This window comes from Acanthochromis polyacanthus, chromosome 5, assembly GCF_021347895.1.
Source record: "Acanthochromis polyacanthus isolate Apoly-LR-REF ecotype Palm Island chromosome 5, KAUST_Apoly_ChrSc, whole genome shotgun sequence".
Taxonomy (NCBI): domain Eukaryota; kingdom Metazoa; phylum Chordata; class Actinopteri; family Pomacentridae; genus Acanthochromis; species Acanthochromis polyacanthus.
In genome coordinates this window covers 42,061,825-42,337,024 of record NC_067117.1, presented here as the reverse complement: position 1 = coordinate 42,337,024, position 275,200 = coordinate 42,061,825, and the positions used below count along the sequence as shown (strand labels likewise).

Sequence of the window (275,200 nt, the reverse complement as noted above, 5' to 3'; positions counted from 1 at the left end):
GGGAGCAGAGCCACCTGAGTGGCAGGCTAGCTAAGAGTACTCCTATTGGAGACCCTAAGTACAGAGAACAGCCCATACATAGTGGTAGGCAGTGGGATGAGTAATCAGAGTGAAAATATGTGACCCTATACCCACAGGTGATCATTTGAGTAGCATAAATGGGATGCAGAATTAAATCTACAGAGTTTGTTTCCTGTCAAAACTGCTGTGAGAAGACCTCCAGTTGGACATTCTTAGGATCTAAATCACGAGAAACAGTGAAGGTTAGCCGTTTACCAGTGGAGACTCACTCCAGATTCTTGTGGTTGTTTCAGAATATAAATGGCTGGTCTGCTCCCTCAGATCATTGACCCTGACATCAGCAGGACAGACATTAACATCCAAAGGGTTTCCTGCCATTTTCATAGATTCCCTGATGAGGGAAGAATCATTACAATGACCCTTAATTTAGCTCCTTATTTATATCCTTAAAGCAGCAGTTTCAAAGGGTTCTTGGATAAGTCCTACAGACTTTGCAAACGTAGTTTTGGGAAGAGTCTGATTGTTTCTTACACAAGAATGCCTGAAAACTGCAATCTTGCAGATACCCCACAGATGATCTACACCCACTTCCAAAAGGCCAGTTCTTTTATTTTTGTTGTACACTGAAAACATCTGAGTTTGACATCAATGTATGAGATGAGATCAACATTTCAGCTTGTATTTCCAGGTATAAGTTAAGGATAACATTATTTGTAATGGAAATGTAACCCGCCTAAAGAAGGGTTAAATAATCATTTTTATTAATTTTGGATCATTAGTTATTTTGACCTTATGTATTGTGAGTTTTATTTTGAAAACCGGAACTCTATTTGGATAAGACAGGAAGTAGTGCGCTTAAACATTCGACGTAGCGTAACGTCGCTAATGCTGCTGCCGTGAGAGTTGAAAAGGAGAGAAAAAAGGTATGAAAAACTGCTCGTCTTGCACGAAAAACCAATAAATTACTTAGTTGATTATATAAACTGATTGAAATTTAGAGGTTAGAGAACCGTTGAAGCCGCACTTATAATTGCCCTGTCTTCTCCAAATGAAAACCTCCCTCTTGGTAAGCTAGCTTACCAAGTTGTTTTCTAACCAGTGTGTATGTGAAAATACCACGCGGTGACCATGCTAGCTACAATGCTACAGTGCATTGCACATTTTATGTTGTTTTTGAAGAATGCAGTGTTTAAAAGCATCTATTTGAGAGTTTGACTTGAAAATTCGTGTTAATCCTTCCTGCATCGCTAAAATAAGCACACTGTGAGACTTTTACACTGTCAAGTGCCGAGTTACTGTTGATATATGTGACTGAAGGTTAAACTCATGCTCAACACAAAGGTAAATGTCATTTTAGGTCAATTAAGATGGATAAAAGCAGCAAAGCTGTAATTTATGTTCAAGTTGTTAAAAGCAATGCAATTCATTTATTTCTTTAAAAATCTCAAATCCTACGCTCAGAAGGGTTAAAAAGAGAGACAATATACATGGAAGAGGACAAGTTATTCACTTTACCTTAAAGGGTAATGTGTGCTTTATAGATTAGTGAATTCATTAGTAAAATGTGATCACACAGTTGCACTTTGTTGTAGTTACAGTAGGTTAAAATGGTATATTCTGCCACTATGAAACATTTATTTTGGAAATAACTATGGTTATCAATTTGTGAACTGTAGTATTTTGTTTCTTAATGGAAAAGATACATTTTAATGTTGTACAACATTTGAATAGATCTCATTGAATGATACTGCATTACAACATGGACTATAGACCAGCTTTGTAAATGCAGGTCAGATCTTATTAATGCCTGGAAATTGTGAAGCTCCAGCCCTTATGTTCAACGAGGCTGATCAGCGATCCAGTTGATGGCGAACCTCCCAGTCAAACTTTGAACCACCACCACCACCACCACACCATTCAGCGGATTTTGTGGTAGGATTGTGTCAGTTCCACTGACCGACACCAAGGAGAGCCTACTTGGATACCTTTCCTTGACTTTGACAACCCCCTTGACTTATTGGTTTGAACTCTGATTGGATCCACAACAAACTACTTCAACCGGAATACCTCAAATGGACATTTTATGGGTTTTTTTCTCACTTTATTGGGCCTGTAGGTATCGTACTGTAATCTTGATGTGTACTGTTAAATAGTTTCTATAACTAAAGTTGACAATAACAACATATAACTGTGTCCAGTGGTTGTTACTATTACTCCCAGCTTCTACGAACCTAGGTAGCGACGTGTACATACCCAGAAGTGGGTTACAGAACAACCCGGTCTCACGGGGATTCGTGAAACTGTCACGTAAATTTTTGTTTCGGTTTCGTGCGCACCAACACGATTTCGTCATGTTTTTCGTGCCGCTCACCACAAAATGTTTTTTGTGTTGCTCACAACGAAACCCGTTGTGGTAATCACATCTGAAAGTGGTTTATACCGGCGGATTCATGACGATCTAAGCTGTCCATCGGCGTATACTGCTTGTGTGATCGCGTTTGCAGCCGTTGGACATTCTTTAAATTCCTATACAAATTGGTAAGTGTACCACCGGGTTATGGTTAGGGTTATGGTTAGGTTATGGTTAGGGTTATGGTTAGGGTTATGGTTAGGGACGATGTCATGCAAAATATAGCGTTGGATTCGCCACGGTTTTACTTTAAAAATATAATATACCCATTCGTTTGAAATACGTTCTGAGTGGCACGAAAAGTCCGCCGTTTAAAATACATTGGTGTGCATTTCGTGGTGAGCGGCACGAAAAACATGACGAAATCGTGTTGGTGCGCACGAAACCGAAACAAAAAATTACGTGACAGTTTCACGAATCCTCGTGAGATCGGGCTGTACAGAAACACCACATGTTTGGGTGAGCAAAAGTATTGGAACACAAAGACTTAAAATAGATTAAAGTGAATAAGACTTAATACTTAGTTGTAATAACTGCATCAAGCCTGTGACCCACTGACATCACCAAACCTTAGCATTCTTTTCTTGTGATGTTTTTCCAGGCTTTCACCACAGCCTCTCTAGTTGTTGTTTGTTTTGGGGGGTTACTGTCTTCAGTCTCCTCTTTAGCAGTTAAAATGCAGCGCTGTATGGTTGAAGTCTGGAGATAGACTTGACAAGTCTAAAACCTTCCACTTCTTGCCCCTGATGAACTCCTCTGTTGATTTTTCAGTGTGTTTTGGGTCTTTACCTTGTTGCATGATGAAGGTTCTCCCAGTCAGTGTGGTTGAATCTCTCTTTAAATTGGCAGACCAAATGTTTCTGTAAACTTCTGAGTTTATTTTGCTGCTGCCATCATGTGTTCCATCATCAGTGAAGATTCAAGATCCCGTCCTAGAAGAAGCCATGCAGCCCAAGCCATGACTTTACCTCCACTGTGTTTCACAGATGAGCTTGTATGTTTGGATTATGACAAGATCTTCTTTTTCTCCAAACCTTAGCCTTTCCATCTCTTTGGTAAAGGTTCATCTTTGTCTCATCAATCCATAAAACTTTGTCCCAGGATTTGTGAGACTCATCTCTGTACATTTTGGTAAATTCCAGCCTGTCCTTCCTGTTCTTCTTGCTAATGAGCGATTTGATCTTCTGGTGTAGCCTCTGTACTTCATGAAGTCTTCTGCCAACAGTAGATAGTGGTACCTTCAGTCCTGCCCTGTGGAGGTTGTTACTGATCACTAGCAGTTGTTTTAGGGTCTTTCTTTCCAGCTCTCACCATGTTTCTGTCATCAACTGCTGCTGTTTTTCTTGGTCTACCCGTTCAACATCTGATACTGAGTCCACCGGTGGTTTCTTCCTTCTTTAGGACATTCTGAATGGTTGTACTGATTATGGCCAATGCTTTTTCAGTGGCTTTGATTGATTCTCCATCTTCTCTCAGCTTTACGGTAGCTTGTTTTTCACCCATAGACAGCGCTCTGGTTTTTATGTCGGTTACACCTCTAACTATAGATGCAGTCTGCACAGGCAAAACCTAAATCTGAAACTGAATGCAGACATTGAGCGCTATTTATTGTTTGAATAATCGATGTAATAGGACACACCAGGATAACAGAACACACCTGTCAGTGACATGTTCGCATACTGTTGGCCACATGAAAAAATGGGTGGGTTCAAACAAAAGGTGCTATCTTCAAGACGTACTGCCAGGTCAGTGAATTAGGATGTTAAAGGTGATTAAACTTAAAAAAGAGATGTCAAGAATGCATTAGAAGTAACTGATAATTGGTGTTGTAGACCCCCTCCTTTGTTAAGACATGGTGGGTTTAGTTGATTCTTGGGGTAAGGGACAAACATGTCCCATATAGAAATGGCTTTTATATGATAAAACACATTTTAAAGAAATATTTCATTAGAATTTGCTTAAATGCAGGATTTAGACATTTCCATCGCATCAGGATTTAGATGCAGACATTTCCTCAGCAAGCAGTCACAAAATCAAACTGCAAAAAAGTGTTAAAAATGCTATTAATCCATAGCTACACATAATAGATTAAAGCAGGACATCGATATCGTATCAAACAATACATAAAATGAACTTTAGATTATATTTTCCACTCAGTACTGCCTATCAAATTTGTGTCTTCACTCTTCATTGTTGATTTCTGAAAACTCTTGAATAAATCAGGTGCTCAGTCGTGGCCCTGAGATCCTTTTCTCTGCTTTCTGTTTAAGGTGGTTTCAGCTGTGAGAGACATGGTCTGGTAGGTTTGGTATCTTTTTAAATTTTAAACTAACCGTGTTGAAATCACTGCGATAACAGCTTTTATATGTCAACTCTGTCTTCACAGTATTATGATTTTGGTCAATAATGTAAGCTAAAAATTTCCATTTTAGTTCAGGCTGTAGAGGTGCTATAGTACTATTGATCATGTGACTGCTGACAGCAGCAGCAGGATGAATTGTGAAGTGTTTTGGACAATGATATGAGCTCATATTCAGCTAGATGCTTCAGAACTCATTGGACGATGTTTCACGGTGCAGATGGACGATGACCCAAAGCATACTGTGAAGGCAACCAACGAGTTTTTTAAGGCAAAGAAGTGGGATGTGCTGCAACAGCCAAGTCAGTCACCTGATCTGAATGAATGGAGCTGCATTTTAGCAAAGACAGCAGCAGTAGAGGCCTGACAACAGAGCATCTCCAGGGACCAAACCCAACGTCTTTGGGCTCCCGTCTTCAGGCATTACTTTTATTCCATGATGAAACATTTCAATCCTGATATCCAGGATGGCAATGCTCCCATCCATACAGCACTGGGGGTCACTGAATGCTTTGATTAAGATGAAGATAATGTGAATCATTTTCTATGTCCTTCATCATCACCTGATTTCAACCCAGTTGAGCACCTTTTGGACCGATGTGTTAGTGCTCTCTATTGGCAAAATCACAGCCTTATAAGATGGAGATAAAGCTTTGGAAGAATGCCGTTCCATCCCTCCAGCAGAGGACCAGAGGTTTGGAGAATCGACAGGGAGGTGTACTGACGCTGTTCTGGCAGCTCACGGTGGCCCAACACATGCCTTTGATTTGTCACTTATCGGATCATTGGAATTCTTGTTCATAAATTCACTGTTTAAGTTTCAAAGCGCTCAGAGCAGATTTAATGATTTGGAGGCTGCATCAAAACTCTGAATATTCAGATCAAGTGTTACATTTAAAGAAACCAACAACAAACACATAAAAATAATGTGTTTCTACTCTTAATTAGTGTAATACTGTCTCTTAAAATATAACAAAATGTGGTGTTAGGATAGCTGAGATGAAACCGATAAACAGATTGTTGTACACACATTTTTTAATCCATTTTTAAAATGGACAAGGAAGTGAGTGCAGGAACAGTCAAAGAGGGAAAGAGAGATAGAGAAAAGGAGATTTTGATTCACTCTCTGCCGAAATAAAAGTGCAACATATAGATGAAGAAAATAATGTATGCACTTAAGAAGCAGTAAAATATATGAGAGCATGTCACAACCCAGGAGACAACAAGCACAACATGACATGACAGCTGCAGTCCTCACAGCTCATACTCTCTCCTCATTTCTATATCCAATCTGTATTCTGTTACTTTAACGTTGTTCATTGTTTATACATCTTAAATTGTCACTGATCACTTAATTATTCCCACAGTGAGACACACGTTTACGTTTTAATTCAGAAATAATACACATTTTTCTTTATTTGCTCTATAATTTCTTTAATTACTCTATAATGTAGTGATCCTATTGTCTGAGATGCTTTGACAATAATGACTTTCATACCAATAAAGCAACTTAACTTGAAAATTGAATGAGTGAGTTCCATAACTTTCTCTTTTCCTTGATTCATTTGAACAGCCCTCTTTCTGTGTGCTGGGACCTCCTGACTGACAAATGAATCAATGAATCAATACATGCAGTATCTGTAAGTCACAGAGAAAAGTACAATTACAAAATACCAAGTATCGTCCGAGGAACTGGAAGACCCGATAACGTACAGCACATTCCGTAAAAGCAGAGAACACAACAAAGGGTGACTACAAACTTCAGCAAGTCACCACCATCCCAACTTGAGGTTACAAGTAAAAGAAAAACCTGCCCTAGCTGTGTGAGACACAGATTCCATTTCTTTGTTCAACACTAAACCCCAAACAAGGTCTGCTGCTGTAATTGTCCTTACCTAACTTCAGTGTTATGCTCAGGTAGATGAGGGGCCGTTGGTGCTGGTTTGTCCCAAAACAGCAACAGGTCCAAACAAAATTCATTCTAACAGTGAACTTGGGTGGTTAACACTGTTGTCTACCAGCTAGAAGGTCCCTGTTTGCCTGTGTGGGTTCTCACCGGGTGCTCCAGCTTCCTTCCACAGTCCAAACTGATGATTTTAAATGTGGTGTGAATGTGAGTGCTCTTGGTTGTTTGTCTCTAAATGGTAAATGGTTGTATTTATATAGCGCTTTTATCCAAAGTGCTTTTACATGATATGTCACATTCACCCATTCACACACATATTCACTGGAAAAAATGCCCCTCTCAAAACAAGAACAAAAAACTTATTTCAAGGGACTTTTACCTTGAAGTAAGTGAAAAAAGTCTGCCAATAGAACAAGTGAAAAATGGCTTGGTAAGATTTCTTGAAATAAAATGTGATGTTTAGAATACTGAGATCTTAAAATTAGCTGAGAAAACTTATTTTCAGCTATATTTTACCGGGATTGTCAAGCTTAGGTGTCTTAAAGTAAGCCAGACATGCTAAAAAAAAGCAGTTTTTCACTCAAAAATAGATTTTCTTTTTCATGTAACCTCCTAATTTGAGATGTATTAACCCTCCTGTTGTCCTCATTTACGGACACCAAAAAATATTGTTTCCTTGTCTGAAAAGAATCCAAAAAATCTGCAAAAAAAATCCCCAAATTTCTGAAAATTTGCAAAATCTTCAGGAAGAAAATTCCAATAATTCCTTAAAAGTTTTATTTGAAAATAAAAACTCCCCAAATTTGGCAAGAAAATTCTTATAAATATTTTCAAAAAGTCAGTAAAAAAATCCCCCAAAAAATCCTAAAAATATACTCACACGCAAAAGAAACGCAAGTTCCTTTTACCCGATGAAAAATTAAATTTGGTTTCCCAAAACAAAAATGCATTTGGTTCTTTGTGGTGCATGGTGTGTTCTTAACATTTTCTGTTGTGTTTTGTAAGGTTGGTGTGAATATCGAAAACGGAAAACGAATCGTCGCAATACACCAATGCATTGATGATGTGGACATGATTCACACTTTGCACATGCAACTGAATATGCACGATTTATCGACACCTTCAGTGGGTATAAATTTCATTCAAGATCATAGGCATTTCACTTGCTGTTTAACTATGCCACGCTTAAACCAAACTGAGAGGAACCAAGCCGTCGGACGTCTGCAAGCTGGAGAGTCTGTCCGCTTCGGGGAAGGTCATCGGTGCTCTGTGTGGTGTTGTATCGACGCTGGAGACGGTAAATGGTGGTGATGTTGACATTAAAGTGACGGGCAATGTCTCGGACAGACTCTAATCTGATTACATATATTAGCAGTAAAACTTCTGATATAAGTTTCCTTAAAAGTTTTATTTACAAAAAATCCCCCCAATTTGGCAAAAAAATGAGTAAAAATGTGGCTACATATATACAAATAAAACTTCTCATATTTTCTTTAAGAACATTCACATAAAAATCAACCAAAATCCAGCGAAATCCGCTGGATTTTGGTTGATTTTTATGTGAATGTTCTTAAAGAATCATTTTGTTTAACATTTCTTGTTTCCACAAAAAAAGTTGAAATATTTCCTAAAAATGTTGAAAATGTGGACATCAGAAGTTTCACTGTAAAAATATTTTTCCCACATTTTCAAACTTTAAAACGGGTCAATTTGACCCACAGGACAACACGAGGGTTAAACTTATTTTGAGTTTTCTTGTAAAATTCAACTTAAAACAAGATAATTTCTAGATTGTTTGACTTAACAAGATATTTAAGATGCGTTGTCTTAAAACAAGTCTCACCATCTTGCTGAAATGTATCTTGTTAAGTGAATTTATCTTAAAGGCATTATGGAGGATGTTTTTGTTGTTTAATTTGTCTGATTCACATAAAATGAATATACTGACCTTTAGTGGACTTGTATGTATGGTTTCTAAAAGAATAAAAAATTAAAAAAAAATAACTGTGGACATGGCAGGACCTGAAAAACATCAGCCAATCAAAGCGCTCGGACCGAGGCGTTTGCTTTGCTCCCTTTCCTGTCAATCAAAAATCTTCCGGCTCAGGCCGAGTTACGTAGATTACGTACGCCTTGGACTTACGTGTTTTCTGTATGTGTTGCTTTGGTATAGCTTCGTAGTTAGCTGGCGACTTGTTTTGCTCATCTTTTTTTACATAATGGCAGATAAAGATCCAGGGGGACCCAGCCGTAAAAGACAACTTCACGAGTCCTACGCAAGTTTCTGGAGGGGGGCGTTTCTTCGTAAATGTTACGGGGGGGAGGTTAGAGGGGGGTGAGGGAGAGGTTGTATGTGCGCATGCGCATGCTACGTTCAAAGTCGTAGGAAATTAAATCTCCTCTAATGCCTTTAAATCGAGTGAGATGAGACATTTTGACTAAAAATAAGAGAAATAGACTTGGTAAGATTTTGCAGTGTTCACACACTGATGGCGGAAGCTGCCATGCAAGGCGCTAACCACGACCCACCAGGAGCAATTAGGGGTTAGGTGTCTTGCTCAGGGACACCTTGACATGAGCTCAACGGGCCAAGGATCAAACCGGCAACCTTCCAGTTACTCTACCCACTGAGCCATGCCACCCCACAATCTCTATGCCTTTGAAGAATGTCTCTATGTGTTGGCCTGTGATAAACTGGTGGCTTGTCCAGGGTGAACCCTGCCTTCACCCTCAGTCAACTGGGATAGTCTTATGCCCAACCACGACCCTACTGAGGATTGAGGGGTTTATATAAAATGGATGAACAGAAGAAACAGTCAGTGCTCAAACAAGCAATCCACTTTCAACAGAAGAACGACTACTCTGATCAGTAGTCGTTCTGTACAGTGCATTTCAAAACCTGCTGCAGACTTTATAAGATCAAGATCAGATTAAAACTAATCTGTCAGTCTTTCATATTCAGGTCTGATGCAGCAGAGAGAGGACAGAGCAAGGACAAGAGGGAGAGATGGGGAATGACATCTAGCCTAGGGTCCTTGCTGGACGAAAAAGCTGCTTTTAATGGTTTCCACCTTCCTCCACAGGTCACCAGGGCACCACTAGCTGTGTATTTTCAAACATGTCATAATTTATGGGTTCAAGGTTGGAAATGGAAACTTCTGAATGGTGTGGCAAAGTGTAAACAAGACATGCCCTGAGTGGAAGAGAGCCTGTGGAGAGCTGGCCACAATCCAGACCTGGAAACTGGCAGTCTTTATGTGGCTTCAGGTGTAATGAGGCTCTGCACTTTCATTGAACAATAAATCAAGAGTTTGTCTGCCAAACTATCAACATTTCAGAAATGTGATTAAGTTGTGTTATGAAATACATTTTTAAATTATTTGGAGAAAAATATTCTTTCGACTTTTTGTTGTCATTAGCTGTTCAACATATTCTCAAAGTCATGCATTTTCTGTTTTTGAATATAATATATGCTACAACTAATGTTGTCTTGCAGAAAATAGGAGATGCTGCCTCATTTAATTGGACTGGTTGTATTATTGGTTGCAACACCAAGGACACACTGGTGTCTGGTCATTTGGAAGACCGTACAGAGCAATATAAAGCTTTACACTTCCATAGAAGAGGGGCATCTGAGAGCAAGCTGAAATAGTGATCATAATTTATAGCTTACATAAAGACTTACACTATCATTCAAAACTTTGGGGTCACTCAGACAATTTTCTGTTTTTTCTATGAAAATTTTCTAGGAAAAGAACGCTAACATAACTGCACAAAGGTTTTCTAATCATCAATGAGCCTTTCAGCACCATTAGCTTACACAATGTAGCATTAGAACACAGGAGTGATGGTTGCTGGAAATGTTCCTCTGTACCCCTATGGAGAAATTCCATTAAACATCAGCTGTTTACAGATACAATAGTCATTTACCACATTAACTATGTCTACACTGGATTTATCATTCATTTAATGTTATCTTCTTTAAAAAAAAACTGTGTTTCTTTCAAAAATAAGGACATTTGTAAGTGATCCCAATGTTTTGAACATTGGTATGAAGAGATAATTTTTTGATTGGCCTTTTTAAGATGGCAAATATGCGTCTTCATTGCTGACCCTATCCACAGAAGTTACTTGCTTAGCTGCAATGCTAATCCTCCTGTCTCCTGTGGACCTAAACAAATCCATATTTACATGAAAAAAACAGAGCCTCCTGAGTGGGACACACACACATACGGTTCTCTATCCTGTGGTCACACCTCACAGTCCTTCATATCAGCTGCTTGGTTTGGTCCACAGAAGTGTGTCAGCACACGTGCACGTTTCACTCTGGTTCAGTTGCAAGAAACTGAATACAAAGGAGCAGAAACTAAGTTCCCTCCATTATTACTGCCTCTACTTTCTCCTGCTCCAGTATTTCAGATAAAAAACAACCCACATGCAGCAGAACTTACCTTCTTTTATCATTCCTTGCTCGACTTTCTTCTCTCCTCTTCTTTGTTGCTTTCTCCCTCCAGTCTGGCTGTCGGTAGCAGCTGCCTACAACATGCTGGGACTTGGCTGAAACAGAACGGTCTGCAGAAAGCCCCACTGGTCTGGAAAAATTAAGAGAGCGAGGAAAAGAAAGGAAGAGGTTCAATCGTGAGCAGAGAAAGAGAAAGAGAAATTTGAAACCTCCAAAGCTCCAGAAACAATCAGCCCCTCCCGTCCTCCCCCTCGCTGCTGTCTGCCTCCATCTCCCTCACTGCTTCCCTCAGTGCTCCTCTATTTACAGGCTTCTTTTTCTCCTTCATATCATTCCTTTTCCTGTCATTTATTCTGATTCCGTTCTTTCTCTAGCCTTGTCTCTTTTTCGTTCTTTCTCAGACCTCAGTCACTTTTAGGTTTTTACTTTGTTCTGTTTCCAAGGATTTCAAACTGCTGAAGACAGAATGGGTGGAGGAAGAGAAATTCCATATTTTCACCAACATCAAATTACAGACTGTGATTTAGTTTGAAATTCTGATTTCTAAAGGATCCACCAGAATTTGAGAAGCACTGAGCTCTAAGACAGACAAAGTAGTAATAACAGATAAATATTATTGTGCAGTTATTAAGAAAAGCTAATGTTCAAATAAAAGAGTCCATTCTGCCAAAGCAGAGCTTCTCTTCTGTTCTTTGGGCAACAAATGGCAGAAATGACATGGTTTATATTAGCTTGCGAGAAAAGGTATGATATTTACGGTCTTCTTTCTACTATTTTCTAGATTTTAGGACAACACTGAAGGCATCAACACTATGAAAGAAGACATATGGAGTTGTGTAGGGGTAGGTTTCAGGTTACCACCATGGCTACCACAGCTTTCAGCAGCAACACCCAGCTTCATCTGGTTTGCAGTTAGCGTGACTATCAGTTGTCATTCAGTTGGACAATTACTGAATGGGCTGTATAAAAGTATACACAATAATGTGCTGTGTAAAAATATACAGTCTATGCTGTTAAAAAAACACACCTCCAGTCAATGTAGGGACTATCTGACCACGATGGACAGTGACTGAATCACCTGACTTAAACTCAGCTGGATGAAAGAGATGGGTTGAGTGCATGAAAAGAAATAACACTGTAAAAAAATGCAGAAAATAGGAAAAAATGCTTGAGTGAGAAGGTGTGCCCAACCTTTTGCTTGATGCTGTACATTTAGACTGATCATCTGTGAGGTACCTTAACTAAGTGAGCGTATCCCTGAATGTTTGCTTGAAATAGACTGAAACCTCAAATGAACTTAGAATGAACTATTTCAGGAAGCGATTCTCCTGACGCCATTCACCAAGAAGATTATCTGTTTTGAATAAAGCATTTACTAATGACTCAATACTAAGGCGGAGGATCCCTCCCACGTCTAACTGAGTCATCTTTCTAAATGTATGTATATGTTCTTGCATAACACTCTACTTGACTAGTAGCTCAGCTTTTTAATATAGTCCATACAAATGGTACAGGGACACATAAGTATTTAACATTTTCATACTTTAACTTTGACATTTCCTAACAGCAGACATTTTTCACTTCAGTCAGCATTCTGGTGCATTTCCTACTTGCAACAGCAGCATATACAGCAAAAAATGGCTTATGTCAAGATGAAAACTTTTATGTCATACAACAAGCAGGTAATGAGCATAAATATGGACCAGAGACGTCCTATAGTAATCTTTTTTTCTGCTGGTGTTGGTGCTGTTCATGTAGCATCAAATGTGGGCTCAAACATGTATGGAGAACTTTGAAATTGGCATTTCCAATCAAGAATGAGCCAGTATGTTACAGGGTAGATTGAAGAACTGCACACCAGCAAGAACACGCAGTATTCTCAATCAAAGTATTCAGTAAAGCTGGGAGGAGGGCATAAAGAGAGAGGAAATAAAACAACTTGTTTCAAACAGACGATGAAATGAGGGACTGCATTAAGGGTCAGTATAACACAGGAAACATTTTGAAAAATGTGAATCATGCAAAGCTGCACTAATAGAGAACCAGAATAAAAAATATAGAGATAGAAGTGACAATATAGAGCTACAGGCAGTACCCTTCTCCAGAGTTCATGATGAATACACTTCTTGAACTTTGCCACTTTAGGACACACTGGAACAACAATGGCCAGCAGCACTTTGCAGTTTGGCCAAGACTTTGCAGTGGCCAAACATGAAAAACCTCATACACACAGCAATATGTCCATAATTGGGGCTCTAGAGAATGCCAAGCAAAGAGTCAGCGCTCTGGCTGCTGAAGGTCCTGGAAGGTCATTCAAATGAAGAGGAGGCCAAGAGAATAAATGGCCTGTTCTCCAAAGATCCACCAAGACTGTACTCCCAGATGCATGACAGAAACAGCACAGGGGCAGACCCACCCAGAATCGAAACTGAACACTACTGGATGGACATCTGGAAGAAAAAGGCCTTGTGCAATACTATTCCAAGTGGCTAGTGGACATGAGAGCAGACCACAGCAACCTCCCAGAACACGAAGCAGTGACCATGAACAAGGCAGGCATCCAACAACGAGTCTCTGGCATGAAGAGCAACACAAGAACACGTGACATGATCCACTACTAGCTAAAGAAGCCAAAAGCGCTCCCTGATCATCACATGAGTGAGTTGATAGCAGCCGGCACAGGGCAGGACAATCCTGACCACAAGGGTGCAACACCTTTCAACCACCAGCCATTAACCTGCCTCTCCACAACACGGAAGAGACAGAATGGGCGAGGCTTGCTGTTGGCAATAACTGAACTTTTGAAATTAAATACTTAGGTACAGCACCCTTTGTGCCATGATGTGGGCGATCCCTTTGAAAGACAGGTCACATTTCAAATTGCTCACCCCTAGTTCATATGCCTAACAACAGTTTCTGTGGCCTCTGGATGTTGCTGCTGCAGCATGTGACCATGGTCTACAACAGCAGCTCACGTTGCTTATAAATGACAAACAGCATCACACTTTCAAATGTCTTTGGTCTACTAGAACAGTCTCAGAAGCCGTGTTTCCATGGAACTGTGAAGTGAATTTGAAGTAAACTTGTCAAACTGTAAAATCACAAAAAATAAGAAATAAAAATGAATTAGATGTAACTGCTTTGGAGCTACAACTGTGAAACGTCATCATTAGGCGCTGGTACTGGCTAAGCTACATATTACTGTAGTAGTGTAGGCATAGAACAACAGTTTACTCCATGAAGCATCCCAATCCAGCTACGCAACACATTGCAAGGAACCTTTCTCAAAGTTGTAAATTTGATTGGAGAGTATTTGAGAGGGAGAGAGACTTTACAGCAAGGTATGAACTGAGAAGAACTTAAAACCTAAAGCAAATCGTGAGCAGCATTTTCTATTCAGCTACGGCACTCAAAGAATCGAGACTGCCCACCGTAATCTGTTTCTGGCAGATGTCTTGAAATACAAGAGGATGGACAACTAGCTGTTTCTGCAGATTAAACCCCACCCAAGTGATGGCAGAGGAACAGCTTCTTAAGCAGAATGAGGGATCAAACGGCATCAAGGGTAGGATGAGGGTTATATAACAGAGAGGTGGGTGATGGCAGAGGACTGCAGCCTCACAGACTATGGAACTAATGACACTGCAGAATTGTTGAGCAGCTGTAAACAGGAACAAACAGCCACTTCATTAAGCTGCTGCTACCTGGTTTCTGACATACATGCTCATCTCTCACTCTCTCTGTCTCTCTCTCTGTCTCTCTCTCTCTCTCTCTCTCACACACACACACACACACACACACACACACACACACACACACACACACACACACACACACACACACACACACACACACACACACACACACACACACACACACACAGCTTTGCTAAAATCCTTGTTTGTCCCAGTTGCACCAACTTTGGTTGTTTACTGTCGCCAGAATCTAAAAGATCCCCATAGTTCCTATATGTCCACTGATACAGTTTCTCAAGATAACGCTGACAATGAGGCTTGCCAAGAGAAGATGATTTTAGGAGAAATATTTGCTTGGAGGAAGTAAAACAGCAGAGATGTGAACAGCATGAATGTCAGGCAGCTGTGGTTTTCTAGATGTCGGTGTGAAGGTTAAACTGATGTAGCCTCATTTTCTATGTTGGGACCAACAAACTTGCCATGATTTAAACCTGTAGCAGCTCTTCACACATCTATTTCATGAGATAGGGAAAGGTCAAACAGGCTTCTGCACACTGTCTACATTGCAAAGATGCATTTATTGGTGCAACAAAGGGATTCCATGATGTACCAAGATGTTGTGTTAAACCTTCTTGATGCTGCGTTACGCCCAGACTCTGGAACAAACTGCCCCTCGACATGCGCACCATCACAGACCATTTTCCATCACCATTTTTTCCAGACTGGCTTTTAATACACAGTAATGTGGTGACATTTTATTTTACTTTGTCTTTTTTTTCCTGACGTGTGTTCTATTGTTGCTTTCTTTTAATCTGCTTTTATTTCTTATTTTACTATTTGTTTTTAACTGGAAAGCACTTTGGTCACCTTGAGTGTTGTAAAGTGCTCTATGAATAAATTTGGATTGATTTGATTGATTGATTCTTGTTCATGATAGCATCAATTTGAACTTATTTGTTGTCATTTCCAGAAATGGAACCACATACAGTGGGTACAGAAAGTATTCAGACCCTTGAAATTTTTCACTCTCTGTGTCATTGCAGCCATTTGCCAAAATCAAAAAAGTTCATTTTATTTCTCATTAATGTACACTCAGCACCCCATCTTGACAGGAAAAAACAGAAATGTAGAAATTTTTGCAAATGTATTAAAAAAGAAAAACTGAAATATCACATGGTCAGAAGTATTCAGAGCCTTTGCAGCGACATTCATATTTAACTCACATGCTGTCCATTTCTTCTGATCCTCCTCCAGATGGTTCTGCTTCTTTATTGGAGTCCAGCTGTGTTTAATTAAACTGATTGGACTTGATTAGGAAAGACACACACCTGTCTATAAAAGACCTTACAGCTCACAGTGCATGTCAGAGCAAATGAGAATCATGAGGTGGAAGGAACTGCCCAAGGAGCTCAGAGACAGAATTGTGGCAAGGCACAGATCTGGACAAGGTTACAAAAGAATTTCTGCAGCACTCAAGGTTCCTCAGAGCACAGTGGCCTCCATAATCCTCCAGTGGAAGAAGTTTGGGACGACCACAACTCTGCCTAGACCTGGCCGTCCAGCCAAACTGAGCAATGGTGGGAGAAGAGCCTTGGCGAGAGAGGTAAAGAAGAACCCAAAGATCACTGTGGCTGAGCTCCAGAGATGCAGTCAGGAGGTAGGAGAAAGTTCCACAAAGTCAACTATCACTGCAGCCCTCCACCAGTCGGAGCTTTATGGCAGAGTGGCCCAACGGAAGCCTCTCCTCAGTGCAAGACACATGAAAGCATAGAGTTTGAAAAAACACATGAAGGACTCCCAGACTATGAGAAATAAGATTCTCTGGTCTGATGAGACCAAGATTGAACTTTCTGGTGTTAATTCTAAGCGGTATGTGTGGAGAAAAGCAGGCACTGCTCATCACCTGCCCAATACAATCCCTACAGTGAAACATGGTGGTGGAGCATCATGTTGTGGGGGGGTGTTTTTCAGCTGCAGGGACAGGACGACTGGTTGCAATTGAAGGAAGGATGAATGCGGCCAAGTACAGAGATATCCTGGAGGAAAACCTCTTCCAGAGTGATCAGGACCTCAGACTGGGCCGAAGGTTCACCTTTCAACAGGACAATGACCCTAAGCACACAGCTAAAATAACAAAGGAGTGGCTTCAGAACAACTCTGTGACCGTTCTTGACTGGCCCAGCCAGAGCCCTGACCTAAACCCAATTGAGCATCTCTGGAGAGACCTCAGAATGTCTGTCCACCAACGTTCACCATCCAACCTGACAGAACTGGAGAGGATCTGCAAGGAAGAATGGCAGAGGATCCCCACATCCAGGTGTGAAAAACTTGTTGCGTCATTCCCAAGAAGACTCATGGCTGTACGAGCTGAAAAGGAGCTTCTACTCAATACTGAGCACAGGCTCTGAATACTTCTGACCATGTGATATTTCACTTTTTCTTTTTTTTAATACATTTGCAAAAATTTCTACATTTCTGTTTTTTCTGTCAAGATGGGGTGCTGAGTGTACATTGATGAGAAATAAAATGAACTTTTTTGATTTTGGCAAATGGCTGCAATGACACAGAGAGTGAAACATTTCAAGGGGTCTGAATACTTTCTGTACCCACTGTACCATAGTGGACTCTCCGTTGTGTTTTACTGTGGGTGCAATGCATCCAGCATCAAAATGTTGTCATGCTAATCAAGTAATGTTAAATTAAAACATGTCAACATGGCAGGAAATGCTAGCTACATATTCATGGAATGAGCTGCATAGACAGGCTGGTGTTGTGATGACCCCTGAGGTCAAAGCTCTGCAGCTGATGGAACACAGATCGGAAAATATATTATTCTACAGGTCTTGTTAGAAAGAAGCAGCTGCACTGATTGGTAAAATCAATATAATAACACAGGATTAACAGTTGTCTACCAGCACTGATATGCCGTTTTGTTCATACTACAATAGGTTCACTCTGGTCTGCACAGACTGACACCACTCATATTGAACACAAAAAAAGACAAAGGCGAAATTTTTACGGGATATAGCATTCAAAGACTGAACTGTAGTGCCTGTTGGTGATTATTCCTGAGGTGTGCTGAGTACAGAGGGCAAAAGTGGCACAGGACTCCTGAAAAATTTAGAATTTCCCACTGTCATTTGATGGAACGAATGTAGGAATCAAACCTCCTCCAAAGTCAAGCAGCCACTGCTTCAACTGCAGCTCTTTTAATGGTGAACTATAAAAGTGAGGATGACAGTGAATCTCTTTCTACAGTCTCTCCTCTAAACAAGCATTTGCTTTGAGCACTATTTGTTGTCTTTGTGTACTTTTCAATGCTTGTGGTGGTACAGAGGGTCACATTTTGGGCTGCAGGCAGACAGAAGGGTCTGCACAGACCCTTGCAGATTTAGGTGGATGACAATGTTTCTATCATGTGTTGGTACCAGATGACCAGTGATGAACATCGTCAGGTTAATATTCCTGACAGGGAAAACACACTGTAATCCTAAACCATTATGACGAATTTCAAAACATACCACAGACTAAAAGGAACGCAGATGTCTGGTCATACTGCTGCAGCCAAAACCATTGATAAATCTGGCAACAAATTGCCCAATATGTGAACATATCACTGCCTAACATGAGGATTAATTGGAATAATGTCTTGATTTTGTATAAACTGCTTAGTTGTAGGCTTCTTACTTAACAATTCAAATAAATTATCGATATGCAACACAAGTTAGTATAACAAAATTACAAATATATTCCTTTAATGCCACTCACAAATAAGAGAGACTAACCATCCATCCATCCATTCTCTATACACTGCTATATTCCTCACTAGGGTCATGGGGGGTGCTGGAGTCTATCCCAGCTGACTCGGGTGAAGGCAGGGGACACCCTGGACAGGTCACCAGTCTGTCACAGGGCTACATATACAGACACACAATCACACTCACATTCACACCTACGGACAATTTAGAGTAACCAATTAACCTCAGCATGTTTTTGGACTGTGGGAGGAAGCCGGAGTACCCGGAGAAAACCCACGCATGCACAGGGAGAACATAGAAACTCCATGCAGAAAGATCCCAGGCCCAGGCCGGAATTTGAACCGGGGATCTTCTTGCTGCAAGGCGAAAGTGCTAACCACTACGACACTGTGCAGCCCAAGACAGGCTATGTAAAGAATAAAACTATTTTCATGGTGGTGTTTGGATTATTTGGGGAATCTCACATTCAGAGTGATATTCTTCTACAGTGCTTGGTGTTGTCAAATGGCTCTGAGAGCAAAGAAAGAACAAATATTATGTCATTCAAAGCAATAGGGAGGCTTACTGCAAACCCTCTAAAATTAAAAAGTACAAAGATTTGTTTTTGTAAATAAAAAACAGTATCTGGGTTAGTATTGTGTCAATATAAATGAAAGACTGTATAACAATGAGGTGCTTCAAAACTGCATCTCTAAAAACTCTTGTCCTCCTTCTCACATACTACCTTAAAAACCGAGCACCGCTGGAGCTTTGACAAACTATGATGCTATTTTACAAGAGAGTTGATTGGTCAGTAGTTAAGGTGCTTTGATCTCTTATTTGCAAACAAACCTGCAGTGGAGCATGCTACGTGTCAGTATGAGTTACCATGGTAACGTACCCCAGTGAGATCTGAGCCACCGTTGCCATCATGAAAGTCCACACTTAAACCTGAAGTTTGCTCACTAATCTCAGATCCTCTGGAGAGAGGCTGCCCTACCAAATCAAAACTGCCCACAGAAAGACTGCATGCTCCAAATGGCTTTATTAATGATTGATTAGTGTCTGTAGAGTAGCAGAGTCCAGTTAAGTCAACAACTTATTACTGAACATGGGCTGATCGTTTTCTTTGCTTATTGATGACCTGGTTCTGATCTGGCGCACCAGCACACTCCTGGTCACGGACGAGGGTGGAGTGTAAAACATTTCAATGGAGGAAAACTGTCTCACAGTTTGTGTGTGCTGTGATACACACAATATCTGTAATACAAGCAAACCGTGGTGCTTTACAGTATGTTTTTAGAAAGTATATGCTGGTGGCTAATATTAATCTCTGAAATTTCTGGTATTAAAGAACATTTTGTCATATGACAGTAGTTTGTTCCATATTGTTGTATCCTTCTGTCATCATTGAGTGGCTGGTGACAGAAGACGGAGGCCAACGAGGTGCAGCAACGAAACCACAACAGATCTTTTCTACCAGTCATCAAACCACACAATGCCTCCCTCCCTCTGTAGGAACGACAGCAAAACTATTAGACACTCAGTTGTGAACAACAATGTCAGTGTCATTTGCAATGTCACTTTTTTCAATAATTCATGCTCTATGAGTTTCAGTATCGTGCCATAATTTTTCAAGTGCAATAGTTCAGTTTAATGTGCATTATTTCATTATCATGTGTAATATTTTAATTTCATGCCCATATTTGATCCTCATATGTAATATTTCATTATGTGTGGTATTTCTTTCCTACTTTAGAATAATTAATAGTGTTACTTCATACTTTAGTTGACAGTTTTCAGTCATGTATTATATCTTACTGCTTTTCGGTTTGGAACTGCATTTTGTCACATTCTGTAAATTTGTTTTCTGGGCAGTACCTGTGCCAGGAGTGTCCCTGTGGATGAATAAAGTTGTATCTTATCTTTACAACACTCTCCTCAGGTTGGCAGTTGCTCCACAGACACCACCTCCCCTCTCTGTTCATGTTTCTGTTGATGTCATGGACGGTGTTTTTCATGTTGTTTTCCTCACTTAGGTTATGCTCAGGTTCAGACTGAATACTCTGAACAGAAGACTTGATTAGCTTGTTGCAGGCTCAGAAGATTACGTAGATTAAGACTTTGGAACCATATGGTATCACTCCCCACACTGTATTTGTAAAAATGTGTAAACCGATGATGAAAAAATAAAATCAACCAATAAATGAAAGTAATCTCTGTGATAAAAGCTATGATATGTAGAGTGTCTTTGTATAATTTGTTGTTTTATAGTCAATGTCAACATTTATCTAAAAAGCCATTTATGTCTTCATGGTGGGGGTTTCGTTAAAAAACTGACATTTCACAAAACCAAGTACTAAGTATGGACTTGACACTTATAACTCAGAAGTACAAACGTCTACAGGGAAAGCAGCAGTGTCCAGCAGCCTTACGTCTGCACAGGGACTCACAGAAACACACTCATTGATATAATGTTTTCTCATGAATACATGAGTTTGTACTCAGTCTCTACTTGTTTCCGTTACAACAGATCTGGTGACATATGCTTAAGATCTCTGTTTATGTTTCAAGTCTCTGTTTTACAAAAGGTCAGCAACAGATCAGATTGGGACTACATATAAATCAGAAGACTAAACCTGTCCAAACTACATAAATAAAACTTAAATACAGCACATAGTCAGATATAATAGTAAGGATTATGGGACAGCGGCTTTTATTACTGATCCATCAGAATTAAAGCTCTCCATGATGCTGGATGGTCTTTGAGACATGAAACGTTCTCATAGTGTGGTCAGTGTCAGGGACTGGATTGCAGAGACTGGTACAGAATGCATATAAGACGAGGCTAAAAATGAAAGCTAACTGGAGCAGATGTCAGGTGCCTCAGGATTTGAAGTCCTAGAGACAGAAGGACAACCACTGCTGATCTTCAGCCAGAGATTAATGCTTCTAGATCAGAATCTGAGAAAGTCTACAGATTGACCATCGGCAGACGACTGAAGGAACAAGACTTAAAGGAAGAACAGCTGCTAAGAAGACATTGAGGCTTCAAACATCCAAGAACGCCTAAAATTTGCCTGGGAGCACAAACACTGGACTGTAGATGACTGGAAGAAGGTAGTCTGGATGGATGAGTCCAAGTCTGAACTCTTCTTTCAGCATCGTCGTGATTTTGTCCACAGAAAAGCTGGAGAACGTTTTCATGCTCGATGCATTACACCCACAGTGAATCACAGTGGAGATTCCATTATGGTATGGGGTTCCATTTGTGGAAACGACATGGACAAATTAGTTCAAATGGATGGTATCATGAACAAGTTCTACCAAAACATCTTGGTGCATCATGGGATCCCTTCTGGATCGAAGCTGATTGGTGGTGAGTTCATCTACCAAGAAGACAAGGACCCCAAGCAGACTTCAAAGCTGTGCAGAGACAACTGGACCAAGAAAAATAAATCTGAAGTCCTGGAACTGATGGACCAGCCAAGCCAATGTCCAGACTTGAATCCTACTGAACAGATCTGGGATTTACTGAATTCAAAAATAGATCGCACAAAAGTTTCATCCAAAATAACTCTCTGGGAACATCTAGAAACTATCTGGAACTCAACAACAAAAGAGACTGTTGAAAAGTCTTTAAAAACGACAGCAGAGACTATTTAGTTGGTCCAGTTTGTTATCTGCCTAATGAATAATACAACGTTTAGTTTGAAACAAGTTTACACACACAGTGTATATTATATTATATTCTATGAATTTAAATCCCTCAGCTTGTTAGAGGCAACCACCTGAATTCAGTCCAGTTACTCATTCTTGTTCTGTTGGTTTCCTGTTACTGCTTCCTTTCACAGTCTGCCACTTAAGCTGGGCTCTCACCTCCTTTCAGTAGCAACTGTTATTTCTATTTGTGGAAACAGATTGCCCAATCAGTCCTACAGTCCCAGAACACCAGTTTCCAGCTAACTCAGCTTTGTTGGGGTGTTTTCAAGCAGAAAAATATTCAAATCATTTATCATTACCCCCTTTAGAGGGTTAAGTCAGCTTATTATATTTATAAAGCACGTTTTTTTTAAAAAAAACAACCAATGCTGACCAACGTGCTTCAGTTCAAAATAGGAAACAAGACATAATCTGTAAGGAAATATAGAGAGCAAGATAAACAGTGCCACATATCAAAGTGTCAGCACTCAACTACCAACATGTGTTTCTTCAGCAGGTAGTTGAAAGTATCAAGAGACCGAGCGGTTCTGATTTGAACAGGTAAGCGGTCCTGTTATAGTTTTTAGTTTGAAACAAGTTTTTGACAGTTCCAAAAATATGTGTGTTTCCTTGTGCATATTTTTTGCTGACATTTTGTTGGAACCCTTTCTACTAGAAACTAAATTTGCTCAGGAGTGCTTGTGAAGCCGGTCAGATACAGTGCTTATAAAAAGCATTCACGCCCTCTTGGAAGATTACATTTTTCTTATTCTTCACCATTCAGTCAGTTTAATATGTTTTTTTTTAACAAGAAATTCCAAACAAGACTCTTTCATATCAAAGTGAAAGCAGATTTCTACAACACATCGTCAGTTAATTAATTGTATATAATGCCAAATTAGCAAGTATTTACCTCCTTTAAAGTCCATCCATCCAATCTCTATACACTGTTTTATCCTCACTAGGGTCATGGGGGGTGCTGGAGTCTATCCCAGCTGACTCTGGTGAAGGCAGGGGACACCCTGGACAGGTCACCAGTCTGTCACAGGGCTACATATACAGACACACAATCACACTCACATTCACACCTACGGACAATTTAGAGTCACCAATTAACCTCAGCATGTTTTTGGACTGTGGGAGGAAGCTGGAGTACCCGGAGAAAACCCACCCATGCACAGGGAGAACATGCAAACAAATCCCAGGCCCAGACCGGGATTTGAACCGGGGATGTTCTTGCTGCAAGGCGAATGTGCTAACCACTACGACACTGTGCAGCCCCCTTCTTTAAAGTGTCTCAGTTAATTAAACACAGGTCAGCCAATGATGCAGACCCCAAGCACTGCACATCATCACATGAAGCATGGTGGTGGCAGCATCATGATGTGGGGAAGCTTCTCAGAGGCAAAATGAATGCAGCCAAAACAATATGTCCTGGAGGACAACTACGAAAGAACTGTGATCCTGGAGAAGATGTCTTCACAGCAATACAAGGTCCTGGAGTGGCCCAGTCAGCGCTCACACCTTCATCCAACCGAGAATTTGTGGCTGGACTTGGAAAGGGCTGTTCATTTGGCAGATGTGTGCCGATGTTCAGGCTGACTACAAATACATTCTCAATGCTAGAACTACGACAGAAGGAGCATCTACTAAACACTGACTTAGAGCTTTTATTCACTTACTTCTATCTTACCAGTTCTATTTTTAATGAAGTGATAGTACTTTGTAAATATCTGTTATCACTTTGTTTTTCAAATTTCTTGTCAAAAAAGCCAAAATATATTGACCATGATTCAACATTAAAAGGAAATGAAAGGCAAAAAAGGCAGGAGAATGGTTTTTATGGACACAGTAAGTACGCCACATGTTAACAATGACTAAAAGAAGGCTTTATATATCAATTTTAAATGGTTGTTTGATACAAAAAGATCATATATGACCATGAGAAGAACAATTAATAAATATGATTTCTGGTCTGCCTTCTCTGCGGATCTTGTTTTGTTTTAAAACTTTAGATTTCACTCGTGGTTGCTGCAGCACTTAGTGGTAATAGGTAAGGCTTCTTAAAAATTCTGAACATTGTGAAGCAGTTTCATATTTTCCACCAGCTATAAAAGTAGAAAAAATGAGATATTCTTGACTCAATCATGAGATGAAATATTTCAAGCTTTTTTTATTAGAATTTTGATGATTATAGCTTATACCTCGTGGAAATCAGAAATCTGTGAGATTAGAATCTTTCATTTTGAGTTTGAATAAATTACTATTCAAAAATTCATAAATACGGAATATCTCTGGTCTAGTTCTGTGCACACAACCTTAGTCATGGAGAAGACTGCTGCCTTGAAAGTTGTCCAGAAGATGATCAGCGATGCCCTCAATAAGGAGACCCAGAAGGTCTGTTAGCTGTTAGCAGAGTGCTGCATCAGAGCATCGTAATGGAAAGCTGACTGGATGGAAAAGTGTGGCAGAAAAAGCTGCACAAGCAACAGAGATGCCTGCAGTTTTGAGAAGATTGTCGGGAAAGTTGAATCAGAACCTTAGAGGAGCTTCACAAGGACTGAGGCTAGTGTCAGTGCATCAAAAGCTGCCAAGCACAGAAGTCTTTAGGAAAGGAGCTGAAACTGTTGCTCCTAATATCACTCCTGAGCCAGAAACAACTCCAGCAGCATCCTATCTAAAGAGGAAAAGGTTCTAAGTGCTCTTTTCAGATGAAAGTAAACTTTGCTTATTTTTCTCTTTTTTTATTTAGAAATCAAAGTCCTAGAGTTTGAAAGAAGAGTGGAGAGGTCAGGCTCTGAGGTCTTAGAGATCTACTGTGAAGTTTCCACAGTCTGTGATGCTCTCTGGTGTCATGTCGTCTGCTGGTGTTGGTCCACTGTGTTTTATTAAGTCCAAAGTCAACGCAGCAACTCAGGAGATTTTAGAGCACTTAAAGCTTCCATATATTTGATGTGATTCCCTTTTCCAGCAGGACCTAGCACCTTCCCACAGTGCCTAAACTTTTACCAAATGGTTTGCTGACCATGATGTTCCTGTGTTTGATTGGGCAGCCAGCTCACCTGACCTGAACCATAGAACTGAATATGGGATAATAAGAGGAAGATGACAAACACTCGACCCAGAAATGCAGATGAAGTGAAGGCTTCAATCAGATGTAGAAACTTATGGTAAATGAGCCATAATGAAGAGGTGAGTGTTTAGATGAATGCACCTTCAATTTGTATTAGTCAGAGGAAATATTCTGAGATGTGGATTTCTGATTTTCATGAGCTCTAAGTCATAATCATTCAAACTAAAAAAAGAACTCATCTGAAATATCAAAGTTTCTCACAATTTTTCACAATTCCATTGCAAAGAACAAAACACTGTGAAACTTCATTTTAATGCAAACTGGCATGCTGTGAGCCACCAGTGTGATCGCATGTAACAGGAGACACCCACAAAATATGATAACACAGCCAGGTGTGTAAGAGCCTCTTCATCTAGCCATCTTCATCTACGGCTTTCCACACATTTTTTTGAAAATCCATTTATCCATTCAGGTCAGGGCAACAGGAAGCTCAACAACATTTGTAGTTCCTCCTGGGGCATCCCCAGACATCCCCATGCAACATGAAGTGTAAGATCTCTCTTGTGTGTTGGGGTTCCTCCCCTGCATCTCATACTATTTTGATGTGTCCAGAAAACCTCCGTAGCTAGCAGATGGAATGTGTCGGTCTCCAGCTCTGCTTGTAACTTCACTTACATTGCATCTATTCCCACTGCCTTTCTTTGCAGATGTAATGTCAAAATAGGGTAAAATATAATGAAAAAGGCAAGTAGACAACAAGAATAAGGCATCTGTTTGGTTAGTGTTAGTGAAATAAATCACTAGAAATGAATGTAAATATTGTGTGATTCTGGAGCAAATGATGTCCAGAAGTTAAACCCTGAAAGAAGTGAAGAATGGCGTTTGGAGTTTGGATGTGCTGTGCAGAGTTTATATTCTCACATAGACATGCAGTCATTTCATCACAGTGGTCATGATGTTCCACTGGCTCTAGCCATACATTTGTTGTTGTCAGTGAATATTGCATGAATATTTAATGAGAAGCCATGATGGATTTTTTCTCCCCGCCCTCCTCCTCCTCCACCTGCTCTCTGGCTCGTCTCCTCAGGGACTTGTTAACGGTCTTTGTGTCTTTGTGTGATCCTCCCAGTGTCAGTGAGCATAGTCTGTCACAGAATCAGAAACCTCAACATATTAATGTATACTATACTGTATCATGAAGTATTTTAATTCTAGATGTTACTATTTGATTCCATCGTACAGAATGTAACACGTTCACATCAGCATGTTTATATATGCTGTTTGCTTGTGTGCTTACGTTATCCCAAGTGTTTCCAATAATCTTCCAACTGGGAGACATTCAGAGTTTTATTCAGTATTAATGTGAGTTTTATTTGGTTCCCTGTATGACAAGTCAAATCATGTGAGTTAGCAATTCCATGAGAATAAAATGATATAGCATGAATATGCATGACATAAAGTGACATGAATAGGAATTATAATACATTAATACAATAATACATTGCCTCATCTGTGAAGTGAGATTTCCATTAGCCGTAGCACCACCAAGCTGAAGCTGTGTCCCTGAGCAAAGCCCTGAACCCTGCCTGCTCCAGGGTGTCTTCATGTGGCTGACCCTGCACTCTTTCAGCTTCCTGGGATACGAACAAAGAGATTTGTCAACTGTGTGTATAAATAAATAAATACACTAAAAATAGCAATGTTGGTGAAGACAACAACACTCATGATCCCACTTCACTATGTCATCATTCTACATCTTTTATAATTATTTTAATTGTTATAGCCATGGGCAGCATAAATGACACACTGTGCATTTAATTATTCCATAAACATTTGATCCGCTCTTGAACAGAGCAATTACAACTTTTTTCATCCCTATCATCTGCAAACCCCTCACCAGCAGTGTCTGTGGATATTAGCAAGATGTACAGATGTAAACAGAGTTCTGCTGCTGAACAAAGTATGTTGTATATAAAGTGTTATCAACCACTGTCTCCTGTCCTCCTACCTTTAGATTACCTCACACCATCTCCCCATCCTGTAAATCTCCTCATTTCTCAACCTTTCACCTTCATGTCGCCTCCTCTCTCCCCTCCTCCACGCCTTCTTTTGTCCCTTTCTTCTTCCTCTACCAATGGCTGCCTCATTATTATCGTCGTTGCCATGGTTGCAAACGGTGTGTGTGTGTGTGTGTGTGTGTGTGTGTGTGTGTGTGTCAGTAATCAGGTACTTAACTCAATAATCCTCATCACATGCCAACCATTAGTAAAATTAGCAAATTAAGAAGCAATACATACCTTGGTATCTATCACATAGTTCTGGAAACAGTATTTTCACTTTGTACATTTAAATCACTTTATAACATGTAGATACTCCAGGTTTGTGGCTTGTGACTGAAAGTGTCACACACACTGTGTGGATTAAGTGTGTACTCAATCCAGGGCAAATGCAGCCACTAGACACATAAGGAGACACACTTAGACGTATAATTATCTTATTTATGTGACATTTATGAAATCAATTATATTTTGCAAGTTCTAATCATTTGAACCCGTGTTTTATCTGAAATATGACTGATTTGACGGTTTGCCACCCAGATGACCGGTATAAGATCAAAATATCAATATTTGGATTTCAGTGAGCAAAAACCTTTTTTACATTTTGAAATTATGTGATTAAGGTCAGTTTAATTTTTTTAATTTATTTTTTATTAAAGTGTATAATGTCTAAAGTAGGGCTGCACAGTAGATAGTGGTTAGAACTTTCGCCTTGCAGCAAGAAGATCCCCGGTTCAAATCCCGGCCTGGGCCTGGGATCTTTCTGCATGGAGTTTGCATGTTCTCCCTGTGCATGCTGAGGTTAATTGGTTACTCTAAATTGTCCGTAGGTGTGAATGTGAGTGTGATTGTGTGTCTGTATATGTAGCCCTGTGACAGACTGGTGACCTGTCCAGGGTGTCCCCTGCCTTCACCCGAGTCAGCTGGGATAGACTCCAGCACCCCCCATGACCCTAGTGAGGATAAAGCGGTGTGTAGAGAATGGATGGATGGATGGATGCCTAAGGTATTGTATCACTTTCCAGAGCATAGCAAGATATCTGTAATGGAACAAAGCAAAAAATCCACCATACCTCCCCCACCGCATACTACACACATGTAATACAAAAAAAAAAGAAAAGATCCCTCACACTGCCATGCAAATGATGAAAAAACCCTATCCTCAGTATTCTAAGTCATTAGGTGTGACGGTTGGTCAAACAAATTCTAAAACATGGGATCAGAACAGAGTGGTAGAAATATATAAATATTTAAAATCTATGCATCTTTATGTACACAATGTTGCTTTCTGAACTGCATAAAAAAATCTCATTAGTACTAGTGACAACTGAATTACTCAAGGCAAAGCTGAGAACATATCACAGAACGTTAATATTCATCCATTCATCTGTTTCTTCCGCTTGTCAAAGGTCGATCGCCAAAGCAGCAGACGAAATAAGTAATTCCAGATGTCCCTCCCTCAGCAACGCTTTCCAGTTATTCCTGGGAGACCCTGAGGCGTTCCCACGCCAGACAAGATATACAATCATGGAAAACATGACTAGACCACCCTTGTTTTCTTCAGTTTCTTGTTTATTTAAATGCATGGTACCACTAAAGGTTTATTACCTGAAGAATGCAATGAACATCACAATAAATGCAGGTGATTCCATCATACTTTATGTTCTGTTTGACATGCTTCAGTTTCATTCTATTCCAGGGTGTATAAGAGGACATTTCAAGTCATCAGCAGCACTGCACATGTAAAGGTCTAGAATGGTTTCAAGCCGGAGCACAACTCAGAAGTTGTTAGCTCTCACATAACGCCTAAAACTACAGAATTGCATGAAGCCACAAAGGCAGCCATCTTGGCACTGCTGGAAATTGGTCTGAGTGAGAGACGGGTAGCCAAAAAAACTTAAGATCTCCAAGACAGTCGTTCATTACACCAAGAAAAACAAGCCCAACATGGTTTTACCAAACTGCTAGCTGGTTACATCAGGAAAGGCAGAGGAAAGCCCGGTTACTCTTTGCTGGGATCACAAGGATTGGACTGTTGATGATTGGGCTAAGGTTCTCTTCAGGGATGAATCCAGTTTTCAGTTGATGTTCACTCCAGACAACTTACTGGTTAGGAGGAAGCCTGGAGAAGCTACAAACCAGACTGTCTGCCCCTACAGTAAAACATGGGGGTGGATCAGTGATCATCTGGGGTAGTTTCAGTCTGGGTGGAACATGGCCAATGAACCAGGTCATGTACAGGACTACTCTTGAAAACAGTCTTCTTCCATCAGCTGGAAAACTCTTTCCTGCCTCCAATGACTGGATTTTCCAACAAGACAAGGTCAGTTAAAGCCTGAATGGAGAACCAGAACATTGGAACCATGCCTTGGCTGCTCAATCACCAGATCTAAATCCAAATGAAAACCTGTGGAAAATCATCAAACACAAAATGGAGAACCTCAAGCCCCAAAACAAAGCAGATTAGTTAGAATTAGTGCAACAGGAATGGTCTGCTGTGATCAGAAGCTGGTGGAGAACATGCCAAGACACATGCTGCAGTCATCAGAAACAATGGTTCTGAATCAGTACTAACTCCTGTGTGGATCATGAGACTAAAACAGACAGAAAAGAAAACATGGAATCCTAAAAGCTGTTTTTAGCAGAACAATGCCATAGCTACTGATGGAAGAACTGAAGTGACTTTAATTATTATCAAGAAAACCATGGAAAACGTCTGATATCAGCTCTGAAGTTAAACTCTTATGAGATATGTTGTTGTCATTATATTTGTCCAAACAAATGTACCTTTAGTTGTACCAGGCATTAAAAGGAACATGAAATTGAGGAAAACAAGGATGGTCTAATCATTTTTTCCATGACTGTACAATCCCTTCAAGCAGGTTCTTCATCTGCCCTGGGGTCTTCTCCCAGGCAGACATGCTCAGAAAACCATCTGATCAGATGTCCAAGCCACATCAAATGGCTCCTTTCGGCGTGATCCAGCAGCAGCTCTACTCTGAGCTCCTTCTCACCCTATCTCTAAGGCTGAACCCAGTCACCCTGTGAAGGAATCTCATTTTGTCTGCTTGTACCTGTGATATCGTTCTTTCGGTCACTACCCAGAGCTCATGACCATAGGTGAGGGTTGAACTATGGCCTCAGACTTGGAGGTGCTGACTCACATCCCAGCCGCTTCACACACAACTGCAAACAGTGCATGCTTCAGGACACGGCCTGATGTGACCTTCTGACCACAGCTCCTAACAGCCACCTCTGCAATGAAGGCTTTGAGCATGGCTCACTCAGAGTCCATGTCCCCAACCTTCCCCAGGATACAGGAGAAACTCTTCTGGAGGTGGGATTGGCAAACCCCCCAGACAGGTGTCTCTGCCAGACGTTCACCCTCACTACATGTTTGGGTTTACCAGGTCTGTCTGGCAGTCTTCCCTGCCATCGGATCCAACTCACCACCAGATGGTGATCAGTTGACAATCCTGCTCCTCTCTTTACCCAAGTGTTAAGAAGCATACGGCCGCAGGTCTGACTATACGACTACAAGTTGATCATCGATCTTTGGCCTAAGGTCCTCTGGTACCAAGTACACTAATGAGCAACCTTATGCTTGAATGTGGTGTTTGTTATGGCCAATCTATGACTAGCACAGAAGTCTAATAGAAAAACACAACTCAGGTTCAGATTGGGCAGGCGCTCCTCCCAATCACGCCCCTCCATCTCCATCTTTGCAAACATGAGTGTTGAAGTCACCCAGGAGAACTATGGAGTCTCCAGACGGAATCCCTTACAGCTTCCTCTACTCTAAGCTGTTGTTCGGTGCTTAAGGACAAACATGCATCCATCCATCATATATACACCGCCTAATCCTCATCAGGGTCATGGAGGGCTGGAGTCTATCCAGCTGACTGAGGGTGAAGGCAGGGGACGTCTGGACAGGTAACAGTCTATCACAGGGCTACATATAGAGACAAACAATCTCAGCAAAAAAAACGGTCAGAATTCTCCCCTCCACAGAGAAGCAACCCTCTAGTTTTCTGGGGAGTACTCCAACAAAGTATCCCCACACCCACCCAGAGCCTCCCACCCTGAGCAAGGAGGGAGTTCAACCCCTCTCCTGGAGTTTAGTTCCAGGACCCTTGCTGTGCGTGGAGGTGAGCCCAACTATATCTAACCGGTAATGCTCCACCTCCCTCACCCGCTTAGTTTCCTTTAATGCCAGAGCCCCCCGACCCCCTGTAAATTGTACTTCTTCTAGTAGAAGACTTGAAAATGTATTTGACTATATTCAGTAATGTAGCCTCAGATGGTTCCTTTAGGTTATGTTTGTCCATTGACACCTGCAGTAAACATGACACAGATCCATCCACAGATATAACTGCAGCTATAACTGAAAGGTCCTCATCCACTGGAGTTAAAATAAAATGCTAAAGTAATGGTAAAATGATTTTATCGACACTACTGTATACGGGTTGCACAGTGTCGTAGTGGTTTGCACTTTCGCCTTGCAGCAAGAAGATCCCCGGTTCAAATCCCGGTCTGGTCCTGGGATCTTTCTGCATGGAGTTTGCATGTTCTCCCTGAGCATGCGTGGGTTTTCTCCGGGTACTCCGGCTTCCTCCCACAGTCCAAAAATATGCTGAGGTTAATTGGTTACTCTAAATTGTCCGTAGGTGTGAATGTGAGTGTGATTGTGTGTCTGTATATGTAGCCCTGTGACAGACTGGTGACCTGTCCAGGGTGTCCCCTGCCTTCACCCGAGTCAGCTGGGATAGGCTCCAGCACCCCCCATGACCCTAGTGAGGATAAAGCGGTGGATAGAGGATGAAGTAATGTATACTTGATTTCACATTGTTGTTGTAATTGTACATTTTTAATTCAGTAGTGGAAAATCTGATATACTGTTCTTGGGTAAAAGCTTGAGACATTTATACGATCATTAATGACTCTTTAAGTCCCCAACAGCTTTTGTTAAAAGACATGGGAAGACAGGCAAAGCAAAGATGACACACAACCCAGAGAGACTGTTTTCTTTATGAACAAGCTACTCCACAAACACATGCACATTACGGTCCTTTCTAAATGTTCTCGGTTTGCAGCTTCAAACTTTCTCTCCTCCTCTGCCATGAACACATATACTCCATGTGTGTCAGACACAGATGAGAGAATAGGGCTGAAGGCTTGAATCAAAGCCTCCTCATCCTGCTTTGCCTCTGATCAGCTCTGCTGGGAGGATTGCAGAGGAATTGACTGGGATTAGCTTAATGCTTCCATGTGACACTCAGCAGCACCCTGCCATATGACTTTAGGCACACCCACAGCAGACTGTCTCACTGTTTTTATCTGCACACTTTGCTACACACTGGTTCTCCTATGCATACTTGTGATTTTGGCTGACATGTCCCCACAGATTCATACCAGTTTCAGTCACTGTCTCATTTTAGATATGGATAAATTTGAAAATATCAAATTCACTGCAATTTAAAGCACACGCCATGCGATCCAGGTGAGCCCTGAAACAATTATGCACAGTCACTGATAACTGATAACACAGTAACTTTACTAGAGAACATCACACTGATTCATGTCATTACAACAGTTTCAACAAGAGGAGTTCCTTTAAGATTCTGCTTCATGCTGACATGTTGCATCACATATATTCTGAGTATTTTTTTCATCAGTTTTACATTCCTGTGGTGAATATCCTATTCTACCACATCCCACAGGTGCTCTGTTGCTCACTGGTTGGTATTAAGGGACCCAAAGTGTGCAAAGAAAGCATCATCACAACATACACAAGGTCGATTTGGCCCACAGCCTCATCCTGTTCCTGTTCAGATTCTGACTTACTACCAAAAATACACCTCAATAGAAATCAAGATTAATCAGATCTGGATACATTTTCCCATTATTCAACTTACAGCACCCGCTGTGTGAGGACACTGGTAGTGTCCAGTAACGACAGGTGAATTATTGCTCCACAAAGTGGGAGAAATAATCCTCCTCCAAAACAAAGGAGAGCAGTTGTGTCACTTGCAGGACATGTTACAGTGAACCACGTACGCATCAGAAATGAAATAAATAAGAAAGAGGCGGGCCAGAATGAAGGTAGCATTGCATCCGAGACACAAGTTCAAACCAGAGTCCTCCCTGAGAGCCAAATGCCCCATTTCATCATTTTTAAGGTTTTTTACTAATGCACACCAAATTGAATGAGTTCTTTCTTTGCTAATGCTCTGCCTCTCCACTGAGCTTCATGAAATCTGACTTTTTGCAGAATTCTGCTGATTAACACATAGAAGCCATACAATAATGAAAACCAGGGTTAAGATCAACGTAGGCGACGGACCCTCCAGTCTTTATTCAACACAAACCTCATGCATGCTGCACCTTCTGCCTCTGTCCTGGAGGTCTGCAGTCTTCAGCTGCTTTGACAGTAAAAATAGATACTGTTTGCTCAGCAGCAGACTGGAGCTTGAAAACTTCATAGTTTATCGTGACAACATTTGCTGAGATTGTGTCAGCCTCAGTTTGTATAATCTTGTGTTTGTTGTCACCATTTTTTCTCTTGCGCTGTTTAAGGTGTGGCTTGCAGTAATCACACTTCTTCTACAGCATGCACTCTGCTGTAGCTTCAGACTTAGCACCGGCACTTTGGTGTACAACAGGTAGATGAGCCTGTCGTGGTGGAGTTGTTTATAATATCTAACAAAAGCAGGAAAGGAAGGAAAAAGAGTGTCGTGGTTTAGTGCAAACATAAAAGAAGAAAGAGGACAAGTAAAATAAAATAATGTTGTGATTGCTTCAACAGATTTGTTTCTGATGGAATCCCCTAAGAGCTGATGCTGTTTGAGAGAACAGAATGACATTCTAGTCTCTCAGTATTGTGCTGCTGAAGAAGTGCTGAAGTGTCAACATTGCTGATCTGTTCATAACTAAGGTCCAGATTGTTGCTGCCATGGTGACCATCAACCCAAATGGCAGAATGAGATCTTGGATGGTTTCTGATCTACACACTGTCCTGCTTGTGTTCTCTGCTGCTGTTATGCTCATGATGTAAACATTAGAGCCGGTGACGAGTCTGACGTGTGTGCTGCTGCTCACTGTGTTTTACAAATGATGCAGAAATGTATAAAAGAAATAACAAAAAATCTAAATTTATACAATGCTGAACAAAAACCACATACAGACAGGGTATTCTGTGTCATGCTTAGAGCTTACAAACACGGTGAATCCTACCATCTGTACATCAATGCCGACAATTCATAGTCATTTCTTCAGTAAACTCAGAAAATATTTGCAAAATAATGTGCAAGCCAAATGACTGGAGAGGTAATCCATGAAAGTACAGCCTGAAGAAGAAAATTAGTTCATTTATGCCTGATGGGCGTGCGCACACACACACACACACACACACACACACACACACACACACACACACACACACACACACACACACACACACACACACACACACGTCACCAAAGGAAATCTGAATTCACAAACCCCCTCTAGTCCCAGTAATATGGATTCTAGTTACATAATGTCAACAGCAGCTCTAACAAACACACCCAGCGTGTTACTTACCAGCCACATTTATAAGTCTGTCATATCCCTGCCGTCTGTTATCACTGACCATATATTCCAATGTGTGTAGAAAACAGTCCTCTAATACATCATCAAATCATCAGTGAGATCTGTGGGTAACGTCACCATCTGCTAATAATAGATCCTCCAGGAAGGACAGCGGATCCACGGACTGGATGCAGGACAACAACAGACAGCCTCTTCAGGGATGTTGGAGGGAGGAAAAGAGGCAACAGAGCATGCCTGGCAGAAAATCCCTGGGTATTACACCATCACATGACCACCCATCTACTGTCAGTCACAGTGTGAGCAGAGCAGATAAAAGCACGGCGACAAAGACACAGAGGGAGCACAGAAGTGAATGGGTGGAAGGAGGTGACATCTCAGTGCTAATCAGATTCTCATTTTCTGTTCAGTGACCGAGGCATGTACAGCGGCCATGAGCCAATAAGATATGAGGGCACTCTGCTCCCTAAACCCCTCCCTGAGCAGAACAGCAAACAGCCACACGGGCAAGAAAGAAGAAGAGAGACAAAAGAAAAGCCCAGGGAGAGAGGCACCAGATTCCACCGATAGGCAGAGAGAAAAATGGATTATGATTTATATGAATGCAGTGAAAATAATAACTGAAAGACATGGAAGAATGAAAATCACATGAATTTATCTCATCGCAAAAAACAGACCCACAACCATAATAATTTATATTTATGAATGGAAACTCCAGATGCAGGATAGCAGTTATATGATAGTTAAACTCTGATTGGCCAGTGTGCAGCTTTAAGATTTTCTAAATTTTGAAGCTGGTAATTTAGCCGGGACATCTAATGGGGAATAGCTGTTTATTCAAGCCGTTTGTAGAAGGTTCTATCTTCCTTCTACAGTGATATTAAATCGTTCAACAAACCTCTGTCATACATGAAAAGAACAATCACCATGAATCTATTGTAAATGTATGACAAAATAAATGAATTAAAACAGAACAAACAGGAGCCTAGCGACCATAACAGGAAAAAGAACATCTGGATGTACTCTTTAGTGCCCTTCTCTTCATGTTTTAGTTGTCAGGCGAAAATTAGGAAAGACTGACATCAATAAAACCCTTCATCATGAGCATTGCATTATATTTTTTCTTTGACTGTTTTCCTCTTTTTCCTGTTATCAGAGCAACAACATGATAAAGAAGCAGAACCTGACTTGTCCTATTATTTGAAATGCTGAACAGGAAGAACCTTAAAGAACCAAGATAGAGTTCAGCTGTGGAGACAGAATCTTTTTGTTTTTGAAATAAAAGTCCAAAAATGCACCTCATTTTAAAAGAAACTTGCATTATAAAATAACGATATATTTCATAATAATAAGCTGATACAGAGTAAGAATGTGTGAATAACTGGACTTTTCAGTTCCCAGGTGACTACTGATCTCATTTGCTCACATAAACCTTAAGAATGGGGAAACAATGTAATCTGATGCCTGACAGCCGCAAGAAGAATTTCTGAATATTCATGCACAACAGTGTCTAGAGCTGAGACAGAATGATGTGAAAAAAAACAACAACAAAAAACAATAAATCTAATTATTTCCAGTGAAATGTGTCACGTAGCAGTCGTACATAAATGAATCCCTCATCATCAACATCCTCAGAAACGTCTTCATTAACAGAGAAATTCCTTCTCTGACTCATCCTGTGACGTTAGTGACAATAAGCATAAAAATGATTCTGCACTGCCACCATGTGGTCAAAGTCAAAACTACAACATTGCCCTCTGCTAAGTTTAATCCAACATGCTGATGGTATTGAAAACGATAATTATCACTAACATTCTTAGAATACCAATTAGAAAAACTAGATTTTATCATTATTATTTATCATTTTGACATTAGTGAGGAGCTGAAATAATTCCCATTCATGCATTAAAGAATGGAAGCAGGTAGTTCAGTCAGCTTTGACCGGCTGCTGATTAGACAGCCTACGACTTTATTTTTGTGAACAATTTGAACTTAATAAGTTCAGTTAATTTGTCAACTCACAGATGTGTTTACAGTGTAGTGGTCAGACTGATAATCTGCTGTTTTACTCACAGACTGCCTTGTTCAGCAGATACAGGATGTAGTTCCAGTGTGTTGCAGGTTTTGTCAGATGGAGCAACTATTTCCTTCAGATCAGCTACCCGCCCCATCTGTATGTGTGCTGAAAACAAATCTCATACACAGTCCTGGCTCTGTGAGTGCACAACAAAACAGCTCTGAGTGATCCATGCGTGCTATTCCAGTACATCATGTCAACATGGGAACAGATAGAAGTAGAGGGGAGGGGAGGTGGAAGAAAAGAGAAAAGCATCTGACACATGTTAACTAAATATATTACCTAGCTAAATATTACCAATCCTGTCCCAGAATCACACACTCTTTGGAGGAGAGAAGCATAAATCTAATTCTCATCTGACTTTCCAAGTGTTGTTTCAGATTTTAAATGGGATTGATTAACTGTCCCACTCTACAAACATATTTTCTATTTACCCTCCAGATTTTACATCAAGTTCAGATCATTTAAAGCTCATTTACTGAAACATCCCAAGCAATCATGAATTGTTTTTGTCAGAGTCAAGTGAAAAAAACTGATGGATGCATAGTGTGTACATCTTAACACAAAGTAAGTGATGATGACAAGCTGGAGTTTAAATACAGGAGACTGCTGACGACCATCTGTACAGATGCCACAATGTATGTGTCTGTTTTGTTTGTTTCATTCTCAGTTTTTCAGTTCATGATATTAAAGGACATTTACTCAAAGGGACCTGTCCAGGGTGTCCCCTGCCTTCACCCAAGTCAGCTGGGATAGACTCCAGCACCCCCCATGACCCCAGTGAGGATAAAGCGGTGTATAGAGGATGGATGGTTCATGTAGACAACTTTTTGATGGCTTGCAGCACACAGCACTGGGTCTGTCCATCAGAGTGGTATTAATGCTGTATTTCATGGAACTTATTCAGTTCTTTTTGTGATTGTGGTGCTGTCGTCTCTGGATTACCATTCAGTGCTAAGGGGCTCCTTGTTTGCTCAGCTTCATCTGGGCAGTGAGGCGGGGAATGAAAAAAAATGCTTCATGACTGTAAACACGTGTGCTGGTACTGATGACCCAACATATTTCACTGTAAATATTCTACTTCTCTCTCCAGAAATTTCTGCCAAAGCAGCAAAGTTCACAGAATTTCAAAATAAGATTTTTAGAAGATTTTTTTTGTAAAAATTCACCATCATCTTGGGTTTGAATGTTGGACTGGGGTTCATGTCTGTGTAATTTGCATGTTCTCCTTTTACCTGTGTGGGTTTCACTGGGTGTTCTATGTGTCGGTTAACTGGTGATTCTAAATTGGACAAACCTGTGTTAGTGAGCATGCATGGTGGTCAGTCTCTCTGTATCGGCCCTTTGTTGGACCGGTGACCACACCACGGAGTACCCTGTCTTTTGCTGGAAGTTAGCTGGCATAGTGATAATGAGATCATTTCTATTTTTCGTGTACTAAATATTCTTATTCCTGAGTTTGCATACGGGAGTTTAAGAAAGTACATCCAAGTCTGACACTGTCAGATATTGGTCTCCAGAGGGTGCTGTGCCACAACTAACACTAGAACAAGCCCCCACTGTTTGACAGGATTTTCACAACTACTTCTAATGTCAGCCGCAGTGCCTCTAGATCAAGGAAATCTATGATTTGGACATCATACACTGAAATCAGTATTTGTTCCTGATCTTGCATTTGGCACTCATATATTTGTTCAGAATTTTAAGTGAAACTTTTAGAAAATGTATCTTTAATCTCACAAATCCCTATAGTTCAAAGATATGTTCTGCCTTGAAGCCTGTTTCCAGATGCATCATGATAATCAGCCAGTTTGTCCAAGGTCTTTCTTGTGATATTTATAGACGGCATTATAAGCAGGTTTGACATTTTCTCTGTTGTACACAATACACCTGTAACATGATAAGCTGAGTCAGACCAGCCAGCCTTGAGTGTGCAGTTAACAATGGTATAAATAACATAAAACACAGGCCTGCCCCCCCCGTTCCTGTCTCAGAAGAGAAAGTGTGACAACAACTAGCAGCCGAGGACAGACAAGAGTCCACAAGTGGGAGAAAGGAAAGACGTAAGAAGTCTCAGAGGTGCAGGCCAAGGTGTCCCATTTCAGTGCTGGTCCCCTCGACCGCATCTTAAAAGGCAGGACTTCTGCAGCTCGTGGTGTGTGCGTCGCTCATGGAGCATCGCTGTCAAGTGCCACATGCTTTGTGTCTCCGCTAAGAATGCAGGAATGAGCTGCTGACTCTCAGTGCCTGTTCACATTTTCAAGGAAGACTCTGAGGAGAGAGAGCAGTGGCACACAGCTGACCCCACAGAGCCCCGGAGTCCAAATAATGGTGATGGAGGCCTACGTTAACATGCACAGAGTAGGGTGTATAAGACTGCAAGGTCATAAAGGCACATGATATCTGACAGAAAAAGGAGAGTTTATAATAATTCAGATGAATAAAATATAAATCTATGACTGTCACATTACAGTCATATAACAGTAGTACCATAATAACACCATGCATGCTAAAATAATGTTTTTCCATCATATCTGGTACTAAAAGTCAATTTTGAACAACAATGTAAGATCACTGGAATATTGTAAAAGGAGGAAAGTCACACAGATTCATCCCAGCAGGAAATTCTTTTGTCATTTCGATGCCTGTCTTTCCTAACTTCTCCTTTGTCGTCTGACTCAGCCAAGAGGAACTGCACTTGTTGGATTTACCTCTTTTCTCTGTCACTTCTTTTTCCTGTTGATGGTGATTGTTCTGAGGGGAAGAGCAGGAAGACGGGATCGGGAAGGAGGAAGAGGAGGGAGCGAGGTTGTTGTTGGTGATTGTGGCAGTTCTTTGTTCCCATCTCAGCCTCATCTGCTTCAAACTATCCAGCTGACCGGTCAGACAACCCACTGACTGATGCTTTCCTGCTTCACTGACTGACAGGCTATTCATAGCATGCTTGGACCACACTTACAGTGAGAATGCTAATCTGAGATGATGATGACCTCCTTCTGAATATCTGTCAATATAACAATTTAATTAGATATTTCCCATGTAGCTGATTACAGCAGCGTATCTGCATGGTCTCACAGATGTCTGCCATGTTTGCCTCAAGTTGTCATTGTTTATCTTACATTCATTGTGAGTGCTTTAACTGTTATAACTTCGTGGCCACAGTTCAGCTAAACTGTGACCACACCTTCAGCAAGCAGCACTGTTAAATAAAAGCTAATAATACAGGCTAAGTGCATCTCTATCTAAAGTTGTAAAATGTAAATTGTTACGACTGCAGAGAAAGGAATAGAACAAATAATTTCTAAAAAAGAATTAAGAAGCGCTTGTTCGGTTCAGTCCTCTAACAGATTTTGTGCTCTGTCAAACCAGACAGTGAAACAACAGGCTGTTCTGAAAGCTAAAGAAGCCTCTTGGATGACAAGTGAAACATCTTCAAAAACAGAAGTCCAGCTGCTTTTTTTAACCGAAGCTCTTGGGACAGCACAGGAGAGGCAGTTCCTCAGCAGTCCACGTTCATTCTAAAAAGAAGAGACACTCCTTTAAATGCACACAATTTGGACAGAGAGGACAGATAGTTTGAGAGAGAAGTGAAGGAGTGTCAGACTGGAACATCCATCTCTGAACAGAAACTGGTGTAACACATCAAACATGCAGTCCTTTGATCTCTTCCCAGACAACACCATTTCACCATTTTGTTTCAATACCATTTACACCTTGTGTCGGTGAGTCTTGGGTCAGAAACGGGGATGAGCTGTGTGATACAGGACCAAGGATAAACACCTGGGACTCCCCAACAGCCAATTTGAATTGAGAAAATCTCTTAGATTTGAGGCGTAATGTCTTTATAAACAAAAAAAAGTCAAATTTGCTTTTACCAATGCACCTCAGCTTCAAAACTGATTACAACAAAGACACTGACTTTGCCATCTGAACTAAGGTCGAGACAGATGGCTGCCGTCATTGGGCCTGGTTCTGTCAGAGGTTTGATTTTTCGGTTCTCCCAAGTGCTTTAAAAAAATGTGGATTTGTTGAGCTTCTTTTTTTTTCCTGTTTAAAAGTGTATTTATTTCATTGAATTAAGCTATCAAAACTGGAAAGCTAGTATTAACTAACAGCAATAATAATAATGCATATTTGAGAAGTTGGCACAAGCAAATGTTTGGCATCTTTTCCTTTGTTGCCAACTAATAAATCACCTGATATTTTCAGGTGGAACAAGCATAATGACAAAGCTGCCATATTTAGTGGGAGTCAGTGGGGCCAATCAACAAATCTTTTCCCTGATTCCCTGTAGGGGACTGATTCAGGCAGATGCAAAAGAATGAAGATTCAAAATGCGAAATATATACCACCTGTGTCAGATGTGTACCAAAACTCCTTTATACCAGAAGCCCTAAACCTTCATGACTGCTTCAGCATATCAGGGCATATTGCTGTTCTTTTCTCCTCCAAATGATCAGCTCTTTAAAAAAGGAAGCTTCATTCCACCTGTAGGTTGCCATGACGCCGTGCAGAGTGGCAGCCTGGTACAGTAGGTCCTGTATAGTGTTGGCGTCTTTTGTAATTTTGTTTACTTTTTTGTTACTTGTCTGTCTTCAAATTTTTAGAACTTTTCTGTTATTAAAAACATTCTTGCGCCATGAATTTTGCTGCAAGCTTTTTCATGGTTCTCCTGGTTGTTCTTATGACCTGTTTCCTGGGAGCCACATGGACAGGGGCAGGACCGTTGTTTACACTCATGAACAGCTGATGGTGATACAACCACCACTGCTGCTGCCTAGCGTGAGGCCTGAAATCCCGGAGGAGCTGTAGAAGAATTGCTGGGGTTGCAGGGCTGGAGCTAAGCAGAAAGCCAAAGAGAAGAAACGCAATCCCTCTGTTTCAACGGTCATCGTGGGTAATGTGCGTCCTCTGGGGAATAAGATTTCAGTGGTCTGGTTCAGACCCAGAGGGAATACCATGAGCGTAGTGTGTTGTGTTTAACGGAGACATGGCTGCATTCAGTCATCCTGGACCACAACGTGATCGTACCCGGCTTCAGTACAGCTAGGGTGGACAGAGCGGTAAGAAGGAGGAGGATGAGACTGCACTGGTTGTGAAAGAGAGGTGGTGTAATCACGGTCATGTACATTTGAAGGAACATTTCTGTGGCCCAGACATTTAACGGTTAGCTGTAGTGATGCAGCTGTTTTATCTACTGAGTTCACCTCCGCCATTGTTGTTGCTGTTTACATCCCAGGCTTGTCACACTACTCACTCCACTGTAGCTAAACTTCAAAACCAACACCCAAAATGTCCCCCTTGTTCAAGCTGCTTCCTGAACAACAAGCCCTGGGTTACCAGTGACCTGAAGATGCTTCTGAACAAGAAGAAGAAAGCTTTCGGGACTGGGGACAGAGGAGTTGAAGAGGATACAGCGTGAACTCAAGGTGAAACTGAAGGAGTGCAGGGACTCCTACAGGAGCAAGCTGGAGGTCAACCTGTGCCAGCCAGCTGTCTCCAGTCCTGTGTCACCTCTTCAACCTGAGCCTGGACCAAGAGAAAGTACCAACACTGTGGAAGATCTTCTGCCTGGTCCTGGTGCCCAAGAAGTTGTCTCTATTGGACCTAAATGACTAGAGACCCATTGCCCTCACCTCTCATGTGATGAAGGTTCTGGAGAGACTGGTCTTTACCCACTTGAGGCCACGGGTGAAACCGTCTCTGGACCCTCTGCAGTTTGCCTACCAGCTCCAGCTTGGTGTGGATGTTTCAGTCATCTGCCTGCTGCAGCATGCTCTCTGACATCTGGCTGGTGTCAGGTGTACTGTGGGAATCACATTCTTAGATTTCTCTGGTGCATTCAACACCATCCAGCCATTTCTGCTGAGAGAGATGAGTGTAGACGAGACTGGCATCTCCTGGATCAACGATTACCTGACAGACAGACTGCAGTTTGTCCATCTGGACAACGTGGTGTCTGGTGTGGTGGTTAGTGGTACAGGAGCTCCATAGGGAACTGTATTGTCTCCTTTTCTCTTCCCCTATATACCTCTGACTTTCAGTAGAACTCCGGGTCATGCTACCTGTAAGAGTTCTCTGATGACTCTGCAGTTGTGGGATGTATAAGAGATGGACAGGAGGAGTAGTACAGGGCTCTGCTGGGTGATTTTGGAGAGTTGTCTGGTACAAATCATCTGCATCTCAGTGTGGCTAAGACCAGGAAGATGGTAGTCTTCTTTCCAAAGAAGAGGACAGCTACACAGTCACTGCACATCCTGGGTGAGGACATCTCCATGGTGGAGGAGTTTAAGTACCTGAGTGTGTATCTTGACAGTGGACTGAACTAGAGGACCAACACTGACGCTGTGTACAAGAAAGGAATGAGCTGCCTCTGTTCTCTGAGGAAGCTGAGATCTTTGAATGTGTGCAGCAGAAGGTAAAGATCTTTCACCAGTCAGCTGTGGCCACCGCCCTGTACTCTGCAGAGGTCTGCTGGAGGAGCAGCATCACAACCAGCGATAAGAACAGACTGAACAAACTGATTGGCTCTGTTACTGGTTGCAAACTGGACTGTTTGGAAGCTGTGATGGAAAGGAAGACTTTGAATAAACTGTTGTCCATCCTGAAAAACCCTTTCACCCCCTGCTGGACAGGCAGTGGAGCAGCTTCTCCAACAGGCTGCTGCCACAAGGACAGATCCAGGACCTTTCCTGCCACAAACAGTAACTCTGTTCAATGCACCCCCCTGGCTGGCAGAGAGCTCTCAGTCCTCTCTGCTGTGTAGCAACTTTATCCAGTTCTATAATTTGAAATTGCACACGTTTTTTATACTCTTGCACTCTTGGACACTATGAAACACTTTTTTATACATCCTTTACGTAGGACTTTTTGCTTTTTATGTTATTCTTATTGTTTATCTTTTTTTATTTATCTCCTGTAGCAAACACATTTCCCCTCAGAGATTAATAAAGTACTTCTATTCTGATATTCTGTATACACAGATAGGGATTGGGGATTGCAATTATTTCCCATGAACCAGGAATTCCCAGTAAGTGCGGGTCATAAGCTTGCATTGATTAAATCCCTGCCCTTTGTACACACCGCCCATCGCTACTTCGTTACCAGGTCAGCACGTTCCATCTACTTCTGTCTTGTTGTGAGCTACTTATGTTAAATGACTCAACTTGCTGCAATGCAGTTTATATCTCAGTGTAGACTGGAAAGCCACACATATACCAGTTTGCCACAACATATCTGTGTCATCTCCATGGATAACCCATGACTTTGAGTCAGGCTGGTGACTTGTTGAACATTGTGATGGCAGGTTGTTTTAAACAGTGTGTGAACTTTCTACCTGTTCATGCACCCTTTCATGCTCAGGGTGACACAAAGGTCTGTATTTGTGGTGGCATTCTTTCAGTAGATTGTATCACTCAGAATGAGTAAAACCTCTATCAAACAAACATTATGTCTGACATGTTTATAGCCTTTGGTCAAAGAGAATTATCAGTTTGCTCCAATACAGGGTGGAGTAACTGTGTAGGGAGTAAAGCCATCATAGGCACATGTGTAATCATGTTTTTATTGTCTGTGCACTAGCTTTACCAAATATGGACTTTGCTTGTGTCAGTAATGTACACACTGTACTACATAAACTTACTGCCTTTTTTCATAAGTAGATGTTGCAAAAGCAGGTTATGGTTTGTGGTCTTGCACCTCAAAGCCTACACCCTTATTTTCATCATTTGTAATAACCTAAAAACATGATTTGTTCTTTCAAACTTCCTCTATAGATTTTTTTAGGTAATTGAGACCTCTCTATAACTGATTAGAAAAAAGAAAAACTTTAGAAGTGCAATTCCATCGAACCAAAAAGCAAAGTTTTTTTTTGTTTGTTTTTTTTAACAGAGGTCTAGTCCACTGTGGCCTAAAGTGAAGAAAAGCTCACTTGATGCAAATATAACAAAAAATTCTATTAGAATAAAGTATGGCTTTGGAAATGTAAAAACATGCTTACTGTGGATGGAGTTAAGTCAGAATCCAGACCACCATACAGCCAAGTCCTGTGTGGATTAAATATAAACCTATATGGTTAAATGTATGTTGTTTTATTTTGTCATTGCTGCTTGAATGGGTGATGCCAGAATGAGTGACAATACATAAATGATATCTACCCGGGGATTACCGGACCGGTCACATCAGCCATGCCAGACCACAGCAGAGCAGAAAGAGGAAAAAAACACTTCCCAACTTGTTCACACTTTGTCTATTAAACAATTAATTCAATAGCCACTGCCTCAGATTTGCCCATGCAGGTCTTATCTTGTTTTAACAGCACCGTTGAGATGCACAATGCATTTATTTTCCCTCCAATTAACACGGTGAATAATATTCAGGTCCGATAAGGGCTTTTTGTTTTAAACAGTGTTTGTGAAACCAGGAAAATGTGGAGGCATTTTTCATTGTACTGTTGTTTGGCTGTAGCACAGGGGATCTGATGAACACGCTGTCCAAATGTGCTCCAGAAGTGGCAGGGGTCAGCGAGCAGAGGCAGCGAGGGGGGCGAAGGGGAAACAGAAACAGAGGAGATGGAGGGCAATGAAAGCTTTGAGTCACTGACCACCTCACAAACCCAAGATAGTTATCAAGTGTTATTCCAGTCATCATTTATGAGTGTTCACGTTGTTTTACTACATTGTGAACACTACTACTACATCCCACAGTTACTGTAGTAACTGTGGGATGTCTCGTGTCAAGATAAACCAAAAAAAATCTCTAAGGAATGTTTCCAGCAGTTTCCAGGAATTAAGGCAGATCTGAAGGCAGAAGCAGGTTCGACCCAGCATTAGCAAGGTGGACCTAATAAACTGGCCAGTCAGTGTATGTAATGTCAACGTATGCATCGTCTGCATTTAAACTGCATGAAATTAAAGCTAAAGCCAGTTTCTCAGGTTTGATCTCATTCAAATGATTGAAGTTCTCAGAATGGGTCTGCACAGTGATGTAGTGGTTAGTACTTTCGCCTTGTAGCAAGAACACCCCCGGTTCAAATCCCGGCCTGGGCCTGGGATCTTTCTGCATGGAGTTTGCATGTTCTCCCTGTGCATGCGTGGGTTTTCTCCGGGTACTCCGGCTTCCTCCCACAGTCCAAAAACATGCTGAGGTTAATTGGTTACTCTAAATTGTCCGTAGGTGTGAATGTGAGTCTGTATATGTAGCCCTGTGACAGACTGGTGACCTGTCCAGGGTGTCCCTTGCCTTCACCCAAGTCAGCTGGGATAGACTCCAGCACCCCCCATGACCCTAGTGAGGATATAGCGGTGTATAGAGGATGGATGGATGGATAATTCTCAGGATGACTTCACTATTTACACTCTACATTCAGACTGGAGGGTGTGATTGTTTGTCTCCATGTGTAGCCCTGTGATGGACTGTTCCCTGTCCAGGTGTCCTCCACCTTCACTCCAGATCAGCTGGGATAGACTCCAGCCCCTCCATGACCCTACAGAGGATAAAGTGGTGTATAGATGATGGTGGACTGGAGGGAATTAAACAGCAGTTATTTGTTGAAGTTACACCTAACATTGTGCACCCTTTGCAGGTCTGCATTTATTTATTTTTTTTAGAAACTAAGTCATTGTTTTGGTTTTAGGGCCAAGCAATTTCACTGCTGCTGTTTTATGAACACGACAGGCATCGCTTTATAGCAAAAAAGGTACAAAAAAGGAAAGAAAAAAAGAAATTAGTACACAATCTTCCCAGCACAAAATGGTCCACATTCTGACAGTAAAACTAAAGGAACATCCAGCAGCTGCAAGGTCACATACTTATGTCAGCAGCTGCTGGAAGCTTTGGAGACTAACAGCAGAGCTAACTGAGGAATGAGTTTTGAGCTTAGATTCATCAAATGACAGAAAGGGGACCCACAGTACATGCTAGTATTGCTTTGATTCTGGTCTTTGGTAGCATGTTTCTACAAGAGGTGATGATCTTTATTCTCTTCAGGTGAAACACTTATAGCCTACTGCTTTTCGCCCATAAATATCAGATTATCTTTAAAGTACAGAGCAAGTAAGATCATTTCAGAAATCCTGAATGCACTTTACAAAACAAAAAACAAATCAGCAATGTAAGTGGCAGGAAAACAGAAAAAAGGGCAAACTTCTGGTATGTATTTGACAGATACTGCTGTCACTTCCTGTCTATTACATTAGAATGTTTCTATATTTTAGCAGTCAGGAAGCTGTGAGAATGCTGAAAACAATTCTACAAAAGTGACATGGTTGTACCAGTAAACAATAAATAGCCAAACCCTGTCACTTCTTAGAGGATTCCTTCCCTTGGCCATCCAGTTTGTCAGGGAAACATTTCCCACATATCTGCTCCTGTGGCCATGTCCCTCAGAAAGGTTTCAGGACCACTCATCCAAACAACTTCACATTCAACATTCCACTTTCTTGCATCCCCAGCAATACAGCCTCCAAGTGTGGGGTAGAGGACATGAGCATTTATCTAGAAAAGTAAGGAACACATACACCCCTAGAAAACATGCTGTGTGTCTCTAGCAGGAATCTTCCCCTCTTGGAAAATACCCACAGACCTAAACACGTCTGGTATACATAACCAGTTCAGTAGTCTGTATTTTCAGCAGTATTTTCTGCTGGAATACTGAGCAATATGTTCGAAAGGATTTCTATTTATTGTGTGGTTGCTTCAGGCATGGGTAAAGTGATGATTCACAATTTAGGAAGTAGTTTTTGATTTCTGATGCTGTGAAAAGTTCTCTCATTTCTAATTCAATATTTCACTGCAAGGAAAGAATAGAAAGAGTACTGTGTCACTTTGTAAAGGTCCAGGAATGTTGGTCTGCACGTTTTTATTGTGTTTTTCATTATGTGTTTGTGTTGCACCAGGTCAACTTGTCTCATCAGTTCGGTCCATACATCTTATGTTACTGCAGCAAAAGTTTAATTTGATGTTTTCCTAACAGGTCATTGTAGGACATTCTCTGCTCTAGTTCAGCCATGTGTCTTAGCCAGATCCTTTCAAATGCTACTAAATGTTGGTCTGTAAATGCTATAATAAGAAGTGTAGCCAAAAAACATTAAAATATGACTTTATTTTAAAACCGGGGTGGGTGTGGCTACACTGGTAGAATGGGTTCTTCAGGCTTGCAGCTCCATGCTCATCTGCTCTGTCAAATACCTGTAAGAATATTCTGCAGTACCCCATGGATTGAAACATGGCTTATCTGGACACAAGTAGAATGTGAAATTTAAGATTTCAGAGAAGGACAGCCCTTATTCAAAAGAGTGCAAGTCCACAAGTCCAAATGTTGGTAAATGATACATCATATCAAATCAAATCAACTTTATTTATATGGCACTTTTTATACAATATAGTAACACAAAGTGCCTCACAGAGGATAAAAACAGGAACAACACAATATAAAACACTGAGAGAAACCCGAAACCTCCCACCCCTCACAAATATACACACAGATACACAATCACATATACATTCACACACATACGTAGACATATGAACAGACATACAGACCCACACACACAAACATACTGACATACACACACCCACATATACCATCTGTCGGTAAGGAGATATAGCGGAGACATGGCTGGGCTCCCAAATCCGAGGTGAGGAAGAAGCTACCTTTGGGGGCCACACACACCGAGAGGAGTCATGGACCATGACTGCAGGGGCGCCGACACAAGGACCACCCCAGCCCAGGTAGACAGGAGGCTCCACATGAAGGTGTGAAGCTCTCAAGGCACCAAATAAATAAAAATAAATAAATAAATAAAAGGTAAGGAAGCTAAAACTGAGGATAAAAGAATAGGATGTATAAACTAAAAATGTATATATAAAATAGTATTAAAAACTATAAGAATAGAGGTCAACTTAAGAATAGTGCATAAGAAGAATAAGATATGGGGTTTTTTTCAAAGGAGATTTAAATTCCCATAGGCTCTATTTTCTTTGCTCAGGTAAGACCATGTCCAAAGGCTGGTAGTTTACCTTTTAGGTCAGAGCACTTCTGACAGCATTCTGTACACAATGCTTTCAAAAGATGTGTTACAGTTTTGCTCTTAACATTTTTCTGATGTATTAGATACAAGTGATGTGACTATACGGCAGTTTGAAACATCTCAGACTTCAAGAATTCCTGTTGCTCCAAAGTCAACATGATTCTGCACATGAGCACCTGGTCCTCAGAGGTGTTGGCTTTGGTGAAGCATGCGACAGCACAGATGAGCTACAGAATGCACCTGGACAGGAACAAAAGAGAAAAAGACAAAAGATGAACAGATGATCAAAAGAAATGAGCAAAGAAAATAGCTGGACAAAAACTTCGATATTTATGGGGAGAAAATGTACAATGTGAGACCCAAAAAAACAGGGTTGACCGAGAATACAACAAGGACTGACATAACAGAACAACACTGACAACACGCTGCAGAGAAGAGACGAGGATCAACGCATGAAAAAAGGTCTTTGAGCTATGACACTGTAATATGATTATATTGGAGTTGTCTTATAACATTGTGTTTCCTCAAAACAAAGTATAGAATAGAACAGAATTCCTTTGCTATTATTGCACATTTTGCAAAGAAATTTATCAGAAATCCTGTCAGTATATTTACACAGTCAGACATTTTTAAAAGTACAGTAAGAAATGCGCAAATATGAAGATGAAATTTAATAGAAAAATAGTATGTGCAAGTGTATGTATGGAGGCAGTGGGACAGCTTATTCTTTTAAAGATGGTTTGTTTGGTATGTTAGGAGTTATAAAACAGGGATGTAACTGATGCCACAATTAATCATCCAGAGGTAAAGAATGTCCCAGGATGGCAGGGAATGGAATATTAAAATAATCAGGTCAAACAGTTTCTCTAGGACATAGATTTTATGTGTTTCTCTGTTACATACATGTCACTGTAAAGTATATGAAATTCTTCAGATTTTTTTTACTGTTGGTTAAAGAAAGAACTTTATCTTCAAGAAACCGTTGGAAAATCTGGCATTTCATGTGTTCGATTTTTGACTTATACCTCTGATTTTTGACCATTGTATTTGAATAAAAATGTTACCAATGTGCACATGGACATTAATGCATGAAGAGAATAAGGGAGGAGGCTTGCCTGTCAGACATGTAACCAGATTTATGAAATATTTTGTTACTGGACGTATGAATCACTCTTTGTTTCACCAGCTGATTTTATACTCGATTTTTTAAGTTCTACATTTACACAGTTTGACAATCAACATAGTCATAGTCTGTTAGCATAGACTGTATATAAAGATGGACGTAGCATCTGGCTCCAAAAATGACACCCGGAAGTGTCAAAAACGCAATATCACGCTGTCCACTCGGGTTGGCTCCAAAAAGCTTTTTCTCCATAGACCCTAATTCATTTTTGGAAAAAATAAAATTTGATAGACTGATGTTCTACAGCTCAGGATTTTTTCCCCGTTAGTTTTCATGGTCAAAATGAGAGATCAGGTGGCCGATCTTAAAATAAATCAATACTGAATTTTAAATAAATTGTTAAAGTTGGTGGAGCCAGGGGGCGTGGCTATACTTGATAGACAGTCTTGTCTTGAATGATTGACAGATCCTTTAGGGCGAGGCTTTCAGCAGTCTGGCTTCAGTCTGGCCCGTCCATAGACTGGTCCTGCCCCTACCTGCTCTCTGGGCCAGCCTGTTTGATGTCTGTTTAGAGTATTAATGCTAAACTAGACTGACTGAGCTTCCTGGTTGTTGTACAAGTGGTTTGAACTGCTCAACTGACTGGGCAAAAAAGTGAATGAGCACGAGTGGGTAGCTAACATGTTTATATGCTTTATAGCTAGTAATCTCAAATCCCATCTACTACTACATCATCCCACTACTTAACCAAATCTGATTGATGAAGAGCAACACAAAGAGACCAACAACCAAGCACATGACTTACAATCACCCATTAAACTCAGCATGTCTTTGGACTGTTGGAGGAGGCTGGAGAACCTGCTGAGAACAGGGAGAACATGCAAAATCCACACAGAAAGACCCCAGGTAGAGATTTGAAGCCAGGACCTTTGAGCTGTGAGGCGACAGCACAAACCACTGCACAGCTTTTACTCATTTACTGATTTATTATGCAGCAGTATGACTCCACTTCATCTAGTCAGCCTTCACTATGTCATGGAGTTTTGTGAGGATGTACAAATCTTCTTTTGAAATAAACAAACAAAAACAGAATAAAAAGCAGCAGTGAGGTCATGCGTTTGTCATCTCTTCTACATTTCTGTGCTTCTCTTTAACCCTACCCTTCATTGTCAGTCCCATGATTCACATCCACGTTGGCTTTGTCCCTGCCAGATATCGGTGTCATTAGGTGACAGGTTGTCCGTAGTTTCTGGACACTACAATGTCAACAGAAGGCTGTTTCTACAATTACCGTTGTCCTCATAACTACGTGTCTGCGAGGTCTACGAAGCACAAAGCGTGGGGGTCGTGTTTCATCTTACCAGAACCAAAAGCTGCATACGGCTAAAACCAGCATCCTTCTTTGTGATTCTTGCAAGAGCTTCATTTCATCTCAGAGTGCTATTTTATCTTGCTTCCTGTTTTTATCTCCTCATGAAACTGACACCTGCGCACACACACACACACACACTGGCAGCAGATCCCAATGAAGTGCCTAAATATGGTGAACAAAAGGTCTGCAGGGGAGTGAAAGGAGAAGCAGAACAAAAAACAAATAAGTAATGAAATTATAACAATACAGAGAGAAGGGGAGATAGAGAGACAGAGAAAGAGAGAGAGGGAGAGAGTAGGGCTGCTACAATGGCGAGGAACAATCGCACCGCGTCAATGGAAAACGAGAGGTGGAGGGGAGGGAGAGGGCTATCGGGACAATAGAGCCGGTGACAGGAGCACAATGGCTGCAGTGTTTTCAATTAGACATTATCTCATAGACAGAGTGGCAGGTCTCATTGTGTGAGTGGGCTATTTCAGGGCGGCTTTTGTGCAGTGCCATACTCCCCCACCTCCCCTCCATCCTCAGCTCCCTGAATCTCACCCCACCACCACCACACACCCTGGCCCCCACAGAGGCCCTGTTATCTGCTGCCCGGCTGTGTGTGTTTGTGCATGTATGTGTGTGTCCGTGGACAGGGAGCAACCCTTTTATGTAGCTTATTATTTGCTTTTCATCAGTGAAGGACAGACAGTAGCTGGCAATGTGGAGAGATGAGGGGAGAGAAGGGATGGAAACAGAGGGAGGAAGGCGACAGGTGTCAGTCAGAGGAAGTGTCTGACCCCGTCCTGGATGACCGCTGATGGTTAGGCTCCTTGCTGAGTCATGTTTGCCATGCCAATCTGAAAACCCCCTCCATCCTCTGTGGCTTTCTGTAGAATATTGTTCACATAGCTGTTGGGCCTATCAGGTCATTGCGGTCTCCATAAACTCTATGGGGTAATGTTTGTGAACATCAGCTCTCGCCTCTGACTTGCTTTTGCAGTTTTGTTTTGCTGAACTCAACGGATGAGAGGTCGGAAAAGAGGTTGTTGCGGATTGCCTGCTTCTCAGAAATAATGCGAACTTTTCTTATCGGACGGGAGCATCTGTAACATGTTGACACGCTCACAAAAAAACGGCTGTTTCAACAAGTCCCTGTGCGGTTTGCTACACATCAGTATGTGTTGTTTGTCGCTTTGCAACTTCTCTGCAGGTTGGTGAAGACAGCTTGTTCTGTCTAAATGCACACATAATCAGATCTGTGCTATCGATGTGATATTGTGTCAGCTAAGCAGAATAATCTTATGAGGTTTTTCCACTGTTGGTGTTTATCTCAGAGTGTTGTCAGTCAGGGGCCCTCCCCATCTCTGCTGAGCACACTCTGTATTTAGGCTAGATGCCATGGGTCACATTACTGCTGCCGAACAGGGCTGCTATGAAGCTATACTAAAAGCTTGAGGGTTAACGATTAAAAGCAACAAGTTTTAAAAAACACTTAAAGTCTGTGAATCTGTAAATAAGTGAAGCGCACTCAACAATCTTATAGAACCTTAAGCTGATCATGTTGTTTGCTAATATTTAACACAGAAACATCGATGTCAGTGGTCTCAACGCCACCATCAGCCCTTTAGCTCTGCTGTATCCTGAGCACATGCTTTGTTTAGGACTTGTTATCATGTTCAGGGTGCATGCTTTCTCCTAATGACATTTTAGGGTCTACATGTGGCTTAACAACCCAGTAATTACAAGTGAAAACTGCTGTGGTGGAAAATGAGTTGACTTCACTGTGGGATAATTTGATGAATTTGACAGGAAAAACTTACTGAATGTGCAAACTCTACCTGTCATTTTATTAGAAAAGTGGTGATATATTGAACAAGTGTATAAATGACATCAGATGGTAAACAATGTGAAAATCCAGCAAAAACATTCATCAAGATTGCTGACAAATGGCAAAACAACTACAATAATCTTAATAAATTACCCAAACTACAATAGTGTAACCACAATACATCAACAAGAATACAGGAGGAGTACCAGAGATGAGCCTGTATCATTACAACAGTCTGCAGAGATGGGAAAGAAAAGAATGGCATCCAGAAGGATAAGGTAAACGTCAGACACAGACAGAATGAACAACATTCAGTCAGAGCAGTTGGTTTTTTAACAGTCTGTATCTGATTTTGCTGCAAAACGTGCGGACAATGATGCAGTTTGGACAGATGTTCTTTACTGGTTCTTATGGCTGAATCTGTTTGTGTGACCACTGCTGATGCAGACAGTGACCTAAAACCTCCCCTTAGCAACGGCTGGAGGCCTTTTTTTTTTTTTTTTACTTTGGTCCAGTGTTATTTCTGTCTATTTTTGTGTCCTGAACCAGTTCTGTGACCCAGCAAATCCAAGAGTGTCTTTGTCATTTTGTTCAGATGACACGTCTCTTTCTGAGGTTAACAGTCATCATGATGTGTGAGAAGGTTAGCCGTAGTTTTCTGGTCAAACTGACTTAATGCAGTATTTCGATGGAATAAAAATCAATGCAGTCCATTATCGCTGCACGTCTTTAACGTGAATAATTAGTGGATGCCATCCCTGACATGCCTGGTTCATGGTGTGTGAATAAGAGTGTGTGTGCAGCACAGTGTAGCAGCAGGTAGGCCGAGCACACAGCAACCTTCAGATAGAGGTGATATCTGTTTAATGGCTGAGTGGAGATAGCAGTCGAGTGACCTGATTCCAATCTCTACCACCAGGGTCTGATAACCCCAGAAAAGAGGGGCAAACTGGGGCACAGGAAGACAGTGTGGGTAATAGACTTCAGTTGAGGTTGGGGTTGTTATGACATGTTGCGTGTAGATTACGATGGGCTGCTCATGCACAACAAGCCTCCAGTAACTGCCACTGCGGCCAGAGATGCATATAAAAAAACTCACATTTGATCTAAAAGCACATTTTCAGTTTTTTGGGGTTATTTTTGTTGTTGGTTTGTTTGTTTGTCATAAAATACAGTCAGCATTCCTGGTGTAGGTTTAACTGCCATCGTTAAATCAGGGTCATCATTTAGGTTACTCAGAAATTTGATATTTCAGGTCAAATATTAAAGAACATTAAATCGAGTTACATGGATTAGTCAGATACCTTAAAGGTATAAGTTATGATTAAACAAAAACAATGCTGTGGTCCCAATAAACAGTTTTATTTACCATAACTACTATGTAGAACATATAAATAACATACACAATGTGAGTGAATAGGATTAAAACACTATAAAAAATAAACCGGGTGATGGTGAAAATGCGGTGATCTGAATCACTTGTGTGGTGAAAAGGGTTGCATGTGATGTGGCATAAAATGGGAAAAACTGTTGCTTATTATTACATTATTAACACATCAACCCGATCTGAAGCAGAACGACAGACAGCTGGTTTTACTTTAAGCAGCATTGACTGATGTGGAAATTCTGTTGGCTCAAACAACTCCTGTGAGACCAGAAACTCCATCAGAGTGGATTCAGGGCTGTCCCCTGTGGAAGCACGAATAGGCTCAGACTCCTTCAGGTTGCCTATTCCTGAGTGTTAAGACGCAGCATTGGTCGGACGATGCAAATACCTCCAAAAAAACATCAAGTAAAGGCACGGTGCTTTAGGAGAGCTAAAACTACAAAAAAGTTAAAGTTAACTAGGTTTGGAATCATATTGTACTGGTGAATGACTGTGTTAAGCAAAATGGTCTTCAATCAGGCGCAGAAAGTTAACAGTAAAAGATAAGGCAAGCAGAAAAAATGTGGGTCTGAAAAAAAGCAAACAGCTGAAAAGGTGAAAGACCAAAAAAGCAAAAGTCTACTTTTATTTCTACGTACTGGAAGCATGGATAATATGTGCAGAGATCAATTTTATGACAGGTTTTGGTATTTTCCCTTTCTTTAAAGGTAGTGTCTACAGATACGGACCCGTACCCGTAGCCTGTGGCCTACGGATACGGCACTTTCCATTTGCCGACAGATATGGACCCGTATGCGAGTCTCGCGAGTCAAGAAGCTGCTAACCACTGCAAACTGTTGAAAGGGAAGCAAAGGTTAAGGTTAGGGTTAGTGTTAGAGTCAGGTTTAGGGTCCGTACCTGTAGTACCGATGCTACAGGTCCGTACAGCTAGCGTCTACCGGGAGTCACGTGACCAGATCTCGCGTATCTGATTGGCAAATGGAAAGTGCCGTATCCGTAGTCCACAGGCTACGGGTACGGGTCCGTACCTCTAACAACAACCTTCTTTAAAGCTGCTGTCCGGAGTTTGAATCGCAGCGTCTCCCAAAACGCTGTTGGTCCCTCCCTCCCTCCCTCTGATTTCGCCCCTTTATTTGTGCACGCGCGCAGTACATGAGAGAAGTGCCCGGAGTGCTGCAGCATCTCGCCTGTTTTGCTGTTTTCCCCTCTTCTACATTTAGTACATTTAGTAAATAATAAAGGAATTACGTTAGAATGCTGTATTGAGTCTAACTTGTCCTAATACCAAAATAACATGAATCTTCTAGGACGAACGAGTAAAGTTTCAATATGTGATTACACTCATGTATCCCTCTCGATGATGTTGTTTATCAAACTTAGTGCATTTACGCGCGTATATGTGTTACATTGTTTATTTATTTCTATCTAGAGTTCAGAATTGCATGACTCCTCTGATGAAGAGTATGTCCCAGATGCCCCAACATCTTCCTCCAGAGGTCGGGCATCTAAACGAAGCCGTTAGGCGGGCTATGGAGGCCGTGGTCGGGGAGCGACGCGAGCACCCCGAGCCAAAAAACATCCTGCAGTCTCTTGGCCTGACTAGCCGTGGGATTGCTAACTTTTCTGGAAGTTGCTGAGCCCTGATGCTCTCTCCTCCACAAGCAAAACAAATGTGCTCGCGGTTGCGTAGTGCGTAGCTCGCCCACCTCTGCATGGGCTTGCTTGCTGTGCGCGTAACCGTTGATTGACAGCATGACAAAGCTGAAGCTCGAACTTGATTGGTCGGCAGCAACCGGCACTTTTTGGAATAACATGGGGGTCTATGAGAGGAAGGCGGAGCTCAGGAATAAATTTCATCTCTCAGTGTGACTCAACACATACAATACTCAGTAATGCCAAGGATATATCTATTTCTACAAATCAAGACAGAACAGAAATACTGATGTACCAAAATACATCACCCAGCCTTTAATAACACCATATATCTCATTTCTTATCAAAAGAAGCAAAACAGTAAAATCAATCTCTACGATTGTCATATTTAATCAATAATGAGAGTAATGACAGATAACAATGTGTTAATGAGTGGAAATCTGACCTCACAGTCAGTGTGCTGATGCTGGACAGCACCGTGGGTCATCAATGTGTTTTCTTTACTTTGTCCTCATATCACGTACAAACGTGGTTTTTAGATGTAAGATAAGAAAACTTTTTACCAGGTGTGATAAACAACACACAAAACAGAGGATGAAATCACAATTACTCTGCCTATACAGCACCCCCCCCATGACTATTGGCAGCCCTGGTTAAGACGTGTTGAAAGCCTTAAACTGAATTCAACTTTTATTGCAGAAGCATACCCTCACACTGAAAATTGTAGAAGAATGTATTATAGGAGAAGATTAGGTGCTGTTTTGTTGGCAAAAGGGGGTTGTACAAAGTGTTAACATCAGGGGTGCTAATAATTGTGGCACACATGATTTGATGTAAAAGAATTATTTCTTAATGTGTGATTTTTTTTCTTCACTAAATAAATGCACTTGAATTAAAGGTTGGATTTTCCTCTTTTTTCATTGTGGTCCTATATTATTTAGAAAAAAACTGAATGTATTAGAAGCTAAAGAACACATCTTAACCAGGGGTGCCAATAATTATGGAGGGCGCTGTATAAATATAAATACTGAAAGATGAAGACCTTTTACGTAGAACTTTGTAAAAAATATTAATGGACTTCCAACTTAGCGAAGCATGGAGTGAGACATGTCTCGGGGAGCTCCTGCAAGGACAATTTATTTTAGTCATTTAACGGCACGGTTTTCATCACTCCTACAGCTTGAGCTTGAGCTACTCTTTCTTTGATTTTTCGAATATTCCTCCGAAGAACACTAAAGCAGGAAACAGTTCTCAGTTTGACCTGAGGCCTGCTGTGCTTGCTGCCACCCGCTCCACGGTGGTTCACCTTCCCCAGAAAACACCTGCTGCACGCCGCCTCCTCCTGCAGATTTCACCGTACTCAAACCGGAGCTACTTCGTAATGACACTGCAGGCACATTCAAGACGGAGCTTCAAGCAGCACTGAGTGACAATTTAACGTCCATCAAGTCAGGACTGCTCATTCTTAAAACGGCTCTATCTGGCAGCATTTCATTCACAAAGTCAAAACTACAGTTACTGCGATGGAGCTGTCTCTTTCCACCTGTTCTGATGACATCGCTGCTCTTCAGAACAAAGCTGATCATTTGTCAGGAGAATGTGTGAGGCTGGTGTGGTATCTGATCTGTTACATGTATTACTTAATAAGTTAGTAGTATAGAATCTGTTTTGTTTGTTCTAGTATTTGATATGAGTTGCTTGTTATATGTAGTGTTTGCTCTGATGTCTCTGACCACAGATGGAATCTGCATTATATTCAACCCATGCCATGGGAAAGTGTTCTCCTGTTTACAGAGCCCTGCTGGAGGTGTTTTTATGGGGGTTCTCCTGTCTAAAATACTGATTTAGGGATTCTTCAGCTGTTGTAGAGAAGGGGGAGTTGTTTGGGGATGCTCTCTGCTTTCCCCATATGGTAGGCAATAAAGAACCATTTGTTTTAACCCCTCCTATATGTTGAAAACCTATAAAACCTGATTGCTGATCATTGTCCAGCAAGGAGGATTCAATTGGCCGGCTCCTTCCAGGCAGGTTCTGTCTGTACTGATGCCGCTCTTTCTTTTAATAAAATACTTTTAAAGAAAGTCAGTGTCACGGACATTTTCTCCTTCACCTGCACATCACGGACACCAGAGAGAGAAACAACCACACTGGAAAACGGATGTGGGGATCTGGAGTCGAGGGCATGCCGTCAAAACATACGCATCATTGGTGTCCTGGAGGACGACGCTCCATTGTCCAGGCCGGTGTGTCTAAGCTGCTGGTGTTTTTTCTTCAGACTTGTTGATGGGGCCCACCGAGCTCATATGCCAAAGCCCAAACCCGGTGATCGTCCCCGCACTATAGTAGCGAAGCTTCACCACTACAGAGACTGCTCCGACATCCTCAGGAAAGCAAGAGAGTTGCAGCAGATTCAAGTACGTAATATGACCATGTCCGTGTTCCCAGCCCACACTGCTAGGACGGCGTGGGCTGGGATACTGAGGGAGTCTGGTTTGGTCTGCTGTTTCCTGCCTGGTTGCACATAACCTGCGGAGGCCAGCAACGGGACTTACATCACCAGAAGAAGCCATGACATTTATCAAGATGACAAACTCCTCCTAGTTAGAAGCATCTCTTTTTGAGAATGGCTCACTTTGGAGCTCACACGGTTGCTCTTATCGTTTGTGGATTGAAACATCTGATGTGTGGGTAGGTGAGTGGTGTGGATTGTTGGTTATTGGGTTATGTCTCTGTATGTATATATGTGTTTATATTTTGTTTTGGTTTGTTTTGTTTCCCCTTCTCCATATCGCCTTTTGGTGTCGAGTGATTCACTGATATTTTCTCTCAAACAATACCGTATATGAGCAATAATAATTTGGGCAACCCTGATACTGGTTTGAATCTTCCATTTGTAAGCTGGAATGATAAAGGCGTGAACAATCCAATTAAGCGATCAAAGGTATTCTCACATTTAAAATGTCTAGACCCTGCCATAGTTGTCCTTCAGGAAACTCACTTGAGCAATAGAGATCATTTCAGACTCAGACGTTCATGGCCGGGGGGATATTTTTCATTCGAATTTTAATCCCAAATCCAGAGATGTGGCAATTCTGGTCAACAAAAGTGTTTATTTTTCTGTCTCTAAGATTATAACTGAAAAAAATGGTAGATTTCTGATTGTTGCAGGTGCATTATACTGCAACCCCACATTGTTAGTAAACACATATGCACCTAATTATGATGACCCTAATTTCACAGATAGGCTGTTTAGCAATCATCTTTTGATACTTGGTGGCGATTTGAATTGTTATTGATTCCTCTTTAGACCGCTCAAATCCTCACTCTTTGACACAATCCTCTATGTCAAAATCAATTTCTGATTTTATGGTCAAGAATGGACTTGTAGATCCTTGGAGGTTCTCCAATCCTTGAGCTAAGGAATTTTCTTTGTTTTTTGTAAGTACATCAACCATATTCACGTATGGATTTTTTCTTTCCGATAGCTGTCTTCTCCCCAACGTAACTTCTTCTGAATATCACTCAATTCTTATTTCAGATCATGCCTCTCTAACTCTAAACATGTTTTTTTTTCTTTGTCCTGGTAGTTCAATCCATTGTTGCTGTCTGACGATGCAATTAATGTCCTAATATCTTTCTCAATAAATGATTTCATTGATATAATAAGGACTCAAAGCATATTTGCCTGGTCAAGTAATTTCTTACTCGGCGTACTCCAATAAAATCGCAGGGCTAAATTACAAGAGCTTACATCTAAAATTTTAGACACAGATCGACTATATTCAGCTAACCCAAATCTGCTTGATGTGAAGTCAGGATTCGACCTTAGAGCAACAACAGATGCAGAACGTATTTTACTGCGTTCCTGTGCCAACTATTATGAATATGGAGTGTTTATTTTTTAAATTTTATTTAACCGTTATTTAACCAGGTCGGTCCCACTGAGATACAATGACCTCTTTTCCAAGGGAAGCCTGGCCAAGACAACAGCCAGAGAAACATTAAAAGTGCAACAATTAAAAACAAACAACACTAATTCATTCAACAAAATAAATAAAATACTTGCTACAATAAAACACAGGTTTAAGAATTTACATTAAAACAACAAGTGTGAGAATTAGCAGCCGCAAGATCCTTCATACGGTTTTTAAAATTTCCAATAGTGATGAGATCCTTCAGGGTCAGAGTCTTCTGCAGACAGTTCCAGGCAGCAGGTGCAGAATACTTAAAACAGTGTTTCCCTAATTCAGAATGCACCTTTGGCACTTTTAACAAGTATAAATCATTGGAACGTAAGCAGTATTTGCTGTGAGTTCTGGAAATGTAGTCACATAAATAATGTGGAAGTAGACCTAGAATTGCTTTATAGATAAAAGTGTACCAGTGGATAAGATGGCACGTCGTCCAATCAAGCAGATTATTGGCGTGTCAGTTAAAAAGACAAGCATCTTCCAGATTGATTCACAGCATTAGAGATTCTACTGGCTCGCTCATCACCGACCCAACTGCTCTTAATACAAATTAGAAATCATATTAATCCTTTCTCTATAAATCAGAATCTCCACCCGATCCAGCAGAGACGACTTCTTTCTTTGAGAATCTCAATGCTCTCACTGTTGGTCCAGATGTAGCTAATGGGCTCGATGCGCCAATTAGTTTGCAAGAAACTGCCGCAACCATTAAATCTATGCAAAGCAACAAGGCCCCTTGCCTCAATGGATTCAATGTCATATTTTAAAAAAAATTCAGAGACAAACTAGCACCACTTCTTCTTCCAGTGTATAATGATAATGGCTCATTGCCCCCAACTTTAAGCCATAACCCTTTTTTTTAAAAGAAAGGCAAGGACCCTGAATCTAACAGACCTTTGTTCATGTTGAATGTGGATGTCAAAATTCTAGCAACTCATCTAGAAAAGATTCTTCCTACTATCATATCAATAGGACAGAATGGTTTTTCTCAAAAGCTCTTTTACAACATTTGTACTCTTTTGAAGGTCATTTTTTCAAAAAAATTCTTCTCTGCTCCCTGAAGTTGTTATTTCAATCGATGCTGAGAAGGTATTCAGTCGTGTCGAGTGGAATTATCTCTTTGCTACACTTCATATTTGGAGTTGGTGACAGATTTATATCTTGGAGTAAACTTCTTTACACCTCCCTCCAAGCTAGCATTTGCACAAATGACACTCACTCTAGTTATATTATGCTATCTCGTGGCACTGGACAGGGTTGTTCACTTTCCCCTTTGCTTTTCACCCTAGCCATTGAGCCACTGTTGATTGCTTTGAAATCTCTTCCTCTTTTTCCTGATCTGATATTGAACTCAAATTTTACACAGATGACCTGCTTCTATATGTATCATATCCACTAACCAGCAACATATCCATACTATCCCTGTAAAGACTTTTGGCTCCTCCTCCAGCTATAAAGTTTATCTTCTTAAGAGATAATGTTACCCTCTTCTGCTTTGCTACTTTTTTGAAAGGCTGCTGTCACTTTATAGATAAGCAAGTTGGACAAGGTGATGTTCCCCTGTTGCTGCCAAGGTGCAGGCTTGCATTCATCTCCTCAGATGTATCATGATTTACCTCCCGGGATTGCTGAGCATTCCCATGCCTGATAAATCCCAAATAGTCTTTCTATTGGTCTGAGGAATGCCAGGCTGCATTTGAGGCCGCCATAGATCCATAGATCTCTTCTGCAGTGCTCCTGTACTTGTTACCCCAGACTCTGAATGTTTAAGCTGGAGGTGGATGGCAGTGCTGCTGCAGGAGGATGAGCATGGCACCAACCACTCATTCTGTTACATTTCCAGAAGATTCAAAAGACACCAACGACACTACAGCACTATTGAAAAGGAGCCTTTATAACTGCTTTTAGCCTTACAACACTTTGAAGTCTATGTTGGAGTCAGTCCTGTACCAACAGATCACAAAACTCTCATGTTTTTGACACAGATTCAGAACAGCAACCAATATCTGGTCCCTGCTGCTTCAGGACTTCGACACTGACATTCGTTGAAAGACAAAGTTGGAAACTGTAATTGCCAATGCAAGAGAGAGAGAGAGAGAGAGAGAGAGAGATGCATATGGATGCGTCTTAGAGCAGTGTGTTTACAGGCGCTACAAACAAAAGTTCTTTTCGATCCATAATGCTAAAACTTATCACGTAAAACGCACCAAAAGCATGAGTTAACTGAACTTAAGTGCTGTTGTGCAGTGAGATTTGTTTGCCATCCCAGGCTTTGGTTTCAGCTGTGCGTAGACGGCTGCGCTTTAATTCTGTTCAGTATACAAGTAGTGCATTGACTTTGCACAAAGGTGGGTAGAAAAATCTGATATTTATAAATATTTTGAATGTACTCAAGTAAAACTAACAATAATAATAATAATAATTAGTACCAAGAAGTAAAAATAGAAGGCTACATCAGAAAAACATCTGAAATATTAAAGTAAATAGTTAAAGAAAATATTATAAAACATTAAAAAATATAGGCTACATATTTTTTAAAAGAAATAGCAAATCAGTGACTTAGAAAAAATATTAAGGAAAATATATTATCTTTGGAGTATTCTGCCATAAACAGCTTTATTAGGCCAAATAACTACAAGAAAACATACTTACAAATCAATAAAGGTCACTCATCTATTAGTTTATTGTTTAACGTACAATAATAATACCTTATTACATAATGCACCATGTTATTACTTTTTCCAGAAAATCAAAAGATTGCAAGTGCATTTCGTAATAATTTTCTCAAAATGTAATAACTTATTACGTAATGCGGCAAAAATGTTTACAAAATGCGTTGGGTCAGTTTATTACGAAATGCGGCTTTATTACAAAATGAAACGACAAAGTTATTACATTTTGGACGTTTATTACAAAATGCACCGTTATTACGAAATGCGGCTTAACAATGCTGAAAACCATCAAACTAATTTAAATATTAGACAAAGATAACTGAAGGAAACACAAAATTCATTTTTTAAATGATGATTTAACATTTTAAAGGGAAAAAAACTATCCAAAGCTACCTGGCCCTATGGGGAAAAGAATTTCTCCCCAAGATAAATCATGAAATAACTGTGGCTAATCACATTTTTTGGAACGTGAGTTCAATTTTACTGACAACACCCAAACTGGATTAAACTCCAGACCTGCTTAATCAAGAAATCATTTAAATAGAACTTGTCTGACTAAATGAAGCCGACCAGAAGATCTCAGGAAGCTGCAACAAAATGCTGTGATCCAAAGAAATTCAGAAACAGATGACAAATAAAGTAATTGACATCAATCAATCTGGAAAGGGTTACAAAGCCCAAAAACCCATAATTTTATCTATTGCTTCCTGGTTTTTTGTTGTTGTTGTTTTTTGTGATGAAGCTGCTGCCCTCTTGGCCAGATCTCGCTTGTAAAGGAGATCTCTGATCTCAATGGGACTAACCTGGTTAAATATATGCTAAATAAATGTTTTTAGAAAGGCCATTTCTAAAGCTGTAGGATTTCAGTGAACCATGGTGACAACCATCATCCACAAATGGAGAAAACATGGAACAGTGGAGAACCTTCCCAGGAGTGGCCAGCCCACCAAAATTACCCAAAGAACACAACAATGACTCATCCAGGAGGTCACAGGGGAACCCAGGGCAACATCTAAAGAACTGCAGACCTCCCTTGCCTCAGTTAAGGTCAGTGTTCATGACTCAATAGTAAGGAAGAGACTGGGCAAAAATGGCATCCATGGCAGAGTTCCAAGGTGAGGTAAGTGTATCTGTATCAAAGTCACCAATTAAGAGAAGATTTAACCAGAGTGAATCCAGAGGGTTCAAAACATACAGCCATGGCCATAAGTTTTGACACAGCATGACTTACTATGTCTGTTTTGATGTCTATTACAGAACATAACTAATATTTTTTTGACAGCACCAGTTTAATTAGTCAACAAATCAACAAGGGATATAATATTATCAATAAATTCCAACAATTGGAACAACTTTGTTCCCAAAACATAATATTAGAAGAAAATAACAAAAAAATGCAGTACTTTCACAACCGAATTTGGGAAGAATAACAAAATGACACCAAACTCTTTTGATGTTTTTTTTTTTAAATATGAAACTTAATATAGTTCTCAGGAGTTGTGTACTGTATTGTAAGTGACAATTTTGTGGTATTTTCTAAGATTCACAAGCGTCATGGTACTTGTGTCCAAACTTATGGCCATGGCTGTAGTGTAAACCATTGATGAGCCTGAAAAACAGGAAGGTCAGATTCGAGACTGCCAAAAAACAGGCAAAAATGTGCAGTTCTGGAACAACATTCTATGGATAGATGAGAAAAAGATCGACTTGTACCAGAATGATGGGAAAAGAAGACTATAGAGAAGGGAAGGAACTGCTCAAGATCCAAAGCCAGTGAAGCATGGTGGTGGTAGTATGATGGAGTGGGCATGTATGGCTGCCAATGGAACTGGTTCTCTTATATTTATTGAGGATATGACTGCTGACAAAAACAGCAGGATGAATTCTGAAGTGTTTCGGGCAACTTTATCAGCTCATATTCAGCCAGATACTTAAGAATTTATTGGACAGGACATCACAGTGCAGATGGACGATGACCCAAAGCATACTGCGAAAGTAACCAAAGAGCTTTTTTATGGCAAAGAAGTGGAATGCTCTGTAATGGCCAAATCAGTCATCTGACCTGAATCCAATTCAGCTTCATTTCACTTGCTGAAGACAAACTGCAAGAAAATACCCCAAGAACAAGCAGTAAGTGAAGACAGCAGCACTAGAGGCCTGGCAGAGCATCACCAGGGACCAAATCCAGTGTCTGGTGATGTCTATGGGCTCCACACTTCAGACTGTCGTCGACGATAAAAGATCTGTAACGAAATGATTATGTTCATCTGTCCAATTACTTTTAGCCCCTTAAAAAGGTGGAGGGCACATATAAAATATGTTGTAAATCCTACACCGCTTACCTGATTTGGATGTGAATACCCTCAAATTAAAGCTGAAAATCTGAAGTTAAAGCACATCTTGACTGTTCTACGATGTACAGAGCCAAATGCTGAAAACTGTGTTAATGTTCAAATATGTAAGGACCTGACTGTATACACGGACAGGGTCTGACTGAGTGAGAAGTTGAACCTGTCTGTTAATTTAGGGCAGAAATCAATGTATATTATCACAGGTTTACTTTCGTTAAATCTACTGACTCATTGTCTGCATGACTGAAGTTGTGGGTGTAGCTGGACACGCTGCATTTGTATGCCAGTAATAAATTGTGCTAGTCTGGCCGTGCTAGACAACCCACGGCAACAAATTTAATTCTCTGCCAGGGTGGGTCTAGTTACCCTCCATAAGCCTCGAGGTTGGATTCTCCTGAAACTGGCTGACGAATCACCATGAAGTGTAGAGTCAGAAGGCGGGCGTAACTAAGTGACGACAGAGGCGTGACGATTCTGACAGAAACAACCGGAAACAACTAGCCTAGCCGCACTAGACAACCCACGGAAACGAATTTAAATCTCTGCCAGGGTGGGTCTAGTTACCCTCGGTAAGCCTCGAGGCTGGATGCTCCTAAAACTGGCCGACGAATCACCATGGAGTCAGACGGCGGGCGTAACTAAGTGACGACAGAAGCGCGACGATTCTGACAGAAACAACCGGAAACAACTAGCCTAGCCGCGCTAGACAACCCACGGCAATGAATTTTATTCTCTGTCAGGGTCGACAACAAAAACGACAACAGTCGTTGAGCTCCATTAGCACCGACTCTGAATAATCTTTCTGTTAACATGTCTGTAATATACTTGAGCTTCACCCATTGACTGTATAAATAAGGCTTCACCGAACTACCGCATCCTCTGATTTCCGGCGCTCTAGGAGCCTATTCGTTGCGCTGATTGGTTGTATACCTACCCAATTGCTGCAGAGTGATTTGAAAGACAACCTTTTAGCCCGCCTCCCTCCCTGTCGAGAGTTCCTAGACCCTTGTGTCTTCAGACCTGAGTCTAGCGCCGCTAGGCTAAAATTGTGCATGATATTGTAATTGTATTATGATGTTTGTATGGTAACCTGGATTTTTACTTAACAGCCCCCCACAGAACATTTTTCTGCATCCTAGTGCAGAGTTCGTCATAAGTGTCTGTGTATGTGTAAGATGCAAGAAATGCAACTGATTTCCATTTAAAATGTATCAGCATATGAGGGCACTTTAAAACATTCTCAGCCACACCAGAAAAAGTCACAGGAGAATTCTTTCTCCGTTATTTTTTCACACAGTCTCATAATAATTTACAATTCTAGCCCAAAATGGGAGTTATGTTGTTCCTGAGTGTACAACAAGTGTGTCAGGAAAAAGACAGATAAAGTAGAAGATAAACTGAAGAGAAAAAGAGGACATCAAGTTACAAGCAGAAGAAAAGAGAAAAGTTAAAAGAAGAAAAGGATGAAAGAGAAAAGGAGAGATGTGGAGTAAAAAAAAGAGAAGCGTAGAAAAGGGTTTTGTAATCTCTGTATAGTGGTGTTGTGCCGTCTCCATGGCGACAGGCACAAAGGCCTGTGGTTGGCTATTGATGGCTAATTGTATTCTTCACAGCTCTTTTGTTAATTGTTGTCTGCCCAGCTCCCACTTCCTGCTGGGCCACGGCACAAAGCCACGAACAGGAGGGATTAGAAATGGCACATCAGCAAGCTCTCTCTACCTTGTTCTCTCCCTCTCTCTCATTCTCTCTCCTCCTCTCTTTCTCCTGTACCTCTCTCTGTCCCCATAGAGCTGCACCTCCTTTTATCTTCTACTCACTGTGTGCACTACCATGACCTCACCAATTCTTTGTTTCTTTCTTTCTTTTTTCCTTATATTAGGTCTCCACTTCTTCAGTCACATTTTCGTGACGTTCTGTCAACTTGTTCTTCTCCTTGCCTCCTTCACAGACACAGTTTTAATACGGACAGTGTACACTGAAAAACACATCTTTGACTTCATGTTTTAGTTCCTCATCATGAGCAAGTTCATGTATTCACTAATGAAAACTAAGCTTTTCAAAAACATAGATTAATGATGAGCAACTTTTCAGGCATGGACAGAACATGACTTTGAAGCAATGTTGAGGAACAGTTCAGAAATAATATAGGTGTTTACGTACTGCATTTATTCTTGTTTCTGTGAGATGTTCACATATGACAGGTTATTAAACTAGCTGAAATCATATATCTATATGTTCATTGCATTAATGCTCTATGTAGCGTTTATCCATTTTCTGCAATCACCATGACAGTAAGAGTAAGAAAAAGGGAGTACTCGATCTTCTTGTAAAGTTTAAGTACACTTCTTTGGAAACAGTTTGCCTTTATTATCGATCTTACAAGTGAGTGTTGTATGTGTGTGCCCAATAACTTATGTTTACAATTTCATTCTGTGGGAATTATTTTGTTGCCTGGATCATGTTCAATGACGCTGTTTGTCAGTGAATGAAATTAAGTATTTTTGGATTCGCCTCAAATCACATGGAAGTGGTGTAAGAGAAGGGCTCACAGTTACCATGAAAAGTATTCAGTCCCTTGGAAGTTCTTCCCTTTAACCACTTGTCATTCAATCATGGTCAATAAATAGAAGCTTTTTGAGAAGAATTTACAAAAATTACTATGAAATGTAAAATATCTGACAACATACATTTTCACCCCTTTTAAAAGAAGAAACCTTATCTGGAAGGTCAGGTCCCTGATATATCAGGACTCCTGGATATATCTACACAATGATGACGAAGAACACATCAACAAACTCAGCCAAAAATTTACTGAAAACCATAAGTCGGGGCATGTATTAGTAAAATGTGTATAAAAAAATGTATACAAAATGTCAATGCATTTTGACTTTCAAAACCCTTCTGCACACGTGGACAAAATTGTTGGTACCCCTCAGTTAAAGAAGGAAAAACCCACAATTCTCACTGAAATCACTTGAAACTCACAAAAGTAACAATAAATAAAAATTTATTGAAAATTAAAAAATCAAAAGCAGCCATCACTTTTGAATTGTTGATTAACATAATTATTTAAAAAAACAAACTAATGAAACAGGCCTGGACAAAAATGATGGTACCTCTATAAAAGATTGAAAACTATTTGACCAGAGTGACATGATTAACTCAGGTGTGTCATTTAATTGACATCACAGGTGTTTCCAAACTCATAATCAGTCAGTCTGCCTATTCAAAGGGAGACAAGTAGTCACCCTGCTGTTTGGTGAAAAGGTGTGTACCACACTGAACATGGACAACAGAAAGCGAAGGAGAGAATTGTCCCAGGACATCCGAAAAAAAATGATAGACAAACATCTTAAAGGTAAAGGCTATAAGACCATCTCTAAACAGCTTGAAGTTCCTGTGACAACAGTGGCTCATATTATTCAGAAGTTCAAGACCCACGGGACAGTAGCCAACCTCCCTGGACGTGGCCGCAAGAAGAAAATTGATGACAAATTGAATAGACGGATCGTTGGAATTGTATCCAAAGAGCCCAGAGCAACCTCCAAAGAAATTAAAGGTGAACTCCAAGGCCAAGGTACATCAGTGTCAGATCGCACCATTCGTCGTTGTTTGAGCCAAAGTGGACTTCATGGGAGACGACCAAGGAGGACACCACTGCTGAAAAAAACTCATAAAAAAGCGAGACTGGAATTTGCAAAAATGCATGTTGACAAGCCACAAAGCTTCTGGGAGAATGTCCTTTGGACAGATGAGACCAAACTGGAGCTTTTTGGTAAGGCACATCAACTCTATGTTCATAGACTCAAAAACCAAGCATACGAAGAACAGAACACTGTCCCTACGGTGAAACATGGAGGAGGCTCAGTAATGTTTTGGGGCTGCTTTGCTGCATCTGGCACAGGGTGTCTTGAAAGTGTGCAAGGTACGATGAAATCTGAAGACTATCAAGGCATTCTGGAGAGAAATGTGCTGCCTAGTGTCAGAAAGCTTGGTCTCAGTCGCAGGTCATGGGTCTTCCAACAGGACAACGATCCAAAACACACAGCCAAAAACACCCAAGAATGGCTGAGAGAAAAGCGTTGGACTATTCTAAAGTGGCCTTCTATGAGCCCAGATCTGAATCCCATTGAACATATGTGGAAGGAGCTGAAACATGCCATTTGGAGAAGACACCCATCAAACCTGAGACAACTGGAGCTGTTTGCTCATGAGGAGTGGGCCAAAATACCTGCTGACAGCTGCAGAACGCTCATTGACAAATACAGAAATCGTTTAATTGCAGTGATTGCCTCAAAAGGTTGTGCAACAAAATATTAAGTTATGGGTACCATCATTTTTGTCCAGCCCTATTTCATTAGTTTGTTTTTTTAAATAATTATGTTAATCAACAATTCAAAAGTGATGGCTGATTTTGATTATTTAATTTTCAATAAATTTTATTTATTGTTACTTTTGTGAGTTTCAAGTGATTTCAGTGAGAATTGTGGGTTTTTCCTTCTTTAACTGAGGGGTACCAACAATTTTGTCCACGTGTGTACAAACCCATTTGTTTGAAGTGGCTTTAGCTTAATCTGTCTGTCTTGTAAAGCGTCTTTAAGTGTTATTATTATCATTATTATTATTATTGTTATTATTATTATTATTATTTAATATTTTATTGTTCTATAAATGTATTCACCTCTCTTGGAAAACTTATTTCTTCTCAACATTTAATTGTGGTCAGTGCACATCAGCTTTTTAAAGTCATCCACTAATTCCCATATGCGGTACTGGAGTTAGACTTGTCGCACTATTTTATTTATTTTTATTTATTTATTTATTTATTTAATTTTGCTTTAATGTGTACAACACTTTGATCGACAGCGTTGTTTTTAAAGTGCTTTAGAAATAAAGTTGGATTAGATTGGACTGGATCATTCTCTTTCTGTTTGCCCTTTGGGTAGGAGATGGGACTCACCAGCACAACCAGTGAGTTCAATACAATCTTCAGCTTCACCGCAGCAAAGAATACAGATTCCAGTCACTCTCACTTACAAGCAGTGCTACCTCCCCTCCTTCTCTGGTTCTTTAACTCTGGTCAGCTCTGGTAGTCACAGAGAGGCCATCCAGTTTAACATCATCATTCTGAGGCCCTGTTTACACGAGGACGCTTGCAGGTAAAAACATCAAAATATTTCAACAAAACACCCTATCGTTTATACGAGGACGGCGTTTTGGGGGCTTAAAAACGCAAAAATTTGAAACCGGCCTCCAGAGTGGAAAAGTTGAAAATTCTCCGCCGTTACGTTTCCGTCTTAAGAGCAAAACGCAAAACTTTGCTGGAAAAAAAAACTTTGCTGAGATCTGACCACGTCGCGTACACGATTACGTCACATACGTGCGCCGGTGCTTTGGTTTACCGGCCGGTACAAGGAAGTAAACAAAGATGTGTGATTTTTTTCCATCCTTCATACCTGCAAGCAACTCTGGCAGCTCTATGTACACTACAGGAGTCGTACCAACAAACGTACAGAATCTGTACAGATTCCATTCATGAACATTTACCGCGGCGGAGATCCGAAGAGGGAGACAGTATGCATGCGCGTAGACATGACGGAGTTTTATCACAGCGCCACCCAGCTGCCTGGCATGCATATCCAATCGAATTCCACACACTATAGAGTCACCGTATATACGCAGATTTCCTTCAAAACCGCTCGTCTAAACGTGAAATAAAAAGTGAAGACAAGACGCCACTTTTGCATTTTCTGTTAAGATGGTCCTCGTATAAACGTAGCCTGAGCCTCCACTTGTCGTGCTGATGATGATCCAATCTGCACTGTTTGGCAGCTGGTGGACATACACAGGTGGCTGAGGTCTTCAGTTCCTGGTTGATTAGAAAGAATACAGTCTGGAGGAATGGTTGTGGGTTTTCCAGTCCTACAGATTGGACCCTTGGTTCATCACTTAACTTTACTGAGCTCACCTGAACAAGCCTTTCGGTCCACGTGCAATAGTTCTATCCACTGTTCCCTGTGTTTCTGTCTGTGCCACTGTCTCATCTGCCTTCCCTGTTCTACAGTAGCTGGCATGTCGATTGTTTTTTTATGCTTTTGTTATGTCCTCTGTCTTCCTTTAGTCTCTCCCATACCCCTATCTGCTCTGTATCTGCTGTGGAAGTGTCATTCCCTCTGGTCGCCACCCCCTTCACCTGCACCCCATTCAACAATCAAGCTCACCTGATCCTGATCCATCAGTTGGACAATCCTTGCTGGCAAAGAGGGATGTTGCATTCCAATCCCAAAGAATGGTACTGTGGCTGAGCAAGACTGTTTTTTTTTTAAACTGATTGGTACTGGCACCAACCTCAGCCCAATCCTTTGTTTATGGTCACTGTCTCAGAGGTGTATTTTTTTTTAAAAATAAATGCAGCATCATTAATCAGAAACTGCCATTGTAGGACTTCACTAGGCCACAACGACACCACAATGCTTTCTGCTTGCCAACACAGAACTGCCCGTTGTTGAAGCAACCGCCTCCTCTGATCTCTATAGTTCTAAACAGTAAGAGGCTCCACTTGGTGCCATAACCAGGTACTACAGCCAGTCCTTCCAGGGTTCACGATGTTGCGATTGCATGAATTCACGCGAAATCAACCAATCTCCGCAAATTTTGCGCCACCTAGCAATTTTGTCCAATCACCGCAACTTTCCCGCAATTTTGGCCCGCCTCCCGTGAGTTCCACCACTCATAGCAGCTTCCAGCGCAAATGTAATGCACGTACATCACCAAATTCACTTCCTGTTTATAGTTTGAAGATGCAGACATGTGAGATACTAATGTCTCTCATTTATCAACAAAAATTACTGCTGAAGACCGTGATAAACAATTAATTCACTGATGTTCTTCACCAAAGCGGAGCTAAACTGTTTTACAACCGTGCAATATTGTGGTGGAATACAAAAAAAGAAAAAAAAATCATCGATTGATACTTTTATTTTAAACCACGAAACATGTTAGAATGGCTGAAATGATCAGACAACAGACCACATAAATCACCATGATGGAAACTGTTGCATCCAGATCCATTAGAGCACTGAAAGAATGAAGGTAAATTAGATTAATTATTCCACCAAAGAACACGGCGCAGTGATGTGACAATCAGCGTGTGTGAATCCTTCCCTTGTTACCCACATCACTCAAAAAAGGACTCGGATGTGAATTAAATTTTCAGGATTGGTCAGAAATGACACAAGGACCAAATGATTAGACTTCGGCAGTGATACGGCTTAAAGTTTGGATCAATGGATTTGTTAAGGATTCACACCTGTGTTCAGCGCGAGGTCAGGTAATGAACAGTCTTGGTGGAGTACTGTACTCTGATTGCTGTTCTTGTTAATTGACATGACAAGCCGTAAGCGTGTGTGCCAGGAAGTGAAATTAACTTTTAGAGCCAGTGACAGATATGTCCGAATATGATTCATTCAATAGTAATTTATCATTTTGTGCCACAAATCCACCAACCACTTCATGTTAAACCAGTACGTGGCTGCTGCTAATTTCCCAACATGGTGTGCCAGCTTTTGTGTAAATGAGTTGGAACGTTAAATAATTAATTTCTGAATAAATATTGTCAATTACAATGTTGAAACAAGCTGGAAAAAAATGCAGCTTTTTAGCAATTGTCACTGTCTCCCGCAATTTCATCACAACAAATAACCTTAAAACATTGCAACTTTTACCGCAATTTTTTAGAAGAGCTGCCGCAAATTCAGGCATATTCAGCCTCAACAATCACAAAAACACCCGCGAAATCCTGGATGGACTGTACAGCTAACTTACACTACTTCGAGTGTCTGTTGTCTAGGAAAATGGCATCATTTAGGCAACGTCTTAACATGAAATGACTCAGCTTGGATCGGGGGAAAAAATAGGACATCCCTACCAGCAAGGGTGACAAGGATAGACAGCATGTGTTTATAAAGATGTACTCCTCCTCCTAATATTTCAAACTAATCCAAACTGACTGAACACCTCACCTCCTTCAGGATATTTCCAACTGTAGAATTGCCCAGCTAGTGGACTGCTAGCTTCTTGTGAGCTTCAGTTCCTGGACTGGCTAGTCTCAACCTGCTAACAACCTGCCAGACAGCCTCCGACCTGTTAGTCTCCAGCTTTACCCAGTTCCTGAGCCATACAGCTACTTTCTTGGTTGTCTCTAGCTAGTTAACCAGTCAACTACCACAGCACCAAACAGTTTCCTGCCTGATCTTGCCCCTGAGATACTTTCTGAGAAGCCCTCTTGAAGGATGCATGGTTCCTGCTGACATCGTAACTCATGGCTGCCCAGCTCCTTGTCGTCACAACTGCTGTCCAAAGCTTCATTCTCTGAGCCAACTACCTCCTCAACCTCACCATTACTGCTCAGTGCCTTGGAGGTCCAGCATCCTGATGTGCTGCACCCTGGCTGATGTCTTTCCTGCTGTTGGGTTGGCCAACACCAAGTCTGCTCCTGTGTTGGTTAGCATTTTTCCTGCACCTGAGTCAATATCCTGCTTGTTCCTGGGTCGACTGATGTCCTTCTTGTCCATGATCCTGTTCCTGTTTCACCTCTTCTGAGGCTGTTCATGAGTCTTGTTTGTCCAATGCTTCGCCTGATCATGAGCTCAAGAGCTGGACGGGCTGATACCTGTCCAGTTCTTGAGTCTGTTCCTAAGTAAACCAATATCAGACCGCTGCCATGATTGATCATAGACTGTATATAAAGATGGACGTAGCATCTGGCTCCAAAATTGAAGCCCACCCGGAAGTGTCAAAAATAATATCACGCCGTCCGCTAGGGTTGGCTCCAAAAAGCTTTTTCTCCATAGACCCCAATTCATTTTTGGAAAAAATAAAATTTGATAGACTGATTTTCTACAGCTCAGGATTTCTTTCCCCGTTAGTTTTCATGGTCAAAATGAGAGATCAGGTGGCCGATCTTAAAATAAATCAATACTGAATTTTAAATAAATAGCTAAAGTTGGCGGAGCCAGGGGGCGTGGCTATACTTGATTGACAGTCCCATTGACTGGTCCTGCCCTGAGTTGCTCTCTGGTCCATCCTGTTTGATGACGCTTTTTACGTCACTGGCTCCAAAAAATCCAAAATGGTAAATGGACTTGCTCTTATATAGCGCTTTTCTACACATCAGAGTACTCAAAGCGCTTTTACAACAATTGCTCCCATTCACCCAGACACACACACACATTCGCAGGTTGCTAATCAACCTGCAACATCAGTCAGTATACATTCACACACCAGTGGAACAGCCACTGGTAGGCAATTCGGGGTTCAGAATCTTGCCCAAGGAAACTTCGGCATGCAGCACATGACTAGGCGAGAGCGGGAATCGAACCGCCAACCCTTCGATCATTGGACAACCCGCTCTACCACCTGAGCCACAGCTGCCCCAAATGGCGACCAGGAAGTAGCAAAATCCGGGCTTCATTTTCTCGGTGTTGAAACCAACAGGTGACGTCATGGTTAGTTCACGCCTGTGATTGATCTATGTCAAGTCCAAGGACCTTGCCATGGTCAGCTGACTTTTGTCCTGTTCCTCCTCTAGAGGGTGAGAAGACCACCATCTCTGCTGTTCCCATGTGTTCACCTGGGTTATCGTGGTACTTGCACTGCCAAAGCTTGATTGTCTCTACTTTTGTTTCTGGATCTCATAACCTCCAAGAGTATCTGGATGGTTAACCTCAGTGCTCTGATCAGTTCATGAAAGTGAAAGAGTTCTGCTATTTAAGGTGGCACGAGCCCATTTGAAATCTTGAACATAAACAACAAAATCTTAAAAGCAATCCTAAAACAGACAGAAAGCCAGCAGAGGGAGAGCAGTACTGGAGCTGCGTGATCACATTTTCTTTTTACTGTTAACAGACGAGCAGCTGCATTTTGTACAAGCTGCAGACACTGACAAGATGACTGCTGTACACCCACATTCAAAGAATTACAATATTCAAACCACATGATGACTAAATTATGGACAACATTCTCCAAATCTCTGGGATAGACAGAGGATTTTACATTGACCATTTCTTAGCTTTTTATTTTTATTGGCAGATAAGCTTGTATTTTGTCAGCAAAACAGGGAAAGGGAATCTTATGTTTCCTAAAAACTAACCCTAATGGCAAATATAATCTGAACCAACTGAAGATAGTACTCTCACCTTGTTTAAGATGTGATCAAAGTAAACTTTGTCCCACAATGTCAAAGGAAACTGTCAGGTCTACAAGCACGAGCATAGCAGAATGTCATGACTCAACCAATAAAACTTTCTGTCCTCCAAACATATTGGTAGTGTCTACAGATACGGACCCGTACCCGTAGCCTGTGGGCTACGGATACGGCACTTTCCATTTGCCAGACAGATACGGACCCGTACACGAGTCTCGCGAGTCAAGAATCGGCTAACCACTGCAAACTGTTGAAAGGTAAGCAAAGGTTAAGGTTAGGGTCAGTGTTAGGGTCAGGTTTAGGGACCGTACCTGTAGTACCGATGCTACGGGTCCGTACCGCTAGCGTCTGCCGGGAGTCACGTGACCAGATCTCGCGTATCTGATTGGCAAATGGCAAGTGCCAAATCCGTAGTCCACAGGCTACGGGTACGGGTCCGGGTCCGTACCTCTAGCAACAACCAAACATATTTTTGCTCATTGTGGTCAAATAACTCAATTTTAGTTTCAAATGACCACATAACTTTCCTCCAGAAGGCCTTTTCTTTGTCCAAGTGATCCACAGCAAATTTCGGGCAAGCTTTAAGGACCTGTTTCTAGAGGAAGAGCTTTTGTTTTGCTTTTGTTATCCCATGGCGATATAAAGTACGCTTGACTGTGGACACTGACAGTCCAGCACTGTTGGTGTTTGCACATGCAGGCACCCAGCAGGGTCTGTTCCTCAGTCTTCTGACATTTATTCTGATCCAGAGTCTGTTCCTGAGTCTGTTGCTGTTTCCTCTCTTCCTGAACCCAACTTGGCTACAGTGAAGAAAGTTTCTGAGTCAGCCAATATCTGTGGGTCAACTGATGCCAAAACTGTTGCTAAGTCAGCTTCGCCATCAGCCTCCTGCCTGGCCTCCAGGGGATATTGCCACCACTGTTGGCCTTCAGCCCAGCCTCTAGAGTGGTTCCATCGCCAACACTGTCTTTCATTTTTGTCGTTTTGGGGTAGGCTACAACAGTAGGATAGCCTATATTTGCACATTAGAGGATGGCTGTTTTCCCCGACAGCAAATCCCTATGAAATATGATCCACATGTTTTACGTTCAACCTCTTCAAATAATCAGTGAAAAGATTTTCTGAAAAATCAACAGAAAATACCTATTGTGTAAGGTGAGGAAAAAAATCTGCTTTTGGTTTGGTTTGGTAAAACATGTTTGTAGACATGTTTTATGTTTCAGTCAATGGTGATTTTTAAAATTTTATTTAAAGACAAAAATGCAGTATTCATCACAACTATGATTGCTTAAATATAACCATAATAATATATAGAGGGCTTTAATTATGTGTAAAAATCATATATCAAGAGCACTGAAACAAACAAGATGGAACATTTTGTCAGGAAACATTTTGCAGACACATTCAATATCAACATTTGATTTATTTATTTAACTTTGCGTGGTATTTGCTTTTATTTAATGGGGCAGTGGAGAGAGAACAGGGGACAAATGAGCAGCAAGTTAGCTAAACAGCTTGAAATCAAACCAGCAATCCATTACTCAGGGCATGCAGTATCTCACAAAAGTGAGTACACCCCTCAAATTTTTGCAGATATTTAAGTGTACAGCTTGTATAACAGTGTAAATTTACCGTCCCCTCAAAATAGCTCAACACACAGCCATTAATGTCTAAACCACTGGCAACAAAAATGAGTACACCCCAAGTGAAAACGTCCAAATTGGGCCCAAAGTGTCAATATTTTGTGTGACCACCATTATTTTCCAGCCCTGCCTTAACCTTCTTGGGCATGGAGTTCACCAGAGCTTCACAGGTTGCCAATGGAATCCTCTTCCACTCGTCCATGACAACATCACAGAGCCGGTGGATGTTGGAGACCTTATGCACATGATGATGCCCCACAGATGCTCAATAGGGTTTAGGTCTGGAGACATGCTTGGCCACTCCATCACCTTTACCTTCAGCTTCTTTAGCAAGGCAGTGGTCATCTTGGGGGTGTGTTTGAGGTTGTTGTCATGTTAGAATACTGCCCTGCGGCCCAGTTTCCGAAGGGAAAGGATCACGCTCTGCTTCAGTATGTCACAGTATATGTTCTCATTAATTTTTCCCTCAATGAACTGTAGCTCCCCAGTGCTGGCAGCACTCATGCAGCCCCAGACCATGACACTCCCACCACCATGCTTGACTGTAGGTAAGACACACTTGTCTTTGTACTTCTCACCTGGTTGCCGCCACACATGCTTGACACCATCTGAACCAAATAAGTTTATCTTGGTCTCATCAGACCACAGGACATGGTTCCAGTAATCCATGTCCTTAGTCTGCTTGTCTTTAGCAAACTGTTTGCGAGCTTTCTTGTGCATCATCTTTAGAAGAGACTTCCTTCTGGGATGACAGCCATGCAGACCAATTTGATGCAGTATGCAGCGTATGGTCTGAGCACTGACAAGCTGACCCTCTACCCCTTCAACCACTGCAGCAATGCTGGCAGCACTTGTATGTCTATTTTCCAAAGACAACCTCTGGATATGACGCTGAGCATGTGCACTCAACTTTTTTGGTCAACCATGGTGAGGCCTGTTCTGAGTGGAACCTGTCCTGTTAAACCGCTGTATGGTCTTGGCCACCGAGCTGCAGCTCAGTTTCAGGATGTTGGCAATCTTCTTATAGCCTAGGCCATCTTTATGAAGAGCAACAATTCATTTTTTCAGATCCTCAGAGAGTTCTTTGCAATGAGGTGCCATGTTGAACCTCCAGTGTCCAGTATGAGAGAGTGTGAGAGCGATGACACCAAATTTACTACACCTGCTCCCCATTCACACCTGAGACCTTGTAACACTAACGAGTCACATGACACCGGGGAGTGAAAATGGCTAATTGGGCCCAATTTGGACATTTTCACTTGGGGTGTACTCATTTTTGTTGCCAGTAGTTTAGACATTAATGGCTTTGTGCTGAGTTATTTTGAGGGGACAGTAAATTTACACTGTTATACAAGCTGTAACACTGACTACTTTACATTGTATTAAAGTGTCGTTTCTTTACTGTTGTCCTATGAAAAGATAGAATTAAATATCTGCAAAAATGTGAGGGGTGTACTCACTTTTGTGAGATACTGTATGTACCCATATGATATTCACTGAAACCACCCATTTGATCATCCCCTGGTATTGATATTTTTGTGAGGTGACAGCTTCCCCTTAAAAATGTCCTTGTTACATTGATCTAAAAACATACATCAGGCCAAATTCCTCGGTCTATTCACTTCAGCTGAAGCCAGCTTGACAAACAAATTCAAGCACTCATTTTCCGAATTGGTGCAATCATGCAAATCAGATTTCACTTTTGTCCAACTTTATCCTCAATGTTCACGTAGCTGGTCAATTAAGCCATCACCTTTCACCACGCGACTACAAGCTGCAGCTTCATTTTCGTCCATGTTTGCTAAATATTTCTTCAGCACCATCTAAAGAACCTCAGTTGCAGTCTTTTTTGGAAAGACAAAAACTTATGCAGTAAAAAGAAAAAACTTACAATTTACAAGGAAAAATGCAATCAATCAGCCATCCTGGCCTTCAGCCTCTTCTACTGGATGGGGCCTTTACCTTGGAGCTCACTTGAAAGCGCTAGTATGGACAGAAAATGCAACCAGAAATGTTTAAAACTAAGCAAAACTGACTTAAACTGGGTTTAGAAATGCTAAAACCTGAAGAACTTTGTTTAATGTGTCATTCCTCCAATGATCCACTTGTTTCTACTGTTGCTAATCATTTTTTTCCATTGAGGTTTTGAAATATTTGCCACAAAGATCGTTGCTGCAACATTGTCATGAGTGAAGCAAATACAATTTGGTTATACAGATTGTTCACACTGCCCCAGCCACCTGTTAGCATTGTCATCCTTTTTGCCTTGTCTGTACCAACAGTCCAGTCATAGGGATCAATCTCAAGAGCCCACCTGGCTCTGCGACCTGTAGGATCACAATCCATCCATCTTTCACAGGGAGAGAAAGAGTTTGTGGTCTGTGATGATGTGGAAGAAATCTGTAAATCTGGGTATGAGAGGATGGGTGTGTGACACAGAGCATGGCGGAGTCTATTCAACTTCCGTCCATATAAACATATTTCCTTTCTGAGTGAGTGCATGCAAGGGCTCTGACATTTTTGTAAATTGGTAGATGAAGCATCAGTAGTAAGAGCATAGATCTAAAAATGCTCTGACTCCAGCTGAGTTTTCAGGCACAGGCAAGTCTCTTACTTTTTCAGTGTTTTTGGGTCAGGTTTTAATCCTTTAAATGAGACAATATGTCCCAAGAATGACACTTCCTGTTGAGTTAAGCGGCATTTTGAGGGTTTGAATTTCAGATTGGCTGCTCTGAGGCGGTCAAACACCTCTCTCAAATGCTGAAGGTGGAGAGAGTAGCTGGGGCTGTACACAATAATGTCATCAGGATATACTAGACATATTTTCCAAGAGAGACCTTGTAACATCAGCTGCATCAGATGTTGAAAAGTGGACGGTGCATTTACCAGGCCCATCAGGTTGCTCCTCAAGTTGCACTTGCCAGTATCCTGATAAAAGATCCATCGTGCTGAACATGGCTGAGCCTCTGGGCATATCCAAGGTGTCGTCTGTTCTGGATAGAGGGTGTGCGTCTTTAACAGTGACTGCGTTTAAGCCTTTGTAATCGACACAAAAACACCATGCGCCATCCTTTTTCTGACCATCACTACAGATGCGGCCCAGGGGCTGTGACTGACTTCCACCAGTTCACTTTCCAATATCTCATCTACATGTGACTGAATCAATGCTTGCAATTTTGGAGAAGTACGATGTGCACGTTTTCTGTCTGGAGATACATTGTTTGTGTTGATTTTGTGCTCGCTAAACACATCCTGGTAAGATGCAAGTAAGTCATGGAGTTCAGACCTCTGTGATGCTGTTAAATCTTCACATCAGATCATACAGCAGCTTAGCTGGCTGTGTGTTTTTAGGCAGCAAACTGGATGGACTGGTGGACACATTACAAACAGGGGCTGAATCATTTATTATTTCAGTATCAGACACTGTGGCAAACTGTCCCAGCTGCAGACCTGAATGAAGCACAACAGGCCTATGTGTAGGGTTGATGATGCATGCAGCAGTACTTCCATTTTCAGCAGTGGAAAGTGTGCGTGCAACTGCAATACCTTCCATTTCCAGCTTGGTGGGTTCAAAACAGCCGCTGCAGCTGCCTGAGAGGCTTGCATTAACATCAGGAAGAACTGCTTTGCAGTTTTGCAGATTATCTCAGAGTGTGGGGGACAGTGATGCTCTCTGTTTTCTGTGCTGTGGATGCCAATTCACTTGTCCTGAGCAGGGGCAAGATGTCATCACCAACGTAACACAGTCCATTTCCCATGTCCAAAATCACACCATGAGAAGTGTGGAAGTCACAGCCTAATATGAAGCCTTGGTTGACATTCCTGATAACTTGCACCTCATGCTACAATGTTTGAAATCCGAGTTTAAAGGTGATGTCTATCATGCCTTAAGTGTCCAAACTATCGCCAATAACAGCTTTAGATATGATGAACTTCTTCTTTGGGGGCATTTTTTGCTGAAGAGGGGATTGACATGTTTGTCTCTTCACTAGTAAATGAAATAGTGGCACCTGAGTCTAACATGATGTGTACGTCACTACCTTCAAGAACTCCATTTACAAAGGAGGTGAAGTCTGTACTCACATCAGTTTCTGTGCTGTCATTTGTTGTTTCAGTAAGACAGACACCTGGGGCCTTGGGAGAAATAGCTGATGAGGGCCCCACATCACCAGCTAATGGGTGTTTCCCCGATGAAGTCTTGTAGGATCTTTGTAATCACTCTTGGTGGGGTATGTGGACCTTTTTTCCTCATATTGCTGTAATGAGACTGTTGGGGACGAGGACTCGGGCTTTGGCGGTGATCATCATAATAGGGTCTATGGGGAGAGGGGGGCCTACCCTTCCTTTCCTCTTAAGGGTTAAAGGCATGGTCAGAGTAGGAGTATTCCCTGTAAGGTGTTTTGTACCTGTCAGGTTCTCTGTCAGTATAATCTTGATGGCGGTGAGTCGCCTGAAAAGGATAGGAGTCCAGTGAAGAATACTGAGAACATGAAAATCTGTTGATGGAAGGTCCATGACCAGACCTCCATGCATTTCTCTACAGAGGGTCACATAATTGGCTTGCAATAATTTCTCAAGAATTGTAGAAATAAAGGGAGGTTGGATATTGGTCTATGTATGTAGCCGCAAGGGGACACAAGCCAGTGTCTTATTGTGCCGGTCCCAAGCCCGGATAAATACAGAGGGTTGTGTCAGGAAGGGCATCCGATGTAAAACTTTGGCCAAATCAAACATGCGAATCAAATGTATGACTTCCATACCGGATCGGTCGAGGCCCGGGTTAACAACGACCGCCATCGGTGCTGTCGACCTACAGGGTGCCGGTGGAAAATGGAAGACTGTTGGTCGAAGAAGGAGGGGAGGAAGGTGTGTTCGTAGGAAGAGAGAGAAGAGGAACACCAAGAGTCTAGGACTGAGAGTAGGGACTTTGAATGTTGGAACTATGACAGGAAAAGGTAGAGAGCTGGTTGACATGATGCAGAGGAGGAAGGTGGACATACTGTGTGTCCAGGAGACCAGGTGGAAAGGTAGTAAAGCTAGAAGTTTCGGAGCAGGGTTCAAGTTGTTCTATCATGGTGTAGATAGGAAGAGAAATGGAGTAGGAGTTATCTTGAAGGAGGAGTTTGTTAGGAATGTCCTGGAGGTAAAAAGAGTGTCAGATGGAGTGATGAGCCTGAAGCTAGAAATCGAAGGTGTGATGTTCAATGTTGTTAGTGGGTATGCTCCACAGGTAGGATGTGAGCTGGAGGAGAAGCAGAAATTCTGGTTGGACCTTGATGAAGTGATGCAGAGCATCCCTAGAAGTGAGAGAGTTGTCATTGGTGCAGACTTCAATGGACATGTTGGTGCAGGAAACAGAGATGATGAGGAGGTCATGGGCAGGTTTGGTATCCAGGAGAGGAACGCAGAAGGACAGATGGTGGTTGACTTTGCAACAAGGATGGAAATGGCTGTAGTGAATACTTTCTTCCAGAAGAGGCAGGAACATAGGGTGACCTATAAGAGTGGAGGTAGGAGCACACAGGTAGACTACATCTTGTGTAGATGGTGTAATCTGAAGGAGATCAGTGACTGCAAAGTAGTGGTAGGTGAGAGTGTAGCCAGACAGCATAGGATGGTGGTGTGTAGGATGACCCTGGTGGTGAAGAAGATGAAGAGGGCAAAGGCAGAGCAGAGGACAAAATGGTGGAAGCTGAAAAAGGAAGAGTGTTGTATGACTTTCAGGAAAGAGTTGAGACAGGCTTTGGATGGTCAGGAGGTGCTTCCAGATGACTGGACAACTACAGCAAATGTGATCAGGGAGACAGGTCGGAGAGTACTTGGTGTGTCATCTGGTAGGAAAGGAGATAAGGAGACTTGGTGGTGGAATGAGGAGGTGCAGGAGTGGATCCAGAGAAAGAGGTTAGCTAAGAAGAAGTGGGATGCTGAGAGGACTGAAGAGAGTAGACAGGAGTACAGGGAGATGCAGCGTAAGGTGAAAGTAGAGGTGGCAAAGGCCAAACAAGGGGCTTACGATGACTTGTATGCTAGGTTGGACAGTAAGGAGGGAGAGACTGACCTGTACAGGTTGGCAAGGCAGAGAGACAGAGATGGGAAGGACGTGCAGCAGGTTAGGGTGATAAAGGATAAGGATGGAAGTGTGTTGACAGGTGCCAATAGTGTGATGGGAAGATGGAAAGAGTACTTTGAAGAGTTGATGAATGAGAAAATTGAGAGAGAACGAAGAGTAGAAGAGGTGAGTGTTGTGGACCAGGAAGTAGCAAAGATTAGTAAGGATGAAGTGAGGAGGGCATTGAAGAGGATGAAGAGTGGAAAGGCACTTAGAGAGAAGATGTCCGAGGAATGGAGGAGAAGTGTGCTGGTGCCCATCTTTAAGAACAAGGGAGATGTGCAGAGTTGTGGCAACTACAGAGGAATAAAGCTGATGAGCCACACGATGAAGCTATGGGAAAGAGTAGTTGAAGCTAGACTAAGGGCAGAGGTGAACATCTGTGAGCAGCAGTATGGTTTCATGCCAAGCAAGAGTACAATAGATGCAATATTTGCTTTGAGGATGTTGATAGAGAAGTACAGAGAAGGTCAGAAGGAGCTGCATTGTGTCTTTGTAGATCTGGAGAAAGCTTATGACAGGGTGCCCAGAGAGGAACTGTGGTTTTGTATGAGGAAGTCTGGAGTGGCAGAGAAGTATGTTAGAGTGGTGCAGGACATGTATGAGGACTGTAAGACAGTGGTGAGGTGTGCTGTAGGAGTAACAGAGGAGTTCAAGGTGGAGGTGGGACTACATCAGGGATCAGCTCTGAGCCCCTTCTTGTTTGCTATGGTGATGGACAGGATGACAGACGAGGTTAGACAGGAGTCTCCATGGACTATGATGTTTGCAGATGACATTGTGATCTGTAGTGAGAGCAGGGAACAGGTGGAGGAGAGGCTCGAGGCGTGGAGGTTTGCCCTGGAAAGGAGAGGAATGAAGGTTAGCTGCAGCAAGACGGAGTATCTGTGTGTGAATGAGAGGGACCCAAGTGGAAGAGTGAGGTTACAGGGAGAAGAGATCAAGAAGGTGGAGGATTTTAAGTACTTAGGGTCAACAGTCCAGAGCAATGGAGAGTGTGGAAAAGAGGTGAAGAAGCGTGTACAGGCAGGCTGGAACGGCTGGAGAAAAGTGTCAGGTGTGATGTGTGATAGAAGAGTTTCAGCTAAAATGAAAGGAAAGGTTTACAAAACTGTGGTGAGACCAGCCATGTTGTTTGGTCTGGAGACAGTGTCCCTGAGGAAAAGACAGGAGGCAGAGCTGGAGGTAGCAGAACTGAAGATGCTGAGGTTCTCTTTGGGAGTGACCAGGATGGATAGGATCAGGAATGAGAACATCAGAGGGACAGCACATGTTAGAGGCTTTGGAGATAAAGTCAGAGAGGCCAGACTGAGATGGTTCAGAAATGTCCAGAGGAGAGAGAGTGAATATATTGGTAGAAGGATTCTAAGTTTCCCACTGCCAGGCAGGAGGCCTAGAGGAAGACCAAAGAGGAGGTTTATGGATGTGGTTAAAGAGGACATGAAGGTAGTTGGTGTGAGAGAAGAGGATGCAGCAGACAGGGTTAGATGGAGGCAATTGATTCACTGTGGTGACCCCTGAAGAGAAAAGCCGAAAGGAAAAGAAGAAGGATATTGGTCTATATTTGGCTAAAACACCTGGATCAAAGCAGGCTTTTTTAGAAGCGGTTTTACTGCAGCAATCTTAAAAGCCTGTGGTACACAGTCTACTAATAATGAGAGGTTGATGATGTCTAACACTGGAGTGTTAATTAAAGGAAAGACATCTGTGAACAATCTAGTGGGGATGGGGTCTAACAGATATGTTGCTGGTTTAGAGGATTTTACTGTTGACGATAACTCAGAGATTTACAGCAGAGGAACAGTCAAAGTATGAATCTGGTTCTGTGGAAGCTTCCAGATCTGCTGCACCTAAACACATGTTTAGGATGTTTTGTCTAATATTCAAAATTTTATTAGTTTGAAGTCTTTACTACTGAGAGTTAAAGGAAGAGAAGACTCCACAGAGCTGTGACTCTTGGTTAGACTTCTACAGAGCTAAAAAAAATAAAATAAACCTGGGGTTGTTCTTGTTATCCTCAATTAAAGACGAGTAAAAGGCAGTTCTTCTCCTACAAATCACTTTTTAAAATGTGATAAAACTATATTTCCAGGCTAGGTGAATTTGTGGAACCATTGCCTTTCCAGTCTTCTTGAATTCTGTTGTAAGATGCACAGTTGTTTGTTTGTTGTATGTAATTATTTCATTATAATTTATTGCCTTCTTTTTCAGAGGGGGAACAGTGTTGATTGATGTAGACTAAAACTGCAACAAGATTATCCACCTGTGTGGGACTGAAGTTGGAGGAGTTTCTCTCTATTGTGTTGTCTTATTGTAGTAAATAATAATAGAATAATTTTCTTATATTTAGTTATTGCATTATCTGACAAACATCTGTTGTAATGGAACTTCGTGATAAATGCTCCATTGTCCATTAATGTAAAGTCAAATGTTATTGAAATGATCAGACAAAAAAGGGTTTTGTCTAGTTAGATGTTTAATTTTTATGTCATATGTCAAAACAACATCAAGTGTTCAGTTGAAATGGTGAGCTTGTTTCTTTACATCTTGGGAAAAACCAACTGAGTCTAACAGTGAAGGAAATGCCACTCTTATCATCAACATGGATATGAAAGTCATTCACTATCATAACTTGATCTGAGACTAAATCAGAGGAGAACTCTGAGAATTCCGATAGAAACTCAGATTAAGATGCAGGTGGCAGATAGACAACAACTAACAGAACTGTTTTGTGTTTTCAAATTCAGGTGTGTGAGGCTAAGAGAGAGGCTCTCAAACGAATTAGCTAAGTTTTGGTCTCCGGTTGATTCATAAGTTTGAGTGGAAAATTGTTGCCAGTCCTCCTCTGCTGTACTTCTGGGTATATGAAAATGAATATAACTGGGAGAAGTTGATCATTTAGAGTGACATATTATTCATGCTGCAGTCAGGTTTCAGTCAGACACACTAAGTCAATATTATCAGATCGTTAACTAAAAGAGACTTAGATGAGATATACTTAACGAGCCACATTTAATTGTGCTAAAGTTGCGTTAATTTGGACAGAGTTCATATGTTAATATTAGACTTCTAGAATCTGGGTGGTCGGGGAAGGCAGTGTCTATGGGATACTGGGAGGGTGACACCCATAGGGAAGTAGTAGAGAAGTGTGTAAGACTGCAGTTCTGCTTCTTCATCTTACCTCTGGACTGTCAGGGGTTTGGTTTTATAATAAATGTGTCCATATTTTAAGAGGCCTCTTTGCACAGTCTACACTTGCAGTCCTGTCTGCTGTCATAGATCCCAGCCTCTATGGATTTCTTGGTGTCAGTCACTATCTCTGTCTGCCATTGGTAGATCCCATTGGTCTTCCACAATATCTCCTTGTCCTCCTCTTTATTTTGTGTTTCTTGCTGCTGAGGCACTTTCTGAACAGGTCATCCTGGGGGGCATCTTCCTGATGTATTCTTGAATAGTTGCTGTTTCAACCTGGATCATGGCTCTGACACTCCCAAATCCTGTGCCTTCTTTTTGTACTTCATCAAGTCTTGTGGTGGACTTCGGTGAGGAGTTTTTATGTCTTGACCTCCGCAACATTCATCTCCTCCTGTGGCAGGCTCACTATTCCAGCTGGGTATTTCAGGACTGGTAGAGCGACACATTGATGCCAGTAGAACTTGGCTGCAGGAGCTCAGTGTCCAGGTCTGAGAGTGACCAGCTCAATCTAGACATGAGTCCCACTGAAAATCTGTGACGGATTATCAAAATGTCTGTTTAAAAGTGTGAACCAAAGAATTTTGAAGAATTAAAAGCAGTAATTGGAAAAAGAATGGATCACATTAGACCTCAGCAGTGTGAAAGCTTTGCGGGGAACATCCAGCCAGGATTAGAGCTCTACTGCTGCTAACGGCAGGACTACGAAATGTTAATCTGATGATATGATGGTTTATTTCTTTATTTATTGTTCAGTTTTGATGCAGTCTCTGTTGTTTGTTAACTTTGATATCGACAATGTTGAGAGCTGACATATTGAAACTGTCAAGAATTTAGTTTTATTTGTATTGACTCGTAAACAATAAACAATAAAATATCATTTGTATTTGTTTGTGTCTTTCTAATGTGGCCACACCTGAAACACAAAAAATATTTCTCCACAAATATTTCATGATAATATTTGAGATTGTGCAAAATATTAAAGGTGTCCAAAAAACTTTTTTTCACTGCTGTATGTGTGTGAATGGGTGACTATAAAATGCTATAAAATACTATAAGGTAGTGGGCCTGGGATCTTTCTGCATGGAGTTTGCATGTTCTCCCTGTGCATGCGTGGGTTTTCTCCGGGTACTCCGGCTTCCACCCACAGTCCAAAAACATGCTGAGGTTAATTGGTTACTCTAAACTGAATATGAATGTGAGTGTGATTGTTTGTCTCTATGTGTAGCCCTGTGACAGACTGTTACCTGTGCAGGTGATCCCCTGTCTTCTATCCCAGCTGATAGACTCCAGCACCCCCAAGACCCTAATGAGGATTAAGCGGTGTGTGGAGAATGGTCTGCACTTATATAACATTTTCTACCTTATAGTCCATCCATCCATCCATCCTCTATACACCGCTTTATCCTCACTAGGGTCATGGGGGGTGCTGGAGTCTATCCCAGCTGACTCTGGTGAAGGCAGGGGACACCCTGGACAGGTCACCAGTCTGTCACAGGGCTACATATACAGACACACAATCACACTCACATTCACACCTACGGACAATTCAAAGTAACCAATTAACCTCAGCATGTTTTTGGACTGTGGGAGGAAGCCGGAGTACCCGGAGAAATTATTATTATTATTATTATTATTATTATTACTATGGACATTTTGAAAACTAAATCCCCAGATAAATAAACTGATAAATCGGTCAATATTAGTAAATAGTAATAATAATTGCTTCTCCTTTGCCAATCAGACAGAAACTGCATTGCATCTGTTTACTGTCCAGTTAACAGATATTGGATTCACTGTGGAACTGTGAAAGAAAAGACAACCGTCAACATCTGGTTACTTTCTGCTAAATATGACAGATGACCGTCTCACTTGTCATGGTTCTGTCTCTGTCTGTCTGTGTGTGTCCACCGTCACCACCTGGAAATCAGCCTCTCTCCCTTTAAGAGGGAGGTGAACTGCAGGGCGCCAGGGACGGTGAGAGTTGTAAACCACACGAGTAGACACAAAGTCGCCGGGAGAGAGAGAGCGCGTCTGCTCTCCGTCTTCTCAACAGTTACGCACCGCTGCAGTCTCCCTCTGCCCTCCACTGTGTACCACCACCTCCACCTCCACCAGCAGCACCAACAACAACCTGCCTTCTCCTCTCTGAAGGACCGGGAGCAGGAGTCCGGAAACGTAGCGACGAGCTTCTGTCCCAAAACACTGGAACTGCGCAAGTAAAGCGGGAGAGAAAGAGGAGGACGGAAGTTTTCCTCTGTCGGGGCGCACCGGACCGGTGAGTGGAGACTTCTGATCACACTTCACATCTCATCCCGGCTTGGTTGTTGTCTTGGGGTGATCGGACAGTGGAAAATTGTGTTCCTCTTCATAAATTATGAGTCAGTGTCGCCCAACATTCGCTTTGAAAACTTGAAAAACTCTTTAGATTTCAGGTATGATAATATTTATTGTCAGTAAATTCTGTCACATCAGGAAACTTCCACATTTTTAAAAATGACATTTTATTCTGACTTGGGTCAAGGTCTTTCCTGTGCCCCCAAGTCCCGTTTTCCTTCTCACCTCTCCCGTGGATGTGATCTTTATTTTCCCCTCAGAATGAGTGAGAAAGTGTGATCTGCTGATGGGAGAGGATGGAGGTGATGTCAGGTCTGTTGATAGATGCAAATGAGCAGATGGCAGCAGGTTCACCAGGAATAGGTGCAGGTGGCGACATTTTAGTGAAGGCTTTCAACACTTTTATTTTTCTTTCTCCGTTAGCTGATGGGCTGAAGTTTGGTAGTGAATCCTAAAAACCCACCCAAAGGTCCATTCATGTTCATGGACCGTTCAGAGGTCCCTCATATGTGAAAGCTTTCAGATATATGAAGCTGTAGGTTAGTGAGGAAGGAGTGTGTGTTCATCTGCCTACAAAGCTGTCCATCAGTGCCCAGTCCCTGAGTTTTCTTCCTGTTGCTTTCCTATTTTGCATCTTTTGCTCTTTGGTCCCGTCTTCTCACTTGTAGCTGCTACCACCACTCACCTCTTCTTCTTGTTTTTGTTTAGATTCAGGGACACACACCCATTATGCTCGTCAGTATGTCCACCATGCTGGGACAACAGGACAGAGCAGTGCAGAACCACACTGTGCTGTGTACTCTGTAGCTCTGCTCCCAGTCTGAAGGAGTGCTCTGCCGTTTCACCCCTCACACCTGTGCTCTTCTTTGGAGCTTGAACCAGGTGAACGGGTTCATGTTGGGGGAAAGGTGAACCATCTGCTGTCTGACTGGCCAGAGGTGCCCTTTAAAATCCTATACTGGCACATGTCAAGCTAGCTAGGAGTTAACATGATGAATTATAATGAAGTTAGACTTCAACAAAACACAAGAAAGATGTTTTCTCCACTGGGACGCTGTTGGAGGTTTTTCTAGAGATCAGGGCTGATTTTGAAAAAAAGGGAGAGTGTTTTGCAAACTTGTGTACAGCTACAGTGATAAGTCGACGCGAGTTTGTTGCTTTTCGTGGTCTTAAATGGCTGTAAATGTAATATTTGAGGTTTTTAGACTGTTGTCAGGGTTAAAAAGACATGTATGGATGTCAGTGTGAACTCCAGGATGTTGTGTTGGACATTTTACTGACCAAGTGACCAATCCGTTTTTTATGAAAATAGTCACACATTAAACAGTAATGAGTAAGCTAAATTAGATTCTTATTTGGGTTACTTTGTTATAGTCAGACTTGGTGCAGCTTCTGTATCGCCATGTTGTCACATTAAATAAATAAAATAGATGTAGATACTCAGGAAACGGTAAAAGAACATTCACTGGTGTGCTGCTGCTCTGAAGGTGTTTCCAAAATCTTCAGACTTTTCTAACCATCACAAGATAAAAAAATATTTATGGACAAGGTGCAACTGTTTCCCAAAGCAAAGACAGGAGGCAGAACTGATGTCTGCTGTTTCTAATGACAAACCTCCAAAAAACCTAAAACCCCAAACGTGTGTCCATGGAAGTGTTGATTATTCTGTCCAGTGATTTTACTAAATAGTTCACTGTTATTGTTTGCATTAAAAAAGACCAAGGTGATATATAATTACCAGAATGAGAAGAACAGCTATTGTTGAATTAAAAAAACCCAGTGTTTTCTGTCTGACTGCTTCAGAACATGGATCTTTTCATTTGGGAATTATTTGAAGGAAGAACTCTATTTAAGGTTTGATCTTGATGGATTGACATGAAAGTGAAAGCAGAGCTCCCTAAAAGATATGAAACAATAACTGGGATTAATAATCATTCTATCAGTATTTATTAAAATAATAGTGATTATTAATTTGGCCTTATGGTCATTCAGTGTTAACTATTATATGTCAGCTGATGTTAGCTTATTGCAGATGTTATATGCTGATCTCGGTGTATTTAGACTGATAAGGAACAAGAAATTGCAGTCTAGAAATGCTTTATATATATATATATATATATTCTGTTTTTTTTTCTAAAATAATATAGGATCACAATGAAAAAAGAGGAAAATCCAACCTTTAATTCAAGTGCATTTATTCAGTAGAGAAAAAAAAATCACACATTAAGAAATAATTGTTTTACATCAAATCGTGTGCCACAATTATTAGCACCCCTGATGTTAATATTTGTACAACCCCCTTTTGCCAACAAAACAGCACCTAATCTTCTCCTGTAATACATTTCTGGACAAAAATATTTGAACACATCTTAACCAGGGGTGCCAGTAATTATGGAGGGCGCTGTATAAACATAAATATATATTTTTCCTTATATATAATCGTGCAGTTCATCATTTAACCTTATAAGTCCTCCATCAGTTGGGCTGTCAGGGTAACACTAGAAGACACAGCTAGGACTAGAACAAACTAATCCACTGCAAATGCTAGACAGCGTGTTATAATCTCTATGGTCTACTCCACACAATGCCAGTATTGTAAATCAGACTATACGTAGTTTTTTAAAATATCAGTGTATCTAGTCTTTCATTACTTGCAGAGTATTTTTCTTATTTGCAGTCGACTTTGGGATTTATTGCGTTGCAGTCTAAATGGTGTGTGTGTGTGTGTGTGTGTGTGTGTGTGTGTGTGTGTGTGTGTGTGTGTGTGTGTGTGTGTGTGTGTGTGTGTGTGTGTGTGTGTGTGTGTGTGTGTGTGTGTGTGTGTGTGTGTGTGTGTGTGTGTGTGCGCATCATTTCTTATACATCTGATGTCTTCATAAGGGCAGCAGAGCAGACAAAGGTTTCTCCTCTCTCTCCTCTGACCTCCTATATCCTCTGGGCATTGTTCTCACAATCCTATTGAACCAGGAGTCCACAGAGAAACATCACAATGGAGAAGAATGGTGTGTGTGTGTGTGTATTTACCAGCTCCAAAACAAGCTACAGTAACTGAATCACATGGTGTGATATGATCATGTTATGCTATTGTGCTACAGATTCATGTTTGAGTCATGTGTGTTTTTGAGTAACTTTTAAAGATGTTCTTTCTCCTCTAATGTGAGGAGGACTGTTAGACGGACGAAATATCACCTTTAGAGACATTTATTTGAATTCTGAGACATGAGGTTAGACAGTTTTCACTATTTTCGAGCAATTTTCCATTAAAATAAATTTCCATCCATCCATTTTCTGCACACCGCTTCATCCTCATCAGAGTCATGGGGCTGGAGTCTATCCCAGCTTACTGAGGTGAAGGTTCACCTGGACAGGTAATGGTCTGTCACAGGACTACACATGGAGACAAACAATCACACTCACATTCACATTTCTGGACTGTGGGAGGGAGCTGGAGAACCTGGCGAGAACCCAGCAGGGAGAACTTGCAGAAAGAGCCCAGAACCAGGTCTGACCCAGTGAGACGACAGCAGGACCCACTGCACCTCATGCTGCCCCTTTAAAAAAAATTAGAGCTACTACCTGGCACTCACCTCCAGCAGTGGTTCAGGTATACTTTACAGCTGTGGGTTTTAAGTGCCACTTTGTATTCATTTAGTTTTCTTTGAGGAAGTCTGGACAGAACATGTCAGGGAGACGTTTCATGTCCCTGGAGAAGTTTTTAGAACTGATGTTTGCAAAGGAAAGTCAAAGGATTAAAAGGTTCGTTGGTTGTTTTAGCATCTCCCATCATTCTTTATGAGACTTTTTCAACACACTGTCCAGCCGATGCCTTCCTAGAGGAGGAAAACAGATAAATGTCCAGACTTCAGGTGACAGACACAGAGTGGCTCATGCACACACAGCCCTGGTGGCTGCTGCACACCTTCAAGGTAAGATTCTTGCCTTCCCCTGTTCTTTAAGGAAATTCAGCTGTGTCCTCGCTCACAAGGCTAAATATCTTGTAATATCTTGCTTTTCATGTTGTTTTTTTTTCGTATTTGAGGCAGATGTGTGCATTTGTACACGCAGTGAAGTACACACTTATTCAGGTGTTTTTCTGTAAAGACTTAGGATTAAACAGGGGTTTAAATAAATTTAGAATAAATCGTGGAGCTCGTTGTGTCTGCTGTAGATTTACATACTGCCAGCTGTGTTTGAATGTGCATTAATGCTGTCTTGAGCTCTTCATAATGTGCTCATAGTGCAGGAGTAAAACCTGAGCTTTCAGCCACAGCAGGCCATTTAGCAACAACTGAAGTCAGCTTTTAAATGACAGAATGGATTCTTGGACGTTGTCCTGCGTTTGTCATTCAGTGTAAAAAGGTTGTGAACTTCTCCTACATGCCTGTGTTGAATGCACGTGTGTTCATTCAACAGTGTCAAAATACAAGCTCCTACAAGACCAAGGTGTGTTCACTGAATGCAGAGCTGAGAGGGAAGTATGTGTGAGCTTTAAGCAGCGTAGCTACAGTTTACTGGGAGTCCTGCTTGTATTGTTTAGCGTACAGGACATGAATGAGCAGGTTTACGTCGGCTTTTTGAGCCTATTCATTTAAAAACCTACGAACAAACAACTAGTAACCACATTTTGCATTGCATTGATAAAAGTGGAATATAAAGCTGAGGAAATGATTATTGGGTAAAGAAATAGCATGAAAATGTGCTCTCATCAAGCTACATGTCATATTTTAATATGTTCCAGTACTTTTTACTACTTTCTGAGCTCGAAGCAACAGAGAAGTGTTATAAACAGATGTCTTAAACCACGGCTGAAGATGGACGCATGATTTGTTTGTTGTCATCATTTTCTCAGCCGGCGTTATTTTCTAAACAATTCACAAACGGTCTATTCATACATAAGTCTATAAGCACAAATAAAACCATCCCAGCTTCCTGGATCATTTCCATGTCTCTCCTCTGGGCTCACAGAACAGTCCTGTTTTCATCTCAAACCTTAATTTAACTTTTTTTTAAAAACACAGAGCTCTATACCTGTTTATAATGTTTGCATGAGTGCGTAGCGTTATTTGCAAATGACCAGAGACCGTTTGTTTGGCCCACAGCAACCGACTGGCATGATTTGCATTTCCTTCCAAAATTACTGAAAGCTGAAGCAACAGTAGGCCGTTATGTGTCCACTGCCTGTTTGACTTTAATGTTTGTATCGTATGAGTGACGTATGAAACAGACTTTCATCACTTTGTAACATTTATGGTGTGTTTATGTGCTGACACCTCTAAAGTTAAACCTGTATCTAAATAATCTCAGAGTCTTTAGCAGCAGTTTTTATCTGCTAGTCATGAACCTGATAACTCCTGTTCATGTTCATGTCCTGTGCAGCGAGATAAGTCATCTCTGGGCTTAGCATGTGTCCCTCACCATCCTCAACACCTCAGTTTGAAAGACAAGGTAAAATAAACAGAAAGTGCAGACAATGTGTATTTTACTGAATCAAAACACTAAATTGAGATAACAGATATTAAGGCAGCAGTGAAGCCGTGTCGAGACGCTCTTTAAATGAAATGAAATTGAACTGAATGTACACTATCATCCTGCATGTCTGTTAAAAACACAAAGCTTTTATTTAGATACTTATTCTGTAGTCGGTAAAATAATTTCTTTCCACATTTTAGTACTTTTCATGTGTCTTGTGTTCGTCATTGGCTGAAGTGGAACACAAATGAATGAGTCCATGCAGAATGACTGTCAAGTAACGATGTCTAGATTGACCTCCAAGCTATCATATTTAGATATAAAATAGGTTGATGCTATACCTATAAAATATGTCACAATGGAGCAGATAGGATTTAGGGGCAAAAATATGCATTTGGGATCTTTCCCCTTCCTTCGGTGTGTTTTGTTAGAAAGATCGGAGAGCTTTTCTCTCCCCCTGGAACATCTCATTTGAAGTCCAGTCTTTTCTTCCGTCTCTTTTTAACGTCACCATGTAACACATCCACAGAGTGCCTGCCTAGCAGCTACTTAAGAAGAAGAATGAGCAGCATCCTCACAGTCCAGGATTAGCACCATCAGTTGCCACCATTATTTCCTCATTAGAGCTTTTTCAGCAGCAGCGCCTATAAAAGTATTCAGCCCTCCTTGAAAGCTTTCATCTTTTATTCCTTTTTAACTTGGAGTCCTGGTCAATTTCATTGGGCTTTTTGATGAGAAATTACAAAAGAAGTTTTGTTTGTGTCAAAGTGGAAACAGATTTTTACAAAATAATGTCATTTATTTAAATATAAAAGGTAAAACAAGTGGCTGCATAAGCATGAGTCAGTATTTAGTGGAATAAGTTCAGGGTACACTTATACGATGTTCTGCCACTGATGCATTTGTCCGTTGTTGGATCATTTTTAAGTACACTGAGATGATCCTTTAGCCTGTTGACACCAGCCTGTGATCTGTCCCCCAGCAGACATCATTTACTCAACATTCCAGCACTTTAACCCCGAATGGTCTGATCAGAGAACATTCCCTTCTACAGTATGAATGGTTCCTGTCACTGTTCCACATAAGTTATCATTCATCTGTTTCATTCTGTGTTACCTTAACACTGCAACATTTTATAGTGGTAAACCTTCCTCTTGCTTCCTTTACATACTTTCTGCACTAGATGAATTTTTAACCATCCCCCTGTTCAATTTACTTTTGCAGATCTCTCCGTGAAAGCCTTTTAATATTATTTTAATCAGTACTGATCAAATCAGTGGTGACTTTCTAGAAATTTGAGTCTGTATGACATTCCTATGGTCAGTCAAGGTACCTGATAAAAATGTTATCGCACAGTTATCTCCTCTAAGTGTCTGTGATTGTTTAGATGAATCTCTGTAGGACATAAACGCTTCTTTAAAAGATCCTTTGTAGAACATCTGCCCCCAGAATGTCGCCACTTCCACTAGACCATTTTTAATAAGGTGTGTTAAAACAATGAAGTATGTAGGACTTTCTTGTAATTTTAAATTTAATATATTGCCAAAAAAGAAATATCTGTCATGATTATCTCAGCTTAATAAAAGAACACAATCCAAACTATTTCTGAATCAGCTCATTTTATTGTCTTTTAGCTATCTAGAAGGCGGTTGGTATTAAATTCAAACTGTTATTGAGTTGACTTTTTTTCCCCCACAATATCTTTATTTAGCTTTTACAGTAACATAAAATGGTGACAATACTGACAATCATGACATATATGGCCTAGCCATGGTTGCATGTCATTTCTCATAGATTAGCTGTCAGTTATCGCTAAAAAAAAAACAAAAACACAAAATGAACAACATGCTTCTCTTGTTACAAAACGGATTATACACCCAATGTAATGGATCTTAACATAAAGGTAATAATAATGACAAGCTACAGGCATTTGAAAAGTAACTTATTAAAAAATAAAATAAATTAACAGTCACAATTTTGGAAATTGCCGTACCCACAGTAGTTAGTCATCAGTTTGGTTTTCTGTTAAGTCTGAGTTCTTGACATAATCAATAAAGGGCTTCCATATACCTTCAAATATATGCTGTTATCCCTTTCAGAATATAGGTAATTCTTTCCAATGGTAGACTTGATAACGTTTGTTTTAACCATTGACTGATACTTGGTTGATGGGGAGTTGACATTTTAGTGATATGCAGTCATTTTTTATTAATAAGTGATTGTTTCCATAATAAATAATGGTTATTTTTTGCCTGTGTGCAGATATATCTCATGGACTTCAACAGTCCCTCATTATAGATTGACCCACATAATGATTGTAAACATGCCATTACAGCTGCTTTACATACTGTTTATGTTGTATAACCTCTAGCACGTCCTTGCTGTTCTTGTTCCTACTTCCATCTCTGTTTTTGCTGTGTAAACTGGCATTGCGTTGTGAGTGGACTTCTCTATAAGGCCTAACATAAAAATCAGTGGAGCATACTTGATTTTTTTCTTCCCTGCCAGTGGTCCTCCTGTGCTCTCCTATTTTCAGACCTTCCCCAGATGTATGTGATGTATAGTCAGGTCTATGAGCAGCATGTTGTTATGGTGGGGGCAGCTAGCACCTTCAGACATGATCTCCAGCTTATTGGAGCTGGTTAAGACCTATGGCACTAAGTTATCTGGAGCTACTTGTAGCGCGTGTGCGCACACACACGCACACACACACACACACACACACACACACACACACACACACACACACACACACACACACACACACACACACACACACACACACACACACACAGCAACGACCTCCTTTGGTTTGTCAGTGCTGAGACGAACAGAATCACCTGTTGTGCTCCTACTGCTCAAAGGCGTTTCCATGGTAACGCCTTGGAGCCCTGGCCCCTTGGTCTATAAGACCCTGAGCAAATATAGACACCCCCACCAAGACCACCATGACTCCTGAAAACACACACCAACAAACACATGCGTAGTGCACATGTGGGTGCTCTCCAGAAGCAGCAGTAAATGGAGTGAGGATATAAAGTGTGCTGGGCTAAAGAAGAGAGCACATTGTGTGAGTGCTTCGCCTTTGTCTGCGCTAGCCTAAAGGAGCAGGGGGTGGGAAGGAGTAGGGGTAGGGTGGCTTTCTGAAGGAAGCGGAGAAAAAAGTGGCCTTCATACACGTCTTTTCTTCCCTTTCTCTTGTTGTATCTCTTCAGTGGGAGAGTGTTTTGTCTTCTCCCCCTCCCGCTCCTTCTCCCCTCTGATAAATGCCACAGTAGCCTTTCGCTAGCCGCCACAATAGGTGACCTGTTTCGGAGAACGCAAGGGAGAGAGAGAGAGAGAGAGAGGGATGAGAGGAAGGGAGGCATGAAAAGAAAAATGGCTGCTTTTTAACCTGTGCCTCTGAAAAGAAGAAGAATGAGGCTGTAGCTACAGCCAGAGTCCTGTTTGTCTGTCTTTTCTCTTGACTCTGTGTCTTTGTGAAGGGCGCAGTTGTGTCTTCAGCCTATTTATACATCTTATTTAGAAAGCTTTTGATACACAGAGACAGACGGAGAGAGGCTGGGAGAGTGTGATGAAGTGTACTGACCAGGATGAGAGCACAACATATTCCATGTGTTTGACATGTTGTTGATCATTATTCATGTAAAGACAGACAGTAGTTCATTTGGGACAAACAAAATCATAAGATATGAATGAACTATTGAGCTGTACTGTAAAAGAATGGCTGTAGTGGAATATGAATTGAGAAGGAGAGAAGAATGCCATGTGAAATAAAGAGCCAAATATCAGGCTTATACCCACAGACTACATCCGGTCAGTAAGATTATTTGCAACCACAGTGGAGCTCAGACCATTTGAATTTCTCATTAGCAGGTCGCCTTAGTCTGGACAGTCTTGATCTGTTGTAGGCACCAGATTAAAAATGATTAATAATTGCTAGTTGTGTAGATTGCTTGCTGCACGTCAGCTACTTTTGTCTGTAGATTTGTTGTGCTCATTGCTTGCAGGCTTTAACACTAGAATTAGAACTGAATCAGAATGCAGCGGAATTAGGAATTAGGAATTAGGCACTTAATAAGAATCACCTAAAGGTCTGTATGTAACGTTTAGAACCAGTGGACAGTGCTACATCTTAGACCAAAACAGGTACATCAGCCACACTTCTCTCTCTTCATGAAAATAAAAAAACACATCCAGCCACAACCATCAGCCTGTGCTAAATTATATAATAGAAACAAATAGAATTGAAAGGCTTTAATGAGTCGTTGACGAGTTCAGTAGCATCATCTTCACTTCACTGTCTGTCCTCTGCTCTGCTGATGTCTATTCTGTTTATTTCTGTTTCCACACATGGGTGGTAACGAGTGTGGAACATACGAACACGTACGGAAACACACACACACACACAAGAAGAGTGGAGCAACAAAACTTGCACAGAATAGTAGCAGGGACTCTGACATACAATGGGAAAAAACACAGATTTTAAATTTCTTTGTTTCTTCACTGCTATGCTAACTAATGCTAACTAATGCTAATGGCTCTAGAAATAGAAAATCGATGTGTGGAGTTTGTTGCAACAACAAATTCAAGTTGAACAAATGCTTCCAGCACATAGATACAGCAACACACCAAATACACAATGAGGAGGTACACGATGAAGCAGTTTGCCACTTGTATCAGTACAATGAAAACGCATTTAACTGCTAAAAATAATAATAATAAGTAATAATAAGTTTCCAGTAGTTTTTTGTAGTTCCTGAGTCACAACACTAGCCTAGCCGCGCTAGACAACCCACGGCAACGAATTTAATTCTCTGCCAGGGTGGGTCTAGTTACCCTCCATAAGGCTGGAGGCTGGATTCTCCTAAAACTGGCCGGACCAATCACCATGAAGTGTAGAGTCAGAAGGCGGGCGTAACGAAGTGACGACAAGAGGCGTGACGATTCTGACAGAAACAACCGGCGCACAATAAGCAGTTATCTTTCGACTCGGCTTTGGCCACAGCCCTTAAAGATTTGAAGCTAAAATTCAACTTGAAAGATAAACAAAGAACGGCACTGAAGTGTTTCATTGAGAAGAAAGACGTATTTGGACTTATGCCGACGGGATATGGCAAATTCTTAATATACCAGTTGGCTCCGCTGGTTGGGAAGCTAATGGGACTTAGCCACAATCCGCCGGCGCTCTCGGAACTACGTCAGCCTATTTGTTGCGTTGATTGGTTGTATACCTACCCAATTGCTGCAGAGGGATTTGATAGACAACCTTTTAGCCCGCCTCCCTCCCTGTCGAGCTTCCCTAGACCCTTGTGCCGTCAGAAACATGAGATCTAGCATGGCTAGGCTATCACAACACAGTTTCTTGGTGAAAATCCTGAACACAGCACATTAAAGCAACGTAGCAGCTGCTGGATGGAGACTGAACTTCAAACTGTCCTCACACCTCAAGGACCTATTGACGAGGAACACTGCCACATTTTCCAACATTGTTGTGCGTTTGCTTGTAAAACCCCACACATGTTTGTGCTGCATCTATTAGACAAGCTCCTAAATTATAAAGATGTTATTGATGATGATGGTTTAATGTAGATACAAATGTATGGTTTCTTTTCTGCTCTATCTGACAGAGCTGCCCTTCAAAGCATGTTCTTGTTACACAATGACAAAGATGAGAAAGTGAGACCATTTTGCATTGACTAGTATGTTTTTAGCATATTGTTGGTCAGCGCTGTACTTTGTGAACACGTTATGTCATGTAAAGTAGCTGTTGTACGCTGTGGATACAGGTGGTAGTTGTGAGCTGCAACAACCATCCGAAACTTACAAATTGTTTTTGAGCATTCACTTTGCTATGTGAAGCCTTAGTGCGATGAGATGAATACTGACTGGTGTTAGTTGGTGTTTTGACGAGTTGGATAAAAGTGCAATGCTGATGCATATCAGTTCTGTAGAAACTCAACCACACAGCAGAATAAGGTACAGGACAGAAACCACAGCCATTCACAGTGTTACCCAGTAGAACACAGGAGAAAGGCACGAATGTCATACATGAGGAGTGAGCTAAAGTGGGCTGATTGGCTCTGTGACTCAGATTCCACTAACAACATACACCCACCATGATTAGGATGCAAATTTAAAGCAATTCCTTTAATGATCTTAAGTGATTAGCTTTACTTTCATCCTTAAACTGATATGGCTGTGGTGTTTAATAGGTGTCAAAGCTACAGTTACTTTATGAGAAACATGCAGATTAAAACAACAGTTGACTCATTCCTGGGGTTACAAAAAGGTCTGCATCCTACAAGAAGCTGTGTTTAGATGTATTAGTTGACCCTGATCTCCTGACAATAAATGAAAGTCTCACAGGTTGATAGTAAGTTTGTCTCTGGTCTGAAGTGAGTCGTAGGCTGTGTGTCATCTGTGAGTCCTCATGAGCAGATAAAATTATATTGTTGGAAGGAAATTTAAAAAAGACAGCAGCAGACACACCAAAGAGTTGCAGTCCAGTAAAGTTTGGGTGAACATTCAGATTTTATGGAAACGTGAGAAACTGTATGGAAATAACGGGTCAAGATCATAACACTGGTATCTCTGCTAATGTACACAAGTGAGAGAAACATGTCATGTTTTATGAATCATTATTATTTAGGATAATATATTTAAATCACCATTTAGCAGTGATAACCTCAGCTACCTCTATTGTGCCTCGGGGTGATTATGAAATGTATTTAGCAGTCCATCTCAAAAACAAGTTAATCGGGGCGCCTGTTTAGCTCAATGGGTTAAGCAGGCGACCCGTGTATAGGGGCTGGTGTCGGACGAAGCAGCCTGGGTTCGATTCCCGCTTGTGGCCCTTTGCTGCATGTCTTTCCCCCAACTCTTCCCCCATTTTCTATCTCTCCTATCCAATAAAGCCTAGAAAAGGCCAAAAAAATAATATTTAAAAAAGAAAAACTGTTTCAATCCATATATATTTTAAAATTCCTTTATTTTAGATCAGTGCAGGGAAAATAAAAGAGTAACAAAACCAACTTACGAAAATTATTGTACAAATTTTTTAAGGAAAATGAACATTTTATGTTTCTCATCTATTCCAAACTGATAAACTGACGGTTAGGGTTGAGTTACCAATCCAACTCATGTGGATGGTTGGTGCGTAACTTACCTGGGGAACACATGGAACCAGGATGCATTATGGGAAGAAGGCCAGCTAGTGGAGGCAGTGTGATGCTTTGGACAATGTTCTGCTGGGAAACCTTGGATCCATCATGTAGATGTTGCTTTAACACGTTCCCCCTACCTAAGCATTGTTACCAACCATGTAGACCCTTTCATGGAAACGGTATTCACTGATGGCCTCTTTCAGCAGGATAATGCTCTGTGCCACAAAGGAAAAATGGTTCAGGAATGGTTTGAGGAGAACAACAACCAGTTTGAGGTGTTGGCTTGGCCTCCAGATTCCAGGTCTCAATCCAATGGAGCTTCTGTAGGATGTTCTGGACAAACAAGTCTGATCCATGGAGGCCCCATCTCACATCTTCTAGGACTTAAAGGATCTGCTGTTAAAATCTAGGTGCTAGATACCACAGAACACCTTCAGGGTCGAGAGGAGTCCAGATACCACAGAACACCTTCAGGGTCGAGAGGAGTCCAGATACCACAGAACACCTTCAGGGTCTAGAGGAGTCCAAACTAAATCTTTTCATCAAAAACAGAAGCCCTGTCCTCATACAGTGTGTGTGTCTGTCTGTCTGTCTGTCTGTCTGTCTGTCTGTGTCTCTGTCTGTCTGTGTGTCTGTCTGTGTGTGTGTGTGTGTGTTGTGTGTGTGCAGTGGGGCCTCAGAGGGACAGCCCCTGAACTCCAAGAGGAAAAAGGGAGTAGAATGTAGTCTTTGTGATGTCTCTATCACTCAATCGCAGAGCTGGGGTTATCAACACTGCTCTTTGTGTGATGAACTGACCAGCAACCACAGAACAGCAGTGTCTTATCGGAGCTTGTAGCTTTCTGTGTTCGCTTCCCAGCACAAACACACGCACATGCATGCAACACATACACGCACGCACACACACAGCATGCACGCAGATTCAGTGCATGATAAAAAAAACCTGCATGTGTTGTTGATGAGCTTATTTCTTGGACTATGCGCTATGGTTCAGTACCCTTGACATCAAAAGGCCATGAGGAAAACAGAGAGTGAGGCTTTTGTATCTCCATTCCTGAGAGCTCATCCTCTAATGAGGCCCAGTCAGCAACCCAAGGAAGCATTGCTGTAGAGTTGTGTGTGTCTGTTGCCATGCTGCATATGGATGTCTAACACACATCTATTAATTAATAAATAATAAAAATAATAACGTCGTACTTGTTTAGTGTGTTCAGTGCAAATGTTCTGCTAGAAAGCCTTGAATTTTCCTTGAAGACAGTCAGATAGTGGAAAATTAAAGTAAATTAAGATGTTGGAGAAGCAAACAAATACTTTAAGAAACGGTGAAGAAACCAAGTAAAAATCATGTTTGATGTTCAGGAGACTAAAGTGTGAGGAGATGCTGTTTGCTTGGAGTTCTTTGTCAACTGGAGTGTGACAGTTTGCTGTAAATATGATAGATTTAGATGTTTTTGGTGTGTTTTCACTTCAATAAGCTTTGCTCTATGTCCAGTGTAGTCTTGGGCTTGGAGTGAGACTTCCCTGTTGTGTTTCTGACACCTGATATTTATAAATGTTTTAATAAAAACGTGTATTAGTTTTAGTCCAGTCCTAGTCCTTTCATTTTGTGTACCTTTTCCGTGGTTGCAGGTGTTATTCTCATCTATGGAGAGGTCAGTGGAAAAGACTCAGTGTTTATGTCCCTCTGCTCTGCAGCGATACCACAGATAGACTCTCCTTAGTAAATCCAAACACTGGCACACTTCTCACTAGGGCTGGGCGATAAATCGAATTAATTCGATTAATTCGCCTTTTTAAAACCTAACGATTTGAAAATTTGCCAAATCATAAAATCGAGGCAAGCTTAAACATATAACAATACAGATTCTTCTTCTGCTTTTCACGACTTGTGCACTGGCGTTTGCTTCCGCCTCTCATCTCCTTCCTCCAAAACACTCACACCCCCGTCATGGTGGACAGAACAGCAAACGAAGAGTTGGTCGCAAGAAAAGAGCCTCATGTTACCTTGATTATATGGAAGTGGTTCGGCTTTGACAAGACTGACACAGAGCAAACTACAGTCATGTGCAAGGTTTGCAAAAGTACTGTGAAAATGAAGAGTAGCAGCACAACGAACCTCTTTCAGCACCTCCAGCAGAGGCATCCTAAAGAATGGGAGGAGTGCTGCAGCTACGGGAGTGCGACATGGCTAGCACTAGCCATAGCAAACAGACCGCATAGAAACAACAAAAATTGATTGAAATCGTAATCGTCCAAGATGACTAAAAAAATCGAGATTTTATTTTTTGACCATATCGCCCAGCCCTACTTAGCACCGCAATTAGCATTAGTATTACTGCAGCTAATTACCATCTTCTCTCTAATGACCGGCAGAAACTCCTTCAAAGGATTGATTCACTCGTGTTCACTGAAACACTGTTTACTGTAACATTTACAATAACACCACCACTAGCTTTCATTTTTATGATGGTTATCCGTGTCACTGTTTTGCAGGGATAACCATCACTGCATTCCTGGTCTTAGCACCACCCAGGATGAATGTGATTGGTTACAAAGAAATACAACAAATCCAGAGCTAGGACAGTGATAAAACGATGCAGCCGGACCATTCTCCAGTTTGGTGTGTAGATAGGGCTGGCTAGGTGAGATTAATTTTTGTGCCACAGTTATTCTGGGGGAACGTCCTTGATTTTCAAACCGTCGCCTGGTCTGATGAGTCTCCATTTCAGCTGCAACATCCAGATGGTCAGAATTTAAACAGCATGAAAGCATGAATCCATCCTGCCTTGTATCAACGGTTCAGGCTGCTGGTGGTGTAATGGTGTGGGGGGTATTTTTTCTTTAGCATCAACTGATCATGGTTTAAATGTCTCAGCCTACCTGAGTATTGCTGCTAACCATGTCCATCCCTTTATGACCACAGTGGACCATCCTCTGATGGATACTTCCAGCAGATTAATGCATCGTGTCACAAAGCTCACATCATCTCCAACTGGTCTCTTGACAATGAGTTGACTGTACTCTAATGGCCTTTTTGATTGTCCAGTTGTTCTTCTTGAATATTTCTGTTTAGTTTTTTTTTTTTGTTTAAAATATATAGCATTTCCTCCAGTTTTTCATTTTAAGATTCAAATTTTATTTATTTGGTTTTACTTTCTTTTTGCATAGCGTTAAATAATTTAAATAAACATAGATATTATTTGGTCTTTACAGTGACCAAAATAAACATTTACCTGCTCTTCTTTACCTTGTGAAGGAGACACGGTGCTTTGAACAAAACAGGGCAAAACCATTGTAACTGTTGCCCAGAGTGTGTCCCTGTTTAGACTAGAACCGCATCACAAAGGTGGTTGCTGTTTCTATTAGAAAACAGTGTTTGCGTACAGACAGTACACGCTCCTGAATGGCTGCTTTTATTTCATGCATCACCCCAGAATTCCTTACATTTTCTGCTTCAAAGCTGTTCATCAGACTAGATTTGTTATATATATGCTCATCACACCATTTCATTCTGTGTCTCCTGCTCTCAATTACACATCACTGACAGAGTTAATGTAAACTTTTCCCCCAAATTCAGCACAGAAAACAGTGCATGTGCTTCTGTTTATTCTATATTGGGGACATCAATGCGTTCACAAACTCACAGTCCCTTCATTCCCCTCACAAATCAGGACTATGGTGAAATTCACATCCAGGGTCAGAGGTAACAGAGTAGTGGAAAAGTCAGGCATTACTGTAGAGGGACGGCTGTGTTTCAGTCAGGGAGCACTGATGGATCTCCTCATCCACTTGGCTCCACCAGGTCAGTACAGAGTGACAGATAGGTGAAGGGATGGCATCTAAAGTTAAAAAGACATTTCAGACATAAATCAGCTTTGTTGTCAGTCGAATGTCCTTTTGGTGTTTTTTTCAGTGATGTCTAAGTTTTCTGGAAGCTCTTGCTGCAGTAAACCTGACCCAGACACTGTGGATGGTGTAGAGGATTGTTTTATCATCCCTGAGCAAACTCTGCTACCTGTGAAGCTTTTTCCCAAACATTTGTTTCGACACTGGTCCACACTTGTCTTTATGTGAGTGAACAGCAGGTTGGAAACTTGCTGTGAGAACTCTGTCAGGAACAGTTAAAACGTGTGGGAAAGTTTCCTGCATTTGCTTCTCGTTCAGAGATGAAGTGTGATGGACTTGGCTGTGGAAATGTGTAAAGATCAGGATGTTGTTCATTACGTTTCTTTTTTTGTAAGGATGACTTCTTCGAGTCACCTTGAACCATTTTAAGGTTTTCTATCTATCATGTTCCTGCAGTGAACCTTCTGCCAACAGATTGACATCTGTCTTAGGACTGATAGTAAGAATACTGTTGTTGCTTTATCACTGGGTAAGCTTCTTTAGATGTCTAACATTTTATTCTGCTGTTCTTAACTACTGAGATTGGCTCTTGGCACTCTCTGTCTGTTGAGCAGCTTCTGCTCTTCTGCACCATGCTCTAGTTGCTATGAGGACATTACAAACTCAAAAAGCTTTTTTTGACAGTAGGGGGTAGGCAGAAAAAGAATAAAAACTGTGGGAGAAACAAAATGGGAATAATGGAAGAAAAGAAAACAAAAGGAAACAACAATAGAACAACAGAAAGAATTTGCATTGCCAAGCCTCCAGGGCGGGAAACGTTGGCTTTTACATGTTAGAACTTGTCAGGTAACTGAATGTTTTATGTAAAGTGATTCTTTTGTCATGGGAAGTATAACCTTTCTGTGTTGTTGGTGCTGAAAGGAGAGTAGATGAGTTTTATCACATGGCCTGTCCACTGTCATCATCCAACCCTTCCCTGTCTGCTTTGTCAGGAGAATTAACCTTCCAACAGGGGATAGTACGAGTTCTGTAACAGCCAGAACTGTTGTGAGATAGTGCTCTATCCTAGACTTCTTTTAATGAGAAAGTTCCCAAACAAGGTTTTTCCTCAGATAATAATTATTGTAAAGTTCTTCTACAGGCAAACAAAGGCCTAGGCTGAGAGTAGAAAAGAAAAAAGACACTAATATGAATGGAAATGCAGTATTGAAAATACAGAAAAAAATAGATTTCTTAAAAAGCAAAATAAAATGTGAAGACCACTAAAAACAAGCCAATATCATTAAATTAATGTGCATCTTAAGCTTTATTCTCAAAGTGTCAGTGCAAGGAGAGGATTTGATTGAAAAAGGAAAGCTACTTTAAAACTTTGGAGCTGCTACCACAAAGGCAGAAGCTGCTTCACCCACTAGACTGGGTTATGGAAGAGTTAAAAGCAGTTGCTCTGATAATCTGAAAGGTCTCGGTAGGAGAAGTTCTGAAATGTACCCAGGTATTGTATTACTGGTATAGTGCTGTCCACCCTTCTGGTACTAGTTGGGAGTTTGATTGCAGCTGCAGTTGGGTGGATGGAGATTCCACAGTGAAAGAAAACAACCTGCTGCCACAGAGGAAGTCTGCTTTTTAAAGATGGCACCAAGATTCATGGTGTGGAACACAAAACTTTGAGGAGATTCTCTGTATGGCACAGAACACTGGACTATTGGACTATGCTATTATTGCAGTGGAAATACTGTGAAACATTTCCCCAAACTTTTGTTTATACATTGGTTCCACAGCAGATTGAGAAGTTACTGTGAGAGATCGATCTGTCTGTCTGTCTGTCTGTCTGTCTGTCTGTCTGTCTAAAGTTTGGACACATCTTCTCATTTAATAGTTTTTCTTTATTTTCATGTCTATTTCCATTGTAGATTCTCACTAAAGTCTTCCAAACTATGAATGAACACATATGGAATTATGTAGTAAACAAAAAAGTGTGAAATACGTCAGAACATGTTTTATATTTTAGATTCTTTGCTTTGCACCTTCTTGGCATTATCTGCATGAGCTTCATGAGGTAGTCTAATAAATGTGTTACTCAGAGAACCTCCTAGGAAGACAGAGCTGTTGAAGTCATGCAACACACACATTGCCTACACATTATGTAGTTGCATGCACAAGGTCAGGTTCCACATGGGTGCAGTCAGCTGCCAATAGGCTAAGTGCATGTTTAACTAGATGAGAGTCATGTGGAGGGAGGTGCTAACCTTGAATGATTTACATTGTTCTCACTAAGATGCTCAAGGCATTGTTTGAAAAACACCTTTTGTGCTTGTAAAACCTACATGTCCCTTGACACTCATTCCTTGGTGTCAACAGCTCTGGGGGTCACAGAGATTGTGTGCATACCTCTGCACCGGGTGACAAACACACTCTCAGAGTGTGCAGAGGCGTGTGAAAGCCACCTGTGGCAGCTCTACAGTCTAACCCCTGAGGAACGTAGAGGGGAGACCCAGGAATAACTTACAGCGTGGGACTGAACTCGGCATGTTGTCTCTGCCGGCGGGACGCCCCCGCTCTCCCCCACTGTCACACAATCAACAATCAACCCCTCGCTGACAGCACTGCCTACTGCAGCAATGTAGGCTAAGCAGTTCCTCACTTCTCTGGCTCCATCCCTCCACCTTTTTTACAGTGAAATGGATTCTTCCAGGTTTCAAGTAGATGGTAGTCTAATCCAAACATAGCAGATATCAAGTATTGGAGTGTTTATGGAACATTCAGATCATGGGGCAACACAATTACAGCAAACTTGTACCGACTAAACCAAAAACTATTTTTTAAGGTAATGTCAACTGGAAAACATGCCACATAACAGAAAATACAAAAATATCCACATACAGACACAGACCAGTAACTGATATGAGTGTAGCCGGGCTGCTGCTGCTCCTGATGCTCGCAGCTGTTTGCATGTGGTACAGGGCTTGTTGGGAAGCATCAGTTGTGTAAACTAAATGTTTTTTGACTTGAATACTGAATCACTGAGGTATAAATAAACACATTCACATCCAATCCGCACAGGTTTAGTGCCTTGGCAGGCAGGCAGCTTTTTATTTCAATACAATACTAATATTATTTGGCTTTGGCCTTTCTGGGGGGAGATTTTACAAATATGATACCTCCACTAAAAATAAATCAGACTACAATGTTTCAAGTTACTTATCTCATAACTTTTGTTCTGATGATGAGTGAAGTGTTTCACTATGAGGGAATGCTTGCTCAGTGTTATCCCTTCAAGCCACTAAGTCAACACTCCATCCATGACGTTTGTGTCAAGGTGGAGCCCCACTTCCTCCCTATGGAAGGGGCTGGTGCAGCATCACTCATCATTAAAGGTAAGTTCAGTAACTTCAGCTTCATTTTATACATTTCAGTCTCTTACTGTGGGGATACACAGACTCCCATACATAGTGTCAGATAGGCTCAATGGATGACTGTAAATGTAGGAGGTCCACTGCAGGCCCACACTCAGGACAAAGTGAAACAGTGATGGTGCAGTAATCTATAGAACCCTGCAAAGGTCAGAGGTGAAGCCCACCGTGCTGGTGCTCATTTTTCTGCTACTGACACACCCTTAAAGAGGGCCAAGGACGCAGCCATACCTCTGGTCAGATGTGCATGGAGCCCTTCAGGGAGTTTCACTCCCTGGTTGGCATAGGTCATCTCAGTTCCTCCGACAATCCAATGTGATAGGCACTGTTAGCTATGTAGGGTGTGCCTACAGAGGGTTCATGTAAATGCTCTTTTTCTTTCGGTACAACCATCCAAAGCTCTCATTAGACAGAGAGCATGCAGCACTTGTGTTCAGGGAAGGAAGAGGGACAGGGATAAAGCTGTGTGTAGCTCTGAAGGAACACACCCCAGTGATAGATTTTTTTTGGCATAAAGACAGGGTTTGGTCTGAGTATGACCTTAAGATTACCTTACATGAACTGAATGTCACCAACATATTTTGCTGATGCAAGAGCCTGTAATAAAGCCATCTTAAGAGGTAATGTCTTCATGTCCACCTGATCCAACAGTTCAACATGAGAGACAGTGTCTAGGAACAGAGATATTAAGGGAACAAATGGTTCAAATGCTGGGTGGAGCCAGCATGTTTCTTTCATAAAACAACAGACCAAAGATGCTGGCTCTTGCTGTGGTCTGCAAATATGGCAGACTAAAATCGCTGCCAATTCACTTTAATACTAGAACAGGCCTTACATTTGTCCAGCAGCTCCTGAAGGAAGGAGAGAGCTGCTGCTACAAAGCATTGAAATGATCCGAGTAGTGGCTTTGAGCCTGTCCCACTGCGTCTAGATTTGACCTCTCACGAGACAGCCACATAGAGGAAGGCATTCCGGATGAGGATGGAAAATCTCCCCTCTGGCTTTGGGACACTGTATCCCAACACAATGGATGGGGACAATGCGGACTTCACAGGAGAGGTATCGTCCCTGTTTTCCTCGCGCCAATCTACTTCATTATTAGACCCCTCTTCCTCACTCTGGTCAGTGTGGGGTGAATCAGAGCCAGCAGTGGAAATCATAAAGTAACAGCCGTGGCCGTTTGTGTTCCAGCACGTCTGTTCCTGATGGGGGTTCCTGATTGCTCAGTGAAAAATACCTGGGACACCGAGCGTCCTCTCTTAAAGCAAACAGGTGGCGACCAGTGGCTGTCCAAAATAGGTCCAGATGGGAGGGTACTGCCGCATACTGTAGGTTTCCCCTGGACAGCAAATCCGTTCCAGATATTCACACTGCTGTGAGTGGATCTCAGTGACAACAGGGGAATGCCACTCCATATGATCAGTTTGCGACCCAGCATGTATAATGGGACTATAACCTGCTCTGTCTGTTGATGTAAGCTACCACCATAGTGTTTCCTGTTCTGATCAAAAGATGGGGGTTTCTCACCAACAGAAGAAAGCACTTTAAGTCAGAAAGGCCACTTTATATGACTGAATGTGTAGTGTCCTACAGGCCATGGTGAGGCAGCCCCTAAGATTTGCATCTTTACCACCTTCCTGGACATAACCACTTCTAGTGACACAGTCTGAGAGAAATTTAGGATTTCTGCAATGGTTCAGTGTCACATAGGATGTTTGACACAGCCTGAGTTATTCCTCCCATTGCATAAATGTGCTAGCCTAGCTGCGCTAGACAACCCATGGCAACGAATTTAATTCTCTGCCAGGGTGGGTCTAGTTACCCTCCATAAGGCTGGAGGCTGGATTCTCCTAAAACTGGCCGGACCAATCACCATGAAGTGTAGAGTCAGAAGGCGGGCGTAACGAAGTGACGACAGAGGCGTGACGATTCTGACAGAAACAACCGGCGCACAATAAACAGTTATCTTTCGACTCGGCTTTGGCCACAGCCTTAAAGATTTGAAGCTAAAATTCAACTTGAAAGATAAACAAAGGACGACACTGAAGTGTTTCATTGAGAAGAAAGACGTATTTGGACTTATGCCGACGGGATATGGCAAATCCTTAATATACCAGTTGGCTCCACTGGTTGGGAAGCTAATGGGACTTAGCCACAATCCGCCGGTGCTCTCGGAACTACGTCAGCCTATTCGTTGTGCTGATTGGTTGTATACCTACCCAACTGCTGCAGAGGGATTTGATAGACAACCTTTTAGCCCGCCTCCCTCCCTGTCGAGCTTCCTTAGACCCTTGTGCCGTCAGAAACATGGGATCTAGCATGGCTAGGCTATAAATGTGCAACTTGCCTGGAGGAATTACTGCTATCACTCCCAACATTTTTAAACATCATCAAAACACACTTGAGTGTGACAGCATTTTTTACTCTGTATTTGGAGAGGTGTGCTGTGGAAGAGGTTGAATTCAGAGAAACTTCTGTGCAAGAAATGACCTGGGTTGGCTGCAGGACACTCTTTTTTTGTAGTTTCTAGCAAAGCCCAGAGCATCCTCAGTGAGAGACCAAAAGATAGAATCATGCATTCTTACATCTTGCTCTGGAATGCAAATCGTATACATTTTCTGTGACAGAGAAAAATTGTAATGTGAAAATTTGCATCCTTCAGGTTTATCCAAATAGAATTTTTCCTTGGGGATCTATCAAGTATTTCTATTCTATTCTATTCTATTCTATTCTATTCTATTCTATTCTATTCTATTCTATTCTATTCTGCTCCTCAGAGACTGATACGACACAAGAAGGTCCAGTGTTGAATAGAGCTCTCCTCCTTTGTGTGGAGATCAGGAAATACCTTGAGTAGAAGCCACACTCACTTTGTTGTAGAGTTATTTACCTTTCTGCTGCTGTCCCTATGGCCCCGTGGCTGTCATCTGAGGAGCTGGATGTGGAGAGGACTTTGAAAGTTGGTAGTCCAAATGGATCGCCCAGAAATGCAGAAACGTACAAGGAGCAGGCTGGCCTGATGACTACCATGGTCTTTCTAGAGAGGCACGGTTGCAGGGCCTCTCCCTCCATCTCCACCAATACATGGCACTAGCAGCAGGGCTGAAGAAGCCAGTAGGGTCGACACTCTTTCCCATTATCTTCATCAGCTCATTTTATCTCCATTTTCTATTCATCAAAGGAGGCAAAAGGGGGTGTCCCAATCTGACACAAGGTGTTCTGATGCTCCCTTTGAGGACTCAGTAAGAACAGGACTCGTTGAGGACTCATTAGCTTCAAGAGGGTCTGACTCACCAGCTTTGCTGTGAGCTTTCGTATTCTCCATTAGCAGGACAACAGCTTCCATCTTACCATCCCAGCTGGACACAGGTGTGACCAACTCGGCGACCTCCTTGGACATCTCAGCAGGAGCCATCTTTGGGTCCGTGCTCAGCAGGCCAGCAGCCTGGAGAACATTACACACCTCATGGATGTCAAAACCTGAAATTTTGCAACCACAGGAACAGACTGTGTATGGTTGCTGTCTGCCAACTTTGATCTTATCCTGGTGTAGCTGGATTGGCTAAATAAAGCTAAATTAACTCAGAGTTGGTAGCTTTGGTGAGCTGCAGTAACCTAGCTAGTATGGTGGCTAGTGCTTCTGCTTCTCATCATGGCGGTAATGTGCACTGTGGGCAGCTAGCTCACTGTGAATGTGAGTGTGATTGTGTGTCTGTATATGTAGCCCTGTGACAGACTGGTGACCTGTCCAGGGTGTCCCCTGCCTTCACCCGAGTCAGCTGGGATAGACTCCAGCACCCCCCATGACCCTAGTGAGGATAAAGCGGTGTATAGAGGATGGATGGATATTTATGTTGTGTTATTGTACAGCTTTAAACCCAGACACACACATGCTTGTTTTTCACGGAGGTTTGGAGTCTTGGACTGTGGCAGACAGGTGGCTTTGTTTGGAAACACACTACATAGACTGGGAGAGCTGGGTGAAGTGGAGGGGGCTCTAATCATTATTATGCTTTCCGTAGAACAGTGGCGCTCTGCATTTTTTTGCTGTGTTCCCGAGTTGGTCGGCACATTCCGCTGGCATTGTTATCCGGCCCGTTTCCTGCGGCCGGCGGCTTTTGTCAGCCTCTCCCCCATTGTCCCGGCTTCCTTTGTTCCCTGGCTCCAACAATGGCTTTTTTCTGCCTCTTTATATATATATGTGCACTTTTTGCCCTTGTGTGTTCTGTTTGTTTTGTTCTGCTGTCTGCTGTGTTTTTTTCCTCCTGCTGCACAGCTGGGAAATAACACACACACATAAACACAAGCCTGTGCTGATTTGTTCAAGTTCACTGTGGTTCAGACCTCTCTCACTCAACCTGTCGTCTCTTCTTCTCCCTCTCCTGCTCTCTGAGGTATTGTCTGTCTTCCTTCTCTATAACACACACACATTCTGGAATACACCTTGCAGTAACTTTAACACTTCCACCCCTGAACCCTTGACCTTGACTTCAGAAGTCACCTTAAACAGTGGAATTCAATTGTTCTTATGAACCGGACCCTAAAAGACACACGTTAGAGCCCAGAGACACCACAGCGGTGACTTTTTTTAATGGTTTCCATGACAGCGATCAAAAGAATAAAACATTTTTACCTACCAATCTGAATGTTGACATTTTTTGATGGAAGTCCAGTCATGGAAGAGTGAAATTTTCTCCAGATATCTCCAATCCTCGGTGGATGTATTCTCATTCGTTTGAGGATCCCACAGTCAATTCTCAGAGAATTTCAATTTGTCCAACACCTATAAATAGGGATGGGAATTTCGACTAATTTCCGAACCGACTAGTCGCTAATTTTATTGGCTAGCAGGTTCGCTAGCATGGCTGCTGACTCTTGTTAATGACCTTCATCAACCAGCTGTCTTTACATCGCTGTTTTCATGTGTTCGCCCTATTATGCAGAGGTGATAAACCTGCTCAGTGCATGAAAGAACGATCATGCATTATCATTTTGTCAGTGCAGCAAATTAGGGGACAAAAAGTGCAACAGAAGTTTCATTCTTTAAATGAATTTGTGTTATCTTGATTTCTTCTCTTTCGTGTATCCTGGAATTGATAAAATGGCATTCCTAAACCTCATAACCTGTGGTGCTGTGTGTGATCTTTGTCTGTCCACAGAATGGTTGAGCCCAGTTCTCCAGCGCTACACCTCCTTCCTCGTGGGGATGTCAGCATGGCAAATGTTGGAGTCAAAGTAGAAAAGGAGGAGTCGAGCAGAACAGATGGAATCAATGCTAATGCTGTACCTCTTAAGACATCTCCTTCACATGATTGGCCAGGAAATCAGCTGCTCGAGGCCCGCCAACTGACCCCACCACTGTCCCGCTCCCCCTCGGTAGGAATGATTACAAAGAGCACGACGAGACATTTTAGGATGCGTCACAGATCGGTGTGTGTGTTTGCTCTGGTCTGATGTCAGCTGATGTTCTGTTTTGTCTGTTCCTGGGCAGGAGGGCTCTCCAGGTAAAGAGCTACCTCACAGGCAAAGCCCCATGGGAGTTATGGAGGCAAGGATGCATGACCATTCAGAACGGCAATCCAACTTCAAGGAAGGTCTGTCTATATTCTTAGCATGACCTCTCACCTACTTCCTGTGCAACAGTCTGTACTGGTGTTGGTAGACTACCAAGCAGTCATATTTAAATCTGCAAAATTTGTTTTTGCGCTAACCTTCCACACTGCTGAAGTTCTTTAATCTGTTTTTAGTATCTTAACCCAAGTTCCTCTAGCTAGCTCTTACTATCAGTGTACTGAGACTAGAAACCCATATAGTCATGGTTTACAATCATGAGCATTTTTAGCCACACTAGTTATGTGACTTATGGTATGTCAGTGTCTGTTGGATGGTTGGTCCATCATGGCTGAGGAGCGTTAACACTTGGAACCCTATATTCAAGTCCATTGGAGCTCAAAGTCCGGCATATTTGGTAAGTTTGACTGTTGCCTACGAAAGCACAGTCAACAATCTGCACTCAGATCCATTTGGAAGAGACAGACTCAGGCCCAGATCAACCACATTTGGGCGTGGTATGCACAAGGTGTGAAGGCTAGCTGTACCAAAAGCAGGAAGTATACCCCTGTACATGGTAAATGGTTTGCACCTATATAGCACTTTACTACCTCTGTAGTACTCAAAGCACTTTACAATGTTTTTCACACACACATTCAGAAGAACCACTGTCGGGAGCAATGGTGGTTCTTGCCTTAGGACACTTTGTCATGTGACAGGGCTGACGATCAAACTGCCAACCTTACAATAAGTGTTTTCTGACTTTCAAAATATGGGTTGTCTCCACTACGTATCTTCTCAGAAATCTGTTCACTTTGGCAAATCACACATCATTGCTTTGCTTCTTTTTATAACAAATTGTGTTTAAAGCTGAGCAACAGAGTGTCGAGCATCCTACTTCTTCGTGCATCAAAAACAAAAGCAGGTTTAATCCACCCATCCATCCATTATCTATACAAAGCCTAATCCTCGTTAGGGTCATGAGGGGCTGGAGTCTATCCCAGCTGATTGAGGGTGAAGGCAGGAGACACCTGTACAGGTAACAGTCTATCACAGGGCTACACATAGAGACAAGCAATCACACTCACATTCACACCTACAGACAGTTTAGAATCACCAGTTAACCTCAGCATGTTTGTGGACTGTGGAAGGAAGCTGGAGAACCTGGAGAAAAGCCACACATGTACAGGAGAACATGGAGACTCCATGCAGAAAGATCCCAGGAAGGCCGGGACACGAACCGGGGATCTTGTAGCTGTGAGGTGACGGTGCTAACCACCGTGTCACTGTGAAGCCCAAGCAGGAGTAATGTGAAGTAAAACTCCATTGCAGAGTTACCTGCGGGCTCTGTGTTTGAGTAGATTTTTCTTTTATATAGAAGTGCCTCATAGATGATGTTTGTGTACTGATCTCTATGCAACAATAGTATGATGTTAACTTTGGCCTGCAGAGGAGTTGGGGATATCTCCACACGTCTGATCAGTCTGCTATGAAGTCATGAATGCTGGACTCTTGATTTTCCCATGGAAATAAGATACAAACTGTAGTAACAACATATTTAATATTTAAATCGATTCTGTTTAAAGCCATTGTGTAATCATGTGAATGACTTTTGTAGCATTTTTTTGTAGAGGGACTTAGTCTGTTTTGCTCTGAACATGTACTCAACATTTGCCCCCGTATTGGATTAAAAACAGATGTATCTATGCACTTCACACTTCTGCACCTCAGTTATATTCTATTCTATGTGAGACTTTCTCTCTCGCTCATGTTTACACGTGTCCATGTAAATTTCCTATAGATGACACACATCTTGTATCTTTAAATGCACTGCATTCTGGTGCTATTTCGCACTAAACAATGCAGTTTTGATCGAATAAAACTTAGAGTTTGCCAAGCAGAGTGAAGGTGTTGTCTTAGTTTCAGAATTGGCGTAAGATGATGAGTTTCCTCTATTCTCACATGTGGCTTGAAGGCCTCCTCTAGCTGCTCGCACAACCATCCCTGCCCTCACCAGCTCCACTAGCTCAACTTAGAGTGTAGTCTGCCTGAATATTGATCCACTCAAATGCTCAGCATCTCTCCTTGATTCACAAACAACCTCTGCCCTTCAACATCTCACTAGTCTTCCTAAATCACTGCCATTAGACAAGCAGATGAGGGATGTACTTTGGTGTCAAATGTCTGACAGATTATACACTGTTCAAAAAAATTAAAGGAACACTTTGAAAATACATCATATTTCAATACGGGGAAAAAACAAACTGGATGTTAGCATTGATGTGTGTTAGTGATAATGTGTTAGGAATGAAAAGTGCCACATTGTTTGATGGAAATGAAAATTATCAACCCCCCAGGAGGGCTAAATTCAAGACACCCCAAAATCAAAGTGAAAAACTGATGTGGCAGGCTGGTCCATCTTGCTGAAATTCCTTGGCAGCAACTCAAAATGGTATTCAGTAGTTTGTATGGCCTCCATGTGCTTGTATGCAAGACTGACGGTGCCGGGACAAGCTCTGAATGAGACGATGGATGGTGTCCTGGGGTATCTCCTCCCAGAACTGGACCAGGGCATCACTGAGCTCCTGGACAGTCTGAGGAGCAACCTGATGGTGTCAGATGGAACAAAACATAATGTTCCAAAGGTGTTCTATTGGATTCAGGTCAGGTGAGCATGGGGGCCAGCTAATGGTATCAGTTCCTTCATCCTCCAGGAACTGCATGAGTTCTCTTACCACATAAGACTGGGCATTGTCGTACACCAGAAGGAATCCAGGACCACTGCACCAATGTAGGGTCTGACAATGGGTCAAAGGATTTCATCCTGATACCTAATGGCAGTCAGAATGCCATTGTCCAGCCTGTAGAGGTCTGTGTGTCCCTCCATGGATATGCCTCCCCACACCATCACTGACCCACCACCAAACTGGTCACACTGAACAATGTTACAGGCAGCATAACGTTCTCCACGGCTTCTCCAGACCCTTTCATGTCTGTCACATGTGCTCAGGGTGAACCTGCTCTCATCTGTGAAAAGCACAGGGCACCAGTGGTGGACTTGCAAATTCCTGTGTTCTATGGCAAATGCCAGCCGAGCTCCACGGTGCCAGCCATCTCTCAATTGTACAGAGTCCTTCAAAAAAATCCTGGATCCAGACGGTGATGCGGATCACCTCCAAAATCTAATCGATTGTTACTTTTGGTCTTCCGGACATTCTGTAAACATTTGGTGAAAATCCGTCCGTGACTTTTTGAGTTATGCTGTTAACAGAAACAGACAAACAGACAGACAAACAGATGGCCTGGCGGAGGTCTGCGCTCTCCGAGTGCTTTTGTAGTTACAGATGTGAACAACACTTGTAAACACCATGCATGTCATGGCAGTTCTGAGTTGACAATGACTTCAGTTACTCTGAATTTTCTGTGAATGATTGAAACATGTCTATCACAAAAAGGACAATCCTGCTTTGTAGTTTTTGAGTAATTCTATTTTAGGTCTGCATGAAATATGATAGAATTTGGTGGGTCAAAAATGTACACACAGCTACTCTAGTTATCAATTTTGATGATATAGAAAGCTGTGTTAATAAATTTGTTTTTAGTGGCATGGCCTCCTACAGCTGTTGATTTATCTAAGCCACTTTCAGCAAGACTTACTTAATAAACAATATAATGAGAAAGTAGAAGGAGCTTAATATAGAAAAAGCTAATCATGAACAGGTCAGGAAGATCACTTGAAGCCACTGGGCTGAGAGCCTGCTGGCAAGAGGGAAGTGCTTCTTCTACAAGCAGCACCTTGAGGCTCAACTGAAGTTTGCTGGTGATCACATAGACAAAGAAAAGGCCCTCTGGAGAAGAGTTCTGTAGTCAAATGAAACAAAAATTGGACTTTTGGCTGCAATGACTACAAATTAGTTTGGGGGATAGAAGATGAGGCCTTTAATCCCAAGAAAGCCAAACCTAGTGATAAGCATGGTGGTGGCGGTATTATACTCCTGGGCTGTTTTGGTGCCAGTGGAACTGGTGCATTACACAACGTAAATAGAATAATGAAGGAGGATTACTTCCTCATTCTTAAGGAAAACCTAAAATCATCAGCCTAAAGGTTGAGTCTTGGATGCATTTTGGGCATCCTAGTAAGACAATGACCTCAAACACACCAACAGTGGGAAAGAAATGACTAAATCTGGCTAGAACGCAGGTTTTATGCTGATCTGATCAAAATCCTGACTTCAAACCCATCAACAATCTGTGGACTGGGATGAAGAAACAAAAACCAACAACTTTAGTTTTACTGCAGAAGCTTATAGACGGCTTCCAAAAATTTCTAACTGAGGGTAAAATGGACAATGGACGTTCAACCAAATATTAGCTGTCCCTATATTTTTGTCCCAGCAGATTTTGTCATATTTCGAGAAGACTAAGATAAAAAATCTCTGAAAGAACCAAAATGCAGGTTGTTCCTTTTGACAAAGACAAGTGTTATAAGCTCAAAACTGCCATGATTCATGAGTACATAGTCTTTACAAGCTTATGTTCACTTTTTTCACAACTGTAGTAATGCCTACCATTGAGGAGCTGCTGAACACTGACAGGAAGGAGAAACTTCCGGATAAAAACACAGGAGTGGCAGGACAAGTGAAAGGTCAACTTTCTGACTCTGCAGCATTTCTACCATTGATGTCATTAGATCGTGCAAATGTCAAATGAATGAAGGAGGAATAAGCGATTTTGTAAAAATGAGAAAATTCTCATTACAATGAGAATGTTTCTTGTAAAAATTAAACGTTTCTTGTTATAATGAAAGATGTCATTTTACTGTTTAAAAACAGCTTGTAAATTTATTGTTATAATTTCTCATAAAAATAATTACATTTTCTTATCACTATTATTGGTAAAAATGCGAAATTTTCTCTTAGAAATAAGAATGTTTCCCATCAAAACAAACAAAAAATCTCATTATAACAGAAATGTTCCTTGTTATAACGAGAACATTTTGTGTACATCCCTCAGTTTGATTTCAGTTTCTAAAATGTTGACTTTCTTTGAACAGGAAGACTTGCTGTCGTAGCTCAGAACTTAATCAGTTTTATGAAGAGAAAGTTTGTCCTAAAAACAGAAAACATTCATTATCAGAAACTGTCATTAGAATGAGGATTGAACAACGTGACACTAAGAAGCAAAAACAGGAAAAATACTTAAAAATATGGACTCGTCTGACATAAAAATGTGTGTGCTCAGGCAGGTTTTAGAGAAATGTGATTCTGTGACCCCATCCAGGCACCCCGGAGTCTCTGGCAGAGAAGGAGCTCCAGCTGCTGATGATGATCAACCAGCTGAGCGGCCTCAGGGAGCAGCTCCTGGGAGCCCACTCTGAGCAGAGGAACATGGCCGCCCTGCTGCTGGAGAAACAACAGCAGCAGATGGAGCTGGCTCGCCAACAACAGGAACAGGTATCATACTTCAGACTTATCGGAACCTGCTTTAGAGCTCATTTCTGTCTGTACTGTCTGTTATCCTGGTGGAACTTCTGATGGACCTTTATGACCAGCACACTAACAGTCCGTCTGTGTTTTAGTATTTGTGTTTTAACTCAAAATGGACAGATGAAGTAAAGCAGTGTTTGTTTGCAGTGACGTTTTGCCACACGATGGTACATCAACACAGAATGTGTGTAATGTTTTTTCTTCATTCATGAGTGAATGTCCAAATTTAAATGGGTACAGTTAGAGATGGCATGTTGTGATAGTAGCGGCTAATGAGCTTTCCTTGTACCTCAGATTGCTAAGCAGCAGCAGCAGCTGATCCAGCAGCAGCACAAGATCAACCTGCTCCAGCAGCAGATCCAGGTCAGCTCCTCTTCAATCAGCAGTGCTGGAATGAAATGATAATTACAAATGAGAAGGTGAGAGTCACATGATGCTAGAACCTTTATGAAAGATGTGTTTGTATTGCTTTGTCCCAGCAGGTAAACATGCCCTACGTAATGATCCCGGCTTTCCACCCCAACACCCAGGCCCTCCCGGTCACCTCCGATCCCCAGATGACTCTGCCACTGCAACCAATCCCCTGCAAGCCAAGTGAGTCATCAACCACAGAGCTTCCAGATTAAGTTAAATAAATACAAAACATGGAATAAACAACTGGTACCAGAAGTTTGGACACATGTTGAATAGTCCAAATAGTTGAAAAAAAAACTGCAAAATCACTGCATTCATATTGCAAAGTAGTCTAACAGGAATGTTTACTGGTGTGTTGAGTCACGTTTTCAGCCCTCTGCTGTAGAATAGGACTGTAGTTTAGTTGGAGATAAGCTTTCATGAAGGACAAAAGTATCCTAGTACCGCACAGAATAACCCACTTCTCTTATCTGTATGCACCTACAATCAAATGAAGTAACTCTGCTAGGATTAGTAATTTTCTGTACACCATTTAATCCAGCTTTAGTTATCACTGTGATCTTTCAATAATCCTACAAGGTTTCTCTCCACAAGCCCTTTGGTGTTAGGAACACCGAGATTTTTGTATTTTGTTCTTTCAAAGCCTTTTCCAATGCACCCTGTTGTGAAGGAAGAATGAACACTCAACGAATCAGACAATGACTGAGCTTTGAAGGCCAGAGCCTTTGTGCTGAAAAGACATCTCCATCAGTACAGCTCCATGTGTTGCCATCCTTGAAAGGTTTTGAAGAGAAGCTTAACCATATTTATGTACTTCAACTCATTTTATAGAAAATGGAAAGACATTGGTGAGACTTCACTTAAACAATATGGTTGATCGTACCTTTCACTAACGCATGCTTGTACAGTTAGCAGGCGATACAGGGCAGGCCTTAGAAAGCTGCAGCTTTGTGCAATCTTGCTTTCACGAGTCATAAAAGCTGTGCTTGTGGATGACCTTGTCTTTTCAGTCTTTTCAAACTGAAAGACACAAGGCCAGTCTTTAAAACCGTGTAGGTGGAATTTAAGGATAGCTATTCATTTGCTTTTCTTTATTTCAACAAATGCATGTGTATGTGTGTGACTGCTGCTGAATGTCTTGACAGATGAATGTAAAAAATGTGGAAAGGCTGCTGGGTGTTGTGGAGAGTTCGGTTATAGTCAGAAAGTTCTCTGAAGATGCGTGTGGAATGAGGCTCTGTGGTGTTTGCTGTTTTTTGTGAGGCTCTTCCATTTGTTTGCATGTTTGCATACAAGCTCACTATCAGCTGGACATCTTTTATTGGGGGTTTTCACTGGAAGTCCATATACTATATGCACTGTCAGCCACTCTGTGAATGATGCTAATAATGCTATGATAAAACATTCTCTGTTTCAGAATGACTCAAGCTGTAACGAGTCAGAACTACCATGAAATATTGCTCTGATTTATCTTAGTGTATCCCAGCCTGTCTGTTCTGAACTATCAGGATCAGTAAACTGTCAGGTGAAGAAATACAACATTTCAGATTTTTGTAAAACTAATCTGCTACTTAGAATACTAAAGATTCTAAGTAGCAGTAAATGTTATGTTTGTGTTCCTGTATGTGTTCTCGTGTTTATTAGTCCTAAATGTTTATGGATGAGCTGAGGGAAAAGTTCTGTTGTTCTTTCTTTTCTTATTTCCCCGATGATTCACTGTATATATCATTTTAGTAAAGAATGTTACTTAAATGTGCACAAATATTACTGGAAACTGAAACAAAGACAGTTTGTGTTGTGGTCATTGTTGCTGTAATAGATCTGGTGGTAATATTACTCAACCGTTACTGTACTGTCACATTGGGTTTACAGGTTCTTGCCTTGATAAAGGTCCATGGTTTTTCAGGTACTAAAAGAGGATTGGTACTACGAGAAACAATTACCCCAAGCAAAAGGATCAAAATGTAAAAATCTGTTGGTTTATATGGAGACGCAGAATGTCCAACATTGAAATTTATAGATCATGGATCCAAATAATATTTAAATACAAGATAAAGGCACAACACGATGAAACTGCCAATAAGGGAAAAACAGACTTAGTGGACATTTTAAAAAAATCAAAAAGCAGACCCTACAATAAACAGTACATTTCATAAAAAGACAATAAAATCACATTGTATCATACTGAGCAGTCTGTTTAAAATCTAGTAATGTATTTTACCATTCCATCTATATTGTATTTAGTGTCTGTTTGTTCCTGGATGAGTTACTTCATTAAATCATGTAGCAGGAGCTGGTACAGCTTCACCAAACACTTTCTGCAGTTCAGTGGTGCATCAGCAGAGCAGTAGCTTCACCAGACACTCCTCTTCTACCAGTAACACCCTCAGCACTGCTAACTCTAGTCACACATAAACTGCAGTGTTTTCAGACGAACATGCACACTACTGATCACTGTCATCGTTCAGCATGCTTCCTGTTTTAGCATGACTGTGCATTGTGGTTAAAGCCAAAATAAAGTAAATGAAATTCAAAAGTACGCTATGTTTTTTAGCTTATATTTATAGCTGCGCATATAGCTGCTCTAAGCTAGCTAATGTTAGCAGTCACCGAGCGTTGTGTTCCATAGAAGACCTTCTGAACTCGGCTGTCACTGATGTCACGAACAGTTCTTAGCATTGAAAGTTATGTATGAATCTATACATTCAAATCTTGTTTTCAACAAATGTTTTTTGTTTTTTTTTGCCTTTGGCAGCTGTGGACTATCCCATGCAGTTGCTGCCGAACACGCATCCCACCCCTGTCAAGAGGAGCAGTGGTTCCATCCGACAGGTACAACATCACTACACCACGTAGATTAGAGGCCATGTACCCCAGTCCTTTACGCTTTACATGTTAACGGTTTAGCACACACATTACTAAGTGGGTAGTGAATCAACACAGCATGGTGTTATAGTATATGTGTGTGTGTGTGTATATATATACACACGTGGACAAAATTGTTGGTACCCCTCAGTTAAAGAAGGAAAACCCACAATTCTCACTGAAATCACTTGAAACTCACAAAAGTAACAATAAATAAAAATTTATTGAAAATTAAATAATCAAAAACAGCCATTACTTTTGAATTGTTGATTAACATAATTATTTAAAAAAACAAACTAATGAAACAGGCCTGGACAAAAATGATGGTACCTCTATAAAAGATTGAAAACTATTTGACCAGAGTGACATGATTAACTCAGGTGTGTCATTTAATTGACATCACAGGTGTTTCCAAACTCATAATCAGTCAGTCTGCCTATTTAAAGGGAGACAAGTAGTCACCCTGCTGTTTGGTGAAAAGGTGTGTACCACACTGAACATGGACAACAGAAAGCGAAGGAGAGAATTGTCCCAGGACATCCGAAAAAAAATGATAGACAAACATCTTAAAGGTAAAGGCTATAAGACCATCTCTAAACAGCTTGAAGTTCCTGTGACAACAGTGGCTCATATTATTCAGAAGTTCAAGACCCACGGGACAGTAGCCAACCTCCCTGGACGTGGCCGCAAGAGGAAAATTGATGACAAATTGAAGAGACGGATCGTTGGAATTGTATCCAAAGAGCCCAGAGCAACCTCCAAAGAAATTAAAGGTGAACTCCAAGGCCAAGGTACATCAGTGTCAGATCGCACCATTCGTCGTTGTTTGAGCCAAAGTGGACTTCATGGGAGACGACCAAGGAGGACACCACTGCTGAAAAAAACTCATAAAAAAGCCAGACTGGAATTTGCAAAAATGCATGTTGACAAGCCACAAAGCTTCTGGGAGAATGTCCTTTGGACAGATGAGACCAAACTGGAGCTTTTTGGTAAGGCACATCAACTCTATGTTCATAGACTCAAAAAGCAAGCATACGAAGAAAAGAACACTGTCCCTACGGTGAAACATGGAGGAGGCTCAGTAATGTTTTGGGGCTGCTTTGCTGCATCTGGCACAGGGTGTCTTGAAAGTGTGCAAGGTACGATGAAATCTGAAGACTATCAAGGCATTCTGGAGAGAAATGTGCTGCCTAGTGTCAGAAAGCTTGGTCTCAGTCGCAGGTCATGGGTCTTCCAACAGGACAACGATCCAAAACACACAGCCAAAAACAGCCAAGAATGGCTGAGAGAAAAGCGTTGGACTATTCTAAAGTGGCCTTCTATGAGCCCAGATCTGAATCCCATTGAACATATGTGGAAGGAGCTGAAACATGCCATTTGGAGAAGACACCCATCAAACCTGAGACAACTGGAGCTGTTTGCTCATGAGGAGTGGGCCAAAATACCTGTTGACAGCTGCAGAACGCTCATTGACAGAAATCGTTTAATTGCAGTGATTGCCTCAAAAGGTTGTGCAACAAAATATTAAGTTATGGGTACCATCATTTTTGTCCAGCCCTATTTCATTAGTTTGTTTTTTTAAATAATTATGTTAATCAACAATTCAAAAGTGATGGCTGATTTTGATTATTTAATTTTCAATAAATTTTTATTTATTGTTACTTTTGTGAGTTTCAAGTGATTTCAGTGAGAATTGTGGGTTTTTCCTTCTTTAACTGAGGGGTACCAACAATTTTGTCCACGTGTGTGTATATATATATATATATATATATATATATAATATTGAAGTGTAGTATAGTGTGTGTGTATATACTGTATAATGTGTGGAGGAAGGGATGCTAAAGAAACAAAGCCCTCTAGATTGAAAAATAATAACCCTTTGGGTCTCTCCATCCCCGAACATCAGATTTTCAAAATTTCTCAAAAACAGTTTCTCAGTTTCTCTGATTTACCTGTATTTTCTATAGATGTGTATTTTTTGATTATTTGTGAAATTCTAGCTTGATATATGAAATACTTTGACAGTTTTTCCTGCCCACTTTCAGCTAAATGTTGAGGCTATGTTTGAACAACAGTATCTCAGGAACTCTTGCAGATTACAGCCTGATATTTCCCCTGCTACCTCCCATCAGCCCATCAGTACCGTTGCTCAAATGATCACTGATTATACGTGAGTTGAAATACTTAAAAAATTAAGCTGTCATGAAAAATCCCATCTTTGAGCACACATTAGCTAGAAAATCAAACCAAATGTAGTTGTATGTCACAGTAATATAAAACCAGACATTTGGAATATGGGCTACACAGTGATCAGTGGTTAGTACCGTCGCCTTGCACCTGGAAGATCCCTGCTCATGTCCTGGACTAGGCCTGGGATCTTTCTTCATGGAGTCTCCATGTTCTCCTGTACATGTGTGGCTTTTCTCCAGGTTCTCCAGCTTCCACAGTCCACAAACATGCTGAGGTTAACTGGTGATTCTAAACTGTCTGTAGGTGTGAATGTTTGTCTCTGTGTGTAGCCCTGTGATAGACGGTTACCTGTCCAGGTGAAGCCTCACCCTCAGTCAGCTGGATAGACTCCAGCCCCCCACAGCCCTGAGGAGGACTAATCAGTTAGTAGATAATGGATGGATGGACAGTTGGGATGCTTTTTAAATGTAAAATACTTGTTCACAAAAATTACAACAAAGTTATGTAAACTTTCATGACTGATTGAGCAGATATGAGAAATTGTACCTCAGAAACCTAAATATTGCTGTGTAATCTGTAATCTGATCTCAGTAGAACAGAGTTTCAAAAAAAGCTCTCCAAATGTAATTAACATGTGCATACTTTTCAGTGCTGGAGCCCTACATTTGGTCACTGAGGTGACAACAGTATAATATAACAATGACCAAATTAAACTTGTGTGGGACAGTGGGGTACTGTAGGTCTAAGGATACTTAGACCTACAGTACCGGTCAAAGGTTTGGACACGCCTTCTCATTCAGTGGTCTTAGTTTGGATGGCATCATGAAGTGCTTTCATTCAGACTCTGTCTTTAATCAAACTATTATCTTTAATGCTAAAATATAATTAGTTTGCCTCAGTGGCTGTGGGCATTTTTAGAATGCTGACGTTCACGTATCAGTCCAAAATTAAAAGATAATATTTTAAATACCCATAGTTTATCATATAAACCAGAGATGACTGAGAAAGAATATTGCTTTCCTGTATGTATGAGGCAGAAAGGCGTTTAAAATGTTGAATGTGTGCTATAGGTGAGTGTTCGGTGTGTGGTTTGTGTATTTGTGCGCTGGGTTCTCACACAGCACAGCTTAAATAAGCAAAAGGAAAGAGAGGATGAGGATAACTTGTAGACAAAAGACCAGAAATGCTACAAAGGTGTGACAGATGTGCTCGGACATGCCGAATGTGCCGTGCATAACCAGAATGTGTGCACGCCCTCACCCTTTGTGGCTGTGCCTGAATGTGTGCTGCCGGCCCCACCCTGCTCATCATCTGCTCTCACTGTGTGTTCAGGAAGCCAATCAGCCTCTGAACCTGACCTCCAGGCCCAAGGGGCTGGAGCTGGGTAAAACACCCAGTCCACGTAGTCTGGAGCTGGGATCACTGGCACTGCAAGGATCCTACAGACCCAGAGACTTCCAGAGGGAGGTGTCCCACAGCCCACCACGATCTGCCCTCAGTGAGTCCTGCAGACGCTGCTCTGATGGAAAATGTCAAGCAGCAAAAGCTTCTGCATAGAAACATTGAGTAATTTAACTGACCTGCTAATGAACACAATACCATCATATATTCCACATAACTGGTGGCAGCATTCCACCTAGAACTGTAGCAATGTGCCAACAAAGGCTGAGAAGACTTCTACATGGATAGAAAGGACAGTCGGTTATGTGAGAAAATACTCGAGGTTGGTTTGGTAAGAAACTTTCAAATGACTCTTAAATTATTCTGATGGCAGGAGTTTTTTGTCAGAATGGCTGCTGTTAAGGTGCCAAACTCAAGCATTTTAAAATTCTACACTTAACAACTTTGATTTTGAAAGGACAACACATTCATAAAGATAAATGCCTCTTTTCCCACTTTCTGTCATCACTGATTCTGCCCTATAATTCTTTTATATACATCATATATTTCTAAAGAAGGGATGCCTTTTGCATTTCTGCAAGGTACATTGGTATTTGCTAAGTCAAGGAGAGAGAGTCTTAAAGTGCCAGATTGACAGCTAATATTAAGTAATGAGCACATGGCACCGGACGTGGAATTTAATTCAAAGCAGGTATTGTTTAAATCACTTTAAATGTGTCTTACATACTCTATTGTTCAGAAGTCTGGGGTCACCTAGATAATTTCATATTTTCCATGAAAACTCCCACTTTTATCCATGTGCTAACATAACTGAACAAGGGTTTTCTAACCATCAATGAGCCTTTCAGCACCATTAGCTAACACAATGTAGCATTAGAACACAGGAGTGATGGTTGCTGGAAATGTTCCTCTGTACCCCTATGGAGATATTCCATTAAACATCAGTCATTTACCACATTAACTATGTCTACACTGGATTTATCATTCATTTAATGTTATCTGCATTGAAAAAATGTTTTTTTTTCAAAACTAAGGACATTTCTACGTGACCCCAAACTTTTGAACAGTGGTGCATGTTTACTTATGAAGAAGTGTGCTTGATTCAAATGTTTCTTTGCAGAATACAGTATGTATGTTTTTGTCATGTTTTATTGTTTTCAGTAAGGTAATTTTTGTAAACAGATAATACCAAATAATTCAGATTGATTTGATAGCTTAATCTTTGTTTTGTGGAAGTGAAAAGCACATCCAGCTGTGAACAAACGTCTCCATCCACTTGTGAAGACCGTTTGTATATCATGGTGGTCTTGAGTTTCCAATGAATCCTAGAACTCCAAATTCTCTTTTATGGATTCATTTAAACATGAGTCTTTGTCACAAATAACAATCATGTAATCCTTTGATAGATTTATTGAAGGTCTTCTGGAAATATCACAGAATCATCTGGATTAAAACTATCCATACAGCAGTGCTAGGATTTGGTTTAATGTCCTTTGGCCATTTTTACCTGAATTAGGTGCTTTTGGAATCCATCCACAAGCTTCTGGTTGCATCTTTGATCGCTCCTCCTAACAGAATTGGAGAAGTTAAACTAAATCAGTTGTCTTTCTAACACAGAGTTGTTTCTTCAGCACAGTTCACTGGTTGTTGAAGATCAGTCTGAAACCTTTATTTTAGCCCGATTTAGTCATTTCTTTATGGATGTGTGTTTGAGGTCATTTATTGTTGGAACACCTAAATAACCAAAATTATGGCTCATGATTTTAGGTTTTTCTGAAGACTGTGGAGGCTATCCTCCGTCTTTATTCTATTTTCTTTGTGTAAAGCACCAAGACAGCAAGACAGCCCGAGAGCATGATACTACCACCACCATGCTTGGCGTTAGATTTGGTGTTCTTGGGGTTAAGGGCTTCACCTTCTCTCCTCCAGACAAACTTCTCATCATTGTAGCCAATTAGCTCTTTTTTTGTTTTCTTTTTCCTGATTACACCTTTCCTCCAGAAAGCCTTTTATTGGTCCATGTGATCAACAGCAAACTTCAGCCGAGGCTTAGGGTGCTTCTATAGAAGTGGCTTTCCTGTTACTCAGCAGCCTCTCAATCCATGGTGATGGAACACACACTGACACCTGTATTCCAGCAGCTTCTAGTTCATTGCAGACCTGCTTTTTGTTGAGTGTTGGTTGACTGTTAAGCATCCAGAGCAGCTGTTTCTCAGCAGTGTTTCTTCCTGATCATGGGAACTGGACAGTGTACTTTATGCTCACACACAGGCATTTGCATTGTTGATTTTGGAATCTTTAGCTGCTTTAAAATGGCTCAAAATGACTTTCTTGACTAGCTGAAGTCAATGATTTGCTTCTTCAGATCTTTGCTGAGCTCTTGAGTTCCTGCTGGACTATTTGTGGTTCAATCTAGTAAGTTTAAAAAATGGCTTTTATTTAAATAGTCTCAGAGGAGTCAGCAGCTGTAGTCAATCGTTTAGAGGCCATGTCACTGAAAAAAAAGGTTAACAAAACTGTATAAATCACCAATAGATAGTTTTAGTCGCTGTATGTACATTTTTGACCCAGCAGAATTTCAGTCATTTTTTATAAAGATATAGAATGAATTATGAAACAACCAAAATGCAGCATTGATTTTTGTGACAAAGATCAGAGATGCACGTGTTTCAACCATTCCATCAGTCATTGGAAACTTCCAAGTGTACACAAACTTTTGTTCACAGCTGTTTTTTCTGCTGGTTTTCACAATAAAACACAACATATGTATTTTATGTTAGAATAGATGCAGTTCAGTAACGCTAAGCAAGCAGCTGAAATCCATTTTAATTTTAAAACTCTGTCTTTGTCAGTTACTATGTTTGTTAACTTTCTGTCACTTCAGGATATGAAACTAATTATAAGCTGTAGGTGACCGTTGATAACATCTACGTGTTTCTAAAGGAGGAACTCCGATTGCTGCTGACACTTTACTTTCCTCTGTTGGATTGTCCTTTCTTTTTCTTCACCATCCTGATCTTGGTCCCATTTTTCTCATTTTGTTCGCATCCTCCTTGTGCTGTGTTTTTGTCCTCAGGTTTCCTAGGAGACAGCGATGTGGTCACCCAGGCCATCCACGATGCTCAGCAGCTCCTCAGGACTCACAGCAGCGGAGGACGAGAGAGAGACAGGGAAAGACACGGCAGCGGAAAGGTGATGAGCTAAAGTCACAAGATTTAGACCTGTCCCCTTCCATCTGAGCCCTCTGTAGGCCGGGGTTGACCATATCTTCAGTGACACTTTTAAAATGGCTCAGGACTTAGCTGAATGCCTTTAGATTGGTTTACAGACTACATCAGCATGATATAAAACATGCAGAGAAAATAAAAACACAGATATGGTGTGGCTTATTGCTGTTGTCCTTCTCCTGATACTGGCTTCCTGTACTTAGTTTAATACAGGCAGCTAGCATCACAGCTGTCTGCTTTTTCTGGCCTTTCACTTGAACCTGCATTTTTCTGGGGGCAGTGGAAACAAGCCGCAAACACAAAACTAACACATCTGTAGCTTTTAACTTGGTAAGGCTTACATGTTAGCAATTGGTTGCTTAGTTACACATCCAGCAGTGATGGAACTACATTATCCTTTGTCTCTGGTCATGTTATTTCGGTCCAATATTCACTGTCTTTTAATTTTGTTCTGTCCACAGAGTTCCTACCTGGTGACAATAGTGGGACACTTAACAGCTAAATAACAGATATTTACATCAGAAGTTCCTGATTTCTCACAATGACCCAACACACACTGGTATACACGACAGTTTGAGCCAAGTGGGATCAGGAGAAAAAGCTTTGCTAATCAGGGTTCCTGATTGAAAAATCGGTTATTTACCTGTTAAGTAACTGTCTTCACCAGTAAATACTATGCAAGCTACTCTAAATGAACACTTGGCGATTCTTAGCTCTGATTGGCTAACAAGCAAGACTATGATCATTTTTTTTTACAACTAAAATGTGTCATAGTTGTTCATAGAAAACTACCTTAATGTCCAGAATCCTTAAAGAGACCGGTGAAATCATCAGTATTACATATTTTAGAGAATTACAAGAAACTGGATGAGCATCTTGATGACCACACAGGGTTTAATCTCATCGCTGTAGATTAAGACTAAGTCAGTTATTTGAAAAGAGCAGTTTATCTGCAGAGATCTGTCAGGTCTTCATGTAAAGTGGTGAAGTGTGGGATTCAAATACCTTGTTCCTGTCCAGACTCATATGAGGAAGCAGTCCGTCTCTTTCTCTGACTGATGTCTCGGAGGTCAGAGTCTGGTTTAGGGTTACAGGGAGTCATTCCTCTCCTGAGGATTAAGCAGACAGATGACTCTATCAGCTGTGGTTTACCCACACACTGACGCAGTGTTACACCTCAGCCAAAACTCTTTGAATTAGACAGTAAACTGCTGGTTTTCTACGAGCATCTGCTGCTTTGGAGAACTGCTAAATGGAGTAGCTTGAGTTGTTTTTAAGTGCTGTTTAAAGATCTCAACGTGCATATTTGTAAAAAAAAAAAAAAAAAAAAAAAAACAACACAATGTTATCTGCTGGTTTTGTTCTTGTAAAAGTCGTCTTCTATTCTGATCTTGGTTTTCTTTCTTCGGGGTGGTTGAAGCTTTGGTCTCAGCCAGAGAAACAGCTGTTGCAGCCTCACAATACCACAAAGGCCTTAGTGTGGCATTGACTGAGCCACCTGCCCTCTCTCTTTTTTCCGCTGTAATACCTCCTCTGTGGCACTCCGCCTCCTCCTCCTCTCCTTCTTTATCCTGCTCCATCTCGCCTCTACCACTGCCTTAACACCAACACTGTTGACTGACCTATTTTGGTGTGACAGTCTACTCCACTGCATGAGGATAGAAATCATTTTACAGCATTAGAAAGGGTGATAAATAACACGCAGCTGGTGCGGTAGTTTTGCACATTCAGAGTCTTGGCTATTTCACCTTTCATCCCTCTGACAATAACACCATTCTTCCTCCTCCATACTGCTGTGTTTCCTGAGCAGCTGATAGGGAAAGGCAGTCGTGTCTTTACCTTAAATAGTACCGTGTGTCACACATGAGCACCTGAACACACCACTGGAACACAGGCTCATCATTTTACTGCAGTCCACATTCAAATCATTTCTTTGTGCTGGAGTGTGAATATCTGTGTGACTTTACTGCGTGTCACACTTCATCCATCCTTGTCTTTTGCGTGTCTACAGGAGTTCAGAGGTTCTCCCTGCAATGAGGGAGCGTCTCACTGTGAGCGGACTGAAGACAGACTGCCGTCCACTGAGGACCACCTCAGCAGTGACTCTGAGGGTACGTGTCCCTGGAGGGTCCGTGTTTGATCGGCATTACTAGGAATCAACCTGATGACAGCAGAGTTATCATCAGATCATCCCTCCTCAGAATATCACATTGACATTTAATTATCGAAAAATAACCACCAGCTTGAGGAGTTGCTGCATTTATGGAAACACACCGTCATCTTTACGTGTTGCAGCTTAAATGAGAAAAAGAAGAAAATGTCTGGTTTTGAGAATACGATCATAACTGCATGTGAAACTGGACTTCTGTGGCTGGAGACAACATTTTTATTCCATAACTGAAGGTTAATAGCTGATTTCAAAGAAATTCACCCATTTCAGTGCTTTTAAGAGGAACGTTTACTCCAAGTAGAGTGCACGAATGCAGAAATGTGTTTAGAAACCTGTTAGTCATTTCCTGAACAATTCCTGAGGAATGACGACCATATTCTAAACCCAGCCTGTAACTGTGTTTCCTGTCTCAGTCCCAGGCGGCTACCCTGAGGCCCGCCACCCTCCCTCCTCGGGACACATCAAAAGGCCCATGAACGCCTTCATGGTGTGGGCCAAGGATGAGCGGCGGAGGATCCTGCAGGCCTTCCCTGACATGCACAACTCCTCCATCAGCAAGATCCTGGGTGAGACGCACACACACACACACACACACACACACACACACACACACACACACACACACACACACACACACACACACACACACACACACACACATGTTTGTACTTCTATCTTAGTGAGGACATTCATAGGCGTAATGCATTTTCTAGAGCCTTACCCTAACCTTAACCATCACAACTGATTGCCTAAACTTAATCCTTACCCTAACCCTAACCAAACCTCAATTCATACCTGTTCTCTAAAAACAAGTCTTCACCCTCAAACATGGCTGTTTCAAAGTGAGGACCGGCCAAAATGTCCTCACTTTGTAAAAATGTCCTCACTTTGATAGTTAAATGCAGAAAATGGTTCTCACAATGTAGCAAGTACAAGAACACACACACACACACACACACACACACACACACACACACACACACACACACACACACACACACACACACACACACACACACACACACAATGTTTTTCTATCAGTGTGGGGATCTATCATTGACTCTCATTCATATCTAACCCTAACCTTAACCAACACCAAAACAATGTCTAACCCTAAAGAAACGTTTTTGTACTTTTACTTTTTTCAGTAACAACAACATGGCCAAGAAAACACTGTTTCCCCGCATGGGGACCCAAATGAGGTCCCCACAAATGACATTTCTTTTGGTCTTCCTATGGTTGTGAGGACATTAGGTCCCCACAAGTATAGCCAGCACCTGGTCACACACACACACACACACACACACACACACACACACACACACACACACACACACACACACACACGCACACACACACACACACACACACACACACACTAAACGTCTTCAACATACAGCTGACTGATTACTTGAATACTTCCACATACAGACCTTTTGTTTTCTGACATTTATTTTCACACTGGTTCCTAAACCAGCTGATCTCACACCTCCTAGCATGTGTTTGATCCAGAGGAAGAAGTGAACCAGTCCTTTTACCTCATAAGGACCAGCTGATCCCTCTGTGACTATTCCAGCTGATAGGGACCAGAAGTAGAGCTGTGAACTGTGAGTCAGGGTTGTGGTATTAACTCTGTCACTGTTACAGCGTTTCATTTTGAGGTGTTTATTTGAAAATGTGATCCCAACATATCTGAGTATAAGAGCGTCTGCTCCTGAGGCAGTCCGTGTCTTCAGGCATCTCATTGGCTGTATGCTGTTTTAAGCTCTCGTTGTTTTTTGAAGGTAAACATACTCTTTGAAGAAAATAAACCTTTCATACCCAAAATTTGTTGTTTGCTCCAACAGTTTGACTAACTTGGTTTACTTGAATCATGGTGGACCCTCCGGTTGGTCAGGTACTTATGCAAACTCTAGAAAAACAGCAACAAGAGAACAAAGAACATTGGTTATACTTTTACTATAACATACTGTAGCATATTATACAATAACAGCATTATAATGTAGCATACTATACTATAGCATGCTGTCACTATTTAGATCAGTTCTTTCTGTGTTAATGTGTGCAGACCATTACGCACTCTGAAAGCGAGCTGTGTACATTTTCCTGTTCATATTACAGTAGGTCCATGCCCTCCATGTCGAACACAGAAAAACTATATCCTTTTTTACAGGGTGTAGTAGCTACTTACTGACTGGGCTGCAACACTACATGTTTGGAAAATGTAGAACTTCCCACTGTGTCTGCGCTCTGTTGATTTAAATTGAAAAGTTGAATTACATCTTTTTAAAGATGAAAAGTGTGAATGACTGAGAATCCCCACAGGAGGCCTTTTTGTGTCACTTAAAGTGCAGTAAAACTAGCTGTGAGGAGTCCCTCTGAGTGAACACGGCCCTGCTGGGAGAGGCAGGAGGAAGCGACTGTCCTCCATGCTGGAAGACATGAGTCCTGAATGCTTCAGCAATTCTACAGTTTATTGCAATAAATATCTCTGCTGCACGCTTGCATTTTGTGAATTTACTTCAACGCCTTTCAGCTTTTCTAGTAGATCCTGTTTGTATTTTATTGTCTAATTTATCTACTTTTTTGTTAGAAGATGTTTTTCAGGTCAATCCGCCTTTCAGTTCCTTTAGGCCTGAATGTTCTCAGCTCTTCACTTTTGTTTGTTTAAAAGGCAGATTTTAATTCAAACTAATTGCATAACGACTAAAATCAGGCCTTTTACGTTATCTGTGAATGAGTGAGAATAATACAACAGGAGGCCAAATAAACCTTTTAAGAATGCTCACCCTCCAATTCTGACTTTTGGTGTCTGGGGAACCTTCTGGAAGCTCACCTCCTCTGTGTTTTTGTCTCCAGGCTCCAGATGGAAGGCCATGTCCAACCAGGAGAAGCAGCCGTACTACGAGGAGCAGGCGAGGCTGAGCAGGCAGCATCTGGAGCGCTACCCGGACTACAAATACAAACCGCGACCCAAACGGACCTGCATCGTGGAGGGACGAAGACTGAGGGTGGGCGAGTACAAGGCCATGATGAAGAGCCGCCGTCAGGAGCAGAGAGCAACCTACAGCCACAGGTAGAATCCAAAGAGGCCAGAGTGCTCCTCACTACTCTGGAATAATGGAATCTGTCCATGGCACTGACTAGAGTTCATGCTGCTCCTCCACAAACAGACAACGGCTGCAGCCTCCAAAGCTTTTTTTATTATTGTGTATCTTGAAGACACAAACAGAAGTGGAGTATTGAAGCTACAACAGGCTATTTCTCAGTCTGTCCTCCACAATGAATAGAACCACTCAGCAGTGGGCCTTCTAACTCATCCAACTAGTTAAGCTGGAGGGAGGAAATGTTGACAGTTTTCTGTGCTTTGTTTTAGTGTTTTCTTTTCCTCGTGTAATCTTTTTAGACTCTTTTTAGAAGTACCACATCAGAGTGTCACAATAGATGAAGATTTCAGTTCTGATCAGTTTTTATAAAACCTGATTTTTGGGGGAGGATACAAAGATACTGGAGGAGGAGCACTGCATTTAGCTTCTTAGTTAGCCTCATGTGTTGTTTTTGAAGGAGTGATGGCTTCAAACATGCTGAGCACCTGCCTGATGCCCAGAGTGGTATCGTTCACCTAGACATGCGCCTCTTTCAGCCCTCTGTTGCGGCTCCCTGTAACTTTGGAAAATAAATAATCAGCAGGCCAACAATCACATTCACACCTACAGACAGTTTAGAATCACCAATTAACCTCAGCATGTTTGTGGACTGTGGGAGGAAGCCGGAGAACCTGGAGAAAAACCACACATGTACAGGAGAACATGGAGACTCCATGCAGAAAGATCCCAGGAAGGCCGGGACATGAACCGGGGATCGTGTAGTTGCAAGGCGACAATGCTAACCACTGTACCGCCCATATAATTTAATATATCAATACAGCAAAGTGAACCAGGACACTGACCTGTGACCCAGGCCGTTCTACTACGGGGTAGAATCACATGATGTGTTCAGCTGAGGATGTAGGGGGTTCCACCAGAGGTGTCCAGCATCACAAGGAGATGATTTAGACAAAACAAACTTCTGGCAAAAAATGACTTGGGCCATTATTTTAGGAAGGTGACGAAATTTACTTTATCTGTTCTGTAAATAAGTTTGTATTTTTCAGTGAGCATGAGTGAGAGTCTGTTCACTTTTAGTCATTTCAGCTCTGTTCCTGGTTATTGTTTGTGTCATTTTGTGCTGGTGAACATGTCTAAACGGTAAGAATTCAGAATGGGTTTCTACTAATCAAACAATCATGAATACTTGTTAACTCGTTAACTGAATAACTGCTGTGCTATGCTACAGTAATGTGATGGACCTGAGCACCTCTATCATGAAGGATAAGTGAATATCAGCTGCAGTCTGTGTTCACATGCCGCTCTCTGTCTCTTCAGTCAAACAGAACCACAGCAGATCCATTACCCCCACACTGACGCCCAGTACCCAGGCGGCTCGGTTTCAGCGATGCCCTTTCACCCAGCGCTACTGGAGCATTATCTGCCTCAAGTCCCACCCGCCCCACGCAGAACCGAAGGCCAGGCCGGGGCCACCCCTCTGCCCAGGGAGAGGGAGAGAGAGCAGCCTCCATACAGCGAAGGAGAGGACAGCAACGGGGAGGAGAGGAGTGAGGGGGAACTGGTGCTGCTGACAGACTGAGGAAGGACAGACAGAGGGGGGAAAGGAAAAGGAAAAACCTGGGATGGGAGGAAGGTAAGGGTGGCTGAGGGGAGGATGTTCTGTGTTCAGTGAAAAAGTACTGACTTATTCCCCTGTAAATGAGCCCAGTCTGCAGTAAACCCTCCACACACACAGAGGGAAGCTCTTCTTGTTTCACTTCATGGCTGTCTTGCTTGCTGCTTGGTGTTAGAATATCAGAGGTATTAATCCATTTTGCTCCCAGTTTTCTCACCATTTTGGCTTTTGACAAACAAAATGCCGCACAAAGATTTAGTGATCTGAGAAAAAACAGGAAACCATTAAAAGTCCAGTGGAACACACATTCTTACCTGTTAGAGGAACCTGAGAGCAGCTTGTATTTTCAGCTTGTCTGTCTGTTATCAGTATGTGAGCAGCGCCCCCTTGTGGTGCAGTCTGGTTGTCACTGGAAGGAGCAGAGGTTCTGTCTGCTTCCTGATTTTGTGCTGATGACGTGCATGTTGCAGCACAGGAACTGTAGATTGTCAGGCTGGGATGCTTCCTGAAACAAGGTTAGAACGCTCCACATCACATTAGAAGGTGAAGAAAGACACTTACAAGTGGATTTCAGCAGTTTGTAAATTGCAGCACTACCATAAAGAGTAAACAACTTTAACTGAAAAGGATTTGTAAAGTAATGGTCAGATTTTTAATCTTTATTCCACATCCCACTCTGAGCTCTTTCATTCCACGCTCCTGTTTCAAACTGCATCTCCAGCCACCCATTTCTTTCCCCTTTTACATGTGAGCAGAACAAAATAGTTTTTTTATTCGAGGGTGAGGAGGAAAAAAACCGAAGAAATAAAATTGAAACAAATTTCCAATGAGAAAGAATGACAGCATAACTCCTGGTCATTGGTCCTCTTGTTGGTCCACAGCTCAGTGCATGAAGCAGTCAGTAAACAGCTCCTCCAGGCAGTAAGGTTCTGAGTCCGACTGAAAAATGAACATTTAAAATGATTTGTGGAAAGTCTTTTTTGTAAAACTGCCAAGAGTTCCTGCTAGTTCCCCTGATGTACAGCCTGATGTGAACAGATGTTTATCAGACCACATCTCTACCAGGAGGAGAGTTTAAAGTGACCCCTGATCAGCCACAATAGTCCCAGTAAAAATAATACATTATATTTAAAGCACCTTTCAAGGAACTCAAGGACACTTTACAGAAGCACACAAATCAAAAGCTGCTGTAAACCAGAATCAGCCTTCATGCATCCTCAGGTGTTGCAGGTCTCTCATATCCTGACTGGAAGCATCAGGACAGCATGCTTGTTCTCAGCAGCATGCTTCATCCTGGACTGCAGCTCTTTAGTTTTTCTGAAGTGGCTGTCCACCCTGTTTTCTTCTTTTGACTCACAGCAGCTTGTTTTGCTGCTGAAAGGAGGTTGCCAGAATCTTTTTCTAGTGTGCATGTTAGGAACACCTTTTCATCCTGCTGCACGTCTTTTTCTGCACTAGTTTCCATGGCACCGACTGGAGTAAGCAAGCTTCTTATTTCAGTGAATCAGTTCCAAATAAGTGTATCACAGTAGTGAGTGGGAAGTTATTCTTCTGGTTTTTGACTTTGGAGTGCATTTTTCTGACATGAAGGTAAATTAGAATCCTCCTGTAGCTGCATTCAGGAGCATCTCTGCTTAAAACTGAAAAAACAAACAAAAGAACACGGCAGCTGGAGTTCATTTTTAAAGACTGGGTCTGTCTTCAAGCGACATGCTTGTTCTCTCTCAGGGTACCTATGTACTTCCTGTTGTGGCCCAGGCAGTCGACAGTAAACCGCTAATCACACCCTCGTCCTCTTCCTCACCCTTCCACATGGCTGAATTTGTATTTTTGAGTACCTCTGTGTTAGCTTCCTCTATGAGTGTTTTTTGATTGTCATGCTGACCATCTCTGATCCGTCTATCAAAATTCCTGGTGTGTTTTTTTTCTGGGATGCAGCCTCTCATAACACTGCAGAAAATATCCACATACTGTTAACATTATTATAGTTATTATTAGGACCAAAATGAAGGCAAAGTTCCTCTACAGAGACTAAAGCGTCGTTTCACATTCCTCTACCACAGATATCTAATTGGATCAGAGTTTCCACTGTTACTCTTTCACTATTTCCTCTGGAATTGACATTTGCAGCTTTTAATAATCACCATTTCTTTGCATTGTTAGTAGTGTACACACCATTGACACTACTTTTTCCCACTGAGAAATTGTAAATGTGAGGGCACTGTATATATATATATATATATATATATATATATATATATATATATATATATATGTCAGGGTAGAGACTGCGATTTGGTAGAATTGGAGTTTCTACCAGTAGAGTTTGCGATTGTAATCTCTACCAGTAGAAACTCCAATCCTACCAGTAGAGATGGAACTTTAAATCTGACCCCTGCCCTGACCCCTGACCCTAACCTTAAAAGTCTAACCTTAGCCCTGACAAATCTCTACTGGTAGGATTGGAGTTTCTACTGGTAGAGATTGTGATCGCAGTCTCTACAATTCTACCAAATCGCAGTCTCTACCCTGACATATATATGTAGTTCAGATGTGGATGCTTGAAATCTAGCAGCAGTGACTATGCTTGGAGCACACAGAATAGTGGGAGGAATCCCAAACAGACACATAGTTCATTAGGATGTGTGTAAAATCCCCGTCTGTCTTTTGATGGACGCAGAAATAGAGAAGTTGTGAACTTTATGTGTGATGGCATTTCAGAAAGTGAAAGAAATCCCTGTTTTTCTGGGTGGCTTAGTACCAAACTGCATGTTCAGCAGGTCATCCTCCAGGTGGCGTCAGAGGCTGCTTGGACGCACTTATCAGCTGCTGTTCTGGTTGATTACCAATCAAGATTCATCATGATGCCACGCGTAAAAACAAAGCTTGTTAGCGTGGTGTTTTCTGAGCTGGTTAAAGCGCTATTTGTGCACTTGTAGCTCAACAGGCGACAACACATCCAACTTCCTGACTTAATGATTTAGGATTTTCCTTACAGGACATGGGGGATTCTCCATTCCATGAATCAACCTCAGTGAGCTCCATGCTGCTGCTTTAGCATACACTGTGTCCAGTGACTGTAGGTTCCTAAATGAATTACATGTTATTTGCTATTTTTTAAATGCTGAGTCATTTTAAATGAGCTCAGTTTGTAGTTTTGTGTCAGGAAGTGTTCAAGGTTGACAAATCATAATGGTGGGAAAAGATCAGGTTCATACCTCTGGGTTTGGGCTCATCCAGCGAAATCTGCTGACTTCAGTGTACACACACAGAAATCAGAAGGAAATGTTTCTCTTGTTTTGGTGGAGATGTGCTGAGTCACCCGTCATTGCCCTGCTGATGTAAATATAGAAAGAGATTTTATTTTGTTTATAAGAGCTTGTGTAATTTAAAGGTGTACATTTCTATATGTTTTCTGATTTTGTGTGTTTGTTTTTTGACTAAATAAATTGATTGTGTTAACTGTGTTTGGTAAGATTGTGTGTGTGTGTGTGTGTGTGTGTGTGTGTGTGTGTGTGTGTGACTGCCCCAACAGACTGCTTGGTTGGTTAATTACTCACACAGAGGCAGTGCTGCTGTCCGTCTTAGTACACCTGTCTTTGGATCTAATTTAACTCGGTTAGCACTTCCACCTTACAGCTAGAAGATCCCGGTTTGTGTCCCGTGCTTCCTGGGATCTTCATGCTTGGAGTCTCCATGTTTACATGTGTAGCTTTTCTCCAGGTTCTCCAGCTTCCTCCTACAGTCCAGAAACATCCATCCATCCATCCATCCATCCTCTATACACCGCTTTATCCTCACTAGGGTCATGGGGGGTGCTGGAGTCTATCCCAGCTGACTCGGGTGAAGGCAGGGGACACCCTGGACAGGTCACCAGTCTGTCACAGGGCTACATATACAGACACACAATCACACTCACATTCACACCTACGGACAATTTAGAGTAACCAATTAACCTCAGCATATTTTTGGACTGTGGGAGGAAGCCGGAGTACCCGGAGAAAACCCACGCATGCACAGGGAGAACATGCAAACTCCATGCAGAAAGATCCAAGGCCGGGATTTGAACCGGGGATCTTCTTGCTGCAAGGCGAAAGTGCTAACCACTATCGACTGTGCAGCACAGTCCACAAACATGCTGAGGTTAACTCGTGATTCTAAATTGTCTGTAGGTGTGAATGTGAGTGTGATTGTCTCTGTGTAGCCCTGTGATAGACTGTTACCTGTCCAGGTGTCCCCTGTCTTCACCCGAGTCAGCTGGAATAGATTCCACCCCCATGACCCAAGAGGATGAAATGGTGCATAGATATATTGATAGATACAGACGGACGGACAGACACGTCCAGTAAAGCGGTTGCTGAAGTCTCTGGTCGGTAGGAAAGCGTGGCAGTCAGACTAGCTTGGTGGACCATCCTCTGGTTCTGTACTTTGATCCAGCTCGCTGTATGTTTGTAAATCATCTCACTGTGTCATACATTGGTAGCATAATGTATTCCCAATAATTCTGAGACCAGAGGAATCAGAAGCTACACACCTTTTTGAAAAAAACTTTTTAATATTTTTAATGGAAATATTTACTACGAACTGTTAAATAATTCTTCTTGCCACTGCCACAGAGGTGTGAAGGATCACTGTACAGAAAGCTTTACACAGCATGTACATCCTCTGTCTGCATGTGTCTCTGCTTTCCCACCAGATACCGACATTTACCGAGAGAAGTGGAAGCCCAATGCTGGGTCCCTTTACATAGCCTTCTGTTTTAAGTCAAAGCATTTACAAAAAGTAAATATCAGCATACAAAGAAAGAAACATCTTTTCCTGTACAGTCGTTCATAAAATTAAACTGGTACATTCACACAGAAAAATAGTTCATCTAAAAAGAAATGCAATGCAAATCCTCTGAGGCTCACCAGAGCCACAGAAGATGGAAAAGCAATGCTGGATTTACTCAATAAATGAACTGCTTTGAACATGGAAGTGGAATCTTCTGTTTGGCTTGTTGTCATTTTACCAAAGATTACAAATGCACCGTACCGGGGAGGGAATTTAATTTTAAAATAATCTTCTTTGCATCGAGTAATGTCAAAACCAGACTTTAAGTAAACAAACATCTGTCTTACTTTGTCTGTGCAGCCGGTGCAACAGTGAAAAACCTGTTAGGTTCAACATCACAGGTCATTTTTTATTATTTAAGATCATTGTACCTACTTAAAGGTGAAGTCCGGAATTAGACTTCACCTTTAAAAGCCTAATTCATTGTTATTTCTTTAACCATATTCATTTCATACAAAGGGTTTGCAGGTAAAGGAGGGATGACTACTCACATTACTAATACACAAACATTTAAGACTAACCGTTGTTCCAAAGTAATACCTAAGGCTAAGATGTCCATTGCATATTTCTGGTTTTTATTTGAGGTTTGAGCTGCCCTGCTGCATTGAGGAGAGTGCACCCGGGTTTGTCAGTACAGTCACATCACTGTTGGACTCAGATCTTCAGCTGCTCATTCAAAGATCTGACAGGAGGTTCCACGCTTCTGTTCTGACTCCGATTGTGAATTTAATGTACGGTTCTATGTCTTCAGAACAGCTCTTTGTCCAAAGAAACTGCAAAGATAAGTGATTCAGTGATTTAGGAATGCAGTGCATGAAGAACGTTGAGTAACTTCAGTTCACACAGAGGATTGTGGATGTGGACCTTTTAGTAGCAAACATCTTGGTTTTTGCAGTCTCTGCAGCACCGTGCGCTTCTGATGTAGTCACCCTATGTTCAGCTTTAGAGTTTATCATTCACATCTGCTGAGATAATAGATACGGTTTTAAAGCAAACCACATGAACCTACAGTAGCGTTTTCTGCAAAGACTGTTAAGAGGATGGAGCAGTTCAGTCAACCTTCATGGAGTTTAAATCCCCGTTTCATCCAGGCCAAATTCAAGCAGCAACTTTATTCATCTGGGCTTTGTTGCAGTAAGTCCCCTAAAATAACTCTCTCTGGATTATTGTCAAATTAAAAAATGAACTAATGTTGTAGGTAGCCGGTAGCTTTACTGCTGCATCATCTCAGCTGATCTTTCACTGAGCAGCTCTTAAACCCATTTAACCTCACACCTGAAAATGAGATCTTCTCATTGACGAGGCTCAATAATCAATGCTGAATGTAAGAATCACTGACCTACTTCACACATAATGCAGTCTCTCTGACTGAAAGCCGTTAGCATGAGCTAGCGTCTGTCCTGGTGCTGCTCATGTGGTGAATTATTAAACCTTTCAGTTACACGACACCTGCAGTGGAGGACAAAGGTTAGGCCTCAGTGTCGCCCCCTAATGGCTATGTGAGGCTCTAAATATTCAGGGAGTGTCAGAGCGAAACAAGAAACTACATATCTGGACTTCTAGAGATTTTTAAATCGTGTGTATCAAGAAGTTAGATAAGGAAAACAGCTGCCAGTGTCTTACTATGAAGGCCTCATGTTCTACTCATCTTTAATATTTCCGTGGGGATTTGCTCCTGTAAGTGTTGGAAGTAAAGACTGAACTGTACAAACCTGCAGCAGATTTTTATTTTTTAACCTGATGAATACTGGTTCATAAAGACGTGATTATTAGCATTAGCAACACCATTAAACTGCTATCAAACGGTGAAAGATTCAGTCATGGAAACGTTTAGCATCACAGTGCATAAGAACAAATAAACATGCAGCTGAAAACATGTTGAGAGCTTCTGGCATGAGGCCCAACGGAGGAAAAGACCAAGTTAATATGCAAGGACATTATGTCAAATCACAATGAGTATCATGACACTAAATTAGTAGCACTGAGTGTCTGACACGCATCCCAGGGCAGACTGGAAGGAAGTAAACTGAATTTAAAGTAAAAACTGATAAATTCCTTTGAAGATGGGGAGAAAATCTTCAAACTGTCAGGGCTTCATTTAATTCAAACATCAGACGGTGGTCCAGCAGATTCTGTTGATCTGTCTGCCCTCATTTCAAAATAGCTCAAACTAATAAACAGTTTGAATGGATTCAAACCTGATATTCTGAAGAAGTGACAATTATACAGAGTTTTATAGTAAGTTCAGACTTCAGTCAGACGCCGAGTTGAATCCAAACACAGACAGGCTGACTTACTCAGTGCTAGCTGGGTTACAGCTAACATCTCTGCAGGAGGCATCTTTACTGTTTGGGGCAAACAAACACCAACTACCCACCAGTTATGGACAAATTCGGGTAAAAAAAAAAAACAATCACTTTGAACTTGACTGACTGCACCTTTACAGTGGACAGAGTTCACAGAATCCAGACACCGCCTTGTAAGGTTCTGGCAGTTTCGCTTTCAGCAGATTGTGGAATGAGAACTTGTAACCTTTACAGAGTCTGATGCAATCTTTTTCCATGACAGGAACCGGTAATCTGATGACAGTGGAACATCCCCAGATAACCCATTCCTGCCTCTCTCTGAAAGCGAGGCTTGATTTGACCCCAGATGTGACTTATGCAATGTTTGATTATATAACAACTCTTGACTCCAAATCTGGGATATGAACAGAAATGGAATACAATGTGAGGTTGAGTGGGGGGTTCCATGTCGAAATGCCCTCAGGGGCAGGTGTTCCAGCCACAACCTCAACAGATAGAGACTGGGGGGGGGGAGCTAAAGCTGGATCAAAGCTAGCATCATGAGGAGTGAGCTTGGACAGGAGAGAAAAGGTGGAGGAGGAGTTGACATGGAGGTCTGGAAAGTTTAACAGAGCGATTCTCTGCTACCATAAAAGTCAAAAAGGTGGAGGACAGAAATGCACACAAAGTTTAAAGTCACATTGACCCTGGTGTCTGTTTAACCATCCACCCTCCCTTCCTCCTCCACTACTACAGTACAGAACCCAAACTGAAGAGTTGTTAACCTGAGGTGTTAATGATCCAGTGTCATCACACAAATGAATAAATAAATGTACATTCAGCAACTCTGTCACTTATTGCTATAACACAATGGTGATCCAACCTAAAACCAGACTATGAAACTCGTCCATTTGTTGTTCCACACACTGGGGAGTCTGGTAGGTCATTCTATCAGAAGACAAACCCCACTTCCTTCAAGAAAAGACAGTTGATATATTTCTAGGAGCAGCAGCTGGTTGGAAAAACTAGAAGAGGTACTGACAGAAGCTCAAACTGGTGATCTTTGAAGCTACAAGCACTAAAGATGGAGCAAAAATCGGGAAGGTCACACAGATTACAGTATTAAAAATCAGTAAGCAGCAGAGGAATGGTCTGGCTACGGTCACAGTCCGTACACCAAATGAACAATGTGAGGAATATCAGGCTAAGTGCCCCTGAAGTCAGCTTCTAACTAAAACGACACCATGGCTCTACAGACCGCAAGCTAGACAAACTCAAGTCAATGTCATCGTCCAACTCTCCTCAATAGACCTTCATGACCAGTGCTGTGGAACATTTTGGTGCCAGTACGACAGAGTCAAGCAGATCTGAAGTCAGTGAGCTCTAGCCTAAACACAGACTCTTCAGAGTGGCTCAAAATGCCTGGTTCAGTTGCCCTAAGAAGAAAAGTAAGACATTTTGGGTTTATCTCGATAAATTAAAAGCACATTCAATCACACTCACGCACATATAAGTTTTGTAATTTTCAAGCAACAGTCGTGACAGACGTGGAGCAAAGTGCAGAGGAATGAAAGAGTAATTGCGCTTGTTGCAGAAAAGGGATGCCAAGTCGACCGAGCAGTGTCCACCAACAGCCGGCTCAGAGAAGAGTCTACTGCACCCTCGCTCTGGTCTTCTCCCCTTATCCTCCTCGCTTCCTGGTCTTCTCTCATTCTGGGATCTGTAGAGCCATCACTGCAGGTTTGGTCTTGAAGTACTGGTTGAACCGTAGCACTGCATACCTACAAGAAACAAGAGGAAGACGGTGGTGATGGCACCAGAGGCTCCAACCTCAGAGGGATTTCAAACTTTGATTTGGATGTAGGGAAATATAAACTGTTGTAATACTAGATACTTGTACCCATTCTTCCATTACATATTTGTATAAACATGTTCATGTCTGCTTCAGTAGTGGCACAGTAGTTCACTGACATCTGTGTCATTGTTTACTGTGGCAAAATAAAGCCCTGCATTTTTGATCCAAGAGAAAGCCTTTCATACATATCTGCCCTTTTACCACAGCTATCTAGTTTGTGTTCCCCTCTAAAAATAGAGCCGATGGAGCTAGGTGTACTATTTTCTACTCTGGCAGCTGACATTACTTGGTGACCAGAACACAGAGGCAGCATGTTCATCATTAGCATTGGCGTGGATTTCTCCGTCTTCTGTTTACAAACATGGGTGACGTGAAGCGTGACGTCAGACTTGGTGGGTCCGTGTGATACAGCAACCTTGCAGTGTAAAAGTGATTTGTTTAAATCAATGTTGTAGAGTGCTGCTGAAAATGTTAGTTGATGTAAGAGAAAATAAAGCAATTATAATTCTGTTACTATTGTTTTTCTCCTCTAAGTGTACTATGAATGTACTGAACCAAGAAGCAGTCACAGCAGTATCAATAAAATCTTAACAGTACCTATTTATTCCTGTGGGAAGACAACAAACACACGACATCAGCTCAAAACTTAAATGACTACTGAGAGAGATGACCAAGACATTGATGACTACTGTGGCAGAGTTACAAGCATCAGCGGCTCAGAGGGAACTCTGTGTGTAAAAGCTTTAGGAGACTGGCAAAGGGAAGGCTCTGTTAAAAAGAGCTCATCAGAAGGGATGAGTGGGAGGCTCTAAAGCCAACTGGAAGAAGGTTTTTTGATCTAATGGACCATAACTGAGCTTGTTGGCCATCAGCCCAGTGCATGTATGTGTTTGTATACACCAAGAACATTAATGTAGTCTGAAAAAACTGAGATTTGGTAGAAGATTTGTTTTCTAACAAGACAATAACCTGATGCATACAGTCAGCGCTACACACAGATGTTTACAGACAGAGTGTGTGTTCTGGACTGGCCAAGGCAGACTTCAGTCTAAGGCAGGAAATCTTCAGATGTGGAGGATGACAGACCTATCCACACAGGCCTGATGAAGTGGCCAAAATACTGACTGGAAAAGGGGGAATACTAATACAATCATTTATTTTGCATTTTATGTTTTTTTATTAACTGACATTAATTTGTAGATAGATTTAAAGTTGAGAAACTAAAAAGAGAAAATGTTCAAAGGGAGTACTGAATTTTTTTTTTCAAATTACAATCAAATGCTTACGTACACAAACCAACTAAACAGTAAAATAGGCTGATTTTGCTTTCTTCACCCATCATCTATGCAGCACTTAATCCTTATTATGGTGGCGGAGACGAAGCGTTCACCTGGACAGGTAACAGTCTGTCACAGGGCTACACATACAGGCAAACAATCACACTCACATTTACACCTACAGACAGTTTAGAATCACCAGTTAACCTCAGCATGTTTGTGGACTGTGTGAGGAAGCTGGAGAACCTGGAGAAAAGCCACACATGTACAGGAGAACATGGAGACTCCATGCATGGCCGGGAGTATAGAGAATGGATGGATGGACAATTCTGACAACACTTTGACACATTTTTTTAATACCATCCTACAGAGGAGGTGCTGGGGGCAGTAGGGCAGAGCTAACCCTTTCACGTACACACACAGAATCTTACCCGAGGAAGTCAAAGTCGATGGACGAGTATTTGGCCTGGATGAGTGCCCAGAAACCCCAAAAGAAATGAGAAGCCTTGAGAGAGACAAATGAGATATTAGCTGTGGTGAAGTAAAGTGAGACTACAAGTGAAGTGTGCGTTTGTCAGCATATTTCTCCTCACCAGAGCAAACTTGTTGACCTGTACATAGAGCGTCTCCAGCTCTCGTGGACTGATGTCCTCGGTTTTCTTGGTGAACAGTTTGTATGCCTGCAGGTACACTCTGAGCCATGTCATCTGCATCTCCCGACTAGGGTACAGCCCATAGTCCAGCTCAGCCATACCTGACCACACACGTGGACACGGAGTTGGAGAATAAGCCACATTGGATGAGTATAAAATCATGCAAATCATACTCCAGTGTGACAAACCTGCAAATTCATTGAAGTGGTTGCCGATGTCAAAGGCCTGGTAGTTGTAGCTGGAGTATTCATAGTCAATAAAGCGAACATGACCTGAGAGACAACCAGAGAACAAATCAAATACACTGTAGATCATGGTGCATGTGCTCAAAACAGATTCTCTCTGTAGCCCAAAGCACGGTCTGATGTCTTGGTGCTACTTAAACACTGAGATTAGAAGGGAATGCCAAACTGCAGCTTTAGAAGAAGGTGGCTGAGCAGAGATGTTCAGCTGAGCTCCATGCTATGGCACTGATGGATGAATGACCATTCAGTGTTTGTTCAAAATCACCACACAAATTCTCTTTTGTGGAAAAAATACTGAAATGTCCCAAAAACAAATTGAAAACCAGAGTGCAGTCACCCCCTGCATCTGCACTCCTCTGCATATGTTGAACATTACTGTCAAGTTGCAGTTTATGTTCACATCTGTTCAGATTTGACTTTTAACGTTTAGGATAGAAAACGTCATCACTTAATTTATTCTATTGGTTATTTGTGTGAAATTTTGTCGCACCGGGCGCATGAATTCTTGAGTTAAGACCAAAAACGTGTTTTATGAGGTCACAGTGACGTGGACTTTCGATCTTGATTCCAAGAGGATGTTTGTGACCTTTGTGGACGTCATAGAAAAGCTGTCAGGGACTTTACCCAGCATGTGGCCACAGGACTACATCTGTATATGAATAAAGACGTCTGATCACAAGCCTCTGCACGTACACCTGTTACTGCTATGCTTTCTGTGACTAGACCTCAAATGCAAACTCGCTGGACGTGTCGACAAACATGTCATAGCCGAGGCTGAGGGAAGCAAAATGGGACGCTGTGCAGGAGCTGCTGCAATGTACAATAAAGGATCAGATAACAGATTGTATTACAGTCACCAGAGCCAGAGAAGAAGCCTGCTAGCACTATGCTAGCTGTGCTAATCTCACCTTACAGGCCACACTGATCACTGGACAGTCTCTTACTGCACTGCTGTTAGAAAGCTCTTTTTAGCTGTCTGTTATTGAAGGAGGGATTGTTTTTTGTTAAGACAGCTTTAAGCAGAGGGACCAGGATGCTTTCAAAGAGGTTGTGCAGATGTAATTCGTAACTAGCTAATATGTGACCACGGTCACAGCCAGACCACTTCCAGGTGTCGTTAGTGATTCATTAGAATGATCATGAACAGCACATTTTCTAGGTGGCTCTACTAACAGATTTTTGCATGCTTCACAGTTTTAAAAAAAAATCCTCATTTCCATTTCAGCTCTTCTGTCCTGATTGGTCAGCTTCCACCATTTGTCCTTTGCAGATTTCCTCGTGCTCAGAAGGCTGTGGTAAAAAATATTAGCAGTCCAATTTTACTACTTCTTCTTGTCTTTACTCAAAATGTCAACTTCACAGTTACATTTGTACATGTTCAAGTCTGCAGTAACTGTTGCTTCAGTCTCAGTGGTTACTGAGATGTGGAGTACAGTCTAAAATGAAACAAATATAGAAGATAAAAAATGTAATATCAGTATAGTGAGTGGTAATGTACTGTTTAGATGCTGTTCACCTGCTGCTCCAGCAACTCACCAAGGTCTCAGCAGGTGAAGCAGACGGAAGGACATCCACTCAGCTTTGTTTCAGAACTGACAAGCAGAGTCAGTCAGAATTTCTGAATGATACCTGAAAACCTGAATTCTGAAACAGGTTCTCTATGCCCAACCGTAGACTGACTGTCCAGGGTAACAACAATCCCTTAGACGGTTAATGGAAAAAGAAACACTGCCTGGACAAGGAAATATTTCTTCACAGCCGAAGAAAAAGCCTAAAAGAACTATCATTTGCATGACTTTTGGTGCTGAAGCTTCTCATCCAATGGAATGGAAGCAGTGTGGGAGTAAAATCAGACTAGTGCCACTGATCATTGTGGTTGCATCAGGGGACGACAGCCCAAATGTTCATTCTGAGGACCCTACCCTCTTTGTTGTTGTGGATGATGTTCTTGCAGAGCAGGTCGTTATGGCAGAGCACCACAGGAGAGCCCAGAGTGGAGAGATGCTCCTTCATCCATGCCATCTCCTGCTCCAACAGCGCCTTACTGGGAACCTCCTGCTGGATTCTGGACAGGAAAAGAAATGTAGGAAAGGTCAGCTTTTCACACACTCCCTTACTCTGCTGTGACAGTCATATCAAGTGTCTGCAAACAACACTGGGCACACAAGGGAAAGTGACAGGGGAGGCTTCACTAGCTGTTCCTTTCTTTGTTTTGGTGTGAAGATATGTGAAGGTAAAACAAGTGAGACCAACATGCATAGCAGCACACAGGTTCAGCCTTCTGGCTCTGAAGAACAGTTCTGGATAAATGAGTCCTCAGTGGACCCTCATGGTGCAGCAGCATTTAGGTCACTATGGTTGGAATAGTTTGCTTTCTGAAATGTGGTTTGAAAACATTTGATTAGTGCTTGAAATCCCATTCATGCATTTGCTGTGTCTATTCATAGAACTCCCTGCTGCTTTTCCATCTGTGCAGCCCGGTCAGATGCACACTTTGACGCAATCAGATCAACAGCAAAAGCATGTTTATGAATGTAACCGTCTTACGTTGACTTTAGTGTATTATCAAGGTGCACAGGGAAAAAACACCACAAAAAAGAACAAACAAATAAATTCACACATACATTAAACAATAATAAAGGAATAATCACATCTTATGACACATTAAATATAGAAAGCCAGTAAACCCAGAGGGTGATCAGAGTGCCACACAGTGCTGGTCTGGACTCAGTACCACTGGATGGAACCACCTCCACATCCACCTGGCCACCCTTGGTGCTAACTGCTGGACCTAAGTGGAGGTGCTGGGAGACACAATGTCAGGGGAGTTCTACAGCCTGGAAGCCTGTCTTACAATGACAATCACCAATTCTTATCCACCACAGCATCCACCAGGGTGAGGAGGCCACAGCCTTCTGTTATATTATCAAGATATAACAGGCTGATATGAGCTGGGGAGGAGCAGTCTGTTCATGGAAACAAACGTGCATTAGTGAGATGCCTTCATGGCCGTTTGCATTTAATGCATTGAAGTGAAACCATTGAGCTCTTTATCAAATAATTTAGTTTTCGCTCTGGATGAAGTGTCTGTTGCTGGAACATATCAGAATTTGACTAGACTATGATCTGAAAGTGTACTGACCTGTGGAGAAAGAGTGAAGCAGCTGAGTAAACGTTTCAGCCAACCACGTCCAGAGTGCAAAGCTAAAACACCTCATCTCACAGTAATGAGCTTAGAAGACTTCACTGACAGACAGCAGGAGATGACAGAAACCCTGGAGGGAGGTGGGATCAGACACGCAGGACACAGCCTCTGCTTGGAGTTTTCAACCATTCCACACCCACTTAGTCTCAACTGATCTAACACTCTTGAAATTGGAATTTTGAAATTGCAGTCTGCATTAGATCATAATATTACACATAAGAAAGAGCTTCTTTACAAATATCTGGTGACATGAGAGCTTCTCAGACTGCAGTGTGAGTGTCAGCTGTCCAGGACACTTTAGCTGTCTGTGTCACCATAGAAGGGAGGGCTGAGTGAACATCTGCTGGCCGGCTGCATTCCTCAGACTCCCTAATCTAGAAGGCTGTTATTGTTTCAGTTATATAAGCCACATGCTAGCCTTAACCTAACAGCATCAGAACAAAGACATCAGCTGTGATTAGACAGCTGGCAGGTAAGAGAACAGTCCACTGGTCCGGTGTCCAGATGCAAACCAAAGCACCTCCAGCCTGAGCTCTAAACGCCCGTCCTTCCTCTTTCCCATCAGCAGACATGCTAAAGCATCTCAAAGAAGGAACATCATGAGAAAGTTTCATATTTAAGAACATGAAAACTGACTATATTCTGGACTTGCAGACACCCAGGTGTTTGAAGTTTCTGCAACCTATGAAGACTTACGTATGACTCAATGTCTGCTGCTGCTGTTGGTCCAGAGTCACATGACCTCCCAGGAGATTTCAGAGCACTTCATGAAGATGCCAATTTCAGTTTCCAGCAGGACCTACACCTGCCCACAGTGCCAAAACTACTACCAAATGGTTTGCTGACCATGATATGACTGTACTTGATTGGCCAGTTAGCTCCTCCGTCCTGAAGCCCACGGAACTGAATATGGGATCAAGAGGAAGATGAGAAACACTGAACCCTGAAATACAGATGATTGGAAGCAACAAGGGTTTCAACACCAGCCCAGCAGAGCCACAGGCTGACCACCTCCATGCCACACTACATTCATTCAGCAGTTCATGGTAAATAAGAACTGAGTGTGGAAGAATTTCATGAGCTATGATCCATAATCATCAAAACAGAAACAAAAAAAGGTTTGAAATGTTTGACTTTACATATAATGAATATAAAACAAATGAAAGTTTACTTTTTAAAATTAAATGACAAAAAAGAACTTTTATATCTATTTTTTTTTCAGATGCACTAGTCCAGTTTCATAAAATCCACTTGCAGGGATCAAATGCTCTAACCTTACTGGATGTGAATCAGTCCAGGACTCAAGAGTTGCTCCCAGAGCTTCTAGAAGCTGTAGAATCTCTGGTTTTACCATCTGAATCACCTGACTGAGCTGTAACTGCTCAGGCTCCTTTCTTCTGCACTCAGCCACACTGCATCAGCAGGTTTTCATTTGTCTCCAGTTCCAGGAAAGACTGTTCTACTTAGTGTTTGCCTACAACCACATGAACAGAATCATTTAAAACTACTTCTGTCAGTTTTCTTACAAACAACCACAGCATGTGGCGTTAATCCTGTCAATCCACCACGCCGCTACATCTAAACAGTGTTCTCTGGTGATATGAGGCTCAGGGCAAACTGTCTCTGTTCTCATAACTCCTGTTAGAAGCAAATGTGTACTATTGCATCATTATCACAGACGTGAGGAAAAGGCAGCAGAGAAGCATGGAATCACCTGGCGTTGGATGCCTGATCGGTGAACTCTGTGGCCACAATGGAAAAGTATTTTCGCATCTTGATCCACAGGTTGGGTTTTGGGATGCAGCCGTTGTGTGCATGGATGGCGTGGATGCGAGCCATTTCTCTGGCTATCAGCCTGAGGGGAAATGAAAGAACAAGCTTATCGTTACTGCATAGAAACATGACATTTCTGCATTACAGGCTTCATTAATCTCATGCTATTAACAATCCAAATTACTGAGGGACGAACTGTCCTCCTGCAGCCTGAGGATTTGTTTATCTGCAAGGTTGGATGAAGACAAATCTCTCATGCAGAGTTCTTGGAATTGGGTGAATTAGAAAAACTTAAAATATCAGATCACACAGACTGAAGTGACCGTTTCAGCCAGGAGCAACATTTCTGCACAAAACTATGTGGAATTGTGTCTTCATCTGTTGTTGGCAGTAGGGCTCCTCTACCAACTATTTGCATGCGACTCACACAGGTTGACTGAATTTGCATCTTTTCTGTGTCATTGCAGAGCAGAAAATGTGTGTGTCTACTCTTCTATGCATAAAGTAGAAACCACAGCTTTTTCTAACACAAAATGACTTAGCACAGTGCTACGGCATCTCACTAATCACATCATGCTCTGACCTGAGCAGGGAAGGATCCCTGACATCCTGCGTCCCAAGAGCATCTCCTTCCATAAACTCATAGCAGATGCCATTTTGAAAGGTGCAGTAGAGGCGGGGAGCGCAACCGTTAGCGTGTAGCACCTACAGCAGACACAGAAAAACAGGAGCAGTAGGTACAGACACACCTGCTGTTTAACAGACACAAACATAGCAACACTACCTGAAAGCTTTTGAGCTCGTTGTCTCTGTCCACAATCAGCTCAGTCTTGTTCCCGTACACTCGGACCAGGACAACATCCTCTTGACTGTCGTTCACATAGCAGCCCACCAGCTTGTTGGTGGTTCCATCAGTAAAGAGCTGGAAGAAGAGGAAAAATAGTTTAATCTCTCTCACAGAATTTCTGACAGTTCGTCAATGCTGTAAACTCTCCATCAGTCCAGAAATGTGTGCCACTACAGACTGTAGTGTACTGTAGTTGAATGTAACCCTACCTCCAGAATGTGATAAGAGTCATAAAGTGACAACTGTGAGAAAAACCACACCTCTTGACAAGAAGGGATTGCATTCTTCATGTTGACCGTTGATCGTCGTAATCATCTCAGTGGTATTTTAGATCTGTGATCATCATAGATGTTTAACTCATTTAAGCAGTGAACTAAAAGTAAGTTCTGCAGATATCTAGCCTTTGACCTCTCCTGGAGCAAAGCACCGCCCTATGGGAGAACACATCCATGACTGGTTGGATGCTGATTTGAATTTGGCTCCAAAACTTTTTGTCTAAAAGAAATTCACTGGGATGCAAAAAGAGCTCAGAGAAAAAAAAGAAGCGTTTGTTGAAATGGGCTCTTTCATGAAGGCTTAAAACAAAGGATTAAAACTGAGCTCCTGTATGATAGGGCTACAGCTTTGTTTTATTATTAGATTCATTTTAATCAGAAAGTGCGGTTTCTACAATGATGTGGTCACATAATGCTACATAGAATTCTATTTCCACTCCAGCATGCCTCTGACTGACTGTAGCATGACACACTGGACACTGTATGAAAAGAACTGCTCAACGTAGAACACATTCACCTTACATATGGTTTGATTTAATGATGTGGAAAACATACATGACATAAGTAGAACAAATGCATTTCTCATATCCTCTTTGGGCAGCAGACAACAATGCTGTGCTTCTGACCAGACTCAGTGACAATCAAAGTGTAAAGGGCAGTAAACAGGTAAGGAGAGAGAACAGGTAGGAGGAGAACACATGTGACATAATGTGGTATTTTAGACTTCTTATTGTACTTCTTTTCTCTTGTTGCCTACTTACAAATTACTACAAAAACATACCCCTTCATTAATTAAGGATTGCATCTGGAGTGCCTAAGTCCTCCATGCTGTCACTGAGTGGTGCTGGGATGTGAATCAGAAGGCCTCCTCTGTAATCACATATACTGAAAAAAGGAATCTTTAAAATGTGTCGGTGATGAAGCTTCTGCCTCATATTCATTAATACTCCAGATTCTGTATTCAGTCTTCTATGAATATTTAGGAGAGGATATACATTGTTACTACAACTGCATCTGCTTGCACAGTGTTAACAGTTAATGATGATATCTATTGTCTAACACAAAGTTCTACCTCTGAGTCTTTGGTGAGGACATATTTGGAATGAGCAGCTGAAAGACTAAAGGACGGTGTGGGTTTTAGTCATTTCTTCCCATCCTAACCACTTACTGGTCCAGTAATGCTGCATCATGGTCACAAATCAGAAAACAGCAGATGAACCATGTTATTATCGCCAGAGTGTTAATCAGCTGCTTTAACAATGGACAATGTAATGTCAATAGCTCATTATTTCCTTGTACAGGTTGTGGGCTTTCATAGTCTCATAAATGTACAATACTTCACACTGACTACTGAGAAATCTAAGGTAAAAAAAAAAGCTTCTAATACAATTCAATAAAGTCAAACGCATAAAAAGCGCTGGTGCTGAAACAAATACTCAATTCACAGTTAACTAGTAAATGAGCATTTTAAGTAATTCATAAAAAAAATTCTAAACATTTCATTTCAGTTGGGAAGCTAAACGATTTGCTGTGTTTTGGTGGCAAAATTCTGTGTTAATTAAATGCATGGACACTTCTCATGAGTGATATGGATTTAACTACAGCTGCTGACTCCTCTGAGCCAATTTAAACACGACCCATCTGATACACTGATTAGACTCAGCCACAAACACTACAGGAGGAACATCTGACGAACGGAGCACAGATCCCAAACTTTAATAAGTCAGAAAACTCCCTAGAGTTCTTTAAAATTAAACAAACAACAATTATATGCAGTTGAATAAATGGTCTGCACACACATAACGACTTGATAAGATACGATAAGATACAGGGGGTTCTCAACTTATATCAGAGCTCCATTTCTACGGCGCAAGTTGATTTTCACCTTAAGTCAGAACTAAGGGGAAAATGTAAACAAACGTGCATCACAACATCGATCAGTCTACAATGTTTGTACAACTACAGGAACAACAAATAGTCATTAGCTCACACTGAAACAGTCCAGTAGGAAATTACCGGCAAAAACGTAAACGGTATGTAGGATTTCTGGATATATGTTGATATATGTGTTTAAATCGTTTGTAAGGGTTTTCTCCACCAATTATAACCGTAAGATTATAATAATGTTTCTCCACCAATATTAATGTGGGGTTAATGTTTGCTCAAATGGGGTTAAGGTTTTTATACAGAATTATTATATAGTCTACCTGATATTCGACCAGCGAAGTATTTAGATTAGACAAATATAATAATTAGCCTATGAAACACTTCTTGTTGCGCTGTCAAGAAGAGCTTCAGGAATCATAAGGGGAATTATTTAGCTTGAAAGGTTATATATAAAATTGAGGTAGCTGGAATCCATACAAGTTAGGGACCAAGATGTGAACAACAAAACAATTGAGGCACTGAACTTAAATTTATGTACATTTATTAAACTAAGCTAAACAATAACAACAACAACAACACACATTAAGACAAACAACAACAACACAAAACGAATAAGATGGTGAGATGTGAATGATGGGAAAAAGGAAGGAAGAGAACACAATATTTCAATGTAACACTGGGATTAATATTACACTTAAAATATGAGGTTCTGAGGGAAAAGGGATAAACAGACCACACCTGAAAGCAGCCGTCAATTTGATAGTAGGCTAATTTGTTAGCCTGCAAATATTATCTTTGAAAAGATAATTTGAGAAAGTTGCACCAAGTTCCAGTGACTGAAAGGTACTTGCGTGCCGTGATGATGATGCTGCTGCCTTGGTGGATGGTCCGGTCAGCCTTGGTTGATGTGGGTCAGAACAACGGTGGACAGAGTGGAGCCTCAGAGTGATAGATAGCAAGTTGACTTCCAAATTCAAGAGAACTCAGGGTGTCGCTTTCAGGAGAACTCAAAAGAACTCTCAGAGTGATGGAGGACTCAAAATGGTGGTTTCAGATGTGGTCTTTTAAAGGGGTGCCTTTGCATATCATTAACTCAGCAGGGGTCTGGTACATCCCCTGTCAGGGAAGGCTGATGTCCAGATGTCCCACAGAGTTACATTTTCAGGAAATTTCTGTAACTTTCCAAAATATTAAAATTTGTTGAACATGGTTTATCTAGGAGCATTACTGATAGATAGCTGATTAAAATGGTACCAAACATGCTCATATGTGATCGGCAGACATGTTAAAAATTATTACATTGATACTAATCAGGAGGAATAAAATATTAAAGGTAAGACAAGAGGTAGATTAATGACAAAGTCATTAAATAGTTCACTTGTTTGGTGAAATGGATGCACATAAAAGGAGTTTTGTCCAGAATTAGGAGATGATTGTCTTTGTTAGCTTTGAGATGAGTCCAGGGTTCCTTTGTTTGTGAATGGAATGTCTTTGAAGTGTTTCTCCGGGTTTCTGAGCTTCTCCTCTTCTGTGATTCAGGAATCAGTCAGAATTTTATTGCCCTCAATTTGGTTCCTTTGAAGGCTTGGTGGTACTTGGGTGTTTTGAGCCAGTCTCTTGCTAAGACAGGTCCAATGCACATCCTGGAGGTCTGTATTGGGGGGAATCCTTTAAAGTCAGCTCTCGGCCTCGCTTCCTGCTGACTTGATGCTTCGCGCCCCCATGCCAGACATGTCCCACATCTGGCATGGTGTCCTGGTGTCCCTCTTGCTTCGCTGATCAAAAGGGGGTTAAATCTGTTCTTGTCATGTTCCACTGTTGATAATGGATTGGTCGATCCTACAGTAAGTCTGACTAGCACTTGGGAGCCATAATGAAGTTCGTGAATGTAACATAATCCAATGTGTCAGGAAATGTAAACAAAGCCGTCTTACAGCGCCGTGTGACTACTGTACACACAGTATTCATCCACTCACCGTGTGACGACGTATTCATCCGCTCCGCTTGTTAACTAGTTCCACTGAATCAGCTCTGACCAAACGCCGTACGCTAAACCGAAAACTGGTCCGTAAGCGGTTCCGATGCAACAGCGAAATGACGCAAGTCGAGGATGTCGTAAACCGAAGACCCTCTGAATGTATATTTTTGACTTGGCAGATTTTGTCCTAGATCTATAATAAATCTATGACCAAACCAAAATGCAAGATCCACATTTCAGTGACTCCATAGAGAAAATTCAGACTTACAGGAGTCTTTGGAAACCTAAAACTACCAGGATATATAAGGTCTTTACAGGTGTATGTAAACTTTTGTTCCCGCCTGTAGCCAGTATGTAAATGCCACTGCAGAATACTGAGACTTTAAACAGTTTCTCTTCAGTTAAACCTGTGTCAAATGGACTTGGAATACAGGATTTAGCTGTTATTTTTCAAAACAACAGCAAAATGATGAGTCCTGTTTCAACTTTAGTGCTGATGTCTGCGTATATGAGCTGACAGGTAGAATATACTGATGCAGCTCTTCACAGAGAGCTGGAGGACGTCAAGTTATTTGCTCTTACAGTTTATTTACCATAAAACAGAGTACGGCAACATTAAAACTGATTGGTTAGGTCACATCATATTTCCCTGAGTGTTAATCATTAAATCTGTTTCAGTAGCTCACCTCACCTCTTGAAATCCTTCATGTCAGTGTTGTCAGCGATGCAAAACTAATGGTTGTACAACTACTTTACTGGCTTTTAATTCCAGTTGGGTTCATAGTAGAATGTCTTCTTTAGACGGAGAAAGTTAATTCTGATACTTGTCTTCTAAAAAAAAAAAAAAAAAAAAAAAGAACTTGCTGACAATCTCCTGCCTTTTTACACCAAGATTTCATTCAGCCAGTTCTTCCCACTGCACCAAACAATAACATACACAGCCTACATCTGCCCCGCTCCAATGTTCAATCACGCATATCTGGCATTCCACACGTGGCTGACCACAAAGATGGGCGCGCAGGCATCCCTGTTATGACACAACATACATGACTGATCCCTTCGGCCTGCCACACAATACACCACTAAGACCAGTGATCAATACACTGACAGACAGCAATGAGACGAGCCAGCCTGAAGTAAGCATTCAGACATATACTGCTGTATGGGACAATGACGGTGGTACCGTTTCATTATTTGTCCCTGCATTAAGTCTTCGTTGTGTGGTCTGGCTGCTTAGCCAGCAGCTGGCTTCCTTTGGCAGAGATAATTCAGTGTGCATCCAGCAGTAATAAGAGGAAACGTTTACTCTGTTGCTGTAACAGTAAAAGTTGTTCAGTCCAGGTGTCAGGACAAACTAGATGTTTCTGTCATCAGTGTTTTTCCACTGTTCCTTACCCGATTTAACACTTCCTGCTTACATTAAAACAATGGTCCTGCTGCTTCAGTACATCCTGTCCCGCTCTTCTTTTTTACATTTAGACTTTTTTCATTCTGTTCTCAGCTCTGAAACTGTTTGTGGCTGCACTGACAGTGGTCTACTACAGCTCTCCATAGGAGGTCTGTTTGTCTGATGGCCACTCTGGTCTGTAGAAATCATAGCAAACACACTCATGTTCTTAGCTGCAGATGTGCGATACTGGATTCAGGGACAAAATTCTTAATTTTTTTTTTAACTGATAGTCGGCAGCCTTATCAATCAACAATCAATAACATTCTGTGACACTGGTAGACGTCAATATGTACCCTGATTACAATCATATGACCATGGGGTATGTCATGTGACGTAGGTTGCTCGTCTAGCTTGTCTACAGACTCGAATTCACATTAATTTACCACCTTGTTTGCTGAAGTCATGAGAGTACCGACAGTTTAGTCTTACAGGACAGTTATACTAATAGCTAAACTCCCCCAAAGCTCACACCTGGCCAACATGGGAATGACACACGTCCAACTGACCACCTCCTGGATGTCGCTACAGAGTTTAACGGCAAGAGACTGCACCTGGTGGCACGACCAGGTTTTACAGCTAACGTAAAATACACATTCTGATATGCATGTCTGACATTCTGCACGGTAGTTTGGTGGTTAGCATTGTCTTCATGCAGCTAGAAGATCCTCGGTTAGTGTCCCGGCCTTCCTGGATCTTTCTGCATGGAGTCTCCATGTTCTCCTGTACATGTGTGGCTTTTCTCCAGGTTCTCCAGCTTCCTCCCACAGTCCAGAAACATGCTGAGGTTAACTGGTGATTCTAAATTGTCTGTAGTTGTCCGTAGGTTTTAGTTTGTGCATAAAATAATGAAAAATGTTGACCAGTGTTTTCTAATGCCAAACATAGGGCCGAAACAAAAGATCAGTTTACTGCCATGGTAAAGCAACAAAAAGTTAGCAAACCTAACAAAAAAAAAAAAAAACTAAAAATATTCACATTTAAAGAGTTGGAATCAGAGAACGTTGGTGTCTTTTTAATTAAATATTACTCAGTTATCCAAACAGCTGTTAATTTATTAGTTGACAATTAATTAAATGTCCTAACTGTTGCAGCTCTCAACAGGACATGATCTACTGCAGTACTGGCCATTCTTACACCATCCCGTACATCTGTTCTTAAATAAGGAGCTAGTTTTATGTAAAGTATAAAACACCGGTTTTGGCATGAGCTCTCGCGCGATTTCGGAACGAGATTTGCTTTCTATCATCCTGAGATTTGGATACAGACCACAACAAATAGCGATCACCAGGCAATGTGGAGGTTTTCGTTCACTTCTCATCTCTAGTATGTTGTGGGACACTTGTTGAGACTATCGGAGCCGGGCAGTGTGGGGAAAAAAAAAAAAAAATCATGTTAGGGCAGACTTTGATGCGGAGGGGGGGGGGGGGGGGGGGGGGAAGTTGCCCCATACTTTTCGCTAGCTGAGCTGCTAAGCTGCCTGCCTGACTAAATACTGGAGCTATGTTGAATGAAAATTCATTTCTCCATCACTCACATGTATGAAATGACATGAAAACAGACCCCAGGTTGAAAAAAAAAAAACAAAAAAACGAAGTTCCCCTTTAAAGCTTGATAGTGTCAACTAGGGCTGAACCCGAATATCCGTTCGCTACAGCGGTATCCGGATATTAATTTTGGTATCCGAATACCCCCCCCCCCCGGTCGGACGTTACCGGGCGGAAAGAATATGCCGTGTTACCGTCTTACATCCGCCTTCGGCCCACTTCAGCTCATCTCATGTGATCACATAAACATATACACATGTGTCTTTGTGATCACCCCCTCCTCCCCCCAGATGAAAATATTCGGAGCTCGTCTCTTCCCTTCGGCCCACTTCGGCTCATCCCGCCGTGTTCTTCGGCTCATCTCGGCTCCTCCAGTCGTGTTTGTTACCACCACCCGAATGGCCGGGTGGCTGCCGACTCTGACGTCACGCTTCACTTCGTTGCATAAACACATGCTGAAGACCTCCACTGTTTGGGAATTCTTCAGTTTAACTGAAGACAAAACGAAGGCAAAATTTGCACCTGGGAGACCAGACGAATGGAACCGAATATTCGGCCCGTCTCCATCTCCGCAGTGGGGGTTGTTAGAGTAACAGGACCCATGAATATGAGACATGTTCACTCCCTAAATATGCAGACCATTTAAACATCAACAATCTTGAAGGGATAACTGCTCATTTGGTCAAAGCAGTCTCAGCCCAATGCACTACGGTATTTTTCCCTCTCACTTCATAGACTTTACATTGCATTCCAAAAACGAAGCTAGTTTTGTGATCCTGGCAGATTTCATAAATATTAAAATGGTTCATCAGTGTTACTACAAGTTCAATCATTTGCATTAAATGGAATATATTTGAGCATTTATTCTTTACCAGAACTTAAGTACTTAAAATTACTGCAACGGTAAGAACTGCTGTAAAACCAACACGATGGCCTGTGGGTTTTTTCTTCAAAATAAAAGACAAAATCAAGTGTCTGCATGCTATCACACCCAGTCATCATAATTATTATTTTTTTTAAAGATATTAACCAGGAGGGTTATTTCTTCATTTTAGAGTGTCTTTATTTATTTTCATATTTTTATATAATGTGAAAATATTTTTAAAACCTATAAATCGTGAAACTGTTTAAAGTCTAAGTGCATCAATTAGTCGACCGTTAAACCTCGACAAGACATGAGTTGTTAACTACGTACAATTACAGACAGTCTGAGCTGCCCATGTTTAACCACAGCAGCCGGGTCAATATAGAATTGTGGGACTTTTTCTATCATAGTTGACATTTTTTCTATTTTCAGGCCTAAAACCAACATGGCCACCTATAACCAAACACCACATGGCATTTTTAGACTAAGATTCTTCTAAATATTATATATACAATGGAGTAAAATTGAAACTAAAAGTTATTTCTAAAGATATTGGAGTAAATCTGTTGACTATTTTATATTAAATAAGTCAGAAAGCCTTGGAGTCTGCCAGTCTTTTTTCAGGAGGAAATGACATCATGTGGAGCAGGTCATGTGATCTGGAATTAACACACTTCCTGGAGAGGTGTGTTTGTAACAGGGAACTTAGTGGAAAGGGATTTAATTTGTTATTTTCCACATAAAATTGGATATATTACCAAAAAAAGAAATATCTGTCAAGATTATCTCAACTTAATAAAAAGAACACAATCCAAACTATTTCTGAATCAGCTCATTTTAATGTTGTTTAGCTAATTAGAAGGTGGTTGTTAAATTCAGACAATTGTTAAGTTGACATTTTAGTGATATTCAGTCATTTTTGTAATCAATAAGCAATTGTTTCCATAATAAATAACAGAATTTGTAAAGACATGATCATAGTGAACATAAAAACATTTTTTTTTTACTTTTAATAAGAATGTATGCAGATATGTCCCACGGACTTCAGAAATCCCTCAATTTCAATTTTCAGTTTTATTTATATGGCGCCAATTACAGTCAAATTGTCTCAACACGCTTTACAGAACCCATATGCCTGACCCTCAATTACATATTGACCCAGACAATTGTTGAGTCCTTTTGGACAAGTTTTATGTCAGCTTGGATCTATTCCCATCATTTTGGATCATTTTTGTGTCTTTGGAATAATTTTTGAGTCATTCAGGACAAATTTCATGTCATTCTGGACTAATTTTCTGTAATTACAGATCATTTTGAAGTCATTCTGAGGAGTTTTCAGTCATTTCGGCCAATGTTTGAGTCATTTTGGTCACATTATGAATCATTTTGGTCATTTTTCTTGTCATTTTCAACAAGTTTTGTTAGCTTGGATCGTTTCATCATTTTGGATCATTTTTGTGTCTTTGGGATAATTTGAGTCAGACAAATTTTGCATCATTCTGGACTAAAAATTTGACTTCTTCAATTATCTATTGACCCTGCTAATGTTTGCTGAATCATTAACATTCAGTCACACTGACATACAAACATCTGAAGAGACAGCAGAGAGACGTCCTAAAGAGCCATGACTGAGTTTATTGACTGTCTGCATTAAGTGTGTCTTCTTTGCTCCAGTAATTAACCAGGTCCCTCCACCACATTGGCCATCTGGACGCTGACACTAAGAGGACAGCGGGGCTGGGCTTTCATGCTATATTTGGCCTACATGTTGTGGATGTGGAGCATATAAAGCTGTCTGTAACTGGAATAGCGACATGGATCTTTCTTACTTTGGAGGTAGTCTGAACAAAGATCTCTTTCACATAAGAATTAAAGAGGTGCAAGTTTAATTGTAAATGCACCTTACACTCTAGTATTAGTATATTATTTTGCTATTGCAAGAAAATACAGAGATCTACTGTAGACACCTTCACTGGTAAATGAGGAAAGAATCTAAGCTAGGATTTAGTGTAGGTTAACAGACATTAAGCAGCCACTAGGTCATGTCTCCTCGGCCCTCCTCCTAGCTAGCTGCTGGTGATGCTGCAGAGCTGTCAGTCCTAGCATAGCATAGCTAGCTCAGTGACTAATGGTACCTTAGTCTTGACGTGGCTCGGGTCCCACGCAGGTCTCAGCTCTTTAATGAGCTTCATCGCTCCCTCCGTGACGTTTTGTTCGTCTACGAAAATGGGAATTTTTTTAATCACCGGCGACCCGACAGGCACATGTATCTGCGTCTCCATCCTGCAGCGGTGTGTCTGAAACGGTAATCTCCGAGCCCTTCACCGACGGGTCGAGGAGCAGAAGCATGTACGTGCTGCTCGGTTAAAACGCAACGTGTTTCTGCAGACGGCTTCAGCTCTGTTTCACAGATCTGTCTCGCTAGATAGCTGCTCTGATGCCGGGTATGAGGGCTCGTCGCCGGTATTCTTGGGAACAGTCGGCCAACTGTACCGTTTCCTCCTACTTAGCTCCGCCCGCCCAGGATCATCCGATTGTACCGCCGGTTAAGACGGACCACAGCCGAGCACGCCCATTATTTCCGAGTACTTCCGAGTGGAGCCGGGTTGAACCGAATAAAATGAAAACTGTCCGGGTCAATATATAATTGAGAGACTTTTGAAGTCCTGTAGATATCTTGCATACATTTTTATTAAAATGTAAAACTAATGTTTTTATGTTCATGTCTTTACAAATTCCATAATTATTTATTGTAGAAACAATCACTTATTAAAGATGACTGCATATCACTAAAATGTCAACAAAATAGCCACCTGAGTTTAATAACAACCACCTTCTAATTAGCTAAACAATAATAAAATGAGCTGATTGAAGTTGAGATAATCATGACAGGTATTTCTTTTTTGGCAATATAAATTTTATATGGAAAATAAATGAAATCCCTTTCCACTAAGTTCCCTGATACAAAACCACCTCTCCAGGAAGTGTGTTAATTCCAGATCACATGACCTGCTCCACATGATGTCATTTCCTCCTGAAGAAAAGACTGGCAGACTCCAAGGTATTCAATATAAAGTAGTCAACAGGTTTAGTACAATAGTTTTATAAATAATTTTTAATTTTACTCAATTTTCTAAATAATCTTTAGAAGAATCTTAGTCAAAAAATCCCATGTGGTGTTTGGATAGAACAAAGGAAATGTTGATTTTAGGCCTGAAAACAGCTCAAATGTGAACTATGTTACAAAAAGTCCCACAACTATATATTGACAGATAAAAGACGTCATCTATATCAAGGCCACACTACAGTGCCTGTCATAAGTATTCACCCCCTTTGATGTTTTACCCTTTTATTGCTTTCATAAATCAATCATGGTCAATGAAATTTTGCTTTTTTAACAAAAAAAATATTGGAAAAAACTCTTTAATGTCAAAGTGAAAACAGATTTCTATAAAGTAATGTTAATGAAAGAAAATTATATAAATGAAAATAATTGTTTGCATAATTATTCACCCCCTTCAAGTCAGTATTTAGTAGATGCACCTTTGGCTGCAATCACAGCAGTGAGTCTGTGTGGATAGGTCTCAGTCAGTCTGCTCATCTGCCCACTGCAATTTTGCTCCATTCTTCTTTGTAAAACTGCTCAAGCTCTGTCAGGTTGTGCGGGTATTGGGCATGAACAGCCCTTTTCAAGTCCAGCCAGTCTCCTACTTGCACGGTTACTCAGTTTATGAGGGCGGCCTGATCTAGGCAGATTCACAAGTGCCATATTCCTTCCATTTCTTGATAATTGATTTCACTGAACTCTGGGGGATGTTCAGTGCCTTGGAAATGTTTTTGTAACCATCCCCTGAATTGTACTTCTCAATAACCCTTTCCCTGAGTTGCTTAGAGTGTTCTTCTGTCTTCATGGTGTAATGGTAGCCAGGAATATTGATCAGCCACTCTCTGGACCCTTCAGACAGCTGTTTTACAACTCAATCACTTGGGTGACCTCTCTCCTCAAAACAAAAGGTCCCTAGAAGGCCGATCCTTCATTCTAAGCATGAAGACTTGGATTAAAGTGAGGGCAAATTAGGGCTAGATTTTGGCTTGGGTTAGAATAAGGTTAAGTTTAGGCAAAGAGTAGGTTCAGGGTCATAATAAGCCTCCAAGAGATGAATATATGCTATTTGTATCATTGTGAGATAGAGGACTTATAAGTAGTGGCAGAGTTTACTTCAGAGTGAAACCACAGCTGATGTTGGGGTGGCACAACTTCTCTTATTTTGTTTGATTAGTTTTTCAGCACAATGCTGTCAGCCAGAAATACTTTTGTTTTTTTTTTAGTCCTCACTCTCATTTGCTTTGGTAGGCAAGTCTTAAATGCACAAGTACACAACTTGCATAGCTAGAGAATAATTAGATTTTTAAAAATATTTATCACTTGATTAAAAATCTGGAGAAGAAATGCACAAACAGGCACTGAGATACCATGGACAGCATACGGCCTGCAGCCATGGACATTCAGCCATATTAAATCTCAGCCTTTGGAGTTTTTTTGACTGCTGGTTGGGACAAAAATAAAAAATTATGGAAGTCGGTAATTTTCACTATTTTCTAATATTTGACCCTGAACAATGGAATAAATATGTAGATAACTTGATTGCAGTCTTGCATTCCTGGTACACTAGAATTTCTGTGTTTTACTTAACACAAAGAAAAAAATGATGCAGTCTGGTAAAACACAATCTTACAACAAATGATCTAAAGCATGTTTGGTTTAAAGAATGTGGTCTACTTTCTATTGTCAAACTAGCCTTTACCTGGCTTTCTGGACTCCTGCCATCGAAGCCCCGGAGCCAGTTGCACATTTTGTCTAGTTTGGTGTGAAATGGAGGTAACTGATGCACTATGGATGTCAGTGACTACAGCAATGTGGAAACAGCAAAGAACGCATATACAATTTACTACCAAAAAAATATAAGCAGACACACTAGGTAGGTGAGGTAAGGATAAGGTAACATGACACTGCTTCAGCACCTCAGAAAGAGAAAATGTTTGCACTGGCCGCTAGGGTTAGCTGGATGTAACAGAAACAACCAGATGTCATTGGTTTGGTAAAGCAATTTACTGCTCAGTAACAAAATTAACATAAAAGTGATCAAACAAAGGAAAGCATGGCTGGTGGGTGTTGCTAAATCAAAGAACCAAATAAAACCAAAAGCCAACAGTATTATCAACCTCGCTCAAGAAAAACAAAACAACTAAACTCATTCACCAGATTTAAACACAATAGCAACATCCACCACAAATGACAGAAAATACAAATGAGTGCATGGAATTAACTAAATAATTGGTGCCTCCAGACACACATTACCGATGCAAACAGCACATGAATCACCACCCCTCAGTGACTACAGGACACAAGTAGCTTCTCACCAGATTAGTCAGCCGCTAACAGACGCTAGTCCTCACCAAGACTGGTAGTTCCTGATGGAATCAGCGGCTGTTAACAGAAGATATATTTTCCTAGTAGCCACCCCTCAGTGGCACAGAACATGCAAAACATAAAGACCCAAGAGGCAGCAGGGCAAAGTGGTCATATTGAATCCCAGCTGCCCTGACTAAGGTTTTGGTATACTCACCAGGTGTGATGATGGCTCTGATCGGTTGGATGATGGTGGAGGAAACCTGGTGGTGGCCGAATCAGACAGGTCAGGAGAGAGCAAAAGCTGGAGTGTAGGTCTTCACACTCATTAGCTGAGATGACTGGCAGCTGGAGTTGTGGAGAGGCTCTCAAACCAGCAACAGCTGGGCCTACACAGAACATCTCCCTCTACAAAGGCCCAAAAAATCCACCACAGAAGGAGGACGGCACACAGTCACCAGTGGCTCCATGACACAAACTCTGGATGATGTTTACAAGATGACACACATACACATCATAAGTTACATCCCTACAGAAAGAAAGAACTCCAAGCCTTTTTCTCATCTAAACTAACTTCTGTTGTCTAGGACTATGGTAACACACTCCTCATCTGTCAGAGATTGCATGGTTCACTCCCCTTTACTATGTAGACCTGTAGACAAAGGCCCAAGCTCAGCAGGGACCTTTTCACAGGCCTGATGCACTGTAGGGACTGCTTGTATGATGCTTGTCATTAGTCCCAGGAGATGAAGACAGAGACCCCAGATGACCTAAGAGTGCAACTACAAGACTAGGATCTCTAGGATCAGCACAATGGTGGTCTTCCTCCTGGAGTCCAGAACCATACTCAGAAATGGTGTCACCTAGGAAGGCTAAAGCGTGCTCTTTCTTTCTGTTGTTCAATTGCAGACCTAAGCCTTGAATGCTTTCCAAAAAGAAAGCCACACAACAGTGGTATTGTTCCTCAGAGCCTGTGCAAAGCAGTCAGTCATCCAGGTAGCTGTGGATCCTGAGTCCTCACTGCCTTATAGGTGCAAGGATCACATTTAGACATTGGTTGAATGTCTGAGGAGCCCGAAATATGCCCAAAGGGAGGACCTGAAATGCAAAGCTGAGCCTCAGGAACTATCTGCCCATGCCAGATGAGTATCTGGAAGCATGCCTTTCTGGGGTCAATTCGTAGCAAGCAAGTTCCCTACAGAGGTGGCTTGACTTACTCTGGAAACCATTACCATTCTGTATCTCAGGCGGTGACCATTGTTGATGATTCCCTTGAGGTCCAGAATAGGACTAAGGCCTGCATCCCAATGGGGGGACAAGAAATGGAGCGTCAAATCATGACCATTGACTTCTTGGTCACCTTTCTGATCAAGGCCCTTTTTGCTCCATTACTCAGTTTGACCAGTTTAAGCCTGGTGGTTTTAAACTTCCATTCAGAATGGAAGCCACTGCTGTAGAACGGCTTTTATACCTCTGCTCTGATGTGCCGTATGGATTGTGTGAGCTTGTAAACACAGCTGTGTGCTTTTCTCAGCTTCGTCCAAATAATTCAGTTGGCTGCAGGTGTTAATTCAGTTAGTTCAATTTTATTGATATAGCAGGATATAACAGGATAGCAGATGGAGAACAGACAAACAACACATATCAGAACAATGAACATTTAGGAGATCAGTGAGGCTAGAAACTGCAGATCAGAGATGTGTAGCTCCAGATCCAGAGACACCTGCAGAGAGAGGGAGCCAATGACAACAAGCTAATGCTGTCCCCCTTTCATACTGGTTCCTTTCAGAACTCTGACTGCAGCATTCTGCATTAGCTGGAGATTTTTATGAGAATTATTGAGATTACATTACATTTGTCCAGCCTAGAAGTGAAAAAAATACATGAACTAGTTTTTCAACATCTCTCTGAGACAATCTGTTCCCGATTTTGCTGAAATGGTTCTATTTTTGATTGGTCCTAACACCACTGGAGAGGACTTTAGTAGCGCTGGTGAAGCAACCATTGACTTCTTGGTCACTTTTCTGGTCAAGACTTCTTTTGCTCAACTACTCACTTATCCAGCTTAAACCTGGTGACTTTAAACTTCCATTTTCACAATGCAAGTCACTGTTCTAGAAACACTCAAAACTTTAGATTTTGACAATATTATGCAGGTGAAAGAGCTCTGTCCTACAGATGTGCTTTATGTGTGAGTTAAAGGAAATATCCTAGTCAAAAGTAAGTCCAAGGATCCTCACAGTAAAATGAGAGGCCAAGCAATGCTTCGACAGCGTGTTTCAAAGGCCAAACACCGTAATGTCAGTTTAGTCCGAATTTAAATAAAGAAATTCACAGGTCATCCAGACCTTTATGTTCTTCAGATATGCTTGGAGTTTGACAAACTGAATCATTTCATTTGACTTTATTGATAAATAAGTGCTACAGGACTTCAGTCAAGTTGTGGATAATCTAAAGGACAATTAAGGCAAGAAAAGGGAATCTGAACACAATCTGGAGTGACAGCAAGTGCTTTAAATAAATAAACTTTGGTCAATAAGAAATCTCAGCTTTTGACTGTGAAGAAATTTGGGTTAGGGTTAAACATTTCTAACATTTTTTTCATGTTTTCCTTCTAGGTCACTGAGTGTAGACTGTATCTGATAAACTCAATTTTTATTTATTTAGTATTGGCTGATAGTTGTGAGTTTGACAGTTATTTTGAAATTATGGACATATGTCAGCCTGTAAAAATTCTGAAACCTTTGTTCTACAAATTAAAGAGAGGAATGTTTAACTTAGATAACAAACATATTTACAGTAAATGTGACAAATAACAACACTAAGGCAGAGAGATGGTATCAAATAGTATAGTCCTTTATTTCCAGCATTTCACAGAGTTCTGCAGGGAAAAAGCTTCTCTCCTGCTTCACTGAGGAGGGCTTTTACAAGTGAACACACACTGAACAAAGACCTCAGACCCCATTAGACCGCATGTCTTTACATCACTTTTCCTTAAAGGCAGCAAAACTGACTAGGACATGAGGACATTTACAGTCAAGGACTCGATCTTGATGTGGATCTTGGCAGCCTGAGGGTAGTTCCCACTGAGATCCGGGGCTCAAGGGGTCAAAGCACTGAAGTTAATGAGGCAGTAGGCGAGTTATAGGTGAAAGGCTACCTATGTTAGATACAGAGAGGGAACATCTGGAATCATAAATAGAAGAGACACTGAACTTTGTCCTTTTTTTGTAATTCTTTCTGTTGTATTTGTGGGTTGGAATCTTAGTTCTGCTGATGCCTAAAATGATTCCAGACTTTCCAGATGCTCTGTGATGAAGTCTGCTGAAATGTTTTCAAAATCCAAATCCATCTTTCTGCAGATTCACGTGAACAAATGCTTGCCACATCACATAAAGTCACTGTTATATTACGCATCATAATCAACATACTGTACATCATTTGTTAATCAAAGATAATTAAAGAGACACGACTCTGTGGGGAACCTAACTCCTGATTGGTTACTGTGAATCTGATAGAGGCCATTCTATTGCTTACAGGTATACTTCCCCAGTTGTGACAGGACATATGTGCATCTGTGTGAGGTGTGTGATGACTGCTATGAGGCACCTTGCTAGTCACTGGCCTTACTGCCATTTTATTATGGAGAGTGGCAAAAGGCTTTAGTGGTCTTTTGCACAACGGAAAGAGATGAAAAAAGTGACAACAACATGGGGACAAAGAAATAGAGTGGAAAAGACAAAATAAACAACCTTATATATAGAATAAATATAGTATATACAATTTGCTTTGTGTGCTTCTAAAAATAAATAGACAAAGCATTACTTGTCCCCTTATAGAAGTATTCACAACTTTCTATTGATGTAGAGTCTGAACACCGGCACCTGGTCAGCAAGAGAATGGAAAGTACAGACTGAGAGTGAACAGATTGAAGGATGCACACTTTGCACCATTCAAACTCCATATAAAAGCACACAGATTGAGAACAGTGACTCTGAGTGGACACGTGTGGGTTTGTAACCAGAGAACACACAGACAAGAATATCCCTGTGGCGCCCTCCGATGGTACGTTTGCAGATTACAGTACACTGTTGCATTTGAAAAGTCCAGAGAAGTTGCTTCATGGTTGCAGTGGTTGTTTTCTCAATTAAATTCAGGACGCAAATCAATAATTGCAAAGAGTTAAAAGGACTAACAAAATGAGGAAAGGGATACTTAAGAAAAATCACAATTTCAACATAATCGATGCATTGAAAAGATCTGTAACACCACAGAAAAATCTAATAATTATGATTTGCAAATTCATCCTATGCGCTCTGCACACGCATTCTAAGCCGAGCATCACTTGCAGGTTTCTCTTGGGCCAACGTACGCACATTCTGTCGAAACGACTAACAACTTTCTTTTCTATTCTCCTCCTCACCTGTAAGCCCACGAGTCAGCTCATGTGATGACAGATAGTTAGTGTGGCTGTGTAGGTTTAGGAATTTGGGGCGGCATGCCACTGTGTCACTATGATGTTACTTAGCATCAACCAATCAATTACAAAAGTTCAGGTTCATCCCTGATTAGAGACAGTATTGTTATCATTCTTTAGTGTAGCAAGAGGGACAAAAAGTCAGCAATGAAATCAGGCTCAACACCCAATCACACCAGGACCTACAACAGCAAAATGAATTGGTGTGGCCTTGAGAAATAAGAGATGCAAGCATGCCAGCTCTGCACAGCTACCATATCCACTGGTTTTCTCAGCACAGTCAAGATGGTTTGCATCTGGTCAGGAAAGTGAATTTGCATGTAAAAATTCCACATGCTCTAGCAGGCGTTCTACGCATAGATACAGCAGTATGCTAGTAAGCTGGAAACAAGCTAGCATTTCTCGCTAACACCAGCTTTGAGCTTCTCTCTCTTTTGTTCTGTGTACTAAACCTTTTACCATTCCCTGATATTTTAATAAAGATTTATGAAAGGGAAGTAAATGTTCACTAAATGAGACTTGCTGACTCATCAGCTTAGTGAATTAATGGTTGCCAGTAGGACAGTAAGTCAACTTGAAATGTTGTACTGTCTTCTCAGGCTCTGTAGACCTTTTTATTAATTTGTGCTGTAGTTTATATTCTAAGGGATAAACATGAATGTGTGAATAAGCTATGGCTACATGAGTTTTGGAGTCAAACACATCAATTCTGAATTGATTTCACTAATTATTGCAGCTATTTTGAATTCTGGTGTGACCAGGCTCTTAGACAGCTTGAAAAATTTTGCCTATATTTTGGTAAATCAAACTCTCAAGGTCTGTACCAACATTGAAATACTGAAAAATTAAAAAAAAAAAAACTTCTTGTCACCTGATACTGTCATTGGTTTATCTTTCACTGGAATGATCAACTTTGCCACAAGAGAAATTAAAATTTTATGATATAAAGTAAATCAATATCCACACAAACTATCAGCGTTCACCTGGTGTCAGACTGTTCAGCTGAACCTGAGTGAACACCTGGGATCCTGCTTAAGGCAGCTTAGCACAATTTCACCCTCTGAGCCATGTGTGAACACGGTGGCCTCCATGGCTAAGGACTGCTCATTTGTAGCAGTGAACTGCAGCATGTTGAGCCTCTTGTCACTCACTGTCAGCCTGGCTTAGGAAGTACAAGAACTGGCAGATGTTTTTAGATGGGGCAACTGAGGCTATTGTCTCCTGGAAGAACTGGTTTCAAATTAAGACATCACTAACCTATTGAGATCCACTAGTGAGCTGCACCAAACAGTGAGGCATGTCTTTGTGTGTCGGTTTAAGGAAACTCTCCTAGTCAACAGTCATTTTCCACGTACTATTTTCCAAAGTTTAAGTGTTTGCTTACTTCTCTCAATGAGGACATTTCATAACCACAGTAGTTACCAGATTTGGGAAAAATGAAAGTAGTGTAACCTCTGATGAACGACTAATCAAAGCATTTGCTGGACTGACTGAAACTAGAACCTAAGCATTCTGCTAATTCAGAAATGACATTATATTTCATATAATGTTCATTCTGTATGTTTGACATGGCACTTGGTGAACAAGCATTCAAGGCTTAATTGGACATATTTTTTTGCTGTCGTTGTGGTTTCAAGTGTTAAACATCAGTCTTTAAAAACAGGAGGGCTAAAGTCCCCATTGAAAATAATGAGGGCTGACCATGCACATTGATTCATATCAAACACATTATTTACGAAAAATAATTGTCAATAGTATGACAATAAAAGTGGTAGAAGTCAATTATGATGTAAAACAGAGGAGGAGGAGTGGAGTCTTCAGGTCAGGTTGGGTGGCTGAGGTGAAGATATGCATGTTTACATCGTTTCTATGGTGAAACAAAGACACTGTCTGGGTTTCTGGGATGCTGCGGTGTCAGCAGTACATCTACATCCTAAGATCCTGAAGATGACATGGTATGTGCACTATACCATTAATCAGAGCCCCACTGGAGACTAGCCCTTTTCTTGCAGATGTCCACTTTTAGATGATGTTCAGCCATACAAATGAGGCACGTCACTGCCAATGCGTGGAAGCATACAGTATTTGTAAAGGTTTTATTTTGTGCATTTGTTTATGCCTGTGATCAGTTGCCCACATTAGTATCTCTGTCCCCAATGAACCAGCGCATGTGAAAGCAAAGGGCGAGGAAACCAGTCCCCAGCAGGTCACCTAGGGCAGTCAGGTAGGGGATGGAGAAGTTGTCTGGGTCCATGCCTCGGCCCCACATCCAGTGGACCATCCAGTCTGCCAGGTAAAGTAGGATCATGACCTAGAAATAAAGCAGAAGCAATTTAAATTCAAAGCAAAAACAGCTTTCAGATATCTGCAGTTGATTCTCAACATAGTTTAACCAATCTCAACATTCTACAGTGATTTGGTGTATGGAGGCTGTCAAAGAACCAGAAACCATACAGACTCAATTCATCTAAAAAAAGGTAAGTATGTTTAACTTTGTTTGAAGGACTTCAATCTATTACCTCTACTACTGTTATATTAAACAGCAGAGACCTTTAACACACATTTATTTTCTTTATGAGATGTTTCCTTGCTTTAATTGCACATAAGGCTGCATGAATGTGTGTGACAAGCACATGTGTACCTGCAGCAGTGCAGCAGCCAGGTAGAAGGTGATGAAGATGGGTGTTAGGGTGGTGTGTCCACCCCTCAGGGAGTTGATGGTGTAGAGGAAGACAAGGTGACCTGGGGCAACCAGGAGGAAGAGCACACGGGCCGAACGAGAGTTTACATCTGAAAGTAAGAGAGAGACGGAGAGGCTCGTCAAACCTTCACTTCACTTAAGACTGTGATGAGATGTGAGTTTGTTGCTGAGCTTTTCTGAGCTGAAGACAGATATTAGGGCTTAAATTGAAACTAACGCCCAGACTGGCCAACAAGGCTGTGTCGGTCAAAGGCTTTGTGTTTTTCCATGTCTCTTTGTGGTTGCTTTGCCTTTCTTAGTAGTTGTAGTGTGTCTCCTTTTAGGTATGAGTCGCTTTGTAATTGTTTGGTTTATTTCTAGTTGTTTCTTTCTCTCTGTAGCTGTTCTATGTCTCGTAGTTGTGCTGTGTGCCTGTAGTTGCTTTTTCTCTAGTTTTTCTCCAGTTGTTTTGTGTATCTTTGTAGTAGTCTGTTTGTCATTTTAGTGTTTCTTTGTAGGTGATTTTGTCCATTGCTAGTTCTTCTTGTCTCTTTGTAGTGGCTATGTGTCTCTTTGCAGTTGTCTTCCTTCGAAGCCATTTTTGTCTTTGTGATTGCTTTTGTCTTTTCTGCATCTCTGTGGTCATTTTTGATCTGTCTGCAGTCAATTTGGAAGTTGCATTGCATGTCTTTGTTTATATTTGTGGTTGATATTTTGCATTTTCTTGAAGTTATTTAATTGACCACAAGAAATAAACTTCAGAGTAAAACCTCTGGACTGTGGGCCCTCTGATCACTTGGCTCACTGGACTCGTCAGTACTCCATCCATGCATGACAAGACATGTTTTTATGAGACAAAGCGTGTAAAGAAACAGTGAAGCAGTAGCTTACTGGAGCCAAAGAAGGAGACGCAGGGTGTGGGGCATTTCCTCGGGGTGGGGTTGGGATCCCCCATTGGTAGACCGTTCATGTGGAGATAGGTGGAGATACGACTGGCCTGAACCGCCACCAGGTTGCCTCCCACTCCTGGTACACACAGGGGGAGACATGGAAACGACAACACACCCTGATAAAAACACATGCTGGTTCATTAAAGTTCCTGTTTTTGAATGTGAAATAAAGAATATAAACTCATGTCTAAAAGACTGGTGTTAAAGAGATTTACAGAATGCTACTTGTGTCAGTTTGTTTTACACAAATGCTTCATCTGGCAGATATATGGACTATTATTAAAACAGAAGAGTGAGATTTCAGTGTTTGGCCATGTTGTGTATATTTGTTGTTTAACGGCTATTATCTCCATCATTCACTCCCATTTTCTATCTGTAGCTCATTCTCCGTTGCTAAGGTTACTCATATTTTTAAATTTTTTTGTAAAAATCCAAAGTTTGTCGCCAGTTTTCTGACTCCTCACCGTTGATGACTGGAGTGAAGACAGCCATGCCAGCAAAGTTTGGGTTGGTCACCGTCTTGTCGAGGATCAAACCACCGACACTAAAGGACAAGAGAGTCTGAGAATGAAAAACTAAAAGAAAAATGACAAAGTACACAGAAAGTCTGAAGTGCTGCACTGTGACAGATGTTGCACAGCTCAGCTTGGTTAATTCTTAATTCTGTAACATTCAGTGTAATGTCTGAAAACAATCAGCTCTGTTGTTTCTGGTTATTAGTGTGATTTGTGACAGAAACCCAGCTAAGGCCAATCCCACTCCTGTTCTCCTGTTCTTCTTTACTAGTGTGACCACTGAAAGCAATCAGTGCTGTACATAAACTGTGTGTTGCACTCTGTCTGACCTGATTCAAGAAGGATCCTACCTGCTGATGGCCATGGCAATGATGACTGGCTCCCAGCCGGAGTAGAGGACCTCCCTGGTACACGGTATTTTCCTGGCAATCAGCACCCATAACGGGCACATTGCTACAAACGCCGCACACACCAATGGGTTGGCATAGTCATTGTACTCTGAATGGGAAGGAAAAACAGAGAAAAATGGACTTGTATACTAGTGCATGCTGAAGGACAATGACATTTTACTGAGAGGGTGTTGGGATGTCAAATATCCATGTTTTGATAAAAAAACATTTCATTAATGACAGTGACTTGTATTTTCTAATCTTATCGTCGGGTAAAATGATTTGCATGGATGTTTGTAATCATATATTTACAGATTATTTGTTGTTGATGAAGGCACGTAAGACTGACACACCTTCAATCCAAATCACATTAAAGACAAAAGAAAAGAAGAGTTTCTGCAGACATTACATTTTCAACAAAGCATCAGACTATCACAAAACAACATCAGCTCATTAAAGAGTTATTAAGCATTTGAGCTGATGGACTTTGACTGGCATCCTGTAGGAGGCAGTGTTACAGCTGGAGCCTCCAGACCAGCACAAACAGAAAATACCGGTTGTGTTTGTGTGTGTCTGCACCACATGAATCCATCCATCCATTCTCTATACACCGCTTTATCCTCACCAGGGTCATGGGGGGTGCTGGAGTCTATCCCAGCTGACTCGGGTGAAGGCAGGGGACACCCTGGACAGGTCAGTCTGTCACAGGGCTACATATACAGACAAACAATCACACTCACACCTACGGACAATTTAGAGTAACCAATTAACCTCAGCATATTTTTGGACTGTGGGAGGAAGCCGGAGTACCCGGAGAAAACCCACGCATGCACAGGGAGAACATGCAAACTCCATGCAGAAAGATCCCAGGACCAGGCCGGGATTTGAACCGGGGATTTTCTTGCTACAAGGCCAAAGTGCTAACCACTAGACCACTGTGCAGCCCCACATGAATCCACACAAGTTCAAAATATGAAGAAGTAAAACCATAAAGCAAGCAGACTGTCAGACATTCAGCTGACAGACAGTTGAATGGTTATGGCAAACTCTGTGACTAGTTGTGTCAGATTGTGGTGTGGAAATGACGGGACAGTGGGCAGCTTGGTGAAGACATTATCACAGAGCTAACATTAGAAACTAAAGAGCTGTCCTTATTTATCACACACAGCCAAACACCATCTACAGATGCTGTTCTGTTTTATAACTTCAGGGTTAATAAAGGTTTTTGAATTTGTGAGACAACTGGGATGGTTCTTTAATTGAATTATTGGAGCACAAATAAAGGCAAGCTTCAATTCCGATTGCAGTACAAGAAGCAAGTCAGAGCTCAAGTTAAGCATAAATTTGTACTAAGGTGCAGCACTTAAATTTAAAGTATTACCTTCTACCACAAAAATATTTCCAAATTACAAATATTTCATCTGACACCTGAATAAACCTGTGACAGTGTGCTTCACTCATCTGAGCCCAGCATGCACAGATAACTGCACTAGGCGCTGTCTTCGTGTGAAGGTGAAAGCTCAGTGAAGCCCAAAGGCAAAAGATAAAATGAAAAACTAAACAGCACCATGCTGACTGCTGTTACCTAGCTCCTTGTAGAGTCCCGTGGAGATGCCAGCCAGCAGGGACAGGGTGATCAGGTCTCCCAGGCTGGCAGCGATGGGTGTGGCCACGTTGTCAGGGTTGATGCCGACTTTTCTGGCCGCTATAATCACACCGATCATGATGAGACCTGCAGGGTTTCAGGTCAGAGGCATCACAGCAGGAAAGACATTTGAGGTCACATATTAGTAAGTGACAGTATGTTTGACTCTAAAACCTAATCATCAATCATCACGGCTGTCAGGTCATAATGCCTTGTTGAAGTTCTAACTGATTTACATCTAAGTTTTCAGCACCATTTTCTACTCTATCATGTCTTTGTAAATTCACTCAGTTATTCCAATCACCACTTTGGCCTTGACTGAAATATATCAACAATCAGTTTTGTATAGAAGCTTACAGTCTCCAGGGGGTAAATTCTGGGGATCCCTTTACTTTTCATTTACCAAAACTATTTGTGTTTTTAGTGAAATATATGAATTAGTGGTGGCCATACCAAGCAGCAGAGAGGCGATAAAGGCTGTAGCCACACTGGAAGCACACAGCAGCACTGCGTGGCCCAGCCGGAAGTGCCCCTCTGGGATCCAACCGAAGATCACAGCAGCTATGGATGCAAGAAATCCCACCACCGTGGCCTGGACCTGAAGAACACAACAAAATGATTCCTGTAGCTGTTGAGACAATGTGTAAAAACTCCACATGCATGAGACTGTCATGTAACGTGAACAGCTTCAATCGTTCAGTTTGCTCCCAGTCAAACTCTACGTGGTCTTCATGTATGCATACAGTGACACTGTACTACGCTGTCGCTACACACGTGGACAAAATTGTTGGTACCCCTCAGTTAAAGAAGGAAAAACCCATAATTCTCACTGAAATCACTTGAAACTCACAAAAGTAACAATAAATAAAAATTTATTGAAAATTAAATAATCAAAATCAGCCATCACTTTTGAATTGTTGATTAACATAATTATTTAAAAAAACAAACTAATGAAATAGGGCTGGACAAAAATGATGGTACCCATAACTTAATATTTTGTTGCACAACCTTTTGAGGCAATCACTGCAATTAAACGATTTCTGTATTTGTCAATGAGCGTTCTGCAGCTGTCAACAGGTATTTTGGCCCACTCCTCATGAGCAAACAGCTCCAGTTGTCTCAGGTTTGATGGGTGTCTTCTCCAAATGGCATGTTTCAGCTCCTTCCACATATGTTCAATGGGATTCAGATCTGGGCTCATAGAAGGCCACTTTAGAATAGTCCAACGCTTTTCTCTCAGCCATTCTTGGGTGTTTTTGGCTGTGTGTTTTGGATCGTTGTCCTGTTGGAAGACCCATGACCTGCGACTGAGACCAAGCTTTCTCACACTAGGCAGCACATTTCTCTCCAGAATGCCTTGATAGTCTTCAGATTTCATCGTACCTTGCACACTTTCAAGACACCCTGTGCCAGATGCAGCAAAGCAGCCCCAAAACATTACTGAGCCTCCTCCATGTTTCACCGTAGGGACAGTGTTCTTTTCTTCGTATGCTTGGTTTTTCAGTCTATGAACATAGAGTTGATGTGCCTTACCAAAAAGCTCCAGTTTGGTCTCATCTGTCCAAAGGACATTCTCCCAGAAGCTTTGTGGCTTGTCAACATACATTTTTGCAAATTCCAGTCTGGCTTTTTTATGAGTTTTTTTCAGCAGTGGTGTCCTCCTTGGTCGTCTCCCATGAAGTCCACTTTGGCTCAAACAACGACGAATGGTGCGATCTGACACTGATGTACCTTGGCCTTGGAGTTCACCTTTAATTTCTTTGGAGGTTGCTCTGGGCTCTTTGGATACAATTCCAACGATCCGTCTCTTCAATTTGTCATCAATTTTCCTCTTGCGGCCACGTCCAGGGAGGTTGGCTACTGTCCCGTGGGTCTTGAACTTCTGAATAATATGAGCCACTGTTGTCACAGGAACTTCAAGCTGTTTAGAGATGGTCTTATAGCCTTTACCTTTAAGATGTTTGTCTATCATTTTTTTTCGGATGTCCTGGGACAATTCTCTCCTTCACTTTCTGTTGTCCATGTTCAGTGTGGTACACACCTTTTCACCAAACAGCAGGGTGACTACTTGTCTCCCTTTAAATAGGCAGACTGACTGATTATGAGTTTGGAAACACCTGTGATGTCAATTAAATGACACACCTGAGTTAATCATGTCACTCTGGTCAAATAGTTTTCAATCTTTTATAGAGGTACCATCATTTTTGTCCAGGCCTGTTTCATTATTTTTTATTTTTTTAATAATTATGTTAATCAACAATTCAAAAGTAATGGCTGTTTTTGATTATTTAATTTTCAATAAATTTTTATTTATTGTTACTTTTGTGAGTTTCAAGTGATTTCAGTGAGAATTGTGGGTTTTTCCTTCTTTAACTGAGGGGTACCAACAATTTTGTCCACGTGTGTACACACACAGTGCCAGTACTTTGTCACAAGTACACAATTACCAGAACAAGTTACAGATTCAGTAGATCAGTAATTCCAATAGAACTGTCTTCATGGAGCAGCAGTGTCACCCAGTGTCAGAGCATGGTGACCCCTGGTTGTGTCATCGTCCAGTCAGCACTGGTTTAGAGTGTTCCAGGAACCATGTATGAACTCACCAAACATTACATAACCAAAGCCAACATCAAAGAGCAAACCAGGGGAGAGGACAGCATCACAGAGCAAAGGAAATGAAAAAATACAATACACTATACACCACTAGTCAAAAGTTTGGTCACACTTTGTGATTCAAATGAATGAGACACCAATGAGGTAAAATGAGACACAAAACAACACAAACAAGATGCAACAATGCAAAAATGAGATGAAGAATGACACAAACTAGACACAAAATGACACAAACTAGACACAAAATGACACAAACTAGGCACAAAATGAAACAAATTAGGCACAAAATGACACAAACTAGACACAAAATGACAAGAAGATCCCACAAAACAACACAAAAATGGCACACAATGAAATGAGAGAGAGAAAAAAGTTGAAATATGACAAAAATAAGACACAAATTAACAAATAGGAACAGGAGTGACAAAACTAGGATCGACTGACATTGACTAGTTTGTCTGTTCTCTGTTTTCTCAGTATATCGTTGTTCTTGATCAATAAGGTCCAGAATTTAAATCATTATTAATTATTGTTTTCCAGACTCTGTTTCAGGTTAGGGCTGCACAGTGCAGTAGTGGTTAGCACTTTCGCCTTACAGCAAGAAGATCCCTGGTTCAAATCCCGGCCTGGGATCTTTCTGCATGGAGTTTGCATGTTCTCCCTGTGCATGCGTGGGTTTTCTCCGGGTACTCCGGCTTCCTCCCACAGTCCAAAAACATGCTGAGGTTAATTGGTTACTCTAAATTGTCCGTAGGTGTGAATGTGAGTGTGATTGTGTGTCTGTATATGTAGCCCTGTGACAGACTGGTGACCTGTCCAGGGTGTCCCCTGCCTTCACCAGAGTCAGCTGGGATAGACTCCAGCACCCCCCATGACCCTAGTGAGGATAAAGCGGTGTATAGAGAATGGATGGATGGATGTTTTAGGTTAATCTGTGGCTGTGGCAAGACACAACATGAGATGTGTCATTTTGTGTCCCGTTTGTGTTATGTATACATATATACACATATATATATATATGTATATATGTATGTATATGAAGTGTTGTTGCCTTAAAAGAGTAGGTGTTGCTGACACGTTTACACCCTTAGATGTACAGTAACTGCACTGTGACAGAGACGACATGCTGGTGGACTGCAGTACGTGTAAGAACATTAGATGTTTACTATGTTCCTGCTTTTTCCATCCATCCATTCTCCACACACCGCTTAATCCTCATTAGGATCGTGGGGGGCTGGAGTCTATCAGCTGGGATAGAAGGCAGAGGATCACCTGGACAGGTAACAGTCTGTCACAGGGCTACACATAGAGACAAACAATCACACTCACATTCACATTCAATTTCAAGTCATCAATCAACCTCAGCATATTTTTGGACTGTGGGAGGAAGCTGGAGAACCCGGAGAAAAAAACATGCAAACTCCATGCAGAAAGATCCCGGGAAAGTCGGGACACAAACCAGGGATCTTCTAGCTGCAAAGTGAAAGTGCTAACTGCTATTCCACTGTGCAGCCCTATTCCTGCTTTTTGCCTCAGAAATTGTTTTAACTTTGTGAACACCATTCAAGTGCTATTGCTGTACCCAAACATTGATTAAAGGGGAACAGTCAATAAAAGAGAGTATGTGTGATAAAGGAAACCTACTGTCACCAAGTGTTTGCTTCAAGCAAAGTTTCTCTCTAAGACAGAATAATTTCCTGATGATTTACTGTATGTTGTAATTTGTCTTTACATGAATAAAACTGAATTGAATTTCTGTAGGAGAAACCTGATTATTGGTCAACTCTAATCTGGTTTTTGTGAGCATGAAAGAAATCCAAGATCAAGATGACCCTGATGTGACAGTAAGGATCCGTTACTACGAGTAGCTCCCTGCATCCTCACATCTAAAACACCTCAGAGCAAAGTCACATCTGAATGGAAACAAAGAGAAGTCATTCATAGAATAAAAGTTTAAAAATATATATGTTTTATTCGTGACATCATTGATATTTTATATATGTGTTACACCTGCCAACAGGAGCAGCTACTTGAGAACAGGGTGTAAATCTGGATGATAAGTTCATCCCTCTGGCTCTCAGGTTGAAGAAATGTAACTATATTTGCACATTACTGTATCAGTCTTTGAAAGGGTCAGAGTTCTCCATCCACCACTGATCTGACCACTGATTGAAGCACATATACAGCCATTATCTGGTTCTGTTTTTTTTCAGTGGATGTAATTGTTGCTCTGTGACACTGAAGTTGAGTGCATCATCTTGTGTGAGTTACCTGGATGAGGGCCAGGTTCCCCATGATCATTTTCCACATGTCCTTGGCTGTGTCCATCTGCCCGATGTTGGCCTGCAGGACACATAGGAACACAGAACATATGAGAGCAAACAAATGCTGTTGACTGTTGGTCCCATCAGAACAATAGATATCAGTTCTCTGGACAAAGACACTCTCATCTGATCCCCCACCCTGCGGCCGACTCCACTTATCTCATCTCTCGTCTTGTGCGCACACACACACACACACACACACACACACACACACACACACACACACACACACACACACACACACACACACACACACACACACACACACACACACACACACACACACACACACACACACCGCTGGGCTGGAGTATCAAGTGGCTGTGGCTACAGTGGGCTACTGTGTGTCTACAGCAATGATCCTGATGCCCATCCAGTGAGAGGACAGAAACCACCAAGCTCCTCTTCCTTTGTGTCCTCTGCCATTTGCATAAACAGTGGGAGAGGAGAGCGTTGGACACATGAAGACTGCTGCTGAGAATATCTACTGTACGTAGGGAGAATTAGTTTATAAGGCACTCCATTGTCAAACTTTTAATTCACAGCCCAAGGTGGTCCATCAGGTCCTCTGTTAGTTCTCTTCTGGCATAAAAAAAACTAGTGATGCTGCTGGAAAGGGTTTGTACAGGAACTGGAAGTATTGATATTTTTAATGTAAACTAAAAATCCCTCTGTTTAACTTGGATATTATGTAAAGTCTTGTCTATTTACAGCTTTATGGTTCTATAACCCTTTTATTGCTCAGTTCATTTTTTAAAATCGGCATTGTTCTGCTTTGCCATTCTGGGTAGAGCTACAAAAACTATTTTTTATGTTTACTGTCCACAACCATGTCCTCATTTATTGATATATTATTCAATTAACCATTCTAAAGTATGTTTCAGTTAATCTATAAAGCTTAAATATGCATTCTTGCTATGCTTTACATGTCTATTGGTGAGTCACTTTCCCCTCCTGACCACCAGGTGCCCCAGTAACCAGCGGTGCTCTGACCATTTGGCTCAGTGGGATGAATTCCAGTGGATTGGTGGGCTGGTGGGAAGCTTTTACTGGCCCTGTCTGTCTCTTTACTGGCTCTCTCTGCGTGTGTCACAACCCAAAGCCCACAGAGCTGAATAAGAATGAAGAGCCACAGTGGGATGAGCTCAGTGACGAGGTGTTAATGTGTCGCTTCTCTTCCTGTCACATTTCACACAGTGTAGCACCGTCCTATATACCCGACAGCATGAGAAGTCTGACTGACACGGCCATGGTGTGTGCAGGTCTGTACCTCATTATAACTGCTTTCTCTGTTAGATGCCAGCTAAAACAACTCTGAGAGCAGTGCCATGTAGGCATGTGTAGCTGACAGTCATGCTGTCTCTCAGCAGGTCCAGACGACCACAAACACTGATAAGAAGGTTTAAGGCAGATAAGAGTAGCCAAACATCTGTACAGAACATGCAATGATAGGCATTTAGCTCCTTTCATACACAAATCTTATCTTCCATCAAAAAAATCAATCACTTCATTTAAGTTTCATGTATTAAATGCTGCGTTTTTTTGTTAGTTTTTTGTGATTCATTGACTATGGAGCAAATGTGATATTAAGGTCTTGAAGTGAACATATGGGAGTGGAGTGTATACTGTCCCATTTAATGCACATAAATTGAGGATAAAGTGCATTTTTGAAGCTGTCGCACTCTCCAAATGCAGTGTGAGCTTTACTGCTGTGTACTTTTTCAGGTCCAGTCAACCATCAAAAATCATGATTTTAATACAAATAATCAATGAAGCTCGACAACATGAGATGGGATAAAAGAGAGCTAAGAAAGCACCTTCGTTATTTTAATCATCTCAGTAACATTTCAGAAGACCATGAGGTTTCAAAAGAAAAAAAACACTAAGAGGGAAACATGGTCAGGTGAACTGAAGTCAGTGCAAGGGATTACACTGTTTTGTTCAGTAATAAGCGCATTAGGAAACTAGTGGTTTTAATCTGCTCATAATTAGCAGCAGTGGGGAGAGAAACGTGGTCCTGCTGGCAGCAGCAGAGAGCAAGCTTCAGACTCTGGCTTTCTAATGATGGATTTGAGAATCCTTTCGTGTTGAACTGAAAATTCTGCAGGCTGACAAACAGGACAAATGTAAATATGCTGACCCCTCAGGCAGCACAGCGGACAAAGGTAGGCTTCAGGTGATTAGCTGTATCAGACAGCTCCATGACACAGAACCATGTAGCAGGGCTCTGAGCCAGTCAGTTGTTTAACGACATGAATTCTCATTACTCTGAGTGGAACTTTCAACAAATACTGATTTCTGGTTCAGACAGTGTAGAAGGTCTGATAAAACATTACTGAATTATCTTCCCAATCTGACACTGATTCACAATCTGCACTCTGAATTTATGTGGGAAGAACACAGAGCATTAAACAAATCATTACAAAAACCTGTTAAAGGTTAAGCACAAATCTACATCCACATGAAATATTCAACTTTTCCAAACCGTTCTGCTTCACCTGACCTTCCAATGGGAAAAACAACACAACATGATATATTCAAGTCCATGTAAGTCTACAAAGTTTAGTACTGAGGGACACATATTTTATGTGATCTCTGTCTTTCAAACAACATTTGACTTTTCGCTTCTTGACCACAAGTTTTGTTGAATCAAAATAATTTAGAAATGGAGCTGTAGCTCGGAGCCAAATGGATTACCACACTACAAGAAAAGCCCTACATACAAGAAAAGTTTGTAAACGTGTCAGCTCGTTGCTTGCATTGCTAATCAGCTTCATCACCTTAGAAAGAAGGTGAGGATCGGTGCAATACTGAGCTAATTCTACTCTACCTTCATGACCATAGGGTTCTGTCAGGTCATTGACCCCTCAGGTTATACCAGGGACATTTGTTTCCTCAGACAGAGTGATTACAGCTGACAGATCAGTGAAACTACAAGAGACAAATGCTCGATTTCACTGTAGCATCTAATTCTACTGGACTCCCTGTTCCTTGGCCAAAGCAGCTTTTGACTGTATAATTTGTATTTGATTGTCAGTATGGATAACAAACAGGGAAGAGAGACCTACAAAGAACGCTTCCATCTAGTTGAATTAAACACAAATTCCTTCATGAACTCTGTGAGATTTGAAGTCAATAGTAATTTATTTTCCACCCTGTATTCTGTAAATCTATTCTTCACTCACTCTTTAAGTGGTTCATGTTTGAAGTCTTCAGATAAAGGTTGATAGTCAGTTCTGCTTTAAGTTCATCTTTAAACAGCAAACGAACCTCTGTGTTGATGTGAATAGGCTGGGCAGGGTCAGTGGACATGTGAATGGTGAGGAATGCTGCTATCACTTTGTTGGTAATCCACATCACCTGGACAACATGACCTCTAACCTGAAGTACAATCAACTCTAAACTCCCACTCTGGTCACTGATTAAGCCCCTAAAAAACTTTCTGCTGTGTATCAAGCTTACACACTTTAAGGTTTTACCTTGAAAACAAAACCTTCCTGCCTTAAAATGGCTTCGATGTAAACAACACTGTTGCTTCCTCTCAGTTCCTGCCTGCACGTCCACATTCTCCACTTATTACAGCCTGAGCACTCCAGCTCACCAACAACTCTGCTCAAAACGCTGCACAGCAGCAAGTTGTAATATTCGAGCAATTCAGCCGTACATGTTTGAATCTGAAAGTGATTCTGAAGAAAAATAAATGATAAAGAAAGCCCAAAACATGCACTGGACTGGTTCCTTAGGTTTGTTACATCTGAAAGCCTGATACACTGCAGCTTCAAGGTGAAAACACTAAGCCATGGTATTGGCTGCCTATTTCGCTAACGGCGTGTCTTCTAGCATAGAACAAATATACGAACATGCTAACAGACTTTCATCGGAAAGAGTCCTTCATGAGTCTAACCATGAGATAGACTGTATAACTTTAAAAGGGACAAAGCAGTACTTCAAGTGGACAGGAAGTGATAGAAATTGACAGTTCCACACACTCTTAGAGAAACACACACATGCTTCTTACCGCTGTGGAAAGTCTAGAGGCCAGCGTCATCTCCAAGTTGCCTTTGAGCCCCAGGAGCGCTGGAACCAGGATGAAGACCTCTGATACCTCTGTAAACACGGTCCAATGCTGCAAAGACAACCAGGTAATATCAGCACACAACATAGTAAATACACTGCATACATGTTCACAGACACATTTAAATAGGTAGAATCTAGCTGTAGATGGGCGTAGAATGTTTCTGTGTTTTTCCTTGTTTTATAATTCTGGTTGAGTGATGGAAACAAATCTGTAAGACGTGAATCTATGGACCTTTCACACTGTCAGCTCTTCTTTATGAACATCAAGGTCAGTGGGGCTTAATGCTGAAATGACTTCTCACCGTCCTCTTTCAGGAAGAAGAATTTTAATGACTAAAATCTAACTATTAATATCAAAATCTATACTGCATGGTATTCCTGAATAAATGCATTGCTAGTATTGCTTCTTCTTAGCTTCCACACAGCTGCTTCCTAGAAAGAAGCTGTGTTGAAGCAATTCAAAGTACTGAAAGCTGCTGTTAGAGGAACGTTTCTCCATCCAGTTGGAGGTGGAACAACAGTAAGAGCATCATCTTGCTACAGTGCCAATAAAAATGATTAACCCTATGGAAGTTTTCCCTTTTCATTGGTTTTCAACATTCAATACTGAATACAATTAGACATTTACAAAAAAGGCTCTTTAACCCCTTGACAGCTTCATTTATTTACAATTACTGTGATCCCTCGTTTATTGCGGGGGTTACGTTCCAGACCCCCCCACCCCCCACCCCCCCACCCTGCCGTGGTAGACGAAAATCTGACCTTATTTATTTTGTTATTTATATATATTTCAAGGCTGTATAAACCCTCTCCACACTCTTATGAACCTTTCTCACACTCTTATAAACCCCTCCTATGCTCTTAAACACTTTCTATACTCTTTAACAACATATAAATTCTATATGGGTACTCAGTCAATACACAACTTAAATCTTAAATGATGAAGATCATTGCAGGCCAAGCATGCTACTTTAAGTAGGTAGGTTGCAGTGTGTGTGTGTGATCAGGTGGTGGCTGTTGTTGTGGGGTCCTAATGTCCCCACAACTGTAGGAAAAGTTGTGTGTGTGTGTGTGTGTGTGTGTGTGTGTGTGTGTGTGTGTGTGTGTGTGTGTGTGTGTGTGTGTGTGTGTGTGTGTGTGTGTGTGAGACGCTGAATCTGAAGCAGGGCGGTGTGTTCGGTGCAGCAGCAGTCATAGAACAGAGCAGTGTGTCCTGTAGAAGCTGTTTATATGCCACTGTGCTGCAGAGTTCTAATGAAGTGCTGCGTTCTCCACTGCAGAGTTGGTTTAGACTCTTTATACAACTTGTTACCAACAACGAGCCACGCTAAGCTAAGTGAGCTAGCATTTACCCGAGGCTGCCCAACTACAATTCGGAAGCCAACGAAACCGGGCCGGTAGCAACATGATGAATGATGATGAATTAGTTGTACAGTACTGATGAAGATGAGATGAATGTACTGCTCAGCAAGAATGGACAAAGCGAGAAGCAGAACTCTGCTGTACACGGGAGACAGAGGAGATTGATGCTAGGGAAGCTATGCATAGGTCATTTTATCTCAATGGACTGACCAGGTTAAATAAAGGCTAAATAAATAAATAACAATAAACAAATAAATAAATGCATTTGATTTCAATTTAATATTCTTTCAATGTGTTTTAATTAATATTAAGACATATTTTAAATATTATTAAGCTAGAAAATGCTTATTTAAAACGATAAATGTTTACAAATACATATAGATACTGCAGAATCCCATGATACCAAACACAATTTAAAAATCTGCGATACAGTGAGGGCACAAAAAGTGAACCGCGATATAGGGAGGGACCACTGTGTATTAAAAAAAATGTGCTTTTGCTTTCCAGCTGATGCTAAATTAAGTGGAGACTGTTAATTTGTTGATTATACAAAGAACTGATATATGATAATAACAACAGATACACACGTGGACAAAATTGTTGGTACCCCTCAGTTAAAGAAGGAAAAACCCACAATTCTCACTGAAATCACTTGAAACTCACAAAAGTAACAATAAATAAAAATTTATTGAAAATTAAATAATCAAAATCAGCCATCACTTTTGAATTGTTGATTAACATAATTATTTAAAAAAACAAACTAATGAAATAGGGCTGGACAAAAATGATGGTACCCATAACTTAATATTTTGTTGCACAACCTTTTGAGGCAATCACTGCAATTAAACGATTTCTGTATTTGTCAATGAGCGTTCTGCAGCTGTCAACAGGTATTTTGGCCCACTCCTCATGAGCAAACAGCTCCAGTTGTCTCAGGTTTGATGGGTGTCTTCTCCAAATGGCATGTTTCAGCTCCTTCCACATATGTTCAATGGGATTCAGATCTGGGCTCATAGAAGGCCACTTTAGAATAGTCCAACGCTTTTCTCTCAGCCATTCTTGGGTGTTTTTGGCTGTGTGTTTTGGATCGTTGTCCTGTTGGAAGACCCATGACCTGCGACTGAGACCAAGCTTTCTCACACTAGGCAGCACATTTCTCTCCAGAATGCCTTGATAGTCTTCAGATTTCATCGTACCTTGCACACTTTCAAGACACCCTGTGCCAGATGCAGCAAAGCAGCCCCAAAACATTACTGAGCCTCCTCCATGTTTCACCGTAGGGACAGTGTTCTTTTCTTCGTATGCTTGGTTTTTGAGTCTATGAACATAGAGTTGATGTGCCTTACCAAAAAGCTCCAGTTTGGTCTCATCTGTCCAAAGGACATTCTCCCAGAAGCTTTGTGGCTTGTCAACATGCATTTTTGCAAATTCCAGTCTGGCTTTTTTATGAGTTTTTTTCAGCAGTGGTGTCCTCCTTGGTCGTCTCCCATGAAGTCCACTTTGGCTCAAACAACGACGAATGGTGCGATCTGACACTGATGTACCTTGGCCTTGGAGTTCACCTTTAATTTCTTTGGAGGTTGCTCTGGGCTCTTTGGATACAATTCCAACGATCCGTCTCTTCAATTTGTCATCAATTTTCCTCTTGCGGCCACGTCCAGGGAGGTTGGCTACTGTCCCGTGGGTCTTGAACTTCTGAATAATATGAGCCACTGTTGTCACAGGAACTTCAAGCTGTTTAGAGATGGTCTTATAGCCTTTACCTTTAAGATGTTTGTCTATCATTTTTTTTCGGATGTCCTGGGACAATTCTCTCCTTCGCTTTCTGTTGTCCATGTTCAGTGTGGTACACACCTTTTCACCAAACAGCAGGGTGACTACTTGTCTCCCTTTAAATAGGCAGACTGACTGATTATGAGTTTGGAAACACCTGTGATGTCAATTAAATGACACACCTGAGTTAATCATGTCACTCTGGTCAAATAGTTTTCAATCTTTTATAGAGGTACCATCATTTTTGTCCAGGCCTGTTTCATTAGTTTGTTTTTTTAAATAATTATGTCAATCAACAATTCAAAAGTAATGGCTGTTTTTGATTATTTAATTTTCAATACATTTTTATTTATTGTTACTTTTGTGAGTTTCAAGTGATTTCAGTGAGAATTGTGGGTTTTTCCTTCTTTAACTGAGGGGTACCAACAATTTTGTCCACGTGTGTATATAATAGTTCAGGTCCCACTCCACCCGGTCCAACCAGAAACCAGTGCTGTAAAAGATTCCTGTCACTGAACATGCACAAACCGGCATTGGGACGATGGATACGTTATCTGCAGTCTGAATGAAAGTGGTATGATGGGACTATGGGATGATCGGCATCAAGGGCTTAATGTGAATTTCCCCTTCCAATCAGTACTAGATGCACTTTTAGCATTAAATACAGCACTGAGTCCATGATAATAGGGCTCAATCAGCTTTGCACATCTGGACACTGTAGTTTTACCACATTCTTCTTCGCTGAACTGTCAGATCACACAGGGAGCCCAGCCTTTGTCAAGTCCAGCCACACATTCTGAATTGAACATTCCCCCAGTTGTCTTTAAAGCATTTCCATGTAGCTATGGCAGTGTGCTTCAGATCACTGTCTTGCTCGAAAACTGACCTTCTTCTAAGCTCTCAGCAGCTACATTTTGCTGTATGCTTCACTCCACAGTCAGCCAGGGGCTATGCCAGCTTCGTCTACGGGACAGCGTGGGAAGGTGAGAGCTTGCTTGGGAAGATCACAAAGCATGTGTCGCAAGAGAACGTGCCTGCATGTCTCCAGTAGATGGTCTTAAATGAAGTTTACAGCTGGTGTTTCTAGGCCTAACCCTTGATAACCTTCTCCCTGGCTGCTGGCCAGTACTTTAATGGTGGGTTTCCTCTGACTCCCTGGGCTTGTCACTGTGCTAAATTACTGCCTCCATTAGACACCATGCAGTGGCAGCAGGTTTGCAGTCTACTGTGGCCAAATGCAAAGCTATCGGTGAGGCTAAGGCCATTGATCTATCTCAGTAAAAGTGCTTATCTTCGGAACCACTCCCAGTTACAGTCCAGTCTGCCCGGAGCTAAATCAATATGCAAAGAGACCGACACGAAAAAGAAGACAGAGTGGGGAAAATAGACAAGGAGAGGAAGATAGAGGAGTGAGTGACAGTGAGGCTACGTTCTAACAATGCTGGCCTGCATTTCTCCCTCTAGCCTTTGTGTTTCTCTGGGTTTCTCAGATATATAATAATGACTGTCTATACTTCAGTATGTGTAGTATCAGTAGGTGTGGCAGCGACTCTCTGGTGTGGGTTAAACTGCTTTTGTCTGTTCCCTTCGCTGTCATCAGGCCAAGCAGAGCTCCCTTCCAGCAGCCCTTTAGCTTGGCTCGCTGCCCTCTGCCAGCCCAGCAGCCTTGTGAGCACCTCTGTGAGCACTCCTCTCTTCTTTCACAGCCGCATGTTTTCAAGCGTTCTCTCTCTCTCCACTTCTTTTTCACTCCCCTATCTTCCTTTTTGCCTTCCCTGTGGTGATATATGTTGTTGTCTCCGTGGAACGCTGGCTCTGAGCCAAACAAGCCCTCCCTCCTCATGGCCACTTCTAGGAACTCCACTGGACAACTCCAGTACCTCTGTGTACAGACCTATAGGAGCTCTGGTATGCAAGCCTCACAAGGGTCAGGTTGCCCAGTTAAGTAACATGGCCCCATTTTATTTGTGATCACTGTACGTGCTGTACTGAGTGGGATGCTGAACCTGAATGGCTCGCAACGTCAACGCAGCTCCAGCAGCGTCTTAGAAACTACACCAGAGGCCTTCAGTTCATGGGGTACCGTTTCATTATTTGGCTTCACTAAAGAACTGCAGTTAGGTTGTTAACCAAGGGTTTCTGAACCTGGCTATGAGCACACTTGGCAACAGATCAATCGCAAACTTTGACGGTTTTACAAATGAAGACCAAACTGCAACATCAGAGAAACACAAAGTAACACAGCTGCAGCAGCCAACACAGTTTATTTATCATCACGCATCACAAGATTCAAAAACAGAACTACAGATGTAGCACCTCTATGCTACTCACAAAACAGACAGATTAGCTAACATCAAAATAATCAAGTAATAAAAATAAGATGACTTTAACAGTGATATGGAGGAAGACTTTAGTCATCTTTGCCTTTTTCTTTCAGCTGCAACACTGGCAGAGATAAATGGAAGTAAGTAAAGAACAACCATAAAAATATCATTTAAACTGATGACTACACTTACTGCAGGACTTGATATGTGCTGATCTGTTATCTGGAACACAACCTACCCTGGAAAGAAGTGAATCATCTTACTGCTGAAAACTGAGATCTACCTCACTAACTGACGTCACCTGAGGAACTCCAATCTGTTTTGTTAGTACAGATCTGAGCTGGTGTGTCTGTTTCATTTTCCTTCAGCTACTCCATGCGTGCTACAGTCAGGGTCCACATGCCATGCAGGGCAAATTAACATTTAGGGGTGCACTGAAGTCAAAGACGAATGTCAGCAATCCAACAAAACCTTACTGCCCTGAAACAGATGATCAAAGAGTGGCTGCTCTCAGTAACTGTTTGCCGTAGGGGGGATAAGGATGTAAGAAGAAGCGTAAGCTCTGGACTGTTTGTGTCCTGGGACTAAATGAACACTGACTGAGGGCAAACTTTGAACTGTCTGATGAGAGGGAGAGCAAATAAGGAACATGGGCTTTTCAAAGGTTCCTGAGGATCTTTGGTACAGTGAAAGATTAGCCAGAATTCATGGCAACTTAAAAGCACTCTAACCTTCTAATCCTTTCCGTCTCTATCACCAAGAAGCCACCTGGGATAGAGCTGTGAGCTGATACGCTGTTAATGATTGTCAGAACACAACATCTTTGGCAGATATAGTCAATTAAACCAATATGAACAGGTCTGAAATTTAAAAAAAATACAGCTTGGGTTTTTAAATGATGCATTTACATTTATGGTGGTCTTATTGGTAATAATCCCAGAAGAAATAAAGTACAATTGTGTACATCTGAGCTGAAGTGGTCAACTTTGTCCATTACAGCCAGAAGGACAGTGGTTGGAAAATGGATTCAGTTTGAGAGAATTCAGTCCATGCTCTGGTTTTAAAGTGGCTCCTGTGTGAAAATGAGTGGATGTGGTTGGACTAAAATGGTGTCTGGTGGGCAGCTTGACAAATGCTAAACCTCTGTGTTGACCATGTTTTCCTGTTTACTTGTGCCTGTATTTTGGACTGCTTGTTTTTAAAAGTGTGTCCTACTTCTTTGCTTTATTTTTGGTCTTTAAGACTTCACAGCTGGTGTGACAGACAGCTAGACTTTGAGGCTGACATGCACGCACAGATGATGATGATAATACGTGGTACAAACATGTGCTGTGCTGCTGACGGGACGATAGATGGCAAAACCTGAAAAATGTTGACACCATATGGCCGTTCACTGTGGTATTCCCAAGAAAACTAACACTACATGACCTTTAGAAGTCACACTAAACCTGAAGTCCAACTAAGCCGGTCACCATCACAAGCCTGAATTTGTGGCCCTGGCAGAGAGAGACAGTTTCAGGTCATTCTGCTGCCAAGTCACTAAACACAACTATGCAGACGTCTTACTCCTCTATACCAGCCTGGACAGTCCTTTCTGGGCCAATTTCATGTGGGACTGAGGCCAGAAGCTCTTTGTGTGAGCTGTAGGTGCTCAAAAACACCAGTGGTACAAAATTTATATTTCAAAGAAGCCTCATAAAAAGTGAGAGAAAAACATGTTATAAACCAGTCCAAGCCACAACTTCTAAACTCAGACGGAGCAGCACATTAACTACACACTCTAGCACACCACTTAAAGCAGAGGAAGTAGAACCAGAGACAGAGAGAGAGAGACAGAGAGATACTAAATGAGAGGTAGGCGATCACCTCTCTGCAAGGACAGCGGGGATTAGCTGAGTTAGCATTTCACAGAGCACAGAGGGGGAATTAGGCTGCGGTACAACCTGCTAGATGCTCAACCAAATTCACTAGAACAGTTACTTCAGAAAGCCGTTATCTGCATCTTTAGTCGTTTCCTGCATATTTGCTCACACGCTACACACCTACATTCTATATACGCGTCATCTTCCTGTCTTTCCCTTAGAGGCCTACAAGAACGCTGCACTGAGTGTTGTAGAAGTGAAACTGAAGCAGCATGGCACTAAGTTGAAGCAGTGCAAAAACTTTTTTAAGCCTAAATCTCTGCATTCCTGGTGTAAAGATGATACCTAACCAGTAATGGACGCCTCGATTCAGACTGTATTTTGGTTTTACTCTGACTCTAGCTCTGCTGTAGTGTGCTGCCATTTCAGGTGTTCAAAGTAAATAAACTTGTTCCTCTGCCTCTCCCCCTCGCCTCTGTGCTGAAAGTCTGAGCTCCACCATGATGCCATCAGTATGCATGTATGCAGTGAGCCTGGACTGGCAGCCTGACACCTCCAGCTCTATCTCCACTACAAGTTGACTTTAAAGAAATATATGTGCTGTCAGGATGACATTTATACAACACTAACTTAGATCTGCTCACAGCAAGACAGCAAGTACAGGAGGTCAACAGAAAAAAAGAAGAAATAGCAAGAATTTCACTGAACTGACATTCACTGAGTTGATCTTTCAGGCCTCTGACACACACAGCACTACAACAAGCACCTGGTGTTCTTGTTTCTGTTGTATGAAGGCATGTCAGATTTCACACAGAATGATGTGAACGGCCATTAGCAGATACACTGTGTACCAGCGTGTGCCAGGCCTGGGGACAGGCATGCAGACCGTAGAGGAGGAAAAGGTTATGTAAATACCCCCAAAGTGTGTGACAACTGCCCCATCCACCCATCCACCCGATAGGCCAGCAGCACAATGGCTAAAACATGCCAAGGCAACGAGGCCTCCCTAAACCGGTCCACTAAAATGCTCGCTGTGCCCATAGTGTAACACATGGTCTTCTAGGAGCTGCAGCTCTGCCTGGAGGCATGACTGTAAAACAAAACTGCTGCTGCTGCTTTTCCACGGCAGGTGGACTGTAAGAGGGATGTGTAACTAATTGTCTGATTATCTCGATTTGGGTTTCTATGTGAAAATAGTCTACACATAAAGAGGAGATTTTTGTTTTTACTCAAAACATATAACTTCCAGTTTGCATTTTGAACAACAGCAGAGCCTAAAGAGACGCTTTGTGCTTTCACTGTGTCTGAGAAACGTTAGGATGACTTACCTGAACGATGTCTAGCACCATTCCCGCTGCCACTGTCCCAAACCCGGCCAGCAGGAAGGGAAAGACCACCTGTAGGCCGATGGAAAAAGAGGTCTCCTTGAGCGGCGCCGGGGGTTCGGGGCTCTGATCATGGCTGGTGTCATCGCTCTCGTTGCTCTGGCTCGCATTCTCCAGGAGAGCATCCTCTTCCCGCTGACCCTTCGCGTTAGCCCGACAGTCTATTGCCACGACAATCTCAGACCTCTCCTCATCCTCCCCATTCTCACCGGCCCTCTCTGTGAAAGACGTGACCTCAGTGAGTTCGAACTCTCCCCCAGACCCTGGGCTGACTTCCTCTGGTCCCTTAGTGAGGATCACCGGGTGGACGGTGCAGTTAGAGTTGAGGAAGGCCGGGGTCAGAGGGCCTCCCTCCTTCTTTATCTCAATGTTCCCGGATGACATGTCAATGTCGGGGAGTTTGTCTTGTTCTTTCGACCAAAGTACCATGCGGAAGCCTTAGGAAGACAGCAGACTTGAAAAGAAAAGGTCAGTGTTTCTTGGCCTAATGGTTGTGGGGATGTCACAATGAAACTGGCCACTTGATCTGGTTTTGAACCTGATCGGTCCAATTGATTTATCCCATTAAAGAGGCTGACAGGGAGTGGAGGTCGTGATTAAAGACCGGGACAAAACTGCTCTAGAGGAAACAGTCAGCAAGACACATGCAGCTGTGTGTCTGCAGAGCCCGTGTTCTTGTCGGTGCTTCGGGAGCAGAACCAGTATGTTCTCCATTCACTGCAAGGTGCTCAGGGTGGGCCAGCAAAAAACAGAAGGCATGCTGGTTCAAAACAGAAGGGAAAGGAAAAACGTGGGCTGAGGGATTCTCCACAGAAATCCCCTACAGTCACTGGTAAACAGTCCTGTAAAGTTCAATACGAGCTGATGAATCATACAATCAGAGCTGTGCAGTGGCCAGATATCAGCAGGGATCGGTCATGCTCTCAGTCCTCTGACCACCGAGGACTGGTTGGTTCAAGGGGCAGGGAATGTCTCACCTTACACCACGTGGCAGCTGGGAGGTTCTTAAAGGAGATATTTAAAGATCCACACTATCAGGATTGAATTACCAGCTATGGAAACGTATCTGTCCGACCAGACTGGACCTGGAAAAGAACAAATCCATTAATTATTTCTTATCATTTGTCATCTTAAATGCCTTCAATGAAAACATGTTCCAGCAACATTCAGGGTGTATTTCTACAGATCAGCAGCCAGAAGGTCAACACCACACATAAAAACCCAGACTCCTCTTTAAATGTACTTTTATCAAGGATTGTTAAACAATACATGTCTAAAAACAGACATTTTAAATTAGCTTATTCCAGCATAATACAAAAGCCAAGGAAAGTGCAGACAAATATGAAAAGAATATCTCAATAATATTACAACTAATCAAAGGAAATTAAAAATAATTGATGAAGAAGGGCAGAAACTCACTGTCCAGAAGGCTCCTAACTTCACTTTGAGGACCACAAACGTCCTTTAATGGGCTATTACACTGGTGAGCAGTTAGAACATGCCTGAAGCTCAGCAGCTCTTCAGCTTCCACTGACGTTGGGTACCATTGAGGAGAGACCAACAGTGAGTTTTAAAAAGCTTCATCCTGCGCCAAATTTCCTCCCGGCGGCTAAAAATATTCCGACAGAGGTACCGGGAACATCCTCTGAAGGCGGAGTGTTAAACTGCTGTCAAGCCCCAGCACTGAAGAATGTACTGTTCCTGTCAGGTCCTTCTAAATAAACACTACAACCTTATCTGAACATAGATTAGTCAGCTACTAGAGGAAAACTTCAGCTCAACAGCAAATAAAGAGGGTTTATTTTTCAAAAACTAAATAACATTAAAAACAAACACAACAAAGGTTTTCTTACCCTTCTTATCAGAGGTCCATTTTCTGTCAACTACTAACCACAGTGTGTCCTCATGTCTAATACGTGCACATTTGAGCTGCGCTGGAACAACACATCAGCCTCCAACAGTGGAACTACAGCTGTCTGATTCCTGCTCTTCTTCATAAACACACATTTAAAAGAATCTCATTCCCATTTGCCACTCCTCGTTTGCACTCCCCAAGTCATTAAAAACAAACCAACTCTTCAAAAAACAGTCACAATACTACTAATACTACTATTAATAATATATCTTTGACATCACAACAAAGTTTAGTGATGGAGGTGATGTTCAGACATAACAACAGGTCATCATGCTCAACAACTATCCTACATGATCAATAAATAATCCCCAAGTATAGAAATACATTTATTTATGTATTTGTTTGTTTTCTTGTCTTCATTTAACCAGGAAGTCCCATTGAGTTTAGAAATCTCTTCTAAAAGGACACCTGGTAGCAGCCATGTGGAATTAAATGTTCTGTTTTCCTATTTAGTTTTTTATTTTGAAGGCCAGTCTATTTGCTTCCGCCCGTATTGCTGCCGGCTTCATGCAGCATTTCTCCGGCTGCATGTGTCGGCATCCGCATAAAGACTGGCTTTCCCCGCTGGAACAATCCTCTGTTTAGTAGTCAGGACCAACACCACCCGAACCCAACATGGCAAAGGCGTAAATTAGTGCTCCCCTGGTCAGGACTGAATAGACAAGCCCTCTTATTCTGTTCTACAGCTCATTTAAACAAGGGCAAAGGGCTTTCTGCTGGGCTGCAGCCCATGTCACTGCCACGAGTATTTCACTTCCAAAAATCCACGTCTCAGACCTACACCTGTCATTTCTCCACCTCCTCACACACCAACATCTACAGCAGGAGCTGGACTTCTGCTCTCCGTGTCTCCAAGTGACACATTTGGTCAGACAAAGTTTTTTTTCATGAATTCCAGCTTCAGATAGTCCGATATAAAGCTCGTGGTTTAGTTACCTTCCAGTGTCTGAGTCCAGAAGAGGTGATGTCGGTCCGAGCCCGGCTGGATGATCTCCTCCTGCTGGGAACGCGCTCAGGCTGAGGCGTTGACGCCGGTGCGCACGGCTTATGTACGGTGGGGCCGTGCACAGCTGCCTAATGGTAAATAGTGGTTAATGTTAAACCCTCCCTCCCGCGCGGTGCACGCTGCGTCCCAGTCTCACCCGACGCCGTTACATCGCACCCGTTCAGTGGCCCCCGCCGCCCGGTTGCCTTCATGCGCATCTAGAACCCAGCCGTCCGGTGCAGGGGCCAGGAAGCCACAAGGCGGACCCTTCCTCCCTCCCTCCACCCACCCACCCCGCCACCCTCAAACCCTCTCCTCTCCATTGCGCACTAGCTCGCCCCCTCCTTCCACCCTCATGTGGACAAATGTGTGCCCGTGCGGTGCCAGTCTCCTCCACAAGCCTACTAATTTACTAGCAGGGGGCAGAGACGGAAGTTTTAATTTAACAATGGGTCTAGATTCCTGAATGAATGGGTACGCACGCATATGAGTATAGTCTAACTGAGGCTTAGTCACTGATCCACCAGCATGCAGCATAAATAAATACAAGCCTTACATAAGGGAAAGTTTGGGAAGAACAGCACCGTGAGCCAGGAGTAGAATGGGTTTGTCCAGTGGTGTAGTACAACAAACAGCATACATCAAGGTCAGTTCTGTATGAATCACTCTCTTTGATTTAACAGGACAAGCTCCCACGAACAACAATTGCGAATAAATCAATAAATGAGCAGACATTAATTCCTACACTGTTACCAAACAGCTAGAATCCAACAGATCCCCTCCATCAGAGTAATAAATTAATCAATGATTGACTGTGGCTCTACTTTTAGACAAAAATAAGAAGGATAAAAATAGAATAAAAATCAAGAAAACCCACTTTTGCAGACATGCTTTTGTGTGAGGTTTACTTTTAGTGTTTTATTTTGGTTTTGTTTTAATTTCAGCTGCCTGGTTCTTTCATGTGATGTCATCTCTCTAGTTTCTTTGATCTCTAAATTGTATCCCTCAGTCTTGTTCTTTAATTTTCAAACTGCCCAGTTCCTTTGTTTGCTATGAGTGCTAATCTAGCTAATTATTCATTTAATTTATTATCATTTTTGCTACTTATTTTAATTTACTGCTCTGCCTTGTCTCATACAGTGCCTTGTGAAAGTATTCGGCCCCCTTGAACTTTTCAACCTTTCGCCACATTTCAGGCTTCAAACATAAAGATATAAAATTTTAATTTTTTGTCAAGAATCAACAAGTGGGACACAATCGTGAAGTGGAACGAAATTTATTGGATATTTTAAACTTTTTTAACAAATAAAAACCTGAAAAGTGGGGCGTGCAATATTATTCGGCCCCCTTGCATTAATACTTTGTAGCACCACCTTTTGCTGCAATTACAGCTGCAAGTCGCTTGGGGTATGTCTATCAGTTTTGCACATCCAGAGACTGAAATTCTTGCCCATTCTTCCTTGCAAAACAGCTGGAGTTCAGTGAGGTTGGATGGAGAGCGTTTGTGAACAGCAGTCTTCAGCTCTGCCCACAGATTCTCCATTGGATTCAGGTCTGGACTTTGACTTGGCCATTCTAACACCTGGATACGTTTATTTGTGAACCATTCCATTGTAGATTTGGCTTTATGTTTTGGATCATTGTCCTGTTGGAAGATAAATCTCCGTCCCAGTCTCAGGTCTTTTGCAGAGTCCAACAGGTTTTCTTCCAGAATGGTCCTGTATTTGGCTCCATTCATCTTCCCATCAATTTTAACCATCTTCCCTGTCCCTGCTGAAGAAAAGCAGGCCCAAACCATGAGGCTGCCACCACCATGTTTGACAGTGGGGATGGTGTGTTCAGGGTGATGAGCTGTGTTGCTTTTACGCCAAACATATGGTTTTGCATTGTGGCCAAAAAGTTGGATTTTGGTTTCATCTGACCAGAGCACCTTCTTCCACATGTTTGGTGTGTCTCCCAGGTGACTTGTGGCAAACTTCAAACCAGACTTTTTATGGATATCTTTGAGAAATGGCTTTCTTCTTGCCACTCTTCCATAAAGGCCAGATTTGTGCAGTGTACGACTGATTGTTGTCCTATGGACAGACTCTCCCACCTCAGCTGTAGATCTCTGCAGTTCATCCAGAGTGATCATGGGCCTCTTGGCTGCATCTCTGATCAGTCTTCTCCTTGTTCCAGGTGAAAGTTTAGAGGGACGGCCGGGTCTTGGTAGATTTGCAGTGGTCTGATACTCCTTCCATTTCAATATGATTGCTTGCACAGTGCTCCTTGAGATGTTTAAAGCTTGGGAAATCTTTTTGTATCCAAATCCGGCTTTAAACTTCTCCACAACAGTATCTGGGACCTGCCTGGTGTGTTCCTTGGTCTTCATGATGCTCTCTGCACTTTAAACAGAACCCTGAGACTATCACAGAGCAGGTGCATTTATACGGAGACTTGATTACACACAGGTGGATTCTATTTATCATCATCAGTCATTTAGGACAACATTGGATCATTCAGAGATCCTCACTGAACTTCTGGACTGAGTTTGCTGCACTGAAAGTAAAGGGGCCGAATAATATTGCACGCCCCACTTTTCAGTTTTTTATTTGTTAAAAAAGTATAAAATATCCAATAAATTTCGTTCCACTTCACGATTGTGTCCCAATTGTTGTTGATTCTTGACAAAAAATTACAATTTTATATCTTTATGTTTGAAGCCTGAAATGTGGCGAAAGCTTGAAAAGTTCAAGGGGGCCGAATACTTTCACAAAGCACTGTATATCTTGATGAGTATCTGTACATTACTTTGTGAATGTGTTTCTTAAGACTGCTATAGAAATAAAGCTATTAGTATTATTATTATAAAGAAAGAATAGAGAAATCTCAGTGTTATCATTCCACAGAATACAAACCTCTATTAATGAATAATGATTGTTTGATTTTTTTTGGTCATTTGTGTGTTTAAGAGCAAGCTTTAAAACACAGTTTATGTACTTTATCCATCCATCCATCAATCCATCAGTAGAATAAGGTTAACACCCATCCATCCATCCATCCATCCAGCCATCCATCCATCCATCTATCCATCCATTCACCCATCCATCCATCCATGCACCCATCCATCCATCCATCCATCCATGCACCCATCCATCCATCCATCCATCCATGCACCCATCCATCCATCCATCCATGCACCCATCCATCCATCCATCCATCCATCCATCCATCCATCCATCCATCCATCCATCCATCCATCAATCAGTAGATAAGGTTAACACCCATCCATCCATCCATCCATCCATCCATTAATCCATCCATCCATCCATCCATCCATCCATCCATCCATCAATCCATCAGTAGAATAAGGTTAACACCCATCCATCCATCCATCCATCCATCCATGCACCCATCCATCCATCCATCCATCCATGCACCCATCCATGCATCCATCCATCCATCCATGCATCATCCATCCATCCATCCATGCATCCATGTATCCATCCATCCATCCATCCATCCATCCATCCATCCATCCATCCATCCATCCATCCATCCATCCATCCATCAATCCATCAGTAGAATAAGGTTAACACCCATCCATCCATCCATCCATCCATGCACCCATCCATCCATCCATCCATCCATGCACCCATCCATGCATCCATCCATCCATCCATGCATCATCCATCCATCCATCCATGCATCCATGTATCCATCCATCCATCCATCCATCCATCCATCCATCCATCCATCCATCAATCCATCAATCCATCAGTAGAATAAGGTTAACACCCATCCATCCATCCATCCATCCATGCACCCATCCATCCATCCATCCATCCATGCACCCATCCATGCATCCATCCATCCATCCATGCATCATCCATCCATCCATCCATGCATCCATGTATCCATCCATCCATCCATCCATCCATCCATCCATCCATCCATCCATCCATCCATCCATCCATCCAACACCCTGTGAGCTGAGCCTGTTTGCACACAGAGATCCAGCAGTGACTACTCAGTGTTCTGTGGGGGTAGCTACATGCCAGATACCTACCGTAGGTGAACACGAAGTTGTAGCTTTGTTACACTTTGTGGCAGTGTTATTTGTACTGCAGTGAGGCTTTTGTATTTGCATGCACTACACTGATTTCCAAAATGCATGTGTCCTTCCTGTTAGTGAATCGAAAAGACTACCACATGGTTTATTTGAAATTTAAATGAAAAAATAGCAGAGCAACTTTGACAGGAAGATTGAACCCACTCTCATTTGTACACTAAGTATATCACAAGCCAGGGATGTCAAACACATGACCTATAGGCCAAAACCAGCCCACCACAGGGTCCAATCCAGCCCGCGGGACAGCTTTGCAAAATGAATCCTTTCTGTGAAAGTATTTAAAGACGTTGAACATTGTGCATTATAATGTGCGTCAGCAGCTTCAGTATAAAAGAGTTTGGTTTGATGGAACTTAATTACTCTGTTAAAGAATGTGGCAGAGTTATGTGACGAAAAGCGTACGATTATCTGTGAATCTGTCTGTCTGACTGTCTGTCTGTCTGTCTACAGTAACTGTCCGTCTGTCTGTCTGTCAGGAACTTTACTCAAAAACAGACCAACAGATTTGGATGAAATTTCCAGGGAAGGTCAGAAATGACACAAGGACGAAATGATTAAATTTTAGCAGTGATGCAGCTTATAGTCTGGATCCACGGATTTGTTAAAGATTCCTGCATCACTGCTAGATAGCAGCACAGCGTCACTGTAACCATGACAACAAGTGAACACTACGTCAGATGCCTGCTGATGATCACATGATTGAGATCCTACTACAAATGCACCACTGTGGTTTTTATCAGGGCTTATCTATCAGAAATGATACAAGGAACAGCTGATTAAACTGTGGGGGTGTTTCTGAGTCCCATCAAAACATACGCCTGTGCTCAGCGCGAAGTCATTTAGTTTGTGGGTACATCTGTGTTAAATGGACGCATTCTATATTGCTGTGATTTCTGACACTTTTTTTTTAAAGATTTCAGTCAGAAGTGATACGACTGTGCAGCCTTGGCGGAGTACTGGTCTCTGAGTGCTTTTCATGTGTTTTGTGTATTGTTAATGTATAAATTTGATACATTTGCAACCTTCTTCCTTAATTGTTCCCATTTAGTTTGCATGATGTGTCGGTTCAGGTGGTCATGATCATCACATAGATGTATGCACATAAACAGTCTGTAGATCTTCACAACTTGTCTCCATCATAAAGTAAAACATTAGATTGTTCATTTCCAGATACCTGTGACTGAATGTTTTGTGCCTTGTAGGTAAACTGAAATCTGTAAGTTTTGATGTGTAAATGACAAACTGAGACATACTATTGTTGAAAATGTACTTGTTTTTCTTAATAAATTTTAGTTTGTTCATAATAAGAGATGGATAATTAAATATGAACATTTTCAGAATGGCCTTTGTTGCACTAAAACAAAGGGAAACATAATTTGGAGTTGACATAATTTGAAGGTTATTATGGTCTATGACACCCCTGCCACAAGTAAAAGGCTAACTTCTGGCACATCGAATGGACATGGGGGTATAAAGCCAGTGTGGTTGTGTTGAAAGGTAACACAATCCACCAGACAGCGCCTCCTAGCCAACAGACATGAGAGTTATATCAATCTGTTGTAGGTTTCTTGACATTTTGAATTTCGCTTTCGCTTGAATTTCAAGCTTCTGTTATCTGCACTATTAAAAAACCAAGCTCTGTGATAAATCATCACCTTTTACAGGCTGATAGCAAAACTTATCCACGTTATTCATTCATTTATATGACCCACTTGTTTACATGAGTGAATATTTACTATTGTTCTGATTTCCTGTGAGCTGTGAACTGTGAATTTACTTGGCTAAGTTCGTCAAAATGCAGCAGTCTGTTCCAAAATGAAGGTTTTCCCATTTAGCTGAGTGACTTTGTTCAGCAGAAGATTCACAGATAAAACTCTGTTCATATTGTCCAACACAGTTAAGTTACTAATTCATTCTGTCATTGTCAGTTCAGCAGTTACAGGATATTACATATAGGAAATTTAAAATACAACTTTAGGACTGTTTTATATAGTTTTTATCCATTTAATGCTTTAATGCTTGTGTTTATAAGGGTTTTTAAATGATTACCTCTTTTGTGGTATTTAACTTGCATTTATTTCCACTTATTTACTTTGCAACCATCTGAGCAATCTCACAATAGGAAATTATTTCTAGGACTCATTTGCCTCAGTTTATAAAACACAGAATATAGTGCTGCTCAGTGCAATGTGCATTTTACGCTTCAGTGTGGGACGAGGAAGAATCTACTCATTTGGATTTGACTTCTGAGAGAAAGTGCTTCACTTCATTTCTGTAGGTTCCTATGAAGGAGGCTCAGTGCCTCCTCAGGATGTGACAGAAGGGAAACATGCTTGTAAAATATGTCACATAATCATTTGTATCAATAGGTAGACAATATACAATAGAACATCCAATTTATTGTTATAACATGAGGTCATTATGTAAACATGGTATTTACCTGCAGACTGGAGACTCTATCTCACATGCTGTTCTTTCTGTAGTCAGACACTTCTATTCATGTTGAAGCTGAGTCCTGACAGTTTACTATACTATCTGTTATTGTGACTGTGCAGATTCTCATCCAGGTCATGGTAATGCCTGTTCAGTCTTTCAGATAAGCTTAGCTAGCTGATTGCTGGTGGTAGCTGTAGAGAAAAAACAAATACGGCATTTCTCAAAATGTCAAATGACTTACCTTTAAAACATCAGTGTTAGTAATGATGCACATGAGCCATAAAAAGCCTCACATAAGTCAGTTTAGTGCAGGTCATTAAATATACTTTGCCAACAGTATTTATGATTTTTTTTAAAAATTTGAGTTAAATTTGAGTAAAAAAATCTGGTGACTTTAACCGCAACTGTGCTGACTGGATAACTGCGCTAAACTAAGACTTTATTTTCTACTTTTGTTGTTCAGTCACACAATCTGCACGTTTTTTACACTTTAGGCTTTGTGTGTTTATGCAGACCTATTTTGAAATAAAGTCAACAATAATAATTTGAGCTTCTGTAAAAAGCAGCTAGACTACTTGTTTAGGTTGTTGAAGATATTTCACCTTAGTTCTAACTGACTGACTGTCTGAGATGTGAGCCGCCGCTCCAGACTCACCTGCTAATGGAATATTAATGACAGACTGGGATGGACTGGTGTGCTGTGCTGGAGTAAATCTGAGTCAGTTTCTTCGACACAGGGATGTCCTGTTTACTGTGATGCTGTTTGCTCCGCAGCTCTTCACTCCCTCATGAAGGCCCAGTTGGGATGGTCACAGACTTTTAGTGCTGTTTCCTCTGTTTTGATAGGGTTGTATGGTACAGGTGTAAATCTACCTGGAGCAGGACGTCCTCAACAACAGAGTGACCACGCAAGAAAGATTCAACAAAAACTCCTCGGCAGCTGAGGTGGGAGAGACTGTTCATAAAACAACATTTCCTGGGTTCTTTGTCAGTTAAAACCCAAATGACATTTTGATTAGTATTTAAAAGCATGGCAGAGTCAACTGGAGGAAACCTCTTTGCACTAATGAGAGTAAGAATGACCTTTTTGACCATCAGATTAGGCTAGATGTTTGGGAGACACCAAACACAGCACAGCATCACAGAGAAACGCACAAAGCTTAGGGAAACCGTGTAGGACCACCTGATGCAGTCCACCAGAGAACTGAGAATTAGAAGAAGACTTGTTTTCCAGCTAGACAGTAATCCGAAGCTTAAGCCCAAAGCTCCACAGAAATGGTTCAAAAACATCCGTGTTAATGTTCTGGAGCAACAGAGTCAGAGCCTAGACCTAAATCTGATAGTTAATTTGTGGCTGGACTTGAAAAGAGCTGTTCGATCACAATCCCTGAGCAACCTGAGAGAGTTTTTGAATCCATCTGTGCAAGACTAGTTCAGACCTATCCACACAAGCTCAGTGCGGTAACAGCACTCAAAGGTGCATCTATTACACATATGAGAGAGTCTTTTCTTGTAAATTGTTGATTTATTTTTTTTAAAAAGGAGAAAAACTTCCAAGGGGACAGGTGAGGGTTGTATCCGTTTGAAATGTCAAAAATTTTCCTCCAGGTTTTTTTTGCTTTCACTTTTTTTTAAGTCTTGTAAAGCATCTATGGGTAATGACAAAATTCTTTGTAAAGTAATGTGTCTTTGTTTTTGTTTTTCAGTAACAGCAGATGTTCTTCTGACTACAACTGGATGATCGTTCATATCAAGCTTTTTCACAAAGCAATAAAAATCAGCATGACATCCAAAACTCACAGCAGATATGGAGTTCACATTATGATTGCTGCAGTTAAATGAAACGTACCAAAACACCGGTATGGTCCTTTAAAACCTCCCCCCCCCATAGTTAATGGGTACAGCTGTTTGTCACTGTCTAACACCTTTCTTCCATTTACAGCATCTTAATCATCAAACTGCTCTCTCATTGTTTAACATCCACTTTTTCCTGTCAGAGGTTTGACTTTATGTTGTGTTTGAGTGCTGAAACAGCGATTTGGAAGGTCAGAGCTCATTCATTATAAGAGTAGGTGGCCGTAGGTCAGGACATGTACTTTCCATCTGCACTCTGTGATCCCACATGGAGTTCACTGTTTTGGACTGTAAGCAGCAGTTGTAACAGACATTCATAGCATACACTGTGTGGTTCAATTCAACAGTTTTCTTTTAGTTGACATTAAAAGAACAAAGCTTATTTACTAGATTCAAATCTCAGATTTGCAAAGAAAATAACTTGGACATTCTCAAAGATTAAAGAAACAAATCTGTAAGAAAAGCTGTTTGCTGTAGGCAAAGTTTGGTTTAATGATTTGTAATCCTGCCATGTAGAAGTAGACTGTGAGCACTCATGCACACAGAATAATACAGTTTAATAAGACCCTCAACTGATCCAGACCCTAGTTGCTTCACTTATGCTTCCTTGTTTTTTCATTTGCTCTTAAGCCAGTATGTTCATCCAGCCTTTTGGTTTTTTAATTAAAACAAATAGATGTTCTTTATTTACATGTAACTAGAGGCATTTTTTACTGTCTGTACTCTTTTCAGTGACAATAATATGATATCTCTGAGTGGAAAATGACTGCTCTGACTGCTCAGATCTACTCGGTTGTGGTTGGATGGGAGATGGTTGTGCTGTTAAAATGCATCTGGATGGGAGCAACACCCACAGAGAAATGGTTCCTTACTAAAGGTCTGCCAGAAAAATAGTAGTTACTGGATGCAGCTCCAGGTCTATATGTGTGCAGCACTCTAATGGGCTTCACTATTGTTTGTATGGGGCAGACAAAGGGGTTGCCAGACTTTTGTCTGTGGCTGTGGCTGTGACTCTCAGTCAGAGAAGCCTGCTGCTTGACTTTAGAAGGTTGGATTAAGATCATCCCACCACGACGCCGTTAGATGCACACGTTAATGAGGAGGTGTAACGATACGGAACATAGTGGTCTGTTCTTCAGACAAAACCACTGTGACCTGTGAGGCTGTCTGATGAGGCTACCTGGGCTAGCATCAGAGCTAATGTGCTGATCTATTGCTGTGTTTACAACTATGTAACCACCATCTAGGGTAATACATCTTACAGTCAGAATCACTGTTGTGACATTCTTTATTCAGTGGTGGAAAAAAGTTTACGGACACCCTTATAATGTGACAAAATCTCAAATATTATCATCAAACATCCATGAAAAAATCTTTTTTTTGTGTGTTCCTAAAGGTGTGGCTGCATTAGACATTTTGTTTGTTTGTTTTTTACATGAAAAATTAACAGAACTAAATTCTACCAAAATGATGCAATACTCAAAGTTCCTTATTTTTATGGAACCAATCAATTTCAGGTTTTTATTGGCTTTTTTAGGATTTGTTTAGTATAATGACTGTGATTGTACTAAAGAAATTATACTTGAAGACCTAAGCGTGACTCTTAATGTGATATTTCATAAATGCATGTGGTGTGGAAAGCTTTTTTACACCACCAGATCACAACTTCAGTCAGTATAGAAGAAAGAATAAAGCAGTGTGGCAGATTGATGAACAAGCATCACCACAGTTTGGCTTTTCCTTTGCAGTCCTTCTCTTAGAGAAGCCGTCCAGATGTGTGACGGTCAGACCATATGAGCTGCAAAGTGACAGAAACAACCAGACAGAAACATCAGTAAATTACTTTTAGACATTTAGAATCACACTGTAAGAAAGCATGCAGCATGGATTGTTTTGTGTTGTCTTTTTCCCTTTGTGTAATTTTGACAAAGCATTTGAACTTTTTCAAACTGGGTCATTTCAAAATGGTCACAGTAAAAATCACAATACTGTTACCAGTTCACTTCATCTGTGTCGTCTATCATATAGAATATTTCAGTCTTTCTGAGAAATGTCAGTAACCCACGTGTTTCTGTGTTGCTGTTTTTGAGGCATTTGAAACATGTTTTGCTTTGCTTTGCTTATTCTCAGATGTCAGACAATAACTTGGTGGATGCAGCTTTACTGTAACAAAGAGGAGTAAGACCCACGTTTTATAAACCATAAATGTCTAATTAGGCTGACTGCAGGATGTGATTGGATGATGTTTGTCTCAGCACCCTCCCCATTGGATGACGTGATGAAAGGAAGTGAACCCTCCAACACAAGCCTGTTGCAGTTTCTGCTGCTCCTCTTGTGTGTGGAGGAGAAAGCTTGGAGGGATGGGAGAGATTGCAGGGGACAGCCATTCATCCTGGGCTGAGGGAAGCTTTCCAACTCTCCCCCCTGACATTATTCTAGACTCAAAGCAACCCCGGGACAGAAGTGGTCCAAAACTGGCACAGACTGCCTTAACGTTGCCAAGGGCAGCCACTCTGCTGAGGCGTTGCTGGGACCCGATGCTGTTTTGTCCTGTGTTCTCACCTCACTTCCTATTTTGGAAGAGGACGCTTGAGGATCATTAACCACCAGAAGAACCCGTCCTACAGAGTATGCACACATGTAACCAGACCTTCCATAACCTGTACATAAAGCAAAGATGATGCATAGTTGAATTAGTTACAGACAAAAGTTTCCAAATGAATAATTGCCACGCTGTTCCTGACTCTGCAGCTTACACTGTAACTTCCAGATTAAAAACGTTCCATTACTGAATGAATGCTCTCTCACTACGTACTGAAGGTGCAAGGTGGAATGTCAGTTATTTTGCAAGAAGTAGGGTTTATACCAGAAGTGGGGATGTGTAGCTATGATCCTTAGTTATGGAAAATATCTGAGTGGCTTTAAAAAATAAAGAGTAGCATGTAGGACAAATGAAAAAGAACTATAATGTGTGATATACAGCACCCTCCATAATTATTGGCACCCCTGGTTAAGATGTGTTCTTTAGCTTCTAATACATTCAGTTTTTTTCTAAATAATATAGGAGCACAATGAAAAAAAGAGGAAAATCCAACCTTTAATTCAAGTGCATTTATTTAGTGAAGATAAAAAATCACACATTAAGAAATAATTCTTTTACATCAAATCATGTGTGCCACAATTATTAGCACCCCTGATGTTAACACTTTGTACAACCCCTTTTGCCAACAAAACAGCACCTAATCTTCTCCTATAATACATTCTTCTACAATTTTCAGTGTGAGAGTATGCTTCTGCAATAAAAGTTGAGTTTATTTTAAGGCTTTCAACACGTCCTAACCAGGGCTGCCAGTAATTTGGGCGCTGTACATTTTACATTCTTGGGTGAAGAGTTGTATTTTAAAGTCCCTCTCCAATCATTGATTAAACCCCTAAAAACTCATATCTGTGTATCAAAGGTACATACTGAGTGTGTAAGTCTTTTTCTATTAAAATAAGCTCTATATTTCTATAAATCATATCACACATGGTAAAGCAGGGACAAGACAGTGAAAGAAAGAGTTATTGACCATCAAACAAAAAATGATCAAAACATGTAATAATATAATAAATATGTTTAAAGTCATTAATTTAAATAAATGCTGTTTTGTTAATTATGTTTAATTGGGGCTGCACAGTGGTGGGGTGGTTAGCATTGTCACCTTGCAGCAAGAAACTCCCCGGTTCAAATCCCGGTCTTCCTGGGATCTTTCTGCATGGAGTTTGCATGTTCTCCCTGTGCATGCGTGGGTTTTCTCCAGGTTCTTCAGCTTCTTCCCACAGTCCACAAACATGCTGAGGTTAACTGGTGATTCTAAATTGTCCCAACATATATTTTACTCCCACTAGTGTCCAGTTGTCCTGACTTTATATAGATACTGATATCTAGCCAGAGATGTTAGTAAAGAATATAGTAAGAGTCATAACATGTCTGTTAAATCGTGGATCATGTGTACTGAATGTAAGAATGAATCCTCTTAGCTTCTGAATCCCCTTAAGAACAGCTCGTGTGTTACAGTCTCTGTGATTACATTCTTGCAGATCTGCAGTCATTGTACAGCACCAGGCACATGCTGCATTAACTCCATGAACTTACTAAATGTTGGGACAATATTAAGGAATCCTTTAGGAAATAATTTGCCAAGAAATCTATGAAAGTATTATCTGGGACACAGCTAACTTAAACAGCTCCTCTTGTCAAAAAGAGACATTTTAAGAGCAGTTTTGTGTCATTAGTAACACCTGTACTTTTTGTGCTATGTCAAAATGTTTATTTAGATTATTTATTTAGAAGTGTTGCAATGCCTTTAGAAAAACAATATTTTTATAAATGTAATGGGAAATCTTTGATTATTAAACAAGGCTGAAAGGTCCAGGTTAGGATTGCAGAGGATTTAGTAGGATTTAGTAGCTTGGATTCGTAGCATTCCAAGTGATTCTGTATTCAAAATACTCCTCAATGCACAGATTTCATGCAAAACTAAAACAAAGTAAAAAGGCTAATGGTGAATTAGCAGCAAATCATATGTTTGGTTCCAATAAAAATTTGCATTTGTGTATTTATGAAAAAAAACATTTTAAAAAAAATGACATTCATACATGTTAGGCAACGGTTGACTTCTTAGTAATTATTTGTAGATATAAGTCCAGTTTTGTTTTTATTAAAATATCTTTATGTGTGGCTGTTAAAAAGCTCTGGGAACTACTGCAGAGCTAAATGTGTAAAATACTGTTTCTAATCATCACAGACACATTTCTAAGTATGTTTTAGATAACGTTCAGATTGAATGTCGTTTGACAGATCACATCTGTGTTAGTTACACATCCATCCAGAATTGTGTCACAATCTTTGGCAGTTCAGTTTTTCCTGATCGTCTACCAAATGACATCCTGTCCCATCAATGAATGACCAAAATACACAGCTCACAATGGGATTGTGTATGTGTGTGTGTGTGTGTGTGTGTGTGTGTGTGTGTGTGTGTGTGTACATGTTTATCTATACCGGTGGGGACTTGGTGGGGACTTTGCTCTGACTCCACGCTATCTCGGTGGGGACTCGTGTCACATTGGGGACCTAAAATGAGGTCCCCACGGGGGGAAACGATGTTTTCTTGGTCATGTTGTTGTTACTGAAAAAAAGTAAAAGTGCAAAAACGTTTCTTTAGGGTTAGGCATTGTTTTGGTGTTGGTTAAGGTTAGGGTTAGGGTTAGGGGTTAGATATGAATGGGAGTCAATGGTAAGTCCCCACGGGGATATAAGAACCAGACATGTGTGTGTGTGTGTGTGTGTGTGTGTGTGTGTGTGTGTGTGTGTGTGTGTCCGGAGTCTGGTATGTTTCACAGAGCCAGCATGGAGTGACGACTTCAACCCCAAATGACAAACTAGACAGTCAGTCTGGTCAGGGTAAGGTCCTGTTTTATCCATGTGTTATAAGTCTGTTTAACATTATATATAATACCCAAGTGGACTCTATGTTCTGCTGTAATGAGTAACCTTGTTTTGAAAAGCCCTCCCATCACAGGAACACGCAGATTTTAAAAGATATTTAAAGATAATTGCCTTAAAACAACATCCAGACATACAGAAAACAACCACAAGACATTGTAGTCATTTACAAATTCAGCAACATGCTTTCAATGCACGTCACTACAAGTAACAACCGAGAAACAGAAAAAGAGGTTCTTATTCCATATCACATTCTTTACCAGATGTACCTACCTACAATTCCTTGTGGTAAATGTTGTAGATGTATGCATCTGCTTTGATAGCTTTCTTTTTGAGGCCGTAGTTACTCTATTAAATGGGAGGTTTTTTAAGTTGAGCATTGAAATTCTTTAATGAATGCTTGCATGACTTTTGCACCACTGGCTCCACTGTTCTCGTTGTTGTACACTCTGTATTATACTCTGTTACTGTGGTTGCTTTCCTCTTTAGCTCTGGCAGCCAGTAAGTTCAGGTTAATGTAAAGTGCACAGCGAGCAGGAAAGAGTTAAACTAGCTAAATACAGAGAGATTGGCTGCTGATCAACCATATCAACTGACATTCATTTCTATGTTACAGTTCTGCTCTCTTCGTTAAAGATACAATTAGAAAGCGTGTCGGAGGCTGTTTTAGCTTCAGTCTGTTTTCATGTCTGTAAAGAAGCTTTTCAATGAACTGAATCCGTCTGAAGCTTAAATGGAACCAATGAAATTTCCCTTGCCATCAAATCAACTTTCAAGCGTCACATCTGTTAAACTAATCCCAATTATTATTAGCCTCTGTTTTGTTTTTTTTAAACTATCTTCTCAAAACTCCTTCATGCTGCGATGAACAGAAACAATGGTGGGAGATTGTGTTTCTCTGTCTCTCTTACGCTCCAAACTTGCTCTGTGGTTGGTTCTCATCTTTTGGCAACCATCCCTGAATGTGTGCTTCAGTGACAGGGGGACCTCTTAGGTTTTCTCAGTTGTTCACCGGCCCAGGTCCCCACTTTGAACAATAAATGGGTCTGCTTTGGTTCCACACAATACATATCTGGGTATTTTTAAGTTCAGGCAAACAATGACAGAAAAGTTTGTTTAAAATAATGATTTTGTGAGGAAAATTGTTTCCAAATAGTGTTTAGGTAACAGTCACTGAAGGCAAAAGCACGGCCAAAGAAGAAAGGGGAACAACATGCAAACTCCACACAGAAAGATCAGAGGCCAGGCCAGGACAGTGCTCACCGCTGCCCATTATTATCACTAAAAGAAGAAATCAGAGCATCGATAGACAAGTTCTAATAACAGTTCCGAGCTCTGATTGGGGACAAACTCGTCTGGATCTGTGAAGTTGAAGATGTTCAAGAAATGTTATGGGTAGTGGAATTTGAACACCAGAGACAAGGAGAGTGATGAACTAAAAGAAAAGACAGACAGATGTGAAGTCACAGCAGAAAATAACCTTTGAACAGCAGGTCTAACCGAAGACTTTGAAAACAACATCTTAGTAATTCAATTCAGTACAATTCCATTTTATATAGTAAGGTAAAGGCCTTTCAAAATAAAATAGAGAAACAGTAAATGTCAAATTTTCTTTGGAAAACGCTCCCCTTTACCAGGAAAAAACTTTTGTCAGAAACAGGCTCAAGGAGGGCGGTTATCTGCTTTGACCAGTCGGGGGGAGAGTAAAAGAAACACAACAGAAAACAATGAAGACTCTGTAAACCAATGAAGCCAGGGACCACAGAAACATGTAGCCATAGGTGCCTGCAGAGAGGACAAAATGCAAACCATGGCAGAGATTAAAAGTTAAAATGAAAGTTAGTGACATGTAATGTTTTCATATGAATGTTTAGAGAGAGAAAGAGGAGAGTAAAGGGAAGTCCCCAGCAGTCTACAGCTACAGCAGTAGATCCATAAGTAGGGATGGTTCTCAGTCACCTGAACCAGCCATAAGTAAAGATGTAATGGAGCTTGATCATTAAGGAAGTGGTCCGCTCGAGGTAGACGTGTGAAATCTGTAACCAAGGCAACGGTAATACAGATAAGGAAGGACCTTTTAAAGAGTTCAGGGAAGAAACTTGCTAGGTAAAGGTTTGACTGCTTAAAGACCTTTTTCCTGAACTAATGCTGGATATAACAAAAAAAGTCAGTTTTGATGAATTAAAGGACAGATAGGGAGAGGATGTGTGAAGCATGGGACCATGCATCCTGCGGCAACAAACAACAAAAGACTGACACAAATCACGTCGTAGCAGAGGCCCCTATTTCTGTTCTTTTATCACGGTATGCAAACATTCATCCTCTCTCTAGTTTGTCCTTTCATACTGTTTGCTTGTTTGTTTGTTTATGTTATTATGTCCTGTGGTTACTGCACCACCTTGTGGATTTTACTGCACATACCATATGAGCATGTGGCAACTATAAACTCTTAAATTTTGAATCTTAAACTATTAGAATAATTGTTAAGATCAATTAATGACAGACATCCAGTACAGAAACATTGAACTTCTGAAAAGTCCATCCTCTATACACCGCTTTATCCTCATTAGGGTCATGGGGGGTGCTGGAGTCTATCCCAGCTGACTCGGGTGAAGGCAGGGGACACCCTGGACAGGTCACCAGTCTGTCACAGGGCTACATATACAGACACACAATCACATTCACACCTACGAACAATTTAGAGTAACCAATTAACCTCAGCATGTTTTTGGACTGTGGGAGGAAGCCGGAGTACCCGGAGAAAACCCACGCATGCACAGGGAGAACATGCAAACTCCATGCAGAAAGATCCGAGGCCCACCCTGGGATTTGAACCAGGGATCTTCTTGCTGCAAGGTGAAAGTGCTAACCACTAGTCCACTGAGCAGCCCCTTCTGAAAAGTATGTTCCTAAATACAATCAGTCTGTTGCACTGCTGAGGTGTTTTTCAAGTTCAGGTTATTGAATAGGACTATTAACACCTGTAAGTGATGCAAAGGTTCACTGTAGGGAAGTCATTCAGTTGTTCAAAGAATAAATTATACAAACCAACCAAGAGAAATACAAAGAGAATATACAGTAAGTGCCCAGCATGGAGCAAACTCAGACAAATTCAACACGTGTATTAAAAGCTCAACATGAGGAGAATAGAAATCAAACAGCTAGAAACAATTGATCATTTATTGGTACAGCCCTTCCTCACCTCTCTGTGTCTCTGTGAAGTAGGTGTTGGAGCCTGTCAGGATTTATAGCTGCAGTTGTCTGGTTTGTACACCAGATGGAGGCAGGAAGTCAACTACTATTCACATTTTTAATTTAAATCTGATGGATAGCAGGTCGGGGCTGCACTGTGGGTCGTCGGTTAGCACTATTTCCTAAGAGCTATAAGATCACCGGTTTACTTCCTGGAATCTTCCTTCATGGAGTCTCCATGTTCTCCTGGCTTTTCTCCAGGTTCTCCAGCTTCCTCCCACAGTCCACAAACATACTGAGGTTAATTGGTAACTCTAAATTGTCTGTAGGTGGAATTAATTCTTTAGACACATCCTGTGGGATTATTTGTAATGATCACAGCAACTGTGTCACTCCCCATAAAACCACATTGCTATTTAATTCTCTGAACCCTGAGATGTAGTCTGAGCTGACAACAAAGCAGGACTACACCAGAACTTTGCAACGTGCAATTACAACAAACCGAACACACATTTAAAACAGCAAGAAAGCACACACACACAAAATGGTCATTTAAAATATTCAAAACTTATTTATATTACAGTCTGGGTTGACAGTAAGAAAACTTAATTGTTCAAAACACCTTCCAAACCCTTTCCGGACGGTCACAGTCCCTGAGCAGGAACATTTTTGGGTTAGAAATGTCAACATAAAGTTAGATTATGAAAAATGGAAGTGATGTGAACAGTAAATCAGACTGTACAACATTAAACATCAGGGAAAAAAGCAATATATAAAACGAGTTCTTAGGTTGAAATGTGGACCTAAAATTCTTCATACATTTTAGGGTATTTTAAACATTTTCATAAGGATCTGTAGTGTTCTGAAATGATGCTATAAATGTTTGCCATGATCATTTTTCTGTACATACTGTGTAGCTATGTGTAGCCCTGTGACAGACTGTTACCTGTCCAGGTGTCTCCTGTCTTCACTCTCAGCTGGATAGACTCCAGCACTCCATGACCCTAAAGAGGAATAAGGTAGATGATGGATGATGGATGGATGATGGATGGATAGATAGCAGGTCCAAAGGCTGCTTGAAAGTGGGGTTTCATTTTGGGGCTGAGTCTCACCAAGCTCTGAGAGTTTGTGGCAACAAAAGGTTTGATTGTCCAGTTATCAATGTCACGGCTACTGTTCGCCAGTCTAGCCTTTTTTAACCCTTGCCTCAGGTTAAAATTGGTCCAGCTCTCCGTTTAAAGGGTTAGATTCTATCTGCCTATTAGTATTTCACCTAACAGGTTTCAGCAGAATAAATTAAGCTGGAGTCGAGAGACACTCGCCCAGGTTCTAACTGCCTTGCATCCGAATGTCTCACCCCTCTTATCTGATAAATGCTATCCCACCAAGCAGCCTTTCTTAGTAGTAGAATTGATCTATCATTCACATTCGTTATTGGTCAGCTTCTCTCTAAGGACTTGCCTGCACTTGGTGCTATTCCTGGGTTCGTTTTAGAGGTTTGGAAAGAACTAACCTCAGGGGTAATGTTTAAACACTCTCACTTTAGACTAAGCAACCTTTAAGAACCATTGGATTGAATGCACACAATCAACTTAACTTTTTACCACTATGCAGATTTTCAGTGGTTTATAATAATTTCATTAGGCTTCTCTTTAAATGCAATACAGCTTTTTATTAAGCAAATCTTAGCAAGAGCACAGCATCAATTCATGATTAAAACAATTAATTATTTCTGATTATAAATGATATTAAAGTAAATAAATTGAGCGTACCTGACAATCTTCTCTAATTATTAAATTTAGGAGAGAGAGCAAACAGCATGGCCACTACCGTATCACTCGGTCTTGTCTTGCGTCTGGGAAAAGCACTCAGTTGTCCGGAGGACTCGGTACGATGTCTTCTTTGTGGACAAAAGGATCTTATCCCTCGGCAGGGGGGAGCGGAGGAGTCCTGTAAGCCAATCGTGGTCTGGCAGTTATCTTCTGGAATTGGCTGGAACGTTAGTGCTTACGCCCCAGCTGTCTTCTCTGTGGTATGGTGGTGATGGAAAACCCTCGTCTGGTCAGGCTGTAGTGGGTCACTGGGTCTCCCAGCCCCGGGGAGGGGAACAGCCCGGTGCTGTTGCCTCCTTTGCCTCTTCGGGTGTAGTCGGATCTTCCCTCTATTGGTTTCTTCTGGATAACTTCAGAACCTCTTAGGACTCTCCGTTTGGCAGAGTGTGGTCTTCGCTTGTTGAACAAAGTCAGAAAAAGACTTTGCTTCCAACGATGTCCTCAGCGATCTCTGGAGCCTAAGTCCCGCGTCGTCTTCCCGTCTCTCGGGCAAAAGAGGAAGGTGAAGATTCTTCAGAACTCTGGCCAAGTTCCCTTTGCTGTTCTTCTGACGGCTCCGGCGAACAACTCCCAACAAATGTCTCTGCGCTTCCCTTTTTATACTTTCTCTCTCTCTTACAAACACATACACCGTTTTACACACAGTTCTACCTCTTGGTACGCCCATATCCTTGACTCATAGGTCTTAAGACTCAACCTTTTTCCTGTTACACACACAACAGTTGCATAGAATCATGTGTTTTACAGCAAATACATTTAACACACACTCAGTTGCTATGACAATGTTCTGCAAATAGGCCTCAGCCCATCCTGTCATCCTGTGGAAACTCCAAGTTCCTCATTTCTAAGGGGACTTCTGCCATTCTCACTTCTGCTTTCTTAAGGCCTGGACACACAAGCCTATGAGGCCTGTACGCACACACAGAGCCTAAACAAGGATTACTTCACACAGAATCACTTCTTAAATCATTCCTTCTCAATCTGAACATAATAAATCATCTGAGTCATTACTTCAATCAAATCAACACTTCAAAAAATATATATGTATTTTAGCAAGCACAATCATATGGTTAACTTATAATGTTTCTTCTTAAGATCTTTATTTGTCTGCTTCAAAACCTTTGTTACCTTAGGGCCGTAATGAGCCTGAGTCCTCTCTGAGACCTCAACATCTGCATCTTACTTGACACCCCCTTCTTGAGGTCACAGATAGCGACTCCAAGCGATCAGGGGAAGAGGTCAACGTCGTCCTCTGGTGCAGTGAGATCCAGCAGGTCTCCAAGCGGCATCTCGGTGTCAGTGGTGGTCACAACTTCTTCAACGATGTAGAGCTCTCCAGGTGACTGCTCCCAGCTGTCGATCACTCGCAACTCTGATAGGTCAGGTAATGCAGGTCGTTGGACGCCCTGTACCACAGCTACTGCAGGCGTCACTGGTCGTTGGATACCCTGCACAGCAGCCAATTTGGGCATCGTGAGTTGCTCGATGGCGCGCTCGATTTCCACCAGCGCGTCTGGGACCGTCATAGTAGGCTGCGTGTCTTGGCACTCCCAATATTTCAGGTGTAGATTGTACCTCCGATATCTCAGGCGGGTCGTCCGTTAGAGGTGTCGGAGGCCGTGAAGGTATGGGTGACAGCACCGGAGGTAGCTGACATTCTGCTTCCATCACTGGGAGTGGCATCTCCAGTATTTCACTGAGTTCCTGGCTGTAGTTCCACTGGACCTCCGTTTCTTGTGGTGGAGGCTCAGTCTGCGTGCCTTGGGACCGTCCAACCGTCTTCTTTGGCGGAGTAGGGGGCCTCTCAACTACTGGCATCGCTGCTTCGATCGGAGTTATAGGTAACTCGGGTAATTTCCATGGTTTCCCTATGGCGACACATCTTCCGTCTGCCACATGGGTTGTGGAGACGCCTTCTCCAGTTGGAAGTTTCCAGAATCTAACATAGACTGGGAGGTAATACCCAGTTGGACTTTCTTGACACCATTCTTCAGGCTTAGCTTGATATGCGACCATCGAGCTGCCCATCGGCATGGCCGTGGTTTGTATGCTGATGTGGTGTCCCAGGACAACATTAGGGAGGTAAGCTTCAGGTTTCTTACAATAAATGCCTTGTGCTGTGGTAACAGGGAAGGCTTCCTTGTAACAGATCTCACACCAAAAGGTAGGTGAGACATCCCAGAGGCATTTCTTTTCTTCAATTGTACCCCCACATTTAACGCAGGCTGCACTCATCTGGAATTTAAGCAGACATAGAAACTCTTGATTTCATTTAATATATGTATAAATATTCATAGCGTAGCAAGCTAGCGAGCAAAACAGGGCATGGTGTTGCTTCTTATTCAGCCCTGTCATCTCTTTGGGCGCGCCTTTGTGCCATTCTGCTTCTCCAAGGGGATTGCAGGACCACTGGTGGTGTGCGTCCTGGACTTTTTGCTTCTCCTTCTTTCCGAGGAAAGAGGGCTCCGTACAACATGAACCAAACTACTCCAACTACCCCTCTATCTATCAGCAGCCAATACATAACTGCCATAATGCCCCAGCCTACACCCCAAAGAGTAATGGCGCCTAGCTTGAGCAGCCAACGCCCTCTTCCTCTTTCTTGCAGCGCCATTGCTAGTGTGACTAGATATGCTAACAGCAGCACCACTAGCAACCCTTCGTAGGCGACGCTGATCCATCTCAGGGGGCTGTAGAACAGGGCGGCGAAATCCAATATCGCCCAGGAGATCACACCTGCTCCCTTAAGCAGGCCAACTCGGGTGGTGTCAATCCTGGCTCGTCCCTGGATGTAGGTCATGAACAGGGACAGGGTATTCAGGCCACACCGTCGGTAGACGTTGACTAGGGCTTCTTTAGTGAGCCCCAGGATCAGGGTAGCGATTCTCAGTGGCTGGTCCAGGGCCCATGCCCCGGTGCAGCAATGGATGATCCAAGTGACTTCAATAGCCCAAAACTCCATGCATTCTCTGAAGCTGGCTTTGTCGCAAAGCAAAGTGCAGTCACTTACATTGAATCGAGTGCTGTTGTTAGCCATGGTTCTTCTTTTCTGTTGTAGGGTGTGGTCACTTCTCAATCTGTCCTTGGTTTAGCTGTGGCTGGTTCAAGCTCAGCAAGTAAAATGGCTGAGGCGCGTCCGTGTTCCTTCTCTTATACTGTAGTCCACGCCTCCTTCCGGAGGAGGGACTGCTTAGCCTCCTCCTTCGCGCCTGCGTGGTCGTTCTTCTGGCAGGAAATGAAGGCAGCTCCAATTCCTCCCTTGATGACTGCGTAGATTATGACCATTATGATGATTATTACCAAAATCATCAGCAAATATGGCCATAACCAGGTGAACAAACTCTTGATCCACCCTCCTACCACCGAAGCTCCTTCTTCGATGGTCTCAACCACAGTTTCTAAGGCTGTCTCGAACGTTCCTTGTACCGTCAGGGTGGCTCTCTCCCACCAGGTGCATTCATGCTCCTTTCTTCCCTGACCACAATGCATCCAATGCTCTTCTGGTGAATGGCAGGTCCCGTTGTTGTAGATTCTGTTGGGGCCCAACCACTCGAACCCTCTGGTTTCTTTACCTTCACAAAGGCTCTTTCTGAAGGCGTGTCCTTCTGCTATGGCGACAGTCGGGTCTGCTACATGTGGAATGATCTTTCCGTTCACCTCTTTTCTGTTCATCATCTGATGACCCAGAATTGCTTTAGCACATCCCACTCCCTCAGGAATGTCTCTTCTCCATTTTCCACTCTTCTTAACCCATTTTACCTCCAACCCATAGGTCGCGTAGTCTTCTCCATAGTGGCTTTGGCAGTGGTCTTCCCATCCTGGAACCCCCTGGCAATGCTGTCTGGCTAGGCCGATGGTGCACGTCGTGTTAGCTCTGTCACACACCATGCTCCATGGCCTTGGACTCACGTAGGGCTCAGGTTTGCTCCATATACCAGGCCAAATGTCTTTTCTTTGGAATAGACTGTAGCTAAATACTGGTACTTTACCCAGTAGTTGCTGGTCTCGCTCAGGCATGGAACTACCCACTCCTGGATCTCTTGCTTCTGCAGGCCCCACCAGGTAGAGGATTCACTCCTGGTGTGTCCTTCACTCCAGGCTTGTAGAATACCTTTAACTGTTTCGTTGGCCGTCAGTCCGCTGCAGTTGTAGGTCCATGTACCATAGTATCTGTTCCATTCTTGCCACAATGGGCATCTAGGCGAGGCACCGTTACTCACATACTCTTCTCCGTCCAGTGCTCCAGCTACTTTCTTCACCACACATTGGTCAATCTTCTGGAAATCCCCTCTCGGGGCCCCCATCAACTCCGGTGGCGTAGGAAGCTTCTGCACATACATGTCAGTTTCTGTTGGTCCCGCCAGGCCCTGGCCAGTTCTTGCATATCCCTTCTGGAATGCTCCTCTAAAGTGCTTTACTGGAACTATCCACAGCCAGGGCAAGGTGTTATTGAGCCAATCCTCATGATGGGCCCGCGGTTCAGCTCCATACATTCCTTTAGTTACGTAGAACATCAGGTGTGTAGCTGGTGTTATCACCAGATAATTCTGTGTTTTACAGTCGGCTAGCATGTTCCAGTAACACGGGTTTAAGGTTAAGAACTTATTCGTTACACAGGCCTTAATTACATCCCATTGGTGTCTGCGACGGTGGTTACTTCTTGGTCTGAAGTTTGGATCTACTAACTGTATAGTAGCTTTTTGGGTAGTTGTACTCACCCCAGGTGCTGGTGTTTGGGTGGCTGAAACTGAACCTGTTCCAGCTACGTTGGTGGTTGGAGGTTGGGTTACATTTCTTGAGGTTTCAGTCACCGTTGGTGGCTGTGTTGTTGGAGGCGGTGAGGTATTACATGTGAAGTTGTAGTATCCCCAAAACATCCCATCTGACGGGAGGATTCTGGTACACGTCTCATTCTTGAGGTGTGCTGGATACACGACTTCAGATTTCCAGTAGCCTTTGGTCATCTGTCCCGGCCATAGGACACATGCCTTCGTGCAGTACCATCTTGGGGTTTCTGAGTTTGGATGAACCCAATTACACTGACCTGTCTTGATCCTGGTTCCATTCCTGATCCAGTACTGGATACCTATTTCTTCAGAGTAGGTCTGCCAGTCTTCCACCATTGTGGTCGCGTTGATCAGGTCTTCTGCTTCAAGGATGTCTCTCCAGGTCTGCAGAGTGGTCTGGTTGTCGGTGGCGTTTGTTCCAATCTCTCCAACCCAGGTTAGGATGTCTGTGGTGAGGTTCTTGCTGTCATCTTTGCCTTGTATGGGGCCCAGCAGCTTCATCACTTCTGGTAGGGCCGTCTGGTTTGTATCATTCCCCCATGCTTGTAGCTTTGGTAGGAATAGGTTTCTGGCTGCGCTTCTCCGCAGGTCTGGTTAAACCTCTTCGTTGAGGTGTAACTAATCTCTGTATAGGCTTCTGCCCATGGTTCTTCTCCAAGAACATACAGTATAGTTAGGACTGATGCACATCCCACTATAACTGCTAAAACTCTAATCGCTAGACATATCCAAGTCCATTTACCGTTCCGTGGTCGTTGTCGTGGTTGTGAATGCCGTTCATCCATGTCGAATTCTTCATCTAGGCCCATAAACTTTCTGCTTTTTGGGGACATTTTGCGTCCCCTTATCTTCTTTTGGTGCGTCTGTGGATTCTTCTTCTGGCGGTTTGGGGAAGATAGCCTTCAGTTCTTCGTAGCGTTCCCTCTCTTTATCTCCGCAAACTCTTCCTTCAAGTAACCTTGTGTAGATGGGAAGCCGGTACTTATCAAGCCGTGGGTCCATCCCTCGCCACACCCATCTCCATGACGTAATGATCAGCCGATCTGGCCTCGGTAGGGGCCCTTGAGCAATTCTTGAGTACTGATCAAAAGGTCTCACCTTTAACCCTCTCCGGGCCACTTCGTAGGGGGAATCTGATGAATAGTAGTACCGATGTTCATTCCAAGCTCTGGCGTTGCGTGGTCCTGATTCTCGACTTTGCAGCAACTCGGCGTACAGCGGGTGGCCTTCTGGAGTCACTAGTTCCACCAACTTCGCCTTTCGTTCATGGTAGTACCACTCTCCTCTTCCCTCACTCACTATAGGCCTTTCTACTGTTCTAGGAAACATTTGTCTCCCATCCAGATTCGTAGGGACTTTTTTCTCTTGGACTATCATTCGCAGTGGAAGGTTCCAGTTCTCTAGAACATACCTGTTAGGGTCGTCCATTCGTTTTCTCAGCTTCCTGTACATGTAGAGGTTGGAAGCCCAGACCACTAATTCCCCCACACTGATCTCAACATATTCTCTCTGCCATGGGTCGGCATAGTTGGGTCCCCAAGTCAGCTTGATGCTCGTCCTTCCCCAGGGAATACAGGCTACATTCAGGATCCAGGGGCCTGCGACCGGGCAGGTTGGCACTGGCTGGTCCTTCCATCTACCCCTTGATTCTTCGTATCTTTTCTGCCTTTCCTGGAGTTCCTTTCCTTTCACTATGCACTGAGTACACACTTTAATTGACCTGGTTCGGTCAATGTCTGGATCTCTAGAATACTCGTAGTTGGTACAAAAATAATTCAGTGTGCCACACTTGTTGTTGGTATATTCAAAATCTCTGTTGGGACGATCCAAATATATTTTTCCATTAATCTCTTGTATACATGGTCGCCCCGTATACCTATCATTGCACAGATATGGTCGGCGTGGCATTATGTACAAGGAGAGGCTTTATCTTACTGTCGGCTAGGATCGGAATCCTTCCTCCTTTTGTTGTTCCTTCGTCCTGAGTTTCCTCTCGATCCGCCTGCGGGCCGCTTCTTGGTACAAGGTTTCAGGATCTGGACTGGTTTATCCTCAGGTTCTGTCTCGGGTGAGACAGTGAAGAGGGGCTTCAGTGCTCGTGCCAGCTCCGCTTCTTCATCTCGTGTGACCCTTCCTTTGAGTAACTCCGTGTAGATAGGAGCAGGGTACTTGTCTATCTCTGGGTCCAGCCCTCTCCACACCCATTTCCATGACGTCACGATCAACCGATCTGGCCTTGGCAATGGTCCTTCAGCAATTTGTGCGAACAATCCTGCATTCATTTGCACTCCTCTTCGGGCCTCCTCAAAAGGGGTGTCTTCTAGGTAGTCTTCTGCCGTTCCGCCATCCCTTTTAGCGTTTCTTCTGCCCGATTCTCGGATCTGCAATAGCTCAGCATATAGTGGCTGGTCTCCTGGCGCCACCAACTCCATCACCTTGGCTTTTCGGTCATGGTAGAACCAGTTTCCTCGCCCAGGATATATGAGAGGACTTTCCACTGTTCTTGGAAGCAGGTATCCTCCATTCTGCCTTGGGTGGATTTCTATTTCTTGGGTGATTGTACGCAGAGGAAGACTTCGGTTTTCAAGGAGATAACAGCTAGGATTCACTATCCGATATCTCATCTTCCTATACATATAAGGGCTGGAGGTCCAGATTACCCTCCTTCCTATACTGATCTCGCAGTACTCACCCTGCCATGGGTCAGCGTAGTTAGGCCCCCATGTCAGTTTGACTTCTGTTGACCCCCACGAGAAGCAGGCCACATTTAGGATCCAAGGAGACGACTTTGGGCAGGGGGGCACCGCTTTCCATATCCAGTGCCTTCTTTGGTTCACATCGTCGAACCGTCTCTGCCTCATTTGAAGATCGATCCCTCTTACTACACGTGGCGCACGTATAGGAAATGGTCCAGATTTCTGCGTATCCGGGTCTCTGGTGTACTCAAAATTAGAGCAAAAATAGTTCACTGTCCCACATTCTCTATTAATGTACTTGAAATCTCTTTCTGGGGAGTCTAAGTATATTTTACCATTACATTCTTGTATATATGGCCTTCCAGAATGCAATTCTACATCCGTGTATGGTGCATACACTGGTAGATACGGCATTTCACAACGACAGGTTGACCTTACTGTTGGCTGGGTTCAGGATTCTTCTTTCCTCTCCCAACTCTCTTGGTGAGGCCTTTGATTCTTGACCAAACGCTCTCCTTCTCTTTCTCCCCCTTCTTGGCAGAATCTTCTTCAGGCTTCACTTCTCTCTGTACCTCGGACACGTCTGCCCCCAGCGAGTACACACCCACGAATGGCACAATGACCATGCGCACTCGTACCTTCACCGTCATCGTCTGATGCGGTCTTGTAGGCGTGGCTGCCCTTGACACCCAGGAGTTCACCAATTGGACACTTCCTTCTCGGCGCCAGTCTTCTGGTGTCACAGTGTACTCTGCAGACTTCTCTTTGGCTTTCATGCCCGAGTGGCCCCATGCATCGAGGCTTGTGACGCTGTAGTAGAGGTTTGTGCCTCTGGCACCTTCTTCTCTTGGCACTGGTCCAGCGTCTACTAGGGGGATGGTTGAATCAGCGTACACTTCTTCTACTAACCTATCCCAGGTAGTTAGCTCCCATGGTCCTTCCCAACCATGTGCTTGTGCCATCTCTCTGTGAGGGCCTGGAATCATTTCCATACCTGATGTATACTTAGGCCCATCTGGGTCTCGATAGACCCTGAATACCGGAGGGACTTGTGTTGTCGCTAGTGGCGGAGACATCATTTCTGCTGAAGCCGTGCTGTAAGGCCAGGCCCTCTGGATGGTCTTCTTCCAGAGCGGTTGCTCCCGGGCCTCACCCTTGGTGGCTGCCCTTTCTTCATCCTGTATCGGCGGATACAGCGGCGGTGCTGATGGCTCTCTCTCACCCTCGGGGGTCCAGGCTGAGGTCGATGCTTCTCTTTCTTCGCCTTCAATCTCCCCTGGTTCCAACACTTGGAGAGGATCAACCATCTTCCTCACCTGCCATCCTTCGGCTTCACCAGTCTGCACCAGCTGCCCACACTTTCTCTGGAGGCTGCAGCTGCTGCAGTAGTTGAGCATGTCTCCATCCCACTGACAAGCACACTCCGTAGTCTCTGGCCTTACCCCGCGTAGATCCCATTGGGTGATGAAGATCAGCCTGGGTAACTTATCTACTCTGCATAACCCACAAACATAGGCATCAGTTACCTTCACTGGTTTATGGTGCAGACTTTTCATCTCTCTTCGCTTTGGCTTAACCTTCGTAGGTTTTTCTTGCCCTGGTCCTTCCCATTGGACCGTCAGGGTGGTTGGCTTCCAGCAAACCACACAGTTGTTGTTCATCTTCTTCCATTCTAACATCTCTTTTTCTTCTGACAGGAATCCTTTTTTAGCATAGTCCAATTTCTTCAGGGCTCTGCCTGCCCAGAGTCCCGTAGTACTTCTCCGCATAGTAACCACCCCTTTAACGTTGGCTACTCCGATGAAGGGTGGTAAGCCTTGTGTGCTCGTAGCCATGGTTTTTGATTCCTGGTTTTCTCTAGTCTGGAACTGGCTTAAGCTGCTCCACTCCTTGGATTCCTCCTCTCTTTAGCAAAACTGTGTTGCTGTCTAAAACTTCTTTTATTATGTCAGGCTTCTCGTATTTGGCTTTCACCGCTGTGCCTGTGGGTGCGTCTCTGGCCTTCACCCACACTCGCTGTCCAACTTGGAATGGCACTTTAGGGCTTGGTGCTGCCATCTTATCTTCAGAGCCCCGCCCTATTTCTTCTGACACAAAGGGGCGTTGATTCAGCTCCTCGGAAGGGGAAGGCCTATCAGCTCGATGTCTGTCGTTCAGGGCCTTTCCTATTTCTAGGGTTTTAGTGCTCCATTCTTTGGAATTTGCATTCTTGCCTATCCAGTTCTTTACCAGCCCAATGGCTCGTTCGACCACTCCGTTTGCTTGTGGCGTGTATGGCGGTGAATAAATCCTCATCACCCCATACTGTTGGCACCACGCATCCACTTTTGCATTCTTGAAGTGTGTTCCATTGTCTGTTCTCAATTCTTTTGGCACCCCTAGTATGCCACACGTCTGTTCCAACATGCTAACTACACTGTTGCCGTTAGCTTTCTTCACTGGTTTAGTAACCACATAGCCTGACATTGAATCAACTAGCACTAAAAGGTATTTCTCACCTCTTTTCCCTGTAACCCCCATTGGGCCTGCTACGTCCATGCAGATAGAACCCCAGGGAATAGTGCTCTTGATGGTGAGCCCGTCTACTCTTTGTCCTCGGCGTCCTGCGTTGTATCGACCACATACTTCACAGGCCCTCAGTACTTGTCGCACACGGCGCTCTGGAATCCAGAGTTGCAGCTTTTCCAGCTCCCTACGGGTAGGAAGTGTGCTCACATGGCCTAGCGCCTCATGTACGGCCCGCACCACTTCTTCCACGTACTTCTCTGGGACAATTTTTCCTTTAGGGGTCTGGTCCCATTCCTCGATCCCGACAAAGACGAATTTTCTCATCTGGACGAAACGATCCACTTCGTCGTTTCCCTTCCAGTGGGCCCCTTCTCTCGTATGGGCCCGTTGGTGCCTCACTTCGAGGTCCATGTTCATTCTTAACTCGGCAATTTTTTGCCACAAATCACGGTGTGCTACCGTTTTGCCTTTAGCAGTTTCAAAACCATTTTCTTCCCAAATGGCTAAGTCTTCATTCAGAGCTTGTGCACAGTAAGAACTATCTGTTATTACTCTAGCTCTTTTAATCTTTCTCTTTTCTAGCTCCAGCAGGCCCTCTAGGACCGCTGTGACTTCTCCTGTCTGTGCACTGCCTTCTGCTTTACCTTTCTGTCGGTAACGCTCTTTTTCACCTTGCTTAAGGATGAAGCCCCAATAGGCAGTGCTGTCTGGACCCTTTCTCGATCCATCGGTGTACAGAGTCCATTCATATGGATCCTCTGTTGGTTCTTCAGGCTTTGGTGCCTTCTTACTTGCAGGTTGAGTTGGCCCAATCTCGAGGTCTGGGTCCAGTAGGATGTCTTCCCATCTTCCCCATCTCGCATTGGTCGCCTTGGTACTCTCTACAGTGGCCTTTCTCAGGAATCGGTGTACTTGGCTCTGGGTGTTGACTTTGATGCCCTGACCCTGTGCCAGGTCCTTCAGGGCACTCCAGTATCTTGCCAGGACTGCCAATTCCTTTTCTTCTGGTGGGTACTTCTTCTCCACGGATGTCAGTGTGTAGCTCCATAGAGCCACAATTCCTGCTCCTTCGTTACTGACTTTTACCACGGCGTCGTCGTCGTCACAGCTCGTCTCAGCTACCAATCTGGTTGTCAGGCTCCTAGGTTCCAACCGTAGGGCTCCCTGGATCGCCTTCTTCAGTTCTTCCAGATGGTGCTGATCTGTTGCTGTCCATGTCCAAGTCTTGTCGTGCTCCTCTTCGGGCTGGTCTTCAGCTTTCTTCAATCTTGCATACAGCGATCTGGCATACTTCTGGTACCCAGGGACATGGTCTCTCACGTAGTTGCACAAACCTAGGATCTGTTGTAGTTCTCTCAGTGATCCTGGAGGTCTAATTAGCTCCAGTTTCTCTCGGTATCCCTCAGAAATCCCTAGGTCGGTTGAGACCTGGAATCCTAAGTAGTTTACCTCAAACTGGCCAAATTGACACTTTTTCAGGTTCAGCTTTAGGCCTGCTTCTGTCAACTTCTCAACAATCTTTTGCAGCTTTTCCAGGTGTTCTTTCTCAGAGTCGTCTGCGATGAACACGTCGTCTATGTAGATTGTCGCTCCAAGTCCTTGTAGAATATCCATTACAGCAGCTTGGAACACATTTGGCGAGTTCTTGAAGCCTTGGGGCAGTCGGGTCCACACATAAGCTTTCCCTTTATGTGTGAACGCTGTCTTGCCTTGTGAAGCTTTGGCTAGGCGCAGGGAGAAGAATCCGTTCGCTAGGTCAATACAGGACTTGTACTTCTTGACCTGTAGGGTCTTCAGGGTGCCTTGGGGATTGATCAAACTTGCCTTGTTCGCGGTTGTCCGTCGGTTAAGGGCTTTAAAGTTGATCACTGGCCTCCATCCTCCACCCGTCGACTCAGGTTTCTTCACTGCCTGGATTGGGCTGTTGGTTATTGGATTCGGTTCCTCTCGGATTATCCCCAGTGCGCTCAGCTCTTTGACGATCAGGTCCATTTCTTCTACTGCACCTGGATTGAGGGGATATTGGCGGACCGCTGGATGCACTCCTCCAATGATAGTATGGGTGTACTTCTCCCCAAGATCCCCACAATCATTCTTGAACCGTGCTACCTTGGCTCTGGAGATGATCCCTTTCAGCTGCTCTTTCCCTGCAGCTGACAGATCACTCTCTTCAACCTTTTGTGCTGCGACTTCTTTACATCGACTGGCTTGTACCACTGCTTAAGCTGGAACTCTTCTTGTTGAGGTGTAAAGCGGATCATGCGAGCCCGCAACTTCTTCAGTCTCTCGACTGGCATGTTCTTCTTGGGTTGATGTAGCCGTTTAGGTCTTTTGTCGTTACCAGATTGAAAGGCCCAAGAACCCATACAATTCCTTTCCAAATTGCATATGGGAACTCCCTAACTGCTCCATCAGCTAGTTGGGCCTGTAGGTGTCCTGCTATGTCGAGGCTCTTGCGGGTCATCGACACCTCTGCCCCGGAGTCTACTTGGTAAGGGACTCCATCCACATCAGTGTAGATTTCATCCCCCTTCCAGTAGGCATGTTCCAGGGTGACCCGTGCCTCTTTGGCCATCATTTAGCAGGCCCCTGAGTGCCCGCTGCTTGGCGAGCGGCACGGAGGGCGTCTCTCTGCTCCGGGGTCAGCTTTCTGTACTCTTCTGGGGGCAGGTAATCACTCTTCCTTTCACCAGCTGGCTTCTGGGTCTGTCGAGGCTGGAATGGTTGCTTGTTCTGGGCTGGTCTTGCCTGGTCTCTGGGGGCTGGTCGGTTAGGCCAGGACCGAGAACGCTGTGGTGGATTTGGTTCTCTTGGTCTTTGAGGGGTCTCTTGTGGTGGCTTAGCCTTTGGTGGCTGCTGTTGTGACTCCTTCTCTTTTCTCGTCTGGTAGAACCTCCTCTTCAGGTCCCACCCCTTTACTGCTGCATTGAGCTGGGTTACTGTGGTTTCATACGGCATGGCGGCGAAGTCTACCTCATCCCTCTGGTTTTTAGTCAGGGCCCTCAGGGCTCTTATATACCTTGTCGGCGGAAATTTGTCTTGGATCTCATGCCAGATGAGGGTGAGGGTCTGTCCCTTCTCCAGCCTTGCTTTGGCTCTGAGTAACCAGCTCTCTTCATCATCTGAGTCTTCAAGCACCAACCGGTCATAATGGCTCTGAGAAGTTTCTCCCTCTTTCACTGAGTTACCAGTTGCATAGGTCAACCACAGCTTTCTGGCTTCTTCGCACGTAGTGGTGTTCTTCACCAGTGACCAGTTGTCTCTCAGGTAATTTACCATACTTTGCCCAGGCTCTTTGTCCTTCACCAGCATTTTGACCTTTTTGAACTCTGTGAAGCCCTGGGCTGGTGTCAGCAGGCTCATCGCATTGCCTGCTGCTCCAGCCGCAGATGTGGCTGGGACTTCTCGTGGCTGTGGCTGCTGTTGGGGTCTTCCTCCGGTTTCTTCATCCTCGGAAAAATCTTCCAACATTGCCCTTTCCACCTCTTTGGAGTAGCTGTATGCTGCCCTCTTCATTCTCCGAAGCATCACATCATGGGTTATGGCGATGAAGGCCGTTCTGAAACCAGCTGTCAGCTGCGTACATGCTGCTAAAGTTCCATAACTAGGCATCATCAATATATTGGCCCATTCCCCAATTGTAGCACTCACCGGCAGGATTTTCCTCTCATCTGGTTTTTCAGCCCAGCTGACTGGCACATCATAGCTGGTCTGGCCGACTTCTGGCATGTATGCTTGCCTCTCATCTCTGGTCTTTATGGGGCCGAAGCTTGGATCTCTTGCCAACCTTTCTGAGGTTCTTCTTACTGACACCATTTCTACTGGTTTCTTCTCACCTTTTCTGGTGCCAACTCTGAGGTCTTTTGGAGGGTTAGGTGTCTGATGGGGGACTGATTCCAGTGACTGGTCGTCTTCTTGTTCTTCTTCTTCATCAGATGACTCACTGCTGCTTATCACGATATCTGGTTCTGGTGCTGGATTGACGGTAACACGTCTTGGCTCCAAACTGGTGCGTCGTCTTGGGACAGGAGGCGTTGGTCCTGGAGTGATGGGTGAAACTACTGGACCTGTAGGTACAGGGGTCCTTGGTGTTCTCTGCTCTCTTGGGTCTTGCCCAGTGGTCTGCAGGTTGGTATAGTCACCTTCGGGGATTGCGGCTTCCATGGCCCCTTCTTGATCCCGTAGGTACAACCTCTGTACTACAGCTCCCGGAGGAGTCTCTTGCTTCCATATCACCATGGACTTGGGTTGAGACTGGCTCTGTACGTAGCTGTGTTCACCCCCAGGGTAAGCTCCAGGCGGGGCTGCTTCACCGGGTGTGGATGATTTTCTCTCCCGTTCAGGGCTAAACACCTCAGGCAGCTTTGCTCCGTCTCTGCTGGTCGATCAGTTTTCCCTTTTGCCTTAAGCCCTCTCGCCTTCTCTGCATCTTTGCAGGGCTTCAGTATGCGATCTCTCCGCTCTTTGTTCTGTGCTTGAGAGGTCATGACCACCAGTTGCTTTAACTCATTACAGACCTCATGCGCCATCAGCTGCCATTTCGCCGCTCTTGTGGCTGCCTCTTCTGCCACTTCCCAGGGCAGTGTGTTGGACCTCAGCCCATCAGCACAAATGACCACTCTCCTGTACTTCAGGTCGTTTGCTTTCGCCAGTCCTTTGATCAGGGCACCATACAGCCTCTTCCTGTATGACTCAATGTCATCTCCTTCACGATACTCGTCTTCTATCACATGGATTATAGAGTAGTACGTTGAATCACCCCCGCTGGTTACCACCACAGATCTACATCCATCTGGACGATTTCTATTCTCTTTACTGGCTTCTTCTCTCTCCCTCTTGTACTCCTCGCCACCTCTGCGTGCGAGCGCCTTTCTGAAAGCTGTATTTCTGACTTTCAGGATGGAGGAGGATATCACCAGCAGAGCATCTGCGTGGTACTGCCAAGGGTCTCCTTCGATGTAGTAAGCTGTAGCGCCTGTCTGGTTGCCGAACTTTTTACCATCTGTGGGCAACGGGGGTAAGATGGGGAGGATCCTCTCGGATCTGTCGCTCACTGATTCGTCCTTGGTGCAGAGGTCGTCGACTGGGTAGTCTGCAATGGCGTATGCGGCTTGGTACGCCTTTAAGGATTGAAGGGCCTTCTGTGTGGTTTGGAGAACTTCGTCGGTTGCTTGCACCCTCTCACGGCCTGCTGGAGTCAGAGCAGTGTAGTTTCCTGCAAAACTTGGGCGAGGCATCGGGTGTTGACGGCTTGGTTCACCAGATTCCATCAGGGCTTCCCATTTGGCGAACCCTGTTGGCTTTGGCAGCCCGGCATACTCAGGTCCCCCTGGCTCTTCGTCTGAGTCCTCCGACTCGTTTACGGATCCGGTGTGTGTTTGTTCACTCTGCCGGTCTTCTTCAATCGTCATCTGGGTTCTTGAGGCCCTATATTCATGTATGGGCTTCAACACATCTCTCCAGTCCCTCTGGATTGCCGTTGCCCGGACGCGGCTGGCAATCAGGACTGGAGTTGCCTCTGTTTCTCTGGCGAGCATCTTCACCACTGGGTCATATTCTGGAGAAGGGCTCAAAATCATGACAACTTTTGACATTGGAGCACTTCTCATTGATTCTTTCAGGTACTCACCCCACCAGATTAACCATCCTCTCACCCCATCCTTCGATTTTGGTGGTGTCGACATGGTCCCTAGCACTGTCAACCAGTGCTTTCCTATTTTCTCGTGGGAGGTGAAGCACCCGTCTCTGTCGAGGCCTTCCTGTATTTGCTCTTTCAATTGCGCTTCTGTCAGCCTCTGGTTGAAGTTGCTCACATGCTTCTTTATTCCTTCCTCCCAGGTATCCCATCCTTTACCTGCCAGGACAATCTGGTACTGGAAGGTCGGAGTGAGGTCTGGGCGAAGCATCTTTGAAGTGGAATCTTTCACTACTTCGCTGATCGTTGTTTCCCCTGGCACTGGGGCCTCGGAGGATGGATCCTCTTCTATTGGCTCACCGGACCCTCCGGCTTTTGCGTCGTCTTGTGGGGCTGTCGCCTCTTCTGTGTCAGGGACGAGTACATCTTTGTCTTGTTGGCTCTCAGCCATCGTCTTTGTCGTCTCGAGTCGTCTGCTCCCTCAAAACCTCTCGTAGGACCTTTGAGCAGGGATGGGTGCAGACCTCGTCTAGCTGCTCCGCGGTGCCTCTTTTCTGGGATGCGCTGGCCCAAGGTCACTGCGGCTTCTTCTAGCCTGCGGTTCTCACTGTACCTCCCGTCAGGCGTGATGATCCCGAGTCTCTCTGTCGGCTGATCACCCGTGCTGTGGATCCTCGGTCAGAAGGTCTCGTCTTTTTCTTCCCCGATCTCCGCAGCGTGGACCCTCGGTTAGAAGAGATTGGCCCTCTCTTCCCCAGTTTCCACTGAAAGGTTCTGGCGGTTGATTCTAGGTGTCGGTGCCGGACCCTTAGAATCTTCTTTTGGACACTTTTTTCTTCACTCGTGCCCACCCAGGGACGCCATGTTCGCCAGTCTAGCCTTTTTTAACCCTTGCCTCAGGTTAAAATTGGTCCAGCTCTCCGTTTAAAGGGTTAGATTCTATCTGCCTATTAGTATTTCACCTAACAGGTTTCAGCAGAATAAATTAAGCTGGAGTCGAGAGACACTCGCCCAGGTTCTAACTGCCTTGCATCCGAATGTCTCACCCCTCTTATCTGATAAATGCTATCCCACCAAGCAGCCTTTCTTAGTAGTAGAATTGATCTATCATTCACATTCGTTATTGGTCAGCTTCTCTCTAAGGACTTGCCTGCACTTGGTGCTATTCCTGGGTTCGTTTTAGAGGTTTGGAAAGAACTAACCTCAGGGGTAATGTTTAAACACTCTCACTTTAGACTTAGCAACCTTTAAGAACCATTGGATTGAATGCACACAATCAACTTAACTTTTTACCACTATGCAGATTTCCAGTGATTTATAATAATTTCATTAGGCTTCTCTTTAAATGCAATACAGCTTTTTATTAAGCAAATCTTAGCAAGAGCACAGCATCAATTCATGATTAAAACAATTAATTATTTCTGATTATAAATGATATTAAAGTAAATAAATTGAGCGTACCTGACAATCTTCTCTAATTATTAAATTTAGGAGAGAGAGCAAACAGCATGGCCACTACCGTATCACTCGGTCTTGTCTTGCGTCTGGGAAAAGCACTCAGTTGTCCGGAGGACTCGGTACGATGTCTTCTTTGTGGACAAAAGGATCTTATCCCTTGGCAGGGGGGAGCGGAGGAGTCCTGTAAGCCAATCGTTGGTCTGGCAGTTATCTTCTGGAATTGGCTGGAACGTTAGTGCTTACGCCCCAGCTGTCTTCTCTGTGGTATGGTGGTGATGGGAAACCCTCGTCTGGTCAGGCTGTAGTGGGGCACTGGGTCTCCCAGCCCCGGGGAGGGGAACAGCCCGGTGCTGTTGCCTCCTTTGCCTCTTCGGGTGTAGTCGGATCTTCCCTCTATTGGTTTCTTCTGGATAACTTCAGAACCTCTTAGGACTCTCCGTTTGGCAGAGTGTGGTCTTCGCTTGTTGAACAAAGTCAGAAAAAGACTTTGCTTCCAACGATGTCCTCAGCGATCTCTGGAGCCTAAGTCCCGCGTCGTCTTCCCGTCTCTCGGGCAAAAGAGGAAGGTGAAGATTCTTCAGAACTCTGGCCAAGTTCCCTTTGCTGTTCTTCTGACGGCTCCGGCGAACAACTCCCAACAAATGTCTCTGCGCTTCCCTTTTTATACTTTCTCTCTCTCTTACAAACACATACACCGTTTTACACACAGTTCTACCTCTTGGTACGCCCATATCCTTGACTCATAGGTCTTAAGACTCAACCTTTTTCCTGTTACACACACAACAGTTGCATAGAATCATGTGTTTTACAGCAAATACATTTAACACATACTCAGTTGCTATGACAATGTTCTGCAAATAGGCCTCAGCCCATCCTGTCATCCTGTGGAAACTCCAAGTTCCTCATTTCTAAGGGGACTTCTGCCATTCTCACTTCTGCTTTCTTAAGGCCTGGACACACAAGCCTATGAGGCCTGTACGCACACACAGAGCCTAAACAAGGATTACTTCACACAGAATCACTTTTTAAATCGTTCCTCTCAATCTGAACATAATAAATCATCTGAATTATTACTTTAATCAAATCAACACTTCAAAAATGTATATATATATTTCAGCAAGCATAATCATATGGTTAACTCATAATGTTTCTTCTTAAGATCTTTACTTATCCGCTTCAAAACCTTTGTTACCTTAGGGCCATAATGAGCCTGAGTCCTCTCTGAGACCTCAACATCTGCATCTTACTTGACACTACATACAGTTCCTTGCGAAAGTATTCGGCCTCCTTGAACTTTTCAACCTTTCGCCACATTTCAGGCTTCAAACATAAAGATATAAAATTTTAATTTTTTGTCAAGAATCAACAACAATTGGGACACAATCGTGAAGTGGAATGAAATTTATTGGACATTTTAAACTTTTTTAACAAACAAAAAACTGAAAAGTGGGGCGTGCAATATTATTCGGCCCCTTTACTTTCAGTGCAGCAAACTCACTCCAGAAGTTCAGTGAGGATCTCTGAATGATCCAATGTTGTCCTAAATGACTGATGATGATAAATAGAATCCACCTGTGTGTAATCAAGTCTCCGTATAAATGCACCTGCTCTGTGATAGTCTCAGGGTTCTGTTTAAAGTGCAGAGAGCATCATGAAGACCAAGGAACACACCAGGCAGGTCCCAGATACTGTTGTGGAGACGTTTAAAGCCGGATTTGGATACAAAAAGATTTCCCAAGCTTTAAACATCTCAAGGAGCGCTGTGCAAGCAATCATATTGAAATGGAAGGAGTATCAGACCACTGCAAATCTACCAAGACCCGGCCGTCCCTCTAAACTTTCACCTCCAACAAGGAGAAGACTGATCAGAGATGCAGCCAAGAGGCCCATGATCACTCTGGATGAAGTGCAGAGATCTACAGCTGAGGTGGGAGAGTCTGTCCATAGGACAACAATCAGTCGTACACTGCACAAATCTGGCCTTTATGGAAGAGTGGCAAGAAGAAAGCCATTTCTCAAAGATATCCATAAAAAGTCTGGTTTGAAGTTTGCCACAAGCAACCTGGGAGACACAGCAAACATGTGGAAGAAGGTGCTCTGGTCAGATGAAACTCCAACTTTTTGGCCACAATGCAAAATGATATGTTTGGCGTAAAAGCAACACAGCTCATCACCCTGAACACACCATCCCCACTGTCAAACATGGTGGTGGCAGCCTCATGGTTTGGGCCTGCTTTTCTTCAGCAGGGACAGGGAAGATGGTTAAAACTGATGGGAAGATGAATGGAGCCAAATACAGGAGCATTCTGGAAGAAAACCTGTTGGAGTCTGCAAAAGACCTGAGACTGGGACGGAGATTTATCTTCCAACAGGACAATGATCCAAAACATAAAGCCAAATCTACAATGGAATGGTTGACAAATAAACGTATCCAGGTGTTAGAATGGCCAAGTCAAAGTCCAGACCTGAATCCAATGGAGAATCTGTGGGCAGAGCTGAAGACTGCTGTTCACAAACGCTCTCCATCCAACCTCACTGAGCTCCAGCTGTTTTGTAAGGAAGAATGGGCAAGAATTTCAGTCTCTGGATGTGCAAAACTGATAGAGACATCCCCCAAGCGACTTGCAGCTGTAATTGCAGCAAAAGGTGGCGCTACAAAGTATTAATGCAAGGGGGCCCAATAATATTGCACGCCCCACTTTTCAGGTTTTTATTTGTTAAAAAAGTTTAAAATATCCAATAAATTTCGTTCCACTTCACGATTGTGTCCCAATTGTTGATTCTTGACAAAAAATTAAAATTTTATATCTTTATGTTTGAAGCCTGAAATGTGGCGAAAGGTTGAAAAGTTCAAGGGGGCCGAATACTTTCGCAAGGCACTGTATATAAAATGTAGACCGCATAAATCACAATGTACAACAACTGGCTAACCTCATGAGAGATGCTGTAGCCAGACTCTCTGGACAGCTATCTGAACAGGGTGGCTCTAGATGTGCTTTTGGCTTTGAGAGGCGGAGTGTGTGCTGTGTCTGGTTCTTTGTGCTGTACTTTTATTCCTAAACACACAGCTCTGGATGGCTCTGTGACCAGGCCCTGGAAGGCCTCAGGACCCTGTCAGATCAGATGGCAGAGGACTCTGGGTTTACAGACCCTTTGGGAGACTACACTTTTGGGAAGAAAGAAGCTTTGTTTCTCTCACTAATGGTTTCCATTGCTAACTTTGCTGCTATACTAACCTGTTGTGGATGTTGCTGCCCACAAGTTAACCACCTGATAACAGCTGCTTTGACAAAACAAGTTCTTTCTCCTCCCTACCAGCTTTAACAAGTGTAGAACACTTCTCAGATGATGAGGACCTGGAAGGACTGGAGGTCATTAACCTTGATTCCTCTGTGTAAGGTTCTGCTATATGGAGCGTCAGGTAAAAGGAGGGAGGGAAGCTAAGTGTTGGTTCACATGGTGAAACAGTGTGAAAGGAGGGACTGTCAGGTTTTACTGTTTTTATTGAACATATTTCTGGATTAATATAAATTTACATATTGCTCTATCCATCCATCCATCCATTCTCTATACACCGCTTTATCCTCACTAGGGTCATGGGGGGTGCTGGAGTCTATCCCAGCTGACTCAGGTGAAGGCAGGGGACACCCTGGACAGGTCACCAGTCTGTCACAGGGCTACATATACAGACACACAATCACACTCACATTCACACCTACGGACAATTTAGAGTCACCAATTAACCTCAGCATGTTTTTGGACTGTGGGAGGAAGCCGGAGTACCCGGAGAAAACCCACACATGCACAGGGAGAACATGCAAACTCCATGCAGAAAGATCCCAGACCCACCCCGGGATTTGAACCGGAATATTCTTGCTGCAAGGTGAAAGTGCTAACCACTAGCCCACTGTGCAGCCCGACATATTGCTCTTATGTGCTAAATCAAAGAGTTGGAGTGAGGATAAATAAGAGGGACTCAAGCATCTATCCCAGTTTCTGAAGGATAGAAAAGATCAGATAGAAAGGAACATACATGATACACACACACTGCACACACGCGCGCGCACACACACACACACACACACACACACACACACACACACACACACACACACACACACACACACACACACACACACACACAAGAAAATACTGTTTCCCTCATGGGGACCCAAATGAGGTCCCCACAAATGACATGTTTTTTGGTTTTCCTATAGTTGTGGGGACATTTGGTCCCCACAAGTATAGCCAGCACCTGGGTGCGCGCGCACACACACACACACACACACACACACACACACACACACACACACACACACACACACACACACCATTTACTGGCTGCTGAGAGCCACTCTGAGCCAGAAGGACATCATGTGAGAACAGAAGTTGCTGTGTTTAAAAAGTGATAAAACACTCATGACTGGAATTGGTGAGTCAACTAAAAGTGGTGTTAATCACAGAGTATCCAAAAATTGTACTCAAGCAAGAGTAACGTAACTTGAAAATAATATCACTCAAGTAGAATTAAAAAGTCTGTCTTATTGTGCCGGTCCCAAGCCCGGATAAATACAGAGGGTTGTGTCAGGAAGGGCATCCGATGTAAAACTTTGGCCAAATCAAACATGCAAATCAAATGTATGACTTCCATACCAGATCGGTCGAGGCCCGGCTTAACAACGACCGCCATCGGTGCTGTCGACCTACAGGGTGCCGGTGGAAAATGGACGACTGTTGGTCGAAGAAGGAGGGGAGAAAGGTGTGTTCATAGGAAGAGAGAGAAGAGGAACACCAAGAGTCTAGGACTGAGAGTAGGGACTTTGAATGTTTGAACTATGACAGGAAAAGGTAGAGAGCTGGTTGACATGATGCAGAGGAGGAAGGTGGACATACTGTGTGTCCAGGAGACCAGGTGGAAAGGTAGTAAAGCTAGAAGTTTCGGAGCAGGATTCAAGTTGTTCTACTGTGGTGTAGATAGGAAGAGAAATGGAGTAGGAGTTATCTTGAAGGAGGAGTTTGTTAGGAATGTCCTGGAGGTAAAAAGAGTGTCAGATGGAGTGATGAGCCTGAAGCTAGAAATCGAAGGTGTGATGTTCAATGTTGTTAGTGGGTATGCTCCACAGGTAGGATGTGAGCTGGAGAAGGAGAAATTCTGGTTGGACCTTGATGAAGTGATGCAGAGCATCCCTAGAAGTGAGAGAGTTGTCATTGGTGCAGACTTCAATGGACATGTTGGTGCAGGAAACAGAGATGATGAGGAGGTCATGGGCAGGTTTGGTATCCAGGAGAGGAACGCAGAAGGACAGATGGTGGTTGACTTTGCAAAAAGGATGGAAATGGCTGTAGTGAATACTTTCTTCTAGAAGAGGCAAGGACATAGGGTGACCTATAAGAGTGGAGGGAGGAGCACACAGGTAGACTACATCTTGTGTAGATGGTGTAATCTGAAGGAGATCAGTGACTGCAAAGTAGTGGTAGGTGAGAGTGTAGTCAGACAGCATAGGATGGTGGTGTGTAGGATGACCCTGGTGGTGAAGAAGATGAAGAGGGCAAAGGCAGAACAGAGGACCAAATGGTGGAAGCTGAAAAAGGAAGCGTGTTGTATGACTTTCAGGAAAGAGATGAGACAGGCTTTGGATGGTCAGGAGGTGCTTCCAGATGACTGGACAACTACAGCAAATGTGATCAGGGAGACAGATCGGAGAGTACTTGGTGTGTCATCTGGAAGGAAAGGAGATAAGGAGACTTGGTGGTGGAATGAGGAGGTGCAGGAGTGGATCCAGAGAAAGAGGTTAGCTAAGAAGAAGTGGGATGCTGAGAGGACTGAAGAGAGTAGACAGGAGTACAGGGAGATGCAGCGTAAGGTGAAAGTAGAGGTGGCAAAGGCCAAACAAGGGGCTTACGATGACTTGTATGCTAGGTTGGACAGTAAGGAGGGAGAGACTGATCTGTACAGGTTGGCAAGGCAGAGAGACAGAGATGGGAAGGATGTGCAGCAGGTTAGGGTGATAAAGGATAAGGATGGAAGTGTGTTGACAGGTGCCAATAGTGTGATGGGAAGATGGAAAGAGTACTTTGAAGAGTTGATGAATGAGGAAAATGAGAGAGAACGAAGAGTAGAAGAGGTGACTGTTGTGGACCAGGAAGTAGCAAAGATTAGTAAGGATGAAGTGAGGAGGGCATTGAAGAGGATGAAGAGTGGAAAGGCATTTGGTCCTGATGATATACCTGTGGAGGTATGGAAGTGTCTGAGAGAGGTAGCAGTAGAGTTTCTGACTGGGTTGGTCAACAGGATCTTAGATAGTGAGAAGATGCCCGAGGAATGGAGGAGAAGTGTGCTGGTGCCCATCTTTAAGAACAAGGGAGATGTGCAGAGTTGTGGCAACTACAGAGGAATAAAGCTGATGAGCTACACGATGAAGCTATAGGAAAGAGTAGTTGAAGCTAGACTAAGGGCAGAGGTGAACATCTGTGAGCAGCAGTATGGTTTCATGCCAAGAAAGAGTACAACAGATGCAATATTTGCTTTGAGGATGTTGATAGAGAAGTACAGAGAAGGTCAGAAGGAGCTGCATTGTGTCTTTGTAGATCTGGAGAAAGCTTATGACAGGGTGCCCAGAGAGGAACTGTGGTTTTGTATGAGGAAGTCTGGAGTGGCAGAGAAGTATGTTAGAGTGGTGCAGGACATGTATGAGGACTGTAAGACAGTGGTGAGGTGTGCTGTAGGAGTAACAGAGGAGTTCAAGGTGGAGGTGGGAGTACATCAGGGATCAGCTCTGAGCCCCTTCTTGTTTGCTATGGTGATGGACAGGATGACAGACGAGGTTAGACAGGAGTCTCCATGGACTATGATGTTTGCAGATGACATTGTGATCTGTAGTGAGAGCAGGGAACAGGTGGAGGAGAAGCTAGAGGCGTGGAGGTTTGCCCTGGAAAGGAGAGGAATGAAGGTTAGCCGCAGCAAGACGGAGTATCTGTGTGTGAATGAGAGGGACCCAAGTGGAAGAGTGAGGTTACAGGGAGAAGAGATCAAGAAGGTGGAGGATTTTAAGTACTTAGGGTCAACAGTCCAGAGCAATGGAGAGTATGGAAAAGAGGTGAAGAAGCGTGTACAGGCAGGCTGGAACGGCTGGAGAAAAGTGTCAGGTGTGATGTGTGATAGAAAAGTTTCAGCTAAAATGAAAGGAAAGGTTTACAAAACTGTGGTGAGACCAGCCATGTTGTTTGGTCTGGAGACAGTGTCCCTGAGGAAAAGACAGGAGGCAGAGCTGGAGGTAGCAGAACTGAAGATGCTGAGGTTTTCTTTGGGAGTGACCAGGATGGATAGGATCAGGAATGAGAACATCAGAGGGACAGCACATGTTAGAGGCTTTGGAGATAAAGTCAGAGAGGCCAGACTGAGATGGTTCAGACATGTCCAGAGGAGAGAGAGTGAATATATTGGTAGAAGGATGCAGAGTTTCCCACTGCCAGGCAGGAGGCCTAGAGGAAGACCAAAGAGGAGGTTTATGGATGTGGTTAAAGAGGATATGAAGGTAGTTGGTGTGAGAGAAGAGGATGCAGCAGACAGGGTTAGATGGAGGCAATTGATTCACTGTGGCGACCTCTGAAGGAAAAAGCCGAAAGGAAAAGAAGAAGAAGAATAAAATAAAAAATAGCAAAAATAAATAACATCTTTACAAAATGACAAGTTAAGGCAGAGGAAACACAAATTTCCAAATCTAAGTGTTTCACAACATAAAGCTTTTGAAACAAATACCTTTAGAAAGGTAACGTTTACATTTGAACAGTGCAAACTACATTCACTGACAAGATATACAGCATTTCATGTCTCTCCAAATGGCACAGACTCAGTAGATAGAAAATAACATTAAAACTCGAGCTGGACCTGAATATCCGACTATTCAGTGGTTGTGTCCCCGTGCAGATTCTGTTGAACTGCATGAATTCTGACCGTATGTTCAGGGTAGAAACTGGACCTATGTAGAAGTGCATGTCTGTGTGTATCTTTACAGAAAACTATTGTTCCCAGTGATTTGGCTCCTCCATCTTTAGGAATGAAGTAGTTCTGTGTGCAGAATCTCCAGTTTCTCTCCGTGTGTGTTATGTGTGATTATGGCTGAACGGTGTGTGTTTAAGACCATTAGGAAATCCTCATATTTTGACATGGAATTTCCCCAATTGTCAGATATTTTAACAAGATGTCTATAGTGCAGTAATAGTGAGGTCCTACTTTTAATGGATGAAGTTTCTTCCCAGAAGCACACGTAGAGGTTTCCAGATGCTGGGACAAACTTCTTTCTCATGACCCTCCATGGATTTTGAGGTAATTCAATTCAATTCAATTCAATTTTATTTATACAGTGTCAATTACAGTCAAATTGTCTCAAGACGCTTTACAGAACCCATATGCCTGACCCCCAGAGCAAGCCCAAAGGCGACAGTGGCAAGGAAAACACCCTTTAACAGGGAAGAAACCTCGAGCAGAACCTGGCTCTATATAGGGGGGACCCATCTGCCTGCTGGCCGGGCGGGTTGAGAAGGACAGAGGAGGGCAAGGGGGAGGGATGGGAGAAGATGGAGGCAAGGAAAGCAAGGAAAACACAACACACATTTGGATACATGCATGACAGGATATGTGACACAAACAAAGTATAAGCTAACATTGAAAACTGACTCATAGTTTACTCTGATGATGTACGGCTCTGACATTAAACATACTCCATATATAGCTAGCAGTAAAATTCAAACAGTATGTAAGTTAGCATAACAAGTATAGTGAAGGCAATGCAGAGTTGACTGGTGGAAAAAGGGGAGTTGGAAGCAGAGGGCTGGAGGAAGGTCAGCGGCAGCATCCCACAGTGGACATGGTGGAGACTGGACCAGTTGGTGGAACATCAACCACAGATCTGAAGCATCCAGCTCTGGGACCAGGGACACTCGGAGAAATAGCACAGGGGCAAACAGAGTGAATGTACTGCAATAACGGTATACATATTAAATGTAAAGGTAGATAGAGAAGGGCTCAGTGCGTCAAGAAAAGTCCCCCAGCAGCCTAGGCCTATAGCAGCATGACTAGGGGCAGAACGAAGGGACGTCCAAGAGGGAGTCAGCTGTGCAAATGAAGACACAAGCCGAACCCCTGTGGGTCACCCAGTCAGCCCTAACTATAAGATTTGTCAAAAAGGAACGTTTTAAGCCTGGTCTTAAAAATAGAGAGGGTATCTGCCTCCCGAACCCAAAGTGGGAGCAGGTTCCACAGGAGAGGAGCTGATAACTGAAGGCTCTGCCTCCCATTCTACTTTTAGAAATTCTAGGAACAACAAGTAAGCCTGCAGTTTGAGAGCGAAGAGTTCTACTAGGATAATATGGTACTATCAGATCTTTAAGATATGATGGAGATTGGTTATTAAGAGCTTTATATGACAGGAGAAGAATTTTAAATTCTATTCAGGATTTAACAGGAAGCCAGTGAAGAGAAGCAAGTATAGGGGAAATATGATCTCTTTTGCTAACTCCTGTCAATACTCTCGCAGCAGCGTTTTGGATCAACTGTAGATGTTTGAGAGAGCTATTTGGACAACCTGATAATAAGGAATGGCAATAGTCAAGCCTGGAAGTAACAAAAGCATGAACTAATTTTTCTGCATCACTCTGAGACAGAATGTTCCTGATTTTTACAATATTACTTCGGTGAAAAAAGGAAGTCCTACAGACTTGCTTTATGTGTGAGTTAAAGGACATGTCCTGGTCAAAAATAACTCCAAGATTCCTCACACACAACAAAATCTGTAGTGTTGTTTTTTCGGTGTTCATAATTTTGAGTTGGTGGGAGTTGATTTTGGTGTTGTTTTAACACTTTTAGTGATCATATAGCTCTGCCAGCGTTGTCAATCAAGCGAGTTACATGTTAACACCTGTGACGAGTTTTGTTCACTCCTGGCAGAGTTGATTACAATTTCCAGTTTGGTTTGGACGTGCGCGCCTGTTTCACTCGGGACGGTTGGTAGGAGGAGAACCTGCGTGGAATATATGGCTCAAACCAGGTAAGAACATAATATATTAACTTCTACAGGATGTTAATCGCAGTAAGAAGTCGTGTTAACCGAGGGAAGCGACTGAATTGTCTTTGAAGCTGGTTAAGACCAGTTATTAATTGCATCCACGTTTGCTAGCAACAAATGTTAGCTTAAAACAAAATAATGGAGTGACAACTAATTTATCCAGCCAAATATTGAGTATATCTGAAATGTATGTGTCTAAATATACTAAAATGACCAAAAGTGGATTAACTATGGTGTTTTTTGTGGTCAAATTATGGTACTTTGTCGAATTTAAAACTACGCAATTAGTGGGGTGGGGGTGGGTACACGCGGTGCCTCGCCGTCGCTTCGTCCTCTACTAAAACTGCAGCCATTTTCAGACAAGGTCCGTTGAATCAGGCACGAATATCAAACGTTTATGCTCTGTTGCATATTGTCCATGATATGGACGTGTTCACATCCAGTGACAATATGCCATCGCAAAACGTTCCACGTTGCCTCCGAGGTGCCGCAGACCCGAAGCTGCCTTGACGTGTGCCTTCAGCGTAGCAGCGCCAAATATCCAGTTCTGTGGACTCAAGCTCGCCGTAAAGGGCAGCGCAGAGGTACAGTTGGTTACTCGGTCGCACGAGTATGAACTACCATAGACAGGTGGAAGGTGGGATACGTTACAATTTTTTAAAAAGTTAATTAAACAACCTTGGTTTCTTTTGCTTCAGTGCTGTTTGTTGGATCGCTTTCCTACGGGGACCACATTGGGTCTAATTCTTTGCACATTTCTCCACTTTTTCCAGAAGGTGCAGTCGAAAGATGCCACAGTGTTGCTCAAAGTGAAGTATCAACATACCAAGAAGTACATTCGATTACTGTCAGGGTTCACCTTTTTGGATTTCATCACTCAAGGTGAGTAGCCATCTCATTGTTGCCTTCAATATATGGGTTTTAATTTGCCAAAAACATAAATGAAGGACATCATCAGTCATCCTTAAAGTGCTGTTTAAAGATGCGTAATTAATTGCATCTATCACCTTAAAGTGGGAAATTGGTTTACATTTTGAAAGCCATCACCACATCACCATCTCAGTGTTTTGTCAGAAGTATGAGTCCTTCACTCTGCAACAGATGTTCTGTTATCCTACAACCACTTTCAACCTATTGGGAGAGAACTACAAGGAATGTATTTTGTTTACTGCGCTTTCGGATCAGCATCATGTATTTTTTAGTCTGTTTTCATGATGTTCTTCCTACAGTGAAACAAAAGTTTGGGCTTCCTGATGCAACTGAACTGGACGTTTTTGATGAGACCAACACATTAATTAAGGAAGACATTTTTTTGGAACTGATAGAGGCCAGTCCAGATCTCTGCCTGACAGTTTGTGACAGAAATCCTGATGCAGGTAGGTACATTTTTATTATCCATAAATCATTAAAAAAAATCAGATTAAAAAAAATCATGGTTAAGTCACCATCTCTGAAAAGTTAAGAGTAACATACTTTGTTATTCATTTAAACCAGGGGTCGGCAACCTTTAACACTCAAAGAGCCATTTCGACCCGTTTCCCACAGAAAAGAAAACACCGGGAGCCGCAAAATCCTTTGAGCATTTAAAATGAAGACAACACTGCATATATCACTTTTTTTTACCTCTATGCCCTTGTTAATCAGTCGTGATCAATTAATTACAAAGCCTCTAATTAGATAGATTCATTTTTTAAATTGTATCCTTCCACTAATATTTATCTTACTTGGTTAATGTCATTTTTGCTCCTGGACCTCATATGTTACGTAATGTTAGCTGGAAATCCATATTTTGCGAATGTCTATTTGACTTGTATAATCTGTTTATCTATTTATCTTAAGCTAATAACTTTTCTCCGGTAAGTCGCTGCCCTATTTTTCCAAGATAACACTCCTCTGACTCTCTGACCTGCTGCCTGAATGTGACATCGAGCCGTGTTCTTGTGAGTAATGTGTATTACCCTATCATGAGTACTTTTGACTCAAAGACAGACGTGTCTTTCTTGGAGTGGAGCTTTAATATACAGGCTTGCCATTCTTGAGTACAAAACGATGTGAAACTACAGGCGTTGCTTCTCCAGGAATAAAACAAAAAAAAAAGGCATGAAACGTGTGTGAATCGGAAGCTCCGTGTTGTTTCTCTGCAGGGGGAAAACCCTAGCAGCACATCCGGTGGAGTGACACGTCAAAATAAGAGCGGTAATTTCACAATAAAACTCTCTATGTTAAAATGCATTGAAATGCGCCTGAAAGGCAGAACAATAGACCCTGTGCACGTCAAAAATGCTAACTTCCGGGTTCTGACCGGGAGGGCTTCCAGGTCCTTCCGGAGGCTATTTCGCAGCATGGATAACATGGAATGAAAAAAGAAAAACACTGTTTTCTCGGCAAAACAAAAAATCAGATTTCAGCGTGTTCAAGGTCGATATGGGAGGTACTGTAGCGTACCATTATGTTCGGCTTCTGGTGTTTATAACGGTTCTATAAGCCTTCACCGTTTTCCAAAAGACTGGCAATTTGCGGGCTCAGTGGATTGCCAAAATTAGACGAAAAAAAAGTTTCACACTGAGCTGAGGATCGGGAATATTAGTGCATAGTCACTGATCAAACAGCAAATATCTGATAAACTATAACAACAATCCGTGCACTCTTCAATCATTTGTTATTCCGTTTTGACACCTAATCAAATATAGAGGAAATCCAGGCATTTGTCATTTTGTTCAAACAAAACTACAAATATAAAATGTCTTGCTGAACTCGACTAACCCTTTAAGCTGCAGTCAATTCCAGCCATTTTCAGTACAAAAAATCGCTAACATTCTATTTGTAAATAAAAATATGACGAGAAATACAGGGAATATTGGACGCGCATCGCGAGGTGCATTTCCTTGAAAAGGACCTATTCGTGGATTCTATACCGACTTCAAGACATGTTTTGGACAAAATATGTTACTGGCTTGTTTCGTCTGGATGTCCAAGGTTGGATTCATGAGAATCTAAGCTTTCCATCGGCGTATAGTGTTTGTATAATCGCGTTTGCAGTTTCAGACATTTAGCAAATTGCTTATGCAGATCTCAAAGTGTACCGCAGATGGGACACTGAAGCGCAACTGATGCGCAACGGGCTAAGTACCAAAGACTAAAGTGTAAAGTGGATTCTAGTAGCTAACTAAGCAAAAAATAGTAATGTATAAATACTAGAAAATAAAATGATAAGGTACATGTTTGGCAAGCCCTACAGTTAAGCTAGCGCTAGTTATGTAGGATGCGATGCCACTTACCGGGATATATAAAATTTGAATCCCTTTTCCCGTTTGCTTTGAGGAGCTGACGAAAAATCATCATCGAGACGATAAACATCGTCAACAGAAATTTTAGGCAAGTTGCCTAGGCATCTGGAAAAGTAAAGTGTACTGCTGGCTTCTTCCATTTTGACAGCGCTGTAAGCAGGACCGGAAGTAACTGTAGCACCCGGAGTTTTTCAACCGGAACTAGCACATGCTATCATGCACAGGGTCTATTTATTTTCCAAAGTTACAGGGAGCCAAAACGGAGGGCTGAAAGAGCCGCATGCGGCTCCGGAGCCGCGGGTTGCCGACCCCTGATTTAAACAAAATCATAATTTAGAATTACCCAAATCAGTGGTCTATGAAAACAATTCTGTATGTATAATCACAGCGCTCGATTAAGACGGTCGCCAGGTCGCCGCGAGTGCCGGGAATCATGGGAGGTTGATGACATCATACAAAGTGGCTGCCTCCATGAAGAAAAGATAATAGGCGGTTCAGCTCAATCGAGCGCTCGATTTAGATGGTCGCCAGGTCGCCATTTGCGACTAAAAACGTCGCAAATGGCGACCTTGCGACCGTCTAAATCGAGCGCTGTAATCATAAACAGCAAAGTGTAAAATATTATATGCTTGAAAAAGTGTGCATTTATTTTTTGTAATCTGATTCTGATAATATGAAACATTAACTACTCAGTTCATACACTGGAGGAGATACAGCTTGCACCTGGTACAACAACACTAGACAGCATTGCAGGGGAAGGTAAGTGTCATTGTAAAATCAGTTTAATCGATGTCCAGGGCTTTTCTGCTTCATAAATATCAGTTGAGACCTGATGTCTCTGACTTGGCAACTTCAACAAAGTAGATTATCAAAAGTTACATTTAAAAATATGTATAACATTGCACAGTTTGAAAGCGTGGGATCGTTTGTGATTTTTAACCAGTGTCTGGCCAACCGCCAAATGCTACTTTGCAGACATGTCACAGCTATGTTGTGTTTCTTGTAGACTTCTCTCCTTTGGATCATTCAACGTCCTCCCTCACGGATACTGACACGTCACTTTCTTCAAGTGGCAATGACCACGGCAGTGGAGTAGAATCAGGGATTCCCATTGGCACACGTACATCCAGCCCTGAAGTCACAACCAGGCCTCGCACAGAGGTTTCTGAGTCAGAGGCTGCAAAAGAGGTACTCATGGGAAGCAGATGTAATTTATATTGTTGACATCATAAATTGTCAAACTGAGTAACCCTCCTTAATCAGTGGTTGTAACTTATACTCCTAATCTTGATGGTATATTGTTAATGATTTCCCCAATAGATGGTAGAAAATGCCTTGTTTTGCGAACCTTGGGGTGAGGATGTCATTGCAGAGTACAACACAGAAAAGTCACTCACTCACCGCACCCGGAGACGGCTTGTGAACATTTTGGCTAGCCATATGACTGAAAGTCATGGGTGAGTTTTAAGTGCATTGTTAGATTGTGAACAATGTATTAAGAAATACAATGAATTTTAAAAATACATTACATTGAATTAAAGCCAGTGGAGCACTCTTCAATTGTATGGTTTGTATTTTAAGAATATGATCTTTACCTGTTCATATGAGCAGTAACATGTTTTGGAGTTTGACGGTCAGTTGGGGTATAAACTGATGTGGAATGTTGTTTCTTAAGGAGGATGCCTTCCCGTAAACATAAGGAGAAGTATGCCCTGGGAATGATAACACTCTTTCCTTCACTAAAGGATCCTTTTTCTCCAAAGGGCTATGTAAGTTAAACCATAACTACTTCCAGAAAATACACCAGTTTTACTGAAAATGGTTTGGGGATTTTAGTTTAAATGAGTGATTAATCACAGATACTTTCAAAGTAGTGTTGACATTTTACAGTCCGTATTTGTAACTGACACCACCCAAATCTAACAAAATAGTTGAACTGTGAGTATACTACAAAGTTCATAGTTGTTTGATCTTGGAATCAGAATAAATTTTGTCAATAGGATACTACACATGAAAATGGCAGACCTACTTTAAAGTGATTATGCTTTTCAGTAATTGTTTTACCACATTTTTTGTAAAATTGAATAAGACTTTAATGTTTTATAAATGTCTTGACAGGAGCACTTCTATGATGGGGAGAAAGGCACTGGATATTTAGCATGGCGCCTGAAGACCATGTCCAGGAATACAGGAAAAAGACCAGCCAAGACAGCTACAGTGGCTCAAGCACAAGGCCCAAAGCGCAGAAGATTGTCAACCACTTTGCCCGAGCAGCTTGATGGAGATGCCTGCAGAGAAGCCATATCATTTCTCATTCACTCTCGTGATGAAACAAGTGTGTTTCAGAAGATGAAGATGACCTTTCAATATCGCCAAGACTTGCATGACCCACACAGAACGACAGATGTCTTTAAAACATTTCCACAGTTTTTAGACGTCAAAGGGCTGGTGAGTTGCCCAGTTCATTTATTTACAGTTAACTTTTTTGTTTCTTGGATGAAAGTACAATACTCTAACCTTTTTGAAATGTGTATTTATATGCTTGCATGATCAACAGCTTAATCAAGACTTCAGTCTGCTGTTTGGAGCTGAAACAACTTCCAAGATGCTGGAGAAGTGGGACACAACTTTCAGGCCCGAGGTTATCGATGAGGCCAAACACCTGACTCAGTCAACTGAGCTGTGCCGACTTCTAAAAGCTGCTGAGAAACTGACCGAGAGTGATGACACCAGTAAGCTAATAGACAGAATTTATTTTCATCCATAACAGCAAGTGCTGGTTACTTTGGACATCACAGTGACAGTAATGGCTTATCTCTCCTCTGTTTCCTCCTGATAGCCTGGGACAGTGACATGGCTTCTCTGCTGCTCCTTCTCCATCTCCTGCCACCCACAGCTGGACGGAAGAGGACGAAGAGAAGTCCCAGTGATGCAGTGGACAAAATGTTGCACTTCCACAAGGTATTTTTATTATCCAGTTATCCATAATATTATATGCATTAACTCAATTTGAAATGCATAGTCAAACAAAAGGACTAAACCACACACACATACATACAACTTAACTTTAATGGTATAGACCAGGGGTCTGCAACCTTTAACACTCAAAGAGCCATTTCGACCAGTTTCCCACAGAAAAGAAAACACCGGGAGCCGCAAAATCCTTTTGGCATTTAAAATGAAGACAACACTGCATTTATCGCTTTTTTACCTCTATACCTTTGTTAATCAGTCGTGATTAATTAATTACAAAGCCTCTAATTAGATTCATTTTTTAAATTGTGTCCTTCCAATAATATTTATCTTACCTGGTTAATGTCATTTTTGCTCCTGGACCTCATATGTTACATAATGTTAGCTGGAAATCAATAATTTGCGAATGTCTATTTGACTTGTAAAATCTATTTATCTTAAGCTAATAACTTTTCTCCGGTAAGTCTCTGCCCTATTTTCCAAGACGACACTCCTCTGACTCTCTGACCTGCTGCCTGAATGTGACATTGAGTCGTGTTCTTGTGAGTAATGTGTATTACCCTATCATGAGTACTTTTGACTCAAAGACAGACGTGTCTTTCTTGGAGTGGAGCTTTAATATACAGGCTTGCCATTCTTGAGTACAAAACGATGTGAAACTACAGGCGTTGCTTCTCCATCTTCCCTACATCAACTTTGCGCTCTCATGTCCCAGCCAGGGGAAACCCCAGCAGCACATAAGGTGGAGTGACATGTCAAAATAAGAGTGGTAATTTCGCAATAAAACTATATTAAAATGCATTGAAATGCGCCTGAAAGGCAGAACAATTTATTTTCCAAAGTTACAGGGAGCCACAACAGAGGGCTGAAAGAGCCGCATGCGGCTCCGGAGCCGCGGGTTGCCGACCCCTGGTATAGACCCTAGTGACCTGTTAAACTTGATAGTGTAAGATGTTGGTGTTCTATTTTTTTTCCTTTCTGTTTTTAGTCATGCTGCAGCCTTGATGAACACCTTCAGAAAAGAGATGGTAGACAACCATACATCCTTGCTGTTGGTCGAACCAGGAACAGGATCGACACTTTCTACATTGTTGTGGACAAACAGCTCATCCCCTGCCAAGCCACCAGCTCACTGGGTGCGTTTGATGAACTGTTTAAATCGCACTACGTATTCAACCTGTCGTACAACGAGTACCTGGGCCAGCTTTTCACTTTTTTTTACAAACAACAGTGTACAACATTGATGTGGCAACAACAAATGAGTCTCTTAGAGTTCGTGAGTTGCGGGCAAAAGTCCTAAACTAAGTTACTTAAATGTTTAAGTGTTTTATTTGTAATGCTGTTTTTGCTCACTGCCATTCATTAATCTCGCATGTAAGACTTAATCACAGTTTTTATCCTCGCACCAGGTTCAAGTTAGTTTGTGCACAAGGTTGTTGTAGGCGTCAGTTTTCAACATATGCAGGTTTCAAAAAACATTTAATTAGTTCTCATGAGACGGATTCTTAAAGGCCAGCGCCATCTAAGTCTGATTTTCAAGTGTTTCAAGGTCCTTGTACCTCAGAAATTGCCGGAACAAGTGTCATGCAGAACCCAGAGTCTGAGTGTTGTGAGAACAGTGGATCAGATCAAAGAAGTAAAGAAATTACAGAAAATGTTTGTGCATCAATTATTGCCAAACTACAAGGTAGTGGCATAGCAAACAGTGTTGTGTCATCAGTTGTTAGTGATTTGGAAGAACTTGCAAGTGGACTCCACTCTCAGGTTAAGCAGCAAGTACTGTCTGCTGTGCCTCAAGATAATCCTGTAAGGGAAAAATTGGAAAAAGATCTGGAAACTTTTGAAAACCCATTTGTTAACTTCAATACTGAAAGTAAAAGACTGAATTATTTCAATAAGAGAGAGGAATATAAACCACCTTTCGTCAAAATTGACAGCTTCCAATCAGAAGCTGCCACGTCACAACTTTGACAGGTGGCCCCGCCCCCTTTTTACCGGAAGTCCCGCCTTACCACGTGCTCTTTTACAGGAAGTCCCGCCTTACCACGTGCTCTTTTACAGGAAGTCCCGCCTTACCACGTGTTATTTTAGAATGTGTTTTTCCTGGAAGACCCTTCCCCTCGGACGCCAAAGTCAGGTCTGAAGTGTCTCCCTAACCCTCAGCGGCTTATCTATGCGGTGCAGATGCGCCCCTCCCCCTCCCCTCCCTCCCTCCCGGGTCCGAACTGTCAAAAAGTATTTTATCTGATCTGGAGCAGACGCGTCCCTGTAAAACAAAAATTTCAGCATTCTTGTCCATCCACCCTATGACAAAAGTTTTTAGCATTCTTTTTGACAGAGAAACCCGTGAAATCAAATGTTCTCTATTAGCTTTCTCCGATCTCGCCTTTCTGCGCGCTACCCCTGCGACCTGTCACTGAGAGCTGTCGTGACCGTGTGAGCGCTAGATACCTCCCCCAGCTACACTGACAGGAAGCCCCTCCTTAATCGAGAGGGTTTATCAGCGTAGCGGGGGAGAAGCGGGTTTGTTAAACAAGCAAGCAAGAATCTTTTTACACTCTCTAAGTTAGTTAATTTAAACACAAGACACTCAACAAGAACTAACAAAAAAACCTTGGCTATTTAACTGTTTGAAATATACCAATCAGAAAATAAAACTTTAGCAATTTAACTGTTTGAAATATACCAATCAGAAAATAAAACTTTAGCAATTTAACTGTTTGAAATATACCAATCAGAAAATAAAACTTTAGCAATTTAACTGTTTGAAATATACCAATCAGAAAATAAAACTTTAGCAATTTAACTGTTTGAAATACTCGAACCGAAAATAAAACATTAAAAATTTAACTGTTTGAAATATATCATTTGGATAAATAAAACATTAACAATTTAACTGCTTGGAATATATCATAAATAAAAAAACATTCACAATTTGACTGTTTAACCCTGAGGGCCCTGGGGGGGTTTAGGTCCGTTTTTGACAAATTCTGATTTTACCTTTATATTTCACCTTAAAAGCTGTTGATCTTGCTTTGCTTGGTATCTTTTTTTTCAGCACAACCTCACTTGTGTGATTCTATAATTTTTTATACATTTTGATATAATGAATGGACACACTTGACCTAAAATAGCAGAAAAAATACAAAGTCTGAATAGAAAAAAGTTAGATTTTTTTGCTGTGGACACCATAAACATGTGTAATGAATCTTTTTCAGAACTTATAATGTAAATATAAATTGTTTGTCATAAAATAATGTACAAATTTAGCAGTTAACACAGTTATATACCACTATTTGCACTAAAATGCAGGAATTTTTTAGGCGTTTTTGCACAAGTATTTCCAAAATCATGAGGAGTCACAATAAAATTTTACATAAATGAATTTGTACCATTCCAAAAAGCTTTTTCTGTCCACCATAATCTATACAATGACAAAAACAATAGAAACAGGCTTTAGGGCCACAGGAAGAATCCAGAGTCCGGGCCCGGATGTAGGCATAGGCACGAGGGGGCATTGCCCCACTAAATTTGGCGCCTGCCCCCTCAAACGCGATGCCATGTCTGCCCCGACCAAACCTTACCAAACGCTATGGAAAGGGGCAAAAATATCACATCCTTTACAGGCAAAGATATCCCACGCTCTTCTCCCCTCCCTGAGTCTCGTTCGTCTGATTGGTAGATAATTCAAAGAGAGGGAGTGGCCACTCCCAGGCTTCACTCACTCTCACTCTCGCTTCAGTCCGACCCAGACTTGTGAAGGTCACAATGTGCTCAATCACCGCTGTGATTTAGCTCGTTTTCGTCCAACTATCTCCCCTTTCTCTATCACGATGCGGAGATTTCTTGTACCTAAAGCTAAACCTAGCAATGCTGTTGCTAACAATGCTACGGTATTAGCAACAGTGCCAAGTCAGGAGACTCCAGCCGTTGCCGCTGCTCAGCGCGCACTTCCCAGCACCAGCAGCAGCTCACTCGGCACAGGGGCAGGCTGTCCCCCTTGTGCCCAGCCCCAGTCTAACAAAAGCACCATAGCCCCCGCAGTGTACAGTACAGAGGCCGTTGCGAGTGATGAAAACACGGGCTTGAATTTGCTAGCACCGTCACAGCCCACAGCTCTGGTTTTCCCCAAACGTAATTTTGGCAAAACTTTACGTGCATTTTGCCCAGGCTGGTATCGTGGGAGACAGTGGCTGGAATATTCCACGAAGCTTGATGCATGCTTTTGTTTTCCCTGTCGCAAATTTGGGGGGAACAATGATCGAGATTTGGTTTTTACCAAACAGGGATTTACTAATTGGAAAACTGCTTTGGAAAAAGACAAGGGACTCCAAAGGCATGCATCAAGCCAAGGCCACATTAAAAATGCAAAAGCCTGGTCGGAAATGTCACAAAGAGTTAACACTGGAGAAACCATTACCAATCTACTAGGGCCCACACAAATTGAAAAAAATATATATTATGTCAAAACAATTGGAGAAGTCGTACAGTTCCTTGCAGTAAATGAGCTTCCACTTCGTGGAACATGGGAAAGTTCTGATGGAGATGGACTGTTCTTAAAACTGCTTAATTACACACTAACAAAGGATGCAAAATTTGAAGAAATCAGTAAACACATCCCAGAAAATGCTAAGTACACATCTCACAATATTCAGAATGAAATTATTGAAACACTGGGAACAATGGTAATCAATGACATTAAAGAAAAATATGAAAATGCAGATTATTCTGGTTTTTGCCTTAAAAGTGATGGAACTAGGGACAAATGCAATGTAGAGAATATGTCAGTCATGATTAGATTTGTTCGCAATGGCATTCCAGAAGAACACCTGATTGGTTTGCTTGATCTCAGTCAATTAAATGCTGAATATATTACAACCCAAATTCTTGAGCATCTTTCTGAGTCAGGCTACAATGCAGCTGAAATAATGAGTCAGTGCTATGACGGAGCTTCTGTCATGAGTGGAGTCAAGGGTGGGGTGCAGGCTTTAATACAAAAGAAGATAGGGAAAGATATTCCTTATATACACTGCTATAACCACCAACTGCACTTGGTAGTGGTTCATGCCATGCAAGCAGAGCCATGTGCAAAAGCCTTTTTTGATCTATCAGGGTCACTGCACTCATTTTTTCACCGTCATTATATGTCTCAAAACTATGACGTCCCTTCTCTTAAACGGCTGTTGGAGATCAGGTGGACAAGCCACTATGAAGTGACCAAGTGCCTTGTGGAAAATCAGGATGCTATCATGAGTATCCTGACAGAGGTTACAGAGGATAGAGCAGCTGCTGTTGACATCTGTACAGAGGCATCAGGGCTATTGATGATGTTAAGGAGGCATAATTTCTTTGAAATAGGAAAATTCCTCCTAAAGATTCTGGGTCCCTTAAAGCCAGCAAATGCTATGCTACAGGGTCATTCTGTTGATCTGTGTTGTGCTTCAGAGCTAGTCAGTGCATCTCTGCAGACTCTGAAGCAGATCCGACATGAGCAGAGCGAAGCATTAACAAGCACAGCTACACCAGCTGCAGCAGCTAAAAGACAGCGAACAATGAGCTCACAGCTTACAGGTAGTGTTGTTATGTCCACTCTAGGCCATGAAGAAGACTCTGTGACTCCTGACCAGGCTCTGAAGAGAGCTCTTCTCAACATTTTGGATACAGCCATTGTAGAGATGGAGACGAGATTCACCAAAAGCAATCTCGATCTCATGAAAGCAGTGAATTGCCTTCAACCTCAATCCATCTCTTTTCTGGATCCTGCAATGTTAGGTCCTCTGCAGAAAATGGCAGGGTGTGATAGTGGCACACTTTCCAATGAGATTCTTGTTGGAAAAATAATGTTGGAAAATAAATTCAAAAACACTGAGGAGGGTAGAGCAGAGTTTGTAAATCTCTCCACCATTTGCCAATTTCTACAAGGGCATAAAGAAGGCTTTCCTCAGCTCCATCGCATGTATGTGACATCTATTGTGATTGGGATATCATCTGCTTCATGCGAGAGCTCTTTCTCTACTTTGTCTCGTGTCCTTACCCCCTTTCGCCGCACTATGCTACACAAGAGAAAGAGAGATTTAGTTATTCTGGCTCACGAGAAGGCTATTACAAAAGGCCTAAACATGGATGAATTTGTTAGGGTGTTTGCACAGAAAAACAGACGACTGATCCTAAAGTGATAACGATGCTATATGAAAAGAACACAGACATCAAAATAAAATAAAAGATGTACTGTAGCTAAAGAAAATTACAAAGAAATGCATGGAAGGATAAAGATAAAAAAACAAGACAAAAAGCAATAAAAAAATCCTAAAAGTTGCCATAAGGTAAATGAAAATGACATAAAAGACAAAAAAACAGATATTGAAAAAAACTATGTTCTAAATAAATGAATGTTAAATGAATACATAAAAGGATAAAAAGAACAAAAAAAAATACAAAAAGAAAAAAATCTTAAAAGTTGCTATAACCTGAAAAAAAAATGTTCAAACACCCAAGCCCGGGTAAATGCAGAGGGTAGCGTGTCAGGTATGGCATTCAAATCCAATATAAAACCTATAGGCTAATACAAAATAAATAAAATGTATAAACTAATTATGGATTCATTAATTAACATGATGGCCATAGTCAGCATTGTTTTATGTAGTGTACTTTTAAGGGTTTGGGTGGGATTTGACACATGCCCCTCATGTCAAACCAAATGCCCCCCCCAATGGGCTGAGCTAGATCCGGCCCTGCCAGAGTCCCGTGTAAAACAAAAAATTTCAGCATTCTTGTTCATCCACCCTATGACAAAAGTTTTTAGCATTCTTTATGACAGAGAAACCCGTGAAATCAAATGTTCTGTATTAGCTTTTCTCTAACAAAGAAAGAACTAACAAAAAAAAAACTCAGCAATTTAACTGTTTGAAATATACCAATCAGAAAATAAAACTTTAGCAATTTAACTGTTTGAAATACTCGATCAGAAAATAAAACATTAAAAATTTAACTGTTTGAAATATATCATTTGGATAAATAAAACATTAACAATTTAACTGCTTGGAATATATCATAAATAAAAAAACATTCACAATTTGACTGTTTAAAATAGATCAATCAGAAAATAAGAACCGACAGTCTTTTATCCGGAAAGTTTCAATGATGTAGAAATCAACATATAGTTTAAACAACAGTAGTAGTTCTTGCCATAATGCTGATTGTTTGTCAGAGACTCCTGCTGAGAGAGGCTGCAGTCAGGCTGACTGCTGGAACTAAACACAACTAGCTGCTCATTCGTAAACTGAAATGAGGAGACCAGAATAAAGGAGGCTGGTGGTGCAGCCTACATCCACAAAGCCATAATTCAAGCTGTGCATTCATTTAGGACATAATAATTTAGATCACTATTAGGCACCGGACTGTTTTACTGTGGCTGAAACTCTGAGGTGCTTTACAGGCCCTGAAGTAGGCCTCTTGTTTGATTTTTTTTTTTAGTTGTTGTCTTTTCAGCAACTTCATAATTCCTTGGGTGAGGCCCAACTTCTAGTACTCTGCTTCTCTTAAAACCAATTTAACCAACTTCACTGACTACAAACTCACGTTTCATTCCCCGGCATATTTCTCAATAACGGAAAGAGACAATAACGTGATGTTTGGTCTCGTTTGACAGTTTTCACGAGGAAGACAGGAAGTATGCAAGAATCAACCAAACTATCCGAGAAAGAACGAATTTACCAGTTCTTCATTTTTATGTTATCGCAAATGAATGTTACACACGTGGACAAAATTGTTGGTACCCCTCAGTTAAAGAAGGAAAAACCCATAATTCTCACTGAAATCACTTGAAACTCACAAAAGTAACAATAAATAAAAATTTATTGAAAATTAAATAATCAAAAACAGCCATCACTTTTGAATTGTTGATTAACATAATTATTTAAAAAAACAAACTAATGAAACAGGCCTGGACAAAAATGATGGTACCTCTATAAAAGATTGAAAACTATTTGACCAGAGTGACATGATTAACTCAGGTGTGTCATTTAATTGACATCACAGGTGTTTCCAAACTCATAATCAGTCAGTCTGCCTATTTAAAGGGAGACAAGTAGTCACCCTGCTGTTTGGTGAAAAGGTGTGTACCACACTGAACATGGACAACAGAAAGCGAAGGAGAGAATTGTCCCAGGACATCCGAAAAAAAATGATAGACAAACATCTTAAAGGTAAAGGCTATAAGACCATCTCTAAACAGCTTGAAGTTCCTGTGACAACAGTGGCTCATATTATTCAGAAGTTCAAGACCCACGGGACAGTAGCCAACCTCCCTGGACGTGGCCGCAAGAGGAAAATTGATGACAAATTGAAGAGACGGATCGTTGGAATTGTATCCAAAGAGCCCAGAGCAACCTCCAAAGAAATTAAAGGTGAACTCCAAGGCCAAGGTACATCAGTGTCAGATCGCACCATTCGTCGTTGTTTGAGCCAAAGTGGACTTGATGGGAGACGACCAAGGAGGACACCACTGCTGAAAAAAACTCATAAAAAAGCCAGACTGGAATTTGCAAAAATGCATGTTGACAAGCCACAAAGCTTCTGGGAGAATGTCCTTTGGACAGATGAGACCAAACTGGAGCTTTTTGGTAAGGCACATCAACTCTATGTTCATAGACTCAAAAACCAAGCATACGAAGAAAAGAACACTGTCCCTACGGTGAAACATGGAGGAGGCTCAGTAATGTTTTGGGGCTGCTTTGCTGCATCTGGCACAGGGTGTCTTGAAAGTGTGCAAGGTACGATGAAATCTGAAGACTATCAAGGCATTCTGGAGAGAAATGTGCTGCCTAGTGTCAGAAAGCTTGGTCTCAGTCGCAGGTCATGGGTCTTCCAACAGGACAACGATCCAAAACACACAGCCAAAAACACCCAAGAATGGCTGAGAGAAAAGCGTTGGACTATTCTAAAGTGGCCTTCTATGAGCCCAGATCTGAATCCCATTGAACATATGTGGAAGGAGCTGAAACATGCCATTTGGAGAAGACACCCATCAAACCTGAGACAACTGGAGCTGTTTGCTCATGAGGAGTGGGCCAAAATACCTGTTGACAGCTGCAGAACGCTCATTGACAAATACAGAAATCGTTTAATTGCAGTGATTGCCTCAAAAGGTTGTGCAACAAAATATTAAGTTATGGGTACCATCATTTTTGTCCAGCCCTATTTCATTAGTTTGTTTTTTTAAATAATTATGTTAATCAACAATTCAAAAGTGATGGCTGATTTTGATTATTTAATTTTCAATAAATTTTTATTTATTGTTACTTTTGTGAGTTTCAAGTGATTTCAGTGAGAATTGTGGGTTTTTCCTTCTTTAACTGAGGGGTACCAACAATTTTGTCCACGTGTGTATGTCATTACAGTCATTATATTTCTGTTTTACATTTGATATATTCGATTATAATAAGGAACAAACACACAATTTAACAAGACTGAACAGAAACTTTGAACCCAACCTCCTGCTAATGTGTAACCTGGAGTTTTGTAAGAGCTTACATGTAGCATCACATCATTGCTGGAAACTGCTGCAGTGTTTTTCTATTAGTACTCGGCACATGCCACTGCCACTATAGAGGGAAACAATGAAATGGGGATACTGACAGCAAAGTATTTTTCTTTACTAGACACAATAAGTATTAAAAAATAAGTAATGCATAAAAACTTTTTGAAATTTCTGTAACATTTAAATGAAGAAGGTCCGTTGTTGGATGGGATGTTCACACTCCTGCATGTGTGCATGAGGACAGAAGAGGATATTTGCCGATCAGTGATTCAACTAAGAGATGTGTCACCATCATATTCAATGGAATAAGCCTGGATATTTCAAGATCCTAAGAGAGTTAGTGCTTCTTAACCTTTCTTTTAGTCACATTTTCTAATTAACTTGTAAATGCAAGCTGCATTATCGACTTAAGTCTCAGGTGTTTTTTGAGGCAGATCAAAAATGTAAACTTCAACATACTTTGAGATGAAATGGTATATTTCTCAGGTCACTTATAGAATCAGTATCTTCAAATATAACTGGATTTAATGTTTTTTTTTGTACTAAGGTTCAACTTCATATTACAGCCATTTTCCAACTTTTATATCTGATTAAATGCTATTTAGAGGCAAATGGAATGAATATTTTCAAGGAAAAAGAAAAGCATTACATTTTTGCTAATGTTTTGTATTCTACTCAACTCTGCTCATCATAGCAATATTTATCGCATAAAACCTGCCAGCAATCAGAAATATAAAAACAGTACCACAAAAAAGCACAACTACAGGATGCTCAGTGAACTCAAGTCAATGTTTATGCTGAGTCCACATATACTCCTAAACTGAGGGTTTGTCACTTGCTTTTGCTACGCTCCTGACAACAGTAATGTTGTTTTTCTACACAACGAACCATCAAGACAATTAATCGCATAAAAAAACCCTCATAAGCCCACTGAAAGAGGTGAGAGATCTCTTAAAATGCTGATCAATGATGACCCTCTTGTTCTTGGACCAGGACCTTTTGGGTTTCCCTATGAATAAATTAAGATTTTACACAACTGACAACACGTTTTTGTTGTGAGACCACAATCAGTTCTTCAAAATAAATGTCCCAGTGTTCCATGTAAGTAATATTCTTGTACCGTAAATATACTTTTTGGCTTGAAATTCTCTCGCAACATTTTTATTATAGTTTTAGCATATAGTCATAATGATATTTTACTAGCCCCGGCCAAAAAATTTTTAAAAATCCATAATTACCATTTCAATGACAGATATATCATCTCCAGTGTGAGAAAATGAATCCAAACACTCCCCAGCTGATCACTGTCAGCACTGTGTTGAATGTCAAACTCATCTGATGTTTGAGGAGAGCAATTGGCCAATTAATTGGTAAAATAATATAACAATGCGTAAATTTACGTATTAAATTATGCTATTAACTTTTTTATGACGCTTATAAGCTTTAGAAACTTTATTTATTTATTTCCGTTGTTATTACTATTGTTGTTTGTGGCTCCCTTGTGATCAGTTTGGTGTGTGAAACCTGTGAACGCATAACAGACATGTACCATATTCAATCAATTAAGGATGATATTCATCCTATACATACAATGTTACAATAATAACTACAGTTTATACATACACTGCTCAAAAATATTAAAGGAACACTTTTTAATCTAAGTATTTCATCAAATCAGTCAAACATGTGGGATACTGATCTGGTCAAGTAAGTAAAAAAGGGGTTTTTTAGTCAGTTTCAGCTGCTTTGGTGTTTATAAAATTAACAACAGATGCACTAGAGGGGTAACAATGAGACAACCCCCAAAACAGGAATGAGTTTACAGGTGAAGGCCACTGACATTTTTTCCTTCCTAATCTTTTCTGACTGTTTTTCACGAGTTTCGCATTTGGCTAGGGTCAGAGTCACTTCTGGTAGCATGAGGCGATACCTGGACCCTACAGAGGTTCCACAGACAGTCCAACTCCTCCAGGATGGAACATCAATGTGTGCCATTGCCAGAAGGTTTGCTGTGTCTCCCAGCACATTCTCAAGCACATGGAGGAGATTCCAGGAGACAGGCAGTTAGTCTGGGAGAGCTGGACAGGACTGTAGAAGGTCCTCAACCCATCAGCAGGACAGGTATCTGCTCCTTTGTGCAAGGAGGACCAGGATGAACACTGCAATAGCTCTACAAAATGAGCTCCAGCAGACCACTGGTGTGAATGTGTCTGATCAGACAATCAGAAAGAGATGCAATGAGAGTGGTCTGAGGGCCCAGCGTCCTCTAGTGCCCGCTGTGCTCGCTGACTGGCACCGTGGAGCTCGGCTGGCATTTGCCATAGAACACAGGAATCTGCAGCTCCACCACTGGTGTCCTGTGCTTTTCACAGATGAGAGCAGGTTCAGTAGTGTGCAGTTGTTTGATAGGGGTCCTGTCCATCTGTCAGTATGTAGTATGTAAACCAGGCACCCATGCACGGGTTTCATTGGAAACAATGTCCAGTAATAGGCACCCTTCTAAACTGCATAGATTGTAATATTTTAAAAAAAATACTTTTAAAAATTATAATATTGCAATGACTGTAATAATACGAAATACAGTTGAGTTCATGTAAACTGACTTGAAGACTAACATTTGAGACAATTCACTAGTTATGCATTTTTCAGCTCTACATTTCACTTATTGTAAAGAAATCTTAACTCATAGCAGTCATCACGCCCACCGAAGTGACATTTCCATCCTGAACTTACCTGGATATGTGACTCTTTCTTGTACTTGTATTGCATGCCTCCAACATACTCACAACTTGACAAAGAGGAAGCTCCAGCCATTTGAGACAGCAGTGTTGACTGTGCCAAATCCAGTTTCCTGCTCGCTCCTTAATCTGCAATATTTCTGTTCAGTGGTGGCTAGCCTTTCATTCTTCCTTTTGTCACCAGAAGTGAGTAGCTCTCCAGAAATTAGAATTTGTTTTTATTCAAGTGAAATTGTCACAGTGCACAATAGCGTTTACTCGGACGTCATGTCACGAGCGCACACGCCCAGACTATGCATGTAAGTTGTACATAAATCGTACACTGAGTGCGTAGTGTAGCACCGGGTGCGCTCGTCTTCTCTATGGGCTGTGTGATTATGTAAAATTATCAGTCGTGGCTTTTTCTGAAAGATCAGCGGGAGACATTTGATACTTTTTGTCCTGCTCATCTTTAGGCGCATTACCGGTTTTGTTGGACACTGAATGTTGTACAATACACGTAGCTTCATGTTTGAAACAATCCTTAAAGGAACTCTTTTGCATTTTTGATTTCAAAACACGTCACTTTTTAAATGTATTAATGAAGATTTAACTTTACATCAGATGGAGTGTTTTTTTTTCTTACATATATCCGTATGCTTGGTTTACCGCCGTGTCACTGAACCGTCAAACTTAGCATGTAGAGAATACGGCTTGCTTTGTGGGAAAAGTCCCGAATTTAATTTTAATCGTGACACTTCTTCTGCTGAAAGAACAACAGTCGTGGTAGAACCAGTGTTAGGCCATTTTACTTGCGAGAATTGCTATTTGGGCCGAAGATGTATTTATAATGTTTAAGACATCTTTGTGATGTCAGGCTGTGTGCTATTGTAAAGTGTACAGACAGTTATTCTGAATTTTGGAAACAAAGTTTTAAAGTTAAAAACATCTTGCGTGCTTGTTTGTTTTTATTTATGTTTTATTTATGAACTCAACTGTATTTCGTAAGTATTATTACAGTCATTGCAATACTATAATTTTTAAAAGTATTTTTTTTAAAATATTACAATCTATGCAGTTTAGAAGGGTGCCTATTACTGGACATTGTTTCCAATGAAACCTGTGCATGGGTGCCTGGTTTACATACTACATACTGACAGATGGACAGGACCCCTATCAAACAACTGCACACTACTGAACCTGCTCTCATCTGTGAAAAGCACAGGACACCAGTGGTGGAGCTGCAGATTCCTGTGTTCTATGGCAAATGCCAGCCGAGCTCCACGGTGCCAGTCAGTGAGCACAGCGGGCACTAGAGGACGCTGGGCCCTCAGACCACTCTCAGTAAATCTCTTTCTGATTGTCTGATCAGACACATTCACACCAGTGGTCTGCTGGAGCTCATTTTGTAGAGCTATTGCAGTGCTCATCCTGGTCCTCCTTGCACAAAGGAGCAGATACCTGTCCTGCTGATGGGTTGAGGACCTTCTACAGTCCTGTCCAGCTCTCCCAGACTAACTGCCTGTCTCCTGGAATCTCCTCCATGTGCTTGAGAATGTGCTGGGAGACACAGCAAACCTTCTGGTAATGGCACGCATTGATGTTTCATCCTGGAGGAGTTGGACTGTCTGTGGAACCTCTGTAGGGTCCAGGTATCGCCTCATGCTACCAGAAGTGACTCTGACCCTAGCCAAATGCGAAACTCGTGAAAAACAGTCAGAAAAGATTAGGAAGGAAAAAATGTCAGTGTCCTTCACCTGTAAACTCATTCCTGTTTTGGGGGTTGTCTCATTGTTACCCCTCTAGTGCATCTGTTGTTAATTTTATGAACACCAAAGCAGCTGAAACTGACTAAAAAACCCTTTTTTACTTACTTGACCAGATCAGTATCCCACATGTTTGACTGATTTGATGAAATACTTAGATTAAAAAGTGTTCCTTTAATATTTTTGAGCAGTGTATGTATAAACTGTAGTTATTATTGCAACATTGTATGTATAGGATGAATATCATCCTTAATTGATTGAATATGGTACATGTCTGTTATGCGTTCACAGGTTTCACACACCAAACTGATCACAAGGGAGCCACAAACAACAATAGTAATAACAACGGAAATAAATAAATAAAGTTTCTAAAGCTTATAAGCGTCATAAAAAAGTTAATAGCATAATTTAATACGTAAATTTACGCATTGTTATATTATTTTACCAATTAATTGGCCAATTGCTCTCCTCAAACATCAGATGAGTTTGACATTCAACACAGTGCTGACAGTGATCAGCTGGGGAGTGTTTGGATTCATTTTCTCACACTGGAGATGATATATCTGTCATTGAAATGGTAATTATGGATTTTTAAAAATTTTTTGGCCGGGGCTAGTAAAATATCATTATGACTATATGCTAAAACTATAATAAAAATGTTGCGAGAGAATTTCAAGCCAAAAAGTATATTTACGGTACAAGAATATTACTTACATGGAACACTGGGACATTTATTTTGAAGAACTGATTGTGGTCTCACAACAAAAACGTGTTGTCAGTTGTGTAAAATCTTAATTTATTCATAGGGAAACCCAAAAGGTCCTGGTCCAAGAAAGAGAGGGTCATCATTGATCAGCATTTTAAGAGATCTCTCAACTCTTTCAGTGGGCTTATGAGGGTTTTTTTATGCGATTAATTGTCTTGATGGTTTGTTGTGTAGAAAAACAACATTACTGTTGTCAGGAGCGTAGCAAAAGCAAGTGACAAACCCTCAGTTTAGGAGTATATGTGGACTCAGCATAAACATTGACTTGAGTTCACTGAGCATCCTGTAGTTGTGCTTTTTTGTGGTACTGTTTTTATATTTCTGATTGCTGGCAGGTTTTATGCGATAAATATTGCTATGATGAGCAGAGTTGAGTAGAATACAAAACATTAGCAAAAATGTAATGCTTTTCTTTTTCCTTGAAAATATTCATTCCATTTGCCTCTAAATAGCATTTAATCAGATATAAAAGTTGGAAAGTGGCTGTAATATGAAGTTGAACCTTAGTACAAAAAAAAACATTAAATCCAGTTATATTTGAAGATACTGATTCTATAAGTGACCTGAGAAATATACCATTTCATCTCAAACTATGTTGAAGTTTACATTTTTGATCTGCCTCAAAAAAACACCTGAGACTTAAGTCGATAATGCAGCTTGCATTTACAAGTTAATTAAAAAATGTGACTAAAAGAAAGGTTAAGAAGCACTAACTCTCTTAGGAGCTTGAAATATCCAGGCTTATTCCATTGAATATGATGGTGACACATCTCTTAGTTGAATCACTGATCGGCAAATATCCTCTTCTGTCCTCATGCACACATGCAGGAGTGTGAACATCCCATCCAACAACGGACCTTCTTCATTTAAATGTTACAGAAATTTCAAAAAGTTTTTATGCATTACTTATTTTTTAATACTTATTGTGTCTAGTAAAGAAAAATACTTTGCTGTCAGTATCCCCATTTCATTGTTTCCCTCTATAGTGGCAGTGGCATGTGCCATGTACTAATAGAAAAACACTGCAGCAGTTTCCAGCAATGATGTGATGCTACATGTAAGCTCTTACAAAACTCCAGGTTACACATTAGCAGGAGGTTGGGTTCAAAGTTTCTGTTCAGTCTTGTTAAATTGTGTGTTTGTTCCTTATTATAATCGAATATATCAAATGTAAAACAGAAATATAATGACTGTAATGACATAACATTCATTTGCGATAACATAAAAATGAAGAACTGGTAAATTCGTTCTTTCTCGGATAGTTTGGTTGATTCTTGCATACTTCCTATCTTCCTCGTGAAAACTGTCAAACGAGACCAAACATCACGTTATTGTCTCTTTCCGTTATTGAGAAATATGCCGGGGAATGAAACGTGAGTTTGTAGTCAGTGAAGTTGGTTAAATTGGTTTTAAGAGAAGCAGAGTACTAGAAGTTGGGCCTCACCCAAGGAATTATGAAGTTGCTGAAAAGACAACAACTAAAAAAAAAATCAAACAAGAGGTCTACTTCAGGGCCTGTAAAGCACCTCAGAGTTTCAGCCACAGTAAAACAGTCCGGTGCCTAATAGTGATCTAAATTATTATGTCCTAAATGAATGCACAGCTTGAATTATGGCTTTGTGGATGTAGGCTGCACCACCAGTCTCCTTTATTCTGGTCTCCTCATTTCAGTTTACGAATGAGCAGCTAGTTGTGTTTAGTTCCAGCAGTCAGCCTGACTGCAGCCTCTCTCAGCAGGAGTCTCTGACAAACAATCAGCATTATGGCAAGAACTACTACTGTTGTTTAAACTATATGTTGATTTCTACATCATTGAAACTTTCCGGATAAAAGACTGTCGGTTCTTATTTTCTGATTGATCTATTTTAAACAGTCAAATTGTGAATGTTTTTTTTATTTATGATATATTCCAAGCAGTTAAATTGTTAATGTTTTATTTATCCAAATGATATATTTCAAACAGTTAAATTTTTAATGTTTTATTTTCTGATCGAGTATTTCAAACAGTTAAATTGCTAAAGTTTTATTTTCTGATTGGTATATTTCAAACAGTTAAATTGCTGAGTTTTTTTTTGTTAGTTCTTTCTTTGTTAGAGAAAAGCTAATACAGAACATTTGATTTCACGGGTTTCTCTGTCATAAAGAATGCTAAAAACTTTTGTCATAGGGTGGATGAACAAGAATGCTGAAATTTTTTGTTTTACACGGGACTCTGGATTCTTCCTGTGGCCCTAAAGCCTGTTTCTATTGTTTTTGTCATTGTATAGATTATGGTGGACAGAAAAAGCTTTTTGGAATGGTACAAATTCATTTATGTAAAATTTTATTGTGACTCCTCATGATTTTGGAAATACTTGTGCAAAAACGCCTAAAAAATTCCTGCATTTTAGTGCAAATAGTGGTATATAACTGTGTTAACTGCAAAATTTGTACATTATTTTATGACAAACAATTTATATTTACATTATAAGTTCTGAAAAAGATTCATTACACATGTTTATGGTGTCCACAGCAAAAAAATCTAACTTTTTTCTATTCAGACTTTGTATTTTTTCTGCTATTTTAGGTCAAGTGTGTCCATTCAGTATATCAAAATGTATAAAAAATTATAGAATCACACAAGTGAGGTTGTGCTGAAAAAAAAGATACCAAGCAAAGCAAGATCAACAGCTTTTAAGGTGAAATATAAAGGTAAAATCAGAATTTGTCAAAAACGGACCTAAACCCCCCCCAGGGCCCTCAGGGTTAAACAGTCAAATTGTGAATGTTTTTTTATTTATGATATATTCCAAGCAGTTAAATTGTTAATGTTTTATTTATCCAAATGATATATTTCAAACAGTTAAATTTTTAATGTTTTATTTTCGGTTCGAGTATTTCAAACAGTTAAATTGCTAAAGTTTTATTTTCTGATTGGTATATTTCAAACAGTTAAATTGCTAAAGTTTTATTTTCTGATTGGTATATTTCAAACAGTTAAATTGCTAAAGTTTTATTTTCTGATTGGTATATTTCAAACAGTTAAATTGCTAAAGTTTTATTTTCTGATTGGTATATTTCAAACAGTTAAATTGCTAAAGTTTTATTTTCTGATTGGTATATTTCAAACAGTTAAATTGCTAAAGTTTTATTTTCTGATTGGTATATTTCAAACAGTTAAATTGCCAAGGTTTTTTGTTAGTTCTTGTTGAGTGTCTTGTGTTTAAATTAACTAACTTAGAGAGTGTAAAAAGATTCTTGCTTGCTTGTTTAACAAACCCGCTTCTCCCCCGCTACGCTGATAAACCCTCTCGATTAAGGAGGGGCTTCCTGTCAGTGTAGCTGGGGGGAGGTATCTCGCGCTCACACGGTCATGACAGCTCTCAGTGACAGGTCGCAGGGGTAGCGCGCAGAAAGTCGAGATCGGAGAAAGCTAATAGAGAACATTTGATTTCACGGGTTTCTCTGTCAAAAAGAATGCTAAAAACTTTTGTCATAGGGTGGATGGACAAGAATGCTGAAATTTTTGTTTTACAGGGACGCGTCTGCTCCAGATCAGATAAAATACTTTTTGACAGTTCGGACCCGGGAGGGAGGGAGGGAGGGGGAGGGGGAGGGGGAGGGGCGCATCTGCACCGCATAGATAAGCCGCTGAGGGTTAGGGAGACACTTTAGACCTGACTTTGGCGTCCGAGGGGAAGGGTCTTCCAGGAAAAACACATTCTAAAATAACACGTGGTAAGGCGGGACTTCCTGTAAAAGAGCACGTGGTAAGGCGGGACTTCCGGTAAAAAGGGGGCGGGGCCACCTGTCAAAGTTGTGACGTGGCAGCTTCTGATTGGAAGCTGTCAATTTTGACGAAAGGTGGTTTATATTCCTCTCTAATAAGAAATGGGGTGTTGTGGAGCCTGTCGAAAAAATTCTAGGCATTCGATTTGATACAAGGCGAAATAAACAGGGACTTATGATCAAGTCCCTGTGAACGATACATTTGTTTATATACCAATTTTGGAAACGATAAAATTCATGTGCCAAAATTCTGACAATTTGTAGACTGCTTGGGGAAACCTGTATAACAAGACCTGACAAATACCAAGACTTTTGTGATGGAAGTTATTTCAAGACGCATCCATTGTTCTCTAAACACCAGAATTCGTTACAAATCCAGTTGTTCTATGATGACTTTGAGATGGCAAACCCACTGGGTTCAAAACGTGGTGTTCACAGAATAGGTGCTCTGTATTTTGTACTCAGAAATCTGCCACCAAAGTTTAACTCTGCTTTGATGAATATTAATTTGGTTGCATTGTTTCACACTGAAGATTTGAAAAAATATGGCTTTGATCCTATTTTAGAACCACTGATTAATGACATCAAAAAGCTTGAGAGTTATGGCCAAGATTTGCCTTTTTCTGCTGAAAAAGTCCATGGCACTATATGTCAGGTAACTGGGGACAACTTGGGGATGCATGCAATTCTGGGATTTACAGAATCTTTCAGTGGACGTTACTTTTGTCGTTCATGTTTGATTGATAAAGACGATGCCCATAAGATTTACAATGAGGATGACCCCAAGATAATCTTGCATCAAAGGGAACTTTTTGAAATGCACTGCAATGAGTTGGAGTCAGACCCACAGAAGTCATCTGTGTTTGGTTTAAAAAAGAAATCAAGTCTTAACAGCCTCCAGTTCTTTCATGTTTGCTGTAATTTTTCATTTGACATTATGCATGACGTTCTTGAAGGCGTGGCTCAGTATGAGCTGAAGTTACTAATGGAATACCTCTCAGAAAATGTTTTGTCGAAACCTGATCTGTTGTGTAGGATTCATGCCTTTGACTATGGGTATGTGGAGCGCAAAAATCGACCTACAAGAGTTAACCTGGAGCGTAGTGGCAATAATATAGGGCTCAATTCCATTCAGACTCTTTGTCTTGTTAGAAACATTCCTCTACTTTTTGATGACATTGTACCAGAAGGAAACAAAAACTGGTTTTTGTTGCTGCTTTTACTGCAGATAATCAACATTTTTTTTTCTCCATCTGTTACACATGGCATGACTGTACTTCTCGAGTATTTGATAAAGGAACATCATGACTTATTCAAGGAGGTGTATCCTGATAGAAACCTGATTCCGAAACATCACTTTATGATACACTATCCATCTTGTATCCAAAAAATTGGACCACTAATACATATGTGGAGCATGAGATTTGAGGCAAAACACAGGATTTTCAAAAACACTCTTAAAAACTTCAAAAACATCACAAAATCTCCTGCAAAAAAACATCAAATGTCTATTGCATGTCATTGGGAGACATCGCATTCGAAATGTATTGAGTATGGACCTATGAAATCTATTAATGTGGACAATGAGGAGTATGGTGATGTGTTAGTTCGGGTTTTGCATGTTGAGTCTGTATCTCAAGACATCCATGCAACCACCTGGGTTAGAATCAGTGGGACCGAGTACAGGCCAGGGTTAATAATTTGCAATGAGATTGAACATGAAATGCCTGTGTTTTGCAGAATAGAAAAAATAATTGTTGTTGACAGTATTGTCTTCTTCCTTGTAAACAAGCTTGTGGTCGACCATTTCAGTAAACATTTTCATGCATACAAAGTATTTGAAACCAGCGGCAAGGACGTTGTTAAAGCAGACAGTCTTGTGATTTATAAGCCCTTTGATTTACAAACTGCTTATGGTGGAGATGAGGGTCGGTATATTGTGCCACTATTTTATTTGTAATTACTGCTGAAGTTGTGCCTATTGTGCGAATTCCTGAGGTGCTGGGAGATTATTTATCTTGAATAAAAATTAAAACTTAATCACTGCTGGTCTGTGAATGTATTTTATATAATGTATTGAATGTATTGTAAAACAAAGTATTGAAAGCGAACACACTAATGATGGGAAATAACAAATCAAAATGTATTTTTAACACTATGTATGTTAAAAATTAACACTGAAAGTAAAATGCAATAACACAATTTTAGTGTTAAAAATATACTTTATTGTGTCATAAAATAACACTATGTATGTCAAAACTTTACACTCAAAGTGAGAGGGTATAACACAAATTTGAGTCAAAAGTGCACCTGTGCGGTGTCACAAAACAACACTGAGGGTGTCAAATTTTAACACTATTAAAGAGTTAAAATTTTAACACTGTCCAAAGTGTAATTTTAACTCAAATTCCATGAGAATTATATAAACTCGGAAAAAGTGTTAAAATTAACTCGGTGTGAGTTGAATTAACACTTGCAATTTTGCTGTGCAATAGTACTGGAGGCCAATGTGATGCCATCCAGAGTAACTGTTTGCTTTGAAAGCGAGTTTCTAAGACAAGGGCGTAGGTTTGGTCTCAACATTGGTAGGGACGATATAACAGCATAACCTGCATGTACACTTTTTGCTGGGGACGGGACATTAATAAGACCAAACAGATTGGGTGAACGGGGGTCAGGGCTACATTTCTCACGAATATGAACCTAATTAATTGATAAGCTAAATGATCAATGCAAAATAAATCTGTATTGACTGATACTAACTTTCATGTGCATTGGTTCAGGTGATACACCATTCGATTCAAATCTTTGTTTTCAAAAACTACTAAAGAAACATTTTGAAAACTTCCAGAATAAATGTCTCGATTTTATTAGCAAATTTAAATTGCAATATTTGAATAGAACTTAATTTATATTAACATACACAATAAATACAAACTTGTTAATAATCTCTTAACTATTCTGGAATGCAAAAAATAAACATTTGTCTTAAGACCACTCAACATTGTCTGTCTAAATAAATTAATTAAATATAACTGAAAAAACTTCTTAGTCAGCGAATAACAAAAATAAATAAAAATGGAGCCTTCCTTCAGGTAGCCTACATTGTCCTTCACCTCAAGAGTAATACATTGCTTTAATTGGTCTCTTTCATCCTCTTCTCCCTTATTTTCATCTCTAAAGTGCATCAGTGGGTTGAGCAATTATGGAAAAAATCTAAATCGGGATTAATTGAACTTTTTACCTCCATCATGATTAATGTAGATTATCTGAAAAAATGTCTGCATCGGCTGCAAATAAAATATTTTTAAATAAATAATGTAGAAAATAATTAAATACATTTTAATTAATCAATAAATGCACTAATAGGTATTTGGTTTCAAAAGTGTAAAGTCACAACATGCTCTAGCCTTCTTACCTTCTAAACCAGGCCGTTTACAAGAAGAAAAGCAGCAGCAAGTGTTTTTTTTTGACTGTCAACACTTTCCTGTGAAACACAGACTGGGACCTCTCTCTAAGCAGCTTCTTGCTCACGTTTTTCTGGTTCTATATTTTCCAGCAGAGTTCACTACATTTCTCACAGTTTAATTAACGTTAACGGTAGAAAACACATACAGGAGGACAATTCTCTCTAAGCAGCTTCCTACTCGAGTTTTGCAGGTTAGCAAGTTCACACAGTTTAATGTTATGCTAACTCTGATGTGGGTGGGGAGTGGGGGGTCAAGTCATCAGCCAATCAAACGCATGTTTGATTGGACCGGCACATTCAGCAAGTGAAAAGGGGTAAATGTAAGTCTGAACCTGGTCTGAACATAATGAAAATAATTCACTTACTAATGGTAGGGTCAATTCTATCCTTACAACATATGGGAAGACAATCAAAATGACCTATATAACTGAACTCATTATATAATGCAAATAAGGTTGCTTAAAAGTTGGTGGGGACAATTTGACCCTCTTGAAAAGTTGGTAGTGTTATGTCCCTACCGTCCCTATGCAAACCTACACCCTTGTTCTAAGATGTTTGGGGCCAAATACAATGACTTCAGTTTTGTCTGAATTTAGCAGTAGGAAGTTAAAAGTCATCCAGGTTTTAATGTCCTTAAGACAATCTTGCAGTCTAGCTAGCTGGGGCCTGTTTCACGAAGCAGGTTCAAGAAACTCTGAGTTTTTTACGCAACTCTGAGTTGATCTACTCTGAGATAGAAAACTCTGAGTTTTCGGTTTCACAACGGCTGATATGAGTTGGTTTAATTAACTCAGAGTAGTTTGACCCGGAGTTACGCACGTGCACCGCAACTCTGAAAAGACAGCATCAATGGAACCCCGATTCGACGAGTCACCATGGAAACGGGGAAGCGAAAGGCTGCGTTTTTGAACTGGAAGTTTTTAACGCGCTCATATGGCGAGTTTGAAGACGTTTTTAGAAAGAAGTGTAACACCGCTGCAGCTGCAAAAGAGAGAGAGACGGCGTGGAGAACAGCCCGGATCAATGCGTAAGTTTAAATGTAGTCCTTTGTAATCGTAATAATATTACAGGGAATAACTGTCTGAATGGCAGCCTAGTAAGTTATTTCATTTAGGGGAAATCCCGACGGGGCAGCAGCTTAAGATGAAATATAAAAACATTGTTCAAACAGGTCAGACCTCGGCATTATCTCATGGAGGTCCTTCATGTTGATCATGTTTTACATTGTAAAGTAGCCTAAATATTAAGTGGCTGTTTGACTGTGCAGTTGTTTTATCCACACATAGCCTGAATGTCTGCATCCATATCATGTTCTGTTAAATAATTAAGCCTATTTAAACTAACATAGACTTCTGCTCAGCCAACAGAAAGAAAGCAGATGCCTGTAAAACGGTGGTATAAAAGGTCATGGATGCATATATATATATATATATATATATATATATATATATATATATATACATATGATTATTTAGTTCTCTTTTGTGTCTTTTTTTTTTTTTTTTTGTCTTTTGGCCCCTTCACACCACAACAGACCTTGTAACTGTAAGTAGGCAACACTCCAAAGATTGATCCAAATGGTAGTTTAAGTTTACTGAAACATGTCACTGATCTAGGATGAAGAGGATGAAACTGTGTCTGCTGCCTTTACAGAGGGGGATCCAGAAAGGCATATAGAGCTATGTTACTGATAGTTCTCTTCTCATTCACATTTTGGGTGGAATATAGAGTGTGACATTTAGCCTACACTGAAGTATTGCACATTCTCAACCTTTTAACAGAGCATGGCTGGACAGCAGCAGGATGGTTCCTCAGCTTCCACTGCACAGACTGACACAGTGAGATGGATGTTCAGGAAACACCAGAGCTTCATTCTGTGGAATTCATGTGCAACTGTATAATTTAATGTCCTCTATGTATTCCCAGTTATCAGTAAAATGGATTTACAAACTGCATTTGCTGAGAAAAATTAAAAAAAAAAAAACAGATTAGGAGGGCAGATCTGGAAATTGAAATACTGGAGCACAAGTTAGAGGTGGTGATGGTCACAGGTGAATTATGCTAATTACTGGAACATGAACTGAACTCTCTCTTTATTTGTAGGAAATAAAGAAGAGCAAATGAAATGTGTATCATGTCTTTATTTGTTGTGGTGGTGATGATGGCATCCCGAAAGCTGGAAAGAAAGTGGTATTCCACTAATTCAGAGGAAGTGTGTGTGGCTTGGAAAAATAGTCTAGTAATCTAGAAAAAAGCTCTTCGTAATACCAGGACAACTTATTATTCATCTTTAATAGAGGAGAACAAGAACAACCCAAGGTTTCTCTTTAGCACTGTAGCCA

General features: G+C 41.7%; 3 protein-coding genes and 1 long non-coding RNA gene across 6 annotated transcripts; 2 read left to right on the top strand and 2 right to left on the bottom strand.

Annotated features, from left to right (window-relative positions):
- The first annotated feature begins 88,578 nt into the window (after positions 1-88,578).
- LOC110965596 (SRY-box transcription factor 13) lies at positions 88,579-140,325 on the top strand. Of its 2 annotated transcripts, none has more exons than XM_022214704.2 (13): positions 88,579-88,883; positions 113,993-114,209; positions 114,325-114,427; positions 119,664-119,836; positions 120,164-120,232; positions 120,352-120,463; positions 123,039-123,115; positions 126,671-126,836; positions 129,816-129,931; positions 131,978-132,077; positions 132,550-132,702; positions 134,996-135,212; positions 136,561-140,325. In XM_022214704.2, exons 2-13 carry the CDS (start codon positions 113,994-113,996, stop codon positions 136,820-136,822), a joined length of 1,764 nt encoding a protein of 587 aa, XP_022070396.1. In that variant the 5' UTR covers positions 88,579-88,883; position 113,993; the 3' UTR covers positions 136,823-140,325. The 2 variants fall into 2 exon arrangements, with proteins under 2 accessions (XP_022070396.1, XP_022070395.1); XM_022214703.2 differs by having other exon boundaries at positions 120,349-120,463.
- Positions 140,326-143,394: 3,069 nt separating this feature from the next.
- On the bottom strand, positions 143,395-164,373 carry etnk2 (ethanolamine kinase 2). Its single transcript, XM_022214702.2, has 9 exons — positions 163,966-164,373; positions 153,769-153,906; positions 153,568-153,689; positions 152,926-153,066; positions 149,929-150,071; positions 147,950-148,033; positions 147,702-147,862; positions 147,540-147,613; positions 143,395-145,757 (listed from the first exon to the last, which is right to left on the bottom strand). Exons 1-9 carry the CDS (start codon positions 164,110-164,112, stop codon positions 145,685-145,687), a joined length of 1,083 nt encoding a protein of 360 aa, XP_022070394.2. The 5' UTR covers positions 164,113-164,373; the 3' UTR covers positions 143,395-145,684.
- Positions 164,374-170,075: 5,702 nt separating this feature from the next.
- Positions 170,076-198,778, bottom strand: slc41a1 (solute carrier family 41 member 1). Of its 2 annotated transcripts, none has more exons than XM_022220741.2 (11): positions 198,468-198,778; positions 195,560-196,701; positions 186,852-186,959; positions 182,781-182,852; positions 178,350-178,494; positions 177,837-177,983; positions 176,213-176,360; positions 175,812-175,891; positions 175,289-175,423; positions 174,359-174,507; positions 170,076-174,028 (listed from the first exon to the last, which is right to left on the bottom strand). In XM_022220741.2, exons 2-11 carry the CDS (start codon positions 196,043-196,045, stop codon positions 173,843-173,845), a joined length of 1,656 nt encoding a protein of 551 aa, XP_022076433.1. In that variant the 5' UTR covers positions 196,046-196,701; positions 198,468-198,778; the 3' UTR covers positions 170,076-173,842. The 2 variants fall into 2 exon arrangements, with proteins under 2 accessions (XP_022076433.1, XP_022076434.1); XM_022220742.2 differs by lacking the exon at positions 198,468-198,778 and adding an exon at positions 197,036-197,240.
- A 50,120-nt stretch (positions 198,779-248,898) lies between these two features.
- On the top strand, positions 248,899-250,587 carry LOC127533967 (uncharacterized). The gene is made up of 3 exons (XR_007941865.1): positions 248,899-249,049; positions 249,182-249,630; positions 249,980-250,587. It is a non-coding gene; the product is annotated as an uncharacterized LOC127533967 (long non-coding RNA).
- The last annotated feature ends 24,613 nt before the right edge of the window (positions 250,588-275,200 follow it).

Bases quoted from the DNA above. Each gene is read 5' to 3' on its own strand.
- etnk2 (XM_022214702.2), bottom strand. From the start codon at position 164,112: ATGGAGACGCAGATACATGTGCCTGTCGGGTCGCCGGTGATTAAAAAA. The intron at 147,863-147,949 runs GTTTGTCACACT...GTGTGTGGTCAG, and splicing joins CCACTTCAATGAATTTGCAG to GTATGGCTGAGCTGGACTAT. The intron at 145,758-147,539 runs GTAAGATTCTGT...TGTTTCTTGTAG, and splicing joins ATCGACTTTGACTTCCTCGG to GTATGCAGTGCTACGGTTCA.
- LOC110965596 (XM_022214703.2), top strand. From the start codon at position 113,994: ATGGTTGAGCCCAGTTCTCCAGCGCTACACCTCCTTCCTCGTGGGGAT. The intron at 120,464-123,038 runs GTGAGTCATCAA...TGCCTTTGGCAG, and splicing joins ACCAATCCCCTGCAAGCCAA to CTGTGGACTATCCCATGCAG. The intron at 123,116-126,670 runs GTACAACATCAC...CTGTGTGTTCAG, and splicing joins GCAGTGGTTCCATCCGACAG to GAAGCCAATCAGCCTCTGAA.
- slc41a1 (XM_022220741.2), bottom strand. From the start codon at position 196,045: ATGGTACTTTGGTCGAAAGAACAAGACAAACTCCCCGACATTGACATG. The intron at 178,495-182,780 runs GTAACTCACACA...TGTGTTCTTCAG, and splicing joins GGAACCTGGCCCTCATCCAG to GTCCAGGCCACGGTGGTGGG. The intron at 177,984-178,349 runs GTATGGCCACCA...GAAACCCTGCAG, and splicing joins TATCGCCTCTCTGCTGCTTG to GTCTCATCATGATCGGTGTG.